This window comes from Symphalangus syndactylus, chromosome 17, assembly GCF_028878055.3.
Source record: "Symphalangus syndactylus isolate Jambi chromosome 17, NHGRI_mSymSyn1-v2.1_pri, whole genome shotgun sequence".
Lineage (NCBI taxonomy): Eukaryota > Metazoa > Chordata > Mammalia > Primates > Hylobatidae > Symphalangus > Symphalangus syndactylus.
Genome location: NC_072439.2, coordinates 98,128,796 through 98,394,292, shown reverse-complemented (window position 1 = coordinate 98,394,292; position 265,497 = coordinate 98,128,796). Strand labels below are relative to the sequence as shown.

Genomic DNA, 265,497 nt, shown 5'->3' with positions numbered 1-265,497 from the left:
CAGGCTGGTCTTGAACTCCTGACCTCAGGTGATCCACCTGCCTCAGCCTCCCAAAGTGCTGGGATTACAGGCGTGAGCCACGGTGCCCGGCCCCTTCCATACTTTCCATCATTGCCCTCCATGCCTTAAGGCTCATGAAACGCTCAGTTGTCTCTTTTGACCTCAGGTTAGACTGACTCACTGTGGACTTCCTGAGTTGCAGGATGAGGAGGAGAGCTCATGTTGGTTATAACTGGGCATATTGATCAGGGTCTAGTTGAGAAAACAAAAATCACAATGAGGATTTCAGCAGAGGGTATTCAGTAGAGGGAATTGGTTACACGGGTTTTGGAGCAAAAAGGAACACTGAGATCACCTAAGGATGATAAGCGGAGGAAGTGGCTGCTGAGAAACTGCAGGGAAGGGTTTCGATCACTAGAATGTAGGAGTTGAGGGCTGGGGTAGGTGGACCCTGCGGACCCTGCAGAAGTCTACAGATCTCTGAGGAGAAAATACCTCCCAGCTGCTGCTGCTACCTCTGAAATGTCCCAGCGAGTCCACTTCTAGAAGAGCTGGAATAATTTGGAGGCTGGAGTCAACTGGCACTGCTGGGCAACACGGACAAGAGGAACAAAGAAGAAAGAAGCTTCCTTGGCAGGCGCGGTGGCTCACGCCTGTAATCCCAGCACTTTGGGAGGCCGAGGGGGGCAGATCACTAGGTCAGGAGTTCAAGACCAGCCTGGCCAACGTGGTGAAACCCCATCTCTACTAAAAATAAATTAGCCAGTGTGGTGGCACACACCTGTAGTCCCAGCTATTCAGGAGGCTGAGGCAGGAGAATCGCTTGAACCTGGGAGACGGAGGTTGCAGTGAGCCGAGACCATGACACTGCACTCCAGCCTGGGTGATGCAACAGGACTCCGTCTCAAAAAAAAAAAAAAAAGTAGCCCCCTTTTCCTTTCCTCCTTCCTAGTACTGCTTATTGATAGAACTTTACAGGAAGCCAACTGGCAAAGGAGTCTGGGCAAATGGTTTTTATATCAGCAGAGTTTAGAATGGCAGGTTTGACGCTACAAGACAAAAGGGGGAAAGAAAACACACCAGAGATGTTTTCCTTTAATAGATTCTGGACTAAGGTGTCTTGAAATGTCTAAGGCAAAAACCTATAACGCTCCTATCTAGACAAGATGGGTTAGTACGTGTGGAAAATGATGCTTATCCACAAATTCCCAGGAGAAGTTAAGCCTCATGAAGGATCTATGGGAGAAAACTGGAGGACCTTTATTTTCATTTATTTTATTTTATGTTTTTGAGATGGAGTCTCGCTTTGTCACCCAGGCTGGAGTGCAGTGACATGATCTCGGCTCACTGCAACCTCTGCCTCCCGGGTTCAAGCGACTCTCCTGCCTCAGCCTCCCGAGTAGCTGGGACTACAGGCGCGCACCACCACACCCAGCTAATTTTTCTATTTTTAGTAGAGACAGGGTTTCGCCATGTTGGCCAGGCTGGTCTCAAACTCCTGACCTCAGGTGATCCACCCGCCTTGGCCTCCCAAAGTGCTGGGATTACAGGAGTGAGCTACCGTGTCCAGCCGCCTTTAGAACCTTTAAGTACCTGTAGAAAATACTTGCAATTCTTTAGTTTTTGTTGTCGTTGTTGTTGTTCTAATTATGTGCAGAGCTGATGATTCAGAGAATAAGGTTGTGTCTGCCATCCCCATACACAAACGGGTGGTCATCTAAAGCTACCATTGTCCCATTTTCCTGTGCCCCTAACAAGCCCTACAAATCCCGCAATTCCTTACCTGCCAGGTGAACCCTCTCTGAATTTCCCTCTGTAGGAAACTAAGCCCTCAGACACCATCACTAAATTCCCAGAGCCCCTAGAAGGATACAATTCAGAAATAATGGAACATCAGGATACGATTTGATCATTTTTTTTCCCCAGACTGGAGTGCAGTGGTGCAATCTCGGCCCACTGCAACCTCTGCCTTCTTGGTTCAAGTGATTCTCCTGCCTCAGCCTCCCGAGAAGCTGGGATTACAGGTGCAAGCCACCACGCCCGGCTAATTTTTGTATTTTTAGTAGACATGGGATTTCATCATCTTGGCCAGGCTGGTCTTGAACTCCTGACCTCAGCCACTGTGCCCAGCCTGATCTGTCTATTAAAAGGAAGGCATTTGCCAGGCGCAGTATCTCACGCCTGTAATCCCAGCACTTTGGGAGGCCAAGGCAGGCAGATCACGAGGTCAAGAGATCGAGACCATCCTGGCCAACATGGTGAAACCCCGTCTCTACTAAAAATACAAAAATTAGCCGGGCGTGGTGGCAGGTGTCTGTAGTCCCAGCTACTTGGGAGGCTGAGGCAGGAGAATCGCTTGAACCTGGGAGGTGGAGGTTGCAGTGAACCGAGATTATGGCATCGCACTCCAGCCTGGGCGACACAGCAAGACTCCATCTCAAAAAAAAAAAAAAAAAAAAAAGGAGGGCATTGGAAGTAATTAAAAATAGATCATAATGAAGTAACTCTCCAGAGTAAACCTACATTACAACAAATCAAGAGAGAGGAGTTGTGTAACAATTCTAGCAAGAGGCACTGACATGATATTAAATCAACTTGGTTTTAACATGTGAGAGAACCTTTCTACCCAGAAAGAGCTCGAGGTGCTATAATTTGTGCGACACTAGTATCAGTTTATTGACTTGAAAACTGCTTAAAAATCTCAGAATCTCAAGAATAACTTCTGGAAAAGCATCTTATAAACAAAAAAATGAATTGATTCCTTCTACTGGCAAATGCTTAGAAAACTTATTTTAAATCTTTTATTTGGATAAAGATGAAATTTACATGACCTTAGCTAGTTTGATTTTAGAAGAATTTAACTTTTTAAACTAATAGTACTTTTTATTTGTTTTTTACTTGCCAAGCATGGGGCACAAACCAGTGGTACTTTTTAAAGCATGATCTTAAAAACAAATTTTCCTTTGGGGCTGAGAAGAATAGGTCACAGTCTGAAAAAAAGATGAGGGCTAATTATCTCAGACTTAGGTCTTTAGAGGAGGAAGTGGCAATTTTAATGTTATGTAATAGCAAAAGCCCTAAGTTTCTAAGGCAACCAAAAAGGTTCTGAACTAACAACTGCTCTCTTCTTTGGCTTTAAAAAATCATTCGTGGCCAGGCCCGGTGGCTCACGGCTGTAATCGCAGCACTTTGGGAGGCCGAGGCGGGCGGATCACGAGGTCAGGAGATCGAGACCATGGTGAAACCCCGTCTCTACTAAAAAATACAAAAAAAAAATTAGCCGGGCGTGGTGGCGGGCGCCTGTAGTCCCAGCTACTCGGAGAGGCTGAGGCAGGAGAATGGCGTGAACCCGGGAGGCGGAGCTTGCAGTGAGCCGAGATCGCGCCACTGCACTCCAGCCTGGGGGACAGAGAAAGACTCCGTCTCAAAAAAATAAAAATAAAAATTAAAAAAAAAATAAAAAAAATAAAAAATCATTCGTGGCCAGGCCCGGTGGCTCACGGCTGTAATCGCAGCACTTTGGGAGGCCGATGCAGGCAGATCACCTGAGGTCAGGAGTTCAAGGCAAGCCTGGCCAACACGGAGAAACCCCGTCTCTACTAAAAATACAAAATTAGTCAGGCGTGGTGGCGCATGCCTATAATCCCAGCTACTCGGGAGGCTGAGGCAGGAGAATCACTTGAACCCGGGAGGCAGAGGTTGCAGTAAGCTGAGGTTGCACCACTGCACTCCAGCCTGGGTGACAGAGCAAAACCTCTGTTTCAAAAAAAAAGAAAGAAAGAGAACACATTGATTATGAATGGGGTCGAGGTTGGGTTTTTCCCAGTGTTCTGAGCCATTTGTAATTATTTGAGTTCTTTTCCTGTTATTCTATTGGTTTGTTGGTCGTTTTCTTCCCAATTTCTAGGGGCTTTTTTTTTTTTTTTTACAGGATGTTGCTGTTGCCCAGGCTGGAGTGCGGTGGTGTGATCATAGCTCGCTACAGACTTGATCCCCTGGGCTCAAGCGATCCTTCTACATCAGCCTCCTTATTAGCTAGGACTACATGAGTGAGCAACAATAACTGGCTGAATTTTTTTTTTTTTTTGGCAGGGTGGGTGGTAGAGACAGGGTCTCACTATGTTGCCCAGACTGTTCTCCAACTCCTTGCCTCAGGCAGTCCTACCACCTTGGCCTCCCAACGTGCTGGAATTGTGAGGGTGGGCCACTGCCCCCAACCTTAGGTGGTCTTTGTATATTAGGGACTGACCCTTTCTATAAAATGAGTTACAGAAACATTTCCAAAAGCAAATCAGAGTTCCCACACTCCTGGGAAAAGACAGATTGTTCTATAGCTGTGCCAACAAGTAACCACTAGAACAGTTTATAAATCTATCGCATCAGTCAGGGACAGCTTGGTTCATTGAATGCACCTCTGAAAACCAACAGTCATTGACAGCCTCATATTTTGAAAGTCAGCTCATGGCCGGGCGCAGTGGCTCACGCCTGTAATCCCAGCACTTTGGGAGGCCCAGATGGGCAGATCACTTGAGGTTGGGAGTTCGAGACCAGCCTGACCAACATGGAGAAACCCCATCTCTACTAAAAATACAAAATTAGCCAGGTGTGGAGGCGCATGCCTGTGACCTCAGCTACTCGGGAGGCTGAGGCAAGAGAATCACTTGAACCCGGGAGGTGGAGGTTGCAGTGAGCCAAGATTGTGCCATTGCACTCCACCCCAGCCTGGGCAACAAGAGTGAAACTCTGTCTCAAAAAAAAAAAAAAAGAAAGTCAGCTCATATCAGTGATTTGCAGTTCTTTTTTTTTTTTTTTTTTTTGAGATGGGGTCTCACTCTGTCACCCAAGCTGGAGTGCAGCGGCGCAATCTCGGCTCACTGCAACCTCTTCCTCCCGGGTTCAAGCGATTCTTCTGCCTCAGCCTCCCAAGTAGCTGGGACTACAGGCATGTGCCACCACGCCCAGCTAATTTTTGTATTTTTAGTAGAGATGGGGTTTCACCATGTTGGCCAGGCTGGTCTCAAGCTCCTGACCTCAGGTGATCCTCCCACCTCAGCCTCCCAAAGTGCTGGGATGACAGGCGTGAGCCACCATGCCCGGCCGTCCAGGGAGTTCTTGCTGGACAACGCCAGCTTTCTTAGTCTTCGTTGAGATAAGCAGGACAGTGGCTAATGAGATTTGCAGAGACAGACAGTAGAGACAATTCTTTGGATTCCTTTGGTTTACCTTTTTCTTATGGCAGCCACTGCTACAGCAACCAGTTCTTCTAGTTTTTTTAGAGAAAAGGTATCCCTCTGTTGCCCAGGCTGGAGTGCCATGACGTGATCTCGTCTCACTGCAACCTCAAACTCCTGGGTCAAATGATCCTCCCACCTCAGCCTCCTAAGTGACTGAGACCACAGCCATGCACTACCATGCCCAGCTAATTAAAAAAAAAAAAATGGTAGAGACAAGATCTCCCTATGTTCCTATGTTGGTCGGGCGCTGTGGCTCATGCCTGTAATCCCAGCACTTTGGGAGGCCAAGGCGGGTGGATTCCCTGAGCTCAGGAGTTCGAAACCACCCTGGGCAACATGATGAAACCCCATCTTTACTAAAATACAAAAGAATTAGCCGGGTGTGGCAGCAAGAGCCTGTAATCCCAGCTACTCGGGAGGCGGAGGTGGGAGGATCACTTGAGCCTGGGAGGCGGAGGTTGTGGTGAGCCGAGATCACGCTACTGCACTCCAGCTTGGGCAACAGAGTGAGACTCTGTCTCAAAAAAAAAAAAAAAAAAAAATCTCCCTGTATTGCTCAGGGTGATCTCAAACTCCTGGGCTCAAGCAATCCTCCTGCCTCAGCCTCCCAAAGTGCTGGGATTACAGGCGGGAGCCACTGGGCCCAGCCTATAGCACCCAGTTCTCACTGGACTCTCAACAGCTTCTTGTGGTTGCCACCACATAGCACCTGACCTCAAGCCTGTGCCATGTGTCAGGTCTGGGATGATTTTACCCCACTCACAAACTAAGAAGTTAGCCTATTACTGCTTCATGGGTGTTGGCAGAAGACGTCAAATTCCTGGTACGAGAAAAAGGGCTTTATTACTCATGGCACAGCAAGCAGCAAGAATATCACGTTCGCGTCAGTTCTCTTTGCCAAGGAGAGGAGAGCGCGGCAGTACTTAATAAAGGAAACTCGTTCTTGGATAGCTACAAGAATCTTTTGGGGAGGCATTTTGAAGGAAGCTGACGTTCTGTGTGAGCAAATGAGGGGTGACCTGCCAGCAAAATTGTGGGTAAGTGCTAATGTGATCTTATGTGCACCCCTAGGCTGATAAGAACTGGAACATTCAAGTTACACTTTTAAAATGCCTGTAGGTATTGTACGATGAGATGGCAAGGACAGGATCCTAGAATCAGACAGACATGGATTCAAATTCTGCTTCTATTTTTTGTTTTGTTTTCTTTGTTTTTGAGATGCAGTCTCGCTGTGTCACCCAGGCTGGAGTGCAATGGCACAATCTCGGCTCACTGTGACCTCCGCCTCCCACGTTCCAGCAATTCTCCTGCCTCAGCCTCCTGAGTATCTGGGATTACAGGTGTGAGCCACTGTGCCTGGCCAAATTCTGCTTCTAGCTGTGTAGACCTAACCTCTCTGAATGTTTCCTAAACTGTAAAATAGAATTTATTTCTCATAAAATTGTTGAAATGATTCAGTGACATCGCATATATGTGATAGGATACGTTTTTAAAATATTAACCAATATTTTACTCTATCCTTGGATTATGTGGGCCTTCTCTCATCTAGTCATCTGGGCCATTCTCCATTTCTTCCTTCAGGAAAGGGTTCACCTGGGAGAAAATAAGTTAGTTTCATGCTTTTGCATTTCAAAAGTCTACCTTTCGGAGAGAAACAGAATGGACTCAACACAAGAAAATAGATTTGTAAATATACCTGATGTTGGCTGGGCGTGGTGGCTCACACCTGTAATCCCAGCACTGTGGGAGGCCAAGGCGGGTGGATCACCTGAGGTCAAGAGTTCAAGACCAGCCTGACCAATATGGTGAAACCCCGTCTCGACTAAAAATACAAAAATTAGCCGGGCGTGGTGGCAGGCACCTGTAATCCCAGCTACTCAGGAAGCTGAGGCAAAAGGATCACTTAAACCCAGGAGGCAGAGGTTGCAATGAGCCGAGATTGCACCACTGCACTCCAGCCTGGGTGACAGAGTGAGACTCCATCTCAAAAAAAGAAGCATTGGCCGGGCGTGGTGGCTCACGCCTGTAATCCCAGCACTTTGGGAGGCCGAAGCAGGCAGATGACGAGGTCAGGAGGTCAAGACCAGCCTGGCCAACATGGTGAAACCCCGTCTCTACTAAAAAATACAAAAATTAGCTAGGCATGGTGGCGCGCGTCTGTAATCCCAGCTGCTCGGGAGGCTGAGGCAAGAGAATCTCTTGAATCCGGGAGGCAGAGGTTGCAGTGAGCCGAGATCGCACCACTGCACTCCAGCCTGGGCGACAGAGCAAGACTCCGTCTCAAAAAAAAAAGCAGCAGCATTACAAGTTCAGGTGTAGTGTGAGCTCCTAGAGAATGAGACCTTGAGCCCCAGACCCCCACAAGCTCCAAAACAACATAGCAAGGGTGACAGCCTTAGACAAACTCCAAGTTTTCCTTGCCCCAACATTTCCTGAGAATAATGTTTTTAACTAAAAAAATTAAGATATATAGTAGCTTTACAAAAGGAGCAATTTATATTGTAACACAATCATTAAAAGGGAGTGAAAATGAAGTAATAGCTTAATCTAAATTTGCCCATGAAATAAAAATACTATTAAGAATAAATATCTGCCGGGCGCGGTGGCTCACGCTTGTAATCCCAGCACTTTGGGAGGCCGAGGCGGGCGGATCACGAGGTCAGGAGATCGAGACCACAGTGAAACCCCGTCTCTACCAAAAATACAAAAAAAAATTAGCCGGGCGTGGTGGCGGGCGCCTGTAGTCCCAGCTACTCGGGAGGCTGAGGCAGGAGAATGGCGTGAACCCGGGAGGTGGAGTTTGCAGTGAGACGAGATCGTGCCACTGCACTCCAGCCTGGGTGACAGAGCAAGACTCCGTCTCAAAAAAAAAAAAAAAAAAAAAAAAAAGAATAAATATACACCTACTCGGCAGGCTGAGGCAGGAGAATCACTTGAACCTGGGAGGTGACGGTTGCAGTGAGCTGAGGCCACGCCACTGCACTCCAGCCTGGGCGACAGAGTAAGACTCTGTCTGGAAAAAAAAGAAAAGAAAGAAAGAAATATACCTTTCTAGTAATAATAATGTATAGTGACAGTTCAGCTATAGTATCAGTGTAATTAGACTTACATCTTTTTTTTTTTTTTTTTTTTTTTTTTTTTTGAGACGGAGTCTCGCTCTTTCACCCAGGCTGGAGTGCAGTGGCGCGATCTCGGCTCACTGCAAGCTCCCCGCCTCCCGGGTTCACGCCATTCTCCTGCCTCAGCCTCTCCGAGTAGCTGGGACTACAGGCGCCCGCCACCACGCCTGGCTAATTTTTTGTATTTTTAGTAGAGACGGGGTTTCACTGTGGTCTCGATCTCCTGACCTCGTGATCCGCCCGCCTCGGCCTCCCAAAGTGCTGGGATTACAAACGTGAGCCACCGCGCCCGGCCTAGACTTACATCTTATGATTTGATATTTTCCCCTGGTTCACTCAGTCTTTTTCTGTTTTCTACAGGACATTGACAGTAGTGATAGGAAAAGCCCAACAGGGCAAGACACGGAAATAGAAGATGTGCCAGACCCCACGCCCGCTCGCTCACACACCCCTTGCTGCTCCACACCTGGCTCGCCCTTGGCAGACATGAGATCCAGGCTGGTAGCATGAGCTGAGCACAGCCTGCTAGGCTGAGTGGGCAAAATGACCCCAGAGGGCCTGAGTAAAACTCGGACAAAGGTTCCACCAGCCACAGAGTTTTCTGGCCAGAAAACCAACACCCCAAGGACCCTGCAACACTCCCTCCTCAGCCTCCCCAGAAGCTGGGACTACAGGCACTTGGCACCATGCCCAGCTGTTTTTATTTTTCGGTAGAGATGAGGTCTCACTATATGTGCCCAGGCTGGTCTTGAACTCCCGGCCTCAAGTAATCCTCTCACCTTAGCCTCCCAGGCATGAGCCACCGTGCCTGGTCGATAATATTTTTAAACCACCATAGTCCTGAACTGCTTTGTAAGAGGGAGTTCCTGGGACCTGGCACAGTGGCTCACGCTGGTAATCCCAGCAGTTTGGAAGGCCGAGGCAGGCAGATCACAAGGTCAGGAGATCGAGACCATCCTGGCTAACACTGTGAAACCCCATCTCTACTAAAAATACAAAAAAATTAGCCGGGCGTGGTGGCGGACTCCTGTAGTCCCAGCTACTCGGGAGGCTGAGGCAGGAGAATGGCGTGAACCCGGGAAGCAGAGCTTGCAGTGAGCCGAGATCGCGCCACTGCACTCCAGCCTGGGTGACAGAGCAAGACTCCGTCTGAAAAAAAAAAAAAATAACACGAGGGAGTTCCTTTTCTGTAGAATTAAATCTAGACAGATACCCGGATCTCATTATCATAAGGTGAGGGACTTGGATAAGAAGTAATTTCCTTTGCAAATATGCCCTATAGGCCGGGCGTGGTGGCTCACGCTTGTAATCCCAGCACTTTGGGAGGCCGAAGCGGGCGGATCACAAGGTCAGGAGATCGAGACCACGGTGAAATCCCGTGTCTACTAAAAATACAAAAAAAATTAGCCGGGCGTGGTGGCGGGTGCCTGTAGTCCCAGCTACTCGGAGAGGCTGAGGCAGGAGAATGGTGTGAACCCGGGAGGCGGAGCTTGCAGTGAGCCGAGATTGCGCCACTGCACTCCAGCCTGGGCGACAGAGCCAGACTCCGTCTCAAAAAAAAAAAAAAAAAAAATATGCCCTATAACACAATCAGGACCAAAGAGAAAATGCAGGAATCTGCTGGGGGGCTCTGGGAAAGCTCTTGCTTTGTCCTTCCACGTTCGTGACTTAAGCACTGGCACGATGGCTGGAGCTGCAAAAGCTTTCCCACAGACACGAGCAAAAGGCCAAGAGTTATCCGCTCTGATGTCACTGAACCAGTACCAGCCTGCGTACCCCTTGCCTTCTTGTTACGTAAGAGAAACAGGCTGGGCGTGGTGGCTCACGCCTGTAATCCCAGCACTTTGGGAGGCTGAGGCGGGTGGATCACGAGGTCAAGAGATCGAGACCAGCCTGGTCAAGATGGTCTCTACTAAAAATACAAAATTAGCTGGGTGTGGTGGCGTGCACCTGTAGTCCCAGCTACTTGGGAGGCTGAGGCAGGAGAATTGCTTGAACTTGGGAGGAGGCAGAGGTTACAGTGAGCCAAGACTGCGCCACTGTGCTCCAGCCTGGAGACAGAGTCAGGCTCCATCTCAAAAACAAAAAACAAAACAAAACAAAACAACAGAGAAACAATCTTTAATCACTAAAGCCTCTGGTATTCAAATGTTCTGTTATTTGCAGCCAAAACCACTCCTAACTAATGCCATTGACATGGTAGCAGGTTAGGGGAAGGAGGAAGAAAGGAATCAATTGTCAGCTTTTGATTTTTTTTTTTAAGAGACAAGGTCTTCACTCTAGTTCTCTTCTGAAATAAATAAATAAATAAAAATGTTAAAAAAAAAAAAAAAAGAGAGAGAGAGACAAAGTCCTGCTCTCTTGTCCAGGCTGGAGTATGGTGGCATGATCATAGTTTGCTGTAACCTCCAACTCCTGGGCTCAAGTGATCCTTCCACCTCAGCCTCCTGAGTAGCTAGGACTACACGTGTGTACCACCCCACCTGGTCATTTTGTAAACTTTTTGGAGAGACAAAGTCTCCTATGTTGTCCAGGCTAGTCTTGAACTCTTGGCCTCAAGGCATCCTCCTGCCTTGGCCTCCCAGAGTGATGAGATTAGAGGTGTGAGCTGCAGCCACAGCCTTTGCTTTTTTTTTTAGAGACAGAGTCTCCGTCTGTTACTGAGGCTGGAGATCATGACTCACAGCAACCTCAACTTCCCAAGGCTCAAGCGATCCTCCTGCCTCAGCCCCCTGAGTAGCTGGGACAACAGGCAGGCACCACCATACTGGGCTAATTTTTGTACTTTTAGTAGAAATGGGGTTTTGCCATGTTGGCCAGGCTGGTCTCAGACTCCTGAGTTCAGGCAATCCACTCACCTCAGCCTTCCGGGTGCAGGGATTACTGGCCGGAACCACCATGCCTGGCCAGCGTTTGAATTTTAAAACCTGCAGATGGGCCAAACAAAACCCGAGCTATAGCCAGGCATCATGGCTCGTGTGTAGCCCAGTGCTTTGGGAGGCTCAGGTGGGAGAATCTCCAGGCCAGGAGCTTGAGGCTGCAGTGAGCTATGATCATGCTACTGCACTCCAGTCCAGGTGACGGAGTGAGACCCTTGTCTCAAAAAAAAGGCTATGGCGAACAGATTTGGTAGAATTGATGACAAGTAAACAGGCTACCACATCCTTAGACTACATAAAGATTCCCCGGTCTGAGAATAATAACAGTTTTTTTTCGTTGTTACTTTTCCTATGGTGCTGATGGGAATAATAAAAGTTAAATTGTTAAATTGAGTTATAGCAAAATAAAATTATATTTCCTGTTACATGAGTTTGTGTATGAAGATACACACTTACAATGTAGCAATTCTCATTTGACTGAAAATGTTATTCCTTTCTTACCTTTTGATGTCTTACTATTACAGTTTTCCCTGCGTGTCCATGGGGAATTGCTTCCAGGAGGTCCCTTGGATATCAAAATTTGGGGATTAGCCAGGCACGGTGGCTCATGCTTGTAATCCCAGCACTTTGGGAAGCTGAGGGGGACAGATCACTTGACGTCAGGAGTTCGAGACCAGCCTGACCAACATGGTGAAAACCCATCTCTACTAAAAATCCAAAAAAAATTAGCTGGGGCTGCGTGTGGTGGCTCACGTCTGTAATCCCAGCACTTTGGGAGGCCGAGGTGGGCGGATTACCTGAGGTCAGGAGTTTGAGACCAGCCTGGCCAACATGGTGAAACCCTGTCTCTACAAAAATTAGCTGGGAGTGGTGGCTCACGTCTCTAATCCCAGCTACTCGGGAGGCTGAGGTGGGAGAATCGCTTAAACTTGGGAGGTGGAGGTTGCAGTGAGCTGAGATCATGCCATTGCACTCCAGCCTGGGCAACTGAGCAAGACTCCATTTCAAAAAAATAAATAAATAAAAGAAAGAAAGAAAAGAAAAGGAAGTGGTGGCTGGGCATGGTGGCTCACGCCTGTAATCCCAGCACTTTGGGAGGCCGAGGCGGGCGGATCACCTGAGGTCAGGAGTTCAAGATCAGCCTGGCCAACATGGTGAAACCCTGTCTCTACCAAAAATACAAAAAAATTAGCTGGGCGTGGTGGTGGGTGCCTGTAATCCCAGCTACTCCGGAGGCTGAGGCAGGAGAATTGCTTGAACTTGACAGGCAGAGGTTGCAGTGAGCCGAGAATGTGCCATTGCACTCCAGCCTGGGCTACAAGAGTGAAACCCCAAGGGGCTGTGAAATAAAAAAGTCAAAGGCCAAGGCCACCAAAGGTGGGGAATTGCATTAGTTTGCTAGGGCTGCCATAATAAAATACCATAGACTGGGGGCTCAAATAACAGAAATGTATTTTCCCACAGTCCTAGAGGCTGGAAGTCCAAGATCAAAGCTGGCAGGTTTGGTTTCATCCGAAGGAGCCTGTGCTTGGCTTGCAGAGGGATGCCTTCCTGCCATGCAGAGGGATGCCTTCCTGCCGTGTGTTCCTGTGGTCTCTCCTCTGTGCGTGCTCGTTCGCCCCTGGTGTCTCTCTGTGTGTCTGACTTTTTTTTTTTTTTTTTGAGACGGAGTGTCCCTCTTGTTGCCCAGGCTGGAGTGCAACGGCGTGATCTCGGCTCACTGCAACCTCTGCCTCCTGGGTTCAAGCGATTCTCCTGCCTCAGGCTCCCAAGTAGCTGGGATTACCAGGCACACACTACCACACCCACCTAATTTTTGTATTTTTAATGGAGACGGGTTTTCACCATGTTGGCCAGGCTGGTCTCCATCTCCTGACCTCAGGTGATACGCCCACCTTGGCTTTCCAAGGTGCTGGGATTACAGGCGTGAGCCACCATGCCCGGCCCATTTCCTTTTCATGTAAGGACACAGTCAGATTGGATCATGGCCCACCCTAAGGCTTCAGTTTAACTTAATCCCCTCCTTAAAGGGATACAGTACCATTCTGAGGTACTGGGGAGTGAGAGCTTCAACACAGGAATCTGTTGGGAGGAAGGGGGCACACAGTTTATCTGCCAAAGAGAACTAATAGGAAATGCTCCACAGAACACTAGGACCTGTCTGGTAACAAGAACCAGAAGTAAACAACGCTTCTACTCCTTGCATCGTGAGGCTGCAAGGAAGGTTACCTTGGTGATGGGGGGGTGAGGAGAGGGGGCTGTCCCTGAGAAGCTGTAGCCCCAGGCCAGTTCTTACATGCTGATTTGCAGCCCAAATTCATATTGCGTGTGTGGTTCAGAAAGCTTCAAATGACTGTTGAGTGAGGTTGGTAGTGGTGTGGTAGTGCCCATCAATGCTGGGCAGGGGCAAATGTAAATTCCCTCTGGAGAAATGTCCCATCTTAGACCTCAACAAATTCCTATACTTTTTTTTTTTTTTTTTGAGTCTCGCATCTCGCTGTGTCACCCAGACTGGAATGCAGTGGTGCTTTTTTTTTTTTCTTTTCCTAGGGTCTCACTGCCACCCAGGCTGGAGTGCAGTGATGCGATCATAGTTCACTGCAGCCTCAAATTCTTGGCCTCAAGCAATCCTCCCATCTCAGTCTGTCAAGTAGTTGGGACTACAGACTATGCTACCACACCCAGCTGATTTTATTTTATTTTTTTGTATAGACAGGGTTTTGCTATATTGTCCAGGCTGGGATTACAATTTTTTTATCCATAATAAACATATGGCTGGGCGCGGTGGCTCACGCCTGTAATCCCAGCAGTTTGGGAGGCTGAGGTGGGCGGATCACGAGGTCAGGAGATTGAGACCATCCTGGCTAACACAGTGAAACCCCGTCTCTACTAAAAATACAAAAAATTAGCCGGGCGTGGTGGTGGGCACCTGTAGTCCCAGCTACTTGGAAGGCTGAGGCAGGAGAATGGCGTAAACCCGGGAGATGGAGCTTGCAGTGAGCTGAGATTGCACCACTGCACTCCAGTCTGGATGACAGAGCAAGACTCTGTCTCAAAAAAAAAAAAGACATATTTTATTTTATTTTATTTTTTTGAGATGGAGTGTCACTCTGTCGCCCAGGCTGGAGTGCGGTGGCATGATCTCGGCTCACTGCAACCTCTGCCTCCCGGGTTCAAGCAATTCTCCTGCCTCAGCCTCCCAAGTAGCTGGGATTACAGGTGTGCACCACCATACCCAGCTAATTTTTTTTTTTTTTTTTTGAGACGGAGCCTTGCTCTGTTGCCCAGGCTGGAGTGCAGTGGCGCAATCTCGGCTCACTGCAAGCTCCGCCTCCCGGGTTCACGCCATTCTCCTGCCTCAGCCTCTCCCAGTAGCTGGGACTACAGGCGCCCGCCACCACGCCCGGCTAATTTTTTGTATTTTTAGTAGAGACGGGGTTTCACTGTGGTCTCGATCTCCTGACCTCGTGATCCGCGCCCGCCTCGGCCTCCCAAAGTGCTGGGATTACAAGCGTGAGCCACCGCGCCCGGCCTATACCCGGCTAATTTTTGTATTTTTAGTAGAGCCAGGGTTTCACCATGTTGGCCAGGCTGGTCTCGATCTCCTGACGTCAGGTGATTTTCCCGCCTCGGCCTCCCAAAGTGCTAGGATTACAGGCATGAGCCACCTTGCCTGGCCACATACTTATTACATAATCCATGTCTGAAATTCCAGTATTGAACTATTTGCAAGTCTGTTCGCTCTATCTGTTGTTCGTGCTGCTTCTAATTCATGGTACTTGGCTTGTGTGGGTGTACTTGGGCATTTTCTTTTTTACTTCGAGCTGCTTATTATCATTACATTATTATTTTTTTTACAAAATTACGTGGGCCGGGTGCGGTGGCTCAGCCTGTAATCCTAGTACTTTGGGAGGCCGAGGCGGGCAGATCACCTGAGGTCAGGAGTTTGAGACCAGCCTGCCCAACATGATAAAACCCCGTCTCTACTAAAAATACAAAAATCAGCTGGGTGTGGTGGTGCACACCTGTAATCCCAGCTACTCAGGAGGCTGAGGCAAGAGAATTGCTTGACCCCGGGAGGCGGAGGTTGCAGTGGGCTGAGATCTCGCCATTGCACTCCAGCCTGTGTGACAGAGCGAGACTCCATCTCAAAAAAAAAAAAAAAGTAGAAATTGTAATTGCCTGATGGATTCTTCCTGCCCACTGCACAGACAAAACCAGTTCACTGAGACCAGTGTCTCCCAATTAAAAGAGTTTAATTAATGTGACGCCAACCACATTTGAGATGGAGTTACTACTCCAGTTAGTCTCTCTCAAGGCTTGAAGGTTAGGGTTTTTGTGGACAGTTTGGTGGGCAAGGGGCTAGAAAATGAGTGCTGCTGATTGGTTGGATATAAAATTATAGGGGTGTGGCAGGGCACGGTGGCTCACACCTGTAATCCCAGCACTTTGGGAGGCCGAGGCAGATGGATCACCTGAGGTCAGGAGTTTGAGACCAGCCTGGCCAACATGGTGAAACCCCATCTCTACTATAAATACAAAATTAGCCGAGCGTGGTGGCACACGCCTGTAATCCCAGCTGCTTGGGAGGCTGAGGCAGGAGAATCGCTTGAACCTGGGAGGCGGAGGTTGCAATAAGCCGAGATCACGCCATTGCACTCCAGCCTGGGTGACAACAACGAAACTTCATCTCAAAAAAAACAAAAAAACAACATAGGAGTGTGGAAAACAGTCCATGTGTGCTGAGTTCACCTCTAGGTGGGGCCACAGTCATGAGTCCCAAGCCCAGGTGGTCAGTCCAAAGAAAAATCTCAAAAAAGTAGTCGTAGGTTCTGCAATAGACAATATCTATAGAAGCAACTGGGGATGGAGAAACTACACCTATTTTGTGGCTTCTGGCCACATGATTCCTGAGTAGAAAGGGATTATAGAAACTACACTTACAGGCTGGGCGAGGTGGCTCATGCCTGTAATCCTAGCACTTTGGGAGGCCGAGGCAGGTAGATTACCTGAGTTCAGGAGTTTGAGACCAGCCTGGCCAATACGGTGAAACCCCATCTCTACTAAAAATACAAAAATTAGCCGGGCATGGTGGCAGGCGCCTGTAATCCCAGCTACTTCGGAGGCTGAGGCAGGATAATTGCTCGAACCCAGGAGGTGGAGGTTGCAGTAAGTTGAGATTGCACCACTGCATTCCAGCCTGGGCAACAAGAGCAAAACTCAGTCTCAGAAAAGAAGAAAGAAAAGAAAAATAAACTACACTTACATTTTAGCAGAGTTCAGGCCCCTCCCACAATCCTAATCTTGTGGCCTTTTATTAGTTCTTCGAAGGCAGTTTTTGGTCCTTGAGCAAGGAGGGGATTAGTTTCAGGGAGGGACTGTTATCATCCTCGCTTTCAAGTTTAAGGCTAAACTAAATATTTCTTTTTAAACTTTTAAAAGTTATTATTATCATTATTATTACTAGTGACACAGGGTCTCACTCTGTATAGCCCAGGCTGAGTAGAGTGGCTCAATCACAGCTCACTGCAGGCTGGACCTTCCGGGCTAAAATGATCCTGAAACTACCATTGCACAATTATAACTGAGACAGCAAAAGAGATCTGACCTAACCAACTCCTTCTTTCCTTCCTTCCTTCCTTTTTTCTTTCTTTCTTTCTTTCTTTCTTTCTTTCTTTCTTTCTTTCTTTCTTTTTCTTTCTTTTCTTTCTCTTTCTTTCTTTCTTTCTTTCTCTCTCTCTTTTCTTTCTGTTCCTTTTCTTTCTTTTTCTTTCTCTTTCTTTCTCTTTCTTTCTCTTTCTTTCTCTTTCTTTCTCTTTCTTTCTTTCTTTCTTTCTTTCTTTCTTTCTTTCTTTCTTTCTTTCTTTCTTTTTCTTTCTTTCCTTCCTTCCCTCCCTTGCTCCCTTCTTTCCTTCCTTCCTCCTTCCCTCCCTTCCTCTCTTCCTCCCTTTTTTCCCTCCTTCCTTTGTCAAAACTTTTCCAAGCTGTCCTTGTTCATTCCTGGGCCAAACTAACTTTGGGAGAAACTTAGTTTATAGTTTGAAACCAAAACAATAGCAGCCCTTTCCCAAAACAAACCCTCTTCTTGCCTGGGGAATAGACTGCCTTTGTAGGACTAACAAATTAGCCAAAAGATAGAAAGTATAGTTTAGGAGCCATGAAGCTGGAAGCTATAAGATTCTGTTTGTTTGTTTGTTTGTTTCCTGAGACGGAGTCTTGCTCTGTCACCCAGGCTGCAGGGCAGTAGTTTGATCTTGGTTCACTGCAACCTCCGAGGAGGCTATAAGATTCTGACCCTCTCTACATTTCTCCTGGAGATGACATCACTATTATAAAACCTAAGATCAGTGCTTGAGATATTTTGCAGACCCTGCACTTGATGGATCAGCTGGCAACACCCAGATGGATAAACTGGCTCATCTGATCTTGTGGCCCCGACCCAGGAACTGACTCAGCGCAAGAAAACAGCTCCCACTTCTTATATCTTCATCTCCGAACCAATCAATCAGCACTGATGACTCAGTGCCCCCCAACCCCCAACCCCCAACCAAATTATCCTTAAAATCTCTAAATGCTAGGGGAAACTGATTTGAGTAGTAATAAATCTCCGGTCCCAGGCCGGGCGTGGTGGTTCATGCCTGTAATCCCAGCACTTTGGGAGGCCGAGGTGGGCGGATCATGAGGTCGGGAGATTCAGACCATCCTGGCTAACATGGTGAAACCCCGTCTCTATTAAAAATATAAAAAATTAGCTGGGCGTGGCCGGGTGCATTGGCTCACGCCTGTAATCCCAGCACTTTGGGAGGCCGAGGCGAGTGGATCACAAAGTCAAGAGATCGAGACCATCCTGGCCAACATGGTGAAACCCTGTCCCTACTAAAAAAAAAAAAATACAAAAATTAGGTGAATGTGGTGGCACATGCCTGTAATCCCAGCCACTCGGGAGGCTGAGGCAGAAGAATTGCTTGAACCCAGGAGGTGGAGGTTGCAGTGAGCCAAGATCGTGCCACTGCACTCCTCCAGCCTGGCGACAGAGCGAGACTCCGTCTCAAAAAAAAAAAAACAAAAATTAGCTGGGCACGGTGGCTCTCGCCTGTAATCCCAGCTACGTGGGCGGCTGAGGCAGGAGAATCGCTTGAACTCTGGAGGCAGAGGTTGCAGTGAGCCGAGATCGGGTCCCCGCACTCCACCCTGGGCAACAGAATGAGGCTCCATCTCAAACAAAACAAAGCAAAACACAACACAACACAACACAACACTCTGGTCTCCCATGCAGCCGGCTGTGAATCGCTGTTTCTTTATTTAAATTTTCCTGTCTTGGTAAATCAGCTCTATCTAGGCAGTGGGCAAGGTGAACCTGCTGGGTGGTTACAGTCCTCCCATCTAAGCCCTCCAAGCAAGCTGCCTGTGCCACCATGCCCAGGTAATTTTTAATTAATTAATTAATTAATTTTGTAGAGATAGAGTCTTGCTGTGTTGCTGCTCTCAAACTCCTGGGTTTAAGTGATCCTTCCACCTCAGCCTCCCAAAGTGCTATTACAAGTACGAGCCACGGCGCCTGGCCCTTGGGAGAAATTCAGTTGAGCTGTGGCTAATGCCCATAATTCCAGCACTTTGGGAGACCGAGACAGGAAAATTGCTTTTAATGACCAGGATTCAATCAAAGCTTTGCATCTGCTGGTAATGTCTTTACTCTCTTTTCATTCATAACAGTTCCCCTGTTTCCCTCTCTTGGCCAGGCTGGTCTCCAACTCCTGACCTCCAGTGATCCTCCCATCTTGGCCTCTCAAGGTGCTGGGATTACAGGCATGAGCCACTGTGCCTGGCCTTTTAAATTAAATTAAATTAAATTTTTGTTTGAGACGGAGTCTTGGTCTGTGGCCCAGGCTGGAGTGCAGTGGCACGATCTTGGCTCACTGCAACCTCTGCCTCCTGGGTTCAAGTGATTCTCCTGCCTCAGCCTCCCCAGTGGCTGGGATTACAGGCGCCCCCCTCCATGCCAGGCTAATTTTTGTATTTTTGGTAGTGATGGGGTTTCGTCATGTTGGTCAGGCTGGTCTCGAACTCCTGAGCTCAGGTCATCCGCTTGCCTCGGCCTCCCAAAGTGCTGGATGGACAGGCGTAAGCCACCGAGCCCGGCTGATGTTCACTTTTTGAAGAGACCAGGACAGTTATCTTATGAATGCCCATAGTCTGGATTTGCCTGAGTGCTTCCTCATGGCCTCCTTTAACTTGTATCTTGATATTCCTATACTTTTTGTAGTCTGGAAATTAGGCCTAGAGGCTTGATTGGTACAGTTTTGCCAAGAATACGTCATAGGTAATACTGAACATTTCCTAACACGTCACATCAAAATTATCAGGTTGTCCCACTCATTAATGTTAAGTTGGATCACTTGGTTAAAGTGATGGTTGCCAGATATCTTCCCCAAATTGACATTTAAGAATCACAGGGCAGGCCTTTGGGAGGCCGAGGTGGGTGGATCACCTGAGGTCAGGAGTTCGAGACCAGCCTGATTAACATGGAGAAACCCCATCTGTACTAAAAATACAAAAATTAGCCGGGAGTGGTGGCACATGCCTGTAATCTCAGCTACTTGGGAGGCTGAGGCAGGAGACTATGCTTGAACCTGGGAGACAGAGGTTGCAGTGAGCCGAGATTGTGCCATTGCACTCAAGCCTGGGCGACACAGCGAGACTCCATCTAAAAAAAATAAAAATTAAATAAAAAATAAAGAATCACAGGACAGTTTTTTAGCTTCTTATAATGTCAAACATACACTCACAGCCCGGTGGGATGGCTCACACCTGTAATCCCAGCACTCTGGGAGGCTGAAGCAGGCAGATCACCTGAGGTCAGGACTTCAAGACCAGCCTGGCCAACATGGTGAAACCCCATCTCTACTAAAAATACAAAAATTAGCCAGGCATGGTGGTGGATGACTCCAATCTCAGCTACTTGGGAGGCTGAGGCAGGAGAATCGCTTGAACGCGGGAAGCGGAGGTTGCGTGAGTCGAAATTGCACCACATCACTCCAGCCTGGGCGACAGAGCGAGACTCCGTCTCACAAAAAAAAAAAAAAAAAAAAAGGCCGGGCGCGGTGGCTCACGTCTGTAATCTCAGCACTTTGGGAGGCCGAGGCGGGCGGATCATGAGGTCAGGAGATTGCGACCTTCCTGGCTAACACAGTGAAACCCCGTCTCTACTAAAAATACAAAAAATTAGCCAGGCGTGGTGGCGGGCGCCTGTATACCCAGCTACTCAGAGAGGCTGAGGCAGGAGAATGGCGTGAACCCGGGAGGAGGGAGGCGGAGCTTGCAGTGAGCCGAGATTGCGCCACTGCACTCCAGCCTGGGTGACAGAGCGAGACTCCGTCTCAAAAAAAAAAAATACACTCACTGTATGAGCCAGCAATTCCTCATGTAGGTGTTTTTAGAAGAGAAATGAAAACTTAAGTTCATACAGAAACTTGTATATGAGTTTATAGTAGCTTTATTCATAATTGCCCCTAACTGGAGATAACCCAAATGCCCTTCAACTGGGGAATGGATAAACAGACTGGGATGCATCTTTATGATGGAATGATACTCAGCAATGAAAAGGAAAAAAATACAGATGCAGACACCACCATGATGAATTTTAAATGCATTATGCTAAGTGTAAGAAGCCAGACTCAAAAGGCTACTGCATTGTTTGATTCCATTTACAAAACATTCTAGAAATAGCAAGAATCATAGGAACAGAAAACCCTAACCCTAAACCGAAATATCAATTTTTAAATTTAATAGTGAGAGATAGATGTTTTCAGTGACTGACATACTCATTCAGTACTTTCCTAGTATCAAGAAATCTGGAAAAGTTAAGTGTCAATCAGAAAGATTCTAGGTAAAGGTGGAATCAGAACGAAGGGAAGTGTAGGAATGTTTCACGGTGCTCATAGTGAAGCTTCATGAATGGGGCAGATTTTGTTAATTGCCTAATTAACATTCATTCCCCTCCTTTCTCCTTAAAGGCACCAAACTTTGGGGAGGTATCCACCTTCCTCCACAAAGCCATATGCTTTACTACACCAGTTATGTTTATCTCACATCCCTTGGCAGAGACTGGTTTAGGAACAGAATTGTGACTCAATTCAGACTCAATTCAGACGAGTTTTGAAGGAATGTCTCTCCCAAGAGACTTCTAGGAAATGTGTCCTTTCTCACAGAAGAGAGGAGATGATGCTTTTTCCTTTGCATGTTACTGAACCTGAATGTGATGCTTCAAACTACTGCAGCTGTCTTGCTACCAGCCTAGAACAAAGCTCAGAGAGAGCTGGGAAAGTCAAGAGAATCAGAGGCAGAGCTGGAGCCCTGTGGTACCCGACATAGGCCCTACCCTAGCTTACCTTGCTATTTAAGCTAGCTAAATTGGGTTTTCCTGACATAATACCCAATACCCTAAACAACTTAATGCCTGTCCCACAATATTCTATGTCTTTTTGGTGGCAGCAATATTGACCCACCTGAGAGGTGCTGAAAAAATAACTGAAATATTTTTATTCTTTGAACTTTCTTTTTATATGCTAATTGCTATGCACATCACCTGCCCAAACTTTCTGTCAATTCATTTTGTCTGGGTTCAAATCCCAGTTTCACTTCTTACATTACAGATGTTTCTTTTTTTAATTTTTTTTTTTTTTTTTTTTGAGACAGTCGCACTCTGTTGCCCAGGCTGGAGTGCAGCGGCGAGATCTCAGTTCACTGCAACCTCTGTCTCCCAGGTTCTAGTGATTCTCCTGCTTCAGCCTCCCAAGTAGCTGGGATTACAGGTGTGTGCTACCATGCCCAGCTGGTTTTTGTATTTTTAGTAGAGACAGGTTTCACTATGTTGGCCAGGCTGGTCTCAAACTCCGGGCCTCAAAGGACCCATCTGCCTCAGCCTTCCAAAGTGCTGGGATAACAGAAGTGAACCACTGTGCCTGGCTAACAGATGTTTCTAATTTTAATGAAGTCAACTTTATTAGTCATTGCCATTATGGTTTCTGATTTTGTGTTTTCTTTATAAAATCTTCCCCTTCCTCAAGCTGGACTTTCATGATCCACAACTTCAAGGCCGTCCAGTTATGTCGTGTTGTGTGCGTGGCATTTCCTGGGATGCAGAGTGGACGGCATCCCCTTTAAGTTGTGCAAAGCAGTTTCTATTCAAAATCACTAGAATAAGCCCCTATATTTTCTAGTGAAAGTTGTCAAGTTTCAGCCAGGTGCAGTGGCTCACGCCTGTAATCCCAGCACTTTGGGAGGCCGAGGCAGGCGGATCACCTGAGGTTGGGAGTTCAAGACCAGCCTGGCCAACATGGAGAAACCCGTCTCTATTAAAAATACAAAATTAGCCAGGCATAGTGGTGCGTGTCTGTAATCCCAGCTACTCAGGAGGCCGAGGCGAGAGAATCACTTGAACCCAGCAGGAGGAGGTTGTGGTGAGCCAAGATTGCGCCGCTGCACTCCAGCCTGGGCGACCAGAGTGAAATTCCGTTCCCCCAACCCCCCTACCAAAAAAAAGAAAGTTGTCAAGTTTTGTTATTCTCATTTAAATCTTTCGGAAATATATAATTTATTTGTGTATCTGATGTGGGATTGGAATCCTATTTTACCTGGTCCCAGGGTCATAGTGCATCCTTTCCTCCACTGGTTAGTAATGCCACTTCTGCCACAGTGTCTGTATATATTTGTGTCTGTTTTTGGACTCTCTATTCTGTGCTCGCTTTGTTTACTCCCTATCAATACCACACAGTGTGAGTAGTCTTAGTTACTACACCTTTATAATAATTTTTTTTTTGAGACACAGTCTTGTTCCAGTCACCCAGGCTAGAGTACAGTGGCGCAATCTCGGCTCACTACAACTTCTGCCCCCGGGGCTCAAGCGATTCTCCTGCCTCAGCCTCCCAAGGGGGCATTACAGGCACGTGCCACCACCCCCAGCTAATTTTTGTATTTTTAGTAGAGACAGGGTTTCACCATGTTGGCCAGGCTGGTCTTGAGTTCCTGACCTCAAGTAATCCGCCTGCCTCAGCCTCCCAAAGTGCTGGGATTACAGGTGTGAGCCACTGCGCCCGGCCTATAAAAAATCTTTTTTTTTTTTTTTTTGAGACGGAGTCCCGCTCTGTCGCCCAGGCTGGAGTGCAGTGGCACGATCTCGTCTCACTGCAAATTCCGCCTCCCGGGTTCACGCCATTCTCCTGCCTCAGCCTCCCGAGTAGCTGGGACTACAGGCGCCCGCCACCACGCCCGGCTAATTTTTTTGTATTTTTAGTAGAGACGGGGTTTCACCGTGTTAGCCAGGATGGTCTCGATCTCTTGACTTCGTGATTCGCCCACCTTGGCCTCCCAAAGTGCTGGGATTACAGGCGTGAGCCACGGCGCCTGGCCTAAAAATTCTTGATGCGAGGTAGGGCAAGACTTCCACAAGTCCTTTTACTTCAAAAGTGTTTTGATTATTGTTGACTCTTTACTCGTGAATTTAAAAATAACCTTACAAAAATGCGTAGAAACTCTGTGGGATTTTGATTGAAATTACATTGAATTGGCTGGGCGCGGTGGCTCACGTCCGTAATCCCAACACTTTGGGAGGCCAGGGCGGGTGGATCACAAGGTCAGGAGATCGAGACCACAGTGAAACCCCGTCTCTACTAAAAATACAACAAATTAGCCGGGCGTGGTGGCGGGCTCCTGTAGTCCCAGCTACTCGGGAGGCTGAGGCAGGAGAATGGCCTGAACTCGGGAGGCAGAGCTTGCAGTGAGCAGAGATTGCGCCACTGCACTCCAGCCTGGGTGACAGAGTGAGACTCCATCTCAAGGAAAAAAAAAATTAAAAAAAAAATAAATTACATTGAATTTGCTAACTAATATATGGAAAACTGGCACCTTTATAATATGGAGTCTTTCCGTACATGAATATAGATTTTTTTTTTTTTTTTTTTTGAGATAGGGTCCCACTCCATCTCCCAGCCTGGAGTGCAGTGGTGCAGTCATGGCTCACTACAGCTTCAGCCTCCTGGGCTCAAGTGATCCTCCCATCTTAGCCTCCCAGGTAGCTGGGACCACAGGCATGTGCCACCATGCCTGAATAATTAAAAAACAAATTTTTTTTTTGTAGCAATGAGGTCTCACTATGTTGTCCGGGCTGGTCTCAAATGCCTGGCTCCAGGCGATGCCTCCACTTAGGCCTCCCAAAGTGTTGGGATTACAGGCATGAACCAAGGCGCCTGGCCCCTGAATATAGGTTTTTAATTTACTGCCTATTCTTGTCTTACTGCCATGGTTAGAACCTCTAGAATAATATTGAGTAGACGTAATGATAGAACACATTATTGTTACTGACTTTAAATGTCTAATTATTAACTATGATGCTGTTTACTCTGCATTTTTGGTAGATACATTTTATTAGATTAAGGAAGTTTCTTTATCTAGTTTGTTAAGGTTTTTTAAAAATTTTGTGAATGGATATGCATTTATATCAATGGTTTTCCTGTGTCTGATCAAACGAATCAAATAATTTCTTTTATTTAATTTGTTTCACTATGGTGAATTACATTGACAGAGGTGTTTTTTTTTTTTTTTTTTTTCTGGAGTTTCTGGTGTCCAGGCTGGAGTGTGCGGGGTGCTATAACTCATTCAGCTTCAAACTCCTAGACAATTGGGCTCCAGTGGTCCTCCTACCTCAGCCTCCTGGGTAGCTGGGATTACAGGGGCGAGCAACTGCCATTTGTAAGAGCTTTTTACTGTAAAGTTATGCTTGCATTCCTGAAGTAAACTCAACAAAAAAATATGTTCATGTATGTGTGAATATGTGGATTTCTAAATTCTGGTTTAAGATATCTGTTTCAGTAGCCATGAGTGAGGATGAGTTCTCATTTATTATTTTGTTTGATTTGATATCAAGGTTATGCTACCCTTATAGAATGAGCTATTTGTTCCCATTGTTCTTTATCTGGAAGCATTTGTATAAGTTTGGGATAATCTGTTTCTTAACTTTTTTGGTAGCAATCTCCTGTAAAATCACTGGGGTGTGGTTATTTGTGTGGCAGATTTCATTTTGTTAATGGTCATAATTCTATGCATAGTTGAGTCCCATTTTATTAATTATTTCTTCTAGGAAACTGTCATTTATCTATTTTCTAATTCATCAGCATAAAATTATTCATAATATTATCTTATTTTTCAAGCCATGGCTGTGTCTGCTATGTCTTTTTTTCATAATATTGTTTGTGTCTTTCTCTTTGTTCTTAACCTGTCAAAGGTTTTATTATTACTTATTTTTTTATTTTTTGAGATGGAGTCTCACTCTGTCACCCAGGTGGGAGTGCAATGGTGCAATCTCGGCTCACTGCAACCTCCGCCTCCTGGGTTCAAGTGATTCTCCTGCCTCAGCCTCCCGAGTAGCTGGGATTACAGGCGCCTGCCACCATGCCCAGCTAATTTTTGTATTTTTAGTAGAGAAGGGGTTTCACCATGTTTGGCCAGGCTGGTCTGGAACTCCTGACCTCAGGTGATTCGCCCGCCTCGGCCTCCCAAAGTGCTGGGACTACAGGTGTGAGCCACCACACCTGGCCTGTCAAGGGTTTTAAATATTGTTATTTCAGAGAACCAGCTTTTGGTTTTATGGATCCTCTCTGCTGTATTTTGTATTCTGTTTTATCAATTTCTGATCTTTATCATTTTTTCTTCATATTTTTCTTGTCATATTTCCTTGTTTGCTGAGTTGTTGTTCCTTTATTAACTTCTTTTTTTTTTTTTTTTTGAGATGGAGTCTCGCTCTTTCGCCCAGGCTGGAGTGCAGTGGCGCGATCTCGGCTCACTGCAGGCTCCGCCCCCCGGGGTTCATGCCATTCTCCTGCCTCAGCCTCCCGCGTAGCTGGGACTACAGGCACCCGCTACCTCACCCGGCTAATTTTTTGTATTTTTAGTAGAGACGGGGTTTCACCGTGTTAGCCAGGATGGTCTCGATCTCCTGACCTCGTGATTCGCCCGCCTCGGCCTCCCAAAGTGCTGGGATTACAGGCGTGAGCCACCGCGCCCGGCCCCTTTATTAACTTCTTGATTAAATGCTGAGCTACTTATTTTCCAGTCTTCTTCTCTAATATAACCAGTTAAGCTTATATATTCTCCTTTAGCTTCTGTTAAAACTCCGCAAGTTTTGGGCCAGGCTCTGTGGCTCACCCCTGTAATCCCAGCACTTTGGGAGGCCGAGACAGGTGGATCACTTGAGGTCAGGAGTTCAAGACCAGCCTGGCCAACATGGTGGAACCTCGTCTCTACTAAAAATACAAAAATTAGCTGGGCGTGGTGGCCTGCTCCTGTAATCCCAGCCACTTGGCAGGCTGAGGCAGGAGAATTGCTTGAACCCAGGAGGCAGAGGCTGCAGTGAGCCAAGATCCTGCCACTGCACTCCAGCCTGGGTGACAGAGAGAGACTCTGTCTCAAAAAACAAAACAAGACAAAACAAAAAAGACCCAAACAAACCAAAAAGCTCCTCGAGTTTTGGAACGTGTTTCCATGACCATTCCATTTTACATCTGTGTCCATCAATTTCCTCTTTTCCATCCTGCTCTCTGCCCCGGGGCCGCCTGTGGGAGCTACAAGGGGCTGCTTGCTGTGCCCTCTGTCTTCCATTTGGGTTCCGCCACTGAGGATTCCTGGCAGGAGACGGAAGAGGAGATCAAGGTCAGGGGATCCATGTCCCTGAACTCCTCTCTGAGACCGCCTCAAGCTGCTTATGTCCCTTCACAGAAGGTCGTTGCTTCTTGCGTGGTGGTTTGCTCTACAAAAAAAGCTCACTGGGGATTTCTCTAACTTCTCTCTGTTCTCCTCTCTTTGGACATACGGGTTGTGACAGTTCTACTGTTACTAGTATGAGATCCTCCACTGTTCCCTGTGATTTCCACGTATCTTACCCGGGCTGGAGTGCAGTGGTGTTATCACGGCTCACTGCAGCCTGGGCCACCTGGGCCCGAGTGATCCTCCCGCCTCAGCCTCCAGAGTAGGTGGGACTACAAGCTTGCACCTCCACACCTGGCTAATTAAACTTTTTTTTTTCTTTTTTCAGAGATAGGGTCTCCCTATGTTGCCTAGGCTGGTCTCAAGCTCCTGGGCTCAAGTGATCCTCCTGCCTTGGCCTCCCAAAGTGCTGGGATTATAGGCATGAGCCATGACACCCATCCTTCATATTCATATTCTTCTTTTTTTTTGAGACAGAGTCTCATTCTGTTGCCCAGGCTGGAGTGTAGTAGCTCAATCTTGACTCACTGCAAACTTCACCTCCTGGGCTCAAGCGATTCTCTCGCTTCCGCCACACAAGTAGCTGGGATTACAGGCACGCACCATCTCGCCCAGCTAATTTTGTATTTTTAGTAAAGACAGTGTTTCACCATGTTGGTCAGGCCGGTTTGGAGCTCCTGACCTCAGTTGATCCCCAGCCTCGGCCTCCCAAAGTGCTGGGATTACAGATATGAGCCACTGCACCCAGTCAGTTCTTCATATTCTTTAATAATCCAAAAAAGCTTTTCAAGGTTGTATTATTCATTAATTCTTTATTTATTTTTCCCAGTTCCCTGGTTATCCATGGAAACTGTCTCATTTTCTTCCCTTCTTTCCCCCTACTCCCCCACCTCACCATGGAATCTTTTTGGCCACCTGTCTAATTTTCTTTTATCTTATTTTTTAATTTCTAAAAAAATGCCTTCTGGAGTTGTGGATGCCACAGACTTTATCACTTTTTCCTGCACTGTTAATCTAAATCATATCATTAAATCTGAATTATAAGATTTTGGAAATAAACCTGATAAACCTGCAGAGCTCATTGCTGGCCTCTCCATCTGATGGAGATACAGTGATCACTGTGTTTAGTTTTTGTAGTTAATGGTGTTATACCATTTTACATGGAGCTTGATTTTGCATGGCTGGCTAGTGACTCAGCCTTTAGGATGAAGGGTTAGGGAGACAGAGGTAACACTTTCTTGATTTGGCTTTCTTCCCTTGCCTGTTTTTGCACCTCTGCATCAAATGTGAAGGAATCAGCTTCCGAAATTTATGACTGAACCCTGCCCTTCCTCAGCCCATCTAGAGAACTGCAGCAACTAGGAAGGCAGTGCCAGGATCAATCTGTCATTTAACTTAAAATATCTTTTATATCCCTGTCAAACAAAACAAAACAAAACAAAAAACTATACCCCTTGATTTGACATGGCTCTTTCTTCATTCTCCCCAATAGCATGTTTACTCTTAGGATGTGTCAATTCTTCAGACAGCTCATCCCATCTTTTATTGGGCCATTTTCTTATGAAGATGCAAAATATGTGGGTGGAGGTTGGAAGGTGGGAGGCTAAAACAAACGGAATCACACGGAATCTCTTTTAACTTTATGGGCAAGGTGGGGGATTGTTAGATTTGAGCGCACCCCACTCATGTAACTGTTTTTTTTTTTTTTTTTTTGGAGACGGAGTCTCGCTCTGTCACCCAGGCTGGAGTGCAGTGGCGCAGTCTCGGCTCACTGCAAGCTCCGCCTCCCGGGTTCACGCCATTCTCCTGTCTCAGGTAACTGTTTTACAAAATATTTAAAATTATTCAAGTAACACACGAATATCTTTTTTTTTTTTTTTTTTGAGATGGATTCTTGATATATTTCCCAGTCTGGTCTCGAACTCCTTGCCTCAAGCGATTCTCCCACCTCGGCCTTCCAAAGTGCTGGGATTACAGTCATGAGCCACCGCGCCCGGCCAATAATGTTTGTTTAAAGATAAAACGATAAATAAGAAACTCGAAGTAAAGTCCGCTTTGACCATCGTCCCGATCGTTCTCCTCTCTGGAGGTAACCATTACCAGCGTTTTGAGCACACTTTTCCAGTCTCCTTTCTGTATGTTTTCTTTCCTCTACTGCATATACAGAGTTTCTTTTTATACAAATGACACCTCTTGGGGTCTCATTAAGACCCTAACGGGAGACGTGATGGCCAACTTATTTAGGGAAAGCAGACTAAACAATCGTTTATGAAAACCTACTGGGTGGCAGCCCTGCGCTAAGTGATTTCTTTGGCATGAAGGGTTCTGGTATTTCACTCGCCACAATCGGTTAGCTAAGCCATTAGTTTAGAGGCTGGGGGGCGAGTACGGGGAGAGTCGCTTCAAAGCGAGGAGGTAGGGTTTGCATTTTGATGGGACCTGCAGGAAACCTAATAGAGTGCAGTGGAACTGCAAAACAGAAAAAATACTGTCATCGGCAGTTGGCTCTGTCAATAAAGCTCGCGAAGCTGAAATGCGAAGAACTATCTGCCGAGACCGAAGCTTCCTTCGGAATCTAGGAGTCGACACCGCGCCTGCGAGGCTAGCCTTGGAGCCCGGAGAGGAAGGCACCAGCAGTGGCAAAAAGGATGCAGGCAGCATCGAGCAGCCAACCGGAGAGCGGGGAGCGCGCCGGCCCGGTGGGAAAATGCGCCTGCGCAGACCGCTGGGGGCGGGGGGCGGGGCTTCAGGGGCGGCCAATGCGCCTGCGCACAGCGCTCGGCGAGGTGGGGGAGGGCAGTCCGTGTGTGTCTGTGTTGTTGTTCGGCGGCGGCGGCGGCGGTAAGATGGCTGCCCACGGGGGCTCCGCGGCGTCCTCGGCGCTGAAGGGGTTAATTCAACAGTTCACCACCATCACCGGTAAGAGACGCGGTTACCGGAAGGTGGAGAGTGGGGTCCGGAGCGGGCGGCGGGTCTGCCCCGGGCTTCCCCTTACCTTCAGGCATTCCTCCTTCGGGCTTTACCCACAGCTCCCGTCCTCCCTCCTGAGGAAGAGGCGACGACGGCGTCGGGGTCTCCGGGTTCAGGCGGGAGACAGCCCCCCCGCGCTCCCGATACCCTCGTTCTCTATCTCCTAGTAGTGTGGAGGGAGATCCCCCAACCCCCCGCCAGTCCAGACCTGGGAATGGGCCGAGTCCGTCCGCCCCCGCCGGCCCGGGGACCCGGGGGCGGGAGGAGTGGGGGGCCGCACCCGGGCCACCGCCCTCCTCCTCCTCCTTCATCATCTTCCCTTCTCTGTGCAGCCCTGCGGTGCGGTGCATCTCCTCACCTCCTTTTTTCCTTTCTTCCCCGGCCAGGTCATTCTGCCCCGGTTCCCGGCCTGCCCTTCCCCTTTCTGGGCCCCTCGGAGCCATCGCCGTGGCCCTGGCGGGTTCGGGCCCTCCCGCCTTCACGGCGAGGCCGGTGGGTTCGGCCGTGTCTTTACACTTCACGGGGGACAGGCCGCCAGAAGCGGGGGGTGCTGAGAAGGACCTCAGGGACTGAGGCTTTGAGGGAAGAATGAGGGGGAACCCCCAAGCTGAATAGGGGAGGCCTGGAGGAATCCAGGGTGGCGTTTCCCACCTCCCCATAATAAAACCATAAAGACGGAGACGATGGCGCCGGGCCTCCTGCTGATAAGATAGGGATGGCGGCAGAAACTTCTTTGAGAGAAAATCTGTTTCTGGGTGTCAGTATCCCCGAAACCCTAGGCCTAGGTTCTCTCCCTTTGGACCCCTGCGAAGGGCACACGCAGATCCTCTTACCGCCTGGAGGAAAGGCCCTAAAGCCATTCTGTGAATTCTCTCTGTCTTGTTTCTCTCTGATGGTGCTGAACTTTTCTTGCATGAGTTATTAGAGGGCGGAGCAAATGATGAAGTTCTCTGTGGAGTGATTTGAGAGAAGAGTACTCCAATGTGCCCGAGTGTAATTTTGCCGTTCTAGTTTGTCATTTTGGAAGGAGGTCAGAATGTTAGTTCCCTCTCTCAACGGATCTATACTTTATCTCGTAATTTGTTAGATGCGGAGAATGTTTCCACTGTTAATCTTCCTAGAGTTTAACGTGCAATATCTGGTTAAGTAAAATTTTATATTGTTTTAACTACTACAGGTTGTATACTAGTTACCGTTTTATATTAAAGCTAGTTTTATTTTTTTGCTTTGCAATGATAACGAGATATTTGACGCGTTGTTATCTAGCTTGTGGGCATGGAACATCAGGTCAAAGTTAGTAAAGTAAAATTTGTAATAAAATTGGGGTGAGGAGTTGCATGATAACTTCTCTTAATATTTTTAAACTTTGTGATTGGATTATTGGAGATATAAAGGATTGGATTATTATATTAAATACGTAAAGGGTTTCCTAATGTCTAACAAATCATTGCTATGGAGAAGACTATTGTGTATGTAAGTTAGTGTTGCTGCATTATGCTTATATAGAAAAATCTTTGCAGTGAATCTGATAGAGAAGTGAATATCATTATTAATCCTTTAGATTTCCTAGAGATGGTTTATGATGCCACTTGGGCCTGGCGCCGTGTCTCACTCCTGTAATCTTAGCAGTTTGGGAGACAGAGGCTGGAGATTCACATGGGGCGAGGAGTTGGAGACCAGCCTGGGCAAAACATAGTGAGGCCTCATCTCTACAGAAAAAAAGAAAATGAGCTGGATGTAGTGGCACCGACATGTAGTCTCAGCTACTGGGGAGGCTGAGGTGGGAGGATTGTTTGAGCCTAGGAGTTCAAGGCTGCAGTGAGTAGATCATGCCACTGCACTCCATCCCTGGCAAGAGAGCAAGACCATTTCTCAAAAAAAAAAAAAAAGAGAGAAAGAAAAAAATGCCACTTATTATTATTATTATTATTATTATTATTATTATTTTGAGACAGAGTCTCGCTCTGTTGCCCAGGCTGGAGTGCAGATCACCCAGGCACAGTCTCAGCTCATTGCAACCTCCACCTCCCGAGTTCAAGCGATTCTCCTGTCTCAGCCTCCCGAGTAGCTGGGACTACAGGCGCCTGCCACCACCAGGCCCGGCTAATTTTTGTATTTTTAGTAGAGGCGGGGTTTCATCATGTTGGCCTGGCTGGTCTTAAACTCACGTCTTCAAATGATCCACTCACCTCAGCCTCCCAAAGTGCTAGGATTACAGGCGTGAACCACCGCGCCTGGCCCTAAAAGCCACTTAATTAATTTTCAGTTTCTTATGCTAATTACTACTCTTCCCAAACTCTGATTGGTTTAACGCCACATTACTTCTTCTGTTGCAACATTTTTATTAGGTACACACAAAAACCAAAGTGTGATGAGATGAATTGACTCACTGAATTGCTTTAATTCTGTTTCTGTTAGTCTACATAGCTTGATTGCTGGAGTCCCTCAATCAGTAGACAGTGGTATCTGAAAATCTACAGAAGGAAAATACCTTTGAGTGTTCTTAAAATATTGTGAATTTCTATTGATAATTTCTGGGATTCTTTTTAGAAGATAGTGATTAACCATTAGAAACACATGATTGATTTCTGTTTGCCTTTTTACGTGTCTTAAAAAGAAATTTTTGGAGTTCTCTCCACGTATGTTTTAATCGTAGTGTTTATAATTAAAAGGTATTTTATATTTATTTTAGTGACCTTAATTAAGCTTATGCTCTGATTTCACAAAGGTTTTACTCGGAAGCTCAATATTCTTGTAAAAAACAAATGCATCATCAAAAATGTGAGTCCTTAGGCAGGAGCAGAGAAAAAGAAAAAAATAAAAATAAATGTGAGTCTTTTCTTTGGCATTTAGAAATAGAACGGAAAATTGAAAGATTTTAGAAAAGTCTTATTTCTTACTGAATAGAACAGATCTCTCTCTGATTCAGTGAGTATGAAATAATGACTGATTTTTTTCTCTTTTTTTTTTTGAGACGGAATCTCACCCAGGCTGGAGTGCAGTGGCATGATGTCGGCTCACTGCAAGCTCTGCCTGCCGGGTTCACACCATTCTCCTGCCTCAGCCTCCCGAGTAGCTGGGACTACAGGCGCCCACCACCACGCCCGGCTAATTTATTGTATTTTTAGTAGAGACGGGGTTTCACCGTGTTAGCCGGGGTGGTCTTGATCTCCTGACCTCGTGATCCGCCCACCTCGGCCTCCCAAAGTGCTGGGATTACAGGCTTGAGCCACTGCGCCCGGCCTGATGACTGATTTTTGATTTTTTTTTTTTTAAGAGATGGAGGTCTCCTCTCTTTGTTGCCCAGGCTGTTCTCCAATTTCTGGGCTCAGCCATCTTCTTGCCTCAGCCCTCTCAGTAACTGGGGCTACAGGTGGACATCACTGTGCCTGGTTCAGTAATGGCTGATTAAAAAAGATTATTAAAAAGACAATACCATAACAACTTTTTTTTTTTTTTTTTTTTTTTTTTGAGACGGACTGGGTCTCACACTGCCACCCAGACTAGAGTGCAGTGGTGTGATCACGGCTCACCACAGCCTCCTCCTCTTGGGTTCAGGTGATCCTCCCACCTCAGCCTCCAGGGTAACTTTCTATATTTTTTGTGGAGACGGGGTCTCACTTTGTTGCGCAGGCTGGTCTTGAACTCCTGGGCTCAAGCAGTCCACCCACCTTGGCCTCCCAAAGTGCTGGGATTACAGGCATGGGATGCTGCACCTGGCCGAAATAATTTTGATAAAAGGGAAAAGAACTAATTCTCCTCACAACAGCAATATTTATTTTACATATTATCTTCCACTTCTTGTTTATATACTTATTTTTACATTGTGGATCATAGTATATACAATTTCTGAGATTTCTTTTTTTTTTTTTTTTTTTAAAGACAGTCTTGTTCTGTCACCCAGGCTGGAGTACAGTGGTACAATTATAGCTTGCTGCATCCTTTGCCGCCTGTGCTCAAGTGATTCTCCTGCCTCAGCCTCCAGAGCAGCAGTTAGGACTACAGGTGTGTGCCACCATGCCCAGCTAAAATACACAGTTCTGAAATTTTCACTTAACATTATGCCACAAACCTTTTTTGCATGGTCAGACTGATAAGCAGGTGGCCAAGAGAAGTTATGACCTTTGAAGTAACCACACTGAGAAGCTATATACAGTATGGTTTACCATTGATGCTTGCTTTTTGTTTTTTTTGTTTTTTGTTTTTGGACAGAATTTCACTTCGTCACCCAGGCTGGAGTGCAGTGGCTTGATTTCGGCTCACTGCTGCCTCCGCCTCCTGCGTTCAAGCAGTTCTCCTGCTTCAGCCTCCCCAGTAGCTGGGATTACAGGCTCAAGCCACCATACCCGTCTGATTTTTGTATTTTTAGTAGAGATGGAGTTTCACCATGTTGGGCAAGCTGGTCTCAAACTGACCTCAAGTAATCTGCCCACCTCAGCCTCCCAAAATGCTGGTATTATGGGCGTGAGCCACTGCAACCAGCCCCACTGATGCTTTCAGTGTCATTTAAAGCTACATGAGAAAACCAGTCTTGTTACTTTTATAGTCATTCCACATTTTACGATACTACTCTTTGATCTCCTCTGATATTTATCATACATGGCTTTGAATTACTGTTGAAAACTTTCGGAAGTCATATCAATTCTCAAAACATGAAGGAAAAATATGCAGCTGGATCTATTCTGAAAGAGCAATTTTTAAAAATGTTTTGAAGCCAGGTGCGGTGGCTCACGCCTATAATCCCAAGCACTTTGGGAGGCCAAGGCGGGTGGATCACCGGAGGTCAGGAGCTTGAGACCAGTCTGGCCAACATGGTGAAACCCTGTTTCTACTAAAAATACAAAAATTAGCTGGGCATGGTGGTGCATGCCTGTAGTCCCAGCTACTCAGGAGGCTGAGGCAGGAGAATCTCGTGAACCCAGGAGACGGAGGTTGCAGTGAGCTGAGATCGAGCCACTGCACTCCAGCCTGGGCGACAGAGCGAGACTCTGTCTCCAATTTTAGTATATGTGCTGCTGAAGTGAGCACAGAGCGAGACCCTGTCTCAAAAAATAAATAAATAAATAAATAAATAAAAAATAAAAGTAAAAATGTTTTGAGCCATGGCAGTATTCCATTAGCACCAACTTTGGGCTGACATCCACCACACATATACACTAGTGCACATGTGTAATCAGAATAATTCATGGAGTGAAGGTGAGGGATACATAGACACTATAGAATAGGTGAAAAATAAACTAGCAGTCTAAGGACAAATGTGAGGGCATAGAAAGTGGAGGCTAAGAAGAGTACAAGAGGTTACTGGTACAGAAATTCATAGAGCTTTGTGCACAGTAGCAATCACATACTTCAGAAAATTATAGAACCTCAGTTGTAGAAGGGACCTTAATCTTTCAAGTTGTTGAATGAGTGCATATTTATTATAAAAATTAGGAACTGTCATATTTGTAGTATTTAGCTTTATGGCCAATTTCTATTCATATTCTTTTTTTTTTTTTTTTTTTTTTTTTTTTTTTTTTTGAGACGGAGTCTCACTCTGTGGCCCAGGCTGGAGTGCAAAGGCACGATCTTGGCTCACTGCAGCCTCCACCTCCCGGGTTCAAGCGATTCACCTGCCTCATTACAGGCATGCGCCGCCATGCCCAGCTCATTTTTAGTAGAGACGGGGTTCCTCCATTTTGGTCAGGCTGGTCTCGAACTCCCGACCTCAGGTGATCCTCCCGCCTCGACCTCCCAAAGTGCTGGGATTACCGGTGTGAACCACCGCACCTGGCCTCATTCATATTCTTTTGTACAGAACATTTCCTTTCTCTTGGGTTAATATTAAAATATGATTAAGTTCTCTGTGTCTGGAAAGGTGGTCACAGTATTACAGATGTTAAGAGAACACTTCAGGAATTTTAAGAATAGTTTCAATAGGGGATATGTTTCAGAATTTCTTTTTTTTTTTTTTTTTTTTTTTGAGACAAAGTCTTACCCTGTCACCCAGGCTGGAGTGGCAGAGGTGCGATCTTGGCTCATTGCAACTTCCGCCTCCCTGGTTCAAGTGATTCTCCTGCCTCAGCCTCCCGAGCAGCTGGGGCCACAGATGCGCGTCACCACACCTGGCTAAATTTTTTGTATTTTTAATGGAGATGGGGTTTCATCTTGTTGGCGAGGCTGGTCTCAAACTCTTGACCTTAGATGATCCACCCACCTTGGCCTCCCAAAGCGCTGGGATTACAGGCTTGAGCCACCACGCCTGGCTGAAGTTTCAGAAATTTAAGGGAGGTAATTTTGAGTTGCGGATGGAATCTTACTAGTAGATTCATTTATTGATAGACTGCTACGCGCCAGGCGTGGTTCACGTCTTAAGGATACAACTGTGAGCAAGGCATGGTGTCTGTCCTCAGAAAGCTTGAAGGTTAACAGGAATAGAGACACATGAATAGGCATTAGAATACAGTGAGAGAGTGGTAAGGAGCTAATGCTGGAGCACAAAAGAGGAAGGTCAAGAAAGCCTTCCCAGAATAAACAATCTTTTATCTAAAATCTGGAAGATGTTTCTCGCAGGAGAAACATGCAGAGACTTGGAGGAGAACTGTGCAGGCATATATACAGACAGAGATGAGAGAGGGGAGACCATCGGTTTAGGGAACTGATAATTCCAAATGAGTAAAGCATAGCTAGTGCAATAAATGGACCTCAAGAGGTGAATAGGAGATTGGATTGGGCCTTGTAAGCCATGTTAAAAAAAATCTTGGCTTTATTCTGAGAATAATGGGGAGTCAAGGTTTTAATTAGAGGAGTGAGACTGGGTACTGTGGCTCACACCTATAATTCCCGCACTTTGGGAGGCTGAGGTGGGAGGCCTGGAGCTTGAGATCAGCCTGGGCAGCATAGTGAGACTCCATCTCTACAAAATGTATTAAAATTTTATTTATTAAAAAAGGAGTTACATCTGATTTGGCTTTTTTTTTTTTTTTTTTAAAGAGTTACTTAGCTATAATGGAGAAGAGATAGGCACAGAGATCAGTAGAAGGCTGTTATATTAACCCAAGAAAGATAGTGGTGTCCTGAAAAAAGTTAGTGGTGGAGAAGTGGACTCCGAAAGGTATGGGAAGAAATCAGAGTCAAAATGAAGTTTAGGATTCTGTTTTGGACACCTAGGTATGTAACAGTGCTATTTATGAAGGTATGGAATAGCAGAAAGGTGTGGGGAGAAGATGGTTAGCTCAGTTTTGGATAAGCTAAGGTGCTGCTAATAGGACTTCCAGATGGAGCTGTTCAAGCAGATGAATATTTGGGTCTAGAAAGAAGAGTGAGAAATCTGTCATATTCATGGCAGTTAAAGTTATAAAAATGGGGCTAGGTGTGGTGGCTCACACCTGTAATCCCAGCACTTTGGGAGGCCAAGGTGGGTGGATCACCTGAGGTCAGGAGTTTGAGACCAGCCTGACCAACATGGTGAAACCCCATCTCTACTAAAAATGCAAAACTAGCCGGGCATGGTGGCGCGTGCCTGTAATCCCAGCTACTCAGGAGGCTGAGGCAGGAGAATTGCTTGAACCTGGAAGGCGGAGGTTGCAGTGAGCTGAGATCGCGCCATTGCACTCCAGCCTCGGCGACAGTGAGGCTCTGTCTCAAAAAAAAATAAATAAATAAATAAATAAATAAAGATTATAAAAATGGATGAGGCGAGGCCTAGTGGCTCACACCTGTAATCCCAGCACTTTGGGATGCCAAGGTGGAAGGATTTCTTGAGGCCAGAAATTCAAGACCAGCTTGGGCAACATAGCAAAGAGCCTGTCTCTACAAAAAGTAAAAAAAAATTAACTGGGCCTGGTGGTGCGTGCCTGTAATCGTGGTTGACTTGGGGAGATTGCTTGAGCCCAGAACTTTGAGGCTGCAGTGAGCTATGTTCCTGCTGCTATACTCCAGCCTGGGTGACAGAGAGAGACCTTGTGTCTAAACAAAAAAAAAAATTAGGAAAAGAGAAAGGATGGCATCTTGCAGGAGAGAGTGTAGTGTGGGAAATAGTAGACTCCAGGACACAATGCTGAAGGAACACCAACATCCGGGGGACTGCAAAGAAGAAAGTGCAGAGAGGACTCACGAAAAACCAAAGATGCAGGAGGAAAACCAGGAGAGTATCATGGCACTTAAAACATCAGGAGTGGCCACGTGTGGTGGCTCATGCCTGTAATCCCAGCACTTTGGGAGGCTGAGGCGGGTGGATCACACGAGATCAGGAGTTTGAGACCAGCCTGGCCAATATGGTGAAACCCCGTCTCCACTAAAAATACAAAAAATGAGCCGGGCATGGTGGTGGGCACCTGTAGTCCCAGCTACCCGGGAGGCTCAGGCAGGAGAATCGCTGGAACCCAGGAGTCAGAGGTTGCAGTAAACCAAGATGGTGTCACTGACTCCAGCCTGGGCAAGAGAGTGTGACTCTGTCTCAAAAAAAAAAAAAAATGAAAAATTATTTTGTAAATGGAATAATTAGTCTCTAATTAGTCCTTTGTTTAGCTAGCACAATTAGCTTCAAGATGGCTCTCTTCTGTCCCTGTGGTGCTTCAGAATCTTAGAGTTGATAAAATTCATATCCGTGCAGGACTTTAAGTGCTCCAAGGTACTTTGGGTTTATCCACTCACTCTGTCAGGTGGATAAGTCACATGGGGGTTGGAGGCCAGGCAGGTAAGCAACTGGTTTCCGAGACTGGGATTGTCCTGCTATGCCCCACCTTGTGCTCCCTGAGGCTCTGAGCTGAGTTTCAGGCCTCTGCCATGTCCCCACTCTTCCATGCCCCAGCTCCACAGTTTCCTAAGGATACAGTGAAGCCAGCTGGCACCTGATGGTCAGGCAGGAGGGGAACAAGTACCCCAAGCCCCATCACAGCCAAGAAAAGAGGCACAGTGGCCAGGCCACAATCTGGAGCGGATGAGGGGGCCAGCTCCACCCATCCCAGTGGGATGGCTGGCCCTGCAGCTCCAGAGAGGGTCCGCTGGCCCACACAGGCACTGTCCACATGCTCCTCTCAGGGACCGGCTTGTTGGAGGGCTTGCTGCCAGTGTTCGTATACATAGCAGATACTCAGTAAATGTTTGCTGGCCTGGAAACATTCACATGTTGCAGTGGCCTGCCAGTTTAGCCCACATGCCTGGCCTCCCGCCCTCCCCAGGGCAGCTGTACCTCAGCCCCTTGTGGTAGAGATGATCCCCAGACCAGGTGGTGACTGGCCCCGCTAGGTTGGGTTGTTGTGTCCCCTGGCTATGGCTTGATCAGGCTGGCGTGCAGCCAGGGGAGGACTTGGCGGGCTGGGCTGCCCATAGTCTAATCTGTTTTTAGTCTCCTGTTTTCCAGAATGTCATGTAAGTGTAATCACGATATGTAGCCTTTTTGAGTCTGGCTTCTTGCTCTTAAACTATTGCGTTTGAGATTCATTCATGTTGTCGTGATTAGTAGTTCCTTCCTATTTATTGGGGAATAGTATACCATTGTGTGGTTATACTGTGGTTTGTTTATGCATTCATCAAATGAAGGACACTTTCCATTTGGGGGACATTATAAATAAAGCTGCCAAAAACAGTAGTGTACAAGTGTGTGAATATCTTTTGATAAATACCTAGGAGTGTGTTTATTGGATCATATAATAATAGTTATATTAACTTTCTAAGAAGCTGACAAATAATTTGTGACTTTCTGGTGTAGTGACTTTCCAAAGTCACTTTCGAAAGTATAGTGGCTTTGAGAGGCTGATGTGGGAGGATTGCTGTAGGCCGGGAATTTGATGCCAACCTGGACAACAGAGAGAGATCCCCTCATCTCTATTAAAAAATAGTAATAAAAGAGAGTTCCAGTTGTTCTGCATTCTTGCCATCATTTGGTATTTTAGTTGTCTTTTTTTTTTCTTTTTGAGACAAGATCTCATTCTCTTGCCCCTGGTGGAGAGCAGCCGTGTTATCATAGCTCACTGCAGCCTCAAGCTCCTGGGGACAAGCGATCCTCCTGCCTCAGCCTCCTGAGTAGCTGGGACTACAGGCACACCCCACCATGCCCAGCTAATTTTTTATTTTCTATATAGATGAGGTCTCCCTGTGTTGCCCAGGCTGGTCTCAAACTCCTGCCTTGGTCTCCTACAGTGCTGGGGTTACAGGTGTGAGCCTCCATGCCTGGGCTTTTTGGTTTGTTTGCTTTTTGTTTTTGAGATGGAGTCTCACCCTGTCACCCAGGCTGGAGTGCAGTGGTGTGATCTTGATTTATTGCAACCTCTGTCTCCTGGGTTCAAGCGATTCTCCTGCCTCACCCTCCCAAGTAGCTGGGACTACAGGCGCGCACCACCATACCTGGATAATTTTTTTTTTTTTTTTTTGGAGACGGAGTCTTGCTCTTTCGCCCAGGCTGGAATGCAGTGGCGCGATCTCCACTCACTGCAAGCTCCACCTCCCGGGTTCACGCCATTCTCCTGCCTCAGCCTCCCGAGTAGCTGGGACTACAGGTGCCCACCACCATACCTGGCTAATTTTTTTTTTGTATTTTTAGTAGAGACGGGGTTTCACCCTGTTAGCCAGGATGGTCTCGATCTCCTGACCTTGTGGTCCGCCTGCCTTGGCCTCCCAAAGTGCTGGGATTACAGACTTGAGTGACTGTGCCTGGCCTCCTGGATAATTTTTGTATTTTTACTAGAGACTAGGGTTTCGCCACGTTGGCCAGTCTGGTCTTGAACCTCAAGCGATCTGCCCTCCTCAACCTCCCAAAGTGTTGGGATTACAGGCGTGAGCTACCGCGCCTGGCCATTTTTTTTTTAAAAAGCCATTTCAATAAGCGTGTAATGGTATGTCATTGTGGTCTTAATTTGCATTTCTCAGGTGACTAATGATATGGGGCATTTTCCATGTAATAACTTACCATCTCTAAATCTTTTTTTTTTTTTTTTTTTTTTGAGATGGAGTCTCACTCTGTTGCCAGGCTGGAGTGTGGTGTGATCTCGGCTCACTGCAACCTCCACCTCCCAGGTTCAAGCTGTTCTCCTGCCTCAGCCTCCCAAGTAGCTGGGACTACAGGCGCCTGCCACCACGCCCAGCTAATTTTTTTTGTATTTTTAGTAGAGACGGGGGTTTCACCGTGTTGGCCAGGATGGTCTCAATGTCCTGACCTTGTAATCCACCTGCCTCAGCCTCCCAAAGTGCTGGGATTATGGGCGTGAGCCACTGCACCCGGCCACCATCCATAAATCTTTCAAGCCCCAACTTTTAATTATGAGATTCAACAGACATAAAATTACTCTCTCAAATGGCTGTAAACGTTTCTGAATGCTTCCAGTGGAATTTTTATTTTTATCTTGTCACAGACTAGTAAGAGATAGCTGGTCTAAGGAGTACCATTTGGGTAGTACTGGCCTAGGTGATGGCAGAACAGGGACTGGAACTCTTGCTTCCTAGGCACATGTGTTTCCCACCATTAGCACTACTTCCGCACCATTGGTTCCTTTTGTGAACTAATGAATGTTTGCCTTATCTATCCCCTAACTTAGTAATTCGATTTCTCTGTACTCAGTTTTTTTCTGGTATGCATTTAAAAATGTTTTCAATATTTGAAAGCTTAAAAACTCCAGGATTAGCGACTGAGGTTAAAATTTCAGCTTATTTCTCACAACTGTCATCCACTCCCATATCCTTGGCAAATAGTTTAGCTTACTTTGGTATCATTGCTGGGGAAAATGTGGAACCGAAAAGTAACCTCTTGTCGCTATCATTTCTGTAGAGGGATGATGAGGATTGTTTTTAAAAGTCGCTTTGACTGCTATACTTTGGCTTCTGGATGGTAGTGAAGAGATGATCACTGTCTGTCTTTTGGCACTGAGAGTAGTGGAGACAATATGCATAAGAGTATGAACCAGGAGACAGCAGCATGAAAATGGCCATCATAAGTTGTGTGCCACAGCGGGGTTAAGTAAGGCCCTTTGGTGCCAATTCAGTAGCAAGTGTAAAACAGATGGAGAGAAGGACAGATAAATGATGTTATAGAAGGGGGTTCATGTGGTGAGAAACAAAGTAGGACTCCTGTCATGGAGTATAGGTGACTGGATTAGATTAAGCCACCCTGCTGCTGCCTACAATATTGGAGCCTCAAAATAAGCCCGTTTTTTAGTTTAATTTTTTTTTTTTTTTTTTTTGAGACGAAGTCTTGCTCTGTCACCCAGGCTGGAGTGCAATGGCGCAATCTTGGCTCACTGCAACCTCCACCTCCCAGGGTCAAACGATTCTCCTGCCTCAGACTCCTGAGTAGCTGGGATTACAGGCACGCATCACCACGCCTGGCTAATTTTTTTTGTACTTACAGTAGAGACGGGGTTTCGCAATGTTAGCTGGTCTCGAACTTCTGACTTCAGGTGATCCACCCACCTTGGCCTCCCAAAGTGCTGGGATTACAGATGTGAGACACTGCACCCAGTCCCAAAAAGCCCATTTTTAACAAGTTTGCAAATAGTTTAAATTGTAAATTTGTCAAACTTGTTTAATTAGCCCCACCCTTTAAAAAAAAAGGTATGTTCTTCTAACTGTAGTAAAATAGAAGTCCAAATTCTTTACAGCTGATCCATCAGAAATTGTTAAGTACCTTTTGGGTGTATGGGTAAAATGTGGGTAAAATGCATAACTTCACTAAACTTGTTTATCGCTGTTCCTTCGCTTACGTCATTTAGCCCTCCTTACTCTTCCTCTTCCCTTTCAGTTAACCTTCACTTCTTCATACTCCTCTGTGTAGCTCAGTGGGTGTTATTGGCAGTTACAGTATGACTGTTCTATCCGTTCCAGAAGTTTAACTTTTAGTTGCCTTTGACTGCTGACAAATTACCGCAAATTGAGTGGTTTAACACACATTTATTCTGTCATGGTTCTGGAGGCCGGAAGTCTGAAATGAAGGTTCGAGTAGGCTTTTGGGGGACATTTTTCAGTCCACCACATCACCACTGGCCTCTCTCCACGAAATGCCAGTAGTATCCCCGACTCCCCAGGCATGAAACACCAAAAATGGTCTTTCATGTTACTGAATGCCTCCAGTGCTTCAACACTAAGAACCACTGGAACCTTTAATTATCTTTCAGTTAGCTCCTGTTTCTAAAATGATTCACTAAGTGATACACTAAGAACAACTGATGATACGGGAACAGATGGCTTAGTTTGGCTTTGTTTAAGAAAGTGGATGGTGTACTTTGCTTCATGGGCTTCTTTCTAGCACTGCCTTTGTTCAGACTTAACCAAGATTTAGCATGTGCTTCCTTTTAAAAAATCTGCATGTGTAGTGGTACTTTCTTTGGAAAGCTCTTGCAGGTCACTGTCCTGACAGACTCCAAAGATGGAAGTTGTCCTGTCACATTGTTTATTTATTTATTTAATTTATTTAGAGACGTGGTCTTGCTCTGTTGCGCAGGCAACAGAGTGGACTGCAGTGGCGTGATCTTGGCTCACTGCAACCTACGCCTTCTGGGTTCAAGTGATTCTCCCACCTCAGCCTCCCTAGTAGCTCGGACGTCCCTAGTAGGTGGACGCCCGCCACCAGGCCCAGCTAATTTTGGTTATTTTTAGTAGAGATGGGGTTTCGCCATGTGGGCCGGGCTGGTCTCCAACTTCTGGCCTCAAGTGATCCGCCCACCTCGGCCTCCCAAAGTGCTGGGATTACAGGCTTGAGCCACCGCGCTCGACCTCAGATTGTTACCAGTGGTATGGTAGCACCGTCTCAGGAATATGCTCCCTAAAGGTTAGGTTCTCACATTAAATGATTGTGTGAAGATTGTAGATAGGATGGCAAAATAGTCTTTCCCTATCCTCTAACTCTGGACCCTGAGTGTTGACATCATCTGCCCCAAAATATTTTTTTTTTTTTTTTTTGAGACGGAGTCTTGCTCTGTCGCCCAGGCTGGAGTGCAGTGGCACAATCTTGGCTCACTGCAAGCTCCGCCTCCCGGGTTCACGCCATTCTCCTGCCTCGGCCTCTCCGAGTAGCTGGGACTACAGGCGCCCGCCACCACGCCCGGCTAATTTGTTGTATTTTTAGTAGAGACGGGGTTTCACCGTGGTCTCGATCTCCTGACCTCGTGATCCACCTGCCTCGGCCTCCCAAAGTGCTGGGATTACAAGCGTGAGCCACCGCGCCCGGCCTGCCCCAAAATATTACAGTTGTTATTTCCTTTACTGTAGTTGTATCTGTTGTGTGTCATAATGACATTCTCTGTAGAATCCTTTTTGTTTTAATGTTTAGCTCTATAGACCTATGAATCTTTAGAAATTCTAGAATACATACTGTACTTCTATTTAGTTTTCTACTGCCTCTATATCAGCTCTCAATGCTTCTCAGTCACACTGGAGTGCTGTTATAGATTTCTTTGAAGCAGATCCCTTTCATGTATCATTTTGTTCTCTATGCATACCATTCACATTTTTCTAGTGTAATAGTTTTTTCTGTCTTCATTGTACCGCTTTTTAAAAAATGAGTGTTTAACTTGAATGAGACACATGTTCATAGCATCAGATGAGTGAGAAAAAGAAAACTGAGATGTCTTTCTCCGCCTGTTCACTGTCAAAAATGTATTTCTCCATAAGCTATATATATTCACACTTTATACTGCCATGTCATTTACTTATAGAGTACTGTAAACTTGGGACTGTCTGTCCATCCTTCCGTCATTCCTTCCTTCTGTCCTTCCCTCCTTCCCTCCCTCCCTCCTTCCTTCTTTTCTTTCTTTCTTTCAACAGAGTCTTGCTGTCGCCCAGGCTGGAGTGCAGTGGCGTGATCTCGGCCCACAGCAACCTCTGCCTCCTGGGTTCTAGCGATTCTCCCACCCCAGCCTCCCAAGTAGCTGGGATCACAGGCTCCCACCATCACGCCCAGCTAATTTTGTATTTTTAGTAGAGACAGGGTTTCACATGTTGGTCAGGCTGGTCTTGAACTCCTGACTTCAAGTGAACCACTGTGTCTGGCCAGTCTTTATTAATAGCTAACTGCTAATTAAGCGGTATCCCAAGTTCTTTAATGTGAATTTTCTTTTCTTTTTTTTTTTTTAGAGGCAGGATTTTGCTCTGTCACCCAGGTTGGAGTGGTATGATCATAGCTCACAGCAGCCTCAAAACTCCTGGACTTAAGCAGTCCTTCCACCTCAGCCTCCCGAGTAGCTGGGACTACAGGCATGTGCCACCACGCCTGGCTAATCTTTTTTGTAGAGATGGGTTTGTTTTTTTTTTTACCATTTTGCCCAGACTGGTCTCAAACTTGTGAGCTCAAGCAGTCTGTCTGCCTCGGCCTTCCAAAGTGTTGGGATTACAGTGTGAGCCACCACGCCCAGCTGAATTCTCTTAATTCACAGTAGCACTTCATGGAGTTGATAAATCCCCATTTTATAACTGAGGAAACTGATGCCTAGAGAAATTAGCATCTTACTCAGAGTCACACTAGTGCATGACAGAAGTAGAAGTCAAACCCAGGTTAGCTGAGTAGTTTCCAGGCTCTTATTAAATCATATCTTCTGTACTCCTTAGCATGAGTACAGAAGGGAATTTGAAGAATATTTTCTCTTTGTTACTGGGCATAAGACAGGGCAGAGGCAACGGTTTTTATACATTTATTTGTTTATTTATTTAATTTATTTAGTTTTTGAGATGGAGTCTCGCTCTGTCACCCAGGCTGGAGTGCAGTGGCGCGATTTCGGCTCACTGCAAGCTCCGCTCCCGGGTTCACGCCATTCTCCTGCCTCAGCCTCCCCAGCAGCTGGGACTACAGGCGCCCGCCACCGTGCCCGGCTAATTTTTTGTATTTTTAGTAGAGACGGGGTTTCACCGTGTTAGCCAGGATGGTCTCGATCTCCTGACCTCGTGATCCGCCCGCCTCGGCCCCCCGAAGTGCTGGGATTACAGGCGTGAGCCGCCGTGCCTGGCTGTACATTTATTTTAACTTCTTGCTGTGTCTATGGCTCCAGGTGTTCAGTATCTTTTCATGCCCTAAGTTGCCCTCACGTGGTACTGCAGGCCTTTCTTACCTCTCCCCCAAAAGGCACTAGTGACACTAAAGCTACTTAACATCCCTCTTCTTCTAAATCAACACGCTTTTCCTCTGTATATCAACTCTAAATGTATTGTTACTAGCTTTTAAGAGAAGGCAATATGATTGAATTAATTTATGTTATGAAATGATTGATACATCCTTAACTCTAGTAAGTCTTCATATTTTTTTTTTTTTTTTTTTTTGAGGCAGAGTCTCGCTCTGTCGCCCAGGCTGGAGTGCAGTGGCGCAATCTCGGCTCACTGCAAGCTCTGCCTCCCGGGTTCACGCCATTCTCCTGCCTCAGCCTCTCTGAGTAGCTGGGACTACAGGCGCCCGCCACCACGCCCGGCTAATTTTTTGCATTTTTAGTAGAGACGGGGTTTCACCGTGGTCTCGATCTCCTGACCTCGTGATCCGCCCACCTCGGCCTCCCAAAGTGCTGGGATTACAAGCGTGAGCCACCGCGCCCGGCCAGTCTTCATATTTTTAAATAGAATGTTTGTTTACCCAAATTAATCTCTGAATTGGAAGTATTTTAGGCAGCCTAAAAACGTGAAAAAAAAATATGCACTTAGGAAAAGACTTTTGGGCTAGGCAGACTACAGTGTTGACAGGCCTGCTTGAGGATTAACTTCACAAGTTCTGATTCTCATCAGAACCCACAGATTCTCTAAATGGTTCCCCTGGCAGTGGCATTGGAGTTCTGGTAGATGAAGGCTGGTAGAAAGGGTGGCAGCAATATTTATATGCAGTGGCATTCTTAAGTTGCATTTCCTTTTTCTTTTCTTTTTTTTTTTTTTTTTTGAGACAGAGTCTTGCTCAGTTGCCCAGGCTGGAGTGCAGTGGCGCGATTTCAGCTCACTGCAACCTCTGCCTCCTGGGTTCAAGTAATTCTCCCGCCTCAGCCTCCCGAGTAGCTGGGATTACACGCACCCACCATCGTGCCCGGCTAATTTTTGTAGAGATGGAGTTCCGCCATGTTGGCCAGGCTGGTCTTGAACTCCTGACCTCAGGTGATCCGCCCCCTGCTCAGCCTCCCAAAGTGCTGGGATTACAGACGTGAGCCACTGCGCCCGGTGTAAGTTGAATTTCCAATGACCAGGTAAGTTTGTGAATGAAAGTAGCCAGCATTGGTTGCTGTTATGGCAGAATTGAGTTTCACTTCACCATCAACATGTTCTTTCTGCTTTTTTGTGGTGTTGTAATGCGGTGTGAGCACTTAGACAAGAGCCAAAATAGTGTGAACTTGGCCACTTAATTCTCTGAAAAGAAAGTTTGGTCCATACATTGAGAAGCTAGTTTTAGGGTTCATTGGGAGGCAGATGTTAACAGATTGTGCATCTCTGCTAGAACAAGCAGCCAAAAGTAGTCTTCCTGTAAGAAACCTTTAATTTTCAGCTGCTGTCTAAATTAAAACGGTAGAGCACAGTAGTCACTGAACTTTTTTTTTTTTTGAGATGAAGTCTCTCTCTGTCACCAGGCTGGAGTGCAGTGGCACAATCTTGGCTCACTGCAACCTTCGACTCCCTGGTTCAAGCGATTTTCCTGCCTCAGCCTCCTGAGTAGCTGGGATTACAGGCATGCACCACCATGCCCAGCTAATTTTTTTATTTTTTATTTTTTAATTTTAATTTTAATTTTTATTTTTTTTTGAGATGGAGTCTCACTCTTTCACCCAGGCTGGAGTGCAGTGGCGCGATCTCGGCTCACTGCAGGCTCCACCCCCCGGGGTTCACGCCATTCTCCTGCCTCAGCCTCCCGAGTAGCTGGGACTACAGGCGCCCGCCACCACGCCCGACTAATTTTTTGTATTTTTAGTAGAAACGGGGTTTCACCGTGTTAGCCAAGATGATCTCGATCTCCTGACCTCGTGATCCGCCCGCCTCGGCCTCCCAAAGTGCTGGGATTACAGGCGTGAGCCACCGCGCCCGGCCTTATTTTTTATTTTTTTAGTGGAGACGGGATTTCACCATGTTGGCCAGGATGGTCTTGAGCTCCTGACCTCGTGATCCACCCGTCTCAGCCTCCCAAAGTGCTGGGATTACAGGTGTGAGCCACTGCGCCCAGCCTGCTGAACTTGTGTAGACTAGCATTTAAGAAGTATGATAATATGGCTGGGTGCGGTGGCTCATGCCTGTAATCCCAGCACTTTGGGAGGCCGAGGCAGGCGGATCACAAGGTCAGGAGATCGAGACCATCCTGGCCAACATGGTGAAACCCCGTCTCTACTAAAAATACAAAAATTAGCTGGGAGTGGTGGCGTGTGCTTGTAGTCCCAGCTACTTGGGAGGCTGAGGAAGGAGAATCACTTGAACCTGGGAGGCGGAGGTTGCAGGGAGCCAAGATTCGCACCACTGTTTTTCAGCCTGGCAACAGAACGAGACTCTGTCTCAAAAAAAAAAAAAAAAAGACGTATGATAATACAACACAATGTAACTGGAGACAGTGTACAAATACTAGGGAAACACTGAAACAAAGCCTCAGGTTTTATGAGTAAGAATATGGTAGCATATGTGTCTTGAAATTGTTTATCAAATTTGTGCTGTTTTTGCCCCAAGAATTTGTATTTAGTTACATAAGGTTGGCTGTGGGGATATTAGAACTTTTCCTTTCCTTCAAAAAGTTGCATTTGTGTTTCTGTTTTGATACTTCATTTTTTAAAGTGTTTTCTGATGGTTAGAATGTTAAATTTATATATACTACAACTTAACTTTTGGTTCAGCTCCACTGAGAACTTAGGAAGAAGTAACTGGGATGAGAAAAGTGAGGTCTGTGCTAGTTGAGTGAGCTTTTAAAGTCTGAGAGACAGAGGAGCTAGCAGAGACAAGGGTAAAGATTATGACTCAGTGGAAAAGTATGTATTTGTTCCTGCTTCAGAGCGAGGAGGGAGGGGAAATGTTCAGAACGTAACAGAAAGGTGGGCGTTTGGTTTGTTGTCCCGACCACTATCCACATCATGCAAAGATAGGGCTTTATAAAGTCCTACCAAGGGAACTGCCTAGATGATGCCGGTAGGTCCATGTGGCTGAAGGGATGGTACAGAGGTGAGATGAGAGTAGAGGGATATAAAATTGGAGGAGTAAGGAACAAATCTTGTATGCAGCTTGAGAGGGATTAAAACTTTTTCAATCAGTAACACAGAACTGTTGAAATAGGAAGACAGACAATTGAACTTAACATTATTTTGCTGTGTTGAAAGTACACCCGGCCCTCCATATCCATGGGTTCCGTATTGGTGAATTTAGCCTGTGTATTGAAAATATTCAGGGAAAAGGCCGGGTGCAGTGGCGTATGCCTGTAAGTAATCTCAGCACTTTGGGAGGCCAAGGCGGGCAGATCACCTGAGGTCAGGAGTTCAAGACCAGCCTGGCCAACATGGCGAAACCCTGTCTCTACTAAACATACAAAAATTAGCCAGGTGTGGTGGCGGCGACAGAACAGCTACCTGGGAGGCTGAGGCAGGAGAATCACTTGAACCTGGGAGGCAGAGGTTGCAGTGAGCGGAGATCGTACCACTGCACTCCAGCAAAAAAGAAACAAAATATTCAGGGAAAAAGAAAACATTGTTGCATCTCTACTGAACATGTAGAGACTTTTCTGTTTGTCATTATTCTCTACAGTATAACAACTGTTTACATTGTATTAGGTACAGTGTAATAGCATTTACACTGTATGGGGTGCTACAAGTAATCTAGAGATGATTTAAAGTACAGATTGTTTGTAAATACTGTACCATTTTATATGAAGAACTTGAGCATTCTCAAATTTTGGTATCCTTGGACGGTCATGGAACCAGTGCCCCATGGATACCGGAGGGATGACTGTATATCAAAGGGGGCCATGAGGTGTGAGATACAGTAATTCATGTAAGAGATGTTGAGGGATTGAACTAAGACTGTAGCAGTGGACATAGAAAAGGCTGGATAGGAGTGGTGTTAACTAGAAGGAACTATAGCTCTCTTTGGTTAACTGATGGGATGTTCACTCGGCGGGGAAAGAAGGGTCTAAGAATGTTTCTCGAATTTGAGTAATGTATGAAGCTCTTTTAAAGGAAAAACCTCCCTGGTCCTGTGTCACTTAAATTACCATATATACCTAGATAAAAGGCAGACCCCAAATGAAAGGCAATTTTCTCTAAATTTCCCAAAAAGGGTGTTTGTTTTTTCAGTTTTTTAAATTGTATTAACATGTATATAACAACATTTATCATTTTAACCTTTTTTTTTGAGACAGAGTTTTGCTCTTATTGCCTAGGCTGGAGTGCAGTGGAGCAACCTCGGCTCACTGCAACCTCTGCCTCCTGGGTTCAAGCGATTCTCCTCCCTCAGCCTCCCCAGTAGCTGAGATTACGGGTGCCCACCACCACACCCAGCTAATTTTTGTATTTTTAGTAGAGACGGGGTTTCACCATGTTGGCCAGGCTGGTCTCAAACTCCTGACCTAAGTGATCCGCCCACTTCGGCCTCCCAAAGTGCTCAATTACAGCCATGAGCCACCGTGCTTGGCCCATTTTAACCATTTTTAAGGGTACAGTTCAGTGTTATTAAATACATTAATAATGTGTAACCATTGCCACCATCCCTCTCTATAACTCTTTTGTTTTGTAAAACTGAAACTCTATACCCATTAAACAAGAGCTCCCTGTTCCTCATTCTACCTTCCTCCAGCCCCTGGCAACCATCATTCTACTTTCTGACTCTGATTTTTAGTGCTCTAAATATCTCACATAAGTGGAATCATATGGCATTGTAATTTTGTGACTGGCTTATTTCACTTAGCATAATGTCCTCAAGGTTCATTCATGTCAGAATTTCTTTCTTTTTTAAGGCTCCATGAGATTCCATTGTATGAATATACTACTTTTGTTTATCCCTTCATGTGTTGATGTATACTTGGATGGCTTCCATGTTTTACCTACTGTGAATAATGCTATTATGAAAGTGGGCATGTAAATATCTTTTTGAGACCCTGCTTACAGTTCTCTGGGTATATCTCCAGAAGTGAAATTACTGGATCATATGGTAATTCGGTTGTTAGCTTTTTGAGGAATCGCCATAGTTTTCCACCCTAGTTGTACCATTTTATATTCCCATCAGGAGTGCATAGTGGTTCCAGTTTCTCCACATCCTCACCCACACTTGTTATTTTTTGTTTTTTAATAGTAGCCTTTTTAATGGGTATAAGCTGGTACTAAAAAAACAGTTGACTGTCAACTATGTGCGTTTCTAGAGATTTAAGTGAAATGATCAGGTGCTTTCTTTGGTAATATTTATTGATTTAACATTATTACACACGTTGTATATTCATGCTTTTTTTCTTTTTTCTTTTTTTTTTTTTTTTTTGAGACAAAGTCTCGCTCTGTCACCCAAACTGGAGTGCAGTGGTGTGCTCTCAGCTCACTGTAACCTCTGCCTCCTGGATTTTGAAGCAAGTTTCCTGCCTCAGCCTCCCTAATAGCTGGGAGCTATTAGGCACCTGCCACCATGCCTGGCTGATTTTGTATTTTTAGTAGAAGACGGAGTTTCACCCTGTTGGCCAGGCTGGTCTTGAACTCCTGAGCTCAAATGATCCACCTACCTCAGCCTCCAAAGTGCCAGGTTTACAGGCATGAGCCACCGCACCTGGCCGGCCGCCTTTTCTCAGTCATATTTTATGAAATGAGTTTATTCAGCTTTCATTTGTACTTTAAATATATATCTTTATCAGTTATCAGAAAAGGCTATAGCTACTCCATGTCATCTGCTAGTTTGTTTTTTGAGACGAAGTCTCACTCTTGTGCCCCAGGCTGGAGTGCAATGGCACGATCTTGGCTCACTGCAACCTCCGCCTCCCAGGTTAAGCGATTCTCCTGTCTCAGCCTCCCGAGTAGCTGGGATTACAGGCGCCTGCCACCATGTCCGGCTAATTTTTGTATTTTTAGTAGAGAAGAGGTTTCACCATGTTGGTCAGGCGGTCTCGAACTCCTGACCTCAGGTGATCTGCCTGCCTCGGTCTCTCAAAGTGCTGGGATTACAGAGGTGAGCCACCGTGCTCGGCCATCTGCTAGTTTTTTGAAGCCTGTTATTTTCACTTCTCTTTAAATTTATCTTTAAACCATGAATCCAGCGTATCCATTTGCTATTTATTTCCACACCATAACCGTACTGCTTTATAAATTAATTTTAAAATGTAAGTATATGCACAAAGTACAAAATTAAATTGTTATAAAAGGGTTGCCAGTGGTTTTGACTAAGGCCTACTCCCTCTCTCTCTCTCTAGTATATAGCTATTGAGTTAAAGTACTATGATATATCACTAAGTTTATCAGACATTGATCACATGCAAGCAAGCCTGATGCCAGGTACTGGGAGATACCAAGGCAAGAAAACCAGTTCCTCTGTTCAAGAACCTTCTATTCTTTTGGGGGAGCCAGAAAACGAACCAGCATTTACTAGTAGTATATCCATGGATATAATAGAACATTATCACAGGGATGGGAATGGGCAGGTAGGCTAGTACACAAATCAACAAAGTAACATTTCTATTGATTTCAGCATGCATGAACTAGATGAGGGGATGATGGGGAAGATAAGAGCATTCTAAGCATGCAATTTAGTTTGACTATAGTAAACTGTAGGATGAGGAAGAAGAAAGGAAAAGCCAGAGAAATAAGCTGAGGCCTGATCACAAAGGGCTTTCCAGATCATAAAGACTTGAATTTATACTGCAGGCATCAGAAGAACGCCATTAAGGGATTTTTTTTTTTTGAGACGGAGTCTTGCTCCGTTGCCCAGGCTGGAGTGCAGTGGTGCAATCTCAGCTCACTGCAACCTCTGCCTCCCAGGTTCAAGCAATTCTCCTGCCTCAGCCTCCTGAGTAGCTGGGATTACAGGTGTGTGCCAACATGCCTGGCTAATTTTTGTATTTTTAGTAGAGATGGGGTTTCACCATCTTGGCCAGGCTGGTCTCGAACTCCTAACCTCGTGATCTGCCTACCTTGGCCTCCCAGAGTGCTGGGATTACAGGCGTCAGCCTCCGTGCCCGGCTGCCATGAAGGGATTTTAAACAGAGGGATGATATAATGAGACTTATATTTTGGAACACACCCTCTGCGGCAAGGTGGAAGATGGAATAATGATCAGTTAGAAGCCTATTGAAGTAACTGAGGTAAGTATTAAGGATTTGCCTTAGAGACAGTAGTACAGAAGAGAAAACAAATGAGAGACATTAAGAGTAGAGTTAGCACTTCCTTTTCTTGCAGTAAGGATAATGTAGAGTGATAACATTAATAACCCCGCTGCTGAGAAAAAAAAGTGCTGAAGAATGTATGTATTTAAAAAACTTCTTTTAGGCCTAGTGTGGTGGCTCACTCCTGTAATCCCTGCACTTTGGGAGGCCGAGGTGGGTGGATCACCTGAGGTCAGGAGGGCAAGACCAGCCTGGCCAACATGGTGAAACCCTGACTTTACTAAAAGTATAAAAATTAGCCCGGTGTGGTGGCAGGCGCCTGTAATCCCAGCCACTTGGGAGGCTGAGACAGGAGAATCGCTTGAACCCTGAAGTGGAGGTTGTAGAGAGCCAAGATCGCACCATTGCACTCCAGCCTGGGTGATGAGAGTGAAACTCTGTCTCAAAAAAAAAAAAAAAAAAATTTTTTTTTTAAAAATACATTATTGGTTAGCACCAGGCTAAAAATGAAGAATGCAGAAGTTAGCTACCTTTAAAGCAGGTCTGGTGGAATCTGTCCACACTGGATGGCTTTGAACTTCCCATTTGGTAGACTCATGGGTCACAGGAAAGAAAGCTTGGGGCCTTGGCAAGGAAAGGGGCCTGAAAGAAGGCTCCTCCCCTTCATGAAGCAGAGAGTAGGATGCTTCTACCTTGGCAGTGGGGAGGGGATGTATGGAGATGAACATCTTCACAGATAATTTATAACAAAGATTGTTACAGTCACATTTCCCATGTGGTCTTGAAAACCTCCCAAGTCAGAAATGTATTTAAAGTGGTCTCAGTTTGGTAGTGCCCGTGGGTGCCTTGCAAAGTCTGTCAAATCATATCCTCTTAGGAGGAAATGTACCTTCAACCCAGGCTTCAGAATTCTGTAGATTAAAATTTCAAGGCACATGACATCACAGTAAAAAAATCACAAATCACACAAAAACTGTGGCACAGTAAGCAAGATCCAGCAGAAACAAGAAACACTGACCTATAGAAACTGTAGAAAATTTATTTTTTCCCTTAGTGATTCCAATAAGTTGGGTTAATGTGTTTGAAGAAATGAAGGATTGAAATAGGAGTAGGAATTAAGGATCTCCAAAACATGATCAAGCAGATGAGGAAGTAAACAAAAACAGAACTTCTAGTTATAAAAAATTAGCTGAAATAAAAAGCTCAGTGAGCAAGTGAAGAAACAGATTGGCACAGCTGAAGGGAGAATGTGTGAACTGGAAGATAGCATTGAAGAGATTACCCACAATGCACCATAGAGAGCTCAAAGAGACAATATGCATATGAAAGAAAGGTTGAGACATAAAGGTTAGAGTGAAGAGTTGTAACATACATCTAATTGGAGTTACAGAGGAAATAAGTGTGAATGGAGGGGCGAGACAACGATCAAATATAAATTGCTGGGAATTTTTCAGAATTCATAAAAGATAATCTTCAAGTGGTAGAAGTCCATTGGATCCCAAAGAGGATAAATAAAATTAGCCCTGACAAATCAGAGTGAAATTGCAGAAGGCTAAAGACAGAGGGCCTTAAAAGCAACTAGAAACAACAGATTGCTATAAAAACATTTTTCTTTAGTCTGGCAACTGATTTCCCAGCAGCAACAACAGAAGCCAGAGGACATTGGAATGCTGTCTTCAGTATTCTGAGAGAAAATAGCTGTCAGCTTTGAAATGGAATACCCAGTAAAACTGTCAGGAATGACAGCGAAATAAAGACATTTGCAGACAAAAACTTAAGAGCATTTACCACCAAGAGGAGATTCTAAGGGACATAATTCAGATAGAAGAAAAATCATCCCAAATGGAAAGCTTGAGGTACTTTTTAGTGACCAGAAAATGTTCAATTTACATTCTATCACTAGACATTTATGTTGTTTCCAACTTTTCAATATAAACTGAAGCTATGCTGGACATGTGTATGAACATGTTTATGCATATAGTATTTTATGTAGATTTTATTTTCTTTTGACTAGAAGCCCAAATTACTGAGTCAAAAAAGGAATGAGTATTTTTGTTTCTGGAATACATGTTGTAAAATTGTTTTCTTAAAGGACCTTACCAATTTCCATTTCATTTAGCAGACTCTGTTAGCTTTATTTACAAATGAGTACATTTGTAATAGGGACATTTTTAAATGATGAAGATTGACATTTCTTCCCAGATTTTGACTTAGTTATGTCTTAGACAAAAAATGTTCCATCTTACTTCTTTGCCATTGGTATTAAAGATGCTTTTTTTTTTTTTTTTTTTTTGAGACAGAGTCTCGCTCTGTTGCCCAGGCTGGAGTGCAGTGGCGTGACCTCGGCTCATTGCAACCTCTGCCTCCTGGGTTCAAGCGATTCTCCTACCTCAGCCTCCCGAGTAGCTGGGATTACAGGTGTGTACCACCATGGCTGGCAGATTCTTGTGTTTTTAGTAGAGATGGGGTTTCACCATGTTGGTTAGGCTGGTCTCCAACTCCTGATCTCGTGATCTGCCCGCCTCAGCCTCCCAAGGTGTTGGGATTACAGGTGTGAGCCACTGCGCCCAGCCTGACGCTTTCTTTTTAACAGAAACAGAAATGCTAACTGAAATATATTCTAACAAAGCATTTCTAACTTTCTAGAATGTAGTCTTTCATTTTTGTTTATCTTTTTTCAGCTTATTCCCAAATATATACTTTGGCCATTTAAATAAATGGCCAAAGAAATGGCCAGAAAATGCTTTATTTAGTTTTTGTTTTATTATGAGGGATGATTACTCTTTAATGCTGCTAAATTCTTTTCTAGCTCTGTTTATTTCACTTCAAGAATATGTACATTTTTTTCTAGCTCTGTATTTCACAAGAAAGTCATTCATTCTAAAAGGGAAAAATACTATTAATTTACTTGGGAATTCTAATATGAGCTGAAAAAAGAGGCTGTCTTTTTTTTTTTTTTTTTAACATTTTTCCTGTCTTTTTACTGTTTCAGGTGCAAGTGAAAGTGTAGGAAAACATATGCTTGAAGCGTGCAACAATAATCTGGAAATGGCAGTCACTATGTTTTTGGATGGTGGAGGAATCGCTGAAGAGCCCAGTACCAGTTCAGCAAGTGTCTCTACTGTCAGACCACACACAGAGTATGAATTTATTATGTGTTGTCAGGAGCTATCCATTGCCTAAATTAAGTAGTTGCATTTTTATCAAAGCTAGGTCGATTCTCTGGTTTTGAAATAAATGAAACACTGAAAGCCTCTGAAAAAGTATGAAGTGGAAATTTTTGTAGTTACATACTTTAAATTCTTTAGAGTACTGTCCTGCTTTTTAATCCTCAAAGGAACCATGTAGGCTCTGTGAAGTCGGGGAGATGGGGTTGGTTAGAGTGTGTGGTGCTGCTCTGCTAGGATTGGCCTGTGGCCAGCAGAGCCTGTGTGCCTCATGGCAGCAACAAACAAAAACCTTATTGGATGGCATTACCAACATTTTACCAATCAGGAAGCAGAGGCGTGGCCATTTCCCCAAGCTACACAGCAATTAAGTAGCATAGAGTCCAGTAAAGCTCAGATTTCCCAATTTTAGATTTTTCCACATTGTCACAGAAATGTTTTGAGTTGCTATGAAAAATGCTTGAAGCTAGGCTGGGCGCCGTGGCTCGCGCCTGTAATCCTGGCACTTTGGGAGGCCGAGGTGGGCTGATCACGAGGTCAGGAGGTCAAGACCAGCTTGACCAACATGGTGAAACCCTGTCTCTACTAAAAAAAAAAATACGAAAATTAGCCAGGCGTGGTGGCAGGCACTTGTAATCCTAGCTACTCGGGAGGCTGAGGCACAAGAATTGCTTGAGCCCAGGAGGCAGAGGTTGCAGTGACCAGAGATTGTGCCACTACACGCCAGCCTGGGTGACAGAGCAAGACTCTGTCTCAAAAAAATAATAAAAATAATATCATGTAGAGTTTTTTCTGTTAATGTTGGCCATGTATTTCGCTCCCAATATAACTCAAACTTTTAACAGAAATCAGTATGAAAACCTAATATTTAAAAAAAAAGTCCAGGCATGGTGGCTCATGCCTGTAATTCTAGTACTTTGGGAGGCCAAGGCAGGAGGATGGCTTGAGCCCAAGAGTTTGAGACCAGCTTGGGCAATATAGCAAAACCCTGTCTCTACAAAAAATACAAAAATTAGCCGGGTGTGGTGGTACGCGACTGTAGTCCCAGCTACTTGGGAGGCTAAGATGGGAGGATCGCGTGATCCTGGGAGGTTGAGGTTGCAGTGAGCCATGATTGTGCCACTGCACTCCAACCTGGATGACACAGAGTGAGGCCTCCTGTGTCAAAAAAAAAAAAAAAAAAAAAAAAAAAAAAAAGATAAAAACAAAAAACCACCTAATACAGAAACTTGAATAGCAAATATTCATAGTTGATTTGGGAGAGCATATTTATCCTCGTTGTATAAAACATGTTTTCTCAATTGTGTTGAAAATGAATATCTTTTCCTAATGAATTCCCCTATATATAACTTGGCTTAGTTTGTATTGCTAATTGATTAACATTTGATAATGGCTCCTAATTCCTAAAGTATGATTTTCTTTATTCACTTTTTTCTGTTCCATCCTTCCATTCTTGGTAGCTGACAACCTTGGTACAGATACCCTCAGATAATGTAGTAATCAAGTCTTTTCGTGTAAGGACAACTGTACTACTTAATCCACCCCTCTAATTGATGTATTTCATCAGATTAAAGTTTGTTTATAGAACAACTGAGTTGTCTGAGATCGAGACAATTATATATACACACAGACACACACACACACACACTGTAAAGCGAGGTATAACAATAATGGAAAGTTTTGTTTAGGTAAAAGTTTTTTTTTTTTTTTTTTTTTTTCGAGACAGAGTCTCTCTGTGTCGCCAGGCTGGAGTGCAGAGGCGTGATCTCGGCTTGCTGCAACCTCCACCTCCTGGTTCAAGCAGATTCTCCTGCCTCAGCCTCCTAAGTAGCTGGGACTGCTGGCACACGCCACCACGCCTGGCTAATTTTTTTATTTTTAGTAGACACGGGGTTGCACCATGTTGACCAGGATGGTCCCAATCTTCTGACCTCGTGATCCACCTACCTCGGCCTCCCAAAGTGCTGGGATTACAGGCATGAGCCACTGTGTGCGGCCAGTTTTCTTAAGATAATTAACTCTCTTTTTTTAAACACAGTCTTGCTCTGTAACTCAGACTGGAATGTAGGGGTGTGATCTCTGCTTACTGCTTTCAACTCACTGCAACCTCCGCCTCTTGGGTTCAAGCAGCCTCAGCCCCTCAAGTAGCTGGGACTATAGGCGCATGCCACCACACTTGACTAATTTTTGTATTTTTTGTAAAGATGGAGTTTTGCCTTGTTGCCCAGGCTGGTCTTGAACTCCTGAGCTCAGGTGATCCACCTGCCTTGGCCTCTCAAAATGCTAGGATTGCAGGTGTGAGCCACCATGCCTGGCTGGCCTATTTCCTTTTGATGAAAGGATTGACAGAGCTTCCTCTTATAGATGTATTGTCTGTTTCTTCAGATTATTGAAATTTTGTGTGTGAGCAGTAGGAAAGAGTACTTAACATAATTTTGAATTATCCTTTTGTCACTTGGTTTATTGGAAATTCCTTTAACTGGTTTTTCTTCGATTACAGGATGTAATTGTTGACAAATGAGTATTCCTACTTCATTTCATAAGGGATGTTTTGGAGTTCCAACGCTTAAATATCAAAAAACAAGATCTTTAGTTAATACTATTCAGAACACCTGAATGAAAACCAGTGGCCGGGCACAGTGGCTCACGCCTGTAATCCCAGCACTTTGGGAGGCTGAGGCGGGTGGATCACGAGGTCAGGAGATCGAGACCATCCTGGCTAACATGGTGAAACCCCGTCTCCACTAAAAATACAAAAAATTAGCCTGGTGTGGTGGCAGGCACCTGTAGTGCCAGCTCCTGGGGAGGCTGAGGCAGGAGAATGGCGTGAACCCAGGAGGCGGAGCTTGCAGTGAGCTGAGATCATGCCACTGCGCTGGGCGACAGAGTGAGACTCAGTCTCAAAAAAAAAAAAAAAAAACCATTAGGGCTAACATAAATTTATATGGAATTTACATGCTTATATAATAATACTTATAAGCAGGAACATAATGAATTAGGAAGTTACTATTTGCTGTGAACATTAATCAGCAGAGTTCAATAGTTGAGTTACAACTATAAAACGAAGTAATTTTTTTTTCCTTTTCTTCTTCTTTTTTTTTAAGAGATGGAGCCTTACTATGTTGCCAAGGTTGGTCTCCAACTCCTGGGCTCAAGTGAGCCTCCCGCCTCCTCTCCCAAAGTACTGGGATTACAGGCATGAGTCACCATGCCCAACCTAAAATAAACTAATCTCTAAAGGCACACACCATTTTTACAGTATATCTAAATGAGTTTTTTCTTACTGGAAGAGATGGATTATCAATAAACCCTATGAATGTAAACTTTGAAGAAAATGGACTTTTAAAAAATGAATAATTACTTTTTTTTTCTGTATATTAGGATCTTTTTAGTAAATAATCCAAGATCATACCTGTTAGCCTCTTTCATAATTAGCATGAAATTCACTGCCTTTTTAAGTTTATTTTAATATGTCCTTGTGATTTAATTATTCTTTGATATAGTAGTAATGTGATATTGCTTCTATTAAGCCTATATTTTTCTGTTCATTTCTGCCTGATTTTTTTGGGGAAAAGTTTTTTCTTTTTTTCTGACAGAATTTAAGGTAGGAAACTTGAGAGGGAAGGGGAAATTGTTTTTATTTCCCAACCATTTGAGCTATAGATGCCAGGTACTCTTTTCCACTTGAGCTTTATGTGGAAACCATCTAAAACTCATTTATCAGCCGGATGCAGCAGCTCATGCCTGTAATCCTAGCACTTTGGGAGGCTGAGGTTGGTGGATTGCTTGAGCTCAAGAGTTCGAGACCAGCCTGGCCAACATGGCGCGACCCTGTCACTACTAAAAATATGAAAAAAAAATTAGCCAGCCGTGATGGTGCATGCCTGTAGTCCCAGCTACTAGGGAGGCTGAGGCACGAGATTCGCTTTAACTCGGGAGGTGGAGGTTGCAGTGAGCCAAGGTCGTGTCGGTCCACTCCAGCCTGGGCGACAGAGGGAGACACTGTCTCCACCCCCCACAAAAAAATAGCAACAAAAAAACTTACTATCACTGTGCTTCTAAAAGTCACTAAGTTAATTTGAATATATTCACAGAAAGCAAACAGGTAGCAGAAAACAGTTCATTTTTTGTTTTCCCATTTTTTTTTAATAGAGAAGAAGTTCGTGCCCCAATTCCTCAAAAGCAGGAAATACTGGTGGAACCAGAACCATTATTTGGTGGTAAGTTCACTTTTTTCCCTTAGCCTTATTTGATTTTGTTCCTTAGGACTTTAATGAAACCATCAAAAGATGTGAAGGCTTGCTAGGAGACTGTTAGAAGTGTAGTGTCAATTCTTACCTTGTTTTTCTATAGTCCTGTCGAGAAAGTTGCACAGTTGACTCACAAAGAGTGGAGCAGATGTTAAAAATTGATATTTGTTGGAAAATGCCAACAGGAGGGACGTTAGCAAAAAGAATTGCTGCTTTGTAATGGGAATGAATAATGAAAAGATTCTGATTATTTTTATTTTCTGGATACCTACTTGACTGCCATATCCTTACTCTCTAGAAATGCCTTACCTTCTCTCTTAATTTCTGGAAGTGCTGTTCCTCATGTGAATGAAGGGCACAGTAACCCCTCATTCATGTGAAAAATTGTGATATGAATCTGGATAGAGACTGGTGATAGAGAATGCGACATTTAATCAGATTAATTTATCGTTAAATAAGCACTTATTTCCCTTTTGTAAGCTAAAGAGTTTGTGTTAATCATGAGTTCATATAGAAAAAATACAAGATGGAATTATAATCTGCTTGGGCAGACCAAGACAGAAACTGTAGTATATATTGACAACAGTTAACGCAGAGAAATACTTTGTGTTGAGGTGGCTCACACCTGTAATCCCAGCACTTCGGGAGGCTGAGGTGGGCAGATCACTCGAGGCCAGGAGTTCGAGACCAGCCTGGCCAACATGTCAAAATCCCATCTCTACTAAAAGTACAAAAATTAGCTAGGCATGGTAGCACATGCCTGTAATCCCAGCTATTTAGGAGGCTGGGGCACTAGAATCGCTTAAACCGGGAGGCTGAGGTCGCAGTGAGCCGAGATCGTGCCACCGCACTCCAGTCTGGGCAGCAGAGTAAGACTCTGTCTCAAAATAAATAAATAAATACAATTGAGTACAAGAGACATACAAATTTTTTTCCCTCCAACTTTTATTTTAGGTTTGGGGTACATGTGCAGGTTTGTTACATGGGTAAATTGCATGTTGCGTGGGTTTGGTGTACAGATTATCACCCAGGTAATGAGCATAGTACCCAATAGGTAGTTTTTCTTCTCTCCTCTCCTCTCCTCCCCTCCCCTCCCCTCCCCTCCCCCCTCTCCCCTCTCCCCTCTCTCCTCTCCTCTCCTCTCTTCTCTCTCCTCTTCTCTTTCTTTCCTTTCTTTACTTTTTTTTTTTTTTAAGTAGAGACGGAGTCTTGCTATGTTGCCCAGGCTGGTCCCAAACTCCTGGGCTCAAGCGATCCTCTGGCCTCAACTTCCCAAAGTGCTGGGATTACAGGAGCAAGCCACCACGCCTGGCTTATGGGTATTTTTTCCAATCCTTGCCATCCACCCTCAAGCAGGCCCTAGTGTCTGTTCCCTTCTTTGTGTCCATTTGTACTCAGTGTTTAGCTCTCTCTTATGAGAACGTGCGGTATTTGGCTTTCTGTTCCTGCATTAATTCACTTAGGATAATACACATGTAGCCTTCATCGGTAAACTAAGAGGAGGAAATATACGTTGTAACAAAAGGATGAATAAAATTATATGTATGTCTTTTGATTTGGTAAAGTACTTCAGTTGAGAGTTTTTATGACATAAATGTTTTTAACTTGGCAGCTTTGGTGTTTATTATAGCAAGAAACAAAAGAATATACTGTCTAGATTCGGAAATAAAAGGCAAGAGGAAAGCTGTAAAGTCTGAATACTGTAGTGTAATGAAGTGCTTTCTGGACTGTTCACTGCAGATAGTCATTATGCTGTTAATATACCATATTGCTCATATTTTTAAAAATATAAATGCTAGGAATAGATTTGGAGCAAAAGAGTAATGCCCTTGGAAGCTTTATCTTCTCTTTATTGCAAGGAATAATACAGGGTCTTTGTAGGACTATAGGAAGTAAATTCTGTGTTGTATTGCTTTTGAACGGAGGCAAAAGAATTCCATTTGAAAGCCCCACTTTACTCTTTTTTTTTTTCTTTGGTTTTACAGAGATGGAGTCTGTTGCCCAGGCTGGAGTGCAGTGATACAATCCTTGCTTACTGCAGTCTCAAACTCCTGGGCTCAAGGATTCCTCCCACCTCAGCCTTCTATAGGTGCATGCCACCACGCCTGGCTAATTGTTTTGTTTTTTTGTGGAGACAAGGCATTGCTGTATTGCCCTGGCTGCTATGGAACTGATCTCAAGCAATCCTCCTGCCTTGGCCTTGGCCTCCCAAAGTATTGGAGTTACGGGCGTGAGCCACCACACCTGGCCACTTTCTTCCTTTTTTTATCTCTGAATTGATGTACAGTAAGGAGGACACTGAGAATGACTTTTTACAGTTAGGAAGTCATTCTTACCTTTCATTATTAGACGTTATAACTTGAAATGGGTCTTTAGAAACTATTTTTTTTTTTTTTTTTTTGAGACAGAGTCTCGCTCTGCCACCCAGGCTGGAGTGCAGTGGCGCAATCTCGGCTCACTGCAAGCTCTGCCTCCCGGGTTCACGCCATTCTCCTGCCTCAGCCTCTCCGAGTAGCTGGGACTACAGGCGCCCGCCACCACGCCCGGCTAATTTTTTGTATTTTTAGTAGAGACGGGGTTTCACCGTGGTCTCGATCTCCTGACCTCGTGATCCGCCCGCCTCGGCCTCCCAAAGTGCTGGGATTACAAGCGTGAGCCACCGCGCCCGGCCTAGAAACTATTTTCTTAAGACAGTATTGATTTAAATCACAGTTCAGGTGTGGTCTCAGGTCCCTAATATTCCCTTTCGGGTTGTCTGTAAAGTTAAAACAACTTACGTAATAATACTAAGGGTTTTTTTTTTTTTCCCCCCGAGATGGGGTCTTGCTGTGTTGCCCCAGGCTGGAGTGCAGTGGTTGCTCACAGGTGTGATCCCACTAGTGATCAGCACGGGAGTTTTGACCTCTGTTTCCAACCTGGGCCAGTTCACCCCTCCTTAGGCAACCTGGTGGTCCCCCTACTCCTGGGAGGCAATTCTGTTGAGGCCGAGCTTAGTGTAGACACCTGACTGGCATAGCACACTACAGGCCAGAACTCTTAGGCTCAGGTGATCTTCTTATCTCAGCCTCCTGAGTAGCTGGGATTATAGGCATGCACCATTGTACTGGACATCAAATTATTTTCATTGTGGTGACATTTAGACTGATAGTTCAGAAACAGTGATGAGTCAGACTGCTGGCATCTTGGTTGAATTCATGCAGTGGCTTCAGACTGTATCACTAGGTAGTGAATTCTTCACTGCTGCATACTTGAAGTTTACAAAAAAATTTAAAAGGCAGGGCCAGGTGCAGTGGCTCATGCCTGTAATCCCAGTCCTTTGGGAGGCTACAGTTGAAAAGATCACTTGAAACCAGGAGTTGGAGAGTAGCCCAGACAACATAGGAAGACTCTTATTTCTACAAAAAATAAAATAAATTCGTTAGGCGTGGTGGCACGCGCCTGTAGTCCTAGTTACTTGGGAGTCTGAGGTGGGAGGATCGCTTGAGCTTAGGAGTTCTAGGCTGCAGTGAACTATGATCATGCCACTGCACTGCAGCCTGTGTAACAGAGTGAGGCCCTGTCTATAAAAGAAAAATAAATAGGACAGTTGCAGTGGCTCAACACCTGTAATCTCAACACTTTGGGAGGCTGAGGTGGGAGAACTGCTTGAGCCCAGGAGTTTGAGACCAGCCTGGGCAACATATTGAGACCCCCAACTCAAAAAAAAATAATAAATTAATTAATTTAAAAGCAGTTTAATAATGTTCTTGATGAAGCAATAAAAATGATTAATTTCATTAAATCTTGACCCTTGAATACACAGTGTTTTTTTTTTTTTTTTGAGACGGAGTCTCGCTCTGTCGCCCAGGCTGGAGTGCATTGGCGCGATCTCGGCTCACTGCAAGCTCTGCCTCCCGGGTCCAAGCCATTCTCCTGCCTCAGCCTCCCGAGTAGCTGGGACTACAGGCACCCACCACCATGCCCGGCTAATTTTTTGCATTTTTAGTAGAGACGGGGTTTCACTGTGTTAGCCAGGATGGTCTCGATCTCCTGACCTCATGATCCGCCCGCCTCGGCCTCCCAAAGTGCTGGGATTACAGGCGTGAGCCACCGCGCCCGGCCTACACAGTTTAAAAATATTGTTTGAAATAGGATGTATGCACAAAGCACTTTGGCATAATGAAGCACCATGATTACCTTAAGGAAAAGCACTTGTGTGATTGTTAGAGTAGCAATCTCAACTAGGCAGCTTTTTTCTTGGAACATTCTTTTTACTTGAAAAATCACAACAATTGGCATTTTCTTGAAAATGTGAGCTTGTTACCTCAGTACAACTGAGAGTGTTTGTTATCAGTGATTTTAAAAAAGAGGTTCGGCCAGACGTGGCGACTCACAACCGTAATCCCAACACTTTGGGATTACTTTGGGAGGCTGAGACGGGAGGATTGCTTGAGCCTGGGAGTTCCAGACGAGCCTGGGCTACATAGGGAGACCCCATCTCTACAAAAAAATTAAGAAAAAAGTTAGCTGGGCGTGGTGGCACATGCCTGTAGTCCCAGCTACTCAGGAGGCTGAGGAGTGAGAAGATGGAGCCTGGGAGGTCCAGGCATGAGCCATGATTGCACCACTGCACTCCAGCCTACTGGTGACAGACCTCGTCTCAAAAAAAAAAATGATAAAAAGCTTTCAGGCAAAAAACAGTTTTAGAAAATTTTTTGTACCCACCTTTGTGAGCTTGATACTTTCCCAATACTTGAAGGCTTTCTGATAAGATCACTGGTGACATGAAACATGATTTTTAAAATACCGTGTAATGAAACCATTAATATTTGAAATGTTTGCATTACTCAGTAAACAAGTATTTTTGAATAACCAATGCATGATATTACAAAATTGTGCATAGGTAAAAGATCCATTCGAACTACGAGATGAATTGTATTAGATATTTATTGCTGAGTGAAAAATTGTTCCAAAATTAAACTGCCTGAAAAAAAACAAACGTTATCTCAGTTTCTTTGGGTCAGCAATCTGGGTGTGGCATTTGTTTAGGGTCTCCTACAAGGGTGTGGTCAACATGTCAGCTAGGCTACCATTCATCTCAAAGCCTGAATGGAGGAGGATCTCCTAAGCTCATTCATGTGGCTGTTGCCTGGGGGCATCCATTCTTACACAGAGCAAATGAGAGAGCCAGAGAGGGCAGCCCAAAATGGAAGCCACTGTCTTTTTGCAACCTAATCCCATCACGTCTGCCACATTCTGTTCAATCCTGCCTGCACTCAAAGTATTCACACACAGGTTATCAATACTGGGAGACAGGGAAAATTGGGGGCTGTCTTAGACACTGCCTACCACATAGTACAGTGGGTTTTAATGAAACAGTATGAAAAACTCGTTGATAAGATTTCAGATTCCACTTTGCAGCTGTCCTCTAATAAACTACCATCGGTTAAGTATTGGTGTACTATTAAAGAAGAATATCCACAATCATCTAAGACTTTAAAACACTCCTCCCTGCTGGGTGTGGTGGTACAGGCATGTAGTCTCAGCTACTCTGGAGGCTGAGGTGGGAGTGTGGCTTGAGCCCCAGGAGTTCTTGGCTGTAGGGCCCTATGCTGATTGGGTGTCTGCACTAAGTTCGGAATCAATATGGTGACCTGCCGGCAGTGGAGGACCACCAGATGACCTAAGGAAGAGGAAAAGGAGCAGGTGCAAATCAGTACTGGGATTGTGCCTGTGAATAGCCACTGCCCTTCAGCCCAGGCAAAATAGTGAGACCCCCCATCTTTTAAAACAAAAAGCCGGCTCCTCCCTTTTACAACTGTGTGTCTGCGTGAGAGTAAATTGTAATTTTCTTTCTATACTTGAACTGAAAGAATAGCAGCAGATCTAAAGGAATGCAGAAGCAGATCTGAAGATCCAGATGTCTTCTCTGAAGCCAAATACAAACAGATATGTGGACATGTAAAACAGTGCCACTCTTCTCACTACATTTTTTCTCCACCTGTCCCTCCCCTATGCTGACTTTGAAGCTCCTGAATCTCTTTTAGGTCTTTATAGCTTAGTCTCTTTGGCTTCAGTGACCAGTACTTCTATTATGTGGGCAGTAGAGTGAGGACAGAGGACTGATGTTTGCTTGTGGCAGACGGCTTGGAAGAGCCAGGAGACCACATTGAAAAGGCAGGTAGCAGTAATAGTCCTAGGGCTAGAGGTGGTGTGGTCTGAGGAGAGGTTTTTGCTTAGAAATAGGGTAAATGAAGGGAAGACAAATGGGAAAAGGGTTATTAGCCCAAGTAGTAAAAGGAATTGGGTAGAAGGATAGCAATAAGAGGAACTAGTGAGTATACCCAGATCGATACCTTATAGAGAAGGGGGAGGTTGGAAAGGTGATGTGGAATATTGACCTACCTACCTTTGGCAGTTTAAAAGTAGAAGAAAATTACCTTTTATGTGCTACCTTCCTAAAATAATACACTTTCTTAGGCAGCTATTCTTATTCTAAGACATCCTTGGTTTCTTTTTTGAGATGGAGTTTCGCTCTGTGGCCCAGGCTGGAGTGCAGTGGCACGATCTTGGCTCACTGCAAGCTCTGCCTCCTGGGTTCACGCCATTCTCCTGCCTCAGCCTCCCAAGTAGCTGGGACTACAGGCGCCCGCCACCATGCCTGGCTAATTTTTTCTATTTTTTAGTAGAGATGGGGTTTCACCCTGTTAGCCAGGGTGGTCTCGATCTCCCGACCTCGTGATCTGCCCACCTTGGCCTCCCAAAATGCTGGGATTACAGGCGTGAGCCACCGTGCCCAGCCTCCAGCCAGTTTCTTAATTGTTAACAGTTAAAAAGTATCAGATATCTAGTTATTTTAAAAAATTTAATTTTTTTTTTTTTTTTTTAAGAGACAGGGTCTCAGTATGTTGCACAGACTGTACTCGAACTCCTTGGCTCAAGCGATCCTCTCATATTAGCCACCTGGGCAGCTGGGACTATAGGCTCACGTCACTGCACCAGGGCCAGATAACTCGTTTTAGAGGCATTCTTTGGCAGGCTGTATTGTTCCTGCTAGAAGCCATGTACATTTGAAATAGGAGCTCTTGATCAAAAATAGTTCCAAGATTGAAAAGTGTGACATTTCTTGCTTTTTCTTGAATAGAAATGAAGAAAGGAGGGAGGGAGGAAGGTAGAGAGGGACACGGTGCAATATTTAAATTAAAAATAAAATTCAGGCCAGGCTCAGTGGCTCACTCTTGTAATTCCAGCACTTTTGGTGGCCGAGGCGGGTGGATCACTTGAGATCAGGAGTTCCAGACCAGCTTGGCCAACATGGTGAAACGCCCTCCCTACTAAAAATACAAAAATTAGCTGGGCGTGGTGGCACACGCCTGTTGTCCCAGGTACTAGGGAGGCTGAGGCAGGAGAATGCCTTGAACCTGGGAGGTGGAGGTCATAGTGAGCTGAGATCATGCCACCGCACTCAGCCTGGGCAACAGAGTGAGACTCTGTCGCAATAAATTAATTAATTAATTAATTCAGGCTGGGCATGGTGGCTTGTTCCTGTAATCCCAGCACCTTGGGAGGATGAGGTGGGAGGATTCCTTGAGCTCAGGAGTTCCAAACTAGCCTGGGCAAGATAGCGACATGCCCATCTCTTAAAAACAAACAAACAGACAAACAACTGAACGTGGTGCTGCACACTTGTAGTCCCAGCTGCTTGGGAGGCTAAGGCAGGAGGATGGCTTGAGCCTAGGTGGATGGAGTCTGCAGTGAGCCATGATCACACCACTGCACTCCAGCTGGGCAACAGAGCGAGACACTGTCTCAAACAATAAAAAATAAAACATGACAGTGTATTACAAAATCTCTTTTCCCAGAGATGATAATGTGATTGTTTAACATAAAAACATACACATATACACAGGAATGATATGCATATGAATATGTTTTAAACAAAAATGAAGTTTTTAATATGTTCTGCATTTTTTATTGCTTTGTTTTGCCTTTTACTCGGTAGTTCTGGATATAAATAAGTATCCTATGTAATCACAAACACGAGTTATTGGGAAAGATGTTTTGACATGGGTTAAGGGGATTCTGTAGTCTCTGTCTAATCTTGATACTAATCATTTATTCACAGATAATTATTCTTGTTACATGCTGGCCAGTCTTGCCATAAGCCAACTTAGTAACCTACCCATATTGAGGGAATCATGAAAAGCCTTTATTTATTGTAATGTACATAAATGATCTGGTAATTTGTTTAGGTTTAAGAACACATAGATATAGGAAGATAACATTTTGATTCTAGCATTCTAGACTTTATCTGTAAAATACTTAAAGACTGGGTAAGAGACTCTACAGGGGTAGTGGAATACCTTAGGTGGATCTCTTTACTTTTCTGTCATTAAACCATTGTGTAACTGTGAAAAGTTTCCAAAATTAAAGATGTTTTTTGTCTTTATGGTTCTGCACGTGGGTCCAGTCCCTAAGAAATAGTCCTTAAGTCTTAGAGTTTAGAATGTAGAATTACTCTATACAACAAGGCAGTCAGATCCCGAAGGCTAACCTGAATTGGATGTCTGCAGCATGTGTGTGGCTTCATCTCTACGTGGCATCATCCTCAAAATCTTTTTTCTTCCTGATATCACCACTTGGATATTAAGATAGTAAACTTTTTTTTTTTTGAGACGGAGTTTCACTCTTCTTGCCCAGGCTGGAGTGCAGTGGCGTGATCTTGGCTCACTGCAACCTCCGCCTCCCAGGTTCAAGTGATTCTCCTGCCTCAGCCTCCCAAGTAGCTAGGATTACAGGTGCCTGCCACCACACCTGGCTAGTTTTTTTGTATTTTTATTAGAGACAGGGTTTCATCATGTTGGTCAGGCTGGTCTCGAACTCGACTTCAGGTGATCCACCCACCTTGGCTTCCCAAAGTGCTGGGATTACAGGAGGCGTGAGCTACAGCGCCTGGCCAGGATAGTAAACTTTTTTTTTTTTTTTTTTTTTTTTTTTTTGAGATGGTGTTTTGCTCTTGTTGCCCAGGCTGGACTGCAACGGCAGTCTTGGCTCACTGCAACCTCTGTCTCCCAGGTTCAAGTGATTCTCCTGCCTCAGCCTCCCAAGTAGCTGGAATTACAGTCATGCACCACCACGCCTGGCTAATTTTTTGTATTTAGTAGAGATAGGGGCTCACCATATTGTTCAGGCTGGTCTCAAACTCCTGACCTCAGGTGATCCACGTGCCTCGGCCTCCCGCAAGTGCTGGGATTACAGGCATGAGCCACCATGCCCAACAAATAGTAAACTTTTTACACAAGTTTGATTAAGTCTGTTTTAACTGGACCTGAATTTTCTCATTTGTAATACAAGATGACTGGATGGAAGATGTTTGGATTAATTATACACGAATGATTTGAAAGTTTTTAAACTTTTTTATTTTTTGAGGGAAGGCACCATTATGAATCTTGAGTGTTTTAAAACAAGAAATACTGTGCTCGCTTCGGCAGCACATTTACTAAAATTGGAACGAGACAGAGATTAGCATGATACAGAGATTAGCACGGCCCCTGCGCAAGGGTGACATGCAGTTCGTGAAGGATTTCATATATTTTATTAAAAAAATACTTTTAGATAAGGACATTTATAGAATTAAGTTTCAAAATTAATTTTTAAATTTTTCAATTCTGTTTTTTCTCCCGAAAGCTCCTAAAAGACGACGGCCTGCACGCTCAATTTTTGATGGTTTCCGGGATTTTCAGACTGAAACTAGTAGGTATCTGTGGACCAGTTTATCATCTCCCTCTTCTCTTCCTATTAAAAAGACAAAGATGATTACTATTAGGCCCAATTACTTTTAAGTTTTCACCTTCTTTAAAAAGTGAAATTATGGATCCAGAATGTGATTAATTCTCCCCTGAGCTAAATTGTTCAAATTCTAACCTATTTGGTTATAGAAAAATAGTAAAGGAGATGGAGAAAATGTAGGAAATATGGTAATTGACAAACTTAGTTCGCTTGTGAATAAACACTTAAAATGCTTACTATAATAAAATAAACTGATTTCCCTCAGGATCCTGATTTCTGTCAATGAAAGGAATATATAATGAAAGTGGTTATTGTAAGAGATTGAAAAATAGGAGGAAAAGCCACACCACCCAAAGCAGCCACTATTAATACTTTGGCTACAGTTATTTGAAATATTTTTGTGTAATAAGTTAGAATGAGAATCTTGGTCTTATACTTTTAGAGGATTTAGTATTGATTTAGCAATGGAATCCTAAAGAAAGGACAGTTATGTTAAGAGGATATATGAGAAACCCTTGGACCATACTTGATTTTGTAGTTTATTTATAATGAGTTCATTGAGGCACAGATAGGTCTTGTAACTTTGGAGAGAATTGATGGGGAACCTAAACTGACTCAGGTCATCTAGGGAATCCTGTGTCCTTCCAGTGGAAGGTGACAACAGTGGTCATCATCTCTACTGTCATAATATTTTTATTATTATTACTATTTATTTTTGAGATGGAGTCTCACTCTGTCACCCAGGGTGGAGTGCAGTGGCGTGATCTCAGCTTACTGCAACCTTCACCTCACAGGTTCAAACGATTCTCTTGCCTCAGCCTCCCTAGTAGCTGGGACTACAGGCTTGTGCCACCACACCCGGCTAATTTTTGTGTTTTTAGTAGAGATGAGGTTTCACCATGTTGCCCAGGCTGGCCTTGAACTCCTGACCTCAGGTGATCCGCACATCTCAGCCTCCCTTAGTGCTGGGACTACAGGCATGCGCCACTACACCTGGCTAATTTTTTTTTTTTGAGACGGAGTCCTGCTCTGTTGCCCAGGCTGGAGTGCAGTGGCGCGATCTCTGCTCACTGCAACCTCTGCCTCCAGGGTTCAGGCTATTCTCCTGCCTCAGCCTCCCGAGTAGCTGGGACTACAGGCTTGTGCCACCACACCTGGCTAATTTTTGTATTTTTAGTAGAGATGAGGTTTCACCATGTTGCTCAGGCTGGCCTTGAACTGCTGACCTCAGGTGATCCGCACACAGCCTCCCGTAGTGCTGGGACTACAGGCATGCGCCACTACACCTGGCTAATTTTTTTTTCAAGACGGAGTCCCGCTCTGTTGCCCAGGCTGGAGTGCAATGGCGCGCTCTCTGCCCACTGCAACCTCTGCCTCCAGGGTTCAGGCTATTCTCCTGCCTCAGCCTCCTGAGTAGCTGGGACTACAGGCTTGAGCTACCACACCCGGCTAATTTTTGTATTTTTAGTAGAGACGAGGTTTCACCATGTTGCCCAGGCTGGCCTTGAACTCCTGACCTCAGGTGATGCGCACATCTCAGCCTCCCATAGTGCTGGGACTGCAGGCATGCGCCACCACGCCCGGCTTTTTTTAAATATTTTTAGTTGAGACGGGGTTTCACCATCTTGGCCAGGCTGATCTCAAACTCCTGACCTCAGGTGATCTGCTGACCTCGGCCATCCAAAGTGCTAGAATTATAGACGTGAGCCACCGCACTCAGCCTCTCCCATGTTACAGTTAGTTTCTGAATATGTGAAGAAGTTATTTTGAGTATGTGAATATTTTCAGTTAATTTTCTTTGTATCCTTGGGATAGGGAATACCACCAAGTCTTAAGATTCCTCTTATCTCCCTTTGCATTTTTTTTTTCAGAGTCAACATTAAATCTTTGTATTTGAGGTCAAGCATATTGCCAGCAATTCCTTCAAGTGACAGAAGGTTTTTTTTTTTTTTTTTTTAGTGTGATTCACGATTATGGCTAACTGAAACTTTTTCATCCTTCTGTATTATAGTTCGGCAAGAACAAGAATTAAGAAATGGAGGAGCTATCGATAAGAAATTAACTACCCTTGCAGATCTATTCCGGCCACCCATTGATTTGATGCATAAAGGCAGCTTTGAAACAGTAAGTTGTTGGAGAGTCAGTGCCTTAACTATGAATGCTTTTGCATTTTCAATGCCTTTTTAAAAAAATTACTTGTTTTAGAGGCAGGGTCTCGCTCTGTTGTCCAGGCTGGACTGCAGTGACACAATCATAGCTCACTGTGGCCTTGAACTCTTGGGCTCAAGGGATCCTCCCACCTCAGCCTCCCGAGTAGCTAGGGCTACAGGCATGTGCCACCACACTCAGCTAATTAAAAAAAATTTTTTTTGGTAGAGACAGGGTCTCACTGTGTAGCCCAGGCTGGTCTTGAATGCCTAGGTTCAAGCAATCCTCTTGCCTCGGCCTCCCAGAGTGCTTGGATTATAGGTGTGAGCCACTGCACCTGGCCTTCAGTGACATTTTTTATTTTTATGAGAACAAAAAACCATTGTCAGTGTATAGGGAATTGGCATTATAATAAGTATATCTACATGATATGCCTAAAGGTTACATTGATTTATATTTCTACCAGCAATATATGAAATACATTCCTACCAGCAATATATGAAATATATTTCTACCAGCAGTATATGAGATTGTTTGATGAAATCCTTTTATTAGCCTTGTGCGGTGTCATTTTAGAATCTTTGCCATTTTGATAGCTTTTTAAAATATCTCACTTGTTCATATATCTTTGACTACTACTGAAAATAGTGTGTGTGGTTTGTTAGCCATTTGTAAATTGTTAATAGGTGTCTTTTGTCTATACTTCTGTGCGGATCCTAGTGTGTTTGAAAGAATATCTCTAATTGGAGAACACATTCACCCTCAGTTCTTCTTGGTTTTATCATGACTAAACCCAAACAAAAACTTTCCAGAGTATGTTTACTTGGTTGTCTGCTAACTTACAGACTTACTGAGGCAGAGGGAAGATCATTCTTTTTAATAATCCTTGGGACCCTTTCTCGTGCATTAGGAGGAACACATTATATGTTAAATGAAGGAGTTTAGTCAAGATTTTAGATACTCTTCTGTTGAGGTGTTCATACAGCTTGCCTTTTCATGTTGATTGGCATGTTAATACTCTTTTGAATTACAATAGAATTTCCACAGGTGTAAATCAGTTACATTTCGGTTGAGTCTTTTTTTTTTTTTCCTTGAGATGGAGTCTCCCCGGAGTGCAGTGGCACGATCTCAGCTCACTGCAACCTCCGCCTCCCGGGTTCAAGTAATTCTCCTGCCTCAGCCTCCTGAGTAGCTGGGAAAACAGGTGCGCACCACCATGCCTGGCTAAGTTTTTGTATTTTTGGTAGAGACGGGGTTTCACCATATTGGCCAGGCTGGTCTCAAACTCCTGACCTCGTGATCCGCCCACCTCAGCCTCCCACAGTGCTGGGATTACAGGCGTGAGCCACCGCGCCCAGCCTTCAGTTAAGTCTTACCTGTTAGGACCCTGTAGGCCAAAGAATAACTGCAAGAATGATGTATATCAAGCCCGACAGGTGCCCCAAACTAACTACTACTTGGGAGGCTGAGGTGGGAGGATCCCTTGAGTTCAGGAGTTTGAGGCTGTAGTGTGTGATGATCATGCCTATGAAAACCAGTGCACTCCAGCCTGGGCAACATAGACCCTGTCTTTCCCTTTTCTTTCTCTTTTTTTTTTGAGACAGGTTCTCATTCTGTCACCTGGGATGGAGTGCAGTGGCAGAATCATGGCTCACTGCAGCCTCCAACTCATGGTCTCAATTGATCCCCTGGTCTCAACCTCCCAAATAAGTAAGGCTGTAGACACCCACTACCACACCTGGCCAATTTAAAAAATAGTTTGTGGAGAGGGAGTCTTGCTGTGTTCCCCAGGCTGGTCCCAGATTCCTGGTGTCAAGTGATCCTTCTGCCTTGGTTCCCAAAGTGCTGGGATTACAGGCATGAGCTGAGACCCCATTTCTTAAAATAAACAACCGACGTTTATCAGCTGCATATTTGAACACGTTATGATAGTTTTTTTTGTTTGTTTTTTTGTTTTTTGTTTTTTTTGAGACAGAGTCTCGCTCTGTCGCCCAGGCTGGAGTGCAGTGGTGCAATCTCGGCTCACTGCAAGCTCCGCCTCCCGGGCTCACGCCATTCCCCTGCCTCAGCCTCTCCGAGTAGCTGGGACTACAGGCGCCCGCCACCACGCCCAGCTAATTTTTTGTATTTTTAGTAGAGACGGGGTTTCATCGTGGTCTCGATCTCCTGACCTCGTGATCCGCCCGCCTCGGCCTCCCAAAGTCCTGGGATTATAAGCGTGAGCCACCGCGCCCGTCCTGGTAGTATTTTTTAAAATGTGTCCTTTGATACACTTTTACACTGTCATACATGAAGTATTTAGGAGAAGGAATTTCAATGTAAGCTTGTGTGTTAGTTTGCTTGCATTGCTAGAAAGGAATCCATGAGACTGGGCAATTTATAAAAAAAAAAAGATATTATTTTGACTCACATTTCTACAGGCTGTATAGAAAGCATGGTGCTGACATCTGCTTCTGGTGAGGCCTCAGGAAGCTTGCAGTCATGGCAGAAGGCAAAGGGGAAGCCGGTGTAGCATATGGTGCGAGGAGCAAGGGGTCAAGCCATTCACCAGGGGTCCGCCCCCATGACCCAAACACCACCTACGAGGCCCCACCCCCAACACTGGGGATTACATTTCAGTATGAGATTTGGAGGGGACAAATGTCCAAACCGTATCAGCGTACTCTCCAGTTTCAATTTTCTGAATCAGAAAACCTTGAAAGTGGTTTGGCTGCATGTAACAGAAAACCCAAATGATGGTAATTTGACCAAACAATGCTTTATTTTTGTCAGTAATAAGCCTAGAGTTGAAGAAATTATTGGTGTTCATTCATAAGCTCAAAAATGTCAGGTTAGATGTCTCCTCAGTTTCCTTCATCTTTCCGTCATGGTCTCAACATGGCAGCTGCCTGTCCTTTCTAGTATTCTGGTGATACTGCAGCCATTGAGAGAGAGAATAGCAGCAATATGAAAGGCAGAAAAGGATCTTAGTTTGTTTTGGCATGTTTTCTATTTTTATTAGCTTATGAGTTGCTCTAGGACGTAATGCAGTAACTAAGCTTGATTTAGTTTGGTCACTTTGGAGGGAAAAGGCAGTTATTCTTCTGCTTGCTCATTAAGGGAAAATACTAATCTCTTTTGATGTTGTCCCCTGAAATTTAAGTTATATCACCTTTTTTGCCTTGTATTTCATGGCCTGTTTTTACAGCAGTCCATTTTTTTTTTCACTGATAATATACTTAACCATCTGCAAGACTTTAAATGAAATAAACATTCCCTTCCAAAAGCAGGTATTTCATTATGGTTAAAGATACATGTATTAGTTTTATAAAAATTAGGGAGATAACATGCAAAATTAAGTCATTAAAGTTTAGAAAGATAAATGTTAAAAATTAGAGGGATACTCTTTGGCTGACCAAGGAGGGCCCATAGGTTTGTTCCTCATATTAGATGTAAATGTGAGCCACAGTTTTACAGGTTAGAAGCTAGTGTAACTAGAGGTGGGTCATGTTCAAGGATTCTTTTTTTTTTTTTGGGACGGAGTCTCGCTCTGTGGCCCAGGCTGGAGTGCAGTGGCGCAATCTCGGCTCACTGCAAGCTCCGCTTCCCGGGTTCACGCCATTCTCCTGCCTCAGCCTCTCCAAGTAGCTAGGACTACAGGCGCCCGCCACCACGCCCGGCTAATTTTTTGTATTTTTAGTAGAGACGGGGTTTCACCATGGTCTCGATCTCCTGACCTCGTGATCTGCCCGCCTCGGCCTTCCACAGTGCTGGGATTACAAGCGTGAGCCACCGCGCCCGGCCTCAAGGATTCTTTCTGGCTCATGCTAACCAGATGAGAGAGACTGATTAATTCACTTGTTCACTCAGTACATATTTATTGAGGCCTTGTGTTGCAGGACCTAATTCTAGGTGATCGAGAGTAAAGGTTTGACTGCATGTGAGAGAGACCGGGAAAAAAAAACAGTAGCTTATTTATTTATTTATTTTATTATACTTTAAGTTCTAGGGTACACATGCACAACGTGCAGGTTTGATACATAGGTATACATGGGCCATGTTGGTTTGCTGCACCCATCAACTCATTTAATTAGGTATTTATCCTAATGCTATCCCTCCCCCAGCCCCCCAGCCCCCGACAGGCCCCAGTGTGTGATGTTCCCAGCCTTGTAATAAGTGATCTCATTGTTCAATATCCGCCTGTGAGTGAGATCATGCAGTGTTTGGTTTTCTGTCCTTGTGATAGTTTGCTGAGAATGATGGTTTCTAGCTTCATCCATGTCCCTGCAAACGACATGAACTCATCCTTTTTTATGGCTGCATAGTATTCCATGGTGTATATGTGCCACATTTTCTTAATGCAGTCTATCATTGATGGACGTTTGGGTTGGTTCCAAGTCTTTGCTATTGTGAATAGTGCTGCAGTAAACTTACATGTGCATGTGTCTTTATAGTAGCATGATTTATAATCCTTTGGGTATACACCCAGTAATAGGATTGCTGGGTCAAATGGCAATTCTAGTTCTAGATCCTTGAGGAATCGCCACACTGTCTTCCACAATGGTTGAACTAATTTACACTCCCACCAACAGTGTAAAAGCATTGCTATTTCTCAACATCCTCTCCAGCATCTGTTGCTTCCTGACTTTTTAATGATGGCCATTCTAACTGGCATGAGATGGTATCTCATTGTGGTTTTGATTTGCATTTCTCTGATGACCAGTGATGATGAGCATTTTTTCATGTGTCTATTGGCTGCATAGATGTCTTCTTTTGAGAAGTGTCTGTTCATATCCTTTGCCCACTTTTTGATGGGGTTGTTTGTTTTTTTCTTGTAAATTTGTTTGAGTTCTTTGTAGATTCTGGATATTAGCCTTTTGTCAGATGGGTAGATTGCAAAAATTTTCTCCCATTCTGTAGGTTTCCCGTTCATGCTAATGGTAGTTTCTTTTGCCATGCAGAAGCTCTTTAGTTTAATTAGATCCCATTTGTCTATTTTGGCTTTTGTTGCCATTGCTATTGGTGTTTTAGTTGTGAAGTCTTCGCCCATGCCTATGTCCTGAATGGTATTGCCTAGGTTTTCTTCTAGGGTTTTTATGGCTTTAGGTCTAACATTTAAGTCTTTAATCATCTTGAATTAATTTTTGTATAAGGTGTAAGGAAGGGATCCAGTTTCAACTTTCTACCTGTGGCTAGCCAGTTTTTCCCAGCACCATTTATTAAATAGGGAATCCTTTCCCCATTTCTTGTTTTTGTCAGATTTGTCAAAGATCAGATGGTTTTAGATATGTGGTGTTATTTCTGAGGCCTCTGTTCTGTTCCGTTGGTCTGTATATCTGTATATCAAGCCCACTTGATCATGGTGGAGAAGCTTTTTGATGTGCTGTTTTGGTTACTGTAGCCTTGTAGTATAGTTTGAAGTCAGGTAGCGTGATGCCTCCAGCTTTGTTCTTTTTGCTTAGGATTGCCTTGGCAATGTGGGCTCTTTTTAGGTTCCATATGAACTTTAAAGTAGTTTTTTCCAATTCTATGAAGAAAGTCAGTGGTAGCTTGATGGGGATGGCATTGAATCTATAAATTACTTTGGGCAATATGGCCATTTTCAGGTATTGATTCTTCCTATCCATGAGCATGGAATATTCTTCCATTTGTTTGTGTCGTGTTTTATTTCGTTGAGCAGTGGTTTGTAGTTCTCCTTAAAGAGGTCCTTCACATCCCTTGTAAGTTGGATTTCTAGGTATTTTATTTTCTTTGAAGCAATTGTGAATGGGAGTTCACTCATGATTTGGCTCTTTGTCTGTTAATGGTGTATAGGAATGCTTGTGATTTTTGCACATTGATTTTGTGTCCTAAGACTTCGCTGAAGTTGCTTATCAGCTTAGGGAGATTTTGGGCTGAAACGATGGGGTTTTCTAAATATATGATCATGTCATCTGCAAACAGGGACAATTTGACTTCCTCTTTTCCTAATTGAATACCCTTTATTTGTTTCTCTTGCCTGATTGCCCTGGCCAGAACTTCCAACACTATGTTGAATAGGAGTGGTGAGAGAGGGCATCCTTGTCTTGTGCCAGTTTTCAAAGGGAATGCTTCCAGTTTTTGCCCATTCAGTATGATATTGGCTGTGGGTTTGCCATAAATATCTCTTATTATTTTGAGATACGTTCCATCAATACCTAGTTTATTGAGAATTTTTAGCGTGAAGGGCTGTTGAATTTTGTCAAAGGTCTTTTCTGTATCTATTGAGATAATCGTGGTTTTTGTCGTTGGTTCTGTTTATATGATGGATTATGTTTATTGATTTGCGTATGTTGAACCAGCCTTGCATCCCAGGGATGAAGCCCACTTGATCATGGTGGAGAAGCTTTTTGATGTGCTGCTGGTTTTGGTTTGCCAGTATTTTATTGAGGATTTTCGCATTGATATTCATCAGGGATATTGGTCTAAAATTCTCTTTTTTTGTTGTGTCTCTGCCAGGCTTTGGTATCAGGATGATGTTGGCCTCATAAAATGAGTTAGGGAGGATTCCCTCTTTTTCTATTGATTGTAATAGTTTCAGAAGGAATGGTACCAGCTCCTCTTTGTACCTCTGGTAGAATTTGGCTGTGAATCCATCTGGTCCTGGACTTTTTTTGGTTGGTAGGCTATTAATTATTGCCTCAATTTCAGAGCCTGTTATTGGTCTATTCAGAGATTCAACTTCTTCCTGGTTTAGTCTTGGGAGGGTGTATGTGTCCAGGAATTTACCCATTTCTTCTAGATTTTCTAGTTTATTTGCATAGAAGTGTTTATAGCATTCTCTGATGGTAGTCACCTTGATCATTTTTTATTGCGTCTATTTGATTCTTCTCTCTTTTATTCTTTATTAATCTTGCTAGTGGTATATCAATTTTGTTGATCTTTTCAAAAAACCAGCTCTTGGATTCATTGATTTTTTTGAAGGGTTTTTTGTGTCTCTATCTCCTTCAGTTCTGCTCTGATCTTAGTTATTTCTTGCCTTCTGGTAGCCTTTGAATGTGTTTGCTCTTGCTTCTCTAGTTCTTTTAATTGTGATGTTAGGGTGTCAATTTTAGATCTTTCCTGCTTTCCCTTGTGGGCATTTAGTGCTATGAATTTCCCTCTACACACTGCTTTAAATGTGTCCCAGAGATTCTATTATGTTGTGTCTTTGTTCTCATTGGTTTCAAAGAACATCATTATTTCTGCCTTCATTTCGTTATTTACCCAATAGTCATTCAGGAGCAGGTTGTTCAGTTTCCATGTAGTTGTGCAGTTTTGAATGAGTTTCTTAATCCTGAGTTCTAATTACATTTGATTGCACTGTGGTCTGAGAGACAGTTTGTTGTGATTTCTGTTCTTTTACATTTGCTGAGGAGTGCTTTACTTCCAACTATGTGGTCAATTTTGGAATAAGTGTGATGTGGTGCTGAGAAGAAATGTATATTCTGTTGATTTGGGGTGGAGAGTTCTGTAGATGTCTATTAGGTCTGCTTGTTGCAGAGCTGAGTTCAGGTCCTGGATATCCTTGTTAACCTTCTGTCTCATTGATCTGTCTAATACTGACAGTGGGGCGTTAAATTCTCCCATTATTATTGTGTGGGAGTCTAAGTCTATTTGTAGGTCTTTAAGGACTTGCTTTCTGAATCTGGGTGCTCCTGTATTGGGTGCATATATATTTAGGATAGTTAGCTCTTCTTGTTGAATTGACCCCTTTACCATTATGTAATGGCCTTCTTTGTCTCTTTTGATCTTTGTTGGTTTAAAGTCTGTTTTATGAGAGACTAGGATTGCAACCCCTGCGTTTTTTTCTGTTTTTTTTCTTTGGAGACGAAGTCTCGCTCTGTGGCCCAGGCTGGAGTGCAGTGACACGATCTCGGCTCACTGCAAGCTCCGCCTCCTGGGTTCATGCCATTCTCCTGCCTCAGCCTCCCGAGTAGCTGGGACTATAGGTGCCCACCACCACGCCTGGCTAATTTTTTTTGTATTTTTAGTAGAGATGGGGTTTCACCATGTTAGCCAGGATGGTCTCGATCTCCTGACCTTGTGATCCGCCTGCCTTGGCCTCCCAAAGTGCTGGGATTACAGGCGTGAGCCACCGTGCCCGGCCAACCCCTGTGTTTTTTTTGCTTTCCATTTGCTTGGTAGATCTTCCTCCATCCCTTTATTTTGAGCCTATGTGTGTCTTTGCATGTGAGATGGGTCTCCTGAATACAGCACACTGATGGATCTTGACTCTTTATCCAATTTGCCAGTCTGTGTCTTTTAATTGGGGCATTTAGCCCATTTACATTTAAGGTTAATATTATTGTGTGTGAATTTGATGCTGTCATTATGATGTTAGCTGATTATTTTACTCGTTAGTTGATGCAGTTTCTTCCTAGCATCGATGGTCTTTACAATTTGGCATGTTTTTGCAGCAGCTGGCACCAGTTGTTTCTTTCCATGTTTAGTGCTTCCTTCAGGAGCTCTGGTAAGGCAGGCCTGGTGGTGACAAAATGTCTCAGCATTTGCTTGTCTGTAAAGGATTTTATTTCTCCTTCATTTATGAAGCTTAGTTTGGCTGGATATGAAATTCTGGGTTGAAAATTCTTTTCTTTAAGAATGTTGAATATTGGCCCCCACTCTTCTGGCTTGTAGGGTTTCTGCAGAGACATCTGCTGTTAGTCTGATGGGCTTCCCTTTGTGGGTAACCCGACCTTTCTCTCTGGCTGCCCTTCACATTTTTCCCTTCATTTCAACCCTGGTGAATCTGACAATTATGTGTCTTCGTGTTGCTTTTCTTGAGGAGCATCTTTGTGGTGTTCTGTATTTCCTGAATTTGAATGTTGGCCTGCCTTGCTAGGTTGGGGAAGTTCTCCTGGATAATATCCTGCAGAGTGTTTTCCAACTTGGTTCCATTCTCCCCATCACTTTCAGGTACACCAATCAGACGTAGATTTGGTCTTTTCACATAGTCTCTTATTTCTTGGAGGCTTTGTTTGTTTCTTTTTACTCTTTTTCCTCTAACCTTGTCTTCTCACTTTATTTCATTAATGTGATCTTCAATCACTGATACCCTTTCTTCCACTTGATCAAATCAGCTATTGAAGCTTATGCAAGCGTCACGAAGTTCTCATGCTATGGTTTTCAGCTCCATCAGGTCAATTTAAGGTCTTCTCTACACTGTTTATTCTAGTTAGCTATTCGTCTAATCTTTTTTCAAGGTGTTTAGCTTCCTTGCAATGGGTTCGAATATCCTCCTTTAGCTCGGAGAAGTTATAACCAACCTTCTGAGGCCTACTTCTGTCAACTTGTCAAAGTCATTCTCCATCCAGCTTTGTTCCGTTGCTGGCAAGGAGCTGCGATCCTTTGGAGGAGAAGAGGCGCTCTGATTTTTAGAATTTTCAGCTTTTCTGCTCTGGCTTCTCCTCATCTTTGTGGTTTTATCTACCTTTGGTCTTTGATGTTGGTGACCTACAGATGGGATTTTGGTGTAGATGACCTTTTTGTTGATGTAGATGCTATTCCTTTCTGTTTGTTAGTTTTCCTTCTAACAGTCAGGTCCCTCAGCTGTAGGTCTGTTGGAGTTTGCAGGAGTTCCACTCCAGACCCTGTTTGCCTGGGTATCACCAGCAGAAGCTGCAGAACAGCAAATAATGATGCTTGAGCCTTCCTCTGGAAGCTTCGTCCCAGAGGGGCAGCCGCCTGTATGAGGTGTCTGTCGGCCCCTACGGGGAGGTGTCTCCCAGTTAGGCTACACGGGAGTCAGGGACCCACTTGAGGAGGCCATCTGTCCGTTCTCAGAGCTCGAACACCATGCTGGGAGAACCACTGCTCTCTTCAGAGCTGTTAGACAGGGACGTTTAAGTCTGCAGAAGTTGTCTGCTGCCTTTTGTTCAGCTATGCCCTGCCCCCAGAGGTGGAGTTTAGGGGCAGTAGGCCTTGGTTTTTTTTTTTTTTTTTTTTTTTTTTTTTGAGACGGAGTCTCGCTCTGTCGCCCAGGCTGGAGTGCAGTGGCGCAATCTCGGCTCACTGCAAGCTCCGCCTCCCGGGTTCACGCCATTCTCCTGCCTCAGCCTCTCCGAGTAGCTGGGACTACAGGCGCCCGCCACTACGCCCGGCTAATTTTTTGTATTTTTAGTAGAGACGGGGTTTCACCATGGTCTCGATCTCCTGACCTCGTGATCCACCCGCCTCGGCCTCCCAAAGTGCTGGGATTACAGGCGTGAGCCACTGCGCCCGGCCTTGTTGAGCTGCGGTGGGCTCTGCCCAGTTCGAGCTTCCCAGCCGCTTTGTTTACCTATTCAGGCCTCAGCAATGGCGGACGCCCCTCCCCCAGCCAGGCTGCCACCTCACAGGTCAATCTCTGACTGCTGCGCTAGCAGTGAGCAAGGCTCCGTGGGCGTGGGACCTGCCAAGCCAGGCACGAGAGAGAATCACCTTGCCTGCCAGCTGCTAAGACCTTCGGAAAAGTGCAGTATTTGGGTGGGAGTGCCCCGTTTTTCCAGGTAGTCTGTCACGGCTTCCCTTGGCTAGGAAAGGGAAATCCCCCGACCCCTTGTGCTTCCCAGGTGAGGCGGCACACTGCCCTGCTTCAGCTCGCCCTCCGTGGGCTGCACCTGCTGTCCAAGCAGTCCCATTGAGGTGAACCAGGTACCTCAGTTGGAAATGCAGAAATCATCTGTCTTCTGCGTTGATCATGCTGGGAGCTGCAGACTGGAGCTGCTCCTATTTGGCCATCTTGGAACACCCCACCACAAACAAACAGTAGCTTAAGCAAGATGGAAGTCCAGGCTGTTAGGATGATTAGCTCTGTAAAGTTACTAGAGTTGGCAGAATTTTTTTCTGTCTTGTTCTGCCATCCCCTAGGTCTTGCTTGCCCTTGTCTACGTGATTCAAGTTGGCTTTTACCACCGTGTTTGCTTACTAAACAGCATGGAAGGCTGTTCTGCCTGTGGAGTGGCCGTTCTCCGTTCCTTCACACTTGTTTCTTTGTTTGTTTGTTTGAGATGGAATCTCACTCTTTCACCCTGGCTGGACTGCAGTGGTGCTATCTCGGCTCACTGCACGTTCCACCTCCCAGGTTCACTCCATTCTCCTGCCTCAGCCTACTGAGTAGCTGGGACCACAGGCACCTGCCACCACGCCCGGCTTATTTTTTGTATTTTTTAATAGAGACGTGGTTTCACCATGTTAGCCAGGATGGTCTGGATCTCCTGACCTCGTGATCCGCCCGCCTTGGCCTCCCAAAGTGCTGGGATTATAGGCGTGACCTTCACATTCTTAATAAACCTGCTTTCACTTTACTCTATAGACTCACCCTGAATTGTATCCTGCACTAGATCCAAGAACCCTCTCTTGGGATCTGGATCCAGACCCCTTTCCGGTAACATCATTCTGGCGACCCAGAAGGGCCAATACTGAGGAAACCCCCAACCCAAAGGCTAACCTTGGTTAAGTGGTGGGGCCCAGTAACGTCTTTCTGGCGAATCACAGAAGGGATGATACTGAAGATACCTCCGACCCAAAGGAAAATCATCTGTGAGCACCAGTTGGCTGAAGGGTACCACCTTCTGTTGGGACTCAAGAGTTAGGAATGATGCTCGCCATACAGATGCTTTCAGACTGAGGTCCTCTCTACTCTGAGTGCAAGATATCTAATAGGCAGGAATATCATCGTCCCTGTTAAGCATGAAGAAGTTACGGAAGTTGAATCTTTTTCCCTCTACGACACTTAGGATTAAGGGTTCTCTTATAAAAGGAAGGGAGGAAATGTCAGAAGCATTTAAAACAGAGCAACTCCATTTTGAATAGGGGCTCAGTAAAATAAGGCTGAGACCTAGTGGGCTGCATTCCCAGACGGTTAGACATTCTAAGTCATGGGGTGAGATAGGAGGTCAGCACAAGAAACTGATCGTGAAGACCTTGCTGAAGAAACACGTTGCAATAAAGAAGCCGGCTAAAATCCACCAAAACCAACATGGCAATGAGAGCGACCTGGTCATCCTCACTGCTCCACTCCCACCAGCGCTATGGCAGTTTACAAATGCCACGGCAACATCAGGAAGCTGCCCTATATCATCTAAGAAGGGAGAGGAGCCCTCAGTTCCCGGAACTGCCCAACCTTTTCCTGGAAAACTCATAAGTAACCCACTCCTTGATTAGCATATAATCAAGAAATAAACATAAAAATTGGCAACCAGCAGCCCTTGGGCTGCTCTGCCTATGGAATAGCCATACTTTATTCCTTTACTTTCTTAATAAACTTGCTTTCACTTAAAAAAAAAATAAACAGCATGGAAGAGGGAAGAGCTGATAAGGGTACACATTTCCCTTTAAAGGAACAACCTAGAAGTTGTACACAGCACTTCTGTCTACATTCCATCTACTATAACTTGGCAGCGTGGCTACACCCATTTGCAAGGGACACTAGGAAATCCTGATGCTTAGTTAAAAATTGGAGGTTCTATAAGAGGGACAAGGGGAGAATGGGTTATTTGGTACCTATAAGCAGTTTCTGCCACAGGGAGATAGTGGTAAATTGTATAAAATCCTTGCCATTGTAGCATTTATAATCTAGTAGGAGAAACAGACTATAAACAAATAACATAAAACACACACACACACACATATATAATAACAGTGAATATAATACATATGTTTGTCTTTGATGGAGAGAGAGAGTGTGACATTCATTTCAAGTTATAGTAGTTGCTTGGAGAAAGAATAAAATGTGGCTGGACGCAGTGACTTATGCCTGTAATCCCAGCACTTTGGTGGGAGGCTGAAGGGAGTAGATCACTTGAGCCCAGGAGTTCAAGACCAGCCTGGGCAATATGGTGGAACCCTGTCTCTACAAAAAGTCGAAAGAATTAGCTAGACGTGGTGGTGCACACCTGTGGTCCCAGCTACTCAGGAGGCTGGGGTGGGAGGATCGCTTGAGCCCAGGAGGTTGAGGCTGGAGTGAGCTGTGGTGGTGCCATTGCCCTCTACCCTGAGCAACACAGTGAGACCCTGTCTCAAAAGAAAAAAAAAAAGGAGAATAAAATACAATAAGGGAAGGAGAGAGGGGGGCTGTTTTTTGTTCAGGGCCATTTGATGTGTGTGGTCTGAATTGAGTTAAGCATCTGGAAATTTCTAGTGTCTTTTGCAAGTAGATGTGTCCATGTTGCCAAATTCAGTTTCTTCTTACAGCCAAATTGAAAGCCAGGTTGATTTCGTAGGTTCCACATATGTTTAAAATTGTGAGGAGAAAGGACTGTATTAGGAAGATCAGGGAAGATTTCTGAAAGGATGAGATATGAATAGAAACCTTAGTGAAGCGAGGGAATGCGAACGATGGGGAGGTCTGAGGGAAAATACAGTGTGAGCATACTGCTGTTGGAAAGAGCTGGTACAGTCAAGAAAACCAACTGAGTGAGCAAAGCACTTAGGCCAAATGGTCTGACCTGGGCAAGGGAATGTTTCCTACGTTTTCTTCTTTCCCCACCATCCTGTAAGCTGTATGAACACAGGGACTTCGTTTTCTTGACTGTTGTGTGTCCACAGGGCCTAAAACAGTTTAATTAGCTTTCATGAAATCATGATTATGCCAGAAGGAATATTGTGCAGAAAGAAACAGAACAATTTCTGTAATATTTCTTTCTTTTTTTTTGAGACAGAGTCTCACTTTGTCACCCAGGCTGGAGTGCAGTGGCACGATCTCAGCTCACTGCAGCCCCAACTTCCTGGGTTCAAGTGATCTGCCCACCTTAGTCCCCCAGGTAGCTGGGATTACGGGCGCGTGCCACCATGCCTAGCTACATTTTGTATTTTTTGTAGAGATTAGGTTTTGCCACGTTGCCCAGGTGGTCTTGAACTCCTGAGCTCCAGTGATCAACCAGCCTTGGCCTCCCAGAGTTCTGAGATTACCAGTGTGAGCCACTGGACCCGGCCAATATTTCTTATTTCATGAGAAAAAAAAAACACATTTTAAATTGGTATCCCGTTACACGTGCACCTAGCTCTAATTACTAAGAATATTTTGTTAATTTCAGAAGTATTTAGTATAAATGCAAGTGAAAATATGTAGCCAAAAATGTGAAGAAGAGCCTACTTAGTAACTAATTTTTTCCTTTTTTTGCTTTTTTTTTTTTTTTTCTGAGACAGAGTCTCGCTCTGTCGCCCAGGCCAGAGTGCAGTGGCGTGATCTTGGCTCACTGCAGCCTCTGCCTCCTGGGTTCAAGCAATTCTTCTGTCTCATCCTCCCGAGTAGCTGGGACTATAGGCACACACCACCACGCCTGGCTAATTTTTAAAATTTTAGTAGAGACGAGGTTTCACCATATTGGTCAAGCTGGTCTTGAACTCCTGACCTCAGGTGATCCACCCACCTCGGCCTCCCAAAGTGCTATTGATTACAGGCGAGAGCCACTGCCCCTGGCAATATATAACATTTTTTCTGATTAAACTTTATGTTGTTTACATTTAGTTTTATTCAAATTAGACAAATCATTGAAATTTAGAAAACGAACAAGGAAAAATAAAATTGTAACTTCCATTAAAAAGTACTGTGTATATTTTAATATATTTTCTTCTAGACTTTATGCATATATACTTACTGAAACATACTAAATTTGTTCAAATCCTTCATTTTCTTTTTCTTTCTTTTTTTGAGGCAGTCTTGCTCTGTTGCCCAGGCTGGAGTGCAGTGGCATGATCCCAGCTCACTGCAACCTCTGCCTCCCAGATTCAAGCAATTCTTGTACCTCAGCTACCCAAGTAGATGGGATTACAGGCATGTGCCACCACGCTTGTCTAATTTTAGTATTGTTAGTAGAGATGGGGTTTCGCCATGTTGGCCAGGCTGGTCTTGAACTCTTGGGCTCAAATGATCAGCCCACCTCGGCCTCCCAAAGTGCTGGGATTACAGGCATGAGCCACCATGCCAGGCCTAAATCCTTTTTTATCATGCCTTCCTGATCTGGCTGGTACTGGGAGAGATGTTAGTCTCCCGCTGTTTTACTCTGGGGTCTCCATTATAATGGCTTTGAAATGTTGATTCAGAACAACCTAATAGATTCCAAGAATTCCAATAACCTTCTTCCATGATAACCTTCTTCCATGAGGAGGTTATTTTTCTCATGGCCCACTCTCACCTCCAGTCCCTGACTCACATAATTGGTATACTTAGGTTATTTTTAAGACTCTCTTTTTAAATTGCATATATTTAATTATTTTAAATCTTTTTAGAGATGGGGTCTTGCTGTGTTGCCCAGAGTGGTCTCGAACTCCTTGCCTTAAGCAATCCTCCTGTCTTGGCCTCCCAAGGCTGTGGGATTATAGGTGTGAGCCACTGCTCCAGACTACTGTACATATTTAAGATGTATAACATGAAGATCGGATATACATAGTAAAATGATTACTACAGTCGAGCAAATTAACCTGTCCTTACCTTCCATAATTGTCTTTTTATGTGTGTATGTGTGGTAAGAGCACCTAATAATCTGCTCTCAGCACATTTTCAATGTATAATACGATATTATTAACTATAGTCCTAATGTTGTACATGAGATCTCTAGACTTACTCAAGACTCTTCTTTCTTCCTTTCCTTTCCTTTCCTTTCTTTCCTTCTTTCCTTCCTTCCTTCCACCTAATAATCTGCTCTCAGCACATTTTCAATGTATAATACGATATTAAGTGTAGTCCTCATGTTATACATGAGATCTCTAGACTTACTCAAGACTCTTCTTTCTTCCTTTCCTTTCCTTTCCTTTCTTTCCTTTCCTTCTTTCCTTTCCTTTCTTTCCTTCCTTCCTTCCTTCCTTCCTTCCTTCCTTCCTCCCTCCCTCCCTCCCTCCCTCCCTCCCCCCTCCCTCCCTTCCCTCCCTCCCTCCCCCCTCCCTCCCTCCCCCCTCCCTCCCTTCCCTCCCTCCCTCCCTCCCCCCTCCCTCCCTCCCCCCCTCCCTCCCTCCCCTCCTCCCTCCCTCCCCTCCTCCCTCCCCTCCCCTCCCCTCCCCTCCCCTCCCCTCCCCTCCCCTCCTCCCTCCCTCCCTCCCTCCCTCCCTCCCTCCCTTCCTTCCTTCCTTCCTTCCTTCCTTCCTTCCTTCCTTCCTTCCTTCCTTCCTTTTCTTCCTTTCTTTCTGGCAGAGTCTCACTCTGTTGCCCAGGCTGGAGTGCAGTGGCATGATCTTGGCTCACTGCAACCTCTGCCGCCTGGGTTCAAGCAATTCTCCTGCCTCAGCCTCCTGAGTAGCTGGGATTACAGGTGCCCACCACCATGCCTGGCTAATTTTTGTATTTTTAGTAGAGATGGGGTTTCACCATGTTGACCAGGCTGGTCTTGAACTCCTGACCTCAGGTGATCCACCCACCTTGGCCTCCCAAAGTGCTGGGATTACAGGTGTGAGCCACAGCACCCGGCCTATTCAAGACTCTTTTATTCCCTCCCAATATTGTTGTTTTGTTTGAAGATTGTGTCTTTGGACCCTTACTTTTAGCAGTAACAATTTTTTAACAATATCTTCAATGTGGTTAGTATCATTTCCAAGTTTCTTTTGCTAGTATTAGGTTTCTCCCCCATTGGAAGCTTCACGAAGGCAAGGATTTTTATATTTTAGAACTGCTATAACTTTAATATCTATAACTGTACCTGAAACATGATAGGTACTCAGTATTTGTTGAATGAATAAATCTGAGATAATGAAAGCATGAATGTGAGTAAACAAATTTTTTAAAGCAAAAAAAAAAAGTGACTCTTCCATTTTAAACTCTGGACTTTTATTCATTTTCAGTTTTGTACATTTTTTTCTTGTCATTGTTTTTGGGGCAGACTTACGTAAATTTACCCTGTTACAGGGATATGTGCTCTCTAGTCGATCTCTAGAATGTATGGTCATTTTTCCATTTATTTTCAAATACCGTTTCTGTAGTTAAAGCAGCGTAATTATTCATTTATCATTCACTTTTTAAATCTTTGTCCTATAAGGAAGTAAATGGAAGTATTACTTCCTATAAGCAAGGAATTATTATATTCGTATATTTTAAAATAAGCCTTTGAGCAGTTAAATGCAGCTTCCTGGCTCAATATAAGGATATTTCTTTTTAGACCTTGGGTTTTCACCCATGGAATCAGTAAGCAAATATTAGAAGATAATTTATTCTGGGGCTGAGTGGAGTGACTGACATCTGCAATCCCAGGACTTTTGGAGGCCAGGGCAGGAGGATCATTTGAGGCTAGGTGTTCCAAACCAGCCTGGCCAACATAGTGAAACACCTGTCTCTACAAAAAATATAAACAGCAAAAAAGAAAATAATTTATTCTGGGGATTCATACAAAAAAAGCTATTTGTGAGATGATGTAAACCTTCTTAAAACAGAAGATATTCTCAGTCTCACATTTTTCAGTACCCACAAAATGATGTCCTGTATGTTCTTGGATTGTTATTACACCAAATTCATTGATTCTTAAGATTTTCCCATGTCACACTGATTTGGAAAAGAATATTGTTCTAGGATAAATTTATTCCAAAACTATGGTTTCGTGTCACTGTTCTTTCCTAGGCAAAGATTTGAGGCAGCATTTGCTCATTTGCTTTTCTGCCATTGTTTTCCACTCAGCAGCATTTCATGGGTCTTTATGCTGACAAGGGACTGACAGGCAAAAAGTACACACTAACGATTGATATATTGATATCTGTTGTATGAATCGTAGAGTTGTTTGGGGATCATTCTCGAACATTCTTTGACCTTGTAATCCCAGTTTTTGAAATCTACTCCTAGGAAGACAACTCTTAAGAGAAAAAACTCTCAGCAGTTTTTACTAAAATGTTTAGGGTGATTCTCCAAAATAGCATATATGCCTAATAACTGAGATTAATATGATGTTTAAAAATGTTCCAGAAATGATGTTGAAGAAAACAAAGTAAAATATACACAGCAATTGCATTCATAAAAAGAAGTATAATTGGCTGGGTGCGGTGGCTCACGCCTATAATCCCAGCACTTTGGGAGGCTGAGATAGGTGCCTCACCTGAGGTCAGGAGTTCGAGACCAGCCTGGCCAACATGGTGAAACCCCGTCTCTCTCTACTAAAGATACATAAAAAAATTAGGCGTGGTGGCACACACCTGTAATCCCAGCTACTCGGTAGGCTAAGGCAGAAGAATCACTTGAACCTAGTAGGTGGAGGTTGTAGTGAGCCGAGATCGTGCCATTGTGCTCCAACTTAGGCAACAAGAGCGAAACTCGTCTCAAAAAAAAAAAAAATTGTTGTTGGATGTTGCAAGAGAATAAAATTATGTGACTTGTTGATCTTAAGTTTGTTGAATCCTTTTCAGATAAAGATGTTTAAAACATACATTAAAAATTCAGCCATTACCGGTCATGGTGAGTCACACCTGTAATTCCAGCACTTTGGGAGGCCAAGGTGGACGGGTCATTTGAGGTCAGAAGTTCGAGGCCAGCCTGGCCAACATGTTGATATCCCATCGCTACTAAAAATACAAAAATTAGCCAAGCGTGTTGTGGCGCGCCTTTAATCCCAACTACTTGGGAGGCTGAGGCAGGAGAAGAATCACTTGAACTCAGGAGGTGGAGGTTGCAGTGAGCCGAGACTGCCCCACTGCACTCTAGCCTGGGCAATAGAGTTAGACTCTGTCTCAAAAAAAAAAAAAAAAAGAAAAAGAAAAAAAGGAAGGAGGGAGGGAGGGAGGAAGGAAGGAAGGAAGGAAGGAAGGAAAAATCAGCCATTATAACAAATAACTGCATAGAAGAGAAATGAGTTCATTTAAATTTGAGAAGTGCTTGAAATGGACAGTATAGCTATACATGCATATACGAAGTAAATATATAGAATGTATAAATACTGAAAACTCTAGATGTCATATCTGACAAAAACTTAGTATTTTTAGTGAAAGACAACAACCTCTGAACAACTACGGAAACATCTGTCACCAAGTAGAAATTATTTCTAACAAATTTGTAACTTTACTCTTGCAGGCCAAAGAGTGTGGCCAGATGCAAAATAAGTGGCTGATGATAAACATTCAAAATGTTCAAGACTTTGCATGTCAGTGCCTCAACCGCGATGTGTGGAGCAACGAAGCTGTGAAGAATATCATCCGGGAACATTTCATTTTCTGGCAGGTGAGAAGGAGAGTTAATCAGAAGTTTTGTAGAATTTTACTTTTGTAGTGTGGCATGTTGAGGGAAAGGAATTTGGTTATAATGAATTAAGACATTTAAAAAAAGGTAAAACCGGCTGGGGGCAGTAGCTCACGCCTATAATCCCAGCACTTTGGGAGGCTGAGGCTGGTGGATCACCTGAGGTCAGGAGTTTGAGACCAGCCTGGCCAACATGGTGAAACCCCGTCTCTCCTAAAAATACAAAAAATTAGCCAGATGTGGTGGCAGGCGCCTGTAATCCCAGCTACTCGGGAGGCTGAGGCAGGAGAATGGCGTGAAACCGGGCAGCGGAGATTGCAGTGAGCCAAGATCGCACCCTTACACTCCAGCCTGAGCAACAGAGCAAGACTCCATCTCAAACAAAACAAAACAAACAAACTGTACTGTTCAGTAGAAGTATATTGTAAGCTATACACATAATTTAAATTTTTCCAGTAGCCACATTAAGAAAGATTAATCAAAATAGATGAAATTAATTTTAATAATGTATTTGGTTAAATCAATATGTCTATATAACTAATACAAAAATAATGAGATGATCTGCATTTATTTGGTGTTAAGTCTTCAAGATATGGTTTGTATTTTATACTTAAACCCCTTCTCCATTTGGAGTAGCCAGATTTCAGGTGCTTCAGTAGCCACTTCTGGGTAGTGGTTGCTGTATTAGACAGTGCAGGTATAGAAGATCTTGAGGTAATTGGAAGCATTTGGCCAAGACTTAGATTTTAGCTTGAGTTTGATACTTTTTAACTCTGTATTCTTAGACATGTCACTTTAGTCTTCCTAGCTAATGAGATAAGGTTACAGACCTTGTATCATTTTTCCCCCACTGTGAGACAGGGTTTTGCTCTGTTACCCAGGCTGCAATGCAGTGGCATGAACATGGCTCAGCCTTGACCTCTTGGGCTCAAATGATCCTTCCACCTCCATTTCTTGAGTAGTTGGGACCACAAACATGCACCACCATGCCCATATAATGTTTTTTTTTTATTTTTTGTAGAGATGGGGTCCTGCCATATTGCCCAAGCTTGTCTCGAACTTCTGGGCCCAAGCCATTTGCTTCCCTTGACTTCCCAAAGTGCTGGGATTACAGGCATGAATCACCGTGCTGGCTCAATTTTTTTATTTTTTATTTTGTGAAAAGTTATAGAAAATAAAAACTTATGAAGGAGCTTAATTTTTTCCCCTACTCTAAGATATACTATTAATGTTATTAGCTGGGCGCGGTGGCTCACGCTTGTAATCCCAGCACTTTGGGAGGCCGAGGTGGGCAGATCACGAGGTCAAGAGATCGAGACCACAGTGAAACCCCGTCTCTACTAAAAATACAAAAAAATTAGCCAGGCGTGGTGGCGGGCGCCTGTAGTCCCAGCTACTCGGAGAGGCTGAGGCAGGAGAATGGTGTGAACCCAGGAGGCGGAGCTTGCAGTGAGCCGAGATTGCGCCACTGCACTCCAGCCTGGGCAGCAGAGCGAGACTCCGTCTCAAAAAAAAAAAAAAAAAAGTTATTAATTTGCCTGTTTATATTTTACAGACCCCTAAATTTAATGTAACTTTAATGGTAAAATTCCTTGTATTTTATTCAACAAATATTGATCGAGCAGCTCTTTGCTTTAGCACTGTGCTGGACTCTTGAGCTTATAATCTTTTTTTCTTTCTTTCTTTCTTTCTTTTTTTTTTTTTAAAATAAATAGGGTCTTGCTCTGTCACCCAGGCCAGAACACAGTGGTGCAGTCATAGCTCACTGCAGGCTCTAACACCTGTAGACTCAAGGGATCTTCCCACCTCAGTCTCCTGAGTTGCTGGGACTATAGGTGCACACCATTAAACCTGGCTAATTTAAAAAAAAAAAAAAACAAAAAAAACTTCTCGTAGAGATGCCCAGGCTGGTCTCAAACTGCTGGCCTCAAGCTGTCCTCTGCCTCTGCCCCACAAAGTGCTAGGGTTATAGGTGCGAGCCACCATGCGGAGCCATAATCTTTTTTTTTTTTTTTTTTTTTTTGAGAGAGAGAGTCTTGCATTGTCGCTTGTCAGGAGTGCAGTGGCGTGATCTCAGCTCACTGCAGTCTCTGCCTCCCGGGTTCAAGCGATTTCCTTGCCTCAGTCTCCCGAGTAGCTGGGACTACGGGTGCGCACTACCATGCCCAGCTAATTTTTTGTATTTTAGTAGAGACAAGGTTTCACCATGTTGGCCAGGATGGTCTCAATCTCCTGACCTTGTGATCCACTCACCTCGGCCTCCCAAAGTGCTGAGATTACAGGCGTGAGCCACCATGCCCGGCCCATAATCTTAATATATTGTGATTTATTAAGATGTATATGGTTGAGAGTTACGAATGACATAGGTTGACAGATAACTTGAGCAGAAGGAATAATACGTCATCTGAACTGGGAAAGAGGAGGAATGGGTCAATATGTTTATGGTAAATTTCCAGAGGGTGCTGAAAGCAGGAAGTTGAAGGAGTTCAAACCAGATGACCTTCATTTTCTTTTTAGTGTAGGAGTGAGATCTTAATACATATGCCAGAGGTATATTTGGAGAGCTAATTGATGTTGGTATATAACAAGGTTATAGTTGGTTCTTTTCTTAGAGGCTGACTTCTTTCTTTTGTATCAATGATTTAACAGGTTTATCATGACAGTGAGGAAGGTCAGAGATACATACAGTTTTATAAGTTAGGGGATTTCCCCTATGTTTCCATATTGGACCCACGGACAGGTAAGATTTATATCAGCATGCAGCTTTTAACCTATTACTTGTCTTTCAGTTACCTAAATGATTGATCTTTAATATTTGACTGGATCTGTTTTCAGAATTGTAGTAATTTAGGTGAAGGTTTCCTGTTTGTTTCCCTTTATAATATTTAAACATCTATTGATGTATGTATTTAGGACATCGTTTTCTGGCAACATTGGGAGATGGCAGTATTTTATGTTTGTGCAGTTCTGTTCTTTTGAAGAATAACTGATATGTTCATCTTACCTTTTTTAAGGGGTTTTTAAAATTTTTTTTTATCGGCCGGGTGTGGTGGTTCATGCCTGTAATCCCAGCACTTTGGGAGGCCGAGGCGGGCGGATCACGAGGTCAGGAGATCCGGACCATCCTGGCTAACACGGTGAAACCCCTTCTCTACTAAAAATACAAAAAAAATTAGCCGGGCGTGGTGGCGGGCGCCTGTAGTCCCAGCTGCTTGGGAGGCTGAGGCAGGAGAATGGCCTGAACCCAGGAGGCGGAGGCTGCAGTGAGCCGAGATCGTGCCACTGCACTCCAGCCTGGGCGACAGAGTGAGACTGTCTCAAAAAAACAAAACAAAAGAAAAGTTTTTTTTTATCACTAAAATATTAAGATTGCCCAGATACTAGTTGTGATCCCACCCGAGAAGCAGAGGGTGGAGCTGGTTTTATTAATTGATTGTGTTTTGTATAGATATTGCTTTGTCTGAATCTCTTCTTCCTAAATGGCAGTAAGCGATAGCAGCGGATAAGATAGTTGCCCTATCATTATTGGTGGGAATCTGTTAGGTGAGTATAATTGATGTGACTTCTAGGTTATGAAGACACTATATAGCATAAGCTAGTGGAGAGGATACGTCTTTACAGTACACTTTAATTATGCGTATGCTGAAAGAGAAACTTAATGAGAATGTTCAGAAAGATTCTAGATATTACCTTTATAGATCCTGGTTTTTAATCTGTGCATATGCTGAAAGAGATACTTAATGAGAATGTTCAGAAGGATTCTAGATATTATATGTATAGATCCTCTTTTTTAATCCTTAGGTCAGAAGCTAGTAGAATGGCACCAGTTAGATGTATCTTCTTTCTTGGACCAAGTGACGGGATTTCTGGGTGAACATGGACAACTGGATGGACTTTCTAGCAGTCCCCCCAAAAAATGTGCCCGTTCAGTAAGTATAATTAGGAGGTGGTGATGGGAAAATAAATGTAATTGGTCATAAGCATCTTATATAAAATGTTTGATGTTAAGATGGTAAAGATAATCTAACTAGTGGACAACTTTCACTTGTGGCTATAGCATCTTAGATATCCTCATTATATTTTGATAATTTCCCACATGAGAGTTCCATCTTCTTGGTGAAATCATGATACTCATACTCCTCCCAGTCTGTCTTGCAGCTAGAGTGCAGGCAGATGCCCCAGGATCTGGATTTAGAAGGAAGCAATGTGAATAGGTTGGGCAGGAGGACTGACCTGGCAAGCCTAGTGGTAGAGGTGTCTACTTCCTTAGGGACAGCTCTGGGAGGGCTTCTGATATCCAGGTCTAAATAGCAGTGAAAGTGGTCGGTTTTTTTGTGTGTTTTGTTTTTTGTTTTGGAGTGAGATCTTGCTGTTTTGCCCAGGCTGTCCTAGAACTCCTGGGCTGAAGCAGTCTTCTCACCTCAACTGACCGAGTAGCTAGGACTACATGTACATGCCACCACAGCCGACTGGAAGTGGTGTGTTTGTTTTTTGCTGGAACAACTGTCATGGTATAGTTGAGCATTTTTATTGGTTAATATAGCTTTAGGGCCTGGCTCTCTGGCCCTCCTAGAATTTACTTCTATACTTAATTTCTAGAATATACTATTACTAGGTAGACATGTTTGATAATTGGTATCAAGATTGGTTGCAAATAAGAGACTGAACTTGCAAAGATACAGCAGTCTCACATTGGTTTTCATGTCTGTTTGGGTTTGATAGCAGTAGGGATAAAAATAGTTTTGTTTTGTTGGTTGTTTTTTTTTTTCCTTTTTTTGAGCCGGAGTCTTGTTCTGTTGCTAGGGCTAGAGGGCAGTGGTGTGATCTTGGCTCACTGCAACCTTCGCCTTCCGGGTTCAAGCGATTCTCCTGCCTTGGCCTCCCAAGTAGCTGGGATTACAGACGTGCACCACCGCATCCGGCTAATTTTTGTAGTTTTAGTAGAGATGGGGTTTCGCCTTGTTGGGCAGGCTGGTCTCAAACTCCTGACTTCAAGTGATCCGCCCTCCTCAGCCTCCCAAAGTGCTGGGATTACAGGCGTGAGCCAACGCGCCCGGCCTGTTTTTTTCTTTAGACAGGATCTCGTTCCATTTCTCAGGCTGCAGTGCAGTGCTGTGATCATGGCTTGCTACAGCCTCCACCTCCTGGGCTCAAGCGATCCTTCCACCTCAGCCTCCTAAGTAGCTGGGACCACAGATGTGCATCACCATGCCAGCTAAGTTGTTAAAGTTTTGTAGAGACGGAGGTCTCCATATGTTGTCTAGGCTGGTCTCAAACTGGCCTCAAGCAATCCTCCTGCCTCAGCCTCCCAAAGCATTGGGATTCTGGGCGTCCCAGCAAAATTTGTATTGTATTGTATTGTATTGTATTGTATTGTATTGTATTGTATTGTATTGTATTGTATTGTATCGTATTTTTTGAGATGTGGTCTCATACTGTTGCACAGGCTGGACTGCAGTGGCATGATATTAACTCACTATAGTCCTTGCAGCCTTGAGAGAACATGAAAATAAAAAAAGAAAACTTGCTAGCCTTGAATTCCTAGGCTCAGTTGATCTTCTTGCCTCAGCCTCCTGAGTAGCTAGGACTACAGGTGTGCACCATCATGCCTGGCTAATTTTTTATTTTTTGTGGAGGCAGGGTCTCAATATGTTACTCAGCCTGATCTCAAACTCCTAAGCTCAAGCGATTCTCCTGCCTTGGCCTCCCAAAGTGCTGGGATTATAAGCATGAACCACCATACCATGCCCAGCCTAAAAATAGTTTTAGAAGATGTGAGGAATACTTCCTTCAGTTATCACCTGTCATAAAGGAAAAGCCCTAAGGGATAGTATAGAACTCTTGTTGGCCAGGATGGTCTCCAACTCCTGGCCTTAAGCAGTTCTCCTGCTTGATTTATAGTTTTTTTGAGAGCTTTTTGTTGTTGTTTCCTTTCTTCCATGTAATGCTTTATAATGTCATTTTCTGCTTTTGATAGCATGTTAATGCTGACCTCACAATGAATTGAGAAGTATTTCTTCCTCTTCTGTGCAGAATTGTTATTATTTCTCCCTTAATGTTTGATGACATTTACCAGTGAAGCTGCATGGGCCTAGAGTTTTTTTTTTTGGTGGAAAATTTTAAACTACAAATTCAGTCTTATCGGTAGATACATGACTACTTGGTTATCTGTTTCTTCTTGGATAAGCTTTAGCAAGTTGTATCTTTCTAGGGATTTGTTCATTTTACTATATTGACAGAGTTCATTATAGTCCTTCGTGATGCCATTAATGACTGTAGAGATTGTAGTTGTCCCCTCTCAATTCTGTTTTTGGTAATTTGTGGCTTCCCTTTTTTCCCCCTGACAGTCTGGCTAGAGGCTTAGTTTTATTGATCTTACGGAACCAGCTGGGGTGTGGCATGTGCCTATAGTCCCATCTGCTTGGCAGGAATATTGCTTGAGCCCAGGAGTTCAGGAATGTAGTGTGCTATGATCATGCCTGTGAGTAGTCACTGCACTCCAGTCTTTGGGCAACAGTAAGACTCTGTCTCTTAAAAAACAACAAAAAAAACCAAAAAACTGCTTTTGGGATTTTGGTGGGGTTTTTTTGTTTTTTGTTTATTGTATTTGCTTTCTAGGTCATTTATTAATTTATGCTTTCTTTGGGCTTAATTTTATTTTCTTTTCCTGGATGTATACTCTTTTTTTTTTTTTTTTAAAGGTGGGGAAGCTTAGGTCATTAATTCGATACCTTTCTCTCTTCTAATATAAGCATTTAATTCTGTAATTTTTTCATAAGTACTGCTATTGCTCAATACTATTTTCTAGCTACAAGAGAAATTAGTAAAATGAATTTTTTAGTTGAACATGTTTTATAAGCTTAATTAGGGTTATATAAGTAAGGAAATCAGAGGAGAATGAAATTCAACAGGAGCCTGACAGTGTCTGCCATGGCCACAATTTTTTAAAATCAAGCTACATGCTATATGTGCAATGTCATTGCTATAAATTTACAATCCACCTAAGCCATTGCATGTCACATAGACACCTCTACTTGCTTTTTAGGGGTGGTAAGTTAACCTGAAGTTTACTTCAAAATTTTCCTTTGGCCGAGTGTGGTGATGTGTGCCTGTAGTCCCAGGTACGTGGGAGGCTGAGGTGGGAGGATTGCTTGAGCCTGGCAGGTGGAGGTAGTAGTGAGCCGAGATTATGCCACTGCACTTTAGCCTGGGTGACAGAGTAGAACCTGTCTCAAAAAAAAAAAAAAAAACTACCACCACCAAAAAAATGTTTTTCCCTTTAATTTTTTGCTACATAATTGCCTGATAGTAAAAGCCAAAATGTGGTTTCTTTAGTTTTTTATTAGCAACCCACTTTTTTTTTTTTTTTTTTTACCTATTTATTGTGGAAAATTTTAAGCATATTCAAAAGTTAGTTTATTGAGCCTCTTATTAGCTAATTTCGGTAATTATCAACAGATGGCCAGTCTTCTTTCCTCTATATCCCATCACATCTGAATTATTTTGAAGCAAATCTCAGAATTCATTGTTTCGTTAATTAATACTCTGACATATATATTTAAAAGATAAAGGCTTTTTTTATTTTTAAAAATACTATCACAGTGTCATTATTATACCCTTAAAAATGAGCAGTAATTCTGTAATATCGTGAAATATCCAGTGTTCAATTTTAGATTATCTTACAATTTTTTTCCTCCATAGTATGTTTGACTCAGGAGCTAAGTAAGGTCCACTCAAACAACATATTTTGTGATTCATTAACTTTAGTAAAATCTGTGGCATTAGAACTTTACCAGGGGAAAAACTGTAGAAGTTTGCATTTCTCGTTATCATAATGAAAACCTTCATTGTAATTAATGGAATTACTAGTTGAAGAATACAGTGGTGAACAAAGTAAATATTTGTCTCTATGTTTTAGTCATTTTAAAGAATGGTGTTTTGACTTTATAGTTAAAACTTTTAATTCTTGTCTTTCTCTAGGCAGGTAATAGATAAACTTTTCTTGATTTTGTTCATTTTGATTTTTTTTTTTTTTTTTTTTTTGAGATGGAGTCTCACCCTGTCACCAGGCTAGGGTGCAGTGGCACAATCTCATGGCAACTTCTGCCTCCTGAGTTCAAGTGATTTTCCTGCCTCAGCCTCCTGAGTAGCTAGGACTACAGGCGCGCACCACCATGCCCAGCTAATGTTTGCATTTTTAGTGGACATGGGGTTTCGCCATGTTGGCCAGGCTGGTCTCGAACTCCTTACCTCAGGTGATCTGTCCGCCTCAAGCCTCCCAAAGTGCAGATGTGAGCCACTGCTCCCGGCCTGTTTTGCTTTGTTATCATTTATGTGTTCACTGGAGTAGCACTTTTAATTTCCTTCAGGAACTTTTCCTTGCATCATTCACAGCTTGGCTGTTTGGTGCAAGAGGCGTAGCTTTGTGTCTATCTCAGCTTTCCACGTGCCTTTCTCACTAAGCTTAATCATTTTTAGTAGAGACGGAGTTTCACCATGTTGGCCAGGATGGTCTCGATCTTTTGACCTCTTAATCTACCCGCCTTGGCCTCCCAAAGTGCTGGGATTACAGGCATGAGCCACCACGCCTGGCCTTCATTTTGATATTTAAAAAAATGCCTGTGCTCACTTGAACCCAGAAGTGCAAGACCAGCCTGGGGAGCATACTGAGACCCTGTCTCTTAAAAAAATATATATATGTATGTGTGTGTGTGTGTGTGTGTATATATATATGTATGTATATATGTATGTATAGGTCAGGTGCGGTGGCTCACGCCTGTAATCCCAGCACTTTGGGAGGCCAAGGTCAGGAGTTTGAGACCAGCCTGGCCATCGTGGTTTGAAACCCCATCTCTATTAAAAATACAAAAAAAAAATAAATAAAAATTAGCTGGGTGTGGTGGCGGGCGCTTGTAATCCCAGCTACTCAGGAGGCTGAGGCAGGAGAATCGCTTGAACCTGGGAAGGCTGAGGTTGCAGTGAGCCAAGATCGCGCCACTGCACTCCAACCTGGGCAACAAGAGTGAGACTCCATCTCAAAAACAAAACAAAACAACAAAAACGTGCGCGTGTGTGTGTATACACGCACATATATATATATCTCCATTCCAATTTGGCTACGTAAGATGTAGTCCTTGCTCTTAAAGTAGAAGGGAGACAGTCAGCAGAACATAATAATGAATGGCAAGCTATTATTTTTCTTACGCTGTTTGACTTGTTTTTTGGTTTAACTTGTTCTTTTTCCTGTGTTTTATGACTCCATCTCACAGGAGAGCCTTATAGATGCAAGTGAAGACAGCCAGCTAGAAGCTGCCATCAGAGCCTCCTTACAAGAAACACATTTTGATTCAACACAGACAAAACAGGATAGCCGCTCAGATGAAGAATCTGAATCTGAACTTTTTTCTGGCAGTGAGGAGTTCATATCCGTTTGCGGCTCTGATGAAGAAGAAGAGGTCGAGAATCTTGCCAAGTCCAGAAAGTCTCCCCACAAAGATTTGGGGCATAGAAAAGAGGAGAATAGAAGGCCGCTGACTGAGCCACCAGTCAGAACTGATCCTGGAACAGCCACAAACCACCAAGGATTGCCAGCCGTGGATTCAGAGATACTGGAGATGCCACCTGAAAAAGCAGATGGAGTGGTGGAGGGGATAGATGTAAATGGTAAGTTACATTTAGACATACTTTACTTCAAACTTAGATATTGGGGCCGGGCGTGGTGGATCACTGAGGTTAGGAGTTCCAAGAGCAGCCTCACCAACATGGCAAAACCCTGTCTCTACTAAAAATACAAAACTTAGCCAGGTATGGTGGCACATGCCTATAGTTCCAGCTACTTGGGAGGCTGAGGCAGGAGAGTGGCTTGAACCAGGGAGGCGGAGGTTGCAGTGAGCTGAGATCACGCCACTGCACTCCAGCAAAACACTTGAATAATTGCTGAATGGCTGTATTTATTTAAACTAATATTCTGTCTTAAACTCCTGTATCCCTTTTTTTTTTTTTTAAACCCTTCCTTTAGGACCAAAAGCACAGCTGATGTTGCGGTATCCAGATGGAAAAAGGGAACAGATCACTCTTCCAGAGCAAGCTAAACTGCTAGTAAGTACAGGCTTGCTTTGGTTCAGTTCCGACCACTGCGATAAGACGAGTCACAAATTGTTTGGTTTCCTGGTGCATATAAAAGTTACGTTTACATTATTCCATAGTATATTAAGTGTGCAGTAGCTTTATATCTTAAAAAAAAGCACATAACTTAATTAAGAAAAGCTTTTGCTAAAAAGTGCTAATGATCCCCTGAATCTTCAGTGAGTCATCTTTTTGTTGGTGGAGGGTCTTGATATTGATGGCTACTGACTGATCAGGGTGATGGGTACTGTGGCAATTTCTGAAAATGTGACAGCAATGAAGTGGCTGCATCAATTGCTTCCTTCGACAAAAAAATTCTCTGTAGCATGTGTTGCCGTTTGATAGTATTTTACCCACAGTAGAACTTCTTTCAAAACTGGAATCAGTCTTCTCAGAATTTGCTGCAGCTTTATGCACCAAGTTTATGCAGTATTCTAAATCCTTTGTTGTCATTTCAACAGTGTTAAAAGCATCTTCAGCAGAAGTAGATTCCATCTCAAGAAATCACTTTCTTTGCTCATCCATAAGAAGCAACCCCCTCCCTTTAATGTTTGATCATGAGATTGCAGCGGTTCAGTCACATCGCCACCCTCCACTTCTAGTTCTAGTTCTCTTGCAGTTTCTACCCCACTTGCAGTGAATTCTTAACCCCTCAAAGTCATCCGTGAGGGTTGGAATCAACCTCTTCCAAAGCCCTGTTCATGTTGGTATTTTTACCTCCTATGAGTCGTGAATGTTCTTAATGGTATTTAGACTGGTGAATCCTTTCCAGAAGGTTTTCAGTTTACTTTGCCCAGATTCATCAAAGGAATCTGTATTTATGGCAGCTATAGCCTTAAAAACAAAAAAAAAAGTTGGCGGGGCGGGGGGGTCTCTTGCCCAGGCTGGAGTGCAGTGGTCGTAGCTCACTGTAACCTTGACTCCCTGCCCCGGCTCAAGTGATCCTCCTGCCTCACCCTCCTGAGTAGATCACCATACCCAATTAATTTTCTTTTTTGTAGAGATGTTTTATTGCTGTGTTGCCAGGGCTCGTCTCAAACTCTTGGACTCAAGTAATCCTCTCACCTCAGCCTCCCAAAGTGTTGAGATTTGGCTCCATGCCTGGCCAAAATGTATTTCTTAAATAAGATGATTCCTTGATCCATGGGCTACAGAATGGATGTTGGGTTAGCAGACTGGAAACAACATTCATTTTTATTTACATTTTCACCAGAGCTCTTACGTGACTAGGTGCATTGTCAATGAGCAGTAATATGTTGAATCTTTTTTCTGAGCAGTAGGTCTGAACAATGGGCTTAAAATATTTAGTAAGCCATGCTGTAAATTGATGTGCTGTGTTTCCAGGTTTTGTTGTTAGAGTTGTAGAACACAGACAGAGTAGATTTCACATAATTTTTCAGGGACCTGGGATTTTGGAATGTTAAATGAGCATTGGCTTCAACTGGAAGTCAGCAGCTACATTACCCCCTAACAAGAAAGTCAGCCTGTTTGAACCTTTGAGTGCAGGCACTGACTTCTCTCTAGCTGTGAAAGTCCTTGATGGCATCTTCTTCCAATAGAAGGCTGTTTTGTCAAACTTAAATCTGTTATTTAGTGTCGTTACCTTCATGAGTTATCTTCACTACATCTTGTAGGTAAGTTTCTGCACCTTCTGCATCAGCACTTGCTGCTTCACCTTGCACTTTGATGTTATGGAGGTGGCTTCTTTCCTTCAACCTCATGAACCAACCTCTGCTAGCTTCCAGCTTTTCTTCTGTAGCTTCCTTAACTCCCTTAGCCTTCATAGGATTGAAGAGAGTTAGAACCTTGCTTTAGATTAGGCTTTGGCTTAAGGAAATGTTGTGACTGGTTTGATTTTTCTCTACAGACCACTAAAACTTTCTGCTTTTCAGCAGCACAGCAATAAGGCTGTTTTGCTTTCTTTCCTTTTTTTTTTTGAGACAGAGTCTTGCTCTGTCACCCAGGCTAGAGTACAATGGTGCGACCTCAGCTCACTGCAACCTCCACCTCCCGGGTTCAAGCAATTCTCCTTGCCTCAGCCTCCCGAGTAGCTGGGATTACAGGCGCCTGCCACCACACCCAGCTAATTTTTGTATTTTTAGTAGAGATGGGGTTTCACCATGTTGGCCAGGCTGGTCTTGAACTGCTGACCTCAGGTGATCCGCCCGCCTCAGCCTCCGAAAGTGCTGGTGTGAGCCACTGCTCCCGGCCTGTTTTGCTTTGTTATCATTTGTGTGTTCACTGGAGTAGCACTTTTAATTTCCTTCAGGAACTTTTCTTTGCATTCACAGCTTGGTGCGAGAGGCCTAGCTTTGTGTCTGTCTCAGCTTTCCACATGCGTTTCTCACTAAGCTTAATCGTTTTTAGCAATTGATTGACTTTGAGGATGGACAACTCTTCCTTTCACTTGGGTACTTAGAGGCCTACAATGGTAGGTTATTAATTGGCCTAATTTCAATACTGTCATGTCTCAGGAAATAAGGAGGCCTGAATAGAGGGAGAAAAATGGGAAAACTCCCAGTAGGTGGAGCAGTCAGAACATACTTCTTTATTAAGTTTGCGGTCTTGTGTGGGCGTGGTTTGTGGTGCCCAAAAGCAGAATAGTAACATCAAAGATAACTGCTCACAGATCATTATAATAGATAAAATAATGAAAAAGAGAAATACTGCAAGCATTACCAAAAGGTGACACAGAGACATGCAGTGAGCACGTGCTGTTTGAAAAATGGAGCCAATAGAGGCACTTGACACAAGGTTGCCGCAGACCTTCAATAACTTGAAGCACAATGAAACAGGGCGTCGGAAGCATTTTCTTGAAGCAGAGAAGCTAATTTATTGGAGTAAGTTCAGTGAGCTTTGCTTGATAATTCTTTGAAATAGGTGTGGGAGGCCAGGTGCAGTGGCTCACTCCTGTAATCCCAGCACTTTGGGAGGCCAAGGTGGGAGGATCACTTGAGTCCAGGAGTTTGAGACCAGCCTGGGCAACAAAGTGAGACCCTGTCTCTATTTAAAAAAAAAAAAAAAAAGAAAGAGGTGTTAGATGTTTAGTCTGATCTCTAACTGCAAACTGTGGTGAGTCATTTTGTTGTTGTTGGTTGGTTGGTTGGTTGTTTTGAGACAGGGTCGCTCTGTCGCTCAGGCTGGAGTGTAGTGGCCCAATCTCAGCTCATTGCAACCTCTGCCTCCTGGGCTCAAGCGAGCCTCCCACCTCACCCTCCCAGGTAGCTGGGACTACAGGTGTGTGCCACCACACCCAGCTAATTTTTTAAAATTCTTTTTTGTAGAGAAGGGTTCTCACTGTGTTGCCCAGGCTGGTCTTGAACTCCTGAGCTCAAGTCATCCTCCTGCCCCAGCCTCCCAAAGTGCGGGGATTACAGTTGGGAGCACCTGGTTGTGAATCTTAATTCTAATTAGTTTATTTCCTTCCCAGATTCAATTAGGTAAGCCACATAAGGTATGTTCCAGTGAAGATTTTTCTGTTTCATGCCTGCATGGAATAGAAACCCAACTGAAATGATTACTTCTAGAAAAGGACGACTGGAGTTATTTGAAGAGGATAGTGGTTTTCGTAGCAGCTGCAACTGCAAAGTGTTTAAGAACCATGTCTGGGCCAGGCGCGGTGGCTCACGCCTGTAATCCCAGCACTTTGGGAGGCCGAGGCGGGCGGATCACGTGGTCAGGAGATCGAGCCCATCCTGGCTAACACAGTGAAACCCCGTCTCTACTAAAAATACAGAAAAATTAGCCAGGCGTGGTGGCAGGCGCCTGTAGTCCCAGCTACTCGGGAGGCTGAGGCAGGAGAATGGCGTGAACTCCGGGGACGGAGCTTGCAGTGAGCCGAGATCACGCCACTGCACTCCAGCCTGGACGACAGACCGACACTCCGTCTCAAAAAAAAAAGAACTGTGTCTGTTTTTCTCTATGTTTCTCTTCTGGGGCCTGTAGGTTTTCTCTTGGGATTCTCTGCTTCACACCATTCTCTGCATACTGGTGGCTTTTGTTTATTCCTCAGCTCACATGTGGTTCATCATGGTGATGCTGTGGGCATTTTCATCTAACACAGCTGATGAGCTTCTGTGGTTTTTGTTTTGTTTTGTTTTTTTGTTTTTTTCTTACTTTTCTTGGAGACAGGATCTGGCTTTGCCCAGGCTGGAGTGCTGTGGGGCATGACCTCGGCTCACTGCAACCTCTGCCTCCCAGGCTTAAGCCATTCTCCTCCCACCTTGACCTTCCCAGTAGCCGGGACTACAGGCACACACCACCATGCCTGGCTAGTTTTTATTTTTATTTTTACCTTTTTTGAGACGAAGTCTGGCTCTGTTACCCAGGCTGGAGTGCAGTAGCATGGTCTTGGCTCACTGCAACCTCTGCCTCCTGGGTTCAAGCAATTCTGCCTCAGCCTTCCAAAGTTGGGATTACAGGTGCGCACCACCATGCCCAGCTAATTTTTTTGTATTTTTAGTAGAGATGGGATTTCACCATGTTGGCCAGACTGATCTCAAACTTCTGACCTCAGGTGAGCCACCACGCCTGGCCCATATTTTTTGATGAGATGGGGTTTTGCTATTTTGCCCCCAGCTGGTCTCCAACTCCTGTGCTCAAGCTGTCCCCCTCCTTGGCCTCCCAAAGTGCGGGGATTACAGATGTGAGCAACTGTGCCCCGACACCCTCTGTTTTTAACTGCTGGAAACAGAATCTTGAGTCTGACTAGCTTAGCTTAGCCTGTGAATGAATCCCTTGGGTCAGGCATTACTGGCCGTTTGCTGTGGCTGGAGATAATTAGGCTGATTCTTGAAGACTGTGTTACTGAAATGCAAGCAGTGTTGAAGTTTGATGGGAAGCAGAGAGGGAGATGTTGAAGAAACCTGCAAAAGATGGGAATGGTCCAGTTTCTAGAAGGCAAGAAGAGATTCAGTGCACAGGTGGCAAGATTGGGGGTAGGTAGAATGAAGGACATGTCTTCCTTGATAAAAGGAAGAAAGGAAAACAGATCAAATGTTTTAAAATGAGAACAATAATTTAATTTTATAAATAGTGACTGGGTACATTTATTGGGGAGACAAATAATAGCTGTGTATTTCAGTATCACTTAACGGCTGTAAGTAATTGGGTTCAGATTTATCTCCCTGTCCAAAGGTTTATTTTGGCCCTTCCACAAGGGCAAGCTTTGGTTATATGAAAGAAGAACTTAATAGCTGATGTAAAATGATTAAAAAGAGAATGTTTTATATTTAATTCACTAATATGCTCTTTCCTTTTTTTTCCATCTAATGGCTTTGTCTTTCTCTTGTTTTTATAGGCTTTGGTGAAGCACGTCCAGTCTAAAGGATACCCAAATGAACGTTTTGAACTTCTCACCAACTTTCCTCGAAGGAAATTATCTCATCTGGACTATGATATTACATTGCAAGAGGCAGGCCTTTGTCCTCAAGAGACTGTCTTTGTACAGGAAAGAAATTAACACCATGGCTTGACCTCTCTCAGCTCACCCCTTTTTTCCCTTTTCCTATGAGATACCATGTCACTAAGTATGCATTTTGGCTCATAGGACCACAGAGCCAAAGTTGGGCAAGCAAGTCACCTTCCTTCTCTTACTTCTTGATCTCTCCTATAATCAGTCTCTTTCTTCGCCTTTGTTTCTTTCTCCTCTTCTGTTTTCTGTCTCCCCACTCCGTACCCTTCCTCCTCCCCCTCCCTCCACACTTTTCTTTCTTACCTAATCTGGTGACCAAACTGAAGTGTAAGGATAAGACCTCTCCTAGTACTAGCAGCAGGAATTGTGTGTTCCAGTAAGTGGTCCCTTGCACAGCACTTTTTTGGGATCAAATGTTAACATTACTCCCCAGACTCTTCGGGCAAAGGAATGGCTAGATTCAGAGTAAGAACAACCCTCCCTTTTTTGTAAGCCCCCATGTTTAGTAGGGAGAAGAAATTCTCTAACATGGGTTTGGTTTTGTTGTGTTCTTCATGTGGAAATATCACTTAACAAAATATCCAGGCTTTTGTTTACGTGGAAAAAGCATCCCTTGTAATTATTGCTCATCATACTTAAAAACTTTTTTCAAAGGATTTTCATGTTCCCAGCTATAAGGACTATTTCTATGACATGTGTTATTGGCAGAATGAGTGTTAAATATGGAACATATAGCATGGGGTGACTTTCATTGTCCTAGCCTGAGACAGTTTTCTTTATTACTCTGTATTGATCCTGCTAGTCCAAGAATGGACATTAAGTGAACCTATCGTGGTGACTGGGATAGGAAGGTGCTTGCTATTTTTGCCAGCACGGCATATTAGTTCCTTTGGAGCCCTCCATTGTCTGAGTCTGCAGTGATCTGTAGGAAGGCAGCTGGTCAATAATCATGTAGTACAATGGCATGGAATTGTAACCACTATGGTTATTGATTGTCCTGTGTTGTTTCAGGCATACTTAGGTATGTCCCTGGGGAAAAAGAAAACCATTCAGCTGAGAGTTGCTAACCATGTTCTTTTGGTTGGAAGTAATGGTTCATTTTTTGCCCCTGGTTGGAATAGTCTCTAAAAGGCTCTGGTGACTGAATTGAACATGAGGCCGCATGCTGTTTTCTTTCAAAAGGAATCAAAATGGAAAGCCTCTCTAAGGGGAAGACCTTTAAACTGCATTCAGAAGACAACGTTTAGTAAGGAGGATGGTGGAGGTTACTAGTAATTTTCAGATGTTGTGGGTTTTTTCTGCCAACAAAACCCAAAATCAAATTAGAGTTGGTGAAAGCTTTCTTCAGTATTTTTTAGAAGAGGCCATCTTCAATCTGTGGAATACCATTTACACATCAACTTCACCCTATGCTCATTTCGTATTTTGAGCTTAAATGGAGTCCTCTGAAGGGGTAGTCGTGATTCTGGTGGCAAAACTAGAACTTTTACTTGTAAAATGAAAAATATTAAATGGACCTTTTTGTCAGTTGAGAATTTAGATTCATTCTTTTATCTGAGGAACATATGTTCCTCAGATGTTGCGTAGACACCTTTAGGTTTTCATCTACTTTAAGATTGCTCTCTTGGCAATTAGGGGATTTGGGAAAAGAAGAAAAAAAGATGCTATGTGTTGCTAGTACACAGTTATAGGATATGGTTTCTAATGGTTGAATTTTGAGGAACTCTCCCTAAAGAATGAGTTATGTATCTCCTCAAGGAAATCATGGAAAATTCTTTTTCTTCTTCAGTGAGTCCTTTTGAATTAATGTTCTTACATTTTTTTCTAAGTCTGTGTAAGTGCTTATGTATAAGTATATAATTGTATAAATATTTATAAATATATTTATATAATTACGGTTTCATTTCTACCTTGAGTCAAAGTTCTCTCTTTAGATTGGTGACTGAGTAATACTTACACTTTGATGTTTTTTCATAGGCTCTTGAGGCTTAACTAGCAGCTTCTGATTTATTGAGTGAAAGATGGTTTTCATGTTAATTCCTCAGTTGTAGCTCTGAACTTGGATAACATACTTGCCATTTGAAGAATAGAGCTGTATACTGTCAAAGGTGCACTGGAGGGTAAAACATTTGTTGGTAGTAGACAAAGTCAGAAATCCAAAGATTCAGGGAGGGCGCAGGGTAAGAAGAGGAGATTTGCTCAGCTTTGTGCTCTGACGGTGGCCATCTGTACTCCAGCAAAGTCATAGCTGAAGCCCAGATCGCTCAGACATGTCAAGTCAACCATGTTTCCTATAGGGCTCTGTTTCATTCTCTTTACCTTCTAGCTTCTCTTGAGAAACCAGTTGGGAGAACTGCCAACATGTTCATCAGTGAGAGGGTGTAGTTCTTTCCGATATGTTCAGCACGTGCATATTCATTGATGAGAAACCAAAGTGACTCTTTCAACTTGGGTTACTGTGGGATGATTAAGTAGATATAAAGTGATTTAAAAGACGGCATGGTACCTTCACCCAGTTTAACATGCAGCTGGGATGTCTACAATACAAGATGTGGTGGGTTTTATTTTATTTTATTTTGAGGCAGGAGTGTAATTATCTTAGGGTTGATATAGAGGCCCATGGGGAGAGTTACGGATTGTACATGGGAAGAGTCCATAAGGAGTATTGCCTTGCTCAAGAATTTAATCCACTGACAGAGTATGCTTCTTCCAGTTTGCCTTACTTCCTCTGCAAGTTTCTTTGCTCCTTAGGGTAGAGGTTTTATTGAATAGATTAAATGAGGTCAGTAAGGTTAGTTAAAAATAGTCATTCCTTGTGGGTGTTGGACACAGCTTGAAAGGAGTGTTAAAAAAAAAAGCTAAGGAGGAAAACAAGAAAGATAGACTTCGAGAGTGATAAGAGAAAAATACAGGGAGATGGAATGGAAACTACCGGGAAGGCCGGGTGCGGTGGCTCACGCCTGTAATCCCAGCACTTTGGGAGGCCGAGGCAGGCAGATCACCTGAGGTCAGGAGATCGAGACCAGCCTGCGCAACATGGTGAAACCCCATCTCTACTGAAAATACAAAAATTACCTGGGTGTGGTGGTGGGCACCTGTAATCCCAGCTACTCAGAGGCTGAGGCAGGGGAATGGCTTGAACCTGGGAGGCAGAGGTTGCAGTGAGCCGAAATTGCGCCACTGCATTCCAGCCTGGGCGACAGAGCGACACTCCATCTCAAATTAAAAAAAAAAAAAAAAGAAAAAACTAGTGGGAAAAAAGTGAGAGGAATACTTTTTTGAAATTGGTATCGGAAGGAACTGGAGAAGAGAAAGAACAGTGCCAAATGAGAAGAGAACAGGAAACGTAATACTAACTGGCATGCGCCAGGGACTTTTACATACATTTTCTTCTTCAGTCTCCCTAAGAATCGTACAAAATGTATATTTTCTTCCTATGTTAAGAAAACAGATATAGAGAACTTATTCAGGATGTACATAGCTAGTGAGTGGCAAATCAGAATTGGAATCCAGAGTCCATGCTATTTGAACGTCCGTGCTGTGTTCTCCTTCAGCAAGAGAATCAAGCTACCCAGATGATTCTCTTCTCATTGTTTGGCTTTGTAAAGTGTCACTTGGTTTTGTTCCCATAAATATAGAGGAAATAGTTGGGTTAAAGTTGTGGGATTTGCACTATGCCTATAAATTTTTATTTATGCCATTATTTTGAGAGGCTGATTATTGCTTTTTTAAAATGATGCACTGGTGAAGATGTGAAAGTAAAATTGCCATGTGGCATTATTTGCCAAGAATAAATGAAAAGGGTAAAAAAAGAATTTTTTCTTTTTTTAAACATTTTTCAGAAAAGATACAATTATCTTTTTAAATAGGCGAGCACCACCACGCCCGGCTAATTTTTGTATTTTTGGTAGAGACAGGGTTTCACCATGTTGGCTAGGATGGTCTCGATCTCTTGATCTCGTGTTCTGCCCACCTCGGCCTCTTAAAGTGCTGGAATTACAGGCATGAGCCACTGTGCCCGATCTACAGTTCTGTTTTCTATGTCCCATCCATACCAGATTATTGAACCCTCTGTGTGTATGTTTTTAAATTTTGTATATAATTCTACTTCCTTGACTTACAAGTCAACAATTAGCTATTGAGTTCTTTTTTTTTTTTTTTTTTTTTTTTTTTGAGACGGAGTCTCGCTCTGTTGCCCAGGCTGGAGTGCAGTGGCGCGATCTCGGCTCACTGCAAGCTCCGGCTCCCGGGTTCACGCCATTCTCCTGCCTCAGCCTCCCAAGTAGCTGGGACTACAGGCGCCCGCCAACACACCCGGCTAATTTTTTTTGTATTTTTAGTAGAGACGGGGTTTCACCGTGTTAGCCAGGATGGTCTCGATCTCCTGACCTCGTGATCCGCCCGCCTCGGCCTCCCAAAGTGCTGGGATTACAGGCTTGAGCCACCGCGCCCGGCCTATTGAGTTCTTTATAGAAGTTGGAAATATTTTGAAATCTGAGATCTAATTCCTGGCCAAGTGTAGTGGCTCATGCCTGTAATCCCAACATTTTGGGAGACCGAGGTGGGCGGATCACCTGAGGTTGAGAGTTCGACATCAGCCTGGCCAACATGGTGAAACCCCGTCTCTACTAAAAAATACAAAAATTAGCCAGGCATGGTGGCTCATGTCTGTAATCCCAGCTGCTGGGGAGGCTGAGGCACAAGAATCTCTTGAACCTGGGAGGCAGAGGTTGCAGTGAGCCGAGATCACACCACTGCACTCCATCCTGGGCAATGGAGCGAGACTCTGTCTCAAAAAATAATAAATAAGATATGATTCCTGCCTGTTTTATCCAGTTAGAGAGACACACTACACATGAAATAGTTGGAGAGCATGTAAATGTCTACCTGTTACTTCCAGCTTGGAAAAAGGGAAGAATATGTTTTAGTTAGCAAAGTCTTAAGACTGAAAAGTGGCAAGCACTGTAGCTCATATTTTCTTTTGACTCACCTTTTTCTTTAGCTGCACCTTTTGTAACTTCTAGATTTGGGGCATGAAGTTCTGCCAGTAAGGCATAACCAGTACCCAAGTAGGAAAGGATTCTTGATCCCCGGAGTAAAGATTCCTAGCTCGCAGGGATCTCACTTGCACACTTAGGGGAAAGACCAGAGGGAGCCACTAGCAACTGAAAAATGAAGGATTTAATTTCTCTACCCAGGTCCAAATCCAAGTGCATAGTGCAGTATCTATTATATGCAGAAAGGGCAGTGAAGGTGTAAGTGTCTCTACCCAGGTCCAAATCCAGTGCATAATGTAGTATATGTTATATGCAGAAAGGGCACTGGACGTGTGGGAGCCCTTTGGGTAACAGCTCTGCTAGTTGTTACCTTCATACTTCTCTTTCTTCTTAATCTCGGGTTTCTCATCTGAAAAATGAGATAATTGGACTAGATTAATAGTTCTCAGCCTTTTCTAGACCAACAAATTAGATGATCTCTGAAGTCCTTTTCCCCTCCAAAATTTTGTGCTTCCAGTCTCTCCCCTTTATTGCATATTATCCCTAGGCTAATTAAAGGTGTGCTGGTTAATCAGTTTCTTTTTTGTTTTTTTTCTTTTTTTTTCTGTGTTCAGGTATCATTTGACCAGTAACTTGCTCTTAATCTTACTGTGATGACTGAAATCTCCAAAGAGGAGAGTATAATAGTTATAGGTCTAGTAATAATAATCTTTTAAACAATTCATTATTTTTTAAAACTTAATGCTGTGTGCCTAGTGTTGAGTATGACTAAAATGTAAATGAGAACCAAATATGACACTAACGCTGGCACTAAATTTTATTTTTACTTGTGTACTTAAAGTACTTTACTGGCCTGTTGGGAAATTGATTTGTATAAGTTTTAAGATTCACACTTGGTTTTGGCAGAAACAACTTTTTAAAGATACAGTTAGGCTGACTTTTAAAAATGTTTTTTATCCCACAGAATGTATCTTTATTATGTCATTCTTACCCTCTCTCTGCCTTTTTTGACCATCATTTAACTACTCAGTAGTAAATCATGGGGTGCAGGCTGATGAATTAGTAGTCTTTGTAAAACTAAAATGTAATGAGCATAGGAAGAACCAGCTCTTCTGGTGAACATGGCAGTTTTCTGGTAATACCAGCCTTGATGAATAGGCTAAAGACAGCTGTGTACTGTGGACATTCAGCTTCACGGGGTTGTCTGGCTTCACCTTTCAGTTATTGTCTTGCTGTACACATCTTAGAATAGTGGCAAGAATGTTCTTTAGAACTGCAGATAACCCGACAGAGAATACCATCCCAATATATCGGCTTCTCCTCTTATATAGAGATTTGGTATTTCAGTGATGGTTGTTTTGGTTTTTGACTCACCTTTGTGTCAGTCCTGCTAGAGAGACAGTATAGAATCAAGAATTTCTTGGTGTCTTTTTAAAAATAGAGATTTTAATGGTCTTGCTAGTTTTCCTGTGAAGTGAACTTACATGGCTGGATTATTGAATGTGACAGACCCTTAATTAGAAAACCTTTTAATCCTGCTTTCTATTTTACTTCTCCACCATTTATTTTTAACATTCATTCTCTGAAAATAGTTATGATTTTTAATGTAATTGGCTATGTTTAAGAAATTCCATTTGAAAGTCTTAATATGTAACAATCTTCATTTTTTATAAAATTGAAGGACATTTTTGAGGCAAACTTACTTTTATAGCTCATTTTCTCTCTAGTTAAGGAGAATTCTCTGGTTTCAAATAGAGAATGGCTAGTTCTGTGATACCCCACCTTCTTTGTGGCCTACTAGTTGCTGTTGTGTTGCTTAAAATTGCAGATATTCTCATAAACATGATGATTTTTGGCACAGGCCTTTCTTTGCCATATTGATTTCAAAATAAAGTTGGGCAATCCAATTTGAACTACTTTAATAAACATAATTTAGCATTTCTGTAATGAGAAAGTATTTTCAAAAGATAACCGGATTTACTTTAGGATTAGAGATGGCAAATACCAATGACGGTATTTTTCCCAAGAGCAATCACATATTAATCTGTAAATATGAGAAGTCGCATTATTGTACTTAATTCTTTGGCAACAAACAGCAAGTTTTTATTGTTTAATTGTATTTCCTCTCTAGAGATCACAATACTCCAGGTATTTTATATCCCTTCTAAAGGTCATTTGGGTTTTCAGATGGGAAGAATAGTCAAGCTAAGCTGGACTAAACCTAAGGAATATTTTATCTCATCAAAAGAAGTTATTAATCTAACTGGGTTAGCATGAGTCATTCATTTTTTAGACATGATAAGTGGGAAACATTTCAAATCATTAGATAAATTCTGACCTGGAATTGAATTCTCCTTTTCTTAAAATCTTTTTAATTTGCTTTTTTCATAGACTCAGCATGGAACTCTTAACTGATGAGGGAGAGATTCTTGATGTGGAACCATTCCCTGCCATTCTGCTTTTTTCTCTCTCTCAAGGTAGCTGGTTCCATAGTGCCTGTCACCAGGGTCCATTTCAGGTTGATGACAGACCGTTTACACTCAGTTGGATACCTTGCTGTTTGCAGCAACATGATTTTACAGTATGCTTTTCTCAAAGCTTTGCATTCTTAATGGAGATATCAAATGGTGTAATTCCAAATATAAATATGTTTATGACACTAATCATATGATTTTAACAATAACTTTTTGATAACTTATTGCCCTGTAAGTTAAACCTTACACAGAGTGACTGTTGCCATCAGAAATCCCCTTTCACCTGCTAGTGAGAGTGAAAGTAGCACGTGGCCTCACTTTTCAGTTAACGAGTAGCAAGCTTCTAGTAGGGGCTGCTTATCTGACCCATTTGGGGTCTTGGGCCTTGTCACTTTCCTGGGTTTGTCCCTTCAGCTGGAAAGGCTGTTGAAAACACTTGCCAGGAAACAGTAAAACTGTGAGAGAATCTTCTAGTCTTAGATATAGAGAAATGAGTACCAGTTGATGCTAACATGATACTTAGACTTTGAGGGGCTTCCATTCAAGCTTTGGCATGAATCTGTTAAGACACAGTTTTCTTCACTCCTCTGATGATCTTTTTTTCCAGAGTGGTTTTTTTTTTGTTGTTGTTGTTAACAAATTCTAAACATCCAGTGTTACTTTGTTTTGTTTTGTTTGCCCTTCAGGAAAGTCCTTTTTCGAGTAGGTATTGACTGTTCCACGGAAACTCTCAGCAGTGTCTGCGCAGGCTCTGTGCATGCTTTGTATGAGTTCAGCTTGAACAATGCGTTTGAAATCACCTGGGATGTCCAATTCTGGCATGTCTTCATTGTTTGTGTTTTTAAACATGTTTCATGTCATTTTCCAAACCTCACTTTACATCTTACTCAGAGAAGTTAATAAAGGAATGAAATTTCTAGGGGGATAGGGATGATGAGGGTGGGTCGGGGGCTTGAGTGAAGTCAACTCGGGGTGTTTGTTTAAAGTGTTCCTAACAGTATTTAGAGATTCCCTGGGAAGTTTGTGTGCTCAGCTTATTCTGGACAAAGTGTATGTGGGAGTGGTCTTACTGAGATTTGCATTCTTAATGCAGGACAGGCTCTAAATTTCATCTGTACTCTAAATTTGTGATTGAATCAAATCAAAGAAGATAACAGAGACAGTGCTCCCTAAAATGCACATCGAATTCTGTTTTCTGGGCCTTTTCTCCCATGGTGCTAGGAGATACCGTTGATTTCTGCAGCTCCTCTCAGTGGTGGGAAGAAGTCTTTGGGATTGTTGAGCAGGGGGCAGCTGGACCATCCACTAAATTTCTTTGTTCAACACACATTAGAGACCCTCCTGTATATCTAGTAAGTCATAATAAAGGTGCTTGGGAAAGCCTTAAATTTGAAGACACATGGAGGCGGTAGAAAATTAAACTTGTAAGAGGAGAAAAACATGCCATTAGGTAACGCAGAGCTGTAACTGCTGGCTAAGACTCAATGGAACTTCCACTTGCTCTAAAACCAGGGAAATCTTAGATAACTGGGTGTGATCTACCTATAGATCTACATATAGTCTATAGGTAATAATTTCCAGAAGGAGGATCTTGCTGTCAGTTGGGGATCCTCTGGTTTGGGCTGTACCAAATTGTGAATACTCTTGCTGTGTTGTACCCAGTTGCTTTATATTAATACTGCAACTTGAAATGGGGAGGGTGGGGGGGACAATGGGGTGGGGGAGGGAGGGGAGTGGGACGATAAGTCTTTTGAAGACATCAGCTCACTGTGCTGAGAGAGGGACCAAACTCAAGGAAACCTCTGATCTATACATTCAACTGCTGCATTTTTTTATAAATACATGTAAATGTCCTGTTGTAATATTTGATCTTGGAAATAAAAACAAAAACTTTTCAGTATTAGTTTTTTTTGTGTTGTTGTTATTGCAAGATAAGACTCTGGATATTACTTTCAGTAATACAATTCAGATTCCAAAAGCTTGCCCCCTCACCTTCTCATTTAGGTCAGTTACTATTGATTGACAAAGGTTACTTTGTAGTCCCATTGTCACATGTAACATTTGCTAGCCTTTTTTCTGCTCTTTGTGGTATGTCAAACATTTGTGGTAAACACTCTGTAAATACTAGTCCAGTTGTTACAGAAACATTGGGTAAGCTAGCCTTGTTAGGTAAGTATGATTCTGTGTTTGACATACTTGGGCAAATATTCAAGTGTCTAATCTTTCAGACCAGCAGTAATTACTAATGGTTAATTAAGGACTTAGCTTAAGTGAAGGAAAGATAATTACTAAATTAATGGTATAATAGAAATTGGTATTGCTGCTGGATGCAGTGGCTCGTGCATGTAATCCCAGCCCTTTGGGAGGCTGAGACGGGTGGATCACCTGAGGTCAGGAGTTCGAGACCAGCCTGGCCAACATGGTGAAACCCCCGTCTCTACTAAAAATACAAAAATTAGCTGGGTGTGGTGGCGGGTGCCTGTAATCCCAGCTACTTGGGAGGCTTGAGACAGGAGACTTGCTTGAACCTGGGAAGTGGAGGTTGCAGTGAGCCAAGATCATGCCACTGCACTCCAGCCTGGGCAACAAGAGCAAAACTCTGTCTCAAAAAAAAAAAAAAAAAAAAAAAAAAAAAGGCGTGGTGGCGGTGCCTATAATCCCATCTGCTTGGGAGGCTGAGGCAGGAGACTTGCTTGAACCTGGGAAGTGGGGGTTGCAGTGAGCCAAGATAGCATCCAGCCTGGGTGACAGAGTGACTCCATCTCAAGAAAACAAAATAAAAATAAAAATGGGATTGCTGCTTAGCTCACATTTCTACAGTGATGGGTTTGTGCCCCCCCCTCTTCTTGTGGAACCATTTCTCATCCCCATGCGCCAGCCTCATGTGCCAAATCATAGGGATGTATGTGATGGGGAGCAAAACAGTTACAGCCTCTGCCCTCAAGGAACTTAGTTTCTAGTTGGGAACACAGACGATAAACATGCATGGAAAAACAGATTATTCTAATAGAATGAAAAAAAAGGAGCCAGTAGAGAATTCTTTATTTTTTAAATTTTGAGATGGAGTCTCGCTCTGTCGCCCAGGCTGGAGTGCAGTGGTTTGATCCCAGCTCACTGGAAGTTCTGCCTCCTGGGTTCAAGCAATTCTCCTGACTCAGCCTCCCGAGTAGCTGGGACTGCAGGTGCCCGCCACCATGCCCGGCTAATTCTTGTGTTTTTAGTAGAGATGGGGTTTCACCATGTTGGCCAGGCTGGTCTCGAACTCCTGACCTCAAGTGATTCACTTGCCTCGGCCTCCCAAAGTGCTGGGATTACAGGTGTGAGCCACTGCGCCCAGCCTGGTGTTTCTTCTCACTGCCCGCACCTCTTTGATTGGGTCTTTATGGTGGTGATGCCCAGGACCTGGCCCTCTAACTCTCCCTCTGTGATCTCATTCTGATAGTACCAACCGCCATGTATAATGCCAATGATTTCTCAGATCTCCAACTCCAGCCCGTCTCTCCTCCAAGCTTCAGACTCACGTGTCCGACTTTTTACACTACGCCTACAGTTGGAAGTATCACACTTACATCTAAAATGACGCCTCCCCACCCAGACCTGCAGTGACACCACGACCTACGAACCTGCCAGAAACTTAAGTCATTTTCTTTTGCTTATTCCCCCATCTCCAATCCAACAGCAAGTCCTTTAACTTCTGCCTCCAAAATGCATAAAATATAACCCTACTTTTCAGTCTATTGCCATTACTCTGGTCCAAGTGACCTGCTTTTTATCTTGACCACTGCAGTAGTCTCTGCTCTTACTCTCTTCCTACCCATTCTCTGCATACTGGCTTCTCCTTCCACTCAGAATGTCCAAGCACCTTGCTTCATGCCACCCCCTTTGCCCCCTGCCTGCCAGCTGACTGGCCTCTCAAACCCCAACATCAAACACCTTCCTGATCCACAGCCGAGGCCTTTCTTCTGCTTGAGTTCTCCTCCTCTTAGCATGGGTCACTTTCTTTCATCCTTTAGGTCTCAGCCTCAAAGTAAACTCCCCAACATTCTATTTAAAGGAGAATTCTCAGCCGGGCACAGTGGCTCACGCCTGTAATCCCAGCACTTTGGGAGGCCAGTGCAGGTGGATCACTTGAGCTCAGGAGTTCTAGACCAGCCCGGCCAACATGGTGAAACCCCGTCTCTACTAAAAACACAAAAATTAGCCGGGTGTGGTGGCGCGTGCCTGTAGTCCCAGCTACTCGGGAGGCTGAGGCAGGAGAATTGCTTGAACCCGGGAGGTGGAGGTTTCAGTGGGCCGAGATCATGCCACTGCACTCCACACTCCAGCCTGAAGGACAAGAGCAAAACTCTGTCTCAAAAAACAACAAAAACAACAACAAAAAAATACCAGAGTGGGGTGTCAAGGGAACCAAGAGTAAGAATGTTCAAGAAGGATCCTGTGGCTAACTATGTCTAGAGTCAAGTAAAGAGAACAGTGTAGCGTTCATCAGAGACACGAAATCACTGGAGACCAAGAGTTTCAGTGCAACGTTGGAGGCAGAAATCTAGTTTGGGTGGGTAGAAGTTTACGATATTTATGTACTAATGAGAAAACCCTAACTTCCTCTGTAGTGATCTGGTATAAAAGGCAGCTCTTTCAACATATCTTCCTCTTTTTCCTCCCTCCAATTAAGGGAACGTGCTCTCGTCAGCTTTCAGTTGTTTGGAGCCCACCCACAGCAGGCTGATTAGTCCTGTCGCTCTTATCTGGGGAACACCAGAAAACAGCTGGCCTGGTTGTCTAGCTGTTATCATCTTCTCCCTTTTTCTTCTGCCAGTGAATTCTATTTTATCAATTTCCTCTATTTCTTGCTCAAATCCCACCTCCAGATCCCACAATATACCCCAGAATGGAACATCTGTCTAGCCTGTTCTCCCAAGTCTGTCTTATTTATTTATTTATTTTTATTTATTTATTTATTTATTTATTTTTTGAGACGGAGTCTCCCTCTGTTGCCCAGGCTGGAGTGCAGTAGTGCGATCTCAGCTCACTGCAAGCTCCACTTACCGGGTTCAAGCCATTCTCCGGTTCAAGCCATTCTCCGGCCTCAACCTCCCCAGTAGCTGGGACTACAGGCGCCCGCCACCACACCCGGCTAATTTTTTGTATTTTTAATAGAGACGGGGTTTCACCGTGTTAGCCAGGATGGTCTTGATCTCCTGACCTCGTGATCCGCCTGCCTCGGCCTCCCAAAGTGCTGGAATTACAGGCGTGAGCCACCACGCCAGGACTTTTTTTTTTTTTTTTAAACAGAGTCTCACTCTGTTGCCAAGACTGGAGTGCAGTGGCACGATCTCGGCTCACTGCAACCTCCGCCTCTGGTACTCAAGCAATCCTCCCACCTCAGCCTCCCCAGTAGCTGGGACTACAGGTGTGCACACCACGCCCAGCTAATTTTTGTATCTTTAGTAAAGACGGTTTCACCATGTTGGTCATGCTGGTCTCAAATTCCTGGCCTTGAAACAGCCTTTGCAAGATGATGACTGAGACAGTGAAAGAGATCCAACTTAACCAACTCCATCTTGCATCTAACCTCCAAGCTGTTCATTCCTGGGCGTAGCTGAACTAACTTTGGGAGAAACTTTGTTTATAATTTATAGTTTAAGCAACGACAGTAACAGCCCTTTCCCAAAGCAGACCTCTTTCTTGCCTGGGGACTAGACTAACACTAGCCATAGGATTAGAAATTATGGTTTAGGAGCCATGCAGCTGGAGGCTACAAGATTCTGACCCTCCCTAAACTGCTCCTAAGATCAGTGCTTGAGATATTTTGCAGATCCTGCACTTGATGGATCAGCTGGCACCACCCAGATGGATAAACTGGCTCATCTGATCTTGTGGCCCCGACCCAGGAACTGACTCAGCGCAAGAAGACAGCTCTGAGTCCCTATGATTTCATCCCTGACCAATCAGCACTCCCAGCTCACTGGCTCCCCCCACCCACCAAGCTGTCCTTAAAAACTCTGCTCCCCCAATGCTCAGGGAGGCTGATTTGAATAATAATAAAACTCCAGTCTCCCACACAGCCGGCTCTGCGTGAATTACTCTTTCTCTATGGCAATTCCCCTGTCATGATGAATCGGCTCTGTCTAGGCAGCGGGCAAGTGAACCCCTTCAGCGGTTACAGCCTCAAGTGATCCACTGGCCTCTGCCCCCCGAAGTGCTGGGATTACAGGTGTGGGTCACTGGCACCTGGCTGTCTCCCAAATCTTTCAGCCTCAGGAAGCCTTTTATGGCATGACTGATTTTCTCACCCCAGGCCCTGTTCGTCATTTATGTCCTCAGACTCCCATTTGCTCCTCCCTAGGAGTATCAGCGACAAAGTAACAGCAAGTAGCTGCATCTCCAGTAGAGCCACACCCTACGATTATTACACACGTCTGCAAAAAGGTGATGCTTTAGTTCCTTCATGGCAGCGACCATGCCTCTGTTGCCCTAGGAGGCTCACCACAGAGAAATGAAGAAATAGTCCTAACGCTAGCCTTAGTAGACCTGTTTATCTCAAGTACATGATTTCTTAAGGAAGTGTCTTGTTCAGCCGGGCGCGGTGGCTCACGCCTGTAATCCCAGCACTTTGGGAGGCGGAGGTGGGAGGATCACGAGGTCAGGAGATCGAGACCATCCTGGCCAACACGGTGAAACCCCGTCTCTACTAAAAATACAAAAAAAAAAATTAGCCGGGCGAGGTGGCGGGCACCTGTAGTCCCAGCTACTCGGGAGGCTGAGGCAGGAGAATGGCATGAACCCAGGAGGCGGAGCTTGCAGTGAGCCAGGATCACGCCACTGCACTCCAGCCTGGGCGACGGAGCGAGACTCCGACTCCAAAAAAAAAAAAAAAAAAAAGGTCTTGTTCATAAGATAATCATTGAATTAATCATCACAAGTTTACCCTAAGGAGCAAAAACCCACAGCTGCCATCACCAGCCCCACACTAAGTTTGACACTTTAAGGGATTAAAAACAAATTCCAGCACTTTCCTTTGTCCCAAAAGCAACATTTTAATGATATCTACATAAGCCATTGGGTTGGACATGGGGATAACATCTAAAAATCTGAGTGCTAGGCTGGCGCGGTGGCTCACGCCAGTAATCCTAGCACTTTGGGAGGCCGAGGCAGGCAGAACACAAGGTCAGGAGTTCGAGAGCAGCCTGGCCAACATAGTGAAACCCTGTCTCTACTAAAAATTAAAAAATTAAAAAATTAAATTAGCTGGGTGTGGCAGCGTGCGCCTGTAATCCCAGCTACTGGGGAGGCTGAGGCAGGAGAATCGAGTGAGCCCAGGAGGCAGAGGTTTCAGTAAGCCAAGACTGTGCCATTGCACTCCAGCCCAGGCAACAGTACAAGACCCCATATTGAGAGAAAAAAAAAAAATCTGAGTGATATACGGCAATCAGCCATTCAGTTATTCTGATTGCCTAAATATGAGATGTTCTAACAGACACTGCATGTGAAATCTCTTTTGCTGGCCAGGTGCAGTGGCTCACGCCTGTAATCCCAGCACTTTGGGAGGCTGAGGTGGGCGGATCACTTGAGGTCAGGAGTTTGAGACCAGCCTGGCCAACATGGCAAAACCCCGTCTCTACTAAAAATACAAAAATTAGCCAGGCGTGGTGGTGGGCACCTGTAATCCCAGCTACTCAGGAGGCTGAGGCAGGAGAATTGCTTAGAACCTGGGAGGTGGAGGTTGCAGTGAGCCAAGATTGCACCACTGCACTCCAGTCTGGGCAACAGGGCAAGATTCTGTCTCAAAAAAAAAAAAAAAAAGAAATTCTTATAGAGAAAGCAGCTCATAAACAGTTTAGAAGACTTAAACTGTGCTCGCTTTGGCAACACATATACTAAAATTGGGACGATGCAGATAAGTTTAACGTGGTTCCTGTGCAAGGATGACACGAAAATTAATGAAGGGTTCCAATTTTATTTTAAAAAATTGAACTGTGATAGCCAGTCATAACGATCCCTTCTCATTTATGTGCATCAGGGGTTTCCTCAGTAATCGTTTGTTTTCGTCATTGGAAGTAAAATCTCCATGTAGAGACTGTGTTGCACGAATTATGCATTGCATGAATTAATTCATTCATCAAGTCATTCTTGAGCTTCTACCATGTTCCAAGCTCTGTGTGAGGCTCAGAATATACAGAGCAGAGTAAGAGTTAGTCCCTGCCTGCAAGGACCTCACAGCTGTGGAGTAAGAAGTGAGTCAACTCCAGTGGGAAGTGGGCAACGATTTCCTAAACAGACACAAAAATATTGACCGTAAAAGAAGATAGATAAATGGAGCTTAATTAAAATCAGTACTTTCTCTTCATGAAAAGACATAAGTAATGCCGGGCACGGTGGCTCACGCCTGTAATCCCAGCACTTTGGGAAGCCGAGGCGGGTAGATCACGAGGTCAGGAAATCGAGACCATCCTGGCCAACATGGTGAAACCCCGTCTCTACTAAAAATACAAAAATTAGCTGAGCGTGGCAGCCCATGCCTGTAATCCCAGCTACTCGGCAGGCTGAGGCAGGGGAATTGCTTGAACCTGGGAGATGGCGGTTGCAGTGAGCCGAGATTGTCGTGGCACTGCACTCTAGCCTGGCAACAGAGCTAGACTCTGTCTCAAAAAATAAAATAAATAAAATAAAATAAAATAAAATAAAATAAAATAAAACAAAAAAAGACATAATAAAGAGAGTAAAAAGTCAAACCACAAACTGGGGGAAAACATTCACAATAAATTTACCTGATAAAGGTCTCATACCTGGAATTATAATGAACCAGAAAACAGTAAGAAAAAAAGATAACCCATAACAAATGGGCAAAACTGCCGGGCGCGGTGGCTCACGCTTGTAATCCCAGCACTTTGGGAGGCCGAGGCGGGTGGATCACGAGGTCTGGAGATCGAGACCACGGTGAAACCCCGACTCTACTAAAAAATACAAAAACTTAGCCGGGCGTGGTGGCGGGCGCCTGTAGTCCCAGCTACTCGGAGAGGCTGAGGCAGGAGAATGGCGTGAACCCGGGAGGCGGAGCTTGCAGTGAGCCGAGATTGCGCCACTGCACTCCAGCCTGGGCGACAGAGCGAGACTCCGTCTCAAAAAAAAAAAAAAAAAAAAACAAATGGGCAAAACCCATGGACGGGAACTTCTCAAAGCGGATCTTCAAATGGCTAATATGTATATGAAAAGGTGCTTACTCATCAAGGAGATGCAAATTCAAACACAAGGAGATTACACTAAACACCCACCACAATGCCTACAATTAAAAATGTCTGTGAGAATGTGTAGAAACTGGAACTGTCACACACTGCTGCTGGGTGTGTAAATTAGTAGCAGTAATTTGGGAATCTGGCAATATCTGCCAAAATTAAATATTCACCTGCCCTATGATAGCAATCCTACTCCTAAGAATATTCCCTGGAAAAATTAGTGCATAGTTCCTTCAAAAGACATGCAGAAGAGTATTCATAGCAGCATTGTTTATAACAGGCAAAAGTTGAAAATATAAATGTCCATTAAGAGTAGAAAAAGTTGTAATATCCAATGTAATAATACTCAGCAATACAAGAAGAATAAATTACATGATGGATGAATCTTACACATAGAATATTGAGTGAAGCAAGCCACACACAAAAGCCACACTGGGCTGGGCGCGGTGACGCACGCCTGTAATCCAGCACTTCCGGAGGCCGAGGCAGGAGGATCACTTGAGCCTAGGAGTTCGAGACCAGACTGGGCTACACGGCGAGACCCCATCTTTACACGAAATAAAAAAAGCAGCTGGCGTGGTGGCGCTTGCCTGTGGTCCCAGCTACTCAGGAGGCTGAAGTGAGGATCACTTGAGCCTGTGAAGGCAAAAGGCTGCAGTGAGCCATGATTGTGCCACTGCACTCCCGCCTGGATGACACAGCAAAATCCTGTTTGTTTGTTTTTTTTAAAAAGAAAACTGTTTGATTCCATTTATGTGAAATTCAAGAACAACTAAAACCTAATCAATTATCAGAAGAGCCAAAATGAAAGTTAACACAGGGGACAAGGGATACGAATGACAGGAGACACAATGAAACCTCTGGGGATTTGGAATGTCCTGTATCTTGATTTCTGTGCTGGTTCACCACATGTAAAAATTCATGAGATTTTATAATTAAGATTTGTGCACTTTAGGCTGGGCGCGCTGGCTCGCACCTGTAATCTCAGCACTTTGGGAGGCCGAGGCGGGTGGATCACCTGAGGTCGGGAGTTCAAGACCAGCCTGACCAACATGGAGAAACCCCGTCTCTACTAAAAATACAAAGTTAAAATTAGCCGGCCGTGGTGGCGCATGCCTGTAATCCCAGCTACTCGGGAGGCTGAGGCAGGAGAATTGCTTGAAGCCAGGAGGCAGAGGTTGCGGTGAGCTGAGATTGCGCCATTGCACTCCAGCCTGGGAACAAGAGTGAAACTCCGTCTCAAAAAAAAAAAAAGATTTGTGCACTTTACTGTATATAATATCTAGATGTTTAAAATGCAATGGGAGCATAGAGAAAGAAGTACCTAACTGGGAGTAAAGAAATCCTGGCCGACTTCACTGGGAATGTTTGAACTGAATCTTGAATAGGAGCTTGTCCATAGAGGGTCACGGATCTCCCATGCAGAGAGCCCCACAAAATCCTCAGCATTTTGGTGAGAGTATGGCACAAGATGATAGTGGCCTGGGGCTTGAACAAAACAGTTAGGAGGCTGAGTGCAGTGGCTCACACCTGTAATCTCAGCACTTTGGGAGGCTGAGGCGAACACCTGAGGTCAGGAGTTTGAGACCAGCCTGGCCAAAATTGCAAAACCCCGTCTCTATTAAAAATACAAAGATTAGCCGGGCATGGTGGCAGATGCCTGTAATCCCAGCTACTCAGGAGGCTGAGGTGGGAGTATTGCTTGAGTGTGGGAGGCGGAGGTTGCAGTCAGCCCAGATCATGCCACTGCACTCCAGCCTGGGTGACAGAGTGAAACCCTGTCTCAAAAAAAAAAAAAAAGTTAGACGTCTAGTACAGGAACCATGCAACATCTAGTCAGCCAAGGGCAAGGTAAGGAGAGTGATGAGGAAGGAGGGGTGGCTGCCCTGCTCGGTGCTGTTCTGCCAAAGAGCCGAAATTCTTTGCGGGGTGGCAGATGAGGACGGGAACAGCTGGGGTGTGGCAAGTGTTGCCGCCTGGGGAGACCGGAGGGTGAGGTGTTTCTCACGGGTGCATCCAGTGACTCAGCAGGACAGTGGAGCTCATGAGGCCATGCCTCCCGTTTCCTGCCTTAGAATCACATGAAAATGAGCAGAGGGTGGGTCATCAGGACAGGGCTCTCCAGGGAGCGGAAGCGCCTTCAACGCAGGCCTGTGGGCAGGGGCGTGGGGGCGCGCACACACACGCCTGGGTGACCTCTACGTATATACAGAGCCTCCTTGGCCCTCCTGGAAAGACAACCTTCAGGTCCAACCCTGGGGCTGCAGGAGTGGACCCCACTCTGAAGAGGCAGCCTTTCTCCAGGTTCTGTCTCTCCCATCCTGATTCTTGACACCAGATGCAGGTAAGCAGAGATGACAGGGTGAGGTGACGGCCAGGGAACAGCCTAGCCTCACAGACGAGAGTGCACGCTTCCACTCCAGTGAGCCTGGCTCTGCAGCTTGGCGGCTGTGTGACTTTGCGCAACTCACTTGCCTTCTCCTGTTGCCTCAGTCTGTCAACTTCTGGCCTTTGCACCTAGGGTACTCTTCCCTGCCTAGTATCTCATCGTCCATCAAGCTTGGGCATGGGCAGCCCTTCCTCCGCCAGGCTTCGTTTTGCTTCTGCCAAGATAGGATTAGGCTCCCCCCGTGCTTCCATGACACCTTACGTTGGATGCCCTTGCCTGGTACTTACTGTTACCAGCTGCGAATCCAGCAAGTCTGCAGCAAACTCAATCCTTGCCTTCTTGGGGGAGAGATTCGGCTGAGGGGCAGAAGTAGGTTTAAGGCAGAGGGAGAGGCCGAAGCAAGTTTTAGAGCAGGAGGTTTATTAAAAAGTTTTCGAGCAGGAATGAAAGGAAGTAAAGTACACTTGGAAAAGGGCCAAGTGCGCGACTTGAGACACCCAAGTGCGCTGTTCGGCCCTTGACTTGGGTTTTCTACACTGGGATGGTTCCGGGGTCTCCGTCTCTTCTCCCCGGATCTTCCCTTGGGGTGGGCTGTCCGCACGCCCCGGTGCCTGCCCGCCGCACAGGCACTTGGGAGGGGCCACATGCGCAGTGTGTTTACTGAAGTCGTGCGCATGCTCACTTGAGGCGTTTTTCCCTTACCAGCGGAGCGGCGCTAGAGGAAGGTCACGCGCCAGCTAAACTCCGCCATTTTGCTTCTTAGTGCAGATGCTTGAGCTCACTCGCCCAATTCCTGAGCTCTCATCAGGAAGCTGCTGATCACCAGGTTCAGGTATTTTCTATCTATTGGGAGACTGTCTTTCCCTGACGCTGGCTGTGACCAATATTATTTTAGAAACAGTGTAACAACCGCCTGACCATCACCTGATAGTCACCTGACATTACTGGGGTAGGCGGCCCTCTCTGGCTCTGCTCATGTCTGCTCTATTTCTTACCACACCTCATTAGAATTGCTTTTTGGCCAGCCTGACTCACATGGTGAAAACCCGTCACTACTAAAAATACAAAATTAGCCGGGCGTGGTGCATGCCTGTAATTCCAGCTACTTGGGAGGCTAAGGCAGGAGAATAACTTGAACCCGAGAGGCGGAGGTTGCAGTGAGCCAAGAGCATGCCACTGCACTCCAGCCTGGGCAACAAGAGCGAAACTGTGTCTCAAAAAAAAAAAAAAAAAAGAATTGCTTTTTGCGTCAGCAGTGTCACCACTAGACTTTAAGCTCCTCAAGAAAAGGGATTATCAAGAAAAGGGATTACATCTTTGTCATCACTATATCCCTAGCCCCCCCAAGTGCCTGTCAGGTAATGATCACTTAATAAATATCCGACTGGAGAAAGAATGAAAGAAAAGGCTTGCTGGGTGGAGAGGGAAAGCCACAGATGTAGAGAATGTGCGGTCTCTTCCTCCATGGAATTGAGCTGATCACTTCTGTTGTTGCCTGGACATCTAGCCGATGATGTGCTCACCTAGCCAGGACCTCAGGACAGAACAAGGAACTCCCCAACAGCCTGGTTTTAAGGTTTTACCTTCTGATCTTGCTTGTCTCTTCAGATATCAGATTAGCCCACCTCTTTGCTAACCTCCTGGTTCACATTTTTGGAAGCGTTTCTCCAAATGTTATAATTTCTAGGGGAATAAAGTCAGGAAGAGGGGTTGAAATTCACACGAAACCGCAGCAAGACAAGTGCTTTTAGTGCTGGATTGGCCGACAGCTCTGAATTCCACTCATCCAAAAGCCATCTCCAGCTGGTAGTTTTCCCTCGCTGTCCATCATTTTTAGATTCCCCTTTAAGACTCTTCTGGGCCGGGCGCGGTGGCCCACGCCTGTAATCCCAGCACTTTGGGAGGCCGAGGCAGGTGAATCACCTGAGGTCAGGAGTTCAAGACCAGCGTGGCTAACCTGGAGAAACCCCGTCTCTACTAAAAATACAAAATTAGCCAGGCGTAGTGGTGTGCACCTGTAATCCCAGCTACTCAGAAGTCTGAGGCAGGAGAATCACTTGAACCCAAGAGGTGGAGGTTGCAGTGAGCTGAGGCTGCGCCATTGCACTCCAGCCTGGGCAACAAGAGTGAAACTCTGTCTCAAAAAAAAAAAAAAAAAAAAAAAAAAGACTTTTCTGATGGGAACATTTTCTGTAGAAGAGATTGTCAGGGGGGTTGATGTTGAAGTGTGTAGACAGTGCTTTCTCAGAGGTGGTGTGATTTGAAGGCACTAAATGCATTCCTGCACAAGGACCTCTCTTGACCCCATGATGTAGAGCACCCGCTTGAAAGGCCAACCACACACCCATCTTTCCTTGGGCCCCCATCAGACATCTGGGTGGGCAGTGGATTAAAGCTGTGAGTTGTTAACACCCTGGGTGTTCTGGCCTCAACACAGAACTACACACTGCAAGCCCCACACTGCACGATGGGACCGTCTGGGAGGGAGGATGCCGCAGACATGCGGGGGCATCGCAGCAGTGTGGGCAGGCTGTGAGGCGGGCCGTTCTCCACAGGCGCCCTGCTCCCAGGAGCAGGACAGGTTCCTTGCTGTGACTGAGGAGTCCAGTGGCCTGTCAGCCAGAGGGTTGATGGGGGAAGAGACACCCCATCCCTCCTGATTCCTGACCCCACCCTGCCCCAGGACCCTTGGGCCCCCAGGCTAAGGGTCACTGTTGCTTCATATCCTACCCCTACCCTCTCAGGGCGCCCCTCCCCTCTCCTACCCCCACCCTCCCAGGGCACCCCTCGGCTCTCCTACCCACACCCTGCCAGTGCTCCCCTCCCCTCTCCTACCCTCACCCTTCCAGTGCCCCCCTCCCCTGTCCTACCCCCACCCTCCCAGTGCCCCCCTCCTCTCTCCTACACCCACCCTCCCAGGGCACCCCTCCCCTCTCCTACCTCCACCCTCCCAGGGTACTCCTCCCCTCTCCTACTCCCACCCTCCCAGTGCCCCCCTCCTCTCTCCTACACCCACCCTCCCAGGGTACTCCTCCCCTCTCCTACCCCCACCCTCCCAGTGCCCACTTCCTCTCTCCTACACACACCCTCCTAGGGCACCCCTCCCCTCTCCTAACCCCACCCTCCCCATGCACCCCTCCCCTCTCCTACCCCCACCCTCCCAGGGCACCCCTCCCCTCTCCTACCCCCAACCTCTAGGGCACCCCTCCCCTCTCCTACCCCCACCCTCCCAGGGCACCCCTCCCCTCTCCTACCCCCAATCTCTAGGGCACCCCTTCCCTCTCCTACCCACACCTTCCCTGTGCCCCCCTCCCCTCTCCTACCCACACCCTCCCCGTGCACCCCTCCCTTCTCCTACCCACACCCTCCCCGTTGCACTCCTCCCCTCTCCTCCGCCCACCCTCCCAGGGCACCCCTCCCTTCTCCTAACCCTACCCTCCTAGTGCACCCCTCCCCTTTTCTTCTTTACCATAAGCTACAGTCTGGCTGGGCTCGGTGGCTCACGCCTGTAATTCCAGCACTTTGGGAAACCGAGGGAGGCGGATCACTTGGACCAGGAGTTCAAGACCAGCCTGGCCAACATGGTGAAACCCCATCTCTACTAAAAATACAAAAATTAGCCAGGCGTGGTGGTGGGCAGCTGTAGTCCGAGCTACCGGGGAGGCTGAGGCAGAACAATCGCTTGAACCTGGGAGGCGGAGGGTGCAGTGAGCTGAGATCGTGCCACTGCACTCCAGCCTGGGAGACAGAGCAAGACTCCGTCTCAAAAAAAAAAAAAGAAAAAGAAAAGAAAAGAAAAGCTACAGTCTTAAAAAATAGAAAACACCCGACTAACCAAGTTTCTAAAAAAATTTTGAGTTCCTAAGTTGTAAAACTGTTTTTAAAAGGATATGTTGAAGATGAAATATAGGAATAGTAGTTCCTAGGAAGGAATCCAGAAAGAAGGCAGGATTGGAGAGGGCACACCTGGAGTGTCAGTGATGTGATGGGTAATGGCATATGTTTTACATTGGTTGTGTTTACATGGGTGTTAATTATCCCACACAAGTTACAAATATATTTTACACATTATGTTTAATTCTTTTTTAATGCAATTTTTTTTTTTTTTTTTGAGACGAAGTCTCGATCTGTGGTCCAGGCTAGAGTGCAGTGGCGCGATCTTGGCTCACTGCAACCTCTGCCTCCTGGGTTCAAGTGATTCTCCTACCTCAGCCTCCTGAGTAGCTGGGATTACAGGCACACACCACCATTCCCAGCTAAGTTTTGTATTTTTAGTAGAGACGGGGTTTCACTCTGTTGGCTGGGCTGGTCTGAAACTCCTGACCTCGTGATCCACCCACCTCAGCCTCCCAAAGTGCTGGGATTACAGGCGTGAGCCACTGCGCCCGGCCTATATACACATATTTTCTGATTAGGTGCAAGGCAATGTGTTATAGGAGTGTCAAGAGCCTCAAGGGCCAAGTGCAGTGGCTCATGCCTGTAATCCCAGCACTTTGGGTGTCTGAGGTGGGAGGGCCCTTGAGCCAAGGAGTTTGAGACCAGCCTGGGCCACATAAGGAGACCTCACCTGTATTACATTTTTTTTTTTTTTCTGAGACGGAGTTTCACTCTTGTTGTCCAGGCTGGAGTGCAGTGGCGTGATCTTGGCTCACTGCAACCTCCACCTCCCGGGTTCAAGCGATTCTCCTGCCTCAGCCTTCCGAGTAGCTGGGATTACAGGCATGCTCCACTATGCCCGGCTAGTTTTGTATTTTTAGTAGAGACGGGGTTTCGTCATGTTGGCCAGGCTGGTCTTGAACTCCTGACCTCAGGTGGTCTGCCCGCTTCAGCCTCCCAAAGTGCTGGGATTACAGGCGTGAGCCACTGCACCCGACCAAAAATAATTGTTTTTTATTAAAAATAAATAAAGAGCCTTAAGGGGAGACAGACATGTAACTGAACTGCACAGTGGGAAGAGGCCCTTCCTGGGGATGTCATGACGCAGATTTTTTTCAGATCTACATTGACATGAGTCTGCCCAAATATTACTAGTCCTATTTTAATTCATATATATATATATATATATATATGTATTTTTTTTTTTTTTTTTTTTTTTTTTTTGAGATGGAGCTTCACTCTTGTTTCCCTGGCTGGAGTGCAGTGGCGTGATCTCTGCTCACTGCCACCTCTGCCTCCTGGGCTCAAGCGATTATCCTGCTTCCGCCTCCCAAGTAGCTGGGATTATAGGTGCCTGCCACCACATCCAGCAAATTTTTTGTATTTTTTAATAGAGACACGGTTTCACCATGTTGACCAGGCTCATCTCAATCTCCTGACATCAGGCAATCCACCTGCCTTTGCCTCCCAAAGTGCTGGGATTACAGGTGTAAGTCAACGTGCCCGGCCTTAATTCATATTTTTCTGAAAAACAAGAAGTTCACATATCAGTGAAAATATAAAAGACAGAAAGGGAGAGAGGAATATAAGAAAAGGAGTGGAAGAGACATTTTATAATTTATCTAGATATGACATTTTAATTGTAATTAGCTTTATTGATAGTTAAAATTCAATAAAATTCACCAATTTTAAGTGCAAAGTTTAATGAGTTTTGTCAATACATACAGTTATGTATTCACTACCAGAATCTAGACACAGAACGCTTCCACCTCCTCAGAAAGTTTCCCATGCCCCATGCCAATCCTCTTTCCCATTCTGAGCCCGTGGCAACTGCTTATCTGCTCTCTGTTAAAAGTTTCGCCTTAGGCCGGGCGCGGTGGCTCAAGCCTGTAATCCCAGCACTTTGGGAGGCTGAGGCGGGTGGATCACGAGGTCAGGAGATCGAGACTATCCTGGCTAACACGGTGAAACCCCGTCTCTACTAAAAAATACAAAAAAAATTAGCCGGGCGTGCTGGCGGGCGCCTGTGGTCCCAGCTACTCGGGAGGCTGAGGCAGGAGAATGGCGTGAACCCAGGAGGTGGAGGTTGCGGTGAGCCGAGATCGCGCCACCGCACTCCAGCCTGGGGGACAGAGAAAGACTCCGTCTCAAAAAAAAAAAAAAATAAATAAAAAAAAAATAAATAAAAGTTTCGCCTTTTCTAGAATTTCGTATACATAGAAACATGTGAGTAGTCTTTTGTTTCTGGCTTCTTTCTCTTAACACAATGCTTTTGAGATTCATCCATGTTGTTTTATGTAGCAGAAATTTACTCATTTTATTACCTAATAGAACTCATTTGTACGGATAACACAATTTGTCTTGATTCACCTATTGATTACTGATAACTATTTGGGTAATTGCAAATTTTTTAACTGATTTTTTATTGTGGTAAAGTATATAACATCAGATTTGTCGTTTTAACCATTTTAAAGTGTACAATTCAATGACATTAATTACATTTGCAATGATGTGCAACCATTACCGTTATCTATTTCCAAAACTTTTCTTCACCCCAAACAGAAAGTCTGTAACCATTAAACCATGCGCAGTGGCCCAGATCTGGTCATAGCTACTCCGGAGGCTCAGGCTAGAGGATCATTTGAGCCCAGGAGTTGAAGACCAGCCGGGGTAACATAGTGAGACTGCATCTCTAAAAGAAAAACCCCAAAACCGCCGTGCGCGGTGGCTCATGCCTGTCATCCCAGCACTTTGGGAGGCCGAGGCGGGCGGATCACCTGAGGTCAGGAGTTCAAGACCAGCCTGGTCAACATGGTGAAACCCTGTCTCTACTAAAAATACAAAAATTAGCCAGGCGTGGTGGCATACGCCTGTAGTCCCAGCTACTTGGGAGGCTGAGGCAGGAGAATTGCTTGAGCCTGGGAGGCAGAGGTTGCAGTGAGCTGAGATCACGCCACTGCACTCCAGCCTGGCTGACAGAGCAAGACTCTGTCTCAAACAAAACAAAACAAAACAAAACAAAACAAAACAAAACAAAACCCGAAAACCTCTGTAACCATTAAACAGTAACTCCCCATTCTCTCCTCCCCACAGTCCCTGATAACCTTCAGTCTACTTTCTTTCTCCATAAAGTTGTTATTTTGCATATTTCATATAAGTGGACTCATACAATATTTGTCCTTTAGTGTCTGGCTTATTTCTTTTAGCATGCTTTTATTTATTTTTTTTTTAGATGGAGTCGCTTGCTCTTGTCGCCCAGGCTGGAGTGCAGTGGTGTGATCTCAGCTCACTGCAGCCTCTGCCTCCTGGGTTCAAGCGATTTTCCTGCCTCAGCCTCCGAGTAGCTGGGATTATAGGCAAGCACCCAGCCGACATTTAAATTTTTAAGCAGTCTGATTAATCATGTTTTGTGGACTGTACTTTTTGCATTTTAGTAAGAAACAAGGTCCCAGTGCTTTTCTCCTTTGTTTTATTCTAGAAATTTTATAAAGCTTTTAGACCCATGCTTCAAGTGAATTTTTGAATATGTTATGAAGTAATAGTGAATAATAGTGAAGGCAGTTTTGTTTTGCATATGCATTGTTCCGGCACCATTTGTGGAAGAGACTTTTTCCCGCTGAATTGTCATCGTCTTAAAAAATCATTTATTGGCCGGGTGCGGTGGTTCACGCCCGTAATCCCAGCACTTTGGGAGCCCGAGGCGGGCGGATCAGGAGGTCAGATCACGACCGTCCTGGCTAACACGGTGAAACCCCATCTCTACTAAAAATACAAAAAATTAGCCGAGTGTGGTGGTGGGCGCCTGTAATCCCAGCTACTTGGGAGACTGAGGCAGGAGAATCGCTGGAACCCAGGAGGCAGAGCTTGCAGGGTGCTGAGATTGCGCCACTGCACTCCAGCCTGAGCGACAGAGCGAGACTCCCCGTCTTAAGAAAAAAAAAAAATCATTCATCCTGGACCGGGTCTGTTTCTGAGTTCCAGCCTGTTCCAGTAGTCCATATGTGTTTCCTTACGCGTGGCTTCAGTGTCTTCAATTACTGTAGCTTTGTAAGTCTTGAAATCACATGGTGTAAGTTCTCCAGCTTTGTTTGTTTTTCAGAATTGCTTTGGCTAATCTTCACAATTGCTTTGCATTTCCATATACATTTAGATTCAGTTTGTCAATTTCTATAACAAAACTCTGCTAGGATTTTGACTGATACTGCTTTAAATCTGCATCAATTTAGGGAGAACATGTTAACTATTTTGAGTCTTCTGGTTCAGGAACATGGTATATGTCTCCATTTATTTAGGTCTCCATTAATTTTCTCAGCAATGCTTTGCAATTCTTACTATATAGGTCTTGCAAATATTTTGTTAAATTCGTCCATATGTATTATATTTTTATGCTATTGTAAATGATATATTTTAATTTCAATCCTCAATTCGTCATTGCTTGTATATAGAAATGCAATAGAATTTTTGTATATTAATCTTTTATTCTATGACCTTGCTAAACTCACCTGTTAATTCTAGTAATCTTTAGGATTTTCTACATAATGTGATTACATTATCTGTGAATAATAACAATGTTACTTTTTTTTTTTTTAAGATGGAGTCTTGCTCTGTCACCCAGGCTGGAGTGCAGTGGCATGATCTCAGCTCACTGCAACCTCTGCCTCCCGGGTTTAAGCAATTCTCCTGCCTCAGTCTCCCCAGTAGCTGGGATTACAGGCACCCACCACCGTGCCCAGCTAATTTTCGTATTTTTAGTAGAGACATGGTTTCACCATGTTGGCCAGGCTGTCTTGAACTCCTGACCTCGTGATCTGCCCGCCTCAGCCTCCCAAAGTGCTGGGATTACAGGCGTGAGCCACCATGCCCGGCTGACAATATTACTTCTTTCTTTCCTATCTGTATGGCTTTTGCTTCCTTTTATTTTCGTATTGCACTGGCTAGGACCAGTACAACGTTGAATAGAAGTGGAGAAAATGGACGTCATGAAGACATCTTTAAACATTTCTTTTTGTCAGATAGAAATAATCACTGACTGTAATAGAGGCATAAACAAACTATGATGGAATGCAGACTCTGTATGTGTGAACAGGGGTTGGCAGAAAAGGAAACAATTAAATCCTAGTGACTGGGGAAGATTCAGAAGGAGCAGAGTTTTTTTTTTTTTTTTTTTTTTTTTGAGATGGAGTCTCACTCTGTCGCCCAGGCTGGAGTGCAGTGGCGCAATCTCGGCTCACTGCAAGCTCCGCCTCCCGGGTTCACTCCATTCTCCTGCCTCAGCCTCTCCGAGTAGCTGGGACTACAGGCGCCCGCCACCACGCCCGGCTAATTTTTTTGTATTTTTAGTAGAGATGGGGTTTCACCATGGTCTCGATCTCCTGACCTCGTGATCCACCCGCCTCGGCCTCCCAAAGTGCTGGGATTACAAGCGTGAGCCACTGCGCCCGGCCTAGGAGCAGAGTTTTTAAGCAGGTTGGTTGGCTCTCATTGGTCTGACCCTGGAAGGTGGCGGTTTCTGTAGCCTGTTTCCCCCACCCATGATATGCTGCTGGAGTTCCCTTCCCCATTCCCCCACAGCAGAGCTGCCTTGACCCCTTTCTATCTGTTCCAGGATGCTGTCCTCTCCCTGCACGCCGGCAAGCTCACGGACTTGCTCCCGTATCCTGGGACTGAGCCTTGGGACTGCAGCCCTGTTTGCTGCTGGGGCCAACATGGCACTCCTCTTTCCTAACTGGGATGTGACCTACCTGTTGAGAGGCCTCATTGGCAGGCATGCCATGCTGGGAACTGGGCTCTGGGGAGGAGGCCTCATGGTAAGTGTCTGGGGTTCCCTGAATGTGAACGCTTAAAGAGACCCCGGGGGGGAGCAGGAAGATGGCATGGGAAGAGTGTTCTGATTCCTTGCAGGAAAGTTTATTCTGACAAGCTGGTCTTGGCTCTGTAGAAGCTCTAAGAGACAGGAAGACTAGCTTGGGACCAGGCAGGTCAGGTGTGAAAGTTAACATCCACAGCGTTAGATCAGGCTAGTCATACAAGTGTGGGTCCCCAGAGTCAGAGTCAACAGGACAATTGAGTTCATGTGAGGTGCCAGCCACCTTATTTCAACAGCTGCGGGCAGCACCTAGAAACAGCTGGCAAAGTCAGTTTCCCCATCTCAACATTCTTCTCTCTCCTGCAGGTACTCACTGCAGCTATCCTCATCTTCTTGATGGGCTGGAGATACGGCTGCTTCAGTAAGAGTGGGCTCTGTCGAACTGTAAGCACCAGATTCCACTCTTCTAACACTGAGAATGTCTCCACCTCTATTACTCTAGAGTTAAGGTGGTAAAGAGGCAATTTTGGTCTTGGGGCCTGAAGTCAGGTCCTCACTGTGACCCTCAGTAACACTAAGTTCTTGGGCAAATTGCTTCATCTTTCCAGTTTCAGGCTTTCATCTGTAAAATGGGAGCTGCTCAAGTCAAGGGAGAAGTGCTTAGTGAAGCCCAGACGTCTGTACCAGTGCGAGGAACTGTTATCCTCTTAGTGCGCTGGACAATATGGACACGAGTTATGGCACTGTCATCATGTGTCATTGATGGAAATTTTCCTAGTTATTTTAACTAATATTTTCTTAGAACAGGAAAGTTTTCCAGAGATCATCTAATCACTAGATTCTAATCTAACCCCTCCATTTTACAGATAAACTGAGGCCCAGAATAAATTTGTGCCTTATTAATTACAGCACCAACTGTATAAACCTGAAAGATCTCAGTATTTGTGTGTGTAACAAACACACACACACACACACACACTCGTTCTCAGACATGAATCTGTGGCCTTACAGTAACAGCGTGCTCTGATATCTGCAGCCCACATGTTGGGAAGCCCACAGACTCAGTTACATGTTAAAGAATTAAATATAGGCCGGGCGCGGTGGCTCACACCTGTCATCCCAGCACTTTGGGAGGCCGAGATGGGTAGATCACCTGAAGTCAGGAGTTTGAGACCAGCCTGGCCAACATGGTGAAACCCCGTCTCTACCAAAAATACAAAAATTAGCTGGGCGTGGTGGCACATACCTGTAATCCCAGCAACTCAGGAGGCTGAGGCAGGAAAATCTTGAATCCGGGAGGTGGAGGTTGCAGTGAGCCGAGATGGGGCCACTGCACTCCAGCCTGGGTGACAGAGCGAGACTCTGTTTCAAAATAAATAAACAAGTAAATAGATAAATAAATAAACACTTGCACATTTCATTCACTGTCTGTTCTCAGTCCCGTCTGGTTTTCCCCGAGGCACGTAGTTCTGACGCTTAACGTGCATCAGAATCACCTGGAGGGCTTTTGCCGGGACACGGATTGCTGGGCTCCCTCCCAAGAGTTTCTGATTCAGAATGGGGGGGGAGGTTTTGCATTTCTAACAGGTTCTCAGGTGATGTGATGCAGCTGTGCAGGGACCCCATTTTGGGAACCACTGCCCTAGCTTACTAATTAATCTTGAATCTTTTAACTCAGAGTCAAAACTTACTATGCACCTTTCTCTGATCCCTCCCCAACTCCAAACCAGCTTGACCTCAGTGGGAAAATGACTCCATGACTCTGCAGAAAAACGCTATGTAGGTGTTATTCGCATTTTTGAAATCAGCATTTTTGGGGGAGGGAGAAAAAAATCTAGAACCCTAAGAAAGAATCCAATATGAGCCAGGCACGGTGGCTCACGCCTGTAATCCCAGCACTTTGGGAGGCTGAAGCAGGTGGATCACAAGGTCAGGAGATTGAGACCAGCCTGACCAACACAGTGAAACCCTATTTCTACTAAAAATACAAAAATTAGCTGGGCGTGGTGGTGCACGCTTGTAGTCCCAGCTACTTGGGAGGCTGAGGCAGGAGAATTGCTTGAACTCAGAGGCGGAGGTTGCAGTGAGCTGAGATCGTGCCACTGCACTCCAGCCTGGGTGACAGAGCAAGACTCTGTCTCAAAAAGAAAGAAAGAGAGAAAGCGAGAAAGAGAGAGAAAGAAGGAAGGAAGGAACAAGAAAGAAGCCAATATAGAAGCAGGCTAGAAACCTGTCAAAGAAGGAAACCCAGTTATTTTCTGGGAGGGCAGTGAGAGCACAGACTGATGGCCAAGAAAGCTCTTGGCTGGAGAAACGCAGCGACAGAAGTGGAGTCATTTCATAGTTTGGCTGCAGCTTCTCTCTCGCTGTTTCTCTCCCTTCTTTCCCTCCTTCCCACTTTCTCCTTCCCTTCTTTCCTCCTCCTTTCTTTCCTTCCTTCCCTCCCTTCCTTTATCCTTGATTTGAAATAGAGAAGAATCAGAGTTGGGAACCTGGAACTTTTGAAAATGCAGCTTTTCCTTATTAGAGTCAGAGGTGGGCCTGTGATAACCTGCCTCTTTAGCTCAGAGGCTGAATGGCTGTAATCTGCAAAAGGTTTGTGATGCCAAGCTGCTGAGCAGCTCAGGCGAACTCACGGAGTCCGGGAGATCTGGGGCCTGCGATTCTGCTTCTTGTTCCTTTCTCTCCTGGAACCCCCTCATTGGCCTCCCCACCTTGGGTTATGCTTCAAAGGGGGTGCCATGGACAGAATTCTCCCGTGACAGGACGGAAGAACACCTGAGACCAGAGAAGTCAGACCTGTGCAGACCGCCCCACAGGCTCCCCAGCCGCGACCCCATCTTAGCTCACCGTCTCGCCCTCCCTCCGCAGGTGCTTACTGCTCTGTTGTCAAGTGGCCTGGCTTTACTTGGAGCCCTGATTTGCTTTGTCACTTCTGGAGTTGCTCTGAAAGATGGTCCTTTTTGCATGTTTGATGTTTCGTCCTTCAATCAGACACAAGCTTGGAAATATGGTTACCCATTCAAAGACCTGCACAGTAGGTAAATGGGTAGAGGCCTGGGCTTGGTCTTTTCAGACAGAGAGAGAGAGACAAAAAGACACACTGATGAACTACAAGCTCCTTTGGGTCACACATCCTAGCATCTTGCTCCTCTGATACTCAGAAAATTGCAAATGGAGCAGTAATGGTCACCCTCACGAGCCCAGTCCCATGACCCAGTCAGGGGAGACGCCAGTTTTCTACTGGGGTTGCCTGTTTGGCTTTCCTTACTTATCGCCCGACCCCTGGTCTCCTTATTTTTCGGGATAGGAATTATCTATATGACCGTTCGCTCTGGAACTCCGTCTGCCTGGAGCCCTCTGCAGCTGTTGTCTGGCACGTGTCCCTCTTCTCCGCCCTTCTGTGCATCAGCCTGCTCCAGCTTCTCCTGGTGGTCGTTCATGTCATCAACAGCCTCCTGGGCCTTTTCTGCAGCCTCTGCGAGAAGTGACAGGCAGAACCTTCACTTGCAAGCATGGGTGTTTTCATCACCGGCTGCCTTGAATCCTTTCTCCAAGGAATGGGTACGAATTATAAACAAACTTCCCCTTTAGGTATCCCTGGAGTAATAACGACAACAAAATTCACTGCATGTCGGTGGAATGATAGAATCATTTTAAATCACACTGTAAACTTGCAGGTGACCCATGGGTAGGATAAATAACTGAGTCATTATAATTGTGTGGGAATTGATAGTCCATCAAATATCCTCCAGCCAGGGTCTCATTTCAGCTTCTTGATAATCCCATAAAATTGGCCAGTTGTTACACATAGAGAAGGTGAGGCTCACAGAGGGTAACAGGCTTGCTGTAAAAGCACGCAGTGAAGTTAAGGTGAAGTCAGCACCTGACCCCCTATCTCCTTGTTTTTTTGTTGTTGCTGAGACAGGGTCTTGCTCTGTTCCCGTCTGGAGTACAGTGGCACAATCATAGCTTACTGTAACCGACAACCCATGCACTCAAGCGATCCTCCTGCCTCAGCCTCCGAGTAGCTGGGAATACAGGCACACACCGCTACACCTGGCTAAATTTTTTATTTTCTGTAGAGATGGAGTCTCACTACATTGCCCAGTCTGGTCTTGAACTCCTGACCTCAAGTGATCCTCCCAGCTTGGTCTCCCAAAGTGCTGGATTACAGGCATGAGTCACTGTGCCTGGCCCCAACCCCCAATCTTCTAAATTCAACTTCTCCGGTTATTGTGGACTAAATAGTGTTTCCTCCAAATCTGTAGGTTGAAGCCCTAACCCCCAATGTGACAGTCTTTGGTGATGGCACTTTTCTTTTTTTTTGAGACAGTCTCGCTCTGTCACCCAGGCTGGAGTGCAGTGGCAAGATCTCGGCTCACTGCAACCTCCACCTCCCAGGTTCAAGTGATTCTCCTGCCTCAGCCTCCTGAGTAGCTGGGATTACAGGCATGTGCCACCACACCCAGCTAATTTTTGTATTTTTAGTAGAGACAGGGGTTTCACCATGTTGGCCAGGCTGGTCTCGAACCCCTGACTGCAAGTGATCCACCCACCTTGGCCTCCAAAAGTGCTGGGATTACAGGTGTGAGCCACCACGCCTGGCCATGATGGCACCTTTAAATTAGTAATTAAGGTTAAATGAGACTGGGCGCAATGGCTCACACCTGTAATCTGAGCACTTTGGGAGGCCGATGTGGGAAGATCACTTGTGACCAGGGGTTTGGGACTAACCTGGGCAACACAGTGAGACTTTGTCTCAAAAAAAAAAAACAAAAAACAAAACAACAAACGATTAAATGAGGCCATAGGGTGGGACCCTAATTAAATAGGACTGGTGTGCTTATAAAAAGAGGAAGAAAGAACAGAGCTCTCTACACTGGCTCAAAGAAAAAGGCCCTGTGAGGACGCAGTGAGAAGGTGGCTGTCTGCAAGCACAGGGGTGAGGACTCAGGAGACACCAAACCTGCTGGCACCTGGATCTTGGACTTTTAGCCTCCAGCACTGTGAGAAAATCTATTTCCATTGCTTAAGTGGCCCAGTTCATGGTATTCTGTAACAGCAGCCTGGCAGACTAACACAGCAGCGTTCTCTTCACTGGTGTTCAAGAGTTCAACACGTAGAGGAGCATCACCTCTGTCCACACAGTTTGGATATCTGTCCCCACCCAAATCTCATGTTGAATTGTGATCCCCGGTGCTAGAGGTGGGGCCTGGCAGAAGGTGTGTGGATCACGAGGCGGATCCCTCACGGCTCAGAGCTGTCTTTGTGATAGTGGGTTCCCGCGAAATCTGGTCATTTAGACGCGTGTGGCCCCTCTGGCTTCTCTCTCGCCTGCCCCCTCTTCACCTGCTGCCATGAGTAACAGGTCTCTGAGGCCTCCCCAGAAGCTGAGTGATGTGGGTGCTATGCTTCCTGTAACACCTGCAGAACTGTCAGCCAATTACATCTTTTTTTTTTTTTTCTCGAGATGGAGTCTCGCTCTGTTGCCCAGGCTGTAGTGCAGTGGCACAATATCGGCTCACTGCAACCTCCGCCTCCCGAGTTCAAGCGATTCTCCTGCCTCAGCCTCCTGAGTGGCTGGGATTACAGGCACCTGCCACCACACCTGGCTATTTTTTCTGTACTTTTAGTAGAGGCGGGGTTTCACCATATTGGACAGGCTGGTCTCGAACTCCTGACCTTGTGATCCGCCCACCTCAGCCTCCTAAAGTGCTGGGATTACAGGCGTGAGCCACCCAACCCGATCTGACAGCTGCTTCTCACACGGCACCTAGAAGCAGGGGCCTCCTGCTCTCCCACTGTGGGGTTTTCAGTCAGGTCGGGCTGGGTGGTGAGAAGAGTCAGAGTGGAATGAAGAAGATGCTGGTAGGAGAGTGTGGTATGATGGGCAGGAAGAGGACAAGGCAGGCAGAAGCAGCCTGGGAAGAACCTGGAAGATGGGCACTGGCAAGAAAAGTGGTAGGCGGGCTCCAGAAACGAGTTTGAGAACCCCAGGCTCTGGCCGGGCGCGGTGGCTCACACCTGTAATCCCAGCACTTTGGGAGGCCATGGTGGGTGGATCACCAGAGGTCAGGAGTTTGAGACCAGCCTGGCCAACATAGTGAAACTTCAGCTCTACAAAAAATACAAAAATTATACGGGCGTGGTGGTGCACGTCGGTAATCCCAGCTATTCGGAGGCTGAAGCAAGTGAATTGCTTGAAACCAGGAGACAGAGGTTGCAGTGAGCTGAGATGGCACCACTGCACTCCAGCCTGGGGGACAGAGACTCTGTCTCGGGAAAAAAAAAAAAAAAAAAAAAGGCCAGGTGCGGTGGCTCATGCCTGTAATCCCAGCACTTTAGGAGTCCGAGGCAGGCAGATCGTGAGGTCAGAAGTTCAAGACCAGCCTGGCCAACATGGTGAAACCCCGTCTCTATAAAAAATACAAAAATTAGCCAGGTGTGGTGGTATGCGCCTGTAATCCCAGCTACTCGGGAGGCTGAGGCAGGAGAATTGCTTGAACCCGAGAGGCGGAGGTTGCAGTGAGCCGAGATAATGCCACTGCACTCCAGGCTGGGGGTCAGAGCGAGATTCTGTCTCGGGAAAACAAAAAACAACAAAAAACCTCCTGGAAACAGAGCACCCCAGGCTCTGTTGGAAGGGAATGTGGGGCCCAGGTGCTGCTCTATCCCCTCCTCAGTCCCCTGGATCCCAGCTTGATTCCTCCACTGCTCTACGTCAGTGAGGAGTTGCTGAAGCACTGGGGGCTTCCAGAACACAGGGGTGCCTCCCTCCGCCAAGCTCAGAGGCATGGTTCTGTCATCCGACAGTCCAACCAGCAGAGCTCGTAGGACGCAGGTCCCTTCAAACACCACCTCACCCTTTCCTCTCCAGGGCTGCTGGCCTAGTGGGCCTGCCAGGGTGGGGAAGGTGGACACACAGGCCTGTGGGAGGCACGAGGAGGCACAGCCTCTTGAGCAGGCAGGAAGTCTCCAGGTCCAGACAGCACATCCTGTTCCTGCATACAGCATCCAGGAAGCCTGCCTGGGCTTGCCTCACATTTCCCTCTTGGCTGGTTAGTTTCAGGGTCATGGCTAGGATATGCCTGATATGGAGAAGCTTCTCTTGCTGGGGAAAGGTACTGACACCTCCACACAACTCACAGAGAATTTTTTTTTTTTTTTTTGATACAGAGTCTCATGCTGGAGTGCAGTGGTGTGATCTCGGCTCACTGCAAGCTCTGACTCCCTGGTTCAAGCAATTCCCCTGCCTCAGCCTCCCAAGTAGCTGGGATTACAGGCACGTGCCACCACACCCAGCTGATTTTTTTTGTTTTGTTTTTTTGAGATGGAGTCTCGCTTTTTCACCCAGGCTGGAGTGCAGTGGCTCAATCTCGGCTCACTGCAAGCTCTGCCTCCCGGGTTCACGCCATTCTCCTGCCTCAGCCTCTCCCAGTAGCTGGGACTACAGGTGCCTGCCACCACACCTGGCTAATTTTTTGTATTTTTAGTAGAGACGGGGTTTCACCGTGGTCTCGATCTCCTGACCTCGTGATCCGCCCGCCTCGGCCTCCCAAAGTGCTGGGATTACAAGCGTGAGCCACCGCGCCTGGCCGATTTTTGTATTTTTAGTAGAGACCAGGTTTCACAATGTTGGCCAGGATGGTCTTGATCTCCTAACCTCATGATCCGCCCGCCTCGGCCTCCCAGAGTGCTGGGATCACAGGCGCGAGTCACCGTGCCTGGCCAACGAATGAAGAGTTTAAAGATAATTTGTATGTAGTTTTGGATGTTAGGCATGTGCACACAAGTGCATGCACACTCATACACATCATCTCCACAAGCCCCATCCTGGCTCAGCCCTGTTCTGATGGGTCAGCAGGACCCCAAGGAGAGAAAGGTCGGTCTTTGGCACTAAGACAGTTCACAGTGGTTAGCTGACTCCTTGCCTCCATTCTTTCAGGAACTGCATAGTTATATTACAGAACATGACAGTGATTCGAAAAACAGTATCTCAGCTGGGTGTGATGGCTCATGCCTGTAATCCCAGCACTTTGGAAGGCTGAGGTGGGATAATCGCTTGAGCCCAAGAGTTCAATACCAGCCTGGGCAGCATAGCCAGATCCTGCCTCTACAAAAATTAAAAAGATTAGCCAGGCGCGGTGGCATTCGCCTGTAGTCCCAGGTGCTCCAGAGGCTGAGGTGGGAGGACTGCTTGAGTCCAAGAGGTCGAGGCTGAAGTGAGCGGTGAGTGTGCCACTGCACTCCAGCCTGAGCAACAGAGCAAGACCCTGTCTCAAGTTAAAAAAAAAAAAAAGGAATCCCTGCCCTTTCAGCCTCTCCAGTAAACAGGGATTACAGGCACGAGCTACCTCATTGGGCCTTAGTTTTTGAAGCTAGCAGAGGCCAAGATACAACAGCCTTCTGAAACAGGACCAGGGACTGGTGCTTATAAGCAGGTAATGCGGCAGAGTGCGATGGCTCACGCCTGTCATCCCAGCACTTCGGGAGACCGAGGTGGACGGATCACCTGAGGTCAGGAGTTGGAGACCAGCCTGGCCAATATGGTGAAACCCCGTCTCTAATAAAAATACACAAAAAATTAGCCGGTCGTGGTGGGGCGCGCCTGTAATCCCAGCTGCTCGGGAGGCTGAGGCAGGAGAATTGCTTGAACCTGGGAGGTGGAGGTTGCAGTGAGCTGAGATCGCGCCACTGCACTCCAGCCTGAGTGACAGAGCGAGACTTCGTTTAAAAAAATAAAAATAAATATATATTTTTAAAAGCAGGGAACGCACCCTAAGTCTCTTTCCTTCCTTCCTTTTTTTTTTTTTTTGAGACGCAGTCTCGCTCTGTCGCCAGGCTGGAGTGCAATGGCGCGATCTTGGCTCACTGCAAGCTCCGCCTCCCGGGTTCAACAGATTATTCTGCCTCAGCTTCTGGAGCAGCAGGGGTTACAGGCACGTGCCACCACGCCCGGCTAATTTTTGTATTTTCAGTAGAGGTGGGGTTTCACCATGTTGGCCAGGATGGTCTTGAACTCCTCCTGACTCAGGTGATCCGCCCGCCTCGGCCTCCCAAAGTGCTGGGGTTACAGGCGTGAGCCCGCGCACCCGGCCGCCGCAGTTACTTCTGCACCAGCCCAATACCTCAAGTCCGTGAGCCTCAGGCCCTGCGTCTGTTTCCTCCGACTGCGGTGCGGCTGGCACTGGCTAAGGCGGGTGGAAGCCGTCGCGGGTCCGGACGCGACCAGTTCCCGCCCAGCAGCCGGTGCGCAGGCGCGGGCAGGGAGGGCGGCTGTGCCGGGCGCTCGCGGGCTTCAGGAGGCGGGAGGGCGGCCCTGTTGCCCCGGAGACGCTTTCCCAGCTGCCGGCCGCGACCGCAACCCGCTAGGCCTTCATCGCGAGCTACGCCCGGACCGAGAAGCCCCGGCCATGGCCACGTCCATCGGAGTGTCCTCGGTGGGCGACGGGGTGCCTGAGTCTGAGAAGAACTCAGGGGAGCCCGAGAACACCTATATTCTGCGGCCTGTTTTCCAGCAGAGGCGGGTAGAGGACGGGGCGTGGCGCGGCGACCTCCAGCGCGCTGGTCTGAGGGGCGGAGCTCGCCTGGGACCTGGGCCACGGAAGGAGCGCGGGGGACGCGCGGGGTCCGCGGGGCGGGAGGCGGGAGGCCGCGGGGCGGGAGGCGGGAGGGCGGCCCTGCTCTGACGTCCGGACGCGCCTCTCGCTGCAGGGGCCGCAGGGACCCCACCCGCTTCCTCAGTGTTTGGGCGCCGGGCGCGTCTTAGGCTGGCGCCGCGGGAATGGTTGGCCCTGGGAAACCCGCGATGGCGTCCTGAGTAAGGAGATGGGTAGAATAGAGGCAGGAAGCCACTCGAGTCGGATGCCGTTCAGCCGTGATTCGAGGGTGACCGTGTGCACACGGGTGCCAGGATGGGCTCACTCCCGGTGCGGGAGCTGCATGTGTGCAAAGTCCTACCCAGGTAGGATCCGGAGGCCCTTAGACCACCGCACCGAGCCCTTGCCGGCATTAAGGCTCACGGGCTAGAGCAGAGGGTACTCAGCTAGGTTTGTAAGATCACTAACTTCACACGCACGCGCACACACACACACACACAAGGTTTGTAAGATCACTAACTTTACACACACACACACACACACACACAGATTTAAAAAAATGTCCTAGTCTCTTCTGTTGTTTGAAACCGGATTGCTGAGTCTTATGCTTGGCAAATATGGAAAACAGGAATTTTGATCATAATAATTTATAGGCCGGGCGCGGTGGCTCACGTTTGTAATCCCAGCACTTTGGGAGGCCGAGGCGGGCGGATCACGAGGTCAGGAGATCGAGACCACAGTGAAACCCCGTCTCTACTAAAAATACAAAAAATTAGCCGGGCGTGGTGGCGGGCGCCTGTAGTCCCAGCTACTCGGAGAGGCTGAGGCAGGAGAATGGCGTGAACCCGGGAGGCGGGGAGCTTGCAGTGAGCCGAGATCGCGCCACTGCACTCCAGCCTGGGTGAAAGAGCGAGACTCCGTCTCAAAAAAAAAAAAAAAAAAAAAAAAAAAAAAAAAAAAATTTATAATATATAAATAAATGTGATACAAATTTATTTGTTTATTTTTATTCTCACAGAAAAAGTGACACAAATTTCATACAGGATTTTTCCCTTGGGTAGAATGAACACAGAGAAAGATACGCTCAGTTACCTTGGTAAAAGGTTCTGAATGCCCAGAGTGCCATTCAGCTGTATTTTTATTTATTTTATTTTGTGAAAGCATGCAGAACAAAATTAACAACAAACATATATTTTGTTTTGAGGGAGAGGGAGTATGAGGAGCTCAGTACTGGATGTACTGAGTTGCCTAATAAGCATCCATATAGATCATGGGTTGGAATGTGTTGAAGTTCAGTGCGGGTCCAGGTTGAAAATACACATATGGCCTATGATTTGTCGTAATTTGTTTATATTTTATAATAAAAAATATGAAAAAGAAGGATTAAGCGGTACTAATGACAAAAAGATGGGAGAAGTTGCGGTATGAAGGTAAGCTGCGGTTGTGCAGTCACCGACTAGATGTTCACAAATTGTTCCATTCAGGTTCAGGCCCTCTGTGGTTAAAGACTGTATCCATGCTGTGCTCAAGGAGGAACTGGCAAATGCTGAATATTCTCCAGAAGAAATGCCTCAGCTTACAAAACATTTATCAGAAAACATTAAAGATAAATTAAAAGGTAATCATGGTGATAACTGGAAATGGCTCATTCTCTTCAAAGACTGAGTATTCCCCATTTGCCCCCTCTCCATCTTTAAACAAAGGACATTGGGGCCAGGTATGGTGGCTCACGCCTGTAATCCCAACACGTTAGCATGCCAAGGCAGGAAGATTGCTTGAGCTCTGGAGTTCAGGACCAGCCTGGGCAACATGTTGAGACCTCATGTCTATTTTTTTTTTTTTTTTTTTTTTTTTTGAGATGGAGTTTCACTCTTGTTGCCCAGGCTGGAGTGCAATAGCACGATCTTTTTTTTTTTTTTTTGAGACAGAGTCTCGCTCTGTCGCCCAGGCTGGAGTGCAGTGGCACAATCTCGGCTCACTGCAAGCTCCACCTCCCGGGTTCACGCCATTCTCCTGCCTCAGCCTTTCCGAGTAGCTGGGACTACAGGCGCCTGCCACCACGCCCGGCTAATATTTTTGTATTTTTAGTAGAGACGGGGTTTCACCGTGGTCTTGATCTCCTGACCTCATGATCCGCCCGCCTCGGCCTCCCAAAGTGCTGGGATTACAAGCGTGAGCCACCGCGCCCGGCCTAATAGCACGATCTTGGCTCACTGCAACCTCCGCCTCCCGGGTGCAAGCGATTCTCCTGCCTCAGCCTCCTGAGTGGCTGGGATTACAGGCATGCACTACCACACCTGGCTAATTTTGTGTTTTTAGTAGAGACGGGATTTCTTCATGTTGGTCAGGCTGGTCTCAAACTCCTGACCTCAGGTGATCCACCCGCCTCGGCCTCCCAAAGTGCTGAGATTACAGACGTAAGCCACCGTGCCCGGCCGACCTCATGTCTATTAAAAAGCAAAATAAAGGCCGGGCTCGGTGGCTCATGCCGGTAATCCCAACACTTTGGGAGGCTGAGGCGGGTAGATCACGAGGTCAAGGAGATCGAGACCATCCTGGCTAACACGGTGAAACCCCGTCTCTACTAAAAATACAAAAAATAGCTGGGTGTGGTGGCACGCACCTGCAGTCCCAGCTACTTGGGAGGCTGAGGCAGGAGAATCACTTGAACCCAGGAGGTGGAGGTTGCAGTGAGCTGAGATTGCGCCACTGCACTCCAGCCTGGGTGACAGAGCGAGACTCTGTCTCAAAAAAAAGCAAAATTAAAAAATAAAACATCTCTATTAAAAAATAAAAACGTAAATAGAATGTTAGCTGTGGATTCTATTAAAGACAACTTGTTCTTCAGTGTCTTGTCTTCTCTAATTATTTGGTGACTTTTACTCATGTAAGTTTTTGCAGATGGTGGGAAAGAGTGAAGATGTGAAATACAACACTGTCCAAAAAATCTTAGTATTCAGAAAGGCCAGAAAGTACAGGGACTCCTTTCCCCCGTATTTCTTGGTTGTTTCTTCCCCCAAGCTGTCAATTCCTCAGCCTGGCATTTAGTACCCGCAGTCCATCTCTCCTCCCTAATCCTTAGCTACTTCCCTTACTCAACCCTCCACCCCTACCAAACTACATCTGTAGAGCATATTTCGTGCTTTTCCTACCCTGTTCTCTTTGTCTCTCTGTCTGTTTTGTTTTTTTGTTTTGTTTTGTTTTTGAAATAGGGTCTTGCTCTTTTGCCCAGGGTGGAGTGCAGTGGTGTGAACATGGCTCACTGCAGCCTTGACCTCCTGGCTCAAGCAATCCTCCCATCACAGCCTCCCAAGTAGCTGGGTCTACAGGCTTGTGCCACCGTGCTTGGCTAATTTTTTAATTTTTAAATTTTTCTGTAGAGATGGTGTCTTGCCATGTTGCCCTGGCTGATCTTGAGCTCCTGGCCTCAAGCGATTCTCCCACCTAGGCCTCCCAAAGTGCTGGGATTACAGGCGTGAGCCACTGCGCGTGGTCTCTCTCTTTTGTTAATAGTGTTATACCATCTGATCTGAAAAGTTCTTTTTCTTTTTTTTCTTTTTGAGACAAGAGTCTTGCTCTGTTGCCCAGGCTGGAGTGCAGTGGTGTGATCTCAGCTCACTGCAACCTCCTCCTCCTGGGCTCAAGTGATCCTCCCACCTCAGCCTCCCAAGCAGCTGGGATTTCAAGCATTCGCCACCACACATGGCTAATTTTGTCTTGAACTCCTGACCCTCAAAAGATCTGCACGCCTTGGCCTCCCAGTGTGCTGGGATTACAGGCATGAGCCACCGTGCCTGGCCTATTTCTATCTGCTCTTCTTAGAAGACACCATTTTTTGAAGAGAAGGAATATCTTCATAAAAGTAATACATGCTCATTGTAATAAACCTAGACAATACAAAAAAGTATCTATAAGGTTTTTTTTTGAGATGGAGTTTTGCTCTTGTTGCCCAGGCTGGAGTGCAATGGCACAATCTCAGCTCAGTGCAAAGTGATTATCCTGCCTCAGCCTCCCGAGTAGCTGGGATTACAGGCATGTGCCACCATGCCCGGCTAATTTTTGTATTTTTAGTAGAGACAGGGTTTCTCCATGTTGGTCAGGCTCCTGACCTCAGGTGATCCGTCCACCTCGGCCTCCCAAAGAGGTGGGATTACAGGCGTGAGCCACTGTGCCTGGCCCCTTAAAGTTTTAAAATATTAACCAAAGGCAGTTACTATTTAATATTTGTGTTTGTTATTTTCTTCTGAATTTGTTTTGTTTTAGAAATTAAATAATACAGAAAAGTACAAAGAATAGCAATCCTGTGTATTTCCATCACCCAGAATTAACTGCTGTTAGTATATTAGCATTTTTGTTTTTAGACTTTTTAATGAAGGTTCATTGTTAAGATTTTTTGTAAAAAATGGTACACATTCATTATACAAAATTTAAACACTAGAAAAATAAAATGAGAAAAATCACCTGAATGCCACCACCCATAAACAATCATTAATATTGGCCGGGAACAGTGGCTCACGCCTGTAATTCCAGCACTTTTGGAGGCCAAGGCGGGCGGATCTCTTGAGTCCAGGAGTTTGAGACCATCCTGGCCAACATGGCAAAACCCTGTCTCTTAAAAAAATACAAAAATTAGCCGGGCTGGTGGTGGGCATCTGTAGTCCCAGCTACTCGGGTGGCTGAGGTGGGAGGATCACCTGAGCCCAGGGACGGAGATTGCAGTGAGCCAAGATTATGCCACTGTGCTCCAACCTGGGCAACAGAGTGAGACTCTGTCTCAAAAAAAAAAAACAATCATTAATACTAGGCGAACATTACAACAGACTTCTCTTCTACATATATATGGACAAATGACAATGGGATATTGTAGACCTGTTTCCCATAGTCATGTCATATTCATTCTGTAACTGGATCAGTTGCCTCCTGTTTAGTTCCTTGACCATGTCATTTTCATTGTTGAGTTCTTTATTTTCTTTTTTTGAGACGGGGTCTTTCTCTGTCACCCAGGCTGGAGTGCAGTGGTGTAATTTCAGATCACTGCAGCCTCAACCTCCCAGGCTCAAGCAATTCTCCTGCCTCAGCCTCTCAATTAGCTGGGAAGAATTCTTTATTTCAACTCTTGGATGATGAGATTTTGTTGTAAGTTGATTTCAGAAAGGACTCAGAAATGCCGTATTCCCTGGGTTCTTTTGTGTTTGAGAATGCCTGCCTTTTGCCTTTAAAGTAGAATATATGGGCCAGGTGCGGTGGCTCATGCCTGTAATCCCGGCACTTTGGGAGGTGGAGCCAGGTGGATCACCTGAGGTCAGGAGTTTGAGACTAGCCTTGCCAACATGGTGAAACCCTATCTCTACGAAAAATACAAAAATTAGCCGGGCGTGGTAGTGGGCGTCTGTAATCCCAGCTACTTGGGAGGCTGAGGCAGGAGAATCACTTGAACCCGGGAGGCAGAGTCTGCAGTGAGCCAAGATAGTGCCACTGCACTCCAGCCTGGGCGACAGAGCGAGACTCCATCCCCCGGCCCTCCCCCGCAAAAAAGTAGAATATACTTTGGATAAATATATTTTTGAGGTAATAATTTATTTTCTTGACTCTTGTGCTTCATTGCCCTTTGACATTCAATGGTAACTTGTCTGTCAAGAAATCTGAGCCCAGCTTGATCTCTGCTTCAGGAATCCTCACCTTTGGCTGGGCGTGGTGGCTCACGCCTGTATTCCCAGCACTTTGGGAGGCCGAGACAGGTGGGTTACCTGAGGTCAGGAGTTTGAGACCACCCTGAACAATATGGTGAAACCCCGTCTCTACTAAAAATACAAAATTTAGGGGCTGGGCGTGGTGGCTCACACCTGTAATCCCAGCACTTAGGGAGGCCAAGGCGGGCGGATCACTTGAGGTCTTGAGTTCGAAACCAGCCTGGCCAACATGGAGAAACCCTATCTCTACTAAAGATACAAAATTAACCGGGCGTGGTGGCGCATGCCTGTAATCCCAGCTACTCGGGAGGCTGAGACAGGAGAATTGCTTGAACCCAGGAGGCAGAGGTTGCAGTGAGCCAAGATCGTCTCATTGCACTCAAGCCTGGCCAACAAGGGTGAAACTCTGTCTCAAAAAAACAAAACAGAGGCCGGGCGCGGTGGCTCACGCTTGTAATCCCAGCACTTTGGGAGGCCGAGGCGGGCGGATCACGAGGTCAGGAGATCGAGACCATGGTGAAACCCCGTCTCTACTAAAAATACAAAAAATTAGCCGGGCGTGGTGGCGGGCGCCTGTAGTCCCAGCTACTCGGAGAGGCTGAGGCAGGAGAATGGCGTGAACCCGGGAGGTGGAGCTTGCAGTGAGCCGAGATTGCGCCACTGCACTCCAGCCTGGGCGACAGAGTGAGACTCCGTCTAAAAAAAAAAAAAAAAAAAACAGAAATTAGCTGGGCATGCTGGTCCCAAACTCCTGACCTCAGGTGACCCACCCGTCTCAGCCTCCCAAAGTGCTGGGATTTCTTGGGAGGCTGAGACAGGAGAATTGCTTGAACCTGGGAGGTAAAGGAGGTTGCAGTGAGCGGGGATCATGCCAGTGCATTGCAGCCTGGGCGACAGAGCGAGACTCTGTCTCAAAATAAATAAAATAAAGAATCCTCATCTTCACGTTTATGCTCAGTAGCTTTTCTAAAGATTCTGACTTTCTAATGAGCATTTTATAGCTTTCAACCTGCAGACTTTATTCTTTCCATATAAAGGAAATTTCCTTATGTGTCTGAATATGTTTCCTGTTCCATTTGATACTTCCTTTTCTTCAGGACACCAAATATTGTTATGTTGAGCCATCTTTGTCTTCTATATTTGTTTTTCTTTGCCATAATCCTTTTTTCTTTCTTTCTTTTTTTTTGAGACAGGGTCTCACTCTGTCGGCCAGGCTGGAGTGCAGTGGCGCAGTCTTGGCTCACTGCAGCCTCAAGCAATCCTCCCATCTCCACCTCCCCAGTCGCTGGGACTACAGGCGCCTGCCACCACACCCGGCTAATTTTTGTATTTTTTGTAGAGACGGAGTTTTGCCATTTTGCCTAGGCTTCTTCCCTTTTTATTGCCATTTCCTTCTGATTTTCTTAAACCAGTAATTGTTTTCATTTGTGTCTTTGTTCTCGCCATCTTGAATTTATTTGTTCTGGAATGATCTTTTCTGTTTGTTCCCCAGGGCCGTGGTCTTTCTTTCCATCTCTTTATGTTGCTTAATAACCTGATTGCGTCCAGGCAGTGGCTCACACCTGCAATCCCAGCACTTCGGGAGGCCGAGGTGGGTGGATCGCCTGAGCTCAGGAGTTCGAGACCACCCTGGGCAACATGGCGAAACCTCGTCTCTACTAAAATACAAAAAATTAGCCGGGCGTGGTGGTGGGCGCCTGTAGTCCCAGCTACTTGGGAGGCTGAGGCAGGAGAATTGCTTGAACCTAGAAGGCAGAGGTTGCAGTGAGCCGAGATCACACCACTGCATTCCAGCCTGGGTGACAGAGGGAGACCCTATCTCCAAAAAAACAAAAACAAAACAAAACAGGCCAGGTGAGGTGGCTCACGCCTGTAATCCCAGCACTTTGGGAGGCAGAGGCAGGTGGATCACTTGAGGTCAGGAGTTCCAGACCAGCCTAGGCAACATGGTGAAACCCTGTCTCTACTGAAATATAAAATTTAGTCAGGCATGGTGGTGCGCGCCTGTAATCCCAGCTACTCGGAAGGCTGAGGTGGGAGAATCGCTTGAACCCAGGAGGCGGAGGTTGCAGTGAGCTGAGATGGTGCCACTGCACTCCAGCCTGAGTGACAGAGCGAGATCGCCTCTCAAAAAACCAAACCAAATCAAACAAAACCATAACCTGGCCAGGTGTGGTGGCTCACGCCTGTAATCTCAGCACTTTGGGAGGCCGAGGTAGGTGGATCACCTAAGGTCAGGAGTTCAAGACCAGCCTGACCAAGATGGTGAAATCCTGTCTCTACTAAAAATGCAAAAAAAAATTAGCCAATTGTGATGGCGAATACCTGTAATCCCAACTACTTGGGAGGCTGAGGCACGAGAATCGCTTGAATCTGGGAGGTAGAGGTTGCAGTGAGCTGAGATCTCGCCATTGCACTCCAGCCTGGGCAACAAGAGTGAAACTCTGTCTCCAGAAAAAAAAATTTAAAAATTTCATAACCTGATTGAGTACTTATTGAGTTTATAAGCTTACCTTGTTCTAGTATTGTGAATTAATTGTGAGGAATAACTCTTCGTTCCTTGATTTGTATAACTTCCTAGGTTGATTTTTTTCTTTCTTTTCTTTTTTTTTTTTGATGGAGTTTCAGTCTTGTTGCACAGGCTGGTGTGCAATGGTATGATCTTGGCTCACCTTAACCTCCACCTCCCAGGTTCAAGCAATTCTCCTGCCTCAGCCTCCCAAGTAGCTGGGATTACAGGCGTGCACCACCATGCCCCGCTAATGTATTTTCAGTAGAGATGGGGTTTCTCCATGTTGGTCAGGCTGGTCTCAAACTCCTGACCTCAAGTGATCCACCCGCCTCAGCCTCCCAAAGTGGTGGGATTACAGGTGTGAGCCACCGTGCCCAGCCAAATTTTTTCTCTTACACAGCTCCTTCCTTCCTTCCTTCCTTCCTTCCTTCCTTCCTTCCTTCCTTCCTTCCTTCCTTCGTTTCCTTCCTTCCTTCCACTTGAAGTTTCTTTCTTTTCTGAAATATTTTTTGAAAAATTGTTTTGTGGACCAGGTGCGGTGGCTCACGCCTGTAATCCCAGCACTTTGGGAGGCCGAGGGAGATGGATCACCTGAGGTCGGGAGTTCGAGACCAACCTGACCAACATGGAGAAACCCCATCGCTACTAAAAATACAAAAGTAGCCAGGTGCAGTGGTTCATGCCTGTAATCCCAGCTACTCGGGAGTCTGAGGCAGGAGAATTGCTTGAACCCAGGAAGCGGAGTTTGTGGTGAGCTGAGATCACACCATTGCACTTCAGTCTGGGCAACAAGAGTGAAACTCCATCTCAAAAAAAAAAAAAAAAAAGAAAAATTGTTTTGTAGAGGTGGTGGTCTTGTCATGCTGCCTAGGCTGGTTTTGAACTCCTGGCCTTAAGAGATCCTCCCACCTCAGCCTCCAAAAGTGCTGGGATTACAGGCGTGACCCACGGCACCCAGCAGTAGCTTTGTTCTTCTTTGTTACTCTTTTGTTTTTGCTATTGCATCTTTGTTTATTGCCATTTGGCTGCATTTCATTTTGTGCCCATACATCATAATTGCTCTGATATGATGTGGGGGATTTTTAATTGCTCTGATATGATGTGGGGGATTTTTAATTGCTCTGATATGATGTGGGGGATTTTTAATTGCTCTGATACGATGTGGGGGATTTTTAATTGCTCTGATATGACGTGGGGGATTTTTAATTGCTCTGATACGATGTGGGGGATTTTTAATTGCTCTGATATGGTGTGGGTTTTTTTTTTAAGTTCCCCTCCGCACCATATCTGAGACTATTTTATTTTCCCCTCAGAACTGTGATTTAAGGGCTGGGTATTTATTATTCTAGACACATTTCTGTAGGATTCGGGATTGGTTAGAGAAAGGAGGAAGCTCAGCTGAGTTGTGCGCAGTGTTTTTTAAACATAACTTGGACTCTGTCTTCACACACTCTGAATCAGGTTCATGCCCCACATGGGAGATTGCCTGCAGTCTTCAGATTGTCCTGGTTACAGTGTAATCTTGGAACCTGTACGTTCATCAGAGAGAGCTGTCTCTGTATCAGCTTCACTTATTTCACTTCTTTTTTTTTTTTTTTTTTTTTTTTTTTTTTTTTTTTTTTTTTTTTGAGACAGAGTCTCGCTCTGTCGCCCGGGCTGGAGTGCAGTGGCGCAATCTCGGCTCACTGCAAGCTCCGCCTCCCGGGTTCACGCCATTCTCCTGCCTCAGCCTCCGAGTAGCTGGGACTACAGGCGCCCGCCACTGCGCCCGGCTAATTTTTTTTTTGTATTTTTTAGTAGAGACGGGGTTTCACCGTGGTCTCGATCTCCTGACCTCGTGATCCGCCCGCCTCGGCCTCCCAAAGTGCTGGGATTACAAGCGTGAGCCACCGCGCCCGGCCTCACTTCTTTTTTTTTTTTAAACTCTTTCCACTATTCCTTGGTCAAAAAAATAGAAAGATTTAAAAATGCCAATTCCATTTTTTTCTCTTCAGACTTGGTGTTAGTGGGAATTTTCAGGATTTTGCTGCTTTAGCAACGTAGTTTCTGGGGTAAACAGCTAAATGGTGCTGGATCACCTCGTTTTGCTCTGGAATCTTCATTTTTTTCTTGTCTGTCTCACCAAACAGCTTACAGTTTCTTGGAGATCCCATGCTCTCCTGCTGTGCACGTGCCCCTCCGTCTTGGGTGTGTGGGGAGATGGGGCTGACCTGGTCCCCTCTCACTCAGCCCTCAAGACTCAGCTTATTGGCCGACCACATCCTCCAAGAAGTCTTTTTCAGTGATTTCTTGCCACTGCCCAGACAAACAGAGGAACTGCCCTGCTGGCTCTGTGTTCCTGATGTACATCATACATGCCACTCCTTGAATTATAAGCATATTGCATTCTCAATTTATTTTTCTATTTTCTTTTTTTTTTTTTTGAGACAGAGTTTTGCTCTTGACTCTTGTTACCCAGGCTAGAGTGCAATGGCGTGATCTCAGCTCACTGCAGCCTCCACCTCCCAGGTTCAAGCAATTCTCCTGCCTCAGCCTCCCGAGTAGCTGGGGTTACAGGGACCTGCCACCATGCCTGGCTAATTTTTCTATTTTTTAGTAGAGACAGGGTTTAACCATGTTGGCCAGGCTTGTCTCAAACTCCTGACCTCAGGTGATCCACCAGCCTCACCCTCCGAGAGTGCTGGAATTACAGGCGTGAGCCACCGTGCCCGGCCTATTTTTCTATTTTCCTTTGAGTTCTTTACTACTTGTGAGTTCTTTAAGGCAAGAAAAACGTCTTATTTATTTCTCTATCTTGAAGGTTCAGCTCAGTAGCTGACTTATAGTAGGGGAAAAAGGAAGGAAGCTGAGGTTTATTGAAGGACTAGTATTTAACAGCACTGTTTAGATGCTTTAGATATTACTATATCTGACTGGGCGTGGTGGCTCACGCCTGTAATCCCAGCACTTTGGGAGGCTGAGGTGAGTGGATCACCTGAGCTCAGGAGTTTGAGACCAGCCTGGGCAACATGGTGAAACACCTTTTTTACTAAAAATACAAAAATTAGCCGGGTGTAGTGGCACATACCTGTAGTGCCAGCTACTGAGGAGGCTGAGGTAGGAGAATCACTTGAACCCTGGAGGCAGAGGTTGCGGTGAGCCGAGATCGTGCCACTGCACTCCAGCCTGGGCAACAGAGTGAGAATCCATCTCAAAAGAAAAGAAAAAAGATACTACTGTATCTTATCTAACCATAACAACCCTGGGAGGTAGGTACTGATATTCTCGTTTAATGATGGAGACTTAAACTGAAAAGTTAAATTACTTTCTAAGGTTATACACTTGGTGAGTTATAGTTAGGATCTGTCTTCACGTCTTCCTGACTCCCAAGCTTACCATCATATTCATTAAGTACTTGTGGATTGAATGTTTATGTCCATTTCTGGGCAAATTTGTCCTCAATAAGTAATTTTACTACATATTTGCTTATAAATAACCTTCTTATTTTTTCTTTCTAGAAATGGGATTTGACCGATACAAAATGGTGGTGCAAGTAGTGATTGGAGAACAAAGAGGTGAAGGAGTGTTGTGAGTAGCTGGATTTTCCTTCTTGTTTTATTCATCTATATTTCTTATGAGGTATCTGTCCTTTGGACAATTCAGTAAGAGTGTCTTTACAAGAGTGAAGGGGGCCTGGTGTGATGGGTCACACCTGTAATCCCAGCTCTTTGGGAGGCCGAGGCGGGCGGATCACCTGAGGTCAGGAGTTCAAGACCAGCCTGGCCAAAATGATGAAACCCCGTCTCTACTAAAAATACAAAAATTAGCCGGGTGTGATGGCATGCGCCTGTAGTCCCAGCTACTCAGGAGGCTGAGGCAGGAGAATCGCTTGAACCCAGCAGGCAGAGGTTGCGGTGAGCAGAGATCATGCCATTGCCCTTCAGCCTGGGTGACAGAGCAAGACTCTGTCTCAAAAATAAATAAATAAAATACCTTTATTATCGCTAAAATATTGTCAGTCCTAAATATCATAAAATATGCTGTTATTGTTCAGATATGCTAGATTGCCTCATATATGTATGTATGTGTTTTCTTTTTCTTTTTTTTTGTTTAAAGAGACAGGGTCTCATTTTGTCACCCAGGCTGGTGTGCAATGGCACTATCACAACTCACTGCAGCCTTGGCCCCCTGGGCTCAGGTGATCCTCCTGCCCCAGCCTCCTGAGTGGCTGGGACTGCAGGTGTGCACCACCACACCTGGCTAATTTTCTATTTTTTTGTTTTGCAGAGATGGGTCACACTCTCTTGGCCAGTCTGGTCTTAAACTCCTGGGCTCAGGCAATTCACTAGCCTTGGCCTCCTAAAGTGGTGGAATTACAGGTTTGAACCACCATGCCAGACCTATTATTTTCTTTTTTACAATTTTTTCTTTTTTTTTTTTTTTTTTTTTTTTTGAGATGGAGTCTTGCTCTTTCGCCCAGGCTGGAGTGCAGTGGCGCAATCTCGGCTCACTGCAAGCTCCGCGTCCCGGGTTCACGCCATTCTCCTGCCTCAGCCTCTCCGAGTAGCTGGGACTACAGGCGCCCGCCACCACGCCCGGCTAATTTTTTGTATTTTTTAGTAGAGACGGGGTTTCACTGTGGTCTCGATCTCCTGACCTTGTGATCCGCCCGCCTCGGCCTCCCAAAGTGCTGGGATTACAAGCGTGAGCCACCGCGCCCGGCCAATTTTTTCAAATGAAGATTCACACAAGGTCCACACATTGCATTTGGTTAATATGTAAATTAGGATTTTTTTTTTAAAGACATAGGATCTTGCTATATTGCCCAGGCTGGAGTGCAGTGGCTATTCACAGATGTGATCATAACACACTACAGACTAGAACTCCTTGGCTCAAGTGATCCTCCCACCTCAGCCTGCCAGGTAGCTGGGACTATAGGTGCACACCACAGCATCTGGCTTTAAATTTACTTTAATCTGTCATTTTTACTGCCTCATTTCTCTCTTTCCTCTTTTAATCCTGCCATTTAATTTTATTTTTATGACAGTCTTGTTTCTTCACCCAGGCTGGAGTGCAATGGCATTATCTCGGCTCACTGCAACCTCTGCCTGCCAGGTTCAAGCGATTCTCCTGCCTCAGCCTCTTGAGTAGCTGGGGTTACAGGCACTCACCACCATGCCCGGGTAATTTTTGTATTTTTAGTAGAGATGGGGTTTCACCATGTTGGCCAGGTTGGTCTCGAACTCCTGATCTCAGATGATCCACCCACCTTGGCCTCCCAAAGTGCTGGGATTGCAGGTGTGAGCCACCGTGCCCAGTCAGTTATTTATTTATTTATTTTTTCCTGCCACTTATTTGTTGAAGAAATTGGTTTGTTTGTCCTGTAGAGTTTCCTATATTCTGGCAGTTGCTGATTATATACCTATGGTATTGTTTAATATGTCTTCTATTTCCTGTACTTCTTGAAAATAAGTAGTTAGATCTAGTCTTAATTAGCCATAGGTTTGAGGTTGAGGAAAGACTGTTTTTTATACATCCTATTGCATCTTCTCAGAAGGTACAAAATAGCTGGTCATCTCTTTTTGCTTTGTTAAGGTTGATCATTGAGTTCAGATATTGTCAGATGGATCCATCTATTATAAAGTTTCCCATCAGGGCTGGGCATGGTGGCTCACACGTGTAATTCCAGCACTCTGGGAAGCCTGGGAAGCTGAGGCAGGAGGATCACTTGAGCCCAGGAGTTCCAGACCAGCCTGGGCAACACAGCAAAACCCTGTCTCTACAAAAAAATACAAAAATTAGCCGGGCATGGTGGCACACGCCTGTGGTCCCAGCTACTTGAGAGGCTGAGGTGGGAGGACCTCTTGAGCCCAGGAAGGTTGAGACTGCAGTGAGCTGTGATTGTGCCACTGTACTCCAGCCTGGGTGACAGAGTGAGACCCTGCCTCAGATAGGTAGGTAGGTAGGTAGGTAGGTAGGTAGGTAGGTGGATAAGTAGGTAGGTGGGTAGGTAGGTAGGTGGGTAGGTAGGTAGGTAGGTGGGTGGGTGGGTGGGTGGGTAGGTAGCTAGGTAGATAAGTGATTACATTGTCTTCTAGTTTCCATTGTTTCTGTTGAGAAGTCAGCTGTAAGTTTTATTATTCAATTGAAGATGATATGTCCTCTCTAGCCACTATTACTTTCTTTATATTTATTCTGCTTGGAGCACTCAGAGTCTCTTGAATCTATGGGTTGATTTTTTTGTTGTTTTTTTTTGAGATGGAGTTTTGCTCTTGTCACCCAGGCTGGAGTGCAATGGTGCGATCTTGGCTCACTGCAAGCTCTGCCTCCCGGGTTCAAGAGATTCTCCTGCCTCAGCCTCCTGAGTAGCTGGGAGTATAGGTGCCCAACACCATGCTCGGCCTTCCAAAGTCCTGGGATTACAAGTGTAAGCCACTGCACCCAGCCAGGTTGATTTTTTTATCAGTTTGGGAAAATTCTTAGCCATTATCTTTGTTTAAAAAAATAGTTTTTGGCCAGGTGCAGTGGCTCACACCTGTAATCCCAGCCCTTTGGGAGACCGAGGTGGGTGGATCACTTGAGGTCAGGAGTTCGAGACCAGCCTGGCCAACCTGGCGAAACCCCATCTCTACTAAAATTACAAAAAATTAGCCGGGCATGGTGGTGCGCACCTGTAACCCCAGCCACTTGGGAGGCTGAGGCAGGAGAATTGCTTTAACCTGGGAGGTGGAAGTTGCAGTGAGCTGAGATCACGCCAGTGCCCTCCAGCCTGGGGAACAGAGTGAAACTCTATCTCAAAAAAAAAAAAAAATAAATAAATCAGGTTTTTATTTTAAAATAGTTTTAGATTTATAGAAAAGTTGCAGTTAGCATATACTCCATACCCAGTTTCCCCTATTACTATAAGAATGATAATTATGTTATTGAGACAGTTCTTGCTCTGTCACCCATGCTGGAGTGCAGTGGTGCAATCATGGCTCACTGCAGCTTTGACCTCTTGGGCTTAACCAGTCCTCCTGCCTTGGCTTCCCAAAACACTGGGGTTACAGGCATGATCTACTGCACCCGGACTCCCTATTGTTAACATCTACATAGTATGGAACATTTATTATAATTAATGAACCAATATTGATACAGTGTTATCAAATAAAGCTTTGTTCTGATTTCTTTAGTTTGTTCCTAATGTCCTTTTTCTACTTTAGGATTCTATCTAGGATACCACATTAAATGTCTCTTTAGGCTCTTCTTGGCTGTAACAGTTTCTCAGACTTTCTTATTTTTCATCACCTTGACATTTTTGAGGAGTACTGGTTAGGTATTTTGTAGAATGTTCCTCCACTGAGATTTTTCTGCTAATGATTAGTCTGGGGTTACAGGTTTTTGGAAGGAAGATCACAGAGGTAAGACGCCATTCCCATCATATGTCAATGGTACATACTATCAACATGACATGTTACTGTTCGTGTGAACTTTGACTCCCTGCCTGAGCTGATGCTTCTCAGGTTTCTTCACTATAAAGTTACTCTTTCTATAACTGCTCAGTGGGTTCACTTGCCCGCTGCCTAGACAGAGCCGATTCATCATGGCAGGGGAATTGCCATAGAGAAAGAGTAGTTCACACAGAGCCGGCTTGCGGGAGACTGGAGTTTTATTATTATTCAAATCAGCCTCCCTGAGCACTGGGGAGCAGAGTTTTTTTTTTTTTTTTGAGACGGAGTCTCGCTCTGTCGCCCAGGCTGGAGTGCAGTGGCGCAATCTCGGCTCACTGCAAGCTCCGCCTCCCGGGTTCACACCATTCTCCTGCCTCAGCCTCTCCGAGGAGCTGGGACTACAGGCGCCCGCCACCACACCCAGCTAATTTTTTGTATTTTTTAGTAGAGACGGGGTTTACACCGTGGTCTTGATCTCCTGACCTCGTGATCCGCCCGCCTCGGCCTCTCAAAGTGCTGGGATTACAACCGTAAGCCACCGCGCCGGCCGGGGAGCAGAGTTTTTAAGGACAGCTTGGTGGGTGGGGGGAGCCAGTGAGCCGGGAGTGCTGATTGGTCAGGGATGGAATCATAGGGACTCAGAGCTGTCTTCTTGCGCTGAGTCAGTTCCTGGGTCGGGGCCACAAAATCAGATGAGCCAGTTCATGTGGGTGGTGCCAGCTGATCCATCAAGTGCAGGATCTGCAAAATATCTCAAGCACTGATCTTAGGAGCAGTTTAGGGAGGGTCAGAATCTTGTAGCCTCCAGCTGCATGGCTCCTAAACCATAATTTCTAATCCTGTGGCTAGTGTTAGTCTAGTCCCCAGACAAGAAGGAGGTCTGCTTTGGGAAAGGGCCGTTATCGTCTTTGTTTTAAACTATAAACTATAAACTAAGTTTCCCCCCAAGTTAGTTCAGCCTACGCCCAGGAATGAACAAGGACAGCTTGGAGGTTAGAAGCAAGATGGAGCTGGCTAAGTTGGATCTCTTTCACTGTCTCAGTCATCATCTTGCAAAGGCAGTTTCATTTCCTCCGTGTTCGTCCTGTGCTCATTAGGAGGGAATCATTGTGTGCAGCCCACACTGAAAGAGCAGGGAGTTATGACCCACCTCCTCGAGGGCATCGTATCTGCGTAAATTATTTGGAATTTTCAGCACAGGAGATTTGTCTCTCCTCTCCCATTTATTTATGTATTCTGTCATTTATTTCAACATGGACTCATGGATATTTTATACTTTGGATGATTATTCAGTACTACTTTATTTATTTTGTAGTTCTAATTGTTCTAGCTTGGCCATTGAGAGCTTTCAGTTGATTCCTGTGTCCCACTGACTCTACTACTGTGGCTTTTTTTGAGCACTTCCTTACTTTCTAGCACTATCAGAAGCTCCATTGTGTTCATTCCCTGCCCCAAGCCTAGAATTCAGCCACTTCTCCAAGGAGCCCCTGTTCAGTGTGTTGGAGAATGGCATTAGAAACTAAGCTCGGGGCCCTAGAGGTGGCCATTCTCTTTTAAAACACTGCTGCTGCTCCATCCACTCTGCTCTCTTTGTAGGACTTAGGTTACATGTATGTTTGGTCTTTTCTCAGTATTCCACATGTCTTTTATGCTTTTTTCTGATTTTTCTATTTCCTCTCTGCGCTTCAGTTTATGTATTTTTCTTTTTTTGAGACGGAGTCTCGCTCTGTCGCCCAGGCTGGAGTGCAGTGGCGCAATCTCGACTCATCGCAATCTCCACCTCCCGGGTTTAAGCGATTCTCATGCTTCAGCCTCCCAAGTAGCTGAGACTACAGGTGTGCGACACCACTCCCAGCTAATTTTTGTACTTTTAGTAGAGATGGGGTTTCACCGTGTTAACCAGGATGGTCTCGATCTCCTGACCTCATGATCCGCCTGCCTCAGCCTCCCAAAGTGCTGGGATTACAGGCGTGAGCCACCGTGCCCGGCCTGAATTCAGCATGTCTTGAAAAGAAAACCCACCATGTGATATGCTCAGTTCTAAGTAGAACTGAGTAAAACTCCTTTTTTATGGGATCTTCTTCCCTCCAGAATCTGATTTTACCTTCTTAGCTTTGTTAAGACTGCCGACTCTGCTGGGCACAGTGGCTCACTCCTGTAATCCTACCACTTTTGAGAGGCCAAGGCGGGCAGATTGCCTGAGCTCAGGAGTTCGAGACCAGCCTGGACAATATGGTGAAACCCTGTCTCTACCAAAAATACAAAAAATTAGGGCCAAGCACGGTGGCTCATGCCTGTAATCCCAGCACTTTGGGAGGCCAAGGCGGGCGGATCACTTGAGGTCAAGAGTTCGAGACCAGCCTGCCCAACATGGTGAAACCCCGTCTCTACTAAAAATACAAAAATTAGCCAGGCCTGGTGGCAGGCACCTGTAATTCCAGCTATTTGGGAGGCTGAGGTAGGATAATCGCTTCAACCCGGGAGGTGATGGTTGCAGTGAGCCAAGATTGCGTCACTGCACTCCAGCCTGGGCAACAGAGTGAAACTCCATCTCAAAAAAAAAACAAAAAAACAAAAAAACAAAAAAACTAGCCAGGCATGGTGGTGCATGCCTGTAATCCCAGCTACTTGGGAGGCTGAGACATGAGAATTGCTTGGACTGGGGAGGCAGAGGTTGCAGTGAGCTGAGATCATGTCACTGCACTCCAGCCTGGGTGACAGAGCAGGACTCTGTCTCAGAGTAAAATTAATAAATAAAAAATTTTTAAAAAGTAAAGACTGCCAACTCTCCTACTAGTTAAATCTTCCCTCAGTAATTGGTTCTTTTTCTGGGCAAGGCCCAGATTCTCAGCATCTAGCCCTGTGCCCTGAATTCAAGTCCCCCAGGTAAAAAATCTGCTGCAGAATATCAGCTTACCTCCTAGAGTTCACCTCTTTCTGGAAGTTTGGCTCCTCTAGGCCTGTTTGCTTTGGCAGCTCCCTGATTCATTTTATCCAGCTTTTCTTACTGTTCTTGGTGGGAGCATTATTAGCCTGCTACAAACTGTGCCATTACACCTCTTCCAGGTCACACCTGTAATCCCAGCACTTTGGGAGGCTGAGGTGGGCCGATTGCTTGAGCTCAGGAGTTTGAGACCAGGCTGGCCCACATGGTGAAACCCTGTCTCTACAAAAAATACAAAAATTAGCCAGGCGTGGTAGTGCACGTGTGTAGTCCCAGCTACTCGGAAGGCTGAGGCAGGAGAATCATTTGAACGCGGGAGGTGGAGGTTGTAGTGAGCTGAGATTGTGCCATTGCACTCCAGCCTGGTTGACAGAGTGAGACTCCCTCTCAAAAAATAAAAATAAAATATAAATAAATAAAAGAATTGGGGTCTCACTGTCTTGTATTTTTGTCTCAGAAAACAAAAAGAAAACAACTCTCTCTCTTTCTCTTGTGGTGTGTGCTTGATTCTGCTTCTTGTCATGTCTTCTCACAAGTCTTTTAAGAGTAAGTGATTCCCGGCCAAGAAACAAAAGCCAAATCGTCCCATTCTCCAGTGGATCTGGTTGAAAACTGGTAATAAAATCAGGCACAGCTGGAAAGGAGACATTGCAGAAAAGCCAAGCTGGGTGTATAAGGAACTGCACATGAGCTGGCACACATATTCACGCTGTATCACGGTCACGGCCATCTTACTATAGCAAGCTGAAAATGTCACCACTGTCTGAACAGTTGGACGTGTTTTATTGGGAATATATTTTTTCTCTTTGTTTATATGCCCTGCGATAGTAGGCTGGGTTCAGTAATAAATATGTGAGACCTTTTGTTTCAGGAAAAAAAAGAACCAATATAATATAAGGTATATGTATATGTTTCTCTGTAGTTATGGGTTGTGAACTGCCTGGGTTCAAAGCCAAGCTTTGTTACCTAGTTGTATGACCTTGTACACTTGATTTCTCTAATCCTCAGTTGTCACATTCACTAAATGGGTATAATTATAGTACCTCATAGGATTCAGTGAGTTAATACACGTAAAACACTTAGACTAGTGAATGGCACAAAGTAAGTAAGTGCTCAATAAGTGTTTGCATGATAAATCATACACATATGTTTAATAGAAATGTAAAACATTTGTAATTTTTTTTTCACTTATTATTATTTATTATTATTTTTTGAGACAAAGTCTCACTCTGTCGCCCAGGCTGGAGTGCAGTGGACAATCTTGGCTCACTGCAGCCTCCACCTCCCAGGTTCAAGTGATTCTCCTGCCTCAGCCTCCCGAGTAGCTGGGATTACAGGCGTGTGCCACGACGCCCAGCCAATTTTTGTATTTTTAGTAGAGATGGGGTTTCACCATGTTGGGCAGGCTGGTCTCGAACTCCTGACCTCAGGTGATTCGCCCACCTCAGCCTCCCAAAGTGCTGGGATTACAGGTGTGAGCCACCGTGCCCGGCCTATTTTTTTCACTCAACATTATATTGTGAATAGCTTTTCATGTTCTTGGAATTTTATTTTTAAGAGCCAGGTTCCTGCTGTGTCTTCCAGGCTGGAGTGCAGTGGTGCAATCTCAGCTCACTGCAAGCTCCGCCTCCCAGGTTCATGCCATTCTCCTGCTTCAGCCTCCTGAGTAGCTGGGACTACAGGTGCCTGCCACCACGCCTGGCTAATTTTTTGTATTTTTAGTAGAGATGGGGTTTCACTGTGTTAGCCAGGATGGTCTCAATCTCCTGACCTCGTGATCTGCCCGCCTTGCCTCCCAAAGTGCAGAATTGTTTTTTTTTAAGAGCCAGGGTCCTGCTGTGTCTCCCAGGCTGGAGTGCAGTGGCTGTTCACAGGTGTGATCATCACATACTACAGCCCTGAACTCCTGGGCTCCAATGATACTCCCTGTCTCAGCCTCCTGAGTAGCTGGGACTACAGGGACACGTCACTGTGTCTTGCAAAACTTTTCTTTTTTTTTTTTTTTTTTTTTTTTTTTTTGAGACAGAGTCTCGCTCTGTCACTCAGGCTGGAGTGCAGTGGCGCAATCTCGGCTCACTGCAAGCTCCGCCTCCCGGGTTCATGCCATTCTCCTGCCTCAGCCTCTCCGAGTAGCTGGGACTACAGGCGCCCGCCACCACGCCCGGCTAATTTTTTGTATTTTTAGTAGAGACGGGGTTTCACCATGGTCTCGATCTCCTGACCTCGTGATCCGCCCGCCTCGGCCTCCCAAAGTGCTGGGATTACAAGCGTGAGCCACCGCGCCCGGCCACAAAACTTTTCTTTAAGGTCTACATAGAATTTCATTGCCAGAAAACATCATTATTTCTTTTTTCTTTTTTAAAAAAATTCTCCCAGATCCTGAGAAATACCATAATTTCATTTACCAATCCAGTCCTATTGGGCATTTAAGTTGTTTCCATTTTTAATTGGCTTTTATTTTGACTAATATTTTTTTCTTATCCAAGAATTGCAGAGAGGAGAATAGCCAATTTCGAGGTAGTTTAGCATTCTGTAGAGATATTTCTGGAGTTATAATTAGTTAGAAGTTTGAATTGTAGTTTGGAGTTTGCTCCTTTTTCTGAGACTCTATAAAATGATCAGGTTGGACTAAATCTGTTGGGCTCTTTCTGTGCCTTCCTTGTCCTGTTATTGTGCAGGAGCTGAACTCATTAAAAGTCACACACAAATCTCTAGTATTGATCCCTGTAGCCATGAGGTAGGGTCTGAGGCTGTCAGAGTCCCTGGCTGGTCACCTCTAGTTGCAAACAGCTTCATCTGACTCTAGTTTCTCTGGTTTACCCAGTATACTCTCTGGTACAAATACAATATTCTGTGGGTACCAACCTGTGAAAGGTTTGGAAGTACAGATCTATGAGAATGTATTAAGGAACACTTTTTCTCATGGCAGATATGTGTCGTTTAGGTCCTTGTTAGATTGCTGATAATTCTTCGTTCTTGGATTTTTTAGCATGGCTTCTCGCTGTTTCTGGGATGCTGACACTGACAACTATACTCATGATGTTTTCATGAATGTAAGTGTATTTGGAAACCTCTTTTCCCTTTCTAAGGACGTGGGCACTGCAAGTCAAACTACTTACTATTGATTAGGGTGGAAAGACACTGCAGTCTTGTCATTCATCTTTGACTTCTGAATGAAATGATTTTACTGTTAGTTTTTGTGTTACTAAAGCAGAAACCTAGAGTGCTGCTTATAGGCAAGGAAACTTCCATGTTTACGTATGACATAATTTTTCGTGGGTTTGAATTTCTGAATAGCATATTATTTAGTTAGCATATTATTTAAACATTATTTTTAGCCACTTCCTCCATAAATCACTGTGTTCTAAAACTCAATCCCGATAATCCTTATTAAAGTAATAATTTATAACTAAAATTTTAGCATCACTTATTTGTTCATTTGAACCAATCACACTTTGCTAAGTTGCAAACAAATGTGGATGGCAGGGATTCCGTGAGCAAAGGTAATTTTTCTTTTAGTAATAAAATTTATTACTTTATCTTAAAGCCATTTATTAAAATTAAGCAAAAATAAAGAGGAATCTTTAAAAAGAGGTTTCAGGCCAGGCGTGGTGGCTCATGCCTATAATCCCAGCAGTTTGGGAGGCCAAGGAGGGCAGATCACCTGAGGTCAGGAGTTCAAGACCAGCCTGGTCAACATGGTGAAAGCCTGTCTCTACTAAAAATATAAAAATTAGCCGAGCGTGGTGGCGGGCACCTGTAATCCCAGCTACTCAGGAGGCTGAGGCAGGAGAATCGCTTGAACCCTGGAGGTGAAGGTTGCAGTGAGCTGAGATTGTGCCGCTGTATTCCAGCCTGGGTGACACACACACACACACAAAAAGGTTTCATTAAAGTTATTATTTTAGGCCGGGCGCGGTGGCTCACGCCTGTAATCCCAGCACTTTGGGAGGCCGAGGCGGGCGGATCACGAGGTCAGGAGATCGAGACCATCCTGGCTAACACGGTGAAACCCCGTCTCTACTAAAAATACAAAAAATTAGCCGGGCGAGGTGGCGGGCGCCTGTAGTCCCAGCTACGCGGGAGGCTGAGGCAGGAGAATGGCGTGAACCCTGGGGGGCGGAGCCTGCAGTGAGCCGAGATCGCGCCACTGCACTCCAGCCTGGGTGAAAGAGCGAGACTCCGTCTCAAAAAAAAAAAAAATAAAAATAAAAATAAAAAAATAAAGTTATTATTTTATATTTACTCCAGAAATGATTGCATCCTCTATTCGTCTACTCCCAGGTTGTGAATACATAGAGTCAGAGTTAGAGTAGAACAGAAACTAGATTGAGTAAATTAAGAGAGTGAGGCCGGGCGGGGTGGCTCACGCTTGTCATCCCAGCACTTTGGGAGGCATGTGGATCACTTGAGGTCAAGAGTTTGAGAGCAGCCTGGCCAGCATGGTGAAACCTCTTCTCTGCTAAAAACATACACACAAAAAATTAGCCCGGGTGTGGTGGCGCATGCCTGTAATCCCAGCTACTTGGGAGGCTGAGGCAGGAGAATTGCTTGAACCCGGTGGCGGAGGTTCCAGTGAGCCAAGATCGCACCACTGCATTCCAGCCTGGGCAGCAGAGCAGGACTCTGTCTCAAAAATTGAAAAAGAAAAAAGAAATAAGAGGGGGATCCTATCTCCAGCTCTGTCACTTTCTAATTGAATGACTTCAGGTAAGTCATTGGATTTTTCTGACATTGTATCAGTGACATTAGGAAGCTGAAGTACATGTTCCCAAAGACTGGCTGTGACTGCCTAAGGATCATTTGGGAAGTTGTTTAAAATATAGACGCTGGGTCCCTATTCAAATAGATTCTGATCTAATAAACCAGGGGTTAGATCAGCAAATCAGAATATTTAAAAAGTTCCCCACAATTCTGCTGACTGCCAGATACGGACACTGCTTATGTAGACGATTTTAAGGTAACTTTTAGCTCTAAAATTCTATGGTCTCACCAAGGTTTTATTTTTATTTTTATTATTTTTTGAGACAGAGTTTTGCTCTTGTTGCCCAGGCTGGAGTGCAATGGCACAATCTCGGCTCACCGCAACCTTGCCTCCCGGATTCAAGCGTCCTGCCTCAGCCTCCCGAGTAGCTGGGATTACAGACATGCGCCACCACGCCTGGCTAATTTGTATTTTTAGTAGAGACAGGGTTTCTCCATGTTGGTTAGGTTGGTCTGGAGCTCTCGACCTCAGGTGATCCGCTTGCCTCGGCCTCCCAAAGTGCTGGGATTATAGGTGTGAGCCACTGTGCCTGGCCCCGCCAAAGTTTTATTTTATGCTTAACTACCCTAGGGATCAGGGGCTGGACAGTGGGAAGTACTATGTAAATATTAATTTATCAGCTATCTTTGGGGGAAAAGTCAAGCTAAGAAGATGGTTTTTTTTGCCAGGCACGGTGGCTCACGCCTGTAATCCCAGCACTCTGGGAGGCCGAGGCGGGTGGATCATGAGGTCAAGAGATTGAGACCATCCCGGCCAACATTCTGAAACCCCGTCTCTACTAAAAATACAAAAATTAGCCGGGTGTGGTGGTGGGTGCCTATAGTCCCAGCTACTCAGGAGGCTGAGGCAGGAGAATTGCTTGAACCTGCAGAGGTTGCAGTGAGCCGAGATTGTGCCAGTGCACTCCAGCCTGGAGACAGAGCGAGACTCCATCTCAAAAAAAAATGCATCTTGTTTGTTTTGAGACGGAGTCTTACTCTGTCACCCAGGCTGGAGAGTGGTGGTACCATCATGGCTCACTGCAACATCTGCCTCCCAGGTTCAAGCAATTCTCCTGCCTCAGCCTCCCGAGTAGCTGGGACTACAGGTGCATGCCACCACGCTCAGCTAATTTTTGTATTTTTTAGTAGAGACAAGGTTTCACTATTTGGTCAGGCTGGTCTCCAACTCCTGACCTCAGGTGATCTGCCTGCTTTGGCCTCCCAAAGTGCTGGGATTATAGGCATGAGCCACCGGGCCCAGCCAAAAAATGCATCTTTAGATGATACAATTCATTCATTCAACAAATAGTTCTGAGCTCCTATTATGTGTCAGCTTCTGCACTCGAGGGGCTAGGGATAAAATGATGAATAAGACAGGCATGGTTTCTGCCTATTAACATCCAGTGGGGGCCACTCAATACTCAAATGAACAAATATGTAATAAAAACGTTTAGGCCAGGTGTGGTGGCTCACACCTGTAATCCCAGCACTCTGGGAGGCCGAGGCGGGTGGATCACCTGAGGTCAGGAGTTCAAGACCAGCCTGGCCAACATGGTGAAACCCCATCTCTACTAAAAATACAAAAACTAGCCGGGCAAGGTGGTGGGCGCCTGTAGTCCCAGCTACTTCGGAGGCTGAGGCAGGAGAATTGCTTGAACCCAGAGGGTGGAGGTTGCAGTGAGCCAAGATCGTGCCACTGCACTCTAGCCTGGGCGAAAGGGCAAGACTCTGTCTCAAAAAAAAAAAAAAAAAAAAAAAAAAGCACTTTATTTGGGAGATTCCAGGAAACATGAGTAGAGGCAGAGGAAATGAGAGGAGGGAAAATCATGTGGCATTGAGCGGAAAACTGCTGCGGATGACAGGGCTCAGTCCTGTTGGAGAACTCTGGGTGGTGCTGTAGAACAGGGCCACTCACAGTGGGGTGCACAGACCAGCACCACTCTGTGATCTGTACAGGTCCATGATGAGGTGAGCAATACATTGAGTATAAGCGTTGGTTTAGAAACTCTTACAGCAATTTGACAAAGTAATCTTTTGTGCAATGAATCTAAGAAAAAAATTGGGGCTGTATTTTGTATGTTCCTTTTTTTCATTTCATGTTCTGAGTTATCTATTTTTATTGCATTTTACAAAAGCATCCTTCCATGAAGGACCGGAAGTTAAAAACAAAGCAGGTCCTTTATCACAGCACTGTAGTAGAACACAGTTCAGAGTTATCCACCCAAGGAGCCAGGGAGCTGGGCTAAACCAAAGAATTTTGCTTTTGGTTAATCATCAGGTACTTGATCCCATCATTACCAGCCTGGAGTTGAGGTTAGTGGTTCAGGAGTTGCTGAGGCAGGTGGAAGTCTTGTAATAAGTGCCTAAGAAGTGTTTTAAGCAATTTGACTGGGCTCTGGAAAGCATTTTGTGATTCTGAACTAAAAGATGGACAAGTAAATTTTATCAATTAAGAACAAACACCCAGAGACTATTTCTTTTATCCAGAATTTATGACAAGGTCCTGTTGTTCTTATCGGTGATACTTATAATATGGTTTCTTGGGATGAGTAATGCAGTTTACTCCAAGAAACTCAAAGCATTTCATACATTATTTCTGTGATAAATCAGGAAATATGTGAATAATTATTTTATGAATATGTATTACCTAAAGTTGATTAGTTCACATTTTATTTTTACATTCAGAAAATCTAATTCTTTACCCATCCTAACCTTTTAGCAAGCAATTTTGTAGTTACCCTCAGGCAAGCAGTAGTGTAGCTATACTCTGGAAACCCTTCACTTCTTGAAGAAGGAAAAAGTCTTCCTGATTGAAAATTGGTGGCTGGGCAAGGTGGCTCACGCCTGTGATCCCAGCACTTTGGGAGACCAACGTGGGTGGACTGCTTGATCCCAGGAGTTTAAGAACAGCCTGGGCAACATAGTGAGACCTCATCTTTACAAAAAATAAACAAAATTAGCCCAGTAAGGTGCCATGCACCTGTGGTCCTAGCTACTCTGGAGGCTGAGGTAGAAGGATTGCTTGAGCCCAGGAGGTCGAGGCTGCAGTGAGCCGAGATCACACCACTGCACTCCAGCCTGGGAGACAGAGTGACACCCTGTCTCAAAAAAGAAAGAAAACACTGGAAAGATCTGAGATGATGTTAGTTTCAATTGCCTGTGCTGCTCTCATTCCCTCTTTAGTACTAACATTCTGGGTGTGTGTGTGTGTGTGTGTGTGTGTGTGTGTGTGTGTGTTGTATTTGTTTTTTAGGACAGTTTATTCTGCGTTGTAGCAGCATTTGGCTGTTTCTACTACTGAATGAATCTTTGAAAAGCTGGGAAAAGACACGACCATGAAGAAATCTGAACTTTTTAATATTGTTAAATATCTTGACAAAATAAAGATGTTAGTAGTTTGACAACTGAATCTGTTGTGTTTTAGGCCTTATATTTTTAATGTTTTGATTTTGTTACACTATGTTCTGTTCCTTTCTTTCTTTCTTTTTCTCTCTTTCTTTTTTTTTTTTTTTTTGAGACAGAGTCTCTCTCTGTCACCCAGGCTGGAGTGCAGTGGCACGATCTTGGCTCACTGCAACCTCCGCCTCTTGGGTTCAAGCGATTCTTCTGCCTCAGCCTCCCAAGTAGCTGGGACTGCAGGCAAGTGCCGCCACGCCCAGCTAATTTTTGTATTTTTACTAGAGACGGGGTTTCGCCATATTGGCCAGGCTGGTCTCAAACTCCTGACCTCATGATCCGTCCGTTTCAGCCTCCCAAAGTGTTGGGATTACAGGTGTGAACTACTGCGCCCGGCCGTACTATATTCTTGTTACACTTGGAACACAGAGAAAAAAGTAGGGGAAAATCCATTTCAATTGTTCAAACATAACCAACGGTAAAAATTTTGGTATATTTTCTACCAATGTTTTTTATTTCCAAGGTTTAAAAAACATAATTTTATACCCTCATTTTTCATTTCTCATGATGTTATGAACAGTTTTTATGTCATTTTATTTGCATTATGATTTTAAGATGCATGACTTAATAGCAGCATTTATTTCAGTGGGTTATACCATATTGTTATTTTTGCCAGTTCCTTATTGAGGGTCTGCTTCTTTCTGATTTTTCACTATTATAAAAAATAAAGACATGGCCTTATTTGTGCATAAAGCTTTTTCCTACATCTTTAAAATAACTTTTGAATTTATTTATTTATTTTGATTTTCAGAGAATGGGCCTTGTTCTGTTGCCCAGGCTGCGACACAGTGGCGGGACTGTAACTTGCTGCAGCCTTGAACTCTTAGGCTCAAGTGATCCTGCCACCTCAGCCTCCTGAGTAGCTGGGACTACAGGCATGCCAACACACGTGGCTATTTTTAAAAAAATGTTTATTTTTATTTTTTTATTTATTGAGACAGAGTGTTGCCCTGTTGCCCAGGCTGGAGTGAAGTGGTACGATCTCGGCTCACTGTAACCTCTGCCTTCTGGGTTCAAGAGATTCTCATGCCTCCCGAATAGCTGGGATTACAGGCAGGCACCACCATGCCCACCTAATTTTTGTATTTTTTTTTTTTTTTGTAGAGATGGGGTTTTGCCACGTTGGCCAGCCTGGTCTCAAACTCGTGGCCTCAAGTGATCTGCCTGCCTTGGCCTCCCAAAGTACTGGGATTACAGGTGTGAGCCACCACACCTGGCCAGTAATTTTATTTTATTTATTTATTTTTTGAGACAGAGTCTCATTCTGTTGCCCAGGCTGGAGTGCAGTGGCACCATCTTGGTTCAGTGCAACCTCAGCCTCCCAGGTTCAAGAGATTCTCCTGTCTCAGCCTCCTGAGTAGCTGGGATTACAGGCATGCGCCCCCACGCCTGGCTAATTTTGTATTTTTAGTAGAGACGGGGTTTCACCATGTTGGCCAGGCTGGTCTTGAACTCCTGACCTTGTGATCTGCCCACGTCGGCCTCCCAACAGTAATTTTATTTTTTATAGAGATGAGGCCTTGCTCTGTTGCCCAGGCTAGTCTTGAACTCCTGGCTTCAAGTGATCCTCCTGCTTTGGCCTCCCAATATGCTGGGAGTACCGGCATGAACCACCATGCCTGGCTGCTTTTTCCTACATTCTGAATTGTTGCCTTCATCTTTCTCACACAGTGTTTTTGCTCAGCTCTTGCCATCCTATGTCTTACATAGCTTATTGGCCTAAACACCCATCCATTTTGTCCAGTGTCAGGGTCGTATGAAATTCATCCTCCCTTAAGACTGTCTGAAATTCTGATGTTGGTTACTATCTAAACGCTATTTTTGTAGTGATGTTCCCCCTAGAGTCCCCGGTGTCTTCTCCAGTTAACTGTCCTTATTTGGGGTACCTTAGTGTATCCGCCATGTTCAAAGACATATTTGAAATTAAGATTTAAATCCTTTTTCCCCCGGAGGCTCCTCAGCAGATGCGCAGTTATACCCATCCTATTTCTTCTCAGCCGCTTTCAAGTTAAGCACGTAGACCAAGCTTGTCCAAGCCGCGGCCCGACAGCTTTGCATGCGGCCCAACACACATTTGTAAACTTCTAAAACACATGAGGTTTTTTTTTTTTTTGCTATTTTTTTTAAAGCTCATCAGCTATTGTTACTGTTAGTGTACTTTATGTGTGGCTGAAGACAATTCCTCTTCTACCAATGTGCCCCAGGGAAGCCAAAAGATTGGATACCCTTGAGGTAGACAAAAAAAGCAAAATAAAAAAAAAAAGCAAAGCAACAACAACAACAACAAAAAGTTGACTGGGCGCGGTGGCCTGTGATCCCAACATTTTGGGAGGCCGAGGTGGGCAGATCACTTGAGGTCAGGAGTTCCAGACCAACCTGACCATCATGGTGAAACCCCGACTCTACTAAAAATACAAAAATTAGCCGGGCGTGGTGGCGCATGCCTGTAATCCCAGCTACTCGGGATGAGGCACGAGAATCTCTTGAACCCTGGAGGTGGAGGCTGCAGTGAGCCGAGATCGCGCCACTGCACTCCAGCCCGGGCGACAGAGCGAGGCTCCGTCTTTAAAAAAATAAAAGAGTAAGTAAATAAGTTAAAAAGGTCTTTTACTTCAGTCCAGTTGGTAACTAAAAAATAATAATTTTTTTACATCCTTCTTCCATAATACTGTGTAGCCTCTTACATCTACGGAATCAAAAGGGATCCTTCCCAAGGTTCATTCTAGCAAAGGAAAACGTTTCTTTCCACCATACACCCTGCGACACGTGTCTTAATCCATCCTGCGCAACTAGCTCCCAGTGGATACCTAGGGATTTTTTTTTTTTTGGGCCAGCGTGGGTCAGAAAAAGGAAGAGGGTGGGGTCAGCCACAGGATTTCAGCGGACTGGGCTGGCGGTCGTAAATTCCCCTTCCATCCCCACGTAGGTAAAAGCTGACGCTGCGGCGAGGCAGCCGCAGTCGGGGCGTCTCCGCTGAAGGCGCCCGGTCCTCCTGCACGGTGGCTGCCCGGGTGCGGGGGTGCAGCGGGAGGACCTCCGCGCACAGGCCCGCCTGCGCGGACACAGCCCGAGCTGGGACACGGGAGCAGCCGGGCAGCGCGTCTTGATGGACCGGCGAGCACTTGGGCCGGTTCACATCCGTATCCCACTTCAAGGAGACGTCTTCGCTGCATCCTCCGGTTCCGGGTGGAGACGGACCCTGGGCCATTCAGTCTCCGGTCTCTGGTATTTCTGCTGGGTCACTTCATCCCCGGGGCCTCTGAGGAGGCGGAACTACTATGTCAGGAGTCGTGGTTTTCAAGGAGAAGTCGTAGTCGGATTGACAGAGGTGGGGGAAGTAGGCGGGACTTCCGGCTGGCTCTTCCATCAGCTGCCTTCCCCGGGCGTCTCCCCGCAAGCTCCTCAACTTGCCTAGTCAGTGACGCGGCGCCGGCCAGAAATCCGACCGGACCGGGCTCGGGGGAGCGTGAGCTGCAGGTGTGTGCCTATCTTTGCGTCTCTGTTTGAGAGGACAAACTGTGGGGCTGGGACCGCGAGGCGACTGTGACTGAGGAAGAGTGGTAAGTGACAGCCAGGGGAGTGGGAGCCAGGGGCTGCGAGGCTACTGTGACCGAGGGCCAGTGACAGCGAGGGGACTGTGACCCAGGAGCAGTGAATGCGAAACACGGTGACCTCGGAGAGCGCGAGGCCGGGGCTGCGACGGCACTTGGACCGAGGAAGTATGAGGCAGTGACCGCAAGGCACTATGACCAAGGGGCAAGGACTCCAAGGAGACTCGGATCGATTGGTAGTGACCGTGGGGGACCCTGACCTAAGGGAGCACGAGCAGCGGCCGCGAGGGGACTCCGACCCGGAGCAGTGACTTCGAGGGGCTGACTTGGAGAAGAGGGTGGGATCCGCGATGGGCGATGGTGCTGTAGGGTTGCGTTTGGGCACTGGGTGTGATTGGCGGTGACTGCGCAGAGAAGGTCGTTAGTGGAAAGAACACTGGTCTGGAACTTAACAGGCCTGAGTTTAATTTTTACGGACAAACCTCACTACTGAGTTACCGTTTCTTCATCAGTGAATGGAAGTTTGGACTAGTTTAATGCCTCCCACACTATGGGTTTCTTCCTGGTATTGAGCTGTGAAACCAATTTAGTGGATGGAACCTATACTTTTTTTCTTTTTATTTTTTTGAGACAGTTTCGCTCTTGTTGCCCAGGCTGGAGGGCAGTGGCGCGATCTCAGCTCACCGCAACCTCCACCTCCCTGGTTCAAGCGATTCTCCTGTCTCAGCCTCCCTAGTAGCTGGGATTACAGGCATCCATCACCATGCCCGGCTAATTGTTGTATTTTTAGTAGAGACGGGGTTTATCCATGTTGGCCAGGCTGGTCTTGAACTGCTGACCTCAGGTGATCCACCCGCCTAGGCCTCCCAAAGTGCTGGGATTACAAGTGTGAGCCACCGCGCCTGGCCTGAACCTGTACTTTTCTTTTAAAAAGTGGAATAGAATAGAAACTTTCAGTGTGTTTACATAGTAAGGGTAAGTATTGTTTCATGTGATTTGTTTGAGTTATGTGCGTATGAGATTATGATGTAAAATAGATTTTGTACATCTCAAAGTGTAAGAAGCAAAATGTACTTTAAAAGTTTGAAAAACATTGGACCAGATGATTTCTGAGTTTTCTTTTGGTTCTAAAATGTAATGATTCTATGAATAGGGAATTGTTTGGAAGTACAAAGATGCAATTGGGAACAGGCTGTATTAGCCTGGCCTAACTGGAGGAGGCTTCCTGAATGTAATTGAGGTGACTAGCTATGAGAGCTGAAACTCGGCATCTCAGTTGGGAGAACCAGAAATTATATTGAAATAGGGACACTGGGCGGGTGTGGTGGCGCTTGCCTGGAATCCCTGCTACTGGGGAGGCTGAGGTAGGAGGATTGCTTGAACCCAGGAGGCAGTGGTTGCAGTGAGCCTAGATTGCACCACTGCACTCCAGCCTGGGTGACAGAGGGAGACCCTGTCTCAAAAAAAAAAAAAAAAAAGGACAGTGGTATTTGTAGAGGCAGTGAGGATTTAGGGGTTTATGGTATCAGAAACTGCTAATGAGGAACGGGAAGCTTTGAGCATAGGAACAAGGGTTGGGAAGGAAACTCAAGATAGGGACAGAAAATAATCTACCAACAATAAAATGGAAGTAGGAAGGAAGATATGACCTCCAGAGCCTATTTATCTTGATATTTAGTGATTTGGCAAGTACAGATAATTGCTAGTAAAAAGATATTGAGGCCGGGCGCGGTGGCTCACGCCTGTAATCCCAGCACTTTGGGAGGCCGAGACCATCCTGGCTAACACGGTGAAACCTCGTCTCTACTAAAAATACAAAAAATGAGCCGGGCGTGGTGGTGGGCGCCTGTAGTCCCAGCTACTCGGGAGGCTGAGGCAGGAGAATGGTGTGAACTCGGGAGGCGGAGCTTGCAGTGAGCTGAGGTTGCGCCACTGCACTCCAGCCTGGGCGACAGAGCGAGACTCCGTCTCAAAAAAAAAAAAAAAAAAAAAAAAAAAAAAGATATTGAGAATGGGATTTGGTGCAGTAATAGCAGTAAACTATGACCATGATGAGAAAGAAAGGTGGACAAAATGATGACACTCGCAATGTCAATAATGGTGATTGGAATGCCACATGGGAGAGACTTCAATGTACTTAGCTCTCTAATTCAAGGATTTGTACACTGGAGGCCAAGCCTGGCATACTAGGAATGATACCACACTATGAGTAATATAAATGAAGCTTTAGCTGCTGACTTTATTTCCTACACATTCCCTTTCTTTAGGGCTGTGAGTGATGTAGATGAAATTAAAGTGAATGTTACTACTTCCTTCTCTCTTACAGCCCTATTTATTTATTTATTTATTTATTTATTTATTTATTTTTGAGACAGAGTCTCACTCTGTTGCCCAGGCTGGAGTGCGCTGGCATGATCCCAGCTCACTGCAACCTCCGCCTCCTGGTTCAAAGCGATTCTCCTACCTCAGCCTCCCGAATAGCTGGGACTGCAGGCATGCGCCACCACGCCCGGCTAATTTTTGTATTTTTGGTAGAGACAGGGTTTCACCATGTTGGCCAGGCTGGTCTCAAACTTCCGACCTCAGGTGATTTACTAGCCTCAGCCTCCCAAAGTGCTGGGATTACAGGCGTGACCACCGCGCCTGGCCTTACAGCTTTTTTTTAGAAGGTGCTACTGATTGTGCCACCAGTGCTTTTTATAATAGGAGAAGTATGAGGTCATTTAATTTGTCAGACACTGTATTAATCTGATAACCACTCCTGCCTCCTACACTCCATAATTGGGGAATAGAGTTCAGATAGGTTCTTGAATGGGAATGAGTTGAGAATGGCGGGGGATAGCCTTTTCTTGGCTAAATAAATTGGCTAGTTACACCTTTTTCTAGCACTTTGGATGTTTACTTGACTTACATTCTACGTTGCTAAAAGGAACTACCCGAGGGTTTCTTCTGGAACAGTATCCATGCTTCAAGGTAGCAGACTGCTGCAGAGGCTTGGGACTCATCAGCACTCCCTCTAGGGTCTTTTTTCTTTGCTGAATGAAATGAATCTTTTTGTAGGACAAAAGATTTGCTTTGCAAATTCCCTTTGAAAACTAGCATGATGGCCTGGTTGATAAAGAATGAGCTTCATTTCCCCTCAGTCTATGATTCTCCTCCCATAAGCAGTGGGGTTTTATTTTCCTTGGGGACCTGCTTTTTGGATATGTGATCCCTTAAGAAGAATGGTCTAGTTAGATAGAGCCCTGGATTTAGCAGTCCCTGGTGACTTTCTCTGACGTTAACATTGACTCGCCCTGTGACTATGTATGGAAAGCATTATTGCTTTCTCGTTTTAGATTTTCTAACCATGGCCAGAGGTAACTCTTCTTATGATTAAACAGCCTTTTAATAATCTGAAATATATGTGAACTTACCAAATTTTACATATAATTTCATAGAGTTTGTAAACCACCTGACTCCATTTATAGTTCAGAGCTGTCTAGCCTTTAAGTTAAACAGTATTTCCCTAGGGATCTGAATAACCTCTCCTAGAGATGTTATAAGTGCTGATGAGAATTAGTTTTTGAAATGCTCAAATAAAAAGCAAGCATAATTTTCCATTGTTATTAATGATGGATAATGGCAAAATATCTGCTAATAATAGTAGAGTTCTTACTCAAGCATCACGCTTTTCTAAGTATTTACATAACTGATCTGAAGCAGACCTTCTGACTTTGCTACTAATAGAAATTTCCCTTTCTGAATCAAGCAGAAATAGGTCTCCCTTACATCAAAGTTTGTGTTACCTTGGAATAGATTGGAAAGAATACATTTTTGTAAAAGTCATTTTCTTCTTGGATTTTTTTTCCAGTTAGAGAAACCCTAAAGTCAGGGTACTTGCCAATTATCACGGGACTGAAAGAGTCCGTTTTTTGCTCAGGATTGTGGCTGGCTGCTTGTACATCTTTGACATTACACATGGAGCATATTAGAAAAAGGGGTGACTTGGGAGAGTGAGGGATCAGCACTTTAGGCCTTGTCAACCCTCCTGCTTATCTGCTGGCAGCTTCTGGCATCTCCTTTTCCCTAAGTCCTTGAACCCCTTTCCTAAGCGTAAACCCTTCTGTTTTTAGTCCTAAACTTTTCACAGTATTCCTGTCAAATGAGTACTTAGACACGTGTTTCATCTGTGATTTGTTTTGTTAATTGCTTTGTGGATTATTTGTGGCAGAATTTAAATCCTAATTCCTTTCTACAACTTAGCCAGTAAATTCAAGGAATGTACCTCTTCATGTTTGCAGCATGTGCTGAAGCGCCACCTCAGAAGATAAAAGAAATGAGCCTCATATTTGGCATTCTTTTTTTTTTTTTTTTTTTGAGACAGAGTCTCGCTCTGTCGCCCAGGCTGGAGTGCAGTGGCGCGATCTCGGCTCACTGCAAGCTCTGCCTCCCGGGTTCACGCCATTCTCCTGCCTCAGCCTCTCCGAGTAGCTGGGACTACAGGCGCCTGCCACCACGCCCGGCTAATTTTTTTGTATTTTTAGTAGAGACGGGGTTTCACCGTGGTCTCGATCTCCTGACCTCGTGATCCGCCCGCCTCGGCCTCCCAAAGTGCTAGGATTACAAGCGTGAGCCACCGCGCCCGGCCGTATTTGGCATTCTTTTAGGTTTGTTACCTACCTTATTCATTAATGTAAATAATTGAATTACATGTATTTACCATTCGTAAACCAGGTTAATAGATATATATTAATAGTAGGCTTTCTGTGTGTGTCTTTTCCCTCCTTTCTTTCTATTTATTTATTTTTTGAGATCAAATCTTGCCTTGTTGCTCAGGCTAGAATGCAGTGGTGCAATCTTAGCTCACTGCCAACTCTGCCTCCTGGGTTCAAGCGATCTCCTGCCTCAGCTGGGATTACAGGCGCCCGCCACCACGCCCGGCTAATTTTTGTATTTTAGTAGAGACGAGGTTTCATCATGTTGGCCAGGCTGGTCTCAAACTGCAGACCCAAGTGATCCATCCGCCTCGGCCTCCCAAAGTGTTGGGATCACAGGTGTGAGCCACCGTGCCTGGCCTCTCGCTTCCTTTTGGGAATTCTCTTGTACCACAAGTTGAAAGTTATGTTAGTTTGAGGCTTTCTATGTTTGGACTAGGATGACTGCCAGTGAGCCAGGGGAACCCATGAATCTGCTAGGCTGTTATATCACATTCACAACTACTTGCAAACCAGTTTTGAAGTGAAGGCTGCCAAAAATAATGACGTGGTCCCTGCTCTATAGAAAATGAGCATATGACCCTTAATAAAAAACAGGTAGTTTTTAGGCCGAGGCGGGTGGATCACGAGGTCAGGAGATCGAGACCACGGTGAAACCCCGTCTCTACTAAAAATACAAAAAAATTAGCCAGGCATGGTGGCGGGCGCCTGTAGTCCCAGCTACTCGGAGAGGCTGAGGCAGGAGAATGGCGTGAACCCGGGAGGCGGAGCTTGCAGTGAGCCGAGATTGCGCCACTGCACTCCAGCCTGGGCGACAGAGCCAGACTCCGTCTCAAAAAAAAAAAAAAAAAAAAAAAAAAAAAACAGGTAGTTTTTTTATATACAGAGAATTACCCTAAATGTGATTAAGTTTCTTTATTTTTTGACCGTAGAATAGGAATCTTTTTTTTTTTTTTTTGAGACAGAGTCTCGCTCTGTCACCCAGGCTGGAGTGCAGTGGCACAATCTCGGCTCACTGCAAGCTCCGCCTCCCGGGTTCACGCCATTCTCCTGCCTCAGCCTCTCCGAGTAGCTGGGACTACAGGCGCCCGCCACCACGCCCGGCTAATTTTTTTGTATTTTTAGTAGAGACGGGGTTTCACCTGGTCTCCATCTCCTGACCTTGTGATCCACCCGCCTCGGCCTCCCAAAGTGCTGGGATTACAAGCGTGAGCCACCGCGCCTGGCCAGAATAGAAATCTTAATATTTTTTGTGTTATGGACTCCTTTGGCAGTGTGGTGAAAGCTTTTAGAGTTCCTTTTTGGAATATGTTTTTATATGCAAAAATAAAATATATAGAACTGTAAAGAAAACCAGTTATATTGAATTATATTGATATATAGTTATCAAAATATAACAAGTATGATATGATATGAAAATATCCATGATTTCTACTGGTAACAAATCCATTTGTCTAATAAGTCTGCTATTACTGCTGTAGCTTATGTTCATAACTGAAGTGAAAATAAAGATACAGTCTTTTTCATCCAAATTCACAGACTTCCTGAATTCTATCATAGACCCTGCCTTAGAGATATGAGTTCCATAACGCACCCTAGGAAGATCACATTCTAAACACAGGAGTTTACTCACCAAATATTCTGGTAGAATAGTGGCAGAGTAAAATTGTTCAACTGTAAGAACTATTACATGTGTCCCTCATGGTTTTTTCTTTCCTGAAATATCCTACAATGTGTCCAGGCCGAAGAAATATAATCTTTATTATGTGTGCCCGTGGCTAACCCAGGCCGAAGAAGTATAAGCTTTATTATGTGTGCCCGTGGCTAACCCAGGCCGAAGAAGTATAAGCTTTATTATGTGTGCCCGTGGCTAACCCAGGCTGAAGAAGTATAAGCTTTATTATGTGTGCCCGTGGCTAACCCAGGGTCTGGTACAGAGTAAGTGCCGCTCAGTGTTTGTTGAATAAGGGTTTCTCTGATGAAATTAGAGGGAAGAGATCCAGTTCAAAGCTAAGGTCTTAAATGTGACAGTTCATAGGGCTCATGACAAGTAACATTGAGCTTTAGTTTAGAACTAATCTGTCAGAGAAGCTCATGTTTTGAAACTCAGTTTTACATTTATAAGTTCTTGGCCTGGTGTGATAGTTCATACCTGTAATCCCAGCATTTTGGGAGGCTGAGGTGGGAGGATTGCTTGAGGCCAGGAGTTTGAGACCAACCTGGGCAACAAAGTGAGACCCCCATCTCTACAAAAAATTAGCTGGGTGTGGTGGCATGTGCCTGTAGTCCTAGCTACTTGGGAGGGTAAGGCAGGAGGATCACTTAAGCCCAGCAGTTGGAGGCTGCAGTGAGCCATGACTGCACCACTGCACTTGAAATAATTCTATTTCCAACACTGTTTTTCACTTTAGATTGGGTAAATTTAGGTAGAATTTGCCACCAAATTATTAATAAAGCTGGTCCTGATTTCATCTAGGATGAGAGATAGCAAACTTTTTCAGTAACGGGCCAGATTGTAAATAGTTTAGGGTTTGCAGGTCACACAGTATCTGTGACTACTCAGCTCTGCTGTTGTAGCACAAAAGCAGCCATGGACAATAAATATATCAGTGAGTGAACATGGCTGTGTTCCGATCGAATTTTACTTACAAAAACAGGTAGTGGGCCATCTTTGGCCAGCTAGCTGTGGTTTGCTGACCCCCATCTCGATTTTCTGGTTCGTGAGTCCAGCTCTTTTCCCTGCTTTTGCTTAGCCATATACTCCCTCAAGCTTCAAGGGCCTTTACATAGGGGGCAATGTCCTTACACTGTTATCTCCAGAAAGACCTGAGTGTACAGCAAGATGATATGATTAATGAATGCCAGGAATATTAGATGCTCTTTAACCCTTGAGTTTCCAGAGCTTGCCTCTTAGAGCACCAGCTTATTAAGCACCACCACGGTAGACGCAGATAAACATCCCAAATGTAAAGTCTGCTTGTGCACTCAGCTTTGGAACTGGGCATTGGTATGCTGCTAGAAAAATACTGGGCATTGGGTTTGAGTGGGGAAGATAATGTAGGCCTAGAGATGGGGAAGGCAGGAATAGAATGCAAAGGAAAAATTATGCCTCATCTTTTTGCAAATAGTTCCTTGTAGTAATCGGTCAAGTTCGAGTTCGATTTTTGAAATGTGGAATAGCATATGTAATTGCAACTTGCTATAAGAGAGCTCACCCTCAGTCGCAGTTTTACTTTCCGTGGTTTCAGTTACCCACAGTCAGCCACAGCCAGAAAGTAGTTGAGTATGGTGTAGTAAGATATTTTGAGAGCGAGAGAGAACAGCCACATTCACATAACATTTATTACAGTATATCGTTATAATTGTTTTATTATTAGTTATTGCTGTTGATCTCTTACTGTGCTTAATTTATAAATAAAACTTTCTCATAGCTCTGTGTATATAGGGAGAAAACAAAGCAGAGTCAGCCCTCCGTGGCCACAGGCTCCACATCCGCAGATTCAGCCAAACTTGGATCGAAAATACTCAGAGAAAAAAATAAAAATAAAAATAAAAATACCAATACAACAATAAAAAATAATACAAATAAAAAACCAATATTGTATAATAACTGGTTACATGGTATTTAGCTTGCATTAGGTGTTGTAAGTAATCTAGAGAAGATTGAAAGTATATAGGGGTATAGATTATATGCAAATTCGATACTGTTTTATATGTATAAGGGACTTCTGAGCATCTGTGGATTTTGGCATCTGCAGGAGATCCTGGAACCAATGCCCTGCAGATTCCGAGGGACAACTGTCCATATCGGGGTTCATACTCTCTAGGGGTTCAGGCATCCGCTGGCGTCTTGAAACATTTCCCCTGTGGATAAGAGAGGACTCTACTATATTTAGATTGTTACATAGTTCAGGAAGCAAAGTCCATCCCTCTCTTGCTTGGTAGGTCTGTTTGCCATAAGGAAGTTGAATAGGAAGGATTGGACAGGCCGGGCGCGGTGGCTCACGCCTGTAATCCCAGCACTTTGGGAGGCCGAGGCGGGCGGATCACCTGAGGTCAGGAGTTCAAGACCAGCCTCAACATGGAGAAACCCCGTCTCTACTAAAAATACAAAATTAGCCAGGCATGGTGGTGCACGCCTGTAGTCCCAGCTACTCGGGAGGCTGAGGCAGGAGAATTGCTTGAACCTGGGAGGCAGAGGTTGCGGTGAGCTGAGATCATGCCACTGCACTCCAGCCTGGGCAACAAGAGTGAAACTATGTCTCAAAAAAAAAAAAAAGAAAGGATTGGATAGGAGTCCCTAAAACTACTTGTAGGAGCCTTTCATCTTTCAGACTGAAGCATAGACATGCCAGCACCTAGATTCTGTCTCCTTCAGGACATTCGCATTGGAAAAATTCGAATCGATGTATCCTTAGTGTCTCCTCAGTGCCACCCCACTCTCCACAAACACATCTTCCACTTGTCTAGCAAAGTTGATGTGCCCCAGCAGGCATCTATTGGAACGTGGAGGAACAAGGCAAGCAGTGTGTACTGGTAGGTGAGTCAGCAGAACCTGAGCCAGATCTTTGTGAGTCGGAGTAAAAATCACAGGCACAGATACTGCATTCTGTATTTTGAGGGCACGTTGGAGACACTAATGTACTTAGCCGGCAGCGTGTTGTGGGGTGGGTTTTTATGTCCATATTTAGAATCTGTGCTCAAATTTCAGTGATTAAGGTGACTTATCTAGGGAGTGAATAGGCAGCAGTGTTGGAAAGATCAGGCCTTACAAATGCTGTATTCTGGCTGCCAGCCCTTTTTTTTTTTTTTTTTTTGAGATAAAGTTTCACTCTTGTCACCCAGGTTGGAGTGCAATGGTGCGATCATGGCTCACTGCAACCTCCGCCTCCTGGGTTCAAACAATTCTCCTGCCTCAGCCTCCTGAGTAGCTGGGATTACAGGCACCTGCCACCATGCCCAGCTAATTTTTGTAGTTTTAGTAGAGACCGGGCTTCACCATGTTAGCCAGGCTGGTCTCGAACTCCTGACCTCAGGTGATCCACCTCGGCCTCTCAAAGTGTTGGGATTACAAGTGTGAGCCACCACACCTGGCCTAGCTTTTTTTTTTTTGAGATGAGGTCTTGCTGTGTCCACCCAGGCTAGAGTACAGTGGCATGATGTTGGCTCACTGCAACCTCTGCATCCTGGGTTCAAGCTATTCTCCCACCACAGCCTCCCAAGTAGCTGGGACTACAAGCATGCGCCACCACTCCTGGCTTTTTTGTCTTTTTAGTAGAGATGGGGTTTCGCCATGTTGGCCAGGCTGGTCTTGAACTCCTTGGCTCAAGCAATCCATCCGCCTTGGTCTCCCAAAGTGCTGGGATTATAGGCATGAGCCACTGTACCGGGCTGTTATAGCCTTTTTGACAAAGAAAGTGTTCTGGAGGATGAACCGCTAAACAAACAGGAAGTGTTGGCCCATCCTAGTAGGGCTCTTGAGGAAGGTTCTGTATTCTATCTCCAAATACTTTTCTTTCTGTCTCATTCCTAAGGGTCAGTCTGCAGGGCATCAGGTAATGCACTGCCCCATGTTCGCCTCCTACTGTATTGGCTCTGAGGAGGCGCGATCATTTCCCAGTCCCATTGCCCACTGGACAAACAGGGATATTAAGGCAGCCTGTGTGTGTGCGTGTATTTTTTTTCCCCTTTGAATGTAGATATTTAAAGCCACCTCCTTTTCCAGAGCCATCACTGTACCTTACTGGAATGGTATTGGTTGATGACAGAGGCGCACTTATCATCAACTGAGAGTCCAAGAAATATTGTTCCTCATTGTTGGAGGTATTCAAAATGGTTACTGGGCAGTTATCAAAGTTGTCGTGGTGGTGTGGCTTTAGGTACACCTAAGTTTCAGTGTAACAAATTAAGAAGCCAACGTGATGTTAGGATGTATTTACTGTCTTGAGTACACCCTCATCCTCCCACATATCTTTTCTCTATACTTTCTCAGTAGCAAAGGTGATGTGTCCGGGCAAGCATCTATTGGAACAGGAGGGAGACTGGGGGTAACTTTTTCCATGATTTTAAACATCAGTTATTATTCTGTATGCTTTGGTGCTGATAAGTTAGTAGATGTGAGAGAACATCGGGATGGCGTAAGAAGGCCGGTGAAAAATGAAAAAAACTTGTGAGACCTACAGAGTAAAAGTTTATTATTGTTATTTTTATTTTGAGACAAAGTGTCGCTCTGTCGCCCAGGCTGGAATGCAGTGGCGTGTGATTTAGGCTCACTGCAACCTCCACCTCCAGGGATCAAGTGATCCTCCTGCCTTAGCCTCCCAAGTAGCTGGGATTACAGGTGCATACCACCACGCCCAGCTAATTTTTGTATTTTTAGTAGAGTTGGGGTTTCACCATGTTGGCCAGGCTGGTTTCGAACTCCTGACCTCGTGTGATCCACCCACCTTGGCCTCCCAAAGTGCTGGGATTACAGGCATGAGCCACCGCACCCAGCTCAGAGTAAAGTTTAAACAGCAGTAGTTCTAGAGGAAAGTCATGAGGAGTAATCTATTCATAATTTCTAAATTCTTTTAGGGTTATCATTATGGAATATCTGTGACCCAGATGTTTTCCGTCTCCTGAGAAGTGAATGAGATAAAGAAGTGTCTTATACTAAAACCCAAAAAGCAGTGGGTATGTTTATTTTAAATCCAAAGGATCTAAAGGCTTCAGTTTAAAGAATAGTGTAGAATATAATGTGAAACCCAAAAGTCATCTTTAGAAAATAGAACTGTATGTAAGCAGATAAGGAATAGTATAAATACATAACAGTGTAAGCAGGTAAAGAAAAATACTTTTCTTTTTTTTTGAAACGGAGTCTCTTGTCACCCAGGCTGGAGTGCAATGGCGTGATCTCGGCTCACTGCAACCTCCGCCTCCTGGGTTTATGGATTCTCCTGCCTCAGCCTCCCGAGTAGCTGGGATTACAGGTGCCCGCCACCACACCTGGCTAATTTTTATATTTTCACCATGTTGGCCAGGCTGGTCTTGAACTCCAAACCTCAGGTGATTCGCCTGCCTTGGCCTCTCAAAGTGCCAGGATTACAGGCATGAACCACTGCATGTGACCTTTTTTTTTTTTTTTTTTTTGAGAAAGGGTCTCACTTTGTTGTCCAGGCTGGAGTGCAGTGGCGCGATCATGGCTCAGTGCAGCCTTGACTTCCTGTTCTCAAGTAGTCCTCCCACCTCAGCCTCCCGAGTAGCTGGGACTACAGGCATGTGCCACTACATCTGGTCAATTTTTTGTAACTGCAAATACCCTATTCCTCAGCAAACTTTCACCCCATGGTATTAGAATCCTGAAGAGCATTTTTATATCATAAACATTTTTTTAACATCTTCTTGGATACCAATATCATAAACATTTTTGAGGTGGAGCTCTGTGTGTGTTTTCCATGCCTTAATTGAAGCCTCCTTGAGAAAATAGTTTGTACTTAATTTTTTTTTTTTTTCATTTTTTGAGATGGAGTCTTGCTCTGTTGCCCAGGCTGGAGTGCAGTGGTGCGATCTCGGCTGACTGCAACCTCTGCCTCCTGGATTCAAGTGATCCTCCCGCCTCAGTCTCCTGAGTAGCTGGGATTACAGGAATGCACCACCAAGTCTGGCTAATTTTTGTATTTTTGTAGAGATGGAGTTTCACCATGTTGCACAGGCTGGTCTCAAACTCCTGACCTAAGGTAAGCTGCCCACCTCAGCCTCCCAAAGTGCTGGGATTGCAGGCGTGAGCCATTGCGCCTGGCCTTTAATTTTTTAAATTGATAGATAATAATTGTTTATATTTATGGGATACAATGTGATACTTCGATACATGTTTACATTGTGGAATGATTAAATCCAGCTAATAAATTCCTTGCCTTGTATACTTATTTTTTTGTGGCGAAAACATTTAAAATCTACTCTTTTAGCAATTTTGAAATATAAAATGCATTATTATTTATTTCGTTTTGGTTTTTTTTTTTTTGGAGACAGAGTCTCACTCTGTCGCCCAGGCTGGAGTGCAGTGGCACAATCTCAGCTCACTGCCAGCTCTGCCTCCCGGGTTCACACCATTCTCCTGCCTCAGCCTCTCCGAGTAGCTGGGACTACAGGTGCCCGCCACCACGCCTGGCTAATTTTTTGTATTTTTAGTAGAGACAGGGTTTCACTGTGTTAGTCAGGATGGTCTCAATCTCCTGACCTTGTGATCCGCCTGCCTCGGCCTCCCAAAGTGCTGGGATTACAGGTGTGAGCCACCGTGCCCGGCTGCATTATTATTTATTATAGTCACCATTCTGTGCAATAGATCACTAAAGCTTATTTCTCCATTCTTTTTTGTTGTTGTTGTTGTTGAGACGGAGTCTTGCTCTGTTGCCAGGCTGGAGTGCAGTGGTGTGATCTCAGCTCACTGCAACCTCTGTCTCCTGGGTTCCAGCGATCCTCCTGCCTCAGCCTCCCGAGTAGCTGGGATTACAGATAAGCGCCACCACACCCACCTAATTTTTTGTACTTTTAGTAGAGATGGGGTTTCACCACGTTGGCCAGGATGGTCTCGATCTCTTGACCTCGTGATCCACCCGCCTCAGCCTCCCGACGTGCTGGGATTACAGGCGTGAGCCACCGTGCCTGGCCTATTTCTCCTTTCAAAACTGAATTTTTGTACTCATCTCCCTTTTCACTCTCCACCCTCTTCTGTCCGTCTCTCATAACCACCATTCTATTTTGTACGTCTGTGAGTTCCACTCTTTTAGATTCCACAAATAAGTGAGCTCGTTTGTGGTATTTGTCTTTCTTGTCTGGCTTATTTCACTTAGCATAATGTCCTCCAGGTTCAGTTTGTACTTAAAAATTATGATACAGTACTTTGTAAACAGTAAGTACTCATATTTTTGACTGCCTGATATTATTGACTTGCCAGATGCCAAATTGCTGATTATATTTCTCATAGTGGATTTTGTCTCTCTACACTTAGAAGAATTGAGCAGATACTTACAGAAGAGTACTGTGCAAATTAGAAAACCATCATTAATTGGATGGATTAGGCATTTTGAGTAGTTCACTCAGACCATTGAGATGAGAGTACTGACCTCTGAATATTATGAAGGAATCATTAATAACAATAGTGAAGACAAGCTCTGATCATCATCACTGGAAGCACTTAGAGTTAAATGTAGAGAACCCTTCTTCCATTTTAATTTGCATTTGTGATGAAAGGAAGTTTCTAGGTGGTGCTCATCTTTCACTTTGGACTCTGACATTTTTTCATGTTGGCCATGACTCATGGGGTGTCACCTTCAGCGTCTAAGAATTAGGCCAGTTTCTTGTAGATCTTGTCGTATTGCCACTTGGAATTTAGCCGGAGGAAAGAAAGTAAGGCACAATTGCAGTTGTTTAGATGAACATCTTAGTCAGGCTTACGAGAGGCAGTAGGGCAGAGCAGACTGTCCTCATTCTGTCTGGCATTGGTTTTCCACCTGTTCTGAAGATTTTTCTCTGAATCGTATCTTGTGCAGAGATGACAGTTGATCATAGAGGTTCCCCTACCCCCAATTTCTGGCTGATTCCTAAAATTTCATCAGTATCAAGAAAGTAATTTATTTGTACAAATTGTATTACTCAAGAAAAACACAACTATCCCTGCAGGGGGCTGAAAAGCCAACATCTAAATGATGGCAGCAGTGGCCTGTCTGGATGGGCTGCTGCCATGATGCTGGCTGCAGTCGGGGAAGCATGGTCTGTGCTGCACACTCCATGGAGCCACTGGGAGCTGGGAGTAGGTGGAAGCCCTGCCCGCTTCCAAGTTGGCGGGGCGGGAGCAGCCGTGGCTACATACCCGGGCTTCCCTGTGCTTTTGGGGGCCCAGGAACCTCCCCTGCCCCTGCAGGCTTGAAACGCCGGCTCCCACTGCCTGGCCTCTCCTTGCTCCTGGTGCCTGCTCTGATTCTGGAGCAAAGTTGAGGCGAAGCCTGGGCACTGTCATGACCTGGCTGGGTGTGCATGTGCTAGGGGCAGTGCTGACATGCCAACCCCCTTCTGCCTTGGCCCCCTCCAGATTTTGGGTGTCCAGGAGCACAGGAGGGGAGGCCAAGGCGGAGCTGAGGGCAGCTCCATGCAGGCCTGCAGGCGCCCCTTGGCATGAATAGCCTGGGTGCCGTGGACAGCAGGTTGATGGCAGCAGGAGGCAGACAGGCTCCTAGGCGGAAATGGGCGGGTCCCTGGTGAAGCCCCACCTTCAAGCCAGGGATGGCCTAAAGCCTGGGGCCCAGGCTGCCAGTTCTGTGGACTGGCATGAGAACTTATGATGCTTTTTCCGGGCTGCCTGTGGCTGTCCATGGACCAATCAGCATGCACTTCCTCCCCGCTGAAGCCTGTAGAAACCCTGGACTTAGCCATACTTGATGGTATGACCTGCCTGCAGATAGGAGCTTCCCACTCTGGGTCTCCTCTCCACTGAGGGCTGCAGAGACATCAGGATGACCTGCTTGCAGATAGGAGCTTCCCACTCTGGGTCTCCTCTCCGCTGAGGGCTGCAGAGACATCAGGATGACCTGCCTGCGGATAGCAGCTATCCACTCTGGGTCTCCTCTCTGCTGAGGGCTGCGCAGATGCTGGGACGACCTGCTGCAGAAGGGAGCTACCCACTTGGGGTCTCCTGAGAGCTGTTGTGTTGTTCAATAAAGCACCTCTTCACCTTGCTCATCCTCCAGTTGCCCATATACCTCATTCTTCCTGGACGTGGGACAAGAACTCGGGATCCACCAAATGGCGGGACTAAAAGAGCTGTAACACACAGCTGAAACACGTCCTCCCCTCCCCCACTGCTTGCCACGCTGTGAGCAAGAGAGAGGGCGAAGAGAGGAGAGAGAGAGAAGAGCTGTAGCCCTTTGGGAAGCCCAGACCTAGGAGCTCCTTGAGCCAGGGCTGTGACACCCTCTTTGGAGCTCTGGGTTCCTGGCATCTCCAAGCTTTTGGGCACCACCATGTTCCCCAGTGCCTGCAGTGGAAGCTGCTTGTAGTACGCCTGGTTCAGCTGCAGCCTCTCTAGGGAGCTGGTGCCTCGAGCTCCTCACCCCCTGGCAGCTGGCGTGCCTGGCTGTGCGCAGTGGCCGGACCCTGTGCTCGCTCGCCTGTGCACCCCTTGCCACTCTGTGCCTGGCTTGCCCTTGGCATGTGTGGAATCTGTGCTGCTAACACAAGCTGAGCATAGCCTACCAGGCTGGGTGGACGGAACGAGCCCAGCGGGCCTGAGCAAAACTCAGGCAAAGGTGCCACTGGCCACAGAGGTTTCTGGCTAGCGAAGTGACACCCCAAGTATTCTGTGACATAAACATGAAATATAGAATATTGAGAACTTTGCTGTAATAGCTAGTTGCTAGAAACTCTCTGCTAAATGAGACAATAATAAATAAGTTTTCCTTTGGGGGAAGGAGAATCCCTGAGGGGGTTTTAATAGCTGGAAACTGTGAACAAGCTTGAGGTGTTAAGACCCTGAAAGAGGAAAGGGAAATGAGTACTGAGAAAAGAAGGGGAAGGGCCGCGTGCGGTGGCTCACGTCTGTCATCCCCGCGCTTTGGAAGGCCGAGGCGGGTGGGTCATCTGAGGTCAGGAGTTCAAGACCAGCCTGGCCATGACAAAACCCTGTCTTTACTAAAAATACAAAAATTGGCTGGGCGCCATGGCTCACGCCTGTAATTTCAGCACTTTTGGAGGCGGACGCGGGTGGATCACAAGGTCAGGTGTTCGAGACCAGCCTGGCCAACATAGTGAAACCCTGTCTCTACTAAAAATACAAAAAATTAGCCGGGCGTGGTGGTGGGTACCTGTAGTCCCACCTACTCAGGAGGCTGAGGCAGGAGAATCGCTTGAACCTGGGAGGCGGAGGTTGTAGTGAGCCGAGATCGTGCCACTGCACTCCATCCAGGGTGACAGAGTGAGACTCTTTATCAAAAAAAAAAAAGGAAAGAAGGAGAAGGACATTTAAAAAATGCGTTATGCTGGTCCTAGCTATTCTCAGGTGGAAGGATTGCTTAAGCTCAGGAGTTTGAGGCTACAGTGTGCTATGATTATGGCTGTGAGTAGCCACTGCACTCCAGCCTGGACAACCTAGCAAGACCCTGAAAAAAATAAAAATAATAAAAAAGTAAATAAAAGCCACTATGCTACTCCACAATTTTCATACAAGTAACCCTGGGGAAGTGGTCACTGAAATCTATAGAGCATTTAGAGTTAAGACATTAACTCAGTGCTCTGGTTCATGCCTGTAATCCCAAGTCTTTGGGAGTTTGAGATGGGAGGATCACTTGAGGCCAGGAATTCAAGACTAGCCTGGGCAACATAGCAAGGCCTGTCTCTTAAAAAAATAACTAGGTGTGGCATGTGCCTATAGTCCCAACTACTTGGGAGGCTGGGGCAAGAGGATCGCTTGAGCTAATGAGGTTGAAGCTGCAGTGAGCCAAGATCATACCACTGCACCCCAGCCTGGACAACAGAGTGGGACCCTGTCTTAAAAAGAAAAATTAGAGTTAAGAAATCCGTATTTTGTTAATCCAGGACTTGGTGAGAGCCATCCCTTTACAAAAGGCTCTTTTCTCTACCTGCACCAGTCATACTTTCACATTGCCTTATACCTGTCACATCAATGATACGGAGGGTAGTGTGAGAGTCTGTAACTATCTTTCTCAGCCAAATTATTCCAATCTTTTGCATGCAATCAGGATTTAAAATTAGCAGTTAGTATGTAGGCTGCACTGTGAGGGGGAATTACTTCCAACTTCAGGCACTTCACTGTGGCCATTGTTCCACAGAGAGGCATTTCAGTATTTCTACTAGAGCCTGTGTTTTGTGAAGCTTCTTTGTTTTTGCCAGATGCCATTGGCTCATCTTGGTGAAGTACAGCTATAGAATTGGTATTTTGCTGAGTGTATCCATGTCAACATCTCCGAAATACTGATTTCAAACTTTTTCCCACCCCAATGAGAAAATTTTTGTTTTCACTTTCTATGGCCAGTTAAAAGAAGATGGATGCACAGTGTTCAGCCAAGGTCAATGCAAGGAAGAGGAGAAAAGAGGCGCCCGGACCCAACGGGGCAACAGAGGAAGATGGGGTTCCTTCCAAAGTGCAGCGCTGTGCAGTGGTAAGTGGAGATTAACCTGGCAGGGGGAGGGTAGAAACCGATATGACATTGATGATACCAGTGTTACACATCTTCTGAAATAATGAAAAGAAGGAATAATAAGTGTATTTTCACAGTCACTGGAAATCTTCTGCCTTTTTACTAGATTATGACTCACAGCTCGGTCGTAGAAGCTTTACATTGGATTTAGAAAAAGAAATGTTAGGAAAATATGGAAGTTGCATGTATATTAGGCTGAAACTATTGAAATATGGCCAGGTGCGGTGACTCATACCAGTAATCCCAGCATTTTGGGAGGCTGAGGTGGGCGGATCACCTGAGGTCAGGAGTTCGAGACCAGCCTGGCCAACATGGAGAAACCCCGTCTCTACTAAAAATACAAAATTAGCCGGGCTTGGTGGCGCATGCCTGTAATCTCAGCTACTCGGGAGGCTGAGGCAGGAGAACTGCTGAACTCGGGAGGTGGAGGATGCAGTGAGCCAAGATCGCGCCATTTTATTCCAGCCTGGGCAACAGAGACAGACCCTATCTCAAAAATAAAAATAAAAATAAAAAGTAAATAAACAAATAAATAAAACTAATGAAATAGAAAAATTGGGGCTCTAGGCAGTGATTTGATCTTCGTATCATCTCGTGGTGTCTAGTGCGTCTTTTCTACTGTTTTTTTTCCCCTCTATCATTCCTCCATTCTATTACTAGTTGTATCTTAGATGAGAACCTTTTTCTGTTTATGCCTACCTCATGCCCCTTTATCTCTGGAAAATTGTCTTTGTATTTCCTAATTATTGCCAAACCTTAGATGAAAGACCGCATTCCACACTGCCTATCTCGTCTCAGCTTGCTACCCTCCCTAAAACTTTCCATAATAAAAACACGTCAGAGAACACTTACACACAATTGAAGCTACTGTTGTTAATATTATTATGAAATCTGTGTTTCAAAGTCCCAGTGACAGAATTGTGTGTTTCTTTACCTATATTGACCATTAGGCATTGATCAAACTCAGTTTCCGCTGCTTAGTTCTAGAGCTTCCCAGCCCAAAGGGAAAAATCTATTCTGAAACAATTAATAGTTATTCCAAATGAATGCTCTATCTTGAGCAATAAAAGCAAATAATACCCTACAAATAGACAAGTGCCTGCAGGGCTGATATTGATCATAAGGGCAAGTGTATATATTTGTTTCCTGTTGCATTTGTAACAAATTACCATAATACAAATATACAAATGAATTATCTTACAGTTCTGGATATCAGAAATCTGAAATGGGTCTCAGAGGGCTAAAATCAGGGTGTTGGCAGAGCTGGAGGGTCCAGGGGAAAGTCCATCTTCTTGCCTTTTCCAGCTTCTAGAGGGTTCCCACATTGCTTAGCGCTTGGCACCAGCCAGTGCTCACATCACTCTGATGATTGCTTCTGCCATATCTCCTGCTCTGATTCTGAATCTCCTACTTCCCTTTTTCACTTACAAGGACTCTTGTGATTACGTTCGGTATACCCAGATAAACCAGAATAATCTTCCTTTATTTAATCATATCTGCAAAGCCTCTTTACTATTTTTATTTTTATTTATTTTTATTTGTATTTTTGAGACAGAGTCTCACTTTGTCACCCAGGCTGGAGTGCAGTGGCGCGATCCCGGTTCACTGCAACCTCTGCCTCTTGGGTTCAAGTGATTTCCCTGCCTCAGCCTCCCAAGTGGCTGGGATTGCAGGTGCCCACCACCATGCCTGGCTTACTATTTTTATTTTTATTTTTAGAGTAAGGGTCTTGCTATGTTGCCCAGGCTGGTCTTGAGCTCCTGAGCTCAAGCAGTCTTCCTACCTCGGCCTCCCAGAGTGCTAGGATTACCAGGCGTGAGCCACTGTGCCTGGCCTGCAGAGTCTCTTTTGCCATGTATGGTAAAACAGTCACAGGCTCCAGGGAATGGGTGTGGCCATCTGCAGGGTGGTATTATTCTGCATACTACAGCAATTAAGCTCAGAAAGTGACTCAGCAATCAACAAAACAGGGCATTGTTAGTTTCTGAATATTTCTTAGAGAATTCAGATTAAAGAAATGGTGGTGTGTACCAATTCAGCAACATCACTTGGAGTGGGAACAAGTTATAACCAAATAGGTGATACTGTCAGCTAATCAGCCAATCACTGTAGGTAGGAATAGAGCAAAGGAAGCCAGTCTTTTCGGTGGAATGAGCTCTAAGAAAACTTAAATTTCTTGGTCTTTAGACTCTGGGGAGTCTTTTTTTTTTTTTTTTTTTTTTTTAAATTCTTCTGGGGAGTCTTAATGCTTTAAATTAGTTTGCTTCATATATTCATGTGAAATCAGTTCAGTGACTTGCTACCTATTCTACATTCCTCCCTGAAACACACAGGCTATTTGGCATAGGCGAATGGGCAGAGATCCACCCAACAGCCTGGACCAGCCTTAGTGAGGAGGAGTGTCTGCTAGTAAGCTTTCTGCCATCTCACTGTACACCTGTACTTTCTAGCTCTGAATCTCCTTTGAATGCTGTAACAAAAGCAAGCAAGACGTTTTTCTTTTTTTAACAGCTTTCTTGAGTTATAATTGACATATCATTTACAGTATACAATTCAGTGGTTTTTAGTTTATTTACAGAATTGTGCAATCATCACCATGACCAATTTTAGAATTTTTTTCTCTTTTTGTTTGAGACAGGGTCTTGGTCTGTTACCCAGGCTGGAGTGCAGTGGTGTGATCATAGTTCACTGCAGCCTCAACTTTCTGGGCTCAAACAGTCCTCCCACCTCAGCCTTCCAAGTAGCTGGGAATATAGGTGCACGTCACCACGCCTGGCTGATTTTTAAATTTGTTTTTGTAGGGATGGGGTCTCACTATGTTACCCAGGCTGGTCTCAGTCTCCTGGATCAAGCGATTCTCCTGCCTCAGCCTGCCAAAGTGTGGGATTACAGGCGTGAGCCACCATGCCTGGCCTGGGATATTTTTATCACCCCAGAAAGAAGGCCTGTACTCATTAGCAGTCACTCCCCATTTCCCCCCAGTCTCTCCAGCCTCTGGAAGCCACTAATCTGCTTTCTGATTCTGTGGATTTGCCTGTTCTGGACATTACATACAAATGACATCATACAGTATGTGGTCTTTCGGGGCTGGCTTCTTTCACTGAGCATGTTTTGAAGATTCATTCATATTGCAACATGTAGAAGTACTTAAATTTTTTTCTTTTTTTGAGACTGAGTCTCACTCTGTCGCCCAAGCTAGAGTGCAGTGGCGCAATCTCGGCTCACTGCAACCTCCGCCTCCTGGGTTCAAGCGATTCTCCTGTCTCGCCCTCCTGAGTAGCTGGGACTACAGGTGTGTGCCACCACATCTGGCTGATTTATTTTTATTTTTATTTTTAGTAGAGACGGGGTTTCACCATATTAGCCAGGATGGTCTTGATCTCCTGACCTCGTGATCCGCTCGCCTCAGCCTCCCAAAGTGCTGGGATTACAGACGTGAGCCACTGCACCCGGCAATTTTTTTTTTTTGAGACAGAGTCTCACTCTGTTGCCCAGGCTGGAATGCAGTGGTGTGATCTTGGCTTCCCAAGTTCAGGTGATTCTCCTGCCTTAGCCTCCTGAGTAACTGGGACTACAGGAATGCGCCGCCACCACGCCTGGCTAATTTTTGTATTTTTAGTAGAGATGGACTTTTACCATGTTGCTCAGGCTGGTTTCAAATTTCTGACCTCAGGTGATCCGCCCACCTCAGCCTCCCAAAGTGCTGGGATTACAGGTGTGAGCCACCACATCTGGCCAGTACTTCATTTTTTTTATTGGCAAATAACATTCCATCGTATATCACATGCTACTTTTTAGTTATTCATTCTCCAGTTGACATTTGGGTTGAGTAAGCAAGATTTTATTGAATTTTTATTTATTTATTTTTTTGAGATGGAGTCGTGCTCTGTTGCCCAGGCTGGAGAGCAGTGGCGTGATCTCGGCTCACTGCAAGCTCCGCCTCCCAGGTTCACGCCATTCTCCTGCCTCAGCCTCCCGAGTAGCTGGGACTACAGGTGCCCGCCACCACGCCTGGCTAATTTTTTCTGTTTTTTAGTAGAGACGGGGTTTCACCACGTTAGCCAGGATGGTCTTGATCTCTTGACCTCGTGATCTGCCCGCCTCGGCCCCCCAAAGTGCTGGGATTACAGGCGTGAGCCACTGCACCTGGCCTTTATTGCATATTTACAATGCGCTAGTATGGCAGTAGGTGGTAGAGGTGTAAAGATAAACAAGACCTTCCTTTTATGAGATGTGAGCATAGAGTAGAATTCTATAGCCTAGAGCTCATTAACTTTTTTTTTTCTTTTTTAATGGGGACTTGCAGGCCGGGCACAGCGGCTTACGCCTGTAATCCCAGCACTTTGGGAGGCTGAGTTGGGCAGATCACCTGAGGTCAGGAGTTCGAGACCAGCCTGGCCAACATGACGAAACCTTGTCTCTACTAAAAATACAAAAATTAGCTGGGTGCAGTGGTGGGTGCCTGTAGTCCCAGCTACTCAGGAGGCTGAGGTTGCAGTGAGCCGAGATCGCGCCATTGTACTCCAGCCTGGTGACAGAGCAAGACTCTGTCTCAAAACAAAACAAAACAAAACAAAAAAACAGATCCCCAGGGGGTGGAATCTTTCACCTCTGTTCTCTGTCCCTTCTTTCTCATACCACATGGTATTCCTCTTGACTCTGTAGCATTTCCCGTGGCATTATTGAAATAATTGGGCCAAGCACAGTGGCTTATGCCTAAAATCCAAGCACCTTGGGAGGTGGAAGGATCCTTTGAGGCCAGGAATTTGAGACCAGCCTGGGCAATGCATTATAGAGAGACATTGTCCCTACAAAAAAATTGAAAAATTAACTGGGTATGGGGGTGTGCTCCTGTGGTCCTGGTCCTAGCTGCTCAGGAAGCTGAGGCAGGAGGATCTCTTGAGCCCAGGAGTTCAAGGTTACAGTGAGGTATGGATCGCACCACTGCATTCCAGCCTGGGCAACAGAGTGAGACCCTGTCTCTTAAAAAATAAAAAAAAATAGAAACAATTGGGATCTCGGGAGGACCTGTTATCATTAATACAGAATGTTTGGGTGAAAGGGAAATAAATCTTTTTCTGTGGCATTCAGAAACTTTTTGCTGAAAAATATTTAAGAATCCTTAGAGCTGGATGTGGTGGCTCATGCCTGTAATCCCAGCACAGGGATTACAGCCGAGATCGCGCCGCTGCACTCGAGCCTGGGCGACAGAGTGAGACTCTGTCTCACAAAAAAAAGCAAAAAAAAAGAATCCTTAGAAAGTAAAAAGTGTGCTGGGAAGACAATATCAAGTTCTAGTCTATATTATTTGAATTATGTCCATTTTCCTGTTAGTATAGATGCCAGAATCTCTCATTTTCACTGAAATTTTGAGGAATAGTGAAATAATGTGTGTGAATATAGTCTGGAAAAAGCTGTTATGGAAGCAATATTGCATTCAGAGACAATTCATAATTTGGGGACTGTTGATTGCCATTATAACTTTTAGCTGCATACATTTGGAAAGTTTATATAGCATTTTAGAAGCTAACCTCTTAGATTAATAGAGGTTAATTTTGTTAGCATGCTGAAATCTGTGTTCTATAGAATACAAGAGGAAACGAGCTAACGACAGATTTGTTGAGTGCCTACTTTTGTGAAACATTATGCTAATTACTTTGCGGATGCTACTTTGTTTAGTCCTCATAGTAAACTTGTAGGGCAGGTATTGTTGTTCTCTATTTTGTAGAAGATGAAATGAAAGCTTTAGAAACTTGCTGTGATTTCACAGCTATTTAAATGATAGAGTTGGGATTTAGATCTAAATTTTCCAAGTCCTAACCCCATGTTCTTTCACTGATACGTCACTACCAGATAGTCTTAAGACTTGAAAGCAATACTGTGGGGTTCCCTTGAGGTTAAAATGAAGGAGATGTGTTTTAGGAGAACATAGAAATATTTAGTCCTACTTTTATAAACCTCAGCTTCTAGAGACACTGTTGTTTGAGAATAACACAGTGTTTTAAAAAATACTACCTTTTCTAGCTGGAAACAACTCTAGAAAAAAAGATTTTGCTGCTTTGTTATAGCTGCACAACGTTAGGTTTCACTCCCTATACTTAGGAGAAATGGATTCAGCATAAATCCCAGCCAGGAAGGACAGCTGTATTTGTCTTCTACCTGGGAATATACACAGTATGTGGGAAAGATTGAAGAAACAGTTGTGAAAGATAAGATACTTAAAATATCTTATTTTTTTTTTTGAGATGGAGTCCGCTCTGTTGCCCAGGCTGGAGTGCAGTGGCGTGATCTCAGCTCACTGCAACCTGTGTCCCGGGTTCAAGCAATTCTCCTGCCTCAGCCTCCTGAGTAGCTGGGATTACAGGCGCCCACCACTACGCCTGGCTAATTTTTGTATTTTTAGTAGTGACGGGGTTTCATCATGTTGGTCAGGATGGTCACGAACTCCTGACCTCGTGATCTGCCCGCCTCAGCCTCCCAAAGTGCTGGGATTACAGGTGTGAGCCACCACACCTGGCCAATATATCTTTTAAAATTTGGGTAAAATTCACATAACATAAAATTCATTATTTTAACCGTTTTAAAGTATATAAGTCAGTAGTTTATAGTCTAGTCATACTGTTGTACAACTATCACAACTATCTAATTCCAGAACATTTCATCACCACAAAAAGAAACCCCCTGTATTCATTAGCAGTCACTCCCTATTGCCCCTCCAGCTACCTCCTGGCAACCACTAATCTGCTTTCTGTCTCTACAGCTTTGCCTAGTCTGAACATCTAATGTAAATGAAATCATACAATATGTGGCCTTTTGTGTCCGACTTCCTTTGTTTGGCATAATGTTTTCAAGATCCATCCAAGTGGTAGCATGTAGCAGTACTTTATTCCTTTTTATAGGTAAATAATATTCCATTGTATGGACATACCATTTGTTTATCCATTCATTGATGGACATTTGGGTTGTTTCTACTTTTTGGCCATTACGAGTAATGCAAGTGTAAACATTTTTTGTGTATAAGTTTTTTGTTTTTGTTTTTGTTTTGTTTTGTTTTTTTGAGGCAGAGTCTTTATCTATCTCCCAGACGAGCACGGTGGCACAATCTCAGCTCACTGCAACCTCCACCTCCTGGGTTCAAGTGATTCTTCTGCCTTAGCCTCCCAAGTACCCGGGATTGCAGGCATGCACCGCCCCACCTGGCTAAGTTTTGTATTTTTAGTAGAGATGGGGTTTTACCACGCTGGCCAGGCTGGTCTCAAACTCCCGACCTAAGGTGGTCTACCCGCCTCGGCCTCCCAAGGTGCTGGGATTCCAGGCGTGAGTTACTGCCCCCGACATTGTTGTGTTTTTCTTAATACATGTTTTCAATGATCTTGGGTATATACCTAGTAGTATAATTTCTGGGTCATATGGTAATTCTATGTTTAACGTTTTGAAGAACTGTTTTCCAAAGCTGCACATTCTTTTATATTCACAGTAGCAATGTATGATGGTTCTAACTTCTTCACATCCTTACCAAGACTGTTATTGCCTGTCTTTTTGCTCATAGACATCCTGGTTGACATGAAGTAGTATTTCCTTGTGTTTTTGAATAGTATCTAGGTCCTTGGTTCTATTTTTAAAAGTATTCCAAAGAAGAATAACACACACACATCTAAAAATGAATGTCTTGGCTGGGCGTGGTGGCTCAAGCCTGTAATTCCAGCACTTTAGGAGGCTGAAGCGGGTGGATCACTTGAGGCCGGGAGTTCAAGACCAGCCTGGCTGACATGGTGAAACTCTGTCTCTACTAAAAATACAAAAATTAGCCAGGTGTGGTGGTGCATGCCTGCAATCCCAGCTAGTTGGGAGGCTGAGGCATGAGAATCGCTTGAACCTGAGAGGTAGAGGTTGCAGTGAGCCGAGCTCACAACACTGCACTCCAGCCTGGGCGACAGAGCAAGACTTTGCCTCAAAAAAAAAAAAAAAAAAAAAAAAAGAATGTTTCCATTTATATCATTAAGTATATCTTAAACTAAACTTATATAAGTGATTTTTTTTTTTTTGAGACAGGATCTTGCTCTGTTGCCCAGGCTGGAGTGCAGTGGGGCAATCTCAGCTCACTGTAACCCCTGCCTCCCTGGCTCAAGCAGTCCTCCCACCTCAGCTTCCCAAGTAACTGGGACTACAGGCATATGTCACCACGCCCAGCTAATGTTTGTATTTTTTTGTAGAGACGGGGTTTCATCATGTTGCCCCGGCTGGTGTTGAACTCCTGGGCTCAAGCAATCTGCCAGGCTGGGCCTCCCAAAGTGCTGGGATTACAGGCATGAGCTACTGCACCCGGCCAAAACAAACAAACAAAAAAAGTGTTTTAATGTTAAAACAATTTTAAAAATCTACACTTATCTGAAAACAAAACAGTATCTTCCCAGTCTCTGGATTCAGCCCAATCAGGATATGATCTTTTTAGAACTGAACATCACTACAGCCATACAGAAATAGGGAACAATTTCATGCCAAAAATTTTGACAATTTAAATAGACAATTTCCTAGAAAGAGATAAATTGCAAAAACTAACCAAGACAAAGGAGAAAATCTTAATAGAGCTGTATCAAGTTAAAAAAGAAGAAAAAGGAATTAGTCATTAAAAATCTTCTCACAAAGGCAAGTCCAGGCCCAAAGTTAAAAAACTGGCTGGGTGTGGTGGTGCCTGCCTGTAGTCCCAGCTATTAGGGCAGCTGAGGTGAGAGAATTGCTTGAGCCCCAGAGTTGGAGGCTGCACAGCTATGATCGTGCCGCTGCACTCTAGCCTCGGAGACAGAGTGTCTTTACAAAAACCACAAAAACATTTTAGGAATAAATAATATGAATCTTACACAGAAATAAGGTAAAGAGAATACTTCACAACTTATTTTGTGAGGCCAGATATCAAAGCCAGACATAAACATCACAAGAAACAAACTATAGTTAAAAATCCCAGGCCAGAGGCCGGGCGTGGTGGCTCACGCCTATAATCCCAGCACTTTGGGAGGCCGAGGCAGGCGGATCACCTGAGGTTGGGAGTTCGAGACCAGGCTGACCAACATGGAGAAACCCCGTCTCTACTAAAAATACAAAGTTAAAATTAGCCGGGTGTGGTGGTGTGCACCTGTAATCCCAGCTACTTGGAAGGCTGAGTCAGGAGAATTGCTTGAACCCAGGAGGCAGAGGTTGCGGTGAGCCGAGATCGCACCATTGCACTCCAGCCTGGGCAACAAGAGTGAAACTCCCTCTCAAAAAAATTGCCAGGCCAGGTACAATGGTTCACACCTGTAATCCCAGCAGTTTGGGAGGTTGAGCTGGGTGGATCACTTGAGTCCAGGAGTTTGAGACCAGCCTGGGCAACATGGCAAAACCCCATCTCTAAAAAAATAATAATTAAAAAAAAAAATAGCTTTGCACAGTAGCAGTAATAAAATAGCTTTTGCACAGACCACTGAGGTTTATCTGAGGCGCAGTTATTACTCCTTGAAAACTTTTCCCAATACCCCTCTGTGACAACTTGCAATATAGGCAGCATTGACAATTTTTGACAGTCTCTATGGAGATTGAATTTTAAAAAAATACAAAAAATTAGCTGGGTGTGGTGGCTCATGCCTATAACCTCAGCACTTTGGGAGGCCAAGGTGGAATGATTGCTTGAGGCCAGGAGTTTGAGACCAGCCTAGGCACGTAGTGAGACCTTGTCTCTACAAGAATAAAAAATTAGCTGGGTGTTGAGTAGTGCATGCCTGTAGTCCCAGCTCCCAGCTACTCGGGAAGCTGAGGTGGCAGGATCACTTGATTTGGGGAGTTGGAGGTTGCAGTGAGCTGAAATGGTGCCAGTGCACTCCAGCCTGGGCAACAGAGCTGGACCCTCTCAAAAAAAAAAAAAAAAAAAAGAAAAATCCAGATTGGAAAAGAATAAGCAAAACTATCTTTTTTCACAGATGACATGATATTATATGTAGAAAATGCTAAGGAATCTATGAAACAACAACTGATACTAGAACTGATAATTAACTTTAGCAAAGTCATAGGACATAAGATCAATATACCGAAAATTTCAATTACACAAACACAAATACAAATCAATTGCACTGTTACATAATATCAAGGAACAATCCAAAAATAAAATTCAGAAAACAATTCCATTCACAACAGCATCAAGTAGAATAAAATATTTAGGAATAACAAAAACTGTCTTTTTTTTTGAGATGGAATCTTGCCCTGTCGCCTAGGTTGGAGTGCAATGGCATGATCTCGGCTCACTGCAACCTCTGCCTCCCAGGTTCAAGCGATTCTCCTGCCTCAGCCTTCTGAGTAGCTGAGATTACAGGTGCACGCCACCACACCTGGCTAATTGTCTGTATCTTTAATAGAGACGGGGTTTCACCATGTTAGCCAGGATTGTCTCGATCTGACTTCGTGATCCACCCACCTCGGCCTCCCAAAGTGCTGGGATTACAGGCGGGAATAACGAAATCTCTTAAATGAAGCCATCTGTAATAGGGAAATCAATCGCCTTTCTCTCATCTTTTTTTTGCTTTTTTTTTTTTTTTTCCAGTATTACAGTGTATGCCATTGAGTTGAACTTTCATTTCCTTCACTTTCCATTTCTTAAGGGCTTACGGCAACCAGCTCCTTTTTCTGATGAAATTGAAGTTGACTTTAGTAAGCCCTATGTCAGGGTAACTATGGAAGAAGCCAGCAGAGGAACTCCTTGTAAGTAAATACCTTCTTAATTTGTTGTCTGACTATTGTTTTTAGCATTCCATTGTCTTTATCAAATACACACCTGCTCTGTATATACTTCCCTCTGTTTACTTGCAAAGGCCAGCGGCGAAGGGGTTCTTCCCACCTGCCTTGATGTTCTATTTAGAAAGGTAACTGCACTCCATAAACTTTCACTTTTTCCTTATTATTATGCACCTGTTTCCTGGGCTGTTGTTGTAGCTATGAGATACAGTAAAACAGAAACAATACGATATTATATTAGCCTGAGCTGAGTTATGAACTTAACTATTTCTATAAAGTCCAAATCATATGTCAGGGTGTCACATTCTTCATAGCCTTCAGAATTCCCCACACCTCTCTACGTTCTGTCAGCTGGCTGTGATGCTGCCGATTGATAGAGGACAAAAATATCCCAAGTTGGGAGATGCTCATCACTTAATTTTATTTTTACTGATATTATAATTTTCCAGGTTTAAAAAAATATTTTCAAAGCCCTTGCTCTTTATTTGTATGCTTAATTTACATCATTAATTAGCAGTTTTTGACACATAAATTACTAATATATATTCGGGATGCTTTTCTTATGTGGGGCAGTTGGTTTTAGAGATCACTATAAAAGAAACTCCCAAGAGCATTTGTTATGAATACAAAGTCCTATGGCAAATATTCTTTCTTCTCTGTAGATTCCCCAATTCTCCCTTTTTTCCAATCCTTTTTCACTTCTTCTGATTACTGTACTAAGTGTTCTCTCTACCCTGTAGACATAGGGCTGAACTAAGACTCAGACAGACACCAGGGAATAAGAGGGGGTTATAGCCACAAATCTGTGCATTTGCAGCATATACAGCATATTTGTGGTTACTTAATTGTGTTGGTATGTTTGGTCTCTGTTGTAACTGAAGAACAGTGAAATACAAATAGAAGTGGGCCAGGAGCAGTGGCTCACACCTGTAATCCTGGCACTTTGGGACACCAAGGCGGGCAGATCATCACTTGATGTCAGGAGTTCGAGACCAGCCTGGTTAACATGGTGAAACCCCATCTCTACTAAAACTACAAAAGTTAGCTGGGCGTGATGGCGGGCACCTGTAGTCCCAGCTACTCGGGAGGCTAAGGCATGAGAATTACGTGAACCTGGGAGGCAGAGATTGCAGTGAGCTGAGATCAAGCCACTGCACTCCAGCCTGGGTGACAGAGCGAGACCCTGTCTCAAAACAAACAAACAAAAAACAAATAGAAGCGATGTACAGTATCATACCAGGAAATTTTTTTTTTCTTTTGAGTCAGAGTCTCACTCTGTTGCCCAGGCTGGCATGCAGTGGCTCACTGCAACCTCCTCCTCCCGGGTTCAAGCGATTCTTCTGCCTCAGCCTCCCAAGTAGCTGGGATTACAGATATGCACCACCACGCCTGGCTAATTTTTGTATTCTTAGTAGAGACGGGGTTTCACCATGTTGGCCAGGCTGGTCTTGAACTCCTGACCTTGTGATCCACCTGCCTCAGCCTCCCAAAGTGCTGGGATTACACGTGTGAGCCACCGCACCTGGCCAATACTGGGAATTTTAACACCTACCCTTTGGCCTTATCTTGGGTGTATGTATTGTGGGTTCTGGGTCCTCAACAAAAAAGAGGCTAATTCCAGAGACTCCTTTCCTTTAGAAAAAATGTTTAGATATAGTTCATATTGATCACAACCCTCTGATTCATGATAAGATTTTTGAGTTTGGCTTCCCTTATTTGGGTAATAGGTAGGCTCCTGGAGGCAGGGTAAAATGACAGGGAAAACCAGAGACTGTATGGATCAGTGTAATGGTAGCCAGGTCTAACTTCAAAACGCCAGAAGATAGTTCAGGGTTCACATTCAGATGTGATCGTAGAGGCTGTTGAAGGCCAGAACTTTTTATGTACTCTCTAATGACACACATTTACGATCAGCTGTTCATTTAGATTTGATCTGATAGGTTGCATTACCCAGTCTGTTGCTAATTTGTCTATATATCATTTGTGGTACATAAAATTTGAAAATATGTGTACTGTTTCCAAGATGGTCTTTTGTTTTGTTTTGTTTTTGAGACAGAATCTCGCTTGTCAACCAGGCTGGAGCGCGGTGGCGTGATCTCAGCTCACTGCAACGTTTCCCTTCTGGGTTCAAGCAGTTCTCAAATCTCAGCCTCCCAAGGAGCTAGGATTACAGGAGTGAGCCACTGTGCCGGGCCTGTTTCCAAGTTTTAAAGCTTATAATTAACAAGTCCTGACTAGTATAATTGTTTTTAATTTTAGAATTATACGATTTCACAAATAAGTCATTTTCAAGATTATCTACTTTATAGTTTCTTCATTATGTACATAAAGCAATTAAGGTCCAGTAACTAAGAAGTGAAGGCTCCTCTACAGTAAAACATAATTAGTGGGATAGAATTGCAGCTCAAACCTCACCCGGGAATGGTGCTACTCATTGTAAGCATTAGAATAGAAGGGCCTTCAGCAAAATAATTGTATTTTTGGTGGAACAGCCACAAATTAGCCTATAAATTTGCCAGCTTAATTTGAACTCTGGTTTTTCTTTTAGATCTCATTTTGTCTGACTGTTTTATGTTAAATCACCAAGTAGGTAACTGCATTCATGCCAGTGCAGGACAAGGAATAAAGCAATAAAGAATGCACATGCTCTAGTGAAGTTTCAACACCTCCCTCCTGCTCCCCAGGTTTTTACGAGGGAGGTTGTATAATCTAGGAGAAGATTCTCTACTTAGAGAAAAACAAATATGATTTGAGAGACAAGAAGGTCAGCTCTGGGAATGTTTTGGAAGATGAAAAAAATCAGCAATATGTTTAACTCAGAGAAAGGAAGGAAAAGGGAGAGTGTGAAGGGCAATGGAAATCTGTTAGGAACAGAATGTTTCGGTGGTAGGTATTTGGGAGAATAAATATATCAAAAGAGATCATTAATTGAAACCCAGGTTTCTTCTGCCTAAAGGAGGACATATGGTTACTTAGTCACCAGTGGTGCAGCGTATAATTCATAATCCATATAAACCGTATAATTTATCATCCAAATCAGGACAGTTTTGAGCATGAAAGGGAGTTGCTGTTAATAATATACAGAGGTTGAGTGTGGTGGCTCATGCCTGTAATCCCAGCACTTTGGGAGGCCAGGGCAGAAGGATTGCTTGAGGCTAGGAATTCAAGACCAGCCTGGGCAATACAGTGAGATCCCATCTCTACAAAAATTTTAATAATTAGCCAGGTGTGGTGGTGTGCATCTATAGTTCCAGCTACTCAGGAGGCTGAGGTGAGAGGATTGTTTGAGCCCAGGAGATCTGGACCACAGCAAGCCATGATTGTACCACTGCACTTCAGCCTGGGTGACAGAGACCCTAGCTTGAAAAAAAAAAAAAAAAAGAAAATATATATATATATTGAGTTTTGCTTCCCTTATTTGGGTAATAGGTAGGCTCCTGGAGGCAGGGTAAAATGACAGGGAAAACCAGAGACTGTATGGATCAGTGTAATGGTAGCCAGGTCTAACTTCAAAACGCCAGAAGATAGTTCAGGGTTCACATTCAGATGTGATAGTAGAGGCATATATATATATATGCCAGGTACGGTGGCTCACACTTGTAATCCCAGCACTTTGGGAGGCTGAGGTGGGGTGGATCACAAGGTCAGGAGATCGAGACCATCCTGGCTAATATGGTGAAACCCTGTCTCTACTAAAAATACAAAAAATTAGCCAGGCATGGTGGCACACGCCTGTAATCCCAGCTATTCAGGAGGCTGAGACAGGAGAATCACTTGAGCCTGGGAGGCGGAGGTTGCAATGAGCCTAGGTCACGCCACTGCACTCTAGCCTGGGCAACAGAGTGAGAGTCTGTCTCAAAAAAAAAAAAAAAAAATCTATATAACATATATACATATATAATATATACATAATATATAAATGATATTAAATATGTATTATATAGTACATGATATAATATAAACATTAAAATTATATTAAAAGTATATAATTTATATAAATATAATTATATATACTATAATGTACATTAAATCAGGGGTGTGGTTATCCTGGCCCATAGCCACTTGGTAAAAGAATGGCTAACGCTAGCTTTCTTCCCAGACTAGTTCAACAGTGACCCCTTCTGGCCGTTTGGTTAATATGTCAGCCTGGGTTTGCCAAAGACGGGATGGAATGGTGGCCAGTTGAGATGCTGGTAGGCTGGGGAAGCACTGGGGAGAGCAAGAGGCGCATCTGGGATTGGTCTGAGAAAAGGTTCAGTGATGTACTTGGCCTAACATAGGATGATTAGCTGTGCTGCAAGCAGCCACTTGATCAACAGCATTCTGTGCTGTTGCCACCATCCTGGCAATGTGTTTCTTGGGCAAAATTTCCCTGCTGTATGCCATCTAGTAGCAAAGAAACAACAAAATAGTCTTAATTTGTATATTCTATCCCTTGTGTTTCAGGATCAAATAGTGTGAGATCGTAGCCCCTGTGGACTTTTTTAGGGAAAACGGAAGTATGTTAGTTACTTCATGGACGTGACTTCTGGGATACTGCAATTTTTTTTTTTTTTTTCAGACAGAGTCTTGCTCTGTTGCCCAGGCTGAAGTGCAATGGCGCGATCTCAGCTCACTGCAACCTCCGCCTCCTGGGTTCAAGAGATTCTCCCGCCTCAGCCTCCCGAGTAGCTGGGATTACAGGCACCCACCACTATGCCCAGCTAATTTTTGTATTTTTAGTAGACACAGGGTTTCACCATGTTGGCCAGGCTGGCCTCAACTGCTGACCTGAGGTGATCCACCTGCCTTGGCCTCCCAAAGTGCTGGAATTACAGGCGTGAGCCACCGTGCCTGGCCCAAAAATCTTTTTAATGTATTATTTCTTAATAGGCATAGAGCCAATGCAGTGACTTCTGGGATATAGAAGGGGGATTATATGCTCAGATTTTGTTTTATTTTGCTTTGTCTTATTAAAAATTATCTTTTAAAAAATATTTATTTTTCTTCTCTTTTTTAGTTGACACATGCTGGCAGTAAAAAATAATTTTAATAGAGATAGGGTTTCACTGTGTTGCCCAGGCTGGTCTCAGACTCCTGGGCTCAAGCAGTCCTCCTGCCCTGGTCTCCCAAGGTGCTGGAATTACAGGTGTGAGCTACTGTACCCGGCCTGCTTTCTCTCGTAGATTAGAAAACTGAGGCATAAGGAAGTGAAGGTTACAGAGGAAGAAAGCTGGTTGGAAAGCTTGAGCTATGACCTTTCTGACTCTTAAATCTGTTAAATTAATTCTTAGTTTTCCATTGGATTGGTATATTTAATTTAAAATTTTTATTTCCTGTATTGTAAAACTAGCCTGGGCCGGGCATGGTGGCTTATGCCCGTAATCCCAGCACTTTGGGAGGCCAAGGCAGGCAGATCACTTGAGGTCAGGAAATTGAGACAAGCCTGGCCAACACGGGATATGAATATAAAAATAATCCCGGCTTGGTGGCTTTTGCCTGTAATCCCAGTGACTTGGGAGGCTGAGGCAGGATAATCACTTGAACCCGGGAGGCAGAGGTTGCAGTGAGCCTAGATCATGTCACTGCACTCCAGCCTGGGTGACAGAGCAAGACTGCATCTCAAATAAATAAATAAATAAATAAATAAATAAATAAATAAATAAATAAAAATACAACTAGCTTGGGCAACATGTGAAACCCCATCTGTACAAAAAATACAAAAATCAGCTGGGCGTGGTGGTGTGCACTGTAGTCCCAGCTTCTTGGGAGGCTGAGGCGGGAGGATCGTTTGAGCCTGGGAGGTGGAGGTTTCAGTGAGCTGAGACCATGCCACTGCACTCCAGCCAGGGCGACAGAGCCAAACCCTGTCTCAAAAAATCAAATCAAATGAAAGCAATACATTCCCACAGTTTAATATGCATAAAATACAAAAAGGGCATAAAGTAAAATGTCTCCCTCTCAAGACCTGTCTCACAGCCACCTGGTATCCCTATAACAGGCCACCAATATTACCCATTTCTGTGAATATCTAAGTAAATTGTTTATATATCCTTCCACCTTTTAGTGGGTGTATTATGCTATATTCAGTCTTTCATTGAAATTTAGATCATTTCCTGACTATTGCTATTATAAACAGTACTGCATGAATAACATCTATATTTACTGTGAGATAATTCCCAGAATTAGAATAGCTGGGCCAAAGCTATAAGCATTTGTCGTTTGTCTTTTGATAGATACTACCTAGTTGCCCTTCTTGAAAGTTGCTGATACTCCTTTCAGCAGTGTATGATTTCTTGGTTTAAAATCTACTTATTTATGAATAAAGCTTTTTGTAAACAAAAATTCATAAACCTCCTGAGAACCACTTTCCTTCTCCTTGATATATTGCCCTGAAGACAGGAAGGAGATGTATCTGGTCCTCAACCTCAGCATAGTGTATCTGATCCTCAACCTCGGCATGGTATATCTGATGACATTTTGACGTATCTTTTCCAAATGATGTAAATGCCCCTGTCATTTTCTGCTGCAGTAAAATAGCTCTTCCTTTATTCACATAAAGGGAATAAGTTACACGGACCCCTTAGATTTATTATTTAAAGCATGATGAACCGTTATGCTGATTTTGTTTTTAGTGTTTATTTGGCTGTGGAATTAGTCTTGTTCCCCAGGAAATCATTTCCGGGCTTCTCAGTTGACAGTTCTCTGTTATTTGTTGTGCCTGACAAGTTTGGTACAACCAGGCTAATAGAGGCAGTTAGTGCAGATTGATGATGTCAAAAATCTCTTTATAGGCTGAGTATGGTGGCTCACACCTGGAATCCCAGCATTTTGGGAGGTCAAGGTGGGATTGCTTGAGTCCAGGAGTTTGAGACCAGCCTGGGCAACATGGTGTCTACAAAAAATAAAAAAAAAAAAATTAGCTGGGCGTGGTTGTGTGCATCTGTGGCCCCATCTACTTGGGAGGCTGAGATGGGAGGATCACTTGAGCCCAGGAGATCAAGGCTACTGTGAGCTGTGATCACATCACTGCACTCCAGCCTGGGTGCCAGAGTGAGACCCTGTCTCAAAAAAAATGAAAAGGTCCTTATAGTCAAGTTATTTTTCATAACCCAACCTACCCCCAAAATCAGAGTGAATACCCAGAAAACACCTAAAGAAAGGAGTATGCAGTTGGGCCGGGCGCGTTGGCTCACGCCTGTAATCCCAGCACTTTGGGAGGCCGAGGCGGTGGATCGAGGTCAGGAGATCGAGACCATCCTGGCTAACACTGTGAAACCCGGTCTCTACTAAGAAAAAATACAAAAAATTAGCTGGACGTGGTGGCGGGCACCTGTAGTTCCAGCTACTCAGGAGGCTGAGGCAGGAGAATTGCTTGAATCCAGGAGGCGGAGGTTGTAGTGAGCCGAGATTGCGCCACTGCACTCCAGCCTGGGCGACAGAGTGAGACTCTGTCTCAAGAAAAAAATAAAAAAAAGAAAAGAAAGGAGTATGCAGTCATGGAACTGTCACACAGGGCCATTTCCATTTGCCAAGTACAAGATATTGAATCAGTGTATTTTTGTGGCTTGGCGCGGTGGCTCACACCTGTAATTCCAGCATTTTGGGAGGCTGAGGCTGGCGGATCATTTGAGACCAGGAGTTCGAGACCAGCCTGGCCAACAAGGAAAAACCCCGTCTCTACTAAAAACAAAAATTAGCCAGGCGTGATTACATGCACCTGTAATCCCAGCTGCTTGGGAGGCTGAGGCAGGAACATCACTTGAACCCAGGAAGCGGAAGTTGCAGTGAGCCAAGATCACGCCACTGCACTCCAGCCTGGGCAACAGAGTGAGACTTGGTCTCAAAAATAAAAATAAAAATAAAAAGTATTTTTGATCAATTCTTTCATTTGGATCTAGGTGAGCGACCTGTGAGAGTTTATGCCGATGGAATATTTGACTTATTTCACTCTGGTCACGCCCGAGCTCTGATGCAAGCAAAGAACCTTTTCCCTAATACGTACCTCATTGTGGGAGGTAAGAAAACATTTGATGACTTCAGGTGCTATGCAAAAAAAGATGACAGTAGAACCTGTCTTTCTCTTCTGTCTTTATAACCTGAGTACACTGGCTCTTGTTTCCGTTTTTAAATGAAGGATGTAGTACAGCCTCTCTAAAACACATGAAGTATATGGAGTACCAGCAAACTAAACCTGGAGAGAGGAGCTTCAAGCTCATTGACTGTGATGTCTGACATTTATCTCACTGTTTTTAGCTGAGTTTCTGCGGTCACAGGAGCAACAGTGACTTCTGTTGTCCACTTTAAAAACATTTGCTTTAGATTTCAGTTTATCATTTTGAATCAACTGGAGTACAAAAGTCTGCCAAGGAAATGTTAGGTGGTCCAGTCCAGTGTGAATAAAACAGGAAAACATGTTTAAGGACTTAATTGATGCAGACATGCACAGCAGGTTTATTTCAGAGTCAAAGATCTTGGTCACCTGTTGTACCGTCCCTTCTCCAAAGTATGAACATACTATTTAGTGAGTGTTGCTCCTGAAGGTATACGCTGCATTAGGAAAAGCGTTGTTACCCAGGTTCAACTACCTTTAGAAGACTTTCCTCCAGTTGGGGAAGATGGTTGCAGTCCTAAGCAGTGGGAGAAGATGGGAGAGGTTGGTGGCTGAGGAGTTGCTAAGCAAAGAGGACTCCGACCCACAATTTATGATGTGGTGAACTCAGTTTGCAGTGATGAGCTCACACACAACTTCAAAGGCTTCACGGTGATGAACGAGAATGAGCGCTATGACGCAGTCCAGCACTGCCGCTACGTGGATGAGGTGGTGAGGAATGCGCCCTGGACGCTGACACCTGAATTCCTGGCTGAACACCGGGTAAGAAACCGGACACATATTCCCATTCCTTGTTCCAGAATCCCCTCAACTCTCAAGGCTGCTGGCACGTAGGCTGGTTTTCCACCAGCCCTGTTTTACTTCTACCTCTTACGTAAGTTTCGTAGGAGATGACAGTGATATCACTAGTGATAATAGTCATCCCTGACGTTTATATGGGGCTGGATGGTTTGCAAGCAGTTTTACATCCATTCTGTTCCATTTTCTGCCCACAACAATCCCGTGGTGTGTTTGTCATTTCCACTCTACATATGAGTAACAAGGCCTAGAGAAACCAAATAACCTGCTCCAAGTTCCACCATTGGCAGGGCTGGGAACTGAACTCGCCACAAGTTCCACCATTGGCAGGGCTGGGAACTGAACTTGCTGCAAGTTCCACCATTGGCAGGGCTGGGAACTGAACTCACCACAAGTTCCACCATTGGCAGGGCTGGGAACTGAACTTGCTGCAAGTTCCACCATTGGCAGGGCTGGGAACTGAACTTGCTGCAAGTTCCACCATTGGCAGGGCTGGGAACTGAACTTGCTGCAAGTTCCACCATTGGCAGGGCTGGGAACTGAACTCGCCGCAAGTTCCACCATTGGCAGGGCTGGGAACTGAACTCGCCGCAAGTTCCACCATTGGCAGGGCTGGGAACTGAACTTGCCGCAAGTTCCACCATTGGCAGGGCTGGGAACTGAACTTGCTGCAAGTTCCACCATTGGCAGGGCTGGGAACTGAACTTGCTGCAAGTTCCACCATTGGCAGGGCTGGGAACTGAACTTGCTGCAAGTTCCACCATTGGCAGGGCTGGGAACTGAACTCGCCACAAGTTCCACCATTGGCAGGGCTGGGAACTGAACTCGCCAGTTACGCGACCTTCCCCCCACACCATAGGCACGTCTACCCTTAGAACATGCCAGTCTCCTGAAAATATCCATAGCCCCAGGTGAACTCTGAAGACGGTCACATTACCAGGAAATAAGACGGATTAACATAGCCTTTTCTTGGCTTAAGTTTCATTTCAGGGCTTTGATCTTAGGCTAGAAATTGGGTGGAATCAGAAATCAAGGATATTTCTCACTGTTTCTTAGTAAGTTATTATCAACCCCTTACGTCCTTTTAATTCTCCCACATTAAAGTAACAGATTTCAGCCAGGTGCAGTGGCTCATGCTTGTAATCCCAGCACTTTGGGAGGCCAAAGTGGGAGGATCGCTTGAGCCCAGGAGTTCAAGACCAGCCTGGGCAACATACCGAGACCCTGTCTCTACTTTAAAAAAAAAAAAGCCACAGGTTTCCTGCAAAAGGTGGGTATAAAAGATGAGAAGGATTGATTAGGCCAGGTTAGAGGTCCCCAAGCCTGAGGAAACAGCAGGCGTGTTGTCAGTTCTCTACAGGGGCACGTGGAATGTCGTAGGTAAATTGTTCAGTGAGGCAGAAGGAATAAAGGCAGCCAAAGTGCTTCTAAAGCAATACGTGGGTAGGCCTGAAGAGGGGATATTTATTAAAACTATTGAGGATTAGGACAGACCTTTTATAATTCTCTGGCTTTTCTACATCAACACTTAGCAGCCAGTGGCACCAAAGGTGGTAAGCAAGTTTATTCTCAGCATCACAGCCCACAGGCCCAGACAGAAGTATGAAGTTAGAGAATTTCTAACTCCCCTTTTCTCTTTGTTAACAATATATACTCAACCTTGAGTTTTGCTTGTCCCATTCTTTTTTTTTTTTGAGACACAGTTTCGCTCTGTTGCCCGGGCTGGAGTGCAATGGCGTGATCTTGGATCACCGCAACCTCCGCCTCCCGGGTTCAAGTGATTCTCCTGCCTCAGCTTCCCGAGTAGCTGGGATTACAGGTGCATGCCACCATGCCCGGCTAATTTCTTGTATTTTTAGTAGAGACAGGGTTTCGCCATTTTGGCCAGCCTGGTCTTGAACTCCTGACCTCAGGTGATCCGCCCGGCCTCCTAGTCTTTACTTTGCTGCCTATGGATCCCTGACAGGTTGTTCATGAGTAATTGAGATGCTGGCTGAGAGTCTCTGACATAGTCCCAGTGAACATGCTTCACACTCCTGTGGTCTCTGGGGGATGGTATAGTGATCTTAGTAATTATCAGCAAAAGGCTGGTGGCCCATTCGGGAAGGAGTAAGTGAAGTTTAGCACATCTCCAAACAACATTATTGATCCCCAGTATCATTCTTTTTGCCCTTGCAAAGGATATTCATAGCAGTAAAATAGCTGGGCACCGTGGCTCACGCCTGTAATCCCAGCACTTTCGGAGGCCGAGTCAGGTGGATCACTTGAGGTCAGGAGTTCGTGACCAGCCTGGCCAACATGGTGAAACCCTGTCTTTACTAAAAATGCAAAGATTAGCCAGGTGGGGTGACATGCGCCTGTAGTCCCAGCTACTCGGGAGGCTGAGGCAGGAGAATCGCTTGAATCCAGGAGGCAGAGGTTGCAGTGAGTCGAGACTGTGCCACTGCACTCCAGCCTGGGCAACAGAGCGAGACTCAGTCTCAAAAAAAAAAAAAAAAAAAAAAGTAGCAAAATGATAGATCCTGAGGATAAAACTTCTTTTATGGCTTTGGGTTTGTATTTCTCAGGAGAATAGATGTATCTATTCCAGTCAGAGGGCTCGTGGTTGCTATTTTTATATTCCCTCTTTTCTCACGGACTGAGAGAAACTAGTTAAGAAAGGAGTAACCTCTTTCTCATACTTTTTTTTTTTTGGAGACAGAGTCTTGCTTTGTCACCCAGGCTGGAGTGCAGTGGTGCGATTTCGGCTCACTGTAGCCTCTGCCTCCTGGGTTCAAGCAATTCTCCTGCCTTAGCCTCCCAAGTAGCTGGGACTACAGGCACCTGCCACTATGCCTGGCTAATTTTTTTGTATTTTTAGTAGAGATGGGGTTTCACCGTGTTAGCCAGGTTAGTCTTGAACTCCTGACCTCGTGATCCACCCGCCTTGGCCTCCCAAAGTGCTGGGATTACAGGCGTGAGCCACCGCACCCAGCCTTTCTCATACTTTTAGAAACCCTTATTTGACCAAATCCTTCCAGACCCAGGACAGGGAGATTTCCTTCTTTCCTAGGCTCCACCCACTCACCGGTTCACCAGCAAACCCTCTGGCCCTATTGACCACAGCAAGATGACTGGTATACAGAGTGAGGGTAACAGTCCTAGTAGACTAGGAGAAATAGCTACAAAAGCAGCTGGCTAACTTCATATGTATACTCCATAAATTATTAGGTTGGGTGGTTTGTGAATAGACTGTAGAATTTATGAGCAAAGCAAAGAGAGATACGAAGTCCACTGAGGCCTGGCCTCTGCCTATTGTCCTTTTTCTGGGCCTGAGAACATTGACTGGGTCTTCCTGAATGGCAGTTATCATGGATTTTAATGATGTTTCCTTATTTTCAGATTGATTTTGTAGCCCATGATGATATTCCTTATTCATCTGCTGGAAGTGATGATGTTTATAAGCACATCAAGGAGGCAGGTGAGTGAGCTGATGTGCTTCCTCACTTTAGGGGATCTCGGGCAGCTGCAGATGTTCAGCCATGTTGCTACTTTACAGAGGAAAATGTGTACATTAGAAATTCAACATCCTCTTTCAGGCCACATTTTGGATAAAAGGTAAAGATGAGCATAGCACCCATCAATTCTTTGTTGTCAGTTCATGACATCCATCAATTCTTGGTCTAAACATCTACTTTGGATATCTCTCTTAATTTCAGGAAACCTTTCTCATATTTTTCTTAATATTAGGGCTATGTAACTCTTCTTTGCCTTACCTCTGGCCTTTGATTCAGTCTACCTTCTGTATATCAGTATCTTTCAGTTTCATTTAGTAATAACAGATTCTTCTTTTTGAGGAAAGGAATGTTGCCCCCAGTTTCCATTTAGTCTTAATACCTGAGCTAACCAGAACCTCACAGTGTTTGTCTGTATGTTTCTGAGTTAGGCATGTTTGCTCCAACACAGAGGACAGAAGGCATCTCCACATCAGACATCATCACCCGAATTGTGCGGGATTATGATGTGTATGCGAGGCGGAACCTGCAGAGGGGCTACACAGCAAAGGAGCTCAATGTCAGCTTTATCAACGTGAGTTCCAGCCTCACCCCAGAGTTGCCTGACTCTGTAGGATACATGTTGCCTCCCACTCCATCTTAGCTGAACTGGCTTTGCAGTTGGCTCTAATGATCACTCCCAAAAGTTCAGTGAATGAATTACCACTATGTTAACTGTTCACAAAAAGAATGAAACAGACAGTTTCTGCCATTATGGTGTAGTACCAACACATTCGTATAAAGCCATACAGCCAACTAAATAAATGAGTGATTTATATAGTAAAGTATTTCCGTTAATAAATGGAAAACGGTGTCTCTTAAACTTCCTTTTTCTTTTTTGGTTGGATGATCTTTTGGAAACCTGCTAAAGGCTATGAACCCTCTCCTCGTGTGGATAGGGAGACCCGACACACCACTTCCCACATAGACCTGAGTTTTAAATTTGGATTGACGAAAGTTAAGTTTATCTTAGCTTAATATTGCCTTTTAGAAACTGTATATATTTTGCTGGGCATGGTGGTTCATGCCTGTAATCCCAGTACTTTGGGAGGCTGAGGCGGGAGGACTGCTTGAGGCCAGGAGTTTGAGACCAGTCTGGGGGTAACATAGCGAGACCCCATCTCTAAACAAACAGACAAACAAAAAAAACTCATGCAAATATACACATATATATATATATATGGTGTTTCTTTCTTTTTGAGACAGGGTCTCGCTCTGTCGCCCAGGCTGGAATGCAGTGGCGTGATCTCGGCTCACTGCGGCCTCTGTCTCCTGGTGCCTTAGCCTCCTGAATAGCTGTGATTACAGGCATGTGCCAACAGGCCTGGCTAATTTTTGTATTTTTTTTTTTTAGCAGAGATGGGGTTTTGCCATGTTTGCCAGGCTGGTCTCGAACTCCTGGCCTCAAGCGATCGGCCCCCCTTGGCCTCCCAAAGTGCTGGGATTACAGGCATGAGCCACTGTATCCAGCCAACACTATACATTTTGTATGTAAATTAGACCCCAATAAAATCGATTTAAAAAGAAGAAAGCTGCTAACTTTAATGTCTTCTACATAACCAGTTTACCATGCTCCCTGACCTCCTCCCATCTCTGTAAATTGTGCTGTAAGAATGGATAAAATGATTACATCTAAATATGATTTATCTAGGCAGATAAACCCTAGCTCTTATTAATTTACTTACTATAGCTTTATTTTTCCCACAAAAATCAGGTGTTTAAAAATTCTTTTTTTTTTTTTTTTTTTTTTTTTTTGAGACGGAGTCTCACTGTCGCCCAGGCTGGAGTGCAGTGGCTCAATCTCGGCTCACTGCAAGCTCCGCCTCCCGGGTTCACGCCATTCTCCTGCCTCAGCCTCTCCGAGTAGCTGGGACTACAGGTGCCCGCCACCACGCCCGGCTAATTTTTTTGTATTTTTTAGTAGAGACGGGGTTTCACCGTGGTCTCGATCTCCTGACCTCGTGATCTGCCCGCCTCGGCCTCCCAAAGTGCTGGGATTAGAAGCGTGAGCCACTGCGCCCGGCCGGTGTTTAAAAATTCTAAACATAATCCCTTTCCTCTTTATGATCTGGAAATTATGAGAGTACTTTTCTTTTTCTTTCTTTGAGATAGAGTCACACTCACTCACCCAGGCCAGAGTACAGTGGCGCAATCTTGGCTTACTGCAGCCTTGACCTCCGGGCTCAAGTGATCCTCCCATCTCAGCCTCCTGAGTAGCTGGGACTACAGGCACCGGCCACCATACCCAGCTTATTTTTTATATTTTTATTTTTAGTAGAGATGAGGTCTTGCTATGTTGTCCAGGCTGCTCTCGAGTTCCTGGCCTCAAGCAGTCCTCCCACCTCGGCTTCCCAAAGTGCTGGGATTACAGGCATGAGCCACTGTGCCTGGCCAAGGATACTTTTCATTTGACTAAATACTCCCTTCCCTTCCACCAGAGGGTTTATACCATTTTCCTTATCTTTAGCAAAGTCGGTAAGACCAACGAGTGTCATCATTTTGCAAATGGGAAATGGATCTTAAAATACTAAAGGAACAAAAAGCAAAAAACACAACTCATTTAAGATAATACAATAAGCCAGTGATAGAGGGGAAAATCCAGCACAACAGGCAGATTTAAGATCCAGTATTTTCTCTTTCAATCTATTGTAATTAGTTTATTCATGGCAGTATTGTGCAGTGATCTTTTAGCTGCCTCTGTGTCTCCATCTAGAATGAGGTTTGGGTCATGCTGGGCATGTTTATGTTCCAAGTTTATGTTTTATCTTTAAAACTCTGACTCTATTTGGCTACATGCCTGTTACTGGGTATAGCCTATATTTTTAGTTTATTCCCAAATGCCCACAATATTAGAATTACCACTTCCTGTGTGTACATCCACAGCATATCTTATCTGTTATTATGCTAATGATGAGTGGGGTAGGTTAAAGCAAAGCAAAATTCTAGACTGAAAACAGTGTCAATTGAGTGCTTGAGCCATGTTTTTTCGTTCGCTTATGATAGAGAAGTTTAGGGTGAGCATTATTTCTCAAGAGTTCTTTCTTTATCTAGGAGAAGAAATACCACTTGCAGGAGAGGGTTGACAAAGTAAAGAAGAAAGTGAAAGATGTGGAGGAAAAGTCAAAAGAATTTGTTCAGAAGGTGGAGGAGAAAAGCATTGACCTCATTCAGAAGTGGGAGGAGAAGTCCCGAGAATTCATTGGAAGTTTTCTGGAAATGTTTGGTCCGGAAGGGGCACTGGTACGTTCTTTCCCACTGGACAGTGTAGGGAGTTCCATGTTGCGGAGAGAATGACAGAATCATCGAGCAGGAAGGGACATCGACATTAAGAAGTTATCTAGTCTCTCCCCTCATCTGGGCAGAACTATCTTTCAACTGTCCCCAGCAAGGTTTTTGAAATCTTTACAGAAAGACATTACACATTCTCCCAGATAATTTTGCCAGCTCTCTATCAACCTTGAAATCTGGTGACAAGATAAGCAAGTCGCCTTGCCCAGCTTTTATCTGTGGTATGATTTTAGATAGAAGGAAAGGAAAGAATAAAGAACAATAAAAAGAAAGCAGCCTCCACTACAAGTAGCTGCAGCAGGAACCCCAGGTAAGGTGGGAGTTCTGTCTTTGGGGAGTAGCAGTCTTTTCAACCAAATACAAGATTGAGCAAGTGAGTCCTAGGTTAGATATCAGGAAGGATCTGTCTGTGAAGGTGTTTGGATAGATGAGAATAATCCTAGACTAGATTATTCGGGAAGAATGGGGAATTTCCCGGGTGATGACAGCAGGTGAGAACCCTTAAATAAATAGTACAGCACAGACATCCCAGTCCCAGAGGCTTCAGTGATGATTTAGTAGGATCCACGGTTTTTCTCTGACTCTTCCTTTCGGTTTCTGCAGAAACATATGCTGAAAGAGGGGAAGGGCCGGATGCTGCAGGCCATCAGCCCGAAGCAGAGCCCCAGCAGCAGCCCTACTCACGAGCGCTCCCCCTCCCCCTCTTTCCGATGGCCCTTCTCGGGCAAGACTTCTCCACCTTGCTCCCCAGCAAATCTCTCCAGGCACAAGGCTGCAGCTTATGATATCAGTGAGGATGAAGAAGACTAATGTTTCCCCTCCTTTCCCGTCCTCTCCTTCTGTCCCATTACCTTCAGAAGCTCTCTATTGAATTCCAAATTGTGACCCCAACACTAAACCTAAGGACAGCTACAAAGGAAAGACAACTGGGGCAAAAGGACCTAGGACTGGGGGAACCAAAACAGCCTGTCCTCCAAGTGACGTCACTCACCCACACGAAGGAGGGGGACTGCACCTTAGAAGGCTGCTCTGCATCCATTTACCCCCCCAGTGAAACAGGGCTTTGTTTCACTGTTTATGTTCACGTGATCTCAACAGGGAAATCGTCATTTTTATTAATTTTTTAAAAAAATTAGTCTTTCAAATGTAGAACTAATGTTTTGCCCCTGAGGAGTGGGCAGAAGAAGGAGGTAGTGTAATATGCAGAGGCCTTTTCTTCCCGGTATACTATAGCATTTGCCTTCCGTTCTGAAGCAAAGTGGCTTGCCAAGTCCTTCACGAAATGAGCCATGCTGATGGGTAATTTGTGGAGAAATATCTTAATTTTGATTTCCTTAAGGAAAAGCGAAAAGCAGAGTTACAGTCACAAATCCCCTCAACGTACTGCCGTCACCGGTGTCGTTGTGGCTGTGGGAAGGAGATCTGAGCCTAACTTTTCTCACTCCCTGAGGAGTTTCTTGTTGGACCCAGTGGGGTCCATGAAGACACTGATGGGGATGGAAGCAGACCCATGGCATCAACTGCAGTGTTTCTGCTGTGTTCATCTTCTCAGAAAATTCTGTGGCCCAGTTCTTTGGGAGCTGTTGTCAGTCTCTTTCCTGCCATCTACCTTCGAAGGAAGGAACACCTTTAGGGTTACGATGATGAGAGGAGCGGGACAATACTCAAGCCTATACCAACTCAACTGAGATTAGTTTCCTACTGGGAGTAAGTGCCTGGCCCTGCTACTCCTATTTGAATGCTATGAATATTACCTAGCCTTTTACAAAGGATACTTTGTAAATGTCTGCTGTTGGAAATTGATGTTAATCCAGTTTGGTCATAGCCATATTAGAGAGATTTGCACAGAATGTAGAAGCGAAAGCGTAGGAAACACCTTCCTTTCTAAAGCAACAGCCTTATCACCTTGACCTCTGTCCCTCTTAAGAACATTCTTCACTGGAACCAGTGCTCCACAGTCTTTGTATTCCTCTGAGAGCCGCAGTTGGCAGGGCCCTCCCTCCGCCGCCTCTCCAGCAAGCCACAGAGCATACCCTCATGTGACAAGAGTGTGGTAGGTTTTCTGCCCACTTCTCGCACACGCCTGGTGGTTGTGGTTCCATCTCCCCTGTTAGCTTGCCCGGGGGATTCAACACTTGAATTTCAAATCAAAGAATGCTAATGCTTAGCACTTGCTGTTGAGCATGATCTAACTTTTAAAGCCCTGGCCTCCTGTCTCCTCAGCTACTTAGCTACATGGCCTAGCAGATCATCAACCATCAGTAGTCCTGTGGCTAGATTCAGGGGAAAATTGCTTATGTCCAGGCCCCACCCCCTGTCACTCATAAATACCCCTTGTGGGGGTGGAATTTTAGTGTTTTCAGCTAAGAAAACTACATTTTCTCTTTTCTTGCCTCTCTGCTAGGACTGTGAGCATCTCATAGTCCACTCCCTAAACACTCTGGTAACACCTCTCTTTCCGCCTGAGGGTCAGAGGCTAGAATCACTGCCTGAACGGCAGGACTACCTTGGTTCTTAAAACTTGGATCACCCAGGCAAGGCGCGGTGGCTCACGCCTGTCATCTCAGCACTTTGGGAGGCTGAGGCCGGTGGATCACTTGAGGCCAAGAGTTTGAGACCAGCCTGACCAACGTGGTGAAACCCCGCCTCTACTAAAAATACAAAAATTAGCCAGGCATGGTGGTGGGCGCCTGTAATCCCAGCTACTTGGGAGGCTGAGGCAGGAGAATCCCTTGAACCCAGGAGGCGGAGGTTGCAGTGAGCCGAGATGGTGCCACTGCACTCCAGCCTGGGTGACAGAGCGAGACTCTGTCTCCAAAACAAAACAAAACCACACACACACACAGAAATAAAGAGAAATAATAATAATAATAAAAAAACTTGGATCACCCAGAAAGTTATGAGCGTCACAGAGGCGAGGGAGAATGAAGCCTCTTGTTATCCTGATCGCCCATGACAACGACATTTCTAACTCTTCTCCTGAAGCGCAGTTCTTCCTCCAATCCAGTCACACAAGCTTTGGCTTGGAATCCTGTCTTTGAAACAGTTGAAGTTAGTGTTTTCCCATGTTACCCAGCGTATATAGTCTCATCTTTGAACTTTTCTGCGTCAGCCTTCTCTCTTTGGGAATCCTGCCTGTTTCTGTTGACTGATTCTGCCTGGTGTGGAAGGGCAGTGAAGTCTGTGCTGAAGCCCGTCTACTTGGTTCCTCCGAGTGCACATTACGCAAGTGTATTTGGATAGACAGGGAGATGCCCAGAACGTGGTTTTCCTCCTCCTTCCCTATTGGAGCCACACCTCCTAAATATATTGTCTGGGTCCCAAATGTTTGAGCCCTCTTCCTCTGCCCTCAGTGGGCTGCTCTTGGCATGCCCTGTGCTTGGAACGGGACCTGCAGGCTGACAGGCCTCTGAGACTGCTGGGGCCAGCAAACGTACATGTTCTTGGGAAACTCCCTTTCCCCTTTTGGTGAGCTTCCACCACCTCAGTCTAATCGTTTTGACTGAAAGCTATTTGTCTGACTGAAAGCTAAAATCTTTTATGGTGTGGCCTATTAGATACTTTGGGGTAAATGTGGTCTGAGGTGCTGGACAAGCATGGGTAGATGGAGAAAGCTGTTGGAAAGTTGCATAATGTGGTCATCTGTGCCTAATTAAATGAGGTTAGAGGTGTGTACACCACAACAAGGTCTGGGATCTAAATCTTCAGATATTAATGTTTGAGGCTATGGAGCTGTTTCCCTGAATCCCACACAAGAAAGCAGTCAACATGGATGGGCCAAATGTGGCCAAGATGAGAGAGCCAGAAATGTTGGCCTTAGAGCAGAGCCCTCTGTGTGTGAGATATCAGAAGGCCAGAGCCAGAGCCGGGGAGGTGCCAGCGCAGCCACTGCCTTCGGTGGGCTGGATGGAAAGCCGGGGAGGTGCCAGCGCAGCCACTGCCTTCGGTGGGCTGGATGGAAAGCCGGGGAGGTGCCAGCACAGCCACTGCCTTCCGGTGGGCCGAACGGAAATCTTGCTCTTATGCTAGATTCAGAAGCACTGAAGAATGGAGGTTGAAACTTGAGAGGACTAGGAAGGGATCATTTGTGCTGTTGCAGCTATTGCTGATAGCTAGAGCCAAAGACCATTATATTGCTGAGGCTTGGGTAAGAAAGTTAGGGATGTGAGGAGGTTGAAAATCCTGAAGGAGAGAAAAAGCATGAGGGAGGCTGAGAAAACTTTTGACACTTTCTGATCGCTGATGACTCCTTAGGCTGAATGATGGTGGTTTTTTTGGAGGCTGCACCTGAGTGATAGCGATTTTTTTGGAGGCTGCACCTGAGTGATAGTGATTTTTTTGGAGGCTGCACCTGAGTGATGGTGGTTTTTTTTTTGGGCTGCACCTGAGCGATAGTGATTTTTTTTGGAGGCTGCACAGCTGGTCAGACCATCTCTAGATGTTCTTTCTACAGTGGTTCACAGGGCGTCATTCTGCCTTCCTGGATTATCTTGACTATGGGTAGCTTATTTTCAAGAGCTCTTTGCCTTTTTAATCCTGTTCCAGATCACTTATCCAAAATCTTTCCAAATCAATTATATTTTGCTGCTTTTCTTTAATTCCCTAAAAGCCATAGCTTCTAGATTTTCTATCAGCACACGTCTCACCAGAAGTTGAACCAATACAGGTAGAAAAAGAAAGCCCCCTTAATGTTTTTAACTGATGATATTTTTTTAAACTTACCAATATAAGTATTTTTAAAGGTTCTATTTTTCAAAGTCATAACAATGATTGTTCTTGTTTTCTCATAGAATAGACTGCCATGGGATAAAGAGTGGTCCCTAGCTTCTATTTTTCCAAGTAAATAAGTAGAACATGTTCTTGAGATTATACCATTAAATGTTAATTTTCTTGAAGAAAGATTGTTGTCTGCCAAGATTTTATGTTAGCGCTCAGATTGAGGCAGAAAACGGAAGCACCAGGTTTAACACTGGGATGACTTGGGTTGTGTTCCTGGAGGTTTGAAGTGGGCCTTCCCGCCTTTTGAGGGGGAAAATGGACTGTTTTGAACACATATCCTGGATTAGTTGGGTTGTTTTGTATTGAGGATCCCTAAAAGACAAGAGAGTCTTGGAAAGGACTGCTGGCTTCGTCGTGAACGTTCGCCCCATCACCAGTGTGAGTCCGTGGGGAAGTTTTCCTCAAGTGGGGTTCAGTCTGTAATTTTCCTGTCTGTTCTTAGTTTGTTCTGAGTTATTTTGGATTTTGTTCTTTAGCCAAATAAAGGCAATGTGGTTTTACCTGATGTTCCGTGTCCTGTGGTGTTTTTATTTTTTTATTTTTATTTTTTTTGAGATGGAGTTTTGCTCTTGCTCAGGCTGGAGTGCAGTGGCGTGATCTCGGCTCACTGCAGCCTCCGCCTCCAGGTTCAAGCGATTCTCCTGCCTCAGCCTCCCAAGTAGCTGGGATTACAGGCACCCACCACCACGCCCGGCTAATTAGTGTTTTTGGTAGAGATGGGGTTTCACCATGTTGGCCAGGCTGGTCTTGAATTCCTGACCTCAGGTGAGCCACCTGCCTCAGCCTCCCAAAGTGCTGGGATTACAGGTGTGAGCCACCGCACCCGGCCGTGTCCTGTGTTTTGACTTGTGTGGTGCATTTTATGGATTTGGGACTTCTACTTAGACTCTTGGTGCCTTTGCTTCCACATGCTGATTCTCTCCTTAGAAATCAAGCTCCATGAGCCACAGCGTCAGGAGATTCCTTTTGTAGCTTGTCACCGAAGTCTCAAAAGCCATTGTCCCACAAAGTGAGGCCGACCCAGACCCCAGGGCCCCATGTGGTTGGTGCCCTAGCAGCACACCTGTCAGGGAAAGATCACCTTCCGTCTATTCTCCAGGGCCCCTGGCTTCTTCAAGACTCTGGGCTGGTGCTATTTCGCCTCACCAAGTTCTCCTTTTCTTCTGCCAGACACAATACTATCTACTCTTCTTTTCATCTGCTTTAGGAAAGCTCAGTAAGCTTTTATTTTTTTTCCAGAGACAGCGTCTGGCTGTATCACCCAGGCCGGAGTGTATGGCACAACCATCGCTCACTGCAGCCTCAACCTCCTGGGCTCAAGTGATCCTCCTGCCTCAGGCTCCCAAAGTGCTGGGATAGCAGGCATGAGCTGCCACACCCAGCCAGCAATATACAACCTTGAAGGGCTAATAGTGACATGGACAGAGGCAAGGTGCCCAGTTACACATTTTCAGACGTCATCTTGTTTATTACGAAACTTAAAACACCTTCCCCAGGCAAGATCCAAAGCAATTTTATCCTAACATTGTTCACCTTCACCTGTGGAGTCAAATGTAATCTGCCAGCTTGTGTTGACAAGGGGGAATGCTCCCCATTTGGTCAAGGTTGAGGGACAGTAAAGAAATCTTGTATTCTAATGAGTACAGCATCCTTTCATTGTCCAAGCCATCCACCTTAGGCTTTGAGGTTCAAGTCCAGGTCTGGAGAAGAGAACGTTTCATACCCAACCTTGTGGTCTTTCCTTCGGTAGTACATTCGTGTCAGCACAGTCATTAGAAAAGTCTCCGGTATGAGGAGGTGGCAATTCATCACTGCAGTGTGGGGTGAAATACAGCGTAGGTTATGCTGAGTTACAGAGGTGGTATTTTACTAGCAGCCCTGGCACAGGAGTTGAGCAACACTTTCTCCAGCTTATCCCCAAACTAGGACTTTGGGATACAAAATTGTCATAAATAACATAGCGGGTTAATGGTAGAGCCAGAACCGGAACTTGGCTGTCTACTTCTGTGCTCTGAGGCTGGCATTAAAGTCCATTTCTCGTGTGTTCAATCAGCATGGGCTTCTGTTTTTTAACCATTCCCATTCCTCTCCCAGGAGCTGAGGACTGAACCCATGGCTTCTTGGGTTGGCCCTCAGGGCTGGCCTCAAGCTGTGGGGTTTCACTTCTCTTCTGTGTGATCAGAGAGGTCACAGTTTCCTTAAAGACTCTGTAGGGATTTCCTGAAGATCCCTTCTGAACACTCTGAGCAGAAGTCAGGCCGGCCTAATGTCTGTTCTGAGGCCCCTTCTTTCCTGACTCTCCCCGTCTCATCCATCCCACGATGGGACAGGAGGCTTAACGTGCTCACCTTGAGACCTGGTTTTAGAGGAATAGGGAGGCGAACAAGCAATCTGCCCGCCGTTGGCCAAGACTGAGAAGATGGAGGGCTGTAGGGCAGTCAGGATGAGGAGAACCTGCGGCATAAAAGAGAGGCAAGGGTGGGCTGGGCCTGCCCTCACGGCACAGAACGCAGCCAGCCCACTCCTGGGCCTTGCCCTTCCGCTGGGCAGATTCCACCCACTGTCAGATATGTGCAGTCACAGAGGGTTGAGGCTCTCACTTCATTAAAAATCTGTGGGATTTTCATCTTTAGGCAAATGACATTCTCATTTTCTACCCAATAGTTTATTAGAGTTTCTGACAAGATATAAGAACTGATTAAAGGGTTCATTTTTAATTCCCTTTCTCAGCCATGGCTACCAATGAGCACTTAATGGATAAAAAGATGGGTGATTAGAGAAGAGTCATTCCATCCAGCTCAAGTGCCTGAGGCCCCTGCTCCTAGAATAATGGACAATTAACCATTAAAATGCCCTTTGAAAACTCTGCCATCCAGGGACTGCGGGGAGAGGGCAATGGGGAATGTGTTTAATGGGTGCTTGGAGATGGACAGTGGTAATGGTAGTGCAACGATGTGAATGTACTTAACGCCACAGAACCTGACACTTCAAAATCATTAACAGGGCAAATTTTATCACTATTTCACCAGAATAAAGAAAGAAGGCGAAAGGGGAGAAGAAGAAGATCACTGTCCAGAAGCCCTGGAAGCACCATTGATCTTAGTATTGCCCTCCCTGAGTACTGTGTGGAAGCCTCAGCTTCTTCAAGGCTGGCGTGGCTCGCCCAGGCTCCCCCATATGAACCATGGGCAGGCTTGGCCATCACACGGCTTTTATCTTTCGGCCTGGTCTCAAGTACTTCTGGGATCCAGAACCTTTCTGCCCCTTCAGTCCCTGACTCATTCCGGGCACTTCTGTCTCTGTTCCCATAGCCCCTTCCATTCTACCTCCTATGTGCCTGGAAGTTCACATTTGGGAGGCATGTACGTAGATCAAATGAGAATGCACGTGAACTCACTCTGTTAACTGTAGGGCAGTCATTATGCCTTGGGAGTAGAAGACTAGCAAGGAGACAGGATGGAGAGAGAAGGAGAACAAGACTGGGTTAGAAGTCATTGCATTTGGTGGAAAAGTCATCTTTGGGGTTAGAGAATGGCAGCATGTAGAAGGTGGGCCAACATGCCTTTGAGAGAATTTTCAGAAGTGGTGTGAAGATGAAGGGCAGGGTAAGGAGAAGACAGATGTGTGGAGGAGTCAGACATACCTGGGTATAAATTCTAACCCCATCCCTTATGTGCCTTTGAGCAAGAACATCTCTGGGTCTGTTTCTTCCTTTGTAAAATGGGAATAATGACTCCTGGGGTTGTGAAAATGTAAGTGTAATGTGTGAAAGTGCCTCACACATGGCGTAGGTAGTTCCTGTAGCTAATGCTAATGCTGCTGCTGGTGTTGATGGATTGTAGGATTTGAGGAAGTCATAGGTAGAAGAGGAAAGGAAGAAGCAAGGAGACAAATGTAAACTTTGTTAACACACGTGTTAAAGGTTAACTCGTGTCCCCCCCAAAAAGCTATGTTGAAGTCCTGCCCCCCAGTACTTGTGACCTTATTTAAGAACAGTTTGTTACAAATGTAATTAGTTAAGATGAGGTCATAATGGAATAGGGTGGGCCCTTAATCCAATTTGACTGGTGTCCTAAAAATAGATGAGACGGAGGGGCATAGTGGCTCACGCCTGTAATCCCAACACTTTGGGAGGCGGAGGCGGGTGGATCACCTGGGGTCAGGAGTTTGAGACCAGCCTGGCCAACATAGCGAAACTCCGTCTCTACTAAAAATGCAAAATTAGCCGGGCGTGATGGTACATGCCTGTAATCCCAGCTACTCGGGAGGCTGAGGCAAGAGAATTGCTTAACCCGAGATGGCACCACTGCTCTCCAGCCTGGGCAACACAGCAAGACTCCATCTCAAAAAAAAAAAAAAAAATAGAAGACACACAGAAACACAAGGGGAGAATATAATGAGATAATGGAGGCAGAAATTGGAGTGACGCAAATGCTGGTCAAGGATGGTCCAGGACTGCTGGCAACCACCGGAAACTAGGGAGAGGCTGGGACCCCCTGCAGGGCTCAAAGGGAGCACGGCCCTGCTGGCTCCTTGACTGTGGACTTCTAGCCTCCAGCACAATGAGACAAGACATGTCTGTTGTTTTAAGCCATCTGGTTTGTGGTATTTTGTCATGGCAGCCCTGGGAAACAATTCCAGCACAGAAAGACAAAAGCGGGAAGCACAGGAGTCATTTTCCAGATCTCATGAGAGCCTGAGGCTTGTGAAAAAGATTCCCAGGCCCACTTTTAGCCTTTATTGGCCTCACTCACTCACACTCACTCACTCTCACTCACTCACCCTCACTCACCCTCACTCACTCACCCTCACTCACCCTCACTCACTCACCCTCACTCACCCTCACTCACTCACCCTCACTCACTCACCCTCACTCACCCTCACTCACCCTCACTCACTCACCCTCACTCACTCACTCTCACTCACTCACCCTCACTCACCCTCACTCACTCACCCTCACTCACTCACCCTCACTCACCCTCACTCACTCACCCTCACTCACTCACCCTCACTCACTCACCCTCACTCACTCACCCTCACTCACCCTCACTCACCCTCACTCACTCACCCTCACTCACCCTCACTCACCCTCACTCACCCTCACTCACCCTCACTCACTCACCCTCACTCACCCTCACTCACTCACCCTCACTCACCCTCACTCACTCACCCTCACTCACCCTCACTCACTCTCACTCACTCACCCTCACTCACCCTCACTCACCCTCACTCACCCTCCCTCACTCACCCTCACTCACCCTCACTCACCCTCACTCACTCACCCTCACTCACACTCACTCACTCACCCTCACTCACTCACCCTCACTCACACTCACTCACTCACCCTCACCCTCACTCACCCTCACTCACCCTCACTCACCCTCACTCACTCACCCTCACTCACACTCACTCACTCACCCTCACTCACACTCACTCACTCACCCTCACTCACCCTCACTCACTCACCCTCACTCACCCTCACTCACTCACCCTCACTCACTCACCCTCACTCACTCACCCTCACTCACCCTCACTCACTCACCCTCACTCACACTCACTCACTCACCCTCACTCACCCTCACTCACTCACCCTCACTCACCCTCACTCACCCTCACTCACCCCAACTATCTGTAGCTCAGTCATGAAACATCTTTTCTCTCCCAGGGTATAGTTACCTGGAACAGAGCAAACTTGGCTCCCATGTTCTGCTCACCCAGGTGTAGCCTGGCTTGACGGGAAACGATGCCCAGGGTCCAGAGAGCCAGCAGTGTGGACACGCCGAGGAAAGTGTTGATCCATAGAGCTGTGCTCCCCTCAGAAATCTGGTGGCAACAGAAAGTAGTCAGTGAGGCAGGCAAGCTCCCTCTCTCTCTCTCTCTCAAGAGATGGTGTCACTCTGTCGTGCAGCTGAAAGTGCAATCATAGCTCACTGCAGCATCACACTCCTGGCTCCAGTGATGCCCTCGCCTCAGGCTCCTGAGTAGCTGGGACTACAGGTGCATACCACCATTCCCAGCTAACTTTTTTTTGTTTTGTTTTTTCAAATAATAGAGATGGGCCGGGCATGGTGGCTCACGCCTATAATCCCAGCACTTTGGGAGGCAGAGGCAGGCGGATCACCTGAGGTCAGGAGTTCGAGACCAGCCTGACCAACATGGAGAAACCCTGTCTCTACTAAAAATACAAAATTAGCCAGGCGTGGTGGCGCATGCCTGTAATCCCAGCTACTCGGGAGGCTGAAGCAGGAGAATCGCTTGAACCCAGGAGGTGGAGGTTGCAGTGAGCCGAGATCGCGCTATTGCACTCCAGCCTGGGCGACAAAAGAGAGACTCCATCTCAAAAAACAAAACAAAACAAAAAGAGATGGGATCTCACTATGTTGCCCAAGCTGGTCTCAAACTCCTGGCTTCAAGTGATCCTCCCACCTCAGCCTTCCAAAGTGCAGGGATTACAGGTGTGAGCCACCGTGCCCAGCCTAATTTTAAAAACATTTTTAGAAATGGCGTCTCACTATATTGTCCAGGCTGGTCTTGAACTCCCACTCTTGAGCAAGCCTCCCACCTCGGCCTTGTGAGCCATTGGGATCACAGGCATGCATCATGGCACCCGGTGCTTCCTTTGATCTCTCCTCTCCCATGGCAGGAAAGGTAATGAAAAAGCCCTAGAGCCTGGCCTATTGTTCTTTCCTCTCCCTGGCAGTCCCTGAGCCTCTGTTTTCCCACAGCCTCCCTTTTCTGGGGCCCTCTGTCAAGGGATGTTGGCTCTGGTGATTGCTTTTAAACACAAAGGTACTAAATGAGTCTTGGACTGTGCTGTCCCTCACTCCCGGCTTACATCTGCTGGGTCATAGATGCCGTCGGGGATGAGAAACAGGCCCACCAGGGTCAGCGTTATCTTCAAGAAGGCGTATTGGAAAGGGCCCAACATCAGCAGCTGAAGCTTCTTCCTGAGTGAGGAAGAGGGTTAGGAACATGGGCCCACAAACCGCCTGCCCCAGGAAGACCCCCCGGCTCCTCACTGGGCTCCTGGACTGAGGCTTGGCTGCCGTCATAAACACCAACCAGGTTAAGTGGATGGGGACGAGGAAAAGACCAGAATGTTGAGAGTACTGGGAACCCTCTTAGTCTCCCACTCACCTCCAGACCAGAACGCTGTCTTTGGAGCGAGGTCTGGGAGTGTGACCTCAACCTCATTCACCAAAGTGGGCAGAAGGGGCAAGCGAATGGCCCCAAGTCCAGTTTTCTCCGTGTGGCTAAGGCTTGCAGGGTGCAGTGAAGTTCAGTGATGAGAATTTAGGAGCTCTCCTTCCTCTGCTCCCCTGTGCCCTGAGGTTGGTGCCCGTGGGTCCTGGCTGTGGGATGCCCACCCTTCCGTCACTGGCTTTGGCCTATTCACGCCTAATTCCCAGAGCCTTGAGGGGGGGCTGGGGGCCAGGAGACGCTCCTGGGAAGGGGCCAGAAGAGGCTCCCCGGCTCCTGGAGGAGGCACCTTGGCCCCGCCTCACCTGGTGAGCAGCAGCCGCGGACAGCAGGGGCAGCAGCAGCAGCAGGGGCCTGTGTGGACCATCATCGGGGTGTCCCTCAGCGTCCTCAGCACCGCCTCCTTCCCCCCAAAGCCTTCCACCATGACCAGCATCAGCAGGTAAAAGCACACGGCATAAAACCTGGGATGGGAGAGGAGTGGGCCTACGAGTTCGGGGCACGCTGCAGGGACACCCCTTTGCTGCCAGAGAGAAAGATGGCAGGGAGAGGCGGGGCTTACTGAGGGGAAGAGCTAGGGCTGGGCGTTCTGGGTGTGTGACCCAAGAGGAGCGAGGGAGAGGAGACGGCCCGCAGGACTGGGAGAAGGGGCATTTCAGACTGTGGGAACAAAGGGCTGCTGAGTAATGTGCCAGATGCCAAAAGGAGGCATCCCCTGAGCAGAACCAGGAGCGCAAGAGCCCCGAACTGGCACAAGCTGGTCAGCCGGGATCGAGGACACAGACTCTGGAGTCCTGGTGAGCGGGAGCAGAGGGGCCCTTGGAGGTGGGGTGAGGCAGGGCACTCACGAGGTGATGGTCATTTCCACCAGCACCAGGGAACGAGGGATCCAGAGACCAAAGCAGCACAGCACAGACACCACCTGCTCAGAAGGGGCAGGAGCAGATGAGGGCGGCAGGGAGACCCTGAGGCTCCGGAAAGCTTTCGTGGCGAGGGCACAGGAGGCCAAACCCACACATTTGAGGCAGCGTTCCTTCAACGTTGCCAGCTGGAAAAACAACTAATTAAATCCAGCAAACCAAGGATCTGTGGGAGGGCGTTTCAGAAGCCTCGGCATAAGGGTGGAGCTGAGTGTGACCCTGTGGGATGAGACTTTCCCCCACACTCTGAGGAACCACAGCTGCCTCTACGGGAAGGAAGCTCTTTTAATGGCAAGACTGTGGCGGGCAGCAGTGAGTGAGGCGGCTGGAGGGCTCAGCGGGTCTCCAGCTGTCTCCGCAGTCCTTAGAATTCAAACACTGCACCCCACAGCCTTCCGAGCAGAGGATCCTAACTGCAAGGGGAGATGAGATTGCAAACCTCTGCCCTCAGCGGGTCGTGGCGGGACAGACACTCTTTACTGAAGTGACGTGCTGAGTTGAGAGGAATTCTCACATTGGTCTCTGCCTTCTTTTCAGTTCCCCCCACAGGGCAGCCCCAGGGGCCTCACCGTGGGTGCCGAGCTATTCCAGAGCAGAGTCCGCCTCTTGATGGGGCAAAGCGTGTTCTTGTACAGGTAGACGGCATCCTCCAGGAAGATGGCAATGGAGCCCAGTGCCAGCAGGGTCATGATGCTGGTGAGGGCAAGTTCCACAGGGCCCAGGGCTAAAGGAGGAGAAGGCAGAGAGCTGGCGACTGGGACTGAGGGGAGAAGGTCTGGGCTTATTCCCTCAGATCGAAATTGCCTTACTGGATCTAGGGTCTCACCCGTGCACAGGAATGAGGGTTTTTTTACACCTAGAGTATTCAACGTGACTAAGAAATAGTCATGCTTTTTTTTTTTTTTTAAGACGGAGCTTCACTCTGTTGTTGCCCAGGCTGGAGCGCAGTGGTGTGAACTCAGCTCACTGCAACCTCCACCTCCCGGGTTTAAGTGATTGTCCTGCCTCAGCCTCCCAAGTAGCTGGGATTACAGACGCCCACCACTACGCCCGGCTAATTTTTGTATTTTTAGTAGAGATAGTTTTCTCCATGTTGGCCAGGATGGTCTCAAACTCCTGACCTCAAGTGATCCACTTGCCTTGGCCCTGCAAAGTGCTGGGATTACAGGCCTGAGCCCCCGTGCCCGACCCCAATTCACTTTTCTATCTCCAGTGCCAGGTGCTGCACTAGCAAATGTAGATCAATTAACATAATTGAAGCTGAACATAATTTACGGGACATTCTGGAGCTGTTTAAGTTGATTTCACCAAAATTATATGGTGAAACCAGGACATTAGGAGGGAACTTTTTTGTGGGGAGGAGGACACGGTCTCACTCTGTCACCCAGGCTGGAGGGCAGTGGTGCGATCATGGCTCACTGCAACCTTGACCTTCCGGGTTCAAACCATCCTCCAACCTCAGCCTCCCAAGTAGCCTGGGACTACAGGCCACCACCAAGGCCGGCTAATTTTTAAAATTTTCTATAGAGATGGGCTCTCACTATGCCCCCAGACTGGTTTCAAACTCCTAGGCTTAAGCAGTCCTCCCACCTTGGCCTCCCAAAGTGCTGGGATTACAGACTTGAGCCACCACACTCGGCCAGGGGGGATCTTCAACAAAAGAGAAATGGATCAAATAAAAACCCCAAGGACACCTGATGCACGCTGGCCTCATGCTTGGTCTTACATGAACTATAGTCCAAGGTTCTCAAACTTTCGTGGATATTGCAATCATTTTGGGAGTTGTTAAAAAGCAGCTAGCTGCCCAGGCCCTGCCTTCAGACGTGTGCAATGTGAGATGGGCCCTGTCATCTGCATTTTTTTTTTTTTTTTTTTTTTTTTTTTTTGAGACGGAGTCTTGCTCTGTCACCCAGGCTGGAGTGCAGTGGCGCGATCTCGGCTCACTGCAAGCTCCGCCTCCCGGGTTCACGCCATTCTCCTGCCTCAGCCTCTCCGAGTAGCTGGGACTACAGGCGCCCGCCACCACGCCCGGCTAATTTTTTGTATTTTTAGTAGAGACGGGGTTTCACCGTGGTCTCGATCTCCTGACCTCGTGATCCGCCCGCCTCGGCCTCCCAAAGTGCTGGGATTACAAGCGTGAGCCACCGCGCCCGGCTGTCATCTGCATTTTTAACAAGTTCACCTGATAGTGGTCGGAGGCTAGCAAACACTTTGACAAATACTGATAGATCTCATCTGGCCTCACCATTGCTAACAGAAAAAAATGAATATAGTCACAATATGTGTTTCCGAACAAACGTGATTCATTAATGCAGCCCTTAGTTTTAAAGAAAGGGTTCTAGGTCCTTAGTGACCCTGTGGTCATTTATCTAAGTGTCTTTTCTAGGTATTGGACCCTCCTTTGCACCTCCTACCGGGCTAGATAAGAGGAAGAAAGGGAGAAAACTGCCGCACTCCACTCATTGTCCTGTTGCCTTGCAGGGTGAGCACGGGGAAGGGATTGGCTAGTCTGCTCTGTGTTGTGGTGACTAAGGAACATGAGGGCAGCTCAGTGGGAGGAATATGACTGCTGAAACCAAAACAGGGAGAAAGGTGGCCACGGCACAGACTGGAGCTGGAGCTGTTGTCTCGGTCAGTTGCACCTGGTGGCACCACAGGACCAACCAGGACGATGGGTGAATCTGTCAAAAAATACACTGGCCCTCGGCCGAGCACGGTGGCTCACACCAGTACTCCCAGCACTTTGGGAGGCCGAGGTGGGCAGATCACTTGAGGCCAGGAGTCCAAGACCAGCCTGGCCAACATAGCGAAACCCCACCTCTACTAAAAATACAGAAATTAGCCAGGTGTGGTGGCGCCTGCCTGTGGTCCCAGCTACTTGGGGAGAGGTGAAGGCTGTAGTGAACCAGGACCACACCACTGCACTCCAGCCTGGGTGAAAAAAAAAAAAAATGAAAATACCTATAATACTGAAAAAAGTTAGCAATGCTTATGTTCGGGTGATGGGACTATGGGTGATTTGTATCTTCTTTTCTGTCTTCTTACTTTTTTCTATCTTTTCTGAGTATTCACTTTTTTTTTTAAATTAAACAACTTAAATTTATTTTCTCATAGTTTTGGAGGCTAGAAGTTCAAGATCAAGGTGTCAGCAGGTTTGATTTCTCCTGAGGCCTCTCTCCTCCACTTGCAGACAACTCCTCTCTCCTCCCCTTGCAGACAACTCCTCTCTCCTCCCCTCTCCTCCCCTCCTCTCCCCCCTCCCCTGCCCTCCCCTCTCCCCTCTCTTCCCCTCCCATCTCCTCCCCTCCCCCCTCCCCTCCCCTCCCCTTCTCTTTTTTCAACGAAGTTTCACTCTTGTCGCCCAGGCTGGAGTGCGGTGGCCTGATCTTAGCTCACTGCAGCCTCCACCTCCCAGATTTAAGCGATTCTCCTGCCTCAGCCTCCCAAGTAGCTGGGACTACAGGCACCTGTCACCACGCCCAGCTAGTAGAGACGGTTTTCACCATGTTGGCCAGGCTGGTCTTGAACTCCTGACCTCAACTGATCCGCCTGCCTCGGCCTCCCAAAGTGTTGGGATGACAGGCGTGAGCCACCGGGTCTGGCCGAAAACCACGTTTCTACTGTGTCCTCACATGGCCTTTTCTCTGTGTGTGAAAATCCCTAGTGTCTTTCTTTTCCAATTATTCTATAATGAATATGTATTTTATAAGAAAATAAACCTTTTTTTAGAAAAGAACATATTTTTCCAAATATACAATGATGTGAAAAATTTATTTTGTGTTATGCTTACAAAAACAGAACATAAAATTATAGGAATAGTATGATTTCTACAAATGTTAAAAGCATAGAGAAAGGGCTGGGAACAGTGGCTCACGCCTGTAATCCCAGCACTTTGGGAGGCCAAGGCAGGTGGATCATTTGAGGTCAGGAGTTTGAGACCACCCTGGCCAACATGGTGAAACCCCATCTTTACCAAAAATACAAAAATTAGCCAGGCGTGGTGGCGTGCACCTGTAGTCCCAGCTGCTTGAAAGGCTGAGGCAGGAGAATTGCTTGAACTGGGAGGTGGAGGTTGCAGTGAGCTGAGATCACACCACTGCACTCCAGCCTGGGCAACACAGCCAGACTCTGTCTCAAAAAAAAAAAAAAAAAAAAAAAAGCATGAAAAAAGGAAATTACACTAAGATATTTGCCGTGCCTGTCTCTGGGTGGGACTGTAGATGATTTTTTTCTCTTTTTACTGTTCTGTATTTTCTTTCTTTTTTTTTTAACTAAACCTGAATGATTTTTATAATAGAAATGTTTAATTAAAAAAATTCAGACAATAGGCAAAGTCCAGACAGGAAAAAGCCAACATTAATGCAGGTGGTTTTCCAAAACCAATGTTCTGTGGTTGGGAAGCGGGGGTCATTGCTAGAGCCTCTCTTACCCCCAGCCCCGTGTCCTCATCAGCCCTTGGAGAGCGTAAAAACTGCCCTTTCACACGCCACCAACCCAGTCTTTCCCAGTCTTCATTTCCCTAACTGCTCCCTGCTCTGTGAAAATCTCCATTCCGGGTGACGTTCCGTCCTCCTCCCGCCCACATCGGGGCTACTTGTATTTGCACAGCTGTTTATCGCTTACTGTCAGCTCCCCACCTCGTGGTGCACACTCCACGGAGGCAGGGACCTCGTCAAGCTTGTGCTCTGTTCTCAAACGCCCGGAGGAGTAACGGCTCTGTAACTATTTGTTGAATGAAAGAAATAACCTATGAGAATTCCTATCATCATCTGCATTTTACAGACTTTTTCAGGAAACGAGGCTCAGAGAAGGAAGCACGTCTCCCAGGGTCACACAGCCTGGAAGTGAAGGAGCGAAGATTTAAACGCAGGGATTCGTGACGCTAAGCCCACACTCTCATTAACCATTACAGTGACTCCAGGTGTGTGTACTCGTGGATAGGGGAGAGATTATCAAAGGCAACCCCGGGAGGGCCGTTCCATTTATGAAGGTGAGGGTGGGGCAGATTCTGACTGTTCAACACAAACGGTTTTGCAGCGTCTTCTAACTGCTGCCTTTGGTACTTAATTAGGAAAGGAAAAGTTCCTTGGCATCCGTAGCCCGATACTGGGCCTGTCCATCAAACTATCTTCTTAGGAGATGGCCTCTTCTTTTCTGGTTGAACTCAATTTCCCCAAAAGTGCATCTAAATGGATACTATGGGACAAAAGTATGCCATGACTGAAGAATTTTTGGAAATGCATTAAAGTTAAATATGATTTCTGCAGAGCATACTGAAAATTTTAATCTGCTAGTTTACATTGTAAATTTCCAAAAGGAGAGTCTAGAATGCACCTTTTACAAAACTTAACTTTAACTTTCTTTTTTTTTTTTTTTTTTTTGAGATGGAGTCTCACTGTCGCCAGGGTGGAGTGCAGTGGCGCGATCTCGGCTCACTGCAACCTCTGCCTGGTGGATTCAAGCAATTCTCCTGCCTCCGCCTCCCAGGTAGCTGGGATTACAGGTACCCACCACCACGCCCAGCTAATGTTTGTATTTTAAGTAGAGACAGGGTTTCTCCATGTTGGCCAGGCTGGTCTTGAACTCCTGACCTCAGGTGATCCACCAGCCTCGGCCTCCCACAGTGCTGGGATTACAGGCGTGAGCCTCCGCGCCCCGTCACAAAACTTAACTTCCTACAGAAACTCTGTTTCCATGAAGGACTCCTTGGGATTAAGAGTCCGAGACTTTGGGAAATGCTTGTCTAATTGACCATTTTGAATATAATCATACTTATTGCAACTATTAAATTTCCCGCTGTCTCTGGAATAGCAAAGATTACTTTTTAAAATAATGAAAACAAGAACATTAAATAAGAATTTGAAAAAAGAGTAATCACCCATAATCCCAGCTTTCTAACCAAAAATTATTTCCATGATTGCATATTTGCTTCCAGGAGGTTAGGAGCACAGTACAGAGCGTTGGAGTCAGACACTTGAATTCAACGTAAAATGCCAGGCCGGGCGCGGTGGCTCACGCCTGTAATCCCGGCACTTTGGGAGGCCGAGGCGGGCGGATCACGAGGTCAGGAGATCGAGACCATCCTGGCTAACACGGTGAAACCCCGTCTCTACTAAAAAATACACAAAAAATTAGCTGGGCGTGGTGGTGGGCGCCTGTGGTCCCAGCTACTCGGGAGGCTGAGGCAGGAGAATGGCGTGAACCCGGAGGGCAGAGCTTGCAGTGAGCCGATTTCGCGCCACTGCACTCCAGTCTGGGCGACAGAGCGAGACTCTGTTTCTAAAACAAACAAACAAACAAACAAAAACAAAGTAAAATGCCACTTACTAATAGCTCTATGACCATAGACAGGTTACTTATCCTCTCCTCAAGCTTCTTAGCAAAGCACCTGGCATGTAGTATTTGTTCAATAAAAAGTAGCTTTAAGGCTGGGCACAGTGGTTCACGCCTGTAATCCCAGCACTTCAGGAGGCCGAGGCAGGAGGATTGCTTGAGCTGGGGAGTTTGAGATCAGCCTGGGCAACAAAGTGAGACTCTGTCTCTACAAAAATTGAAAGTTAGCCCAGGCACGGTGGTGTGTGCCTGCAGTCCCACCTACTCGAGAGGATGAGGTGGGAGGATCACTTGAGCCCAGAGCTCCAGCTGCCGTGAGCCGTGATTAAAAAAAAAAAAAAAATTGATTCAATCATTCTTCTAGAATAATAGCTTTTCTGTCTCTCTTTTTTTTTCTTTTCCTTTTTTTTTTTTTTTTTTTTTTTTTTTTTTTTTTTTTAAATTGAGACAGGGTTTCGGTCTGTTGCCCAGGCTGAGGCTGGTGGTACAATCATAACTCACTGCAACCTTGACCTCCTGGGGTTGCAGCATGGGCCACCATGACTGGCCTGAAATAGTTTTCTTAGCATTTAATTTTAAGTTTGAGACCAGCCTGGGCAACATGGAGAAACTCCGTCTCTACAAAAAAATACAAAAATTAGCCAGGCTTGGTGGCATGTGCCTGTGGTCCCAGCTACTTGGGAGGCTGAGGTGGGAGGATCACCTGAGCCCAGCAGGTGGAGGTTGGGGTGAGCCAAGATTGCACCACTGTGCTCCAGCCTGGGTGACAGAGCTAGACCCTGTCTCAAAAAAAAAAAAAAAAATTAAGGAACAACAGAGTTTACAAATGACGCGAGGAAGGAGTTTCGCCACGGCCTCCCGGAGGCACTTCTTCCTGCTTCTCCTATTTCTGTCCGTGCTGTCACCGTTGCCCAGAACCAGCACTTACACGCCTAGGTCTTTACCAGGTTGCCTGCTCTTTCTTTGAACTGCCTGTTTCCCAACCCTTCCTCTTCTTTCCCTGCCACTGCCCTGCCTCAGACTCTTTTCCCGCATGCCAGGCCAGGGCAACAACCTCTCATTTACATCCCTGCCTATTTTTTGCTATTGTTGAGACGGAGTCTTGTTCTGTCATCCAGGCTGGAGTGCAGTGGTGGATCTCGGCTCACTGCAACCTCTGCCTCCCGGGTTCAAGCGATTCTCCTGCCTCAGCCTCCCGAGTAGCTGGGACTACAGGCATGTGCCACCACGCCCGGCTAATTTTTGTATTTTCGGTAGAGACGGGGTTTCACTGCGTTGGCCAGGCTGATCTTGAACTCTTGACCGCAAATGATCCACCTGCCTCAGCCTCCCAAAGTGCTGGGATTACAGGCATGAGCCACCATGTCCGGCCACATCCCTGCTCCTTAAGGTTCCTCCTCTGCAGTCCGTCCTGATGACTAATTAACGGCCGTGAAGCACTACTTTCATCCAGCCGCTCCCAGTCTCAGAGCCCTTACCAGCTCCTTCTCTCTGTGGGATAAAGTACAGCTCCTCTGCCAGCCCAGCACGCATCAGGCCTCACCTCACCTGCCCAGCCCTCTCAATTGTCCCCTGTTCTTCCACTGGGATCCTTGAATCCTGCCAGAACTCGCTCCCCTGGGCCTGGGGCGCCCCCGACGCATCCTCTCAGCTTCCCTGTCCCAGGAGGGCCCGCTGGCCAAACCCTCCCCGCTCTGCCCGCAGCGAGGCTTGCTGGATGAGCAGACCCAGAATGGCCTGTTCTGAACAGCCTTGGGGTTTCTCTCTGCACGTTTTGAAGCAAAGCAACGTGAGGACCGTTTTCATTGTGTAAGGCAAGGTTTCTCGACCTGAGCACCATTAACATTTCGGCCTGAATCATCTTTTTGTGGGGGCTCTTCCTGTGCACTGTAGGAAGTTTAGCAGCTTTCCTGGCCTCTGACCACGAGATGCCAGTAGCACCTTCCAGTGTGGCAACCGGAACAGTCTCCGGACACTGCCCAATATTCCCTGGGGGGAGAGCTGCTGTGTAAGGGAAGGCTTGTACCACCAGCTGCACTCTCTCAACAGGAGGTTCCTGGAACTGGATGTAGCAGCCACCTACTGCCACTAACCACAGGTGGCCACCAGGCATCTCCGAACACTGGCAGTTGGCAACCGCTCTGGTTCAGATCATCTGAAATGAAGCCATACACAGCCCAAGGACACGCCCACGTCTGCGTGGGAACGCATACTGAGAGCTTCCTGTTGCCTGGGAAACGCATTAAATGTGCTACAGAGACACAGACTTGTATCCAACATTTCACAGGTAGCCAATATGCAGCAGGAAAACAAAACAAAATGCAGGCGTGAGCCACATTTTCTCTAAGCATGCTCGGGCTGTGATTCTCAATGTTTTTGGTGTCTGGGGAATAAGTTAAGCCCCATCCTATGCCTTTCACTTTCTTTTTCTTTTCTTTTATTTTTGAGATGGAGTCTCACTCACTCTGTTGCCCAGGCTGGAGTGCAATGGCATGATCTCGGCTCACTGCAACCTCCACCTTCCAAGTTCAAGCGATTCTCCTGCCTCAGCCTCCCGAGTAGCTGGGATTACAGATGCACGCCACCATGCCCGGCTAATTTTTGTATTTTCAGTAGAGATGGGGTTTCACCATGTTGGCCAGGCTGGTCTCCAACTTCTGGCTTCAAGTGATCCGCCCACCTCGGCCTCCCAAAGTGCAGGGATTACAGGCATGAGCCACCGCGCCTAGCCAATGCCTTTCACTTTCAAAAGTAATTCAGTAATAGAATCTTGTTGGCCAACACTGAGAGGACTTTTGCAGGTTCACCTATGTTTTTTTTTTAATTACTGTTTTATTCAGAAAAAGTGCTTCTTGCAAAAGGGGAGCTGCAAAACAGAGACCTCCCCCACAATTACTTGTTTTTTTCTTAAAGCGAAAGAATGGGTGGGATCCAAGGAATCAAAGCAGTAGATGGACGACCAGGAGCACCCCCAAGTTATCTTCAGGAAACAGAGCGACAAAACGCAAAGGTAAAATTTCCGGTCAAGGAGTTCTTCCAACAACTGAACTTGAGCTGGTCTTGGGGGTCCCCACACCCCCCTTCAGTGGAAAATTATGACTTATTATTGCAAACCAATCACTCCACTACAATAAACACTGTGGAACAGGTTTTTGAATCCCATCTGTCCATCTGAGAGCTCAGGGGTGGAATGAGGCAAATACCCACAAAAACACACACAAAAACCGGACAACAGAATGCGCCAGCGAGGACAAAGGTTTTTCAGAAAGGCTGGATCGTAAAACAAATACAACTGGTTCACCTGTGTGAAGCACGTCACTCACCGTAACCACCCTCTAGAGTGACATGGGTCCGGGGCGGATGCCATGCAGCCCTCCAGGGGACCCGATGGGGCTTGGACCACTTGGGCACCATCTTGAGTCCCCAGATGGCTCTGGGGTCTGAAAAAGCACCCCAGGTCGCAGTGTCCGCACTTTGAATGAGCTCTGAGGCCAGTTTTGTGGAGGCCCAACATGAGGGTTGCTCTCCGGAGCCAGGCTCTCATGCAGCCCTTTGGACCCACTGACTCCTTGAGGCATTGCCCTTCTCCAAGGCCTTAACCATGATGACAGACACCGGGCCAGTGATTCTCCCCGGCTGCCCAGGTGGACTGGCTCAGGGCCGCCTCTCCCCAGCTCCACTCAGCTATCCTGGTTTCCCTCCTCTCAGTTCCCTCTGGGGAGGGTCCCCACTCACCTCTCAGGAGTTGAGCTGCTGTGGGAGGCTGAGAGAAGCAGGCGGAGGGGATGCCGTAGTTGGTCTTCAGCACCTCCAGAAGGTCTGCTGTGTACCTGGCGAGACACCAGCCTGTGCTCAGAACCACAGGGGCTGGGGAAAGGGGGAGGGTTGCACACTGGACCCTCAATCACTCCTGAGTGCAGGACTTTGTCCATTTCCCCTCAGGGCCTCTTTCTCTCTCTCTCTTTCCTTCCTTCCTTCCTTCCTTCCTTCCTTCCTTCCTTCCTTCCTTCCTTCCTCTCTCTCTCTTTCTCTTTCTCTCTTTCTCTTTCTCCTTTCCCCTTCCCCTTCCCCTTCCTTCCTTTCTCTCTCTCTCTTTCTCTTTCTCTCTCCCTTCCCCTTCCCCTTCTCCTTCCTTCCTTCTTTCTTTCTTTCCTTCCTTCCTTCCTTTCACTCTCTCTTTCTCTCTCTCCTTTCCCCTTCCCTTTCCCCTTTTCCTTCCTTCCTTCCTTCCTTCCTTCCTTCCTTCCTTCCTTCCTTCCTTCCTTTTTCTTTCTTTTTTTTTCTTTTTGAGACAGGGTCTTGCTCTGTTGTCCAGGCTGGAGTGCAGTGGTCTGTCTTGGCTCACACAAGCAGCCTTGACCTCCTGCGCTCAAGTGATCTACTCAACCCCCATCCCCACCAGTAGCTGGGACTACAGGTGCACCACGCCCGGCTAATTTTTTATATTTTTGGTAGAGACAGGATTTCTCCATGTTCCTCAGACACTGGACTCGAACTCCTGGACTCAAATTGGAACTGGGCTCAAACTCCTGCACTCCCGCCTCAGCCTCCCAAAGTGCTGGGATTCCAGGCGCCCGGCCTCTGGGCCCTTTTCTTACAGGGAGTGGAGAGCTGGCCCGGGTGGGGAGTAAGACAAGCTGCCACCTAGCCAGGGCGTGCCTGGCTGCTGTGCCTGAAGAGCCCACCGTGGCTTCTCTCCACGCTGGTCGGGCCGCAGCCCAGGGACTGGCCAGAGAGGAAGAGCCGGATCCCAGAGGAAGGGTGAGTCCTCACAGATGGACGGGATGCCAGGGATGCTGCCATTTCCTCGGCCAGTGCCTTCCATGGCCCGGCTCTGGGATCTTTCTCTCCCCACGTGGGGGGCGAGGCCGAGGCCCTGAAGTGTCACACCCTGGCCCAAACCCACGTTGTGCCTGAGGACCTAGGAACAGCCAGGCCATCTTCAGTCCTGTGTCATTCTGAGTGCAGCAGCCGAAGGGCTCTGGGAGGGACGGAGGGAGGGCAGGCCGCGGGGTAGGGGACACCCGGCTCAGCAACTGGCCCAGGGCCCGCCGCCCTCACTCACCTGGGGTCAAGCTTTATCTGGGTCCTGCCCGGCTCCATCGCCGCGTTCTCTCCAGCAATCCCGCAGGCACCGGGGGTGAGGAAGGGCCGGCGGGGCGGGCAGGTGGCGGCCGGGGGCGGGGTGGCTCCTGCTGGCCTGGCCTGGGCCGGGTGGGAGCAAGCGGAGCTGCAGTCTTCCCCTCGGCCACGCTCCCTCCTTGAGCTTCCTGGGCCAACTTTCTATCTCAGAGTTCACCCTGGAGGAATTTGATCCTCGAGGCTGGCGGAGTTCCCTGTGCCTGACTCGTCCCTGCCCCCAGGTGTGGTCCCTCCCACCTCTGGGACAGGCGCCTTTGGCCGCCCCTTGCCTCTGGCCCGGCCCCTCCTGTAGGATTTTGTTGCGAGTCCACCTGCCCTTCCAGGAGCCTTCTGCGATGGGGTGGGCTCCCCACGAAGCCCCTGCCCTGGGCCGGGCTGGGGACGAAGTCCTCGCTTCTCACCGCAGTGCTGCCTGGTCAGCAGCCCCTGAAGAACCTGCTGGAACTCAGGGTCGGGCGCTCCGCAGCGGGGAGGCTCAGGGCCGAGGCCTCGGCTGTGTTTGGCCCTGTTGGCCTGATGTGTGGAAGGGAGGACAGGCTGGAAAAGCCAGATGAGGCCGGTGTGGGTTTCCCAAACCCCAGTTCATCACATCTGGATGATGGGCTTGGCCAGCCCCGCGCTGGGCTGGAAGATGCTGTATCTAAGAGTCAGAGTTGCAGCGTGAGATTGCCGGGCATTTGACAGGTCTTGAAAACCTGCTGAATTACAGGCTTGCAAATGATTTTATTGGCTGATAGCTTCTCTTTGCTCTCTCTCCAAATAGATTGAAATCTCTTCGAAGCCAGACACAGCATCCTGTGCTGTGGTACGGTGGCACCTCTAGGTTCCTGGCACGGAACCTGACACATACGAAGTTTCCTTAGATTTTGGTTGCATAGTTGATGAAAGCATAGACTCAGAGCAGCAGCAGCCAGCGTCTGTCACCATGTCTGGTGTGCCAGGGGCCGCAGGACATGCAGTGTGTTCCTTAGCTTATTTAAACTTTACCACCGCGTTACAAGGAAAGTAGTATCCTTATTCCCATTTTACAGATAAGGAGGCTGAGGTCCGGAGAGGTTAAGAAACCAGGTCAGACAGAAAGCCATGGAGTGTGGAGAGCGGCCAAAGGGGCCTGGGGGAGGGGCTCTGCTGGGGCATGGTGGAGATTGGAGGTAGTGAGAAGAGGGCCCAGGAGAGGGTGCAGAGGGTCAATTCTGGGAAGGGAGAGGGGGCTCCCCGTGCTGGGCTGGTGAGGCCATATAAGCAGTGGAAGCAGTCCCTGATGGGGTACCCGGAGGACTCTCCACTCCTGTCCCCAGACACCTCAAAGTCTCTTCTAAGAGTCAAACTGGATCCCCCTCCAGTTTCCCCTCCTCCTAAAGTCCAGTTCCTGGGACAGGACAATGTCGTGAGGCAGGTATCTCAGGGACCAGCTGCCTCCTAAGGTGGAGGTCAGGGAAGGAAGAGGCCGGCAAGGGCCCTGACCCCCAGAGGGTCACTGGCCTCAGCCGCACCCTGACAAAGACGCAGACTGACTCAGCTTCCTCCCAGCATCTCCGCAGGAACGTTCGTCAGGTCATTCACCCCCAGCCCACTGAGAGGCCTTGGGTTTAATTACCCAAAGCCCTGAACTTTAGACTTCCCAGAGCTGACAACAGTGCGCTGGGGATGTTCTTAGAAACTTCAGGACACAGTGGGGAATGGCAGGAAAGGTGGAAGGGCAGGAGGGAGCCAAGGGGGCCACGGTTGGGCTGAGGCTGGTGCTTCCCCACTGGGCAGCAGAGACTGGGAGACCCCAGGAGAGATCGGCAGGGTGTCAGTGAGGAAAGGGGGCTTCTGCCCCACCCAAGGTCTCTAAGGGTTGTCTTCTGTACAGTGTGGCCTGGGATCCAGCCAGCGGGAGGCCCTGCCTGGAGGCCAGCCCATCCCCAGCTAAGACTTGGTCAGAGAGGATGAGCTGTGGCCGCCAGGGTCTTCTTCTCTTGGCAGTTGAGGCCTGCCAGCTGTCAGAAACTGATTTTTAGAACCAAAAAGAATAAGTCCTTCTGAATTTCATTTCTTTGGCCTATTTTTCCCACGAAATTATATGATAGCATCATCTGACATTTATTGAGACAGAGGAGGGAGGGGACTCAGCTCCCAACCCCGCGAATGCATTCCCCCCAATACTTTTTCTTTCTTCTTTTTTTTTTTCTTACCTGCTCATCGCAGGACAGTGAAAGAATTAAGATAAGCAGCATTCCACTATAAATCTTACACAAATTGCCATTTCCACTGATCACAGGACCTTGAAAAAATGAAGATAGGCAGCGTCGCACTTTCAATCTTGTACTTCAGGGAATGAAATCCATGCTGTGCGCACAAAGCCAGAAGCACGACCACTCTTCACCCTTGGCCTCATTACAAGACCAAAATCTCTGCCTCGGCGCGGGAGCTCTCACCTGTAATCCCAGCCCTCTGGGAGGCCAAAGCAGACGGATCACCTGAGGTCAGGAGTTTGAGACCAGCCTGGCCAACATGGTGAAGCCCCGTCTCTACTAAAAATACAAAAATTAGCCAGGTGTGGTGGTGCGCACCTGTAATCCCAGCTACTCGGGAGGCTGAGGCAGGAGAATCGCTTGAACCCAGGAGGCGGAGGTTGCGGTGAGTCGAGATTGCACCACTGCACTCCAGCCTGGGCAACAAGAATGAAACTCTGTCTCAAAAACAAACAAACAAACAAAACAAAACAAAACAAAAAAATAACAAAAAACCCAGCAACCTTCTTTCTTTTCTTTCTTTCTTTTTTTTTTTGAGATGGAGTTTACTCTGCCACCCAGGTTGGTGTGCAATGGTGCGATCTCGGCTCACTGCGATGTCCACCTTCCAGGTTCAAGTGATTCTCCCGCCTCAGCCTTCTGAGTAGCTAGGATTACAGGCATGCACCACCACACCTGGCTAGTTTTGTATTTTTAGTGGAGATGGGGTTTCACCGTGTTGGCCAGGCTGGTCTCGAACTCCTGACCTCAAGTGATCCTCCTGCCTCAGTCTCCCAAATTGCTGGGATTACAGGGATTACAGCGCCCGGCTGAAAATTACCAACTTTCTTCCCATATGTTTCTCCAGGTCATATTTTTTCCAACAACATCAGCCTCTCAGGGGCAGGACCTCTAGGTTCCCCAGCATGTGTGGGGATGGGGGTGGGGTTTGCTGTTGGAAGTTCCTGTCACCGGAGGCAGCCAAAGCAGGCTGCAGACAGTTCTGCTGAGGACCCCCAGCCTCTGTGATGTCACACTGGGCCTTCTTTCCTTTCATCCTGGGCTGCGAGGCCGCCGTGGTCATGGAGCTCTGGAAGCTGGGTTGGGGGAGGAAGCCGGGTTGGGGGAGGAAGCCTGGTGGCTCTGACCTCCCCTGGAGGTGCAGGAGGCCCAGCCATGACACTCTTAATGGATGCCCTGACCCTGGTGAAGGAGCCTCATCCCCTGCCTCTGGTCCCACGTCCCTGGGTCCTCCCCAGCCTGTTTGCTGCCTTCAATGTGGTGCTGCTAGTGTTTTTCAGTGGCCTCTTCTTCGCATTCCCGTGAGTTTCCCAGGCAAGCCGTTAGGTTTCCTACAAAGAGACAGCCAGGGAAACAGAAGATGATAGGATGGAGGCAGGGGAGTGCAGAAGATGGGGGGAGAGGTCAGGGAAAGGGGGATATTCTGGTTGAGGGAACCGACATGCAAAGGCGCAGAGGTCAAGGGTGCCTGTGCATTTTGGGAGCTTTGGGTGGCTGGTCATGCTGGTGACATTTGGTGGAGCCATTATGAGTCTGCCTGGGTATTTGGAGCCTGGATTTTTAAATCTGGCTTTAAGGTCTGTGGGCCCTGACCTGAGTAAGCCACAGGCCTTGGGCGGGGGGCTTTGGGCTGCCCCTGCTCAGGACCGAGCCTGCCTCTGGTCTCAGTTGCAGGTGGCTGGCTCAGAATGGGGAGTGGGCCTTTCCTGTCATCACAGGCTCCCTCTTCGCCCTTTCCTTCTTCAGTCTCATTTCACTCAACTTCTCAGACCCTGGCATCTTACATCAAGGTGAGGCATCAGCCCCCTGGGAGAAGGAGGTGACACCCAAGGGCTGGGAACCTGCAGGGGGATTCCTAAAGTGCTCTTCCTACTGACCCTCCTCCAGCCTCTGGACCCCTTCACCCCACGTCTTCATTGCTCTGGCCCTAGCACTTTCTTCTCCCCTCCCCTCCCCTCCCCTCCCCTCCCCTTCCCTCCCCTTCCCTTCCCTTCCCTCCTCTCTCCCTCTTTCTTTTTCTTTCTCTTTTCTTCCTTCCTTCCTTTCTTTCTTTTTCTTTCTTTCTTTTTTCTTTCTTTCTTTCCTTTCTTTCTTTCTCTCTCTTTCTTTTTCTTTCTCTTTTTTTCCTTCTTTCCTTTCTTCTTTCTTTCTCTCTTTCCTTTTCTTTTTGTTGAGATAGAGTCTTGCTTTGCTGCCCAGGCTGGAGTGCAGTGATGTGATCTCGGCTCACTGCAACCTCCGCCTCCCAGGTTCAAGAGATTCTTCTGCCTCAGCCTCCCGAGTAGCTGGGACTACAGGAGCATGCTACCAAGCCCAGCTAATTTTTTGTATTTTTAGTAGAGATGGGGGTTTCACCACATTGGCCAGGCTGGTCTCAAACTCCCGACCTCATGATCAGCCCACCTCGGCCTCCCAAAGTGCTGGGATTACAGGTGTGAGCCACTGCACCTGGCCCTACCCAGTTTCTTAAGTCACCAAGGTGTGGAAAAACAGAATTGTTGAGGTTTCCCAGTTGCCTTAGATGGGAGGACCGGGCAGGAGAGGTTTGGGCTCTTCCAAACCACTGTATGCACTTCCTCCCTTCACTACACAATGACACTCAAAGCAGCACTCACTGTTCCAAACGCCTGAGTTTCATACAAAACTTTCCTGGCTGGAAACCCGTCTTCCCTTTGACTGCCACCCTTTCTGAGCTTGGACAGCTTGCTCAGTGGGGACAGGGGTTCCTCTGCCCACCTTGTCCCCACCCTTCCTCGTGCCCTGTGATGCCGTGGAGCTGCCCCCGCCGCGGGGTGACTGCAGGGCCTTCTGCTGTGCCCAATCCTCTTCCCATGCCAGGCTCCGCTGAGCAGGGCCCCTTGACGGTGCACGTGGTGTGGGTGAACCACGGGGCCTTCCGCCTGCAGTGGTGTCCGAAGTGCTGCTTCCACCGCCCGCCCCGGACCTACCACTGCCCCTGGTGCAACATCTGTGTGGAGGTGAGTGCCCCTTTACCTGTCCACCAGCCATCGCCCCACGTCTGGCTGGGACCAGGAGCCTCCCTCATACAGGGGCCAGGGCTGGCTGTGAAGCTGTCTTTCAGGACTGCTAAAGGCCAAGGGTGGCAGTAACTCCCAGCCACCCTTGGTCACTCATGTGTTCTCCACCTGCACCTGTCCTGGGAGGCTGGCCACTGCCTGCAGAGGTGCTGACATGCACAGGGCATCCACATCTGTCCTGGGCTGGGTCAGGCCAGGGGAGGAGAGGCAGCCCTCTGTCCCACTCCTGGGCTCGCTAACACAAGATACCCAAGCCCCTCAGGCTGGCTGCCCGCCTGGTCTGGGAGGCCTTGCCTGCCTCGTCTGGGTGTCCAAGTTGGAGAGTCTCCTGGATGTGAGTGACCATTTGTCTGGTGAGCATGGCTTGCATAGGTTTACAAGTGCAGGAGGCTGGCTGGGCAAGGGTGTTACTGTTACTGTCATCTTCATCGAATGGATGAGAAAGTGGAGGCCCAGAGATGGTTTACGTTCTGCCCAAAGTTACAGTAGGATGTGTCTCACAGAAGGCCAGGCCAGCCTTCTCTCTAAAGGTCTTCTGACAGGTGACCGTATATACCAGAGTCCTAACTGTGCTCTAACAAGGGAAATGTCAGCATGAGGGATTCCGTGGCTCAGTTTCTCCCTGGGGGTGGAAGCCAGTGCATGGGCCAAGGGCAGGTGGCCTAGAAGGCAGGGGGAAGGCCTCAGGATTTGGGGTGATGGAAGTTGGGCCGGAGGAGAAGTCCTCAAGCCTGGCCCCTCTCCCCGTTGCCCAGGACTTTGACCACCACTGCAAGTGGGTCAACAACTGCATCGGTCACCGCAACTTCCGCTTCTTCATGCTGCTCATCCTGTCCCTGTGCCTCTACTCGGGCGCCATGCTGGTCACCTGTCTCATCTTCCTGGTGCGCACAACCCACCTGCCCTTCTCCACCGACAAGGCCATCGCGTATCCGCCCACGTGGGGAAGGAGGGGAGGAGGCGGGGACAGCCAAGGAGGGGGCTGTAGAGGGCGGGGCTATGGGGGCGGGGCTGGAGGGAGAAGCCACCTGGAAGGACCAGTCTGGGACGAGGTGAGGTGGGTGGGGTCGGGGGATGGGCGGGGCTAGGAGAAGGGGCGGAGCGTTAAGCCTCTAGCGGGCCGGGGGCAGTGGCTCACGCCTGTAATTCCAGCACTTTGGGAGGCCGAGGCGGGAGGATCGCTTCAGCCCGAGTCCCAGACCAGCCTGGGCAACACAGACCCCGTCTCTACAAAAAAATAGAAAAATTAGCCGGGCGTGGTGGCACGTGCCTATAGTCCCAGCTACCCGGGAGGCTGAGGTGGGAGGATCGTTTCAACCGGTCGAGGCTGCAGTGAGCTGTGATTGTGCCTCCAAAAAAAAAGAAAAGAAGAGAAAAGGAAAGAAAAGAAAAGAAAAAAGGAAAAGGAATCTGGCGGGGTCATGGAGCGGGTGCTAAAGGTGGACCGCAGATCTGGACAGGCGGGGACAGCGGGGTGGAGTCAGGCTTTCGCGGGGGTGGGGGGATGAGGGTGGAGCCAGGGGACTGGGTGAGTGGGTGGGCGTCCGGGGGCGGGGCGGGGCGGGGCTCGGGGCGGAGTCGGGCCTGAGGGGTGGGGCCAGGCGTGGGGGTCCCGCAGCTCCGTTCCTTAACCCGCGCAGCATCGTGGTGGCTGTGCCCGCCGCGGGCTTCCTGGTGCCGCTGTCCCTCCTGCTGCTGATCCAGGCCGTGTCCGTGAGCTCGGCCGACCGCACCTACAAGGGCAAGGTACGCGGGGCCGTGGGTGGTCAGCTTGCACCTCCGGGACCTCCGCGCTTCCCGCGCTTTCTCCACTGCCCTTGGCCCTGTGATAGCCTGACCTCCACCCGCGATGGTGCCTCGTTAGGTCCCTCCAGACCCAGCTCTTAAGAGGTTCCAATCTCGCCTCCTCCGGGAGCTCGGTGGTCCGTGTCCCTCCTGGGGGCCTACTGTGTGCTGGGCGGTTTGGATTCTTTGAGCGATGGGAATAGAGGTGGGTAAGGCTACATTCCACACTCGTGTTGATGAGGAACCTGAAATCAGAGTAACACCCACCAGATGCCCACGAACACTCAGAGAGGCGGCCGGTTCTGAGCTGTGTGGCGCAGACTCAGGCATTGAGGCTTCAGGGAGGACCACACGGTAGGGTAGGACATGCAGCTTAGGGGTTCAGGAGAGACAGAAGACAGAGAGGAGGGCATTGCAGGTGAGGGGACACCTTTGCAAAAACTCAGGGAAGCCTGAAAGTCTGTGGAATGCTGATAGGATGGAGAGGAAACGATTCTAATTGGGGCAGAAGGTGGTGTGGGCAACCAAGTCGACTGCTTCCGCTGGCCACATTAAAAAGGTCCAGGCTGGAGAATGGCGTGAACCGGAGAGGCGGAGCTTGCAGTGAGCCCAGATCGTGCCACTGCACTCCAGCCTGGGAGACAGAGCCAGACTCTGTCTCAAAACAAACAACAAACACCAAAACAAAAAGTCATTTATTGAGCAATAATCTACCTATGTAATCAATCCCCTTTCTAGTGTACAGCTATGAGTTCTGACACATGGATACAGTCCTGCAGCCACCACCATAATCAATATTTAGAACAGGTCCATCACGCCAGAAAATCAGAGATCGTGGTCTTTTGTAGTCAGTTTCTCCCCCTACCTGCAGCTTTTGGCAACCACTGATCTGCCTTCTGTCCTTAACATTTTCCTTTTCCAGAATAACTGGGATTGTTGGCTTGTGAGTCTGGCTTCTTTCACTTAGCACAATACATTCGAGATTCATTCATGTTGTTGCTCATATCAGCCGTTTATTCCTTTTGATTGCCGTACGGTATTGCATTGTATGGATGTTCAATAGATTATCCATCTACCAATTGAAGATGTTTGTGTTATTTCTAGCTTGGGAGATTATAATAAATAAAGCTGCTATAAACACTGGTGTACAGGCATGTGAACATAAGTTTTCATTTCTTTGGGGTAAATACTTGAAGAGGTCATATGGTAATTGAATGTGGTTTTTTGTTTATTTGTTTGAGATGGAGTCTCACTCTGTCACCCAGGATGGAGTGCAGTGGCTCGATCTTGGCTCACTGCAACCTCCACCTCCCAGATTCAAGTGATCCTCCCACCTCAGCCTCCCAAGTAGCTGAGACTACAGGTGTGAGCCACCACGCCAGGCTAATTTTTGCATTTTTAGTAGAGATGGAGTTTCACCATGTTGGCCAGGCTGGTCTGGAACTCCTGACCTCAAGTGATCTGCCTGCCTCAGCCTCCCAAAGTGCTGGGATTATAGGCGTGAGCCACTGTGTCTGGCCTGAATGTTTAACTTCATAATAAATTGCCAAATTGTCTTCCCAAATAGTGGTACTATTTTGCATTCCTACCCGTAATATATAAGAATTCCAGTTGCTTTGCATCCTTACGAAGGTTTGATGTTGTCAGTTGTTTTTGTTGTTTTTTGTTTTAGCCGGTATAAGACATGTGTAGTGGCATCTCAGTGTGGCTTCAGTTTGTATTTTCCTAATGACTAATGGTTTAAGCATATTTTCATGTTCTTCTTTGCCATCTGTGTAACTGTGGTGAAGTATCTGTTCCAATCTTTTGTCCATTTAAAAAATTGTATTGTTTCCTTATTACTTGTTACAAAAAAATCTGCTAGGATTTTCATTGGAATTTCACTGAGCCTATAGATCAGTTTGTGGAGAATTGACATTCTAACAAGACTGAGTGTTTGAATTCATGAACATGCCACACCTCTCCATTTATTTACGTCTTCTTCAATGTCTTTCATCCTTATTTTGTGTTTTTCAGCTACAGATTTTGTATCCATTTTGTTAGATTTATATGTATTTCATGCTTTTTGTGCTATTGTAAGTATGTTTTTTAAAATTTCAATTTCCATCTGTTCATTATCATAAGGAAATACAATGGATTTTTGTGAATTGGTGTTGAATCCTGCCATTTTGCTAGACTCATTTATTAGTTCCAATAGCTTTTCTGTTGATTCTACATAGGAAATCCTGTTATCTGTGAAAAAGAACAGTTTCACTTCTTCTTTTCCAATCTGCATGGCTTTATTTCTTTCTCTTCTTATTGCGTGTCTTGGGCCTCTAGCACAATGTGGAGCAGGAGTGGAGAGGGTGGACTTCCCCGCCATGAGACTCCTTCAGCAGGACACTGGCTGTCTAGGAAAACTGATGGGCAGCATTGATGAGGGAGCAGCTGCAGGTATCAGACAGCTGGAAGGACAGAGGTGCTGTCTCTGCCCACCACCTCCCATCACAGTCACCCTGCAATCACTCTACCACAGCCATATTTGGCTCCCACACCTGTTACTGCCCCGCTCCGCCCTTCCTCATCAGCCTGCTCTGGTTGGCACGTGGTCCCTCCTTGGCCTCAGTGCATCGTTTCAGCCTCTTCTGGGCAGCCTTCGCCCTTCTCACATCCTGCGGTTCTTCCTGCCCTCCCTCCTCTGCCCAGAATGCTGCCCTCCTGATCCAGGATCTCCAGCCTCCAGGGACCTTAACGTGGCCTGCGATTCACCAGGCAGGGCTCCTTCCCGCGGCCCACAGCACCCACCTCAGGCCTTCTTCACATGCCCCAAATCTCATTCCCTTCCTCCTCCATCCCCAGGCTGCAACTCTGCCTGTGGTTGATAGCAAGGTCTCTGGATGCAGTTCACACATATTCACATCACAGCTCCACAGCATACCAGCAGAGAGATCCTGGGTATATTACTTAGCCACCTAGGCGTCCATTTTCCCCACCTGTAAAGTGGGCAGCATGGGTGAGTTTAAGACATAGAGTAGCAGCTGGTACAAGTGAGTGCTCTAGATGTCGCTACTATTAATACCATTCAATTTCTTTTTCTTTCTTTCTTCTTTCTTTCTTTTCTTTTTTGAGACAGAGTATCTCTCTGTCACTTAGACTGGAGTGCAGTGGCGTGATCTTGGCCTCCCGGGTTCAAGCGATTCTCCTGCCTCAGCCTCCCAAGTAGCTGGAATTACAGGCGCACATCACCACGCCCACCTAATTTTTTGTATTTTTAGTAGAGACGGGGTTTCACCGTGTTGGCCAGGCTGGTCTCGAACTCGTGACCTCAGGTGATCCACTCGCCTTGGCCTCCCAAAGTGCTGGGATTACAGGCGTGAGCCACCGCACCTGGCACCATTCATTTTCATCACCATTTACACAATGCTCCTGTCTCTCTCATCTTAAAAGCAAAGCAAAACCCTCCCTTAACATCGCCAGCCTCCACTCCTCCTGCTGTACTCTGCTCTCCAGCAGCCAAGTCTCCTGACAGAGCTGGCAGTGCTCACGTGCTCCATTCTCCCCCTTCCCCTGCGGCTTCAGCTGGCCGCCGTGCTCACTGTCACACGGATGCCGCTCTCACCAGGCGGCCAAAGCCAGCGGTCAGGCCTCAGACTACTCTTTCCGGAGCGCACACAGCAGCTTCTGAAACCGCACGCAGGGAAGCAGCCTGTCCCCGCCCCTCAGGGCTCAGCCTCTGGCCCCCTGGGCGGCTCCTCTGAGTGTGCCTGGACGCCTCTGCCTGGGTTCCTGCACCTTCCCTCGGTGCTGCCCTCGCCACCCTGAAGGTTGAGGCTTGCCCAGGATATGTCGTGTGCAGTGCGTCCTCAACCCCCAGCACAGTGACTGGAACTTCCCCCTTTTTTTTTTTCTTGACTACAAGGGCAGTAGTGAGCAGCGAGCAAAGAGTAGAACAAGGAATTGGGTCTGTAACTTACTGAAAAGGCGAGATAAACCACTGCTTTCAGACCAGTCCTTGGAAATTTTTTTTTCTTTTTTTTGAGACGGAGTCTCACACTGTTGTCCCAGCTGGAGTGCGATGGCATCATCTCGGCTCACCACAACCTCCACCTCCTGGGTTCAAGTGATTCTCCTGCCTCAGCCTCCCAAGCAGATGGAACTACAAGCATGCACCACCACACTCTACTAAAAATTTTTGTATTTTTAGTAGAGATGGGATTTCACTATGTTGGCCAGGCTGGTCTTGAACTTGTGACCTCAAATGATCCACCCATCTTGGCCTCCCAAAGTGCTGGGATTACAGGCATGAGCCACCATGCCCGGCCCCTGGAACATTTTTTAGGCCCCAAAATATTTCTGAAACAGTGAGTGAACCAACCAACAAAGGAATCCATAGCACTTTGGGAGGGACGAAAAGACAGAGAGAGAAACCAGATGCCCTGATCCCTGGCGGGGAATGGAGAAGGGGGTTGGGTGGGAGACGGAGCAAGAAGCAGCCCACCCTGGCTTTGGTCCTGTGGAGTGTCAGGCAGTTTCAGACACAGAACAGGAGCAGGAGCCCCAGGTCTGGAGACAGTGAGGGGGACAGTCTGAGTGCTTCAGAGCTGTTGGTTTCTTTTTCTTTTTTTATTTTTTGAGACAGAGTCTCACTCTGTCGTCCAGGCTAGAGTGCAGTGGTGCTATCTCGGCTCACTGCAACCTCCACCTCCTAGATTCAAGTGATTCTCCTGCCTCAGCCTCCTGGGTAGTTGGGATTACCGGCACATGCCACCATGCCCGGCTAATTTTTGCATTTTTAGTAGACGGGGTTCTTCCATGTTGGCCAGGCTGGTCTCGAACTCCTGGCCTCAAGTGATCCACCCACCTTGGCCTCCCAAAGTGCTGGGATTACAGGTGTGTGCCATGGTGCCCAGCTGAGAGCTGTTGGTTTCATTCATATCTGAAAGCATCTTGCCTGGGAGAGGCAGGTACAAATGTATTGGTCAGTTTTGGCTGGGTGCGGTGGCTCACGCCTGTAATCCCAGCCCTTTGGGAGGCAAAGGTGGGTGGATCACTTGAGGTCAGGGGTTTGAGACCAGCCTGGCCAACACAGTGAAACCCCGTCTCTACTAAAAATACAAAAATTAGCCGGGCGTGATGGCGGGCGCCTGTAATCCCAGCTACTTGGGAGGCTGAGGCAGGAGAATCGCTTGAACCCGGGAGGCGGAGGTTGCAGTGAGCCAAGATCGTGCCACTGCACTCCAGCCTGGGCGACACAGTGAGACTCCGTCTCAAAAAAAAAGAAAAATGTATTGGTCAGTCTTATGAATTTATTAAAGATCATCATTCTTTTAAGCATTTTTCTGTGCCTCATATACAATCAACATTGTTCTATACCTTATATAAATCTAATAAATCAAAATTTATTTCCCTAATGCCAGGTACAGTGACTCACACCTGTAATCCCAGCCCTTTGAAAGGCTGAGGTGGGAAGATCGCTTGAGGACAGGAGTTCAATACCAGCCTGGGCAACATAGCCAGACCCCATTCCTGCAACAAAATTAAAAATTGGCTGGGCATAGTGGTGCATGCCTGTAGTCTCAGCTACTTTGGAGATAGAGGTGGGAGGATCCCTTGAGCCCAGGAGTTTGAGTTTGCGAAGACCTATGATCCCTGCACTCCAGCCTGGGCAACAAGCGCAAAACTGCGTCTCAAAAAAAAAAAAAAAAAAGCCCGGGCTCAGTGGCTCATGCCTGCAATCCCAGCACTTTGGGAGGCCAAGGTGGGTGGATCACGAGGTCGGGAGATCGAAACCATCCTGGCTAACACAGTGAAACCCCGTCTCTACTAAAAATACAAAAAATTAGCCGGGCGTGGTGGCGGGCGCCTGTAGTCCCAGCTACTCGGAGAGGCTGAGGCAGGAGAATGGCGTGAACCCGGGAGGCGGAGGTTGCAGTGAGCCGAGATCGCGCCACTGCACTCCAGCCTGGGTGACAGAGCAAGACTCCGTCTCAAAAAAAAAAAAAAATGTATATATATATATATATATATATATATATATATATGTATCCCTAAATTTTAAAATTCTGTCAATATATTTTTAGTTTTTCTAGAGACAGGGTCCCACTCTGTCATTCAGGCTGGAGTGCAGTGGTGTAATCACAGCTCACTGCAGCCTCGAACTCCTAGGCTCAAGGAATCCTCTCATCCCAGCCTCCCAAGGAGCTGAGACTACCGGTGCACAATGCCACAGCCACCTAACTATTTTTACTTTTTTAGAGATGAAAGTCTCACTGTGTTGCTCAGGCTGGTCTTGAACTTCTGGGCTCGAGATCCTCCCTTCTCCATCTCCCAAAATGCTCGGATTACAGGTGCCAATCACCATGCCTGGCCCAAATTCCATAAATTTAATCAAAATCTTCTAAATGACTAATACAATACCAATTTCTTTTTTTTGAGCCGGAGTCTCAGTCTGTTGCCCAGGCTGGAGTACAGTGGCATGATCTCGGCTCACTGCAAACTCCGCCTCCCAGGTTCAAGTGATTCTCCTGCCTCAGCCTCCCCAGTAGCTGGGATTACAGGTGCCCACCACCACGCCTGGCTAATTTTTTGTGTTTTTAGTAGAGATGGGGTTTCACCATGTTGGCCAGGCTGGTCTCAAACTCCTGACCTCAAGTGATCCACCCGCCTCGGCCTCCCAAAGTGCAGGGATTACAGGCAGGAGCCATCTCACCCGGCCAATACGTTTCTTTCACATGCTTTAAATACCTTAAAGTAGGCAGAATCTCAAATAGTGCAAGGATGCGTGTTGCCCTGTGGCGACAGTGAGCTGTTATGGGGCCACCCAGACTTTGCCTCCCTCGAGTGAGTGCCAGCTACCCTTGCATGGAGTCCTGGTTCCTTTGGTGGAGGATGGTGTTGAAAATCTCAGCCTGTGCGCCGGGGAGCGGGGGCATGGGACACAGGGGAGTTGGTGGTGGGCAGAGATGCTGCTGGGCCACTTTCAGTGACAAAACGTGACAGCAAAGGCTCTTGAAGTCAAGTGAGGCCCAGCCTGCCCTGGGGAGGAGGGGGAGTTCCGGAGGGGTGAGGCGGATGGGTAGAGTGAGTGGGCGAAGCGGAGAGAGGAGGGAGAGAACCTGATCAAGGTCTAGAGTGCCCAGGGGAGGACTTGGCCTTTACCGCGTGGTGTGTTCAAGGCTTTTAGCCCAGGTTTTCCGGGTCATGTGATCATGGTTAGGGAAATATGACTGGGCCTCGCTCAACTGACCTTCCAGACAGTGACGTTCAGTGTCTGGAAGGAGGTGGCAGGAAGATGTGTGTGGCCAGTCGAGACCAAGGGGAGGAGGATGGGGCCGTGGTGGGGAGGTCCCCTCAGTCTCCTGGCCTCCAGCTTGCTGCTGCCCTGGGCTGAGGCCTGGCTAGCTGACCAGCTCAGGGAGGGCCACTGGGCAATGGCCCAGCCATTCCTGCTGGTTCTGACCTCCTCTTCCGGTTTCCATCCCCCTCCAGTGCAGACACCTTCAGGGATACAACCCCTTCGACCAGGGCTGTGCCAGCAACTGGTATTTAACAATTTGTGCACCACTGGGACCCAAGTGAGTTGGCAAACCAGAGGCCCAACTGCTGAACCCTGGGGGTGGGGCAGCGGCGGGTTCCCCCTGGCTCCTTAGCACAGCTCCAGACCCTCACACCCACCGTTCCGGCGCCTCTGGGGTTTTCTCCAGGGCACTGGGAGCTCTGGGGCCTCCCTGCGTCCTTGGCTCTGTGTGTTCTTGCCCCGTTATGGCATAGAGGGGTGCTGCATCCTGGATGAGGCTGGCCTCAGCTTCCTGCAGAGCCAAGCCCCGGGCTTCGTGCTTCCCAAGCTGAGGGGGGCAGGGGAGCCAGACCAGGGAGGACAGTGGCCCCTGCATCTGGCCTGCCGCTCCCCAGGTACATGGCTGAAGCTGTCCAGCTGCAGAGAGTGGTGGGGCCTGACTGGACATCCATGCCGAACATGCACCCTCCAATGTCCCCCTCTGCTCTCAACCCCCCAGCCTGCCCTGGCCTCCAGCCCCAACCTCTGGGTCCTTACAAACCAGGGAGGGGTGCCCCAGGGCGTGGTGAGGCTGCAGCTCTCCAGGAGGTAAGAAGCATGTGTGCGCGTGGGTGTCTGTGCGTGTCGGGAGAGGGATGTCTGCAGGTCGTGAGGGTGTGGGGGGAGGCCCCTGAGGTTGGGCTGACCCTGAAGCTGGAGCGCTCCGAGCTTGGGGGAGGAGGGCTCTACACTGGAGGGGCGTTGAAAGGAGGACCCAGGCCTCTAGAGTATACCCAGGAGTCCCTGGAGTCACAAAGACAAATGAAGGGTGACTCCCCCGCTACATGTGCTGATGGGCCTCGGGCCAGTCACCTACTCACAGGACTGAGTCTCGTGGTTTATAATTTGGCCAGGGGGTGGGGGTAGTGGGAGATTCTTTTGTTTAAAGGAAACGTTGACTCGAAGCCCCATGAGACACGGAGGTGGAGCATCAGGAGGCCGCCTTGGGGCTGGGCAACCCCTGCGCCCCCCGGGGCCTCTGCAGCACATTCTGTGGGGCCAGCCCGCTCCCTTTGCCTCCAGGAGCAGGAGACCTGGCATGAGCTGCAGGGCGGGGTCTTGTTGAGAGCGCTCATGCCCCTGTTCTGTGTTTAGTTCCACAAAGGCCCAGTGCTGCCCCTGCGGCTGCAGGAGCCCCCAGGCGAGGTTCGGCCTTCCTCTCGCCCCGTGCACCCGGAGATGCCCACAGCACCAGCACCTGAGCTCACATCCTGAACCCACCTCCTGAACCCACCTCCTGATTCCACCTCCAAACCCACCTCCTGATTCCACCTCCTGATTCCGCCTCCTGAACCCGCCTCCTGAACCTGCCTCCTTACCTCCCACTTCCTGAGCCCTGAGTGGAAGCCTTTTCATGCCCTGCCCTTTGCCCACTCCCCTGGTGGGACTGCCAAGACCCTCAATGCCCATTAAATACCCTTGCCTGCCTCTTACAACTGTCACGCTGCGCATGTCTGTCCTGGGTGAGGGCTTGGAGGAGGCTCTCATGGGCCGAGACAAAGACCTTCCGGGATGGAGGAGCCAGGATCTGTGGAGGCCTGAGTTCAGGACCCGACACCGCCTGGCTCTGTGACCTCGGACGAGACACCTAACATTTCTCTCCTCCTTAAGATTGGGCGACAATAGGCTGGACGTGGTGGCTCACGCCTGTAATCCCAGCACTTTGGGAGGCCGAGGCCACCTGAGGTCAGGAGTTCGAGACCAGCCTGGCCAACATAATGAAACCCTGTCTCTAGTAAAAAATACAGAAACTAGCTGGGCTTGGTGGCACGCGCCTGTAGTCCCAGCTACTAGAGAGGCTGAGGCAGGAGAATCGCTTGAACCTGGCAGATGGAGGATGCAGTGAGCCAAGACCACACCATTGCACTCCAGCCTGGGTGACAGAGTGAGACTCTGTCTCAAAAAAAAAAGGGCAACAACAACAACAACAATAATTAATAATAATAATAATAATAAATAATAATAATTGCAGGAGTTGACTGGCCCAGCTCCCAGCTAGGGCTGGAGATGATGGAACAGGAAAATCCACCAATGTCGGGGTGTCTGAGGTTGGGGAGGACCTGGCCTCTGCCCGGCCGCACCTCTGTCTGGCTGTAGGGGGCGCCCACAGCCCAGGGATTCACCAGGCCTGGCCTGGTCCAGCCCTGCCTCGCTGGAGCTTCCGGGGTGGGGTTAGGGCTGGCCCCATCGATTCTGGGGCCCTGAGGCTGGGAGTGGACCCCTCCTGCCTGCCGCGTCCTGGGGAAGTGGAGGGGTGGGGGCGTTCTCCACCACAGCCCAGGCTTGCATCTTTCCTGCAGCTGTGTCTCACCCTGGTCCCTCTTTCCTGGTGGGAAGTCAGGAGCTGGTTCTGGTCTTGCCCCTGGGGTGGTCCCAGGCCCCACAAGTCTTCAGGCCCCTGGGGTTGGGGGGGGTCAGGGGGCACATCTAACTGTGTCTCTGCTAGCGGCCAGAATGTGACTGTGGGACTGGGAATAATGTCATCTTTCTGGAAGGTTGTCAGAGGCTGGAATGAGGTGTTTCATGCAAAACATCGGGACACAGGTACACAGTAGGCACACAATGAGTGCAGCCAGTATCATCATGATTATTTTCTCCACCACACAGCTGACACACCACCCAGAGCTTCTCCAAGGACCACCTTCGAGATTGACCCGGGCCCGTTTCTTCAGGGAAGTCCCTTCTGCCAGGCTCCTCTGGCTCAGCCTCTCCGTGTCAGGGGAGGGTGGGAATTTTTATCAAGTGTCCCAGTGATTCTGCCACCTGGAGTGTCAAAATGGGCACAAGCCACACAGTTCGCTTCCTGTCACCTTTGTATCCGGGTGAAACCAGGGTGTGGAGGAAGTTGGGGACGGAAGGATGTCACCCAAGAGTTCAGATGAGCCACCCGCAGGTGCCGTGGAGGTGTGTCTGTGTGCTGGGGTGTGAGCGCATTCTCAGGGGGGTGCTGGCCCAGCCCCTGTCCTGTCTACCGCTGGTGATGCAGGACGTCCCTCCAGATCTCCAGCCCACTGGGTCCTGCCACAACTGACCCTGGAGGCTTCAGACCCTTCCCTGTGCAGGCCCAGCCTCACCCACCTGCCTGGCCTGGGCCACGGAGGAGGGGGTCCAGGAGCCTGGGCCAAGGCTGGGATGTGAATTATGGAACTGGCTGGTTGAAGAAGTGGTGCCTGCCTGGAGTCCCAGCCCACAGGGGCAAAGGAGCCCAGGCCCAGTATCTGGGGACGCCCTGCCCTTCCTCTGCCGCCCTGTCCCTTGGTTCGGGACGGCACCTGCCGGTCCTCGCCTCCAGGTATGCAGGGGACACACTCAGCCTCAGGCAAGGGCCTTTCAAGCCCTAAGCCAGCTGCGAGTCCTCTCCCCTCACGCGCTAGGCCTCAGTTTCCCCACTGGACACATAATTTTCCTCATAGTGTCAAAGGAGACCATGACCCCTCTGAGGGCAATGCCCTCCTGCTCTAAATGTAGATTCTAGGGTCTCTCTGTCCCTCTCAGCCTGGGGTTTCTTTCTTTTTTTTTTTGAGATGGAGTCTTGCTCTATCGCCCAGGCTGGAGTGCCGTGGTGCGATCTCGGCCCACTGCAACCTCCTCCTCCCAGATTCAATTGATTCTCGTGCCTCAGCCTCCTGAGTAGCTGGAATTACAGGTGTGCACCACCACATCCAGCTAATTTTTGTATTTTTAGTAGAGACAGAGTTTCACCATGTTGGCCAGGCTGGTCTCAAACTCCTGGGTTCAGTGATCAGCCCACCTCAGCCTCCCAAAGGGCTGGGAATACAGGCGTGAGCCACGGTGCCCGGCCCCAGCCCAGGAGTTCTAAGGTTTCTTCAGGAAAGTCGCTTGGATCAGGCCCCTTGGCTCCTGGAGGGTTAAGTGAGACTTAGACTGTCCCTTTGACTCCCCACCACTCCACACTCTCCCCGCTAAGCCAGGGGACCCCTCCGGCATTCTTTGCAGCCGGGCTGGGAGGCCTCGGTTCAGCCGCACCCACTTTTCCTTTCTGCCCCTTCCTTTTTTCTGTGGAATGTACCCTTGATTCTCAGATGCACCCACCCAGTCGTTGACCCACTGATAAGGGGAGGGGTGTTATCAGAGCCCAGTTACGGGGCCAACTGTCCACACGCCCAGGAAGCCCTGCCATCTCTGCCTTCTGTGGGCTGGAGCCAAGAGTGACCCCCAGGCCTGCAAAGCCGCCAGGTGCCTGACTGTCTAGGGCTCCTCTGAGAGGTCCCCAGCTGGCCCCTAGGACCTGAAGAAAGGGGTCAGACCCTGGGACGGGGTGCCCAGAGCAGCGCCCCCCTATCTCCACGCCTTTCCTCCACAGGCCTTCTGGAAGGCTCACAAGCTTCATGGGCATGTGGGGTGGGGCTCAGCCCCGCCATTCCTCTCTGTGCCCAACCAGTGTGCTGTGGAGAAGCCACTGTCCCGTGTGCAGCCTCAGCTTCCTCGTCTGTAGGACTGACAGTCGTAGCCACCTCCCAGGGATCACAGGATCCTAACTCTCTAGGAGAGGAGGGGACCCGGGCTGCCCCATCCAGCTGCCCCATCCAGCTGCCCCCCACCCCCAGTTTCACAAACAGGGACTCTGGGGCCCAGAGAGGGAAGTGGTTGCATCAGATCACACGGTGCAGCCAGTCTGGTGACTCTCTGGTTCCCAGGCCGCTGCCTTTATCGCTGGTCCTGGGCCATTCCAGAGGAGACAGGCTTGGCTGGCAACCCCAGGGCTCTGCTCTCCAGCCCCTGTGCCTCAGAGCTGGGCTGGGCTGGGCATTTCAGCACAGGCCCAGGGAACTGATAAGAAGGTTTAACTCTCTTCAGCCCTGTGCTGCTGGCGATAATGACCCCCTCTGCCTGCCTCCCGCTCAGCCCTGCCCTGCTCTGCCCTGACCCTTGGGTGGGGGCCCGGCAAGTGGCTGAGGGTGGAGCAGGGCAGGGACAGATGGGGGAAGGGGAGGTCATCGCACTGCAGGATCTAGGGCCCAGAATCCTAGTATCTCAAAGGACTCAGGCACCTTGCTGGCTCTCATGGGCAGCTGGGCACAGTGCCTGGCACCCATGCTTCATCTGGGTCTGAATCCCTTCTCTTTAGTTCTTAGCATGCAGAAGAATGGCTGGAGGGAAGCAGCCCAGGGGCTGCAGGCTTGCCAGAACTCCTGTACTAACAAACCCTCGATCGAGCCCTGCCTGGGCCAGGGCCTGTGCTCAGTGTCCAGGCCCCTCCTTCAATCCTCACAACTGCTCTGTGGGTTGTTATTCTAGTTTCTGAGGTGAGGAAACCAGCATGGCGCAAACAAGCAACTCTCCAAGAGGCAGAAGTGCAGCTCCCGTGACCCGTAGCCACCACGAGGTGTGTCTGTGGGCGGTTTCCACATTTTATTTCAGCGTAGGGTCACAGTTAAGACGAGGGCTCTGAAGGTGGGCTGCCTGCTTTCTCCCTCTGTAACGTGAGATTAATAATTGTATCTCTAGAAGACACACACACACACACACACACACACACTAGTCATATCTCGTCGTGTGGTTATGACAGGGCTTACCTAGTGCATGGAAAGAGCTTGGCACAAACCCCCACACATGACAGGTGCTTCTTGGAGGGAACAGTGATCATCACAGCCGGATAAAGGAGGCGGGAGGCAGGCCAGGCCTTGGGATGCCAGTTACCATGACAACAGCCTACTGCCAGGCTGGGTGTGGGTTCCCCTGTGGCCCTGACAACAGAGGTGAAGGGTGCTGCTTCGGACACGAGGTCTTTGTTACTGTTTTACAGAAAACCCACCAACGCTGGTGTCTCCAGGCCAAAGGGGATGGGGGCATGGGCTGAGATTCTTCGAGGGGATGGGAAGAAGATCACCCAACAACGGCTCTGCCTCCTGTTAAGAAAGCAACTGCTGCTTCTGCTTTGTGGCGAGGCAGTGTCTCAGGCTGAAGGAAGTCAAAAGCAACGGTGGTTCCAAGCTCTGTTCCAGGGTGGCTGCTCACAGCCTCCGCCCTCCCTGCTCCTCACCTGACCTCCCCCGCAGGCAGCGTCCCAGGCTCTGCCTCTCCACGTGGGCCTCTGCCTCTCCACGTGGGCCTCTGCCTCACCTCTTCTCACCTTTCCACGCTTGCGTCCTCCCTTCCCCCTGCTCCTCCTCCTCCCGTCTTTCTCTTTCTCTTCACACTCTCTTCTGCTCTCCCTCGATTGCCCTCTCTCTCCTTCTCTCCCTCCCACTTTTCCTGAACCACAGCTTCCAGGAACACAGAGGCAACTGTCTGACAGCTTTTCATGTCCTGGCTGCGGTTCTGGGAAGGCCCTGGTCTGGGTGTGGAAATCTAGGGAACTGTCCACCAGGCTGGAGGCGGAGCCTGCACAGGGCACCTTTGTCTGCCTCTCCC

The 265,497-nt window shown here is 46.2% G+C and overlaps 8 protein-coding genes, 2 long non-coding RNA genes, 1 other non-coding gene and 1 pseudogene across 23 annotated transcripts; 9 read left to right on the top strand and 3 right to left on the bottom strand.

Moving 5' to 3' along the window:
* Positions 1 to 25,991: 25,991 nt before the first annotated feature.
* On the bottom strand, positions 25,992 to 30,900 carry LOC134733215 (collagen alpha-1(I) chain-like). Of its 3 annotated transcripts, XM_063622224.1 has the most exons (3): positions 30,317 to 30,900; positions 29,984 to 30,032; positions 29,209 to 29,870 (listed from the first exon to the last, which is right to left on the bottom strand). In XM_063622224.1, exons 1-3 carry the CDS (start codon positions 30,347 to 30,349, stop codon positions 29,356 to 29,358), a joined length of 597 nt encoding a protein of 198 aa, XP_063478294.1. In that variant the 5' UTR covers positions 30,350 to 30,900; the 3' UTR covers positions 29,209 to 29,355. The 3 variants fall into 3 exon arrangements, with proteins under 3 accessions (XP_063478292.1, XP_063478294.1, XP_063478293.1); XM_063622222.1 differs by lacking the exon at positions 29,209 to 29,870 and adding an exon at positions 25,992 to 26,906 and having other exon boundaries at positions 29,984 to 30,826; XM_063622223.1 differs by having other exon boundaries at positions 29,984 to 30,826.
* On the top strand, positions 29,768 to 109,022 carry UBXN7 (UBX domain protein 7). Of its 4 annotated transcripts, XM_063622210.1 has the most exons (11): positions 29,768 to 29,907; positions 56,133 to 56,280; positions 60,460 to 60,527; positions 70,224 to 70,289; positions 72,337 to 72,449; positions 91,411 to 91,557; positions 94,225 to 94,315; positions 95,377 to 95,504; positions 100,845 to 101,238; positions 101,594 to 101,673; positions 107,000 to 109,022. In XM_063622210.1, the coding sequence occupies exons 1-11, from the start codon at positions 29,835 to 29,837 to the stop codon at positions 107,159 to 107,161; spliced, it is 1,470 nt and encodes a 489-aa protein (XP_063478280.1). In that variant the 5' UTR covers positions 29,768 to 29,834; the 3' UTR covers positions 107,162 to 109,022. The 4 variants fall into 4 exon arrangements, with proteins under 4 accessions (XP_063478280.1, XP_063478281.1, XP_063478283.1 ...); XM_063622211.1 differs by lacking the exon at positions 70,224 to 70,289 and having other exon boundaries at positions 29,775 to 29,907; XM_063622213.1 differs by lacking the exon at positions 56,133 to 56,280 and having other exon boundaries at positions 29,843 to 29,907.
* LOC134733359 (uncharacterized) lies at positions 70,012 to 70,131 on the top strand (annotated as a pseudogene).
* A 2,546-nt stretch (positions 109,023 to 111,568) lies between the features above and the next one.
* On the top strand, positions 111,569 to 116,484 carry LOC134733253 (uncharacterized). Its single transcript, XR_010116759.1, has 2 exons — positions 111,569 to 112,311; positions 112,387 to 116,484. It is a non-coding gene; the product is annotated as an uncharacterized lncRNA (long non-coding RNA).
* A 5,953-nt stretch (positions 116,485 to 122,437) lies between these two features.
* On the top strand, positions 122,438 to 122,544 carry LOC134733362 (U6 spliceosomal RNA). The gene has a single exon (XR_010116811.1). It is a non-coding gene; the product is annotated as a U6 spliceosomal RNA (small nuclear RNA).
* A 3,473-nt stretch (positions 122,545 to 126,017) lies between these two features.
* Positions 126,018 to 141,360, top strand: TM4SF19 (transmembrane 4 L six family member 19). 3 transcript variants are annotated; one of them, XM_063622263.1, is made up of 5 exons: positions 126,018 to 126,161; positions 135,688 to 135,889; positions 136,255 to 136,332; positions 138,760 to 138,929; positions 139,199 to 141,360. In XM_063622263.1, the coding sequence occupies exons 2-5, from the start codon at positions 135,689 to 135,691 to the stop codon at positions 139,377 to 139,379; spliced, it is 630 nt and encodes a 209-aa protein (XP_063478333.1). In that variant the 5' UTR covers positions 126,018 to 126,161; position 135,688; the 3' UTR covers positions 139,380 to 141,360. The 3 variants fall into 3 exon arrangements, with proteins under 3 accessions (XP_063478333.1, XP_063478334.1, XP_063478332.1); XM_063622262.1 differs by having other exon boundaries at positions 126,044 to 126,161; positions 138,760 to 138,925; XM_063622264.1 differs by lacking the exon at positions 136,255 to 136,332 and having other exon boundaries at positions 126,026 to 126,161.
* Positions 131,328 to 145,134, bottom strand: LOC134733247 (uncharacterized). 4 transcript variants are annotated; one of them, XR_010116749.1, is made up of 4 exons: positions 145,020 to 145,134; positions 138,768 to 139,366; positions 137,135 to 137,250; positions 131,328 to 131,606 (listed from the first exon to the last, which is right to left on the bottom strand). It is a non-coding gene; the product is annotated as an uncharacterized lncRNA (long non-coding RNA). The 4 variants fall into 4 exon arrangements; XR_010116746.1 differs by lacking the exon at positions 131,328 to 131,606 and adding an exon at positions 135,974 to 136,510 and having other exon boundaries at positions 138,739 to 139,366; XR_010116747.1 differs by lacking the exon at positions 131,328 to 131,606 and adding an exon at positions 135,974 to 136,386 and having other exon boundaries at positions 138,739 to 139,366.
* Positions 145,135 to 145,283: 149 nt separating this feature from the next.
* DYNLT2B (dynein light chain Tctex-type 2B) lies at positions 145,284 to 172,200 on the top strand. Of its 2 annotated transcripts, none has more exons than XM_063622281.1 (5): positions 145,284 to 145,414; positions 146,975 to 147,108; positions 157,190 to 157,259; positions 167,035 to 167,098; positions 172,050 to 172,200. In XM_063622281.1, the coding sequence occupies exons 1-5, from the start codon at positions 145,305 to 145,307 to the stop codon at positions 172,128 to 172,130; spliced, it is 459 nt and encodes a 152-aa protein (XP_063478351.1). In that variant the 5' UTR covers positions 145,284 to 145,304; the 3' UTR covers positions 172,131 to 172,200. The 2 variants fall into 2 exon arrangements, with proteins under 2 accessions (XP_063478351.1, XP_063478352.1); XM_063622282.1 differs by having other exon boundaries at positions 172,045 to 172,200.
* PCYT1A (phosphate cytidylyltransferase 1A, choline) lies at positions 157,190 to 225,438 on the top strand. Of its 2 annotated transcripts, none has more exons than XM_063622247.1 (9): positions 157,190 to 157,259; positions 193,520 to 193,646; positions 204,311 to 204,410; positions 212,324 to 212,440; positions 213,146 to 213,297; positions 216,715 to 216,793; positions 217,259 to 217,401; positions 219,918 to 220,106; positions 220,758 to 225,438. In XM_063622247.1, exons 2-9 carry the CDS (start codon positions 193,530 to 193,532, stop codon positions 220,962 to 220,964), a joined length of 1,104 nt encoding a protein of 367 aa, XP_063478317.1. In that variant the 5' UTR covers positions 157,190 to 157,259; positions 193,520 to 193,529; the 3' UTR covers positions 220,965 to 225,438. The 2 variants fall into 2 exon arrangements, with proteins under 2 accessions (XP_063478317.1, XP_063478318.1); XM_063622248.1 differs by lacking the exon at positions 157,190 to 157,259 and adding an exon at positions 175,704 to 175,724.
* A 1,122-nt stretch (positions 225,439 to 226,560) lies between these two features.
* On the bottom strand, positions 226,561 to 244,773 carry SLC51A (solute carrier family 51 member A). The gene is made up of 9 exons (XM_063622250.1): positions 244,452 to 244,773; positions 243,122 to 243,216; positions 233,623 to 233,777; positions 232,982 to 233,055; positions 232,439 to 232,597; positions 231,769 to 231,880; positions 230,610 to 230,756; positions 227,282 to 227,387; positions 226,561 to 226,744 (listed from the first exon to the last, which is right to left on the bottom strand). The coding sequence occupies exons 1-9, from the start codon at positions 244,487 to 244,489 to the stop codon at positions 226,608 to 226,610; spliced, it is 1,023 nt and encodes a 340-aa protein (XP_063478320.1). The 5' UTR covers positions 244,490 to 244,773; the 3' UTR covers positions 226,561 to 226,607.
* On the top strand, positions 241,513 to 247,323 carry LOC134733234 (uncharacterized). Its single transcript, XM_063622266.1, has 5 exons — positions 241,513 to 241,673; positions 242,300 to 242,396; positions 243,842 to 244,147; positions 245,292 to 245,333; positions 246,845 to 247,323. Exons 1-5 carry the CDS (start codon positions 241,633 to 241,635, stop codon positions 246,992 to 246,994), a joined length of 636 nt encoding a protein of 211 aa, XP_063478336.1. The 5' UTR covers positions 241,513 to 241,632; the 3' UTR covers positions 246,995 to 247,323.
* Positions 247,324 to 247,860: 537 nt separating this feature from the next.
* Positions 247,861 to 260,558, top strand: ZDHHC19 (zinc finger DHHC-type palmitoyltransferase 19). Its single transcript, XM_063622257.1, is given in 9 exon segments — positions 247,861 to 248,066; positions 248,434 to 248,555; positions 249,604 to 249,743; positions 250,559 to 250,731; positions 251,444 to 251,549; positions 259,056 to 259,141; positions 259,479 to 259,590; positions 259,593 to 259,671; positions 260,218 to 260,558. Coding segments are annotated over 8 exon segments (945 nt in total). The 5' UTR covers positions 247,861 to 247,920; the 3' UTR covers positions 259,653 to 259,671; positions 260,218 to 260,558.
* Positions 260,559 to 265,497: the final 4,939 nt, after the last annotated feature.

Bases quoted from the DNA above. Each gene is read 5' to 3' on its own strand.
- UBXN7 (XM_063622210.1), top strand. From the start codon at position 29,835: ATGGCTGCCCACGGGGGCTCCGCGGCGTCCTCGGCGCTGAAGGGGTTA. The intron at 91,558-94,224 runs GTGAGAAGGAGA...ATGATTTAACAG, and splicing joins AACATTTCATTTTCTGGCAG to GTTTATCATGACAGTGAGGA. The intron at 101,674-106,999 runs GTAAGTACAGGC...TTGTTTTTATAG, and splicing joins CAGAGCAAGCTAAACTGCTA to GCTTTGGTGAAGCACGTCCA.
- LOC134733215 (XM_063622222.1), bottom strand. From the start codon at position 30,617: ATGGGGAGGTGGGAAACGCCACCCTGGATTCCTCCAGGCCTCCCCTAT. The intron at 26,907-29,983 runs GTAAGGGGAAGC...GTCTCCTGCCAG, and splicing joins CGAAGGAGGAATGCCTGAAG to GAATCCTCAGTGGCGGAACC.
- TM4SF19 (XM_063622262.1), top strand. From the start codon at position 135,689: ATGCTGTCCTCTCCCTGCACGCCGGCAAGCTCACGGACTTGCTCCCGT. The intron at 136,333-138,759 runs GTAAGCACCAGA...CTCCCTCCGCAG, and splicing joins AGAGTGGGCTCTGTCGAACT to GTGCTTACTGCTCTGTTGTC. The intron at 138,926-139,198 runs GTAGGTAAATGG...TTTTCGGGATAG, and splicing joins CCCATTCAAAGACCTGCACA to GAATTATCTATATGACCGTT.
- DYNLT2B (XM_063622281.1), top strand. From the start codon at position 145,305: ATGGCCACGTCCATCGGAGTGTCCTCGGTGGGCGACGGGGTGCCTGAG. The intron at 145,415-146,974 runs GCGGGTAGAGGA...TGTTCCATTCAG, and splicing joins CGGCCTGTTTTCCAGCAGAG to GTTCAGGCCCTCTGTGGTTA. The intron at 157,260-167,034 runs GTGAGTAGCTGG...TGGATTTTTTAG, and splicing joins CAAAGAGGTGAAGGAGTGTT to CATGGCTTCTCGCTGTTTCT.
- PCYT1A (XM_063622247.1), top strand. From the start codon at position 193,530: ATGGATGCACAGTGTTCAGCCAAGGTCAATGCAAGGAAGAGGAGAAAA. The intron at 193,647-204,310 runs GTAAGTGGAGAT...CCATTTCTTAAG, and splicing joins AAGTGCAGCGCTGTGCAGTG to GGCTTACGGCAACCAGCTCC. The intron at 216,794-217,258 runs GTGAGTGAGCTG...TTTCTGAGTTAG, and splicing joins TAAGCACATCAAGGAGGCAG to GCATGTTTGCTCCAACACAG.
- LOC134733234 (XM_063622266.1), top strand. From the start codon at position 241,633: ATGTGCTACAGAGACACAGACTTGTATCCAACATTTCACAG. The intron at 244,148-245,291 runs GTGAGTCCTCAC...CTCTCCAAATAG, and splicing joins AGCCGGATCCCAGAGGAAGG to ATTGAAATCTCTTCGAAGCC. The intron at 245,334-246,844 runs GTACGGTGGCAC...CTTGTACTTCAG, and splicing joins ACACAGCATCCTGTGCTGTG to GGAATGAAATCCATGCTGTG.
- SLC51A (XM_063622250.1), bottom strand. From the start codon at position 244,489: ATGGAGCCGGGCAGGACCCAGATAAAGCTTGACCCCAG. The intron at 243,217-244,451 runs GTGAGTGAGGGC...GTGTCTCGCCAG, and splicing joins CAGATAAAGCTTGACCCCAG to GTACACAGCAGACCTTCTGG. The intron at 232,598-232,981 runs GTGAGTGCCCTG...CTCCCATCCCAG, and splicing joins GTGGAAATGACCATCACCTC to GTTTTATGCCGTGTGCTTTT.